General features: G+C 43.3%; 18 protein-coding genes, 2 long non-coding RNA genes and 3 pseudogenes across 48 annotated transcripts in view; 10 read left to right on the top strand and 13 right to left on the bottom strand.

Moving 5' to 3' along the window:
* Positions 1–884, bottom strand: part of LOC148902111 (uncharacterized) — an 8,710-nt gene extending 7,826 nt beyond the window's left edge. Inside the window, exon 1 of the long non-coding RNA XR_016114243.1 lies at positions 513–884. This is a non-coding gene — a long non-coding RNA (uncharacterized LOC148902111). The remainder of the gene's footprint in view (positions 1–512) is intronic.
* Positions 885–3,998: 3,114 nt separating this feature from the next.
* dysf (dysferlin, limb girdle muscular dystrophy 2B (autosomal recessive)) lies at positions 3,999–40,508 on the bottom strand. 7 transcript variants are annotated; one of them, XM_088990422.1, is made up of 57 exons: positions 40,107–40,508; positions 38,522–38,577; positions 38,343–38,434; positions 38,149–38,254; positions 36,798–36,921; positions 36,455–36,711; positions 35,940–36,068; positions 34,908–34,970; positions 34,786–34,836; positions 34,672–34,702; positions 34,486–34,601; positions 34,270–34,396; positions 34,100–34,203; positions 33,959–34,027; positions 33,842–33,885; positions 33,671–33,753; positions 32,487–32,519; positions 32,279–32,394; positions 32,089–32,202; positions 31,816–31,993; positions 31,608–31,732; positions 31,430–31,536; positions 31,141–31,336; positions 30,932–31,078; positions 30,283–30,414; positions 30,037–30,203; positions 29,649–29,763; positions 29,442–29,547; positions 29,218–29,360; positions 26,994–27,167; positions 26,838–26,922; positions 26,694–26,771; positions 26,059–26,240; positions 23,839–23,979; positions 23,742–23,771; positions 23,628–23,663; positions 23,318–23,359; positions 23,144–23,243; positions 22,395–22,558; positions 20,869–21,055; positions 20,723–20,796; positions 19,754–19,813; positions 16,158–16,256; positions 15,150–15,278; positions 14,924–15,079; positions 14,750–14,841; positions 14,505–14,675; positions 14,272–14,414; positions 14,032–14,171; positions 13,870–13,958; positions 12,387–12,482; positions 12,167–12,308; positions 11,987–12,086; positions 9,422–9,594; positions 9,158–9,267; positions 7,459–7,606; positions 3,999–6,164 (listed from the first exon to the last, which is right to left on the bottom strand). In XM_088990422.1, exons 1-57 carry the CDS (start codon positions 40,192–40,194, stop codon positions 6,108–6,110), a joined length of 6,417 nt encoding a protein of 2,138 aa, XP_088846548.1. In that variant the 5' UTR covers positions 40,195–40,508; the 3' UTR covers positions 3,999–6,107. The 7 variants fall into 7 exon arrangements, with proteins under 7 accessions (XP_088846548.1, XP_088846544.1, XP_088846543.1 ...); XM_088990418.1 differs by lacking the exon at positions 19,754–19,813 and having other exon boundaries at positions 39,284–40,503; XM_088990417.1 differs by lacking the exon at positions 19,754–19,813 and having other exon boundaries at positions 40,107–40,503.
* LOC148902109 (uncharacterized) lies at positions 30,133–50,733 on the top strand. 2 transcript variants are annotated; one of them, XR_016114242.1, is made up of 4 exons: positions 30,133–30,210; positions 30,322–30,440; positions 38,179–38,269; positions 50,596–50,733. It is a non-coding gene; the product is annotated as an uncharacterized LOC148902109 (long non-coding RNA). The 2 variants fall into 2 exon arrangements; XR_016114241.1 differs by lacking the exon at positions 30,133–30,210 and having other exon boundaries at positions 30,304–30,440.
* On the bottom strand, positions 45,092–64,983 carry znf638 (zinc finger protein 638). 3 transcript variants are annotated; one of them, XM_088990413.1, is made up of 32 exons: positions 64,886–64,983; positions 60,653–62,465; positions 59,942–60,003; positions 59,588–59,815; positions 59,170–59,510; positions 58,828–59,099; positions 58,048–58,182; positions 57,850–57,948; positions 57,740–57,777; positions 56,797–57,218; positions 54,851–55,543; positions 54,719–54,753; positions 54,175–54,324; positions 53,954–54,088; positions 53,828–53,866; positions 53,574–53,699; positions 53,374–53,500; positions 52,067–52,237; positions 51,790–51,992; positions 51,578–51,712; positions 51,471–51,509; positions 51,247–51,387; positions 51,081–51,148; positions 50,977–51,000; positions 50,525–50,891; positions 48,386–50,389; positions 47,051–47,150; positions 46,862–46,957; positions 46,541–46,789; positions 45,666–45,776; positions 45,460–45,581; positions 45,092–45,368 (listed from the first exon to the last, which is right to left on the bottom strand). In XM_088990413.1, the coding sequence occupies exons 2-32, from the start codon at positions 62,351–62,353 to the stop codon at positions 45,312–45,314; spliced, it is 8,490 nt and encodes a 2,829-aa protein (XP_088846539.1). In that variant the 5' UTR covers positions 62,354–62,465; positions 64,886–64,983; the 3' UTR covers positions 45,092–45,311. The 3 variants fall into 3 exon arrangements, with proteins under 3 accessions (XP_088846539.1, XP_088846542.1, XP_088846541.1); XM_088990416.1 differs by having other exon boundaries at positions 46,559–46,789; XM_088990415.1 differs by lacking the exon at positions 64,886–64,983 and having other exon boundaries at positions 60,653–62,813.
* Positions 64,984–65,980: 997 nt separating this feature from the next.
* Positions 65,981–68,709, bottom strand: LOC148902107 (type I phosphatidylinositol 4,5-bisphosphate 4-phosphatase-A-like). Its single transcript, XM_088990424.1, has 7 exons — positions 68,417–68,709; positions 67,659–67,816; positions 67,477–67,583; positions 66,792–66,903; positions 66,667–66,719; positions 66,497–66,587; positions 65,981–66,437 (listed from the first exon to the last, which is right to left on the bottom strand). The coding sequence occupies exons 1-7, from the start codon at positions 68,517–68,519 to the stop codon at positions 66,300–66,302; spliced, it is 762 nt and encodes a 253-aa protein (XP_088846550.1). The 5' UTR covers positions 68,520–68,709; the 3' UTR covers positions 65,981–66,299.
* Positions 68,710–71,373: 2,664 nt separating this feature from the next.
* Positions 71,374–76,117, top strand: LOC148902106 (uncharacterized; annotated as a pseudogene).
* Positions 76,118–78,268: 2,151 nt separating this feature from the next.
* Positions 78,269–86,309, top strand: LOC148902105 (uncharacterized). Its single transcript, XM_088990412.1, has 10 exons — positions 78,269–78,594; positions 78,670–78,848; positions 80,968–81,105; positions 81,185–81,302; positions 81,380–81,563; positions 83,140–83,281; positions 85,069–85,218; positions 85,289–85,335; positions 85,627–85,706; positions 85,778–86,309. The coding sequence occupies exons 1-10, from the start codon at positions 78,487–78,489 to the stop codon at positions 85,862–85,864; spliced, it is 1,233 nt and encodes a 410-aa protein (XP_088846538.1). The 5' UTR covers positions 78,269–78,486; the 3' UTR covers positions 85,865–86,309.
* Positions 86,310–87,574: 1,265 nt separating this feature from the next.
* On the bottom strand, positions 87,575–98,238 carry otud4 (OTU deubiquitinase 4). 6 transcript variants are annotated; one of them, XM_088990407.1, is made up of 19 exons: positions 97,886–98,238; positions 97,187–97,270; positions 95,155–95,205; positions 95,025–95,071; positions 94,841–94,913; positions 94,685–94,766; positions 94,381–94,559; positions 94,180–94,282; positions 93,632–93,696; positions 93,441–93,541; positions 92,712–92,809; positions 92,492–92,615; positions 92,300–92,429; positions 91,904–92,225; positions 91,371–91,799; positions 91,249–91,289; positions 90,215–90,590; positions 89,377–89,431; positions 87,576–88,253 (listed from the first exon to the last, which is right to left on the bottom strand). In XM_088990407.1, the coding sequence occupies exons 1-19, from the start codon at positions 97,997–97,999 to the stop codon at positions 87,962–87,964; spliced, it is 2,766 nt and encodes a 921-aa protein (XP_088846533.1). In that variant the 5' UTR covers positions 98,000–98,238; the 3' UTR covers positions 87,576–87,961. The 6 variants fall into 6 exon arrangements, 5 of the variants coding, with proteins under 5 accessions (XP_088846535.1, XP_088846533.1, XP_088846537.1 ...); XM_088990408.1 differs by having other exon boundaries at positions 87,904–88,253; positions 89,382–89,431; positions 97,886–98,236; XR_016114240.1 differs by having other exon boundaries at positions 88,172–88,253; positions 89,382–89,431; positions 90,142–90,590; positions 97,886–98,237.
* A 785-nt stretch (positions 98,239–99,023) lies between these two features.
* Positions 99,024–107,003, bottom strand: LOC148902103 (uncharacterized). Of its 3 annotated transcripts, none has more exons than XM_089017941.1 (9): positions 106,732–107,003; positions 105,068–105,431; positions 104,687–104,878; positions 104,135–104,608; positions 103,996–104,056; positions 103,792–103,910; positions 102,736–102,778; positions 102,480–102,659; positions 99,024–101,040 (listed from the first exon to the last, which is right to left on the bottom strand). In XM_089017941.1, exons 2-9 carry the CDS (start codon positions 105,288–105,290, stop codon positions 100,395–100,397), a joined length of 1,938 nt encoding a protein of 645 aa, XP_088874067.1. In that variant the 5' UTR covers positions 105,291–105,431; positions 106,732–107,003; the 3' UTR covers positions 99,024–100,394. The 3 variants fall into 3 exon arrangements, with proteins under 3 accessions (XP_088874067.1, XP_088874085.1, XP_088874076.1); XM_089017959.1 differs by having other exon boundaries at positions 103,858–103,910; XM_089017950.1 differs by having other exon boundaries at positions 105,068–105,350.
* A 1,418-nt stretch (positions 107,004–108,421) lies between these two features.
* reeld1 (reeler domain containing 1) lies at positions 108,422–112,886 on the top strand. 2 transcript variants are annotated; one of them, XM_088990404.1, is made up of 5 exons: positions 108,422–109,398; positions 109,574–109,781; positions 109,876–110,152; positions 110,234–110,394; positions 110,469–112,886. In XM_088990404.1, exons 2-5 carry the CDS (start codon positions 109,574–109,576, stop codon positions 112,409–112,411), a joined length of 2,589 nt encoding a protein of 862 aa, XP_088846530.1. In that variant the 5' UTR covers positions 108,422–109,398; the 3' UTR covers positions 112,412–112,886. The 2 variants fall into 2 exon arrangements, with proteins under 2 accessions (XP_088846530.1, XP_088846529.1); XM_088990403.1 differs by having other exon boundaries at positions 108,422–109,781.
* On the bottom strand, positions 112,454–116,817 carry slc10a7 (solute carrier family 10 member 7). Its single transcript, XM_088990406.1, has 12 exons — positions 116,572–116,817; positions 115,841–115,923; positions 115,629–115,765; positions 115,245–115,320; positions 115,132–115,170; positions 115,021–115,056; positions 114,050–114,133; positions 113,822–113,987; positions 113,640–113,691; positions 113,479–113,552; positions 113,269–113,414; positions 112,454–113,036 (listed from the first exon to the last, which is right to left on the bottom strand). Exons 1-12 carry the CDS (start codon positions 116,669–116,671, stop codon positions 113,010–113,012), a joined length of 1,020 nt encoding a protein of 339 aa, XP_088846532.1. The 5' UTR covers positions 116,672–116,817; the 3' UTR covers positions 112,454–113,009.
* A 1,122-nt stretch (positions 116,818–117,939) lies between these two features.
* Positions 117,940–123,011, bottom strand: ttc29 (tetratricopeptide repeat domain 29). 2 transcript variants are annotated; one of them, XM_088990401.1, is made up of 12 exons: positions 122,741–123,011; positions 122,592–122,665; positions 122,437–122,496; positions 122,145–122,204; positions 121,770–121,933; positions 121,528–121,707; positions 120,573–120,785; positions 120,422–120,507; positions 118,891–118,982; positions 118,703–118,826; positions 118,542–118,631; positions 117,940–118,228 (listed from the first exon to the last, which is right to left on the bottom strand). In XM_088990401.1, exons 2-12 carry the CDS (start codon positions 122,645–122,647, stop codon positions 118,073–118,075), a joined length of 1,281 nt encoding a protein of 426 aa, XP_088846527.1. In that variant the 5' UTR covers positions 122,648–122,665; positions 122,741–123,011; the 3' UTR covers positions 117,940–118,072. The 2 variants fall into 2 exon arrangements, with proteins under 2 accessions (XP_088846527.1, XP_088846528.1); XM_088990402.1 differs by having other exon boundaries at positions 118,096–118,228; positions 118,542–118,651.
* A 1,045-nt stretch (positions 123,012–124,056) lies between these two features.
* On the top strand, positions 124,057–128,644 carry LOC148902099 (transmembrane protein 184C-like; annotated as a pseudogene). Its single transcript, XR_016114239.1, has 11 exons — positions 124,057–124,262; positions 124,569–124,717; positions 124,826–124,993; positions 125,066–125,271; positions 125,347–125,421; positions 126,705–126,798; positions 126,877–126,989; positions 127,075–127,174; positions 127,252–127,329; positions 127,409–127,503; positions 127,567–128,644. The product of XR_016114239.1 is annotated as a transmembrane protein 184C-like (transcript).
* Positions 128,645–131,496: 2,852 nt separating this feature from the next.
* Positions 131,497–149,268, top strand: LOC148902098 (serine/threonine-protein kinase DCLK2-like). The gene is made up of 16 exons (XM_088990400.1): positions 131,497–131,943; positions 132,847–133,393; positions 134,669–135,039; positions 143,455–143,581; positions 143,752–143,883; positions 143,965–144,053; positions 144,111–144,183; positions 144,257–144,362; positions 144,430–144,487; positions 145,301–145,420; positions 145,500–145,646; positions 145,715–145,848; positions 145,913–145,990; positions 146,448–146,544; positions 146,792–146,872; positions 147,315–149,268. Exons 2-16 carry the CDS (start codon positions 133,003–133,005, stop codon positions 147,411–147,413), a joined length of 2,103 nt encoding a protein of 700 aa, XP_088846526.1. The 5' UTR covers positions 131,497–131,943; positions 132,847–133,002; the 3' UTR covers positions 147,414–149,268.
* On the bottom strand, positions 148,866–165,444 carry LOC148902097 (uncharacterized). 3 transcript variants are annotated; one of them, XM_088990398.1, is made up of 16 exons: positions 164,983–165,444; positions 163,270–163,306; positions 162,813–162,853; positions 159,671–159,731; positions 159,459–159,603; positions 159,248–159,392; positions 158,197–159,126; positions 155,728–155,857; positions 153,093–153,300; positions 152,888–153,022; positions 152,470–152,495; positions 152,133–152,326; positions 152,030–152,058; positions 151,724–151,898; positions 149,490–149,584; positions 148,866–149,421 (listed from the first exon to the last, which is right to left on the bottom strand). In XM_088990398.1, exons 1-16 carry the CDS (start codon positions 165,071–165,073, stop codon positions 149,314–149,316), a joined length of 2,550 nt encoding a protein of 849 aa, XP_088846524.1. In that variant the 5' UTR covers positions 165,074–165,444; the 3' UTR covers positions 148,866–149,313. The 3 variants fall into 3 exon arrangements, with proteins under 3 accessions (XP_088846524.1, XP_088846522.1, XP_088846525.1); XM_088990396.1 differs by having other exon boundaries at positions 152,888–153,028; positions 164,983–165,433; XM_088990399.1 differs by lacking the exons at positions 162,813–162,853; positions 163,270–163,306 and having other exon boundaries at positions 152,888–153,028; positions 164,983–165,437.
* Positions 165,445–167,495: 2,051 nt separating this feature from the next.
* tm4sf5 (transmembrane 4 L six family member 5) lies at positions 167,496–169,060 on the top strand. Its single transcript, XM_088990395.1, has 5 exons — positions 167,496–167,761; positions 167,938–168,018; positions 168,123–168,265; positions 168,419–168,611; positions 168,693–169,060. Exons 1-5 carry the CDS (start codon positions 167,588–167,590, stop codon positions 168,708–168,710), a joined length of 609 nt encoding a protein of 202 aa, XP_088846521.1. The 5' UTR covers positions 167,496–167,587; the 3' UTR covers positions 168,711–169,060.
* A 1,595-nt stretch (positions 169,061–170,655) lies between these two features.
* LOC148902095 (uncharacterized) lies at positions 170,656–173,146 on the top strand (annotated as a pseudogene). The gene is made up of 2 exons (XR_016114238.1): positions 170,656–170,746; positions 172,201–173,146. The product of XR_016114238.1 is annotated as an uncharacterized LOC148902095 (transcript).
* A 2,720-nt stretch (positions 173,147–175,866) lies between these two features.
* Positions 175,867–182,572, bottom strand: lgi2a (leucine-rich repeat LGI family, member 2a). Its single transcript, XM_089017928.1, has 8 exons — positions 182,323–182,572; positions 182,122–182,193; positions 180,721–180,792; positions 180,585–180,656; positions 180,375–180,446; positions 180,140–180,306; positions 178,308–178,472; positions 175,867–177,656 (listed from the first exon to the last, which is right to left on the bottom strand). The coding sequence occupies exons 1-8, from the start codon at positions 182,487–182,489 to the stop codon at positions 176,839–176,841; spliced, it is 1,605 nt and encodes a 534-aa protein (XP_088874054.1). The 5' UTR covers positions 182,490–182,572; the 3' UTR covers positions 175,867–176,838.
* A 377-nt stretch (positions 182,573–182,949) lies between these two features.
* Positions 182,950–192,468, bottom strand: sepsecs (Sep (O-phosphoserine) tRNA:Sec (selenocysteine) tRNA synthase). Its single transcript, XM_088990392.1, has 12 exons — positions 192,167–192,468; positions 190,920–191,035; positions 190,694–190,848; positions 190,487–190,605; positions 189,857–190,015; positions 189,628–189,781; positions 187,012–187,114; positions 186,808–186,937; positions 185,879–185,970; positions 185,145–185,238; positions 184,969–185,059; positions 182,950–183,809 (listed from the first exon to the last, which is right to left on the bottom strand). The coding sequence occupies exons 2-12, from the start codon at positions 191,031–191,033 to the stop codon at positions 183,572–183,574; spliced, it is 1,449 nt and encodes a 482-aa protein (XP_088846518.1). The 5' UTR covers positions 191,034–191,035; positions 192,167–192,468; the 3' UTR covers positions 182,950–183,571.
* A 1,882-nt stretch (positions 192,469–194,350) lies between these two features.
* slc24a2a (solute carrier family 24 member 2a) lies at positions 194,351–222,878 on the bottom strand. 5 transcript variants are annotated; one of them, XM_088990388.1, is made up of 12 exons: positions 222,744–222,878; positions 221,027–222,054; positions 210,668–210,706; positions 210,064–210,172; positions 208,927–208,941; positions 206,072–206,122; positions 203,943–204,041; positions 201,765–201,847; positions 199,296–199,430; positions 199,129–199,218; positions 198,811–198,977; positions 194,351–196,424 (listed from the first exon to the last, which is right to left on the bottom strand). In XM_088990388.1, exons 2-12 carry the CDS (start codon positions 221,864–221,866, stop codon positions 196,175–196,177), a joined length of 1,878 nt encoding a protein of 625 aa, XP_088846514.1. In that variant the 5' UTR covers positions 221,867–222,054; positions 222,744–222,878; the 3' UTR covers positions 194,351–196,174. The 5 variants fall into 5 exon arrangements, with proteins under 5 accessions (XP_088846514.1, XP_088846513.1, XP_088846515.1 ...); XM_088990387.1 differs by having other exon boundaries at positions 210,668–210,716; positions 221,028–222,054; XM_088990389.1 differs by lacking the exon at positions 210,668–210,706.
* A 10,760-nt stretch (positions 222,879–233,638) lies between these two features.
* On the top strand, positions 233,639–234,956 carry rpl34 (ribosomal protein L34). Its single transcript, XM_088990385.1, has 5 exons — positions 233,639–233,719; positions 234,082–234,153; positions 234,472–234,571; positions 234,647–234,750; positions 234,824–234,956. Exons 2-5 carry the CDS (start codon positions 234,089–234,091, stop codon positions 234,906–234,908), a joined length of 354 nt encoding a protein of 117 aa, XP_088846511.1. The 5' UTR covers positions 233,639–233,719; positions 234,082–234,088; the 3' UTR covers positions 234,909–234,956.
* Positions 234,957–235,816: 860 nt separating this feature from the next.
* On the top strand, positions 235,817–237,297 carry ostc (oligosaccharyltransferase complex subunit). Its single transcript, XM_088990386.1, has 4 exons — positions 235,817–236,049; positions 236,693–236,786; positions 236,853–237,050; positions 237,117–237,297. Exons 1-4 carry the CDS (start codon positions 235,911–235,913, stop codon positions 237,133–237,135), a joined length of 450 nt encoding a protein of 149 aa, XP_088846512.1. The 5' UTR covers positions 235,817–235,910; the 3' UTR covers positions 237,136–237,297.
* A 56-nt stretch (positions 237,298–237,353) lies between these two features.
* The window catches only part of etnppl (ethanolamine-phosphate phospho-lyase), an 11,901-nt gene continuing 3,228 nt past the window's right edge, over positions 237,354–246,026 (bottom strand). Inside the window, exons 4-13 of one of the 3 annotated variants that reach the window (XM_088990381.1) lie at positions 245,029–245,103; positions 244,855–244,948; positions 243,313–243,429; positions 243,153–243,235; positions 242,846–243,071; positions 241,670–241,824; positions 241,516–241,605; positions 241,317–241,447; positions 238,055–238,114; positions 237,354–237,838 (exon numbers count right to left, since the gene is read on the bottom strand). In XM_088990381.1, coding sequence (XP_088846507.1) covers positions 237,825–237,838; positions 238,055–238,114; positions 241,317–241,447; positions 241,516–241,605; positions 241,670–241,824; positions 242,846–243,071; positions 243,153–243,235; positions 243,313–243,429; positions 244,855–244,948; positions 245,029–245,103 — 1,045 coding nt within the window. In that variant the 3' untranslated portion in view covers positions 237,354–237,824. The remainder of the gene's footprint in view (positions 237,839–238,054; positions 238,115–241,316; positions 241,448–241,515; positions 241,606–241,669; positions 241,825–242,845; positions 243,072–243,152; positions 243,236–243,312; positions 243,430–244,854; positions 244,949–245,028; positions 245,104–246,026) is intronic. The other 2 variants (XM_088990382.1, XM_088990383.1) reach the window with 2 other exon arrangements.

Raw genomic sequence — 246,026 nt, 5'->3', positions numbered from 1 at the left:
AGGTCCAGCAGTAGACGTTGATCTGGTATATTAGGATCGTGCAAGAGAAATTGGGTAATGATGTCATTAACATAATGGCGTCCCTAAGGAGTGTTCCAAAACTATTTTCAATTTATTCAACATGTAACAATACACATATGGTCTGGTTTAGGGGGACAAGGTTTCTTAAACATCATTTAATTATAACAGTTGTTATCATAACCTAATTTCGAATTTGTATGAATATTGTACAAAACACAATGAAAAGTTATTATTAGTTGATTTAGCATTTTAGGACATCAGGGTTACAATAATCACATAGAAACCAAACGAACAGTAAGTTTCCGACAAACAAGTGAACTACGTCTTGTTCTTTTAAAAAGTACAGTAATTCCAAATAAAGTGTCGTACATGACGTAAGGAAAGCTAACATTCCGAATGTCAATATATTTGCCTACGAAAAGAAAAAAAAAAAAAAAAAAAAAAAAAAAAAAAAAAAAAAAAAAAAAAAAAAAAACTATATATTTGCCTACCTGTAGGAAAGTGGCGGCGTGCTTTCTTTGGTGTCGGCGTTTCTTCTTCTGATCACATGACCGACGAAAACAAAACGACGAAGGCACGCTCTCGCCTCCTGGCGGAGGAACTATGGGACGTTTATTTTATTAGGTTTTTTTTTTTGTCCGCGAAGGAAGAACTCTCACACCGGGAAACGTACGTACGTAACAAACAACGATGATTCTTTAACGACTCACATTTATGGAGCAATCATCACAGCATGACACAAACTTTACAACGAGGGGATATTGTGCAAGTGTGAACACACAATGACCGACATACGCAAACATCCTATCAAGATACCACCTCCCCTCCGTCTCCTCCACCATAAATACACTCAGCTTTCATCTCCGTGTAGATAAGAAAAACATAACAATCTTCGTGTAGTTCATTGATAAACATAATTACAAACAGAGAGAGAGAGAGAGAGAGAGAGAGAGAAAGAGACAGAGCTAGAGAGAGAGAGAGAGAGAGAGAGAGAGAGAGAGAGAGAGAGAGAGAGAGAGAGAGAGAGAGAGAGAGAGAGAGAGAGAGAGAGAGAGAGAGAGAGAGAGAGAGAGAGAGAGAGAGAGAGAGAGAGAGAGAGAGAGAGAGAGAGAGAGAGAGAGAAGGAAAGAAGTTCCAACTCCCACAACCATGACTGTGCTCGTTTTTAATTGGCTGGATGATTTCAGTCACCTTGCCTGACTTCCTGTCCCAGACAGGAAGTGGACCTGTGTCTCTGCTATTTTGATCATTTCCAACATCTTTCTTTTATGGGTCCCTTCAGAATCAAGCTGTCCCAAACTCTCACGATTGTTCCATAAACCCGGCGTCAGAGGGGCGAAGGTCAGGACATGGGAAATTTCCAGGATTGTGGCATCTTTTTTGAGAGGGTGCTTGGGGAGGTTGCAGGATGGAGCCAGTGGCGTCACCCCTTGATCTTTATTTAGCCGGCTTTATTGAAGTCTTTAGTTTGGGATGACCCAGAGGAAGAGGTGAGCGAGGCAAAACGGCGGCAGCGGTGGCGGGCCCAGGCGGCGCTCTGACTTCACGCCGCAACAATCCCATGATTCACAATCTTGTTAAATTATACAGCTTTTTTTCCCAGCGAGCATTCTTGCTGGCCAGTTAACACGAAGACTAATGAGAGGAACATGGCGTGGAAAATGCTAGACAACAGGAAACAAATAACACACCCTCATCGCTCAAATCGTGAACCGGGTGCTGCAGTGTCACGCTTGTTAGCAGCCGTTAGCTAACGGTGGGAAGGAACCAACTACTAATACTTTAGTAAATCTTCAGGTGTCTTTATTTGCTGAATTTATACATAAAGAGTTAAATCAGTACTATACTGTATATATATATATATATATATATATATATATATATGTGTGTGTGTGTGTGTGTGTGTGTGTGTGTGTGTGTGTGTGTGTGTGTGTGTGTCCTTTTGTAGATTGTGATTACTCCCCCTGCTAATGATGCACGTCAAGATGTTTTACTTCTCTGGAACACATCTGCTTGATGTCTCATCGTGTTTTCCGGCTGATGTCATCAAGTGTTACACGATGTTGACATCGCTATACCTCGCGTTTTTTACGAGCCGCAAACGTTTGATGTTGCCGGCCTCATCACGTGTTTGAGGTGAGAACTAAACAAGGCGCTCACCCGAAGTTATTTTCCACCACATCTGGTCAAGGCGGACCCCCTGCGTTGTGGATTTTGTGTGAATGGGATTCACGTGAGAGGAAGAAAAAAAATGGTAATAAATAGCAAATGATTTGAATGTTTTAGCTTCCTAAAACGCAACCCAGCGTGACACCACATCTTTTTTGTTTGTTTTTAACTCATTCACTGCCAGATATGTGCAAAAATGTGTCCACTCCAGTGCCAGGGTTTTGTCATTTTCACTTGAATGACGGGCCCCACATAATATTAAGTATTAGGACTACATAAACATTAAATGCAGCATTAGAAACCTTAGACTCTCTTCTTCCATCAGAAAAAAATAGTTAATTCCTAAATTATATGCGTCTGGAGTTATATGAGCTTGAATTGAGGGTTGCCCAAAATGCAATGTAATACCTACATATTGATTTCAATAGGGCTTTAACAACAGCTGAAGCTGTAACAAAGCGCTAACATGGACATGGATTTCATTGTCACACAAATTGCAGGACCCACAGAATATTGAGTTTTAGGACGACATAAACATTCAATGCAGCGTAAGAAAGCTTAGACTCTCCAGAAAAAAACGTTAAATCCTAAGTTATATGGGTCTGGAGTTATGTGAGCATGAAATGGGTGTGGTTGTACAAAAGGCAAATGATGCCCCTTCGTGGGAGAGAAAACATTGCCAGAGGTCGGACCAGCGTTTTATCAGAAACGACACACCCCCCCACCCCCCGCAAGAAAAAACAAAACCTGCACAAATTCCGTAATGGCAGTTAACCAATTGTGAAACAAAATGACTAGGAACAAATCTATTAAGTCTCTTGCACATTTGAACGGTTCGTTCCACTCTACCAGGGAGCCGCATGATAATATGGTTGCCTTAAGATTTTGCAAAATCGCTTTGAAGCCCTTGAGATTTTTTGGGGAAGAAAATAGTAAAGTTGCATTTAATTGAGTAAGGCTGTTTGTTAAAAGCCGAATGCAAAATCACTTCAAAGGAAAATTTATGTTACACACAATACAATACAATACAATACAATACAATACAGTAAAAGACATATAAATTTATGTAGCGCTTTAACAGCGGAAGCTGTAACAAAGCGCTTAACATGAACAACTGTCATATATAGGAAATAAAGCAGTCACAAAGATAGTAAAAGCACCAGGGAGGAAAACTAAGATCAAGTCTGAATCATGCTGAGTCAAATGCCAAAGAGTACAAGTGAGTTTTGAGGCGGGTTTTAAAGATGGGCAGTGAGGGGGCTTGTCTCAAGTCGATAATGAGGCCCCGAAAAGTAAAAACACGTTTCAGCTTCAAATATCATGCGGGAACCTTTCACAGACAGGGCAAAAGTTTTGTCGGGAAATGGACAAGGAATTGAGAAAATGGATGTTCCTAGGTGAGAAGACAAAAGGAGGAGGAGAGGCAACATCGCCGAGGAGGAGGAGGAGGAAGCGGGTGAAGGTCGACAAAAATGGGAGCCGGAGGAGCGAAGACAGATCTCCAACCGCAGCCCACCCACACCGTACAAAACACACACATTGCGGTCGGCGGTTCACCTGCAGTTCACGATGACCATAACAACGCCCCGAGGACGAGGACGAAACCCAAGACGAGACAAGGACGAGGCGAGCGGCCGAGGATGAGGCCGGATGCGGTAGCGCCAGCCATGGAGAGGAAAGGCGAGGCGGGAAGGCTCATTTGGAGCGCTGGGAGCTGCGGACACAAATCACTCCTGAAAGTTTGTCGGGGGGACGGGAATGGGGGGGGGGGGGGGTTCACAACTCGGTCAAGTCAGAACAGGAGCCAGTGCTGTCAAGTCAACCTTTATTGATAATACAGCCAAGACACAAAAACATTGAGGGTGTGTCCCTCCATGTTACCACGGTGACAGGTTATGCGCAAAATGTTTGGGCTATTGGGCTGCGGTCACATAAGTCACTAAAATTGAGACAGATGAGCTTCATCTGGCCGTCTCTGCACTTTTCAATGCACGTGCAACTGCTTAATTTGTCACTACTTTTTGCGCAACTTCTTGAAGGGCGAAATTCACAACAGGTGTTTGATCCAAAAACGAAGCAATTCACTGTTTGGTGAATTCAGAGAGAAGGTTCGGTGTACTTGTTTAGAGTGCCTCGTTGTCATGTCGTGGAAAAGCTGCACTATGACCGGGTAGGATACATTTACGCAAAAGGATGAGAGCCAACGAAGAAAAAAATAAAAATCAAGTTGGCATGATTCTCACTTTTATCTCAGAATTCTGACTTTGTTCTCAGAATACTGGTTTTAAAATGATCATTCTGACTTTAATGTCAGAATTCAGACTTTTAAAGTCAGAATGCTGCATCTAAACAATACTTGACAGTCAGAATTCTGAGAATAAAGTCAGAATTCTGATATTAAAGTCAGAATTATGAGATTAAAGTGACAATTCTGAGAATAAAGTCAGCATTCTGAGATCAAAATCAGAAATCTGAGATTAAAGTCAAAATTCTGTGATTAAAATCAGTTGTGAGATTAAAGTCAGACCAACTTTAAAGTCAGAATTCTGAGATTAAAGTCAGAATTCTGAGAATAAAGTCAGAATTCTGTGATCAAAATAAAAAACCTGAGATTAAAATCAGAATTCTGAGATTATAGTCAGAATTCTGAGATCAAAATCAGAAATTTGATATCAAAGTCCGAATTCTGAGATCTGAGATCAGAAATTGTTGAATAAAGTCAGAATTCTGAGATCAAAATTTGAAATCTGACAATAAAGTCAGAATTCTGAGATTAAAATCAATTGTGAGATTAAAGTCAGACTAATTTTAAAGTCAGAAATCTGAGATTAAAGTCAGAATTTTGACATTACATTTTTAATTCTGATCTCAAAATCAGAATTCTAAGATCAAAATAAGAAGCCTGAGATTAAAGTCAGAATTTTGACATTAAAATTTTAATTCTGAGATCAAAATCAGAAATGTGACATCAAAATCAGAATTCTCAGACGACAGTTAGAATTCTAAAATAAATGAGAATCTTGCCAATTTTTTGTGTTTTCCCTAATCCTCTTCCGTGTACATTGCAGCAACTGTACGTTGCATTTTTTTTGGTAATTCTTCAAATTTAGCAGATTTCTTGACAACACCGGTCTCCTTAAAACATTTAGACAATTGAACAAGCACCGTCATCATTTCCAGAAGGTCAAATGAAATTAATCTGTAAAGACTGCAGCCCAATAATCCTCCATTTTTTACGTGTTTCACGAAGCTTCAAGCAGCCTTGAGGAATGTGAGATAAATGTGCGTAAATGAAGCAGATGAGTAGAGTGAAAGGAAGAACTAGCAGCGAGAGGGCAGTACCAACAAGCGGCACCGGATTTGGACGCAGTACCCAAACTCTTTCCAATGTTTGAGGACTCAATGGGACTTTTGTTTACGAGACTCGCTCCCTCATTGCCGGCAGGCCGACTCAGTCAACTTTTCCACTCGAGAGTTCACAGACTAACTTTTCCATCAGTGACTTGATGCACCTTAGCTTTTGCCGCTAATGATGATGATGACGGGAGTGACGAAGAAGAGAAAAAGAAGCATATGAGGGGAAGAGGAAACAAAGCTCTCACAATTCGGCACGAACGGCGCGGCGCTCGAGACCGACGTTCAAAGAGAATAACGAGCCTGTTTGGAACTTTTTCCCCCTCGCCGCAACGAAACGAGTCGGAGACATCGCAGCGGGCGATCGCGACATCAGAATCCATCTCCGATTCCGTGGCAGACGTTCAGCTTTTGCTGGCTTGCTTCTCTGCGTGAGCGCACATGAGAGGAGCGCATGAAACGGAAAGAGAGATGAGAGACGCCACAAGGGAGACCAGCGCGATGCAGACGAGGCGAGCGCGAGTCGCGACCCGCGCTTCTGATGGGAGAAATCTCACAGGGGGTCACTCGGCTACACGGCCCGGTCCAAATGGGCCCACCATCCGCATGGCAACATAGTTCTGCACAGGAGACAAAGAGACAATTTGTCAACCAAAAGGCGTTGAGGAATCATTCCCCAGCGGCCCTTTGAAAATAGGCTTTTATTTGTCATGCTGTTTGAAATTTTAGTGAGTAGGGGTGGAATCATTTCCAACAGTTTCATAACATAACATCATACTAACTGGCATCTATTCTTTATCCTCGGCAAAACAAACACAAAAAAAATCCTTTGATTTTTCTTCAAAAATCGACAAAGCGGCCTACATATGGACAAATGTCAGCTTTTAAATTCGCCAATTTAAATTTAATTCGCATTTAACTCATTCACTGTCAAACGATGTGCAAAAATGTATCCACTCCCGTGCCAGGGTTTTTGTCATTTTCACTCAAATTGCAGGACCCACAGAATATAATTCCTAAATTATATAGGTCTGGAGTTGAAATGGGGCGGCTGTACAAAATACATTATATACAGTACGTATTAATTTATATTGTGCTTTAACAACATCTGAAGCTGTAACAAAACGCTAACATGGACAAAAGGCCCTCGTGGAAGGGAAAAACAGGCCATTGTCAGAGGCCGTGGCCAGCGCTTTATCGCCACCCAAACAAGAAAAAAAACAAAACCTGAATAAATTCTGGAACGGCAGCGAATAATAATAATGTAATAATACATTTCATTTATCGGCACCTTTCAAAAGTCTTAAGGTCACTTTACAGTCAAAGGATAAGTTTTTTTTGTGGGTAAGCAGTGGCAGCCACATGCGCCAGCGTTCACTCAACCCGGAATTAACTCAAATAGATAGAAAGCTAGCTAGCTAATAGATAGCTTTCTAGCTGTAGGCTGCTTGTAATTTTATCATACTGGGACTAGTTCCTCATTCCTCATTTCATCATTGGAAACGTAGTCCTTGGTGCACTCAAATGTTGCTTAAAATAGGATAATATCAGCACACATTACAAGGTTATTTAACACTTGTTGAGTGAAACTCTTTTTCATTTGTCTGAATGTCTACTATACTGCCCCGGGTGGTCAAGTCATGAACAACAGAAAGAGTTGCCATTGATTCATATTTTAGTTCTTGACATTCTGTGGAATTTTATTTTGACTGGTTTGGGCCAGCCTGTTCCACCCACCGTAAATCATAAAAGGCAATTAGTGAATGATTCCAAAGCCATTCATTGCATTTCAGTCATTCATTGTCTACTCCTGAATTATTATTTAGTCGACATTTGAGTGAGCTATCTACAATCTAAAAATCTTAAAATAATGAGTGAGGAATGAGTAATTTGGGAAAACAGTCACAAACTTACCGGGAAGGAGTAGAGGAAGACACCAAGGAAGAGGAGAATGAGGAACACGATGAGAAAGAGGACCATGAACCACTTGAAGCGCCTCCACAGGATGAACCGCATCGTCTTGAAAGGGGACGAAAACCACAAGAAGGAGGTCTCGGGACGCCTGAGCGGATCGACGGGAAATCACTTTATATAAATGAAAACAGTCTTCATTCATGCTTTTATTTATTTATGTATTTATCTGTGTATGTGTGTATCGATGAGAAGGTTTCTTCAGCCGTCATCTGTACTTTTGTGAAGGTGTCGGACGTTTCGCCTCCTATCCAAGAGGCTTCGTCAGCGAACTAAAGTCTGACTGTTCGTATCGGCCCTATTTATATATCCCTAAACATGGCGCGCCGGACACAGCTATGATAGCTCCCTACCCTCAGGTTGGGGGGAGCAGAGGACCACTCCCTGTGGCCCCATTGATTGTTCCTACATTCCTGACTAACGACTGGCCCATTTCCCCCACTCCCACCGGTATCACCTCATCAGCATTACGAATGTTGCCTAACCTGTGTTGCTTAAGCAGGCTATTGTATGAACGATCCAAATTGAACCTCACCCCACCAGACCGGTTTAATGAAGGATTTAGTTGTTCTATAAGAATCGCTTCTTTTACCCCCCCTTTCAAGCCATCTACGTTCTTTCGCTAAGATTTTAACCTCATTGTCGTCAAATGAGTGGTTGCTAGCTTTTAGGTGCAAATGTACTGCCGATTGAGGCCCACTTGTATTATCCCTGCGATGTTGATAAAGTCTTTTTTTGAGAATTTCTTGAGTCTCCCCAATGTACTGCTCTTTACAATTTTCATTCTTACTATGTATTGAATAAACTACATTACTTTGTTTTTCATTTGGTAGCCTATCTTTTGGATGCACTAATTTTTGCCTTAACGTGTTTATCGGTTTAAAATAAGTAGGAATTTTGTGTTGCCAAAGGACTCTTTGTAATTTTTCAGAAACTCCTGCAATGTAAGGTACTGCTACTCCTCTCCTTTTTGTATCTTGAGAATTTTTGGTTTCATTCCCTATTCTTGCTTTCTGACATTTGTTGAATGACCACTGAGGGTACCCACATACGTACGTACATACATACATACATACATACATACATACATACATACATACATACATACATACATACATACATACATACATTACGTACGTATGTACGTATGTGTTTATGTATTTGTATGTATGTATGTGTGTATGTGTTTATGTATTTATGTATGCGTTTGTGTATGCGTTTATGTATTTATGTATGTAGTTATGCATGTATTTATTCATTTGTTCATTTATTAATTTATTCATTCATCCATTTATGTGTTTATTTATATTACAAATATATTATTTATATTTGTTTAGTCAAAGTCAGTCAAAGTCAGCTCTATTGTCAAATATGCTAATATGCATGACATACAGGACAGATGAAATTAATGTCCTCTCGGACCCAGTGTGCAAGGCAAGCAAGGCACTTATAACGTGGCTAAAAAGACATACAATTGACAACAGACAATACATGTAATTTCTGAATGTATTTATGTATTTCTGCATTTGTGTCTTTGTTTATTGATTGATTCATTCATTCATATGTTTCCAAATTATTTGTTCATTTATGTATTTATTTATTTTAAATAAAGTCCAGGTAATTTTTTTCTGTATGGGCTTACCGAGGTTCTTCCAAGTGAGGGTTCACGTTCGGCTCGTCTCGGCCGAGGCCGGCTGGTCTCTCCTCGTCTTCTTGCTCCGTGACAATCTCCAGAGACATCTCCACCTTCCCCTACAGCGACACCACACGTCACAAACATGTCACAACATAAAGAAAAGACATCACATGTACATCGACCAGTCAAAAAAATGCAAACTAGGCACTGTGATTATGATTTCGTTGGATCAATACAATTTTGTATGAGGCCGGGTGCAGTTTGGCTCACAGCGAGAAGTTTGTGTCCGTCCTGGTCGCGGACGCAGGGCCACCACCCCTTGACGGTCTTCTGCTCAAACAGAGACGAGTGCGGCTCGGCCGGCTGTTCCAGAAGACGAAGGTCGCACTTCTCCGGCGACTTGGCGGGACGTATCATGCGGTTCAGGTCCATCACCAGGTGACCTGAAGGCAAAGCAAGTTGATTTGTAACGCGTGAAAGGAACATTCAAGGTGTTCGCTTTGAGTGTTGAAGGTTCTGCAAATGAACGTGTGCTTTTCAATGCATATGTGGAACTGTTGCGGCTTGGAATTGAAGCGGATTTACACGGCACTGGAGAGACAATCTCTTTTTGTTCATGGATGCTACAGCTTCATGTTTGCTTTCAAAAGTTAGCTTGTAGCAGACGTGTTTTCACCATGACGTCCCTGATCCAATGGTGAAAAGAATGCTTTGATCCTCACCACTTTCATCGAGCAACAACAAAGGTGCAGAAAGTGCTTAAGATTGAAGACTGTCTGTGTCTTTTGCATTGAGTCACATTTTCTGTTATTTCGTCTTTTTGTTTTTGACTTAAAGATGGCACAGTGAGAGCGGCTGCCTTGACACCAGCTCCTGTATTTTGTTTTTGCTGGTGTGAAATGTACATTTCTCCAATGTGTAACAAATAAAGGCTCATCGAATCAAATCTTTTCTGTGTCGTTTGGATAGAAGAGCTCACATTGTTGAGATGTTTTCAGGTGGTAATAAAAAGGAACGAACATCGCCGAGTCGCTCATTCGCTCGCCACAGAAATTTCCAAGATGGCCGATGAATGCGCGATATTTCATACAATCCCGATTTGCCAGAAAGGTCAAAGCCTGTTTCTGATGATTTTATGGATTCTGAAGGAAAATGAGATCAGCGTCAGCCCCTTTTTCCGTATTTACGGACCTTTGAGGGATCCCGAGGTGAACGTTAGTGCAGTTTGATCAGGGTTGACGTTAAATATGGAGGCATTGCGGCGTGATGAACGACCGGAGCGAGACGACGCGTCCACTGGAAGCGTTTTTCCAGGGTTCCCGAGTATTCGAGGGTAGGAAAATGTCTGACCCTCACACCGAGCAGGCGCATGAAGAAAGGCAGCGGTCGCGCTGATGAGCTGAAGACAGGACGGAATGGAAGAAATGCTTTGAGGTGGCCGCGCCGCCGCCCCGAGTAAACCTGAGCGACGGGAAACGCAGCGGCGGTACCGACATGGTGACAGATCACAATCTGGATTCCTCGTCTTCTTCCTCTTGCTCTCCTCATCGTCCGCATCTCAGTCAAAGAAAACTAGACGAGCCGAGCGGACGGTTCTTCGCATGGCTGCTTTGGCCTCGGGCAAGTTGCCAGCGCGATGGAAAAGAGACGAGCGACTGAAGTTATCGCATGTGACTTTGCCGGCCCAAAATTGGCAAACAACATTTCCTTGTCACCCGGCATGAGTTCAATGTTTTTTCAAAGGTGCTTTATTGGGTAGCAGTCTGGGAATACGACCTCCTTTTCCAGGAAGCATTTAAGTCATAAAGAAGTTCAAGATGGCGCCCGAGTAGGCAGCCGTCAGCAAGGGCTCTCACGATCCTTGCTTTTTTTAAATTGGTTTTGTGTTTTCTTTTGTCATTTTGAGTTGTTGTACATCATGTGGAACGGATACGGATTGTTTTTCAGCATTTTTGGTCACAACATTCATCAAGGAGGAGACTTTTCGGCAGCACGAAAATGCCAGCAGTTTTTTATTTGGGAGGAATGTCAGTGCCATTTGACTGTCATAATTGGACAGCTCTGGGGTGATTGTGTTTTTTTGCGCCTCGAATGGGCAGAAAGGTCCAAACTCTTGTGGATGCATGGGTTGAGGAGCCCGCGATGAGAAGAAAAGGAGTGTCAGTGCAGAGCGCCGCTGCGTATGTGGAACTGTGAGTTGCGTCTTGGAATTGAAGCGGATTAATGTGGGACAGGAGCTGAGACACCCTCTTTTTGTCAATGGATACTACATCTTTGTGTTTGCTTTCAACATTTAGCTAGTAGCAGACATGTACATTTCACCATGATGTCCTTGATTCACTGCGAAAATGACGCTTTGATCCTGTCCCCTTTCATCTAGAACTGCTCCATACAACAAAGGTGCACAAAGTGTTTAAGATTGAATGACTGTCACAATGTGTCTTTTGTGATGTGTCACATTATTTGTTTTCTTTTTTTTTGGTTGTTCTGACTTCAAAATGGCTCCGCGAGAGTGACTGCAGCTCCTATATTTTGTTTTTCTACTTCTTTCCTTTCCACTTTTTTGCTGTGAAATGTAAATTTCTCCACTGTGAGACTATTAAAAACGAATCTAATCGAATCTAACCTAATCTATGTATTCCAATCTAATCTATTGGGTAGCGATCTGGGAGTACGACCTCCTTTTCCAGGAAGCATTTTAGCGAGTCAACAGCAGCTCGGAAAGGGAGTGCATCGGTGTCATTACATGTTGTAGGTTCAATTCCTGGCAGACAATAACACGAGTGGCCAAACACACACACACACACACACACACTCGTAATAGTGTGTAAATACCAAGGTAGTCGTCGAAGGAGAACTTGTCATTGTCCCACACCTGAATGGTCAGCCTGGGCGCAAGTTTAGCTTCAGTTTTGCCCAGATTCCAAAAATGGTCCTACAGATGTAGAACAAACATCAAGACCAAAGTTAACCACAACAATTCAGCCCACGAGCACTTCTTGTCCGCCTCCTCACCTTTTTGTCGACAACGCAAAGCTGCTCGGCGGGCAAGTACAGGAAAGGAAAGACGAAACGGTAGTTGAAGTTTGCTTCCCCGTCCAACGAGCGGTAATGGACGTCTGTTTTTTGCTTGTTATGCTCGTGACCGTCCAGCCAGCTGAGGGAAAGGACGCAAGCGGCAAAAGTCAACAAAGGGCTTCTACCTTTGATGACGTTGTCGTTGGCGCCGACCGACCCTTTCACGTAGATGTCGCTCATTTTCTCCCCGCTGATGCTGACGTCGTCTAGGATGACATCGCTGGTGTTCCAGATGATGCAGCGCAGCATGAACCTGTACGTGTATTGATTAGATCAGTGCACCGCGCGGGACATTACATTTTATTATCTTTGCGTACTGAAGTAGCATTCTCCTTAACGGATCAACTTTTTTTCATATTTCTTTTTTTATGAATGGCCCCTGAACGAAAAATGTGTTTATCGGCGTACTATATTTGAAATATGCATGGTCTTTGTGGATGCACAAGGCGTTTTTCCGTGCTTGAGTATCAGTGGCAAGGTGAATTCCGCAGAGCTGAAAAAGTTGTTGCATCCCTCAGTGGCGTAAATTAGCAGAAAGCCGTTGCAGTACAAGTACTGTTTTTGCATCCTTGATTATCCGATCAGCGTTTTGTGAATCACATGGTGCAAGAAGTTAAAAAAATCATTGACATGTATTTTTTTAAAGGAACATTTAAAACGTCTAGGTTATTAATTGAAATGTAGCATTTCTTTGAAAAAGACAGTCATGAAAATAAACAGAATTTGTCCCAATTATTATGGAAAAAAAACTTTTGTCTTTTTTGACTTATCACCTTTTTTAGTCCTTGTTTCAAGATAATGAAAATTAATTGCGAAAATGTCTTTGAAGTGTTGCATTACGTTATAAGAGTATATTTTCAGTTGTTTTCTGCATTGCAATCTATTTATACAGACACCTGTTTAAAAATAAATAAACAAACAAGTAAATGAATAGGTAAACAAATACATAATTAAATAATCAGATTAATAAATTAATAACCAAATAAATAAATAAATAAATAAATGTCTAAATAAATAGGTGGATAAATAAATAGATAAACATATAAATAAATAGATAAATACATAAATAAATAAATACAGAAATAGGCATAGATACATAGATAAATAAAAATAAGGTGAATAATATCAATAAATAAATTAATTAATAGTTAAATAAACAGATAAACAAATAAATAAATAAATAAATAAATAAATAAATGGGCAGCTACAGAGAATAAATAAAAATAAGTAAATAGGTTAATAATATTCGTAAATACATAAATAGAAAAAAGAAACAAACAAATAAATAAAAACATACATAAATAAATAAATGGGCAGCGACTTAGATGCATAATAAGTGAAAAGGTGAAAAAATAATATCCTGTGACTTTTGAAAGGCGCTTATATATGAAATTTATTATTATTATTATTATTATTATTATTATTATTATTATTATTATTATTATTAAATAAATAAATAAATAAATAAATAAATAAATAAATAAATAAAAAAATAAAAATAAGAGTAGCTTAGTTTTGGCATTGGAAACATTGCCTTAATGTAAATCAGTTTCACGTTACAAATCCAAAAGTTCATAACTTGAGGTTTCACTTTATGTTCCTTGGCCAGAATTAAAAAAAACTTTAGTGCAAGTTCTTACTTCTTGGCCTTGCGTGGCGTGATGTTAAAAGGGGGTCCAGGTGGTCCCAGAGACTTGGGGAACAGGTCCACCCACATCATAAGACGTCCCTGCCAGTAAGGACAAAAGAACCAATCAGAAGTGAGGAGGAGGAGGATACAGAAAGTGGAAAGTGTGAAATACCTGCTCGATGTCGGGCTGCAGAGCGTTGTACAAAGCTCGGGTCTCCACATGTTCCGGCACCAGGCCCATTTTCCTCAGAATGTGTAGCGACAGACGCTCCTCGATGGTGCCCAGGTGTCGTTGACACACGTGTCGGTCGGCTAAAAATAATCAAGCCCCCGACGCACTTAAAAAATCCATTCACAGCATCCCACATGCTTATACGACACCTTTCAAGTGGAGGCGGAAATTTAGTCTCACCGAGATCGGCGGCGGTGTACTGCACCCCCCTGAACAGGACCGTGTCCTTCTGGTAGATGGGCTTCCGCAGGTTTTGCCGCTCACACACTCTGAAGAGGAGCTGCCTGGGCGTGAGCTGGTCCCGCCACCGGTTCACCCCCGAGCTAACATCCGACACGAGGGGGGTGAAAGGCAGGTGAATAGGTGCCCGTGATCAATATGAGCGGCGTCGTACATTCAGATCAAACACCCACAGGCAGTACGACTGCGGAAGACCGCAGCCGGCTCCGTATTTGGACAGGAAGCGGTTCTCCAAGTCAATGACTGTCTCGCCTATCTTCTCATCTTTGGTCAACACGTCGTGGTCATAAAGTGCCACGCGCAGGTCTTTCTCCTGGGGGAGGGAACAGCTGAGCTCGAACATCCTGCGGAAGGGACGGCCAGTGAAAAAACAGGCCAGACGGTGGCTTCTCTTAACACAGGTTAACTTTGCACCTACTTTCCAAAGACAGGCTCCAGAGTACACGGGATGTAGTTTTCCTGGTCATTGATGGTCTTCTTTCCGAGTGTGACTTTTACGTAGGGGTCACACTACCAAACAAAATTCAAAGACAAAACATATGCGTCAAAAAAACGGCTTTTTAGACGCCCCCCTGAGTCTTCAAGCGCGGACCTTCCCATTGGCATCTTTTGGCTGAAGTCCTCGAGCCTGGACGATATAAACCCGAACCAAACAGTCTTCCACACCGTTGGGAGGAAGCTTCCTGAACTTTCTGGGCGGCGGTGGGGCCAAGGGGTCATCCGGCAGCGCGTAGATCTTAAACATACCCTGCTCAACGACAGCGGCGAGGATTTTACACTCCGAGACTACGCCGCTGCGACGTCGACGGGAAATTCACCTTGAACTCGCCCACCACCGAAGGATCTTCGCCTTCGCCTTGCGTCTTTCCTCGCCGCAGTTTGAAGGTTTGACAGAAATCCGAAAGACCCTCAAACGCCTCCACCTTCTCCAACTCCCTGTCATAGACCTGAGGAGAATATATTGAAAGCGAAGGCGGTGGAGGGGGGGTTAAACAACTCATTCATTGCTGATGTGCAAAATATTCTTTTATTTTGTCATGCCTTTTGACATTTTTGTGAGTCAGGTGGAATCATTTCCAACAGTTTCATAGCATAACATGATATTAACTGGCATATATATTCTCTATCCTCAGCAAAAAATATATTTTTTTTTCTGACCACTTCCTGGCACATTTAAAGTCCTCTGATGTTTTGCTGTTTTTTTTCCAAAAAATGGACAAAGCACCCGATGTATGGATGAATGTCACCTTTTATGTTTGCCAACTTAAATTTCATTCACTCCCACACGATGTGCAAAAAAGTGTCCACTGCAGTGCCAGGGTTTTTGTCATTGTCACTCGAATTCCAGGACCCACAGAACTACATAACTACATATTAGAACTACATATTAGGACTACATAAACATACAATGCAGTGTAAGAAACCTTACACCCTCTTCTTTCATCAGAGTTAATTCCTAAATTATAAGGATCAGGATTTATCTGACCTTGAAATGAGGGCAGTTGTCCAAAATTCAATGCAATGCATACATATTGGTTTATATAGAGCTTTAACAATAGCTGAAGCCGTAAAAAAGCGCTAACATAGAAAAACGGGAAATGCAGCCCTCTTATTGAAGGGAAAAAAAAACATTGCCAGAGGTCTGTCCAGCGCTTTACTGGCACCCAGCATGAAAAAAACAAAACACGAACAAATTTGGGAATGGCGCTCGATGTCATATTTTCAATTCCCGAATAAATTGGAGAATGGCAGTGAAGGTGTTAACAATAAAAATATGAGAACGGATGTCCGGATGGTCGGCAAGAAAAAAAAAGGGGCACGCTGACCTGCAAGGTGTCCGAGCCTCGCTCTAGATATGTCCCACACTTGCCCGTCTCTCCCGTGGATGCGTATAACTTGCTCCACCAGTCCATCAGCTCTTCTTCCTGGTGGGGGTGTGGGGGGAGAGACAATCAAGAGGTCATCTTTGGAAAAACGTTCACGCCCGCCGAACGGTGCACCTGACACACCCCCAAAAAAATCCATCAATAAATCAAAGAAAGCAAAGCCTCGGGAGATGTCGTAGCGCTCTCAAAGTAGAAGATTAAACACGTTTTAAGTCGCTTGTTAACACGTTTCTGCGACTTTCTCCTCAAACCACATTAAGAGCGTGCTCTTGGAGAAAACAAGAAGTCTCTTTGTTCTGGAATGTGCGCTGGCGTGAAAGTCAAGCTTGTAAAGCGCGAGCGCGGCTGCCATGAGTCATGTGAGGCCGCGCTTTCGCCGTCTTCCATTCTCTACAAATGTTGAGTGACGGCTTTCTGCGGTTTGGATGCGGGCCGTTTGCTTTTTTATTTTATTTTTTATGGGGACTCATTTTCCCTGGATGAGAGCGTGAGCGTCGTCAAATTGACTAAAAGTCATCTCACTTTCGCTTTTGGGTGTGTTTTTCTCACAGTCAAAATGTGGACGCGGCAACTATAACTTTTGACCCCTGTGACGCCCGCCAACCTTCAACCCCCCTGTCCCCCCTCCTCCCTCCCAGGACCGCTAAAACGCTCATGCGCCACTTTTTCCTTTATGTGGGCGCTCAGATGTTGAACAAGAGGGCTCTCATGGCAGAGAGGGGGGGGGGGGGGGGGCTCAATGTAGGATACCCTCTCATTGCGTTTTCCCACACTCACGCACCAACGTGACGGCCCTCCTCGTTTTTTTCCCGAAAGGCACGTGAAGGTTGGTCTTAGGCGTTTAACGCGCTCTTTGTGGGTCACCTGGACTATGCTGCCGATGTTGGAAATATGCAACATATATTGAAGATATGGAAAGGGGGAAGGGGGTGTTGGCGGTGACGTCGCCGACAGACGGGACCCTGAAACGCTTCCAAGACTGAAAGAAAATATGAGAGGATGGGTAATCTGCTCATCATCATCATCATCATATGACACATGATCGAAGCCATGAAAGAAGAAGCAGCCATGAGATTTTTTTGTGGGGGAGGGGGGGGGGGTGCCATGACATATTAGTCCTCCCTCTTTCAAACTCCCCCCTTTTTAACGTGGTGCTTCTCCTTTATTGACTTTGTCCCTCCTTAAGCCGCTCTTTGCTCACTGTCTGCGGCGCAAAGGATCTACAGTGTAGGAGCACTGTTGACTTTGGCGGCGGCCAGACAGAAAGCCAAGCCTTTAATTTGACTGGCTTCAATATCGGACCCTTAATAAAACAAATAACTCTGTTTAGAGAGAAAGAAATCACCCCCAATTACTGCTGAGCGGTGCGGGAGGGGGCACGACAGGCCAAGATGTGTACTCGTACATGCAACGTGAGCGTGAGCAATCTGGTCCGGGTCATGCTAAGTCTTCTAATTGACCTGGCTTGGATAAATAAAATGGAAGAATGTTACGAGGAGCACGGTCTCCCGCTCAAATAAAGTGGGGGAGGGGGAAGAGGAGGAGGGGAACGGGGAGATCCGATTTCGTGCGTAACCGCACAAGCGCGGAGTGCGGCGCTTTGCAAAGGCCTCGCTTCGAGAGCGCCGCTTCTTTTGCCGAGCGGCGACCGCAAGAGAGCAAAGTTAACAAGTGTCGTGTTTCATCTCCTTCCATCCTCCGTCCTCATCTCGGCGCGAGTGCTGGGATCCATCAGTGTCGCGCTGAAAATAATATTTAAAAAAAAATGTTCCGATGGACCGACCTCTGGTTAGCGCTGAGTTCACGTATTTCTGTCTTCTTGTCATGAAATCCCTGCCTCGATACAAATCTAAGTTCACAACTACAAGGTGGACGTGATCAACGAAAAGCTGACGCAGAATTCAATAAAATTGAATAGAATGTATTTGGGTGAAGCTGGACGCTAGATCGGATATTTGATTGGATGTGTTGACTAATCTGAACGACCAGTCACCTCATGCCGCTGAAGCTAGAAGGAAGCCATATTGCGTTGCCACAGTTACTTTCAGCGTATGTTTCATACAGTACAAGACAATACATATTGATTTACAACAACAAAAACCATAAACGTTTTTCGAGCATTTTTACTTTCTCTCTGAGATTTTGGTACAACCATACGCGACGTTTCGTCATTTTAACATGAGAATTATGTTCACTCATTCGCTGCCATTCCCAAAATTCGGGAATTGAAAAGCATGATGTGGAGCGCCATTCCACAATTTCTTCAGGTTAGATTTTTTTCTTGCGTGGGGTGCCGATAAAGTGCTGGTGAGACCTCTGGCAATGTTTTTCCCTTCCACGTGTGGGCAGCATTTGCCTTCTGTCCATGTTAGCGCTTTGTTACAGCTTCAGCTGTTGTTAAAGCGCTATATAAATCAATGTGGATGTATTATATTGTATTTTGTACAGCCGCCCCCATTTAAGCTCAGATAACTCAACACCCGTATTTTCGACAGTCGCCCTCATTTCAAGCTCATATAACTCCAGACCCATATAACTTGAGAATTAACTCATTTTTCTGATGAAAAGAGAGAGTCTAAGGTTTCTTACGCTGAATTTAATGTTTATGTCGTCCTAAAACTCATGATTCTGTGTGTTCTGGAATTTAAGTGACAATGACAAAAGCCCTGGCACTGCAGTGGACACATTTCTGAACATCGTCTGGCAGTGAATGAGTTAACAAGAGAATGATGCTAAAATGTGGCGAATGGGGCGCGTCAAAAACATTGATTGAGCGCAAGGGAGCTACGACAGGTAAATGAACCGTGATGAACCATCTACTTTTTTCATGTTGAGTGAACTTTTATTCCTGTCTGTTGAAGGTCAGGTGATGTTTTGGAGCTTGATCAAATTTGAAATGAGGCGTATATTTTTTTTTCTCCGTTTCATTGCGATGCAGAAATTCCGTCACTCAAATGTGGAAATCAACACTGTGGGAACTTGGCGAATCGGATAAGCAATTTGAGATTGAAAGTAAAAATAACTTAAATCAGTTGAGTACAATTTTGTTCTGAAAATTTTTTTTACTGTATTTTCCACACTACAAAGAGCACCTAAAAATGTTTGAAAAAAATGACCATGCGCCTTATAATCCAAAACTCTAACAATTGAGGTGAGTTATAGCAGTATTTTTTGCACTGTAAAGCACACACCTAAAATCCTTATTTTTTTACATAATCCAGTATGCTTTATATATGGAAAAGATTTTAAAATATGGAATTCATTGAAGGTGCGCCTTATAATCCAGTGTGCCTCATAACCCGGAAAATAAGGTCCTTTTTCCAACTTATTCACTCATATAAGCAATTTCCTTTAGGGTAAAACAGATTTTTTTTGTGACAAATATGCCACCGATCTTACATTCGCTAGACTATCGTGCTGAGTTCAATTCCGACTCAACTCTACTTTTAATAAAATTCACACGATTGTGAGATTAACGAGTTCCATACGTGTGCGCATGAATCAAGGAGGTGGTAAGATGCAAGGATGTTACCCACATGGAGGCTGCAGCTAGAGGCGGAGAGGTTAATAATAGCGGAACTGGCTCCGTCTGCAAGCTACACACATGCAGACACACAAACACAAAAGTTCACTGGGTGAGTACGAAGCAAAGAAATTACATAGGGAGGAAAAGATTCTGTAATTTTGGCCACATTAGAGATATAACATGACCACAAAATGCTTATTTAAAGCCACAAATTAGATAGGACGAATGCTTGGAATACTAATTTGTGGCTTCGCAGTCAGCATAATGCACAAAAGTATCATACGGGTGAGCAAATTGAGAACATTTTCTGTAAAAAAAAAAAAAAACACAGGAAGGTGTTCTGCATTTGCTTACCCGGATTTTCAGTATGGTCATTTGAGTGCTATCAATGTCTCAAATGAGTATTTTGATGTGCAAGTTGTGTACATGCACAATTTGAAAATAAAAATTGGAGCCTTGCAAGTACATGTTAACTCATTCACTGCCATTCCCAAATTTATTCGGGAATTAAAAAGCATGAGGTGTAGCGCCATTCCCGAATTTGTTTGGGTTTTGGTTTTTCCTACAGGGAGGGCGCCGATAAAGCGCTGGTCAGACCTCTGGCAATGTTTTTCCCCTCCCACGAGGGGACAACATTTGCCTTTTGTACAGTTGCCCCCACTTGCACCTCATATTGCTCCAGACCCATATAACTTAACAATTTTGTTTCTGATAAAAGAAGACAGCCTAATGTTTCTTACGCTGCATTGAATGCGGGTCTGGCAATTTCAGTGAAAATGACAAAAACCCTGGCATTGGAGTGGCAGTGAATGAGTTAATGCATATTAGTGAAATATATTGTGTTGTTTTTGGTTCATATCAAAAGTGCTAAGCTTGATTAGAGGCAAAGAAAAGCATTTTCATCGATGAGGACAGGAAGGAATTAGTTTGCTCGCACCTTACTTTGGATTCAAGACGACGTATAGGTTAGTGATAGCACCTGGGGTGGGATGAGCGGCTCATTGTCATCCACGGTGATGAAGGCGTCGCCGCTGACCGCGCGGGGCATCAAACCTAAGCAAAGACACACGCCATAGGTGTTGACGATGTCGCGGGATCCCATTACCCCCCCAGCCGTCTCCTCACCTCGATTTGTGGCTGGCTCAGTCTGGTCTCTCTGTTCCGCCTCCCCGTCGTCATCCTCGAGGGAGCAGCGAAACTCCTCCAGGGAACGGATGGTGCACTGGCCCACTACGGGCTTCCTCCCAAACTGGCGGTTGTCAATGACCTTGATCACGAGGGGGGGCATGTAGAGCTCCTCCTGGGGGAGTCTCTGAAGATAACAAAGGACCCAAAGTCAGCGATTTACAACCATTGTGCAGTAATTGTCCACACCGAGGGACAATTTTGAGTGTTCAATCAACCTCCCATGCATGTTTTTGGAACGTGGGAGGCAACCGGAATACCCAGAGAAAACCCACATAGACCTCCAAACATTGAATGTTTTATGCAAACTCCACACAGGAAGGGCGAATCCGGGTTTGAACCCATGACTTCTGCGTTGTGAGGATGATACGCTAACCACTAACCATCAGATCAAATTAATGATAGATTCACAAAAACTTTTACTAGACCAGGGGTGTCAGAATATTTTTTTTGCCACAGGCCACATTGTAGTTCGCAACTTTCGCTCCAGGGCCATTATGAATTTGGGGAAAGCATTACATAGCACCACATACAGAACACACAATAAATTAATTAATAACTAGTTTTAAAATTTGAAGTAAAGAATAACGACTGTTTTTGTGGCTTACATGGGACAACTTGAAATTTTGGTTGGACTTTAGCAAGCATCATGGAATTTCACAACTTTGATTTGCTTTCGCGGGCACAATAAAATGATGTGGCGGGCCAGATTTGGCCCCCGGGCCTCGACTTTGACACCTGTGCACTACACATACACTTATTGATTGGATTGGATTTACCTTTATTAGTCTCGCAGTGGAGAAATTTACATTTCACAGCATTAAAGTTATGAAAGGAAGAGGAAAGGAAGTATAAAAACAAAATACAGGAGCTGCTGGAAAGGCAGTCACTCTCACGCCGCCATCTTGAAGTCAAAAGAACAAAAAAAACTAAATAACAAATAATATGACAACACAAAGACACAGAGATGAAGCAGTTCTAGATGAAAGAGAAGAGGATCAAAACATCCTTTTCACCACTGGATCAGGGACGCTATGGTGGAATGTGCATTGATGTTCATAAATCAGAATTATGGTTTGATTTTCAACTCAGACTCGAATGACACATTGAGAAAGTAAACTGGAAGGAAATGACCAGTCTTAGTCACCCCGCTTGTTTACCTGAGCGCAGGACAAATCGACATACAGTACAATAGCGGGACTGATTAAAGTGGAAAATATGTGAACTTTTCCAGCGCGGGGCTGCGAGTGTCACACTGCAGCGCCGTGACGAGTGTTTAGGGGGAAAATCATGAGAATGTTTCCATCCGCGAGTGCGAGCCGCCACAATAAGACAACATCGATCGGGGCCAGAGCTGGAAGAAAAAGTACGTCCAATGTTTCCACATTTTGATGCGGCTTTTGCCAACGTGCGATGTAAAAGGCAAAAACGGAAAGGTGGGCCACCAACGGACGTTGGATGCTCACCACGTCGAGGAAGAGGGTGTTGACGTCAAAATTGGCTTTCTTCTTCACGCTGCGGATGACGCAGCTTTGGACGGTGATGCCGCCACATTCCACCTGCAAGCTTGGAGAGGTGACGCTGGCCAACTGGAAGCTCTTCAGGTTGCGAACACCCCATGCTAACACCTACACACAGGATGGACATTGCTTATGTAACATTTCATTGGTTTTACCCAATCAAATATTTGGCCGCAAAATAGTTCCTTTTAACTCATTCACTGCCATTGCCAAATTTATTCGAGTTTTGTTTTTATCATGCAGAGGGTGCGGATCAAGCTCTGGTCAGAACTCTGCCAATGTTTTCCCTTCCACGGGGGGCGGCGGGGGGGGGGGGGTTCCATGTTAGCACTTTGTTATATCTTCAACTGTTGTTAAAGCACTATATACATCAATATATATGTATTGTATTTTGTACAGCTGCCCCCATTTCAAGCTCATATAACTCCAGACCCATATAACTCAGGACTTAACTCTTTTTTTTCTGATGTAGCAAGAAAGTCTGCGGTTTCTTATGCTGAATTGAATGTTTACCCAGTCCTAAAACTCAATATTCTGTGCGTCCTGCGATTTGAGTGACAATGACAAAAACCCTGGCACTGGAGTGGACACATTTTTGCACATTGTCTGGCGGTGAATGAGTTGAACATCTCCGTTGAAACCAATGTCCTTCAAGCTGACAAGATAAGGTGTTACTAAAAAAAAAACACTTTCCTCAATGGCTGTTCTCTGGAGAACAGGTTTGATCCCTTGAGGGACCACGAAGACATTAGGCTCCCTCTGGGGGGGTAGGCAGGGAAGGTCCGACTCCTCGGGCTGACGAAACAATCATGTCATTGGATGGACAAGGGTGATTTTAGTCTGTATACGTTATGGTTCAATTTGCGTACCCATGTCTGAACGCTGTCATGGAGGAATCCCGGGAACATCAACTGAGGGACACATAAAAACAAGGGGAGATCGACTTTTGATGTCGTTGAATTGATTAATTCCATTTAGGAATAACTTAATCAATATTTAAGTGGAGAAACTTTTTGTGATTATTTTTTTCAATAATAGGCTGCAGCATTGACACCCACATTCCAACCGACAGATCTTGACATGGTTGAACAAATGCGGAAGCAAGCCAGAGCACCCAGAAAGGAAAAAAAAAGAAAAAAAAGGGAAGGCCGTCACCTCAATTCCAAGCTGGTGTCTTACCTCATCCAGAACATGGCTGGAAGTCCCAAGGTCGGCCTGAGAAGAAAAACGCAACAACAAAGAAGTTTATGAAGAGCAAATAACCAAACTGGAAGACAGAAACGATGAAGTCACCTCTAATCCCGGGACGTGGTGAACTGCTGGCTGCGGAGTGACATTATTAATGAACCAACACCACAAACATTTTAAATATCCTAAAATGTCCACCGACCTTCTCCCGGCGTATGAGCTCAAAAGCCGCCAACAGTTCCCCGGCGTCTTTGTCGCCAAGGCGGATGGGAAACCAGGCCAGGCTGGGAGAGTGGCTCAGCGAGGGCGAGCACACGCAACGACCCATAAACTCGTCTGCTCCCTGTGGCGTGTTGTTGAACATGCCATTTTTTTCCAATTGGGTATATGCCTTCAGTCGACAGTATCGTATTTTCCGGCAAACCTTTTCCATATATAAGGCGCACCAGACCATAAAGCGCTACAGTAGAGGCTGGGGTGACGTTATTCACCGACTAGAGGGTGCTGCGCTAAAGGAAATGTCAATTTAACAGTCAGATTTCGCCATCATTTTCCTTTTTTAATGTTAAACACGAAAATAGAAATTGAAGAATAGTATAATGTGTGGTATTTTCTGCATTTTTATGATCTGGAAAATATTCTGGGGTTTTCAGATGAGATGAGACTACACTTTATCACAAACAATCATAAATAGAATTTTCAGAAATTAACAATCTTCCTCCTTTAAAGGACAACCGAAGTCTCCGGACAAGTTGTGTCCATAATTTGTAAAATGGCTTCAAATGACATCTACTGAGCGTATTTTACAAAGATTCCACCGCATATAGCTATATTTTACGTTTTAAGACTTGCGCTGAATATTCAGGAAGTCTTGTTTTTGAGTTGGTGACGAGTCAGTACGTGACGTCACTAAAGGAACGCCCCTGACCGAAAAAAGACACATTGTAGCAGTCCTTCCATCACGTCAATGTATTTTGCTGTACTTGTTTGGTCTGACAACCTCGTGTTGCACCAAAAAGCCGCCAGAAGAGGGCGTCCAAGCTCCATATAAGGAATTTATCAGCCTGTGGAAACAGAGGTGGCCACAGGAGGTCGCCATTTGTGCCTCTTTTTTTGGGTGAGACAGCTCCCTCCATGTTGCCTCAAAATGGCACGAAATAAATTATTTAATTGATTGCAAACATGTATGCTTTCCTCTGCACTATTTGAATCATATTCATTACTGGATGTGTAACAAGAAAGCATATTATCCGAATCTGAAGCCATTGTTTTGATTCTCCAGCAATGCAAGACGTCTTGGCGTGACGTCACGAACTGGGGTGGGACTTTCTGAAAATGCCCAATTCGCAGCTCAATTTTTTTGCATATTTTGGACACTTTAAGTCATTTTTATTGGTGTTTTGCATTTGAATAAAAATATCATACTGCGTGTTTTGGGTATTTTAGATGCTATAAAACGTTTTTCTGATGTCAGTTAAAAAACAAAAAAATGACGTTGGTTGTCCTTTAAAACATTTATGCTCCTTGGGTTGTTTGTTTCAAGGAACATTTTGGCCTTAAAACTTTCACAAATCAATGTTTGTTTTTGAGACACTAAGTTCAAAAACAAGCAAAAAACCCATTTTTTTTCCATGTTAAATCATTCTGCCAAAAAAGGCGCACCACAGTTTTAATCATTATGCCAAAAAGGCGCACTGAATTATAAGACGCCATGGTAGAGGCTGGCATTACGTTATGCACCCACTAGTGGGTGGTACGCTAAAGGGAATGTCCAAAAAAAGTCAAATTTTGCCATCATTTTCCTTTTTTGATGTCAAACACGAAAATAGAAATTGCAGACTATTATCATGTCTGGTATTTTGTGCATTCTTATTATCTTATAAATTGTCCAGGGTTTGATCAGAGTTTATCACAATACAATAATAAATATCATTTTTAGATATGACCAACCTTCCTTCTTTAAAACGTTTATGTTCCTGAGGGCTTTTCACGGAATATTTGGGCCTCTCATGGAATATTTGGGCCTATTTTCACAAATCAACGTTGATTTTTGAGACACTAAATTGAAAAACAAGCAAAAAAAGCTGCTGTGAAATGTAAATCTCTCCAATTTGAGACAAATAAAAATTCATCTAATCTAATCTAATTTTAAGAAATTACAGAAATCAAACGTTGTGTTATATATCCCAGAATGCACCATGCGCTACTTCTTCTACAGGGGGGGGGGGGGTCAGTGGCTGCTAACAGTAGTTGTTAGACCTGTTGCAGCTCAAGATTACTTCACATATGTGGTGCACCGGCATAAAGCACAGGGTCATCAAATGAAGGCTTTTGGGTGCACCTTATACGGAAAATACGGTACTTTAGGAAAATACGGTACTTTAGGAAAATACGGTACTTTAGGAACTGTGTTCCAACTCACGTAGGTGTCCTGGTCATACAGTTCCACCACTACGTGCGGAGGGTTAGCCACCGTCGCCTCAGGGTCCCCGAAAATTTCCACGTCGTAGAAAATGAGCGTCTGGTCCCAGGTGGGATTGAGAGTGTTTCTCACCGTGACCGTTTTCTGCGACTGATGGAGGAAAGACACAATGGCGTACGGATCTGGAAAAAAAAAAAAAAAAACACCGTCATTTTTGCGGCTCGGGTGGAGTGTGAGGTTTCGGCGTGACCCCGAAGCGCTCACAGAGAGGTACAGTGACGTGCGCGGCTGTTTGTTTTTCCAAGTTGAGGGAAGTGTCTCAGAGGAGCCGTTAGCGCTGGAATCAACTTGAATCTATGTTGCCTTTTTCCCCTACTGCAGCTCAATTAACCTCCTAGATGACCTTGCATCCTTGTGTCCTTCCTTTTTTTTCATTTCTTTCCTCTATATGCACTCTTCTAATGTTACACACGCACACACACATAGACACACAGTGGTAACAAATAGACCACTCATGGCGAGCTATCCAAATAGCCCATTAGCTCATGTAAACAGAAATATAAACAGCCCCAAGAAGTTATGCAAGTGTAAGCGCAGGTATCAGTAGCTAGGAATGAGAGTGGTCAGGAGTGTACCTGAGAAGCTGTCCTTGTCCATGGCCATCAGCTCCCTAGCTTGATACAGGTAGCTGCGCAGGTGGTAGCGCGTGCCTCCTGAAAATAGACGACGGCGTGAGGAGATGAATCAGGAAGAAGACAGAGTGGCGAAAGGAGACTCACGATCAAAAAAGCAAGAAATGGTGGGTCTGTTGACTCCAAAGGTGGTGGTGACGGATTTGTCGTCATGTTTGTCTTCAATGCTGCTCTGTGGAAGCCAGACCGAGCGCAGGGTTGAAAGGCAAGTTGAAGGAATCGCTGTCTAAGGCCACGTCTCACCAGGGAGCACTCCAAAGCAAAGATGGCCGACGGGCCCGTCTTCTCTAATGGCTCCATGCGGCACCTCCACCTGCGCCTGCGGAAGCTGTCTGTCTTTTTCGGCTTCAGGTGAAAGCGCCAGCCAAACAGCGAGGCATACTCCCAGCCCTCCCACGTCGCCTCGTCCGGACGTTGCTGCGAAGGTATAATGGTCGAAAAGCTGACAAAGATTCAATAGCGTAAACAGGAAAAAGTGGGACTTTCTTACTGTACTTTAAAGGACAACCGACGTCACTTTTTTGTTTCCTAGCTGACATCAGAAAAACGTTTTACAGCATCTAAAATACCCAAATCACGCAGTATGATATTTTTAGTCATATGCAAAACACAAATAAAAATTACTTAAAGTGTCTAAAAAGTACTTCAATTTGAAATCGGAAGTGGCCAGTTTCAAAAGGTGCCGCCCCCATGTTCGTGGTGTCACGGCAAGACGTCTTGCCCTGCTCGAGAATCAAAACAATGGATTCAGATTCGGAGAATATGCTATCTTGTTACTCATCCAGTTATGAATATGATTCAAATAGTTCTGAAGAAGAATCAATCAATTAAAGAATTTATTCCGTGTCATTTTGAGGCATCAGGGGTGGGAAATGTTGCACCAAAAAAGGCAGAAAATGGCGACAAAGCCGTGTAAGGAATTAATCAGCCCGTTTCCACAGACTGATGAATTCCTTACATGGAGCTTTGACGCCCTCTTCTGCCTCTTTTTGGTCCTACACAACGTTTTCAGACCAAAGTACAACAAAATGCATTGACGTGATGGAAGGACTGCTACAATGTGTGCTTCTTTCGGTCAGGGGTGTTCCTTCAGTGACGTAGGGTGAGGACTCGTCACCGACTCAAAAACAAGACTTCCGGAATATTCAGCGCGAGCCTTAAAACGTAAAATATAGCTATATGCGGTGGAATCTTTGTAAAATACGCTCAGTAGAAGTCATTTGAAGTGATTTTACAAATTATGGACACAACTTGTCCGGAGAAGTCGGTTGTCCTTTAACTCATTCACTGCCATTCCGGGATGTATTTGACAATTGAAAAGTGTGACATAGAGCTTACATGCTCTCTAGCACCTGGAGCAGTATCCTGGAGGGACGAGCGGACAGCGGGGGGTGTGACTTGCCTGTCAGATTTGACAGGTAGGTCACGCCCCCATAGCAACACTAGCTGAAAAAAGGCACGTCACAACAACATCTGTGACACTCTGACGAAGGCGGAAGTATACGCCGAAACATGTCAGGTATTTGAAAATAATTTGTTTTAAATTAAAAAAAATCCTGAATTTGTTCGGGTTTTGGTTTTTCATGTGGGGGTGCCAATACAGTGCTGGCCAAACCTCTGGCAATGTTTTTCAATTCCACAAGGGGGCAGCATTTGCCTTTTGTCCGTGCTAGCGCTTTGTTACAGCTTCAGCTGCTGTTAAAGCACTGCATAAATTAATATGTATGTATTGTATTTTGTACAGCCGCCCCATTTCAATCTCAGATAACTCCAGATGCATATAATTTAGGAATTGACTCGTTTTTCTGGTGAAAGAAGAGAGTCTCGCCTTTCTTATTCTGCATTGAATGTTTATGTAGTCCAAGAACTGAATATTCTGTGGGTCCTGCAATTTGAGTGAAAATGACAAAAACACTGGCACTGGAGTGGATACATTTTTGTACATCGTCTGGCAGTGAATAAGTTAATGGTTAATTGGTTTTCACTTTTGGTCCCTACATTTAAAAACATACCATCGTATTCCTTATTTGTCAATACAGGCTCATTATGTTTTCCAATCTTCCACCGACAATAAAACAAACAAAAAAGAGAGAACAGATACTGATTATTTGGCTTTAAAATGTTATGTTTGAACTGTACTTGAGCAAAGGCGTTCAAACAGTTTCTATTTATTATCAGTTGCCCTTACTAGTTTTACATCTGTACAGAGTGGTTCGCCACGCTCAGCAGCAAGAAGAAGCTTGTAAGTGCATTTGTGCGGCTGAAGCGCCATCTAGCGGATAATTCTAGTTACACCAAACACAAAAGGCTTCACTTCCATCCATTGCTTCTGTTTGTTCATCACTATCATCACAATTTGTTACGGTTGAATACTTTTCTGACCTTTATTGAAATAATAATTGTTAACCGGGTTAAAAAAAATAGCACAATATATTGAAATTCCATTTTTAACTTGGTAATTAGTTACCTTTCTGAGCGCATCTATTTTCTGCTGGTCCCGCCTTCTCATGCGCATCCACCGCCTTCGCCGGTTGGTGTGGTACATCTTCTCCGCGGGGACCCACGATTTGGGCCGGCGGTCCGGTGGGATGGTGATGCCATACTCCCAACCTGTCACACGCATCGTGTAAAAAAAAAAGAAGTTCGTCAAAAGGGATATTTACTTTGCATATTTAGCAGGTATTGACGCACCATGATCGTCCACGCCCCGGTTGAGGTCCTCACTCCACTCCGGTTCCTCCCACACCCATCCTGGAGGACACTCCACATCATCTTTAGGCACGGCTTTCTCCCCATTCTGCCTCGCAAAAAATAATTTTGTGGGACGAGAGGATTCATGAGCCACAAAAGAATTTGCTATAAATGTACTTTTTTTTTAAGTACAAGTTGTCACTGTACCACATCGGTGTATCCCTCGTTCATGCCAATCCACTGGCCACCTGGTAACCGCATCTGGTTTTCAAAGACTTCTTCTGTGTACGTCATGTGACCAGCATCCGCATCAAACAGCAGTCTGTCATGTAATAATGATTTAAAATAATATTTTATTTATTTTTAATAAATTCCCGGGTCTTGTTCTTGCCATTGAGCTGGCAAACTTGCGTATGCAGAGGCAGAGGATCGACGCATAAAAATATCAGCCCTTCTCAGTAGTGCCAAACAACCTCCGTCCAACATAACATTAGAAGAGGGAAAGGCGTTAACTACTCTACAAAAAGATACAAATATTACTATTTTGCCAGCAGACAAGGGGGTGGGGGCTGTTCTTTGAACTGTAATGACTCACGTTCTCTCTGGACTTATGTACCAGTCGCCGGCCCAGGTCCAACCGGGTGAGGGTTTGAAACTCTCCTTGGGCAGTTTTACTCTTCCGGTCACGTCACTGAATTTGGGGCATGTCAGACCCGTCGTTCCCCAGCTGCCTACGAGCGCGAGCCGAGTCTGATTCTCATACTGTCAGGTGAGGGGGAAAAACGTGTTTCCAAGTGAGCTGGGCAGGTGTTGAAGTGAGCAGGTCGGAGTTAGGCCTTACGGTTTCTGCGAAGACTGACAGCTTTCCCTCAGCGTACAGGTTGAAGTGTTTGTCGTCGGCCGCCAGTCCGAACCAAACTTTGACCCGAAGCTGACCAGGAAGTTTGGCCTCTCCAACGCCACCTTGTGGATACTGTCCCACAAGGGACAATATGGCAGGTGAGTAACCTTCTATACAGTGAATAGTAATCATTCCTGACCACTGTGCTGTGACACAAAAATTGACTCCAAATCATGTATTTTCACAATATAAGCGTGTGTTTAAGGCAAAAAATAGACACCAAGAGACGTCACCGCAAACCTTTAGATGTGCTCATGTGATTAAACGGCACGTTCATGTCATATTAAGGACATTTTACTGTCTGTTGGTACGCTCCACACCACGACATCTAGATTTTGGCCTGTTCTACTGCCACTTTCCCTAGTTAATTCCCTTACTCTTCTTTTTTCGGATGATGTTTGTGAAAAATATTGCCCATTCGGAATTCATTACAGTCAGAACGTTGTTTTTTTTTTTCACTCCAAATGTTTCTTTTTTCATCCTCAGATGGCAGGGTCTCTAATTATTTGCATTTCTTTTAACAACTACACAATAGAGGTTGTGAAACATTGGTTTAGCGAAAAGGCGTGTTTTTGTTTTGTTTTCTCACTTTGAGGAAGATGGTCTGCAGCTGTCCGCAATGTTTTCCGCCGTGGCGCTCAGAGTAGAGGACGCTATGTGCCGGAATGCGGTGGTACGCCACCCTTCGCTCGCCCTGCAGCATCCAGATCACGATGTCAGGAAGGCTGTTCTGGGGCTGCAGAAGGACACGATTAGCTTTCTTCCGGATTTTTTTACCGGCTTTTTTGACGCACCCACCTCTTCGGCCAAACTCCTCAGTCGGCCGGCCCAGTCCTCTGCTTGCTCCATGACTGTGGAAAGGTCCGTTGCCGGTCCGTGTTTGAGGGCCAGCGCTGCCGTCATGATCTGCTGCAGGTGCAGAGAGCGAATGTGTCGGAGCGAACGGTCCAAGGGGGTGGCGCACGGCCAGTGGTCCAGAGAAGGCAGCTCCTGACTGAAGAGTTCCCAACACGACATACAAAGTCTTTTTGTCATCTGTAACATTGAGTAGCAGTACCTCATCTCTCTCGTCATCTTAACCGTTTACCTGCAGTCTGTGATGACCTGATCCAAGAGCTCCACCACTCGAAACTCCAGCTCGTCCATATCGCTTCCCGCCTCCAATTCTAGCTGCACCCGCTGCAAGTTGACTTCCTGGATACAGACACACACACATATCCAGTCATCTATGTCAAACATGACTTTCTCCACAAGCTAAAACTTACCAGTCGGTCAAGTGCAGCCAAAAGCGTGTTGAGAGCCTCAATCCTCGGGGCGATGTCTTCCCACGCCGATGAGAGAACAACCACCGGCTTCACGTTTCCCCACGGGAGGTAATAGTAGTGACAACCTGGATGAAATAAAACGCTTCCGCATGAAGGACATAAATGGCCGCATGCTGGCACAGGTGCAGGTTGCCCTCATGTGACTCACCGTCAAACACGGCCCTGCTGAACTGTGTGGTGGAGGCCAGCGGAAGGCAGCTGTAGTCAAACTTGTTGCCGTAGTTGCCGATGCTGACCTCAAATTGGACTGCATCGTCAACGTCCTGCAGGAGCGTGGCAGAGTAGAATGCTACAAAGAGGGAGAACTTCCTCTTCCTGAGGAATTTCTGAAAGGGGGGGGGCAAATGAAGAGTAGTCAGAGTGCCAGTTTATCTTCTTTTATGAATTCCATTGTGACTATTTTCCCCTACTTCCATCTCACCTCAACCACGAGCAGATCATCCGACGGGATGTCTTCATTTTTAGGCTCCGGTTTGTCCACCAGTTTAGTGGTCAGTTCCAGCAAGATGCGACCTCGGTAGGCCACACCCTCCCCCTGAGAGACGGAAGAAAGCGGTGTGAGTATGCAAGGTACACACGACGCATCATGAAAGGGCCCAGAATAATAATACTTTTCCCAAGTTCAGGTCTTCGTGGGGGTCATTGAAAGTGCTGAATTCTCTTGGACTGCCGTACAAGTTGACAAAACACGGGCCAAATGTGGGAAGGAATCCGAGCGTGTCGTCCACTGTGGACGGAAAGATGAACGGAAACCGAAATCGTCAACCGCCTTCATTGGACAGAATTGACAAGAGATGAGTACAAGGACAGAGAACATACTGCCAGAGGGGACGCTCCGCGGGCTCAAGTCGTCTGAAGCACGGAAGTCAGAAAGAAAGATTGACATTTACAGTAAAGAGAGAAAGGAGTCATCAAGTTTTTTCAAAGTTGAGTGAAGAAAAGGAAAGCATGCCGCAGTGATTATGAGATGTGTGGTTACCCAAAATGCAAGCAAACACCCCCCCCCCCACACACACACACACAATAAATAAATAAATAAATAAATAAACAAAAAAATGGATACATGAATAAATGGATAAATAAACAAATGTATAAATAAACTGATAAATAGACAAATAAATAAATGGGAAAATAACCATATAAATAAATGGATAAATAGACAAATAAATAAAGTATGTAATAAAATATTACGAAATAAACAAATTAAGAAAAAATTTGACATCCAGAAAAATTAATAAAGTAGATGAGAAATTTTCACTAATAAACAAATAAACATCCATCCATTTTCCGTAGCGCTTATTCCTCATTAGGGTCACGAGGGGTTGCTGGAGCCTATCCCAGCCATCTTCGGGCAATAGGTGGGGGACACCCTGAATTGGTTGCCAGCAAATCACAGGGCGCACAAAGACAAACAACAGTCACTCTCACACTCATACTGGGGGACAATTTGGAGTGTTCAATCAGCCTGCCATGCATGTTTTTGGAATGTGGGAGGAAACCGGAGGACCCAGAGAAAACCCACGAACAGGGATGCCGGAGCGGGACATGAACAGGCGACCTCTGCACTGTGAAGCCGGCGTGCTAACCACTCGACTGCCGGGCCACACAACAAATAAACACATATATAAAAAAAAAATAAAAGACAAAGAAAAAAAAACAAAATAGGTAATAAATAAATAAACCACATAAACAAAACATGAATAATAAAATAATTAAATAAACGTATAAATAAAAATAATAATTGATAAACAAAAAATACATAAAGCAGGTAATAAATAAATTAAGGAAGTACTAAAAAATTAACCAACCAAACAAAACAAAAATAAATAAATAAATAAATAAATAACGCGAACGTTGACATATTTTTCCCAAGATGTTAGTGGGCAATGATCTGTTCCGTATGCACTTGGGGTAAGCACAAAGTTTACGTAATTGTCTCAGCTAGTGCATCCGAAACACTTTATCAAGCCAACAAACAAAAAACGTTTTGGACCGCAACTCACCGTCAATCTCGCCTCCGGGTGCCGAGATCTTAGACATACAAAGGTGGACGGTGCCGATGACATCGTTGTGACTGGCTCGGTCCCTGTCGGGAGAACACGGAGGGAATCAAAGGAAAATATTTTACGTGATTTAAGGACGCAAATGTAAATGGCTAAAACAAATGGCTCAACCAGTCAAGAAGTCGGATCCTCATCTTCTCACACATGGACGGAAACTGGGTGGGAGAAATGAGAAACAATGAAGACTTCTCGAACGTCTCATCACATTTCATCAACTTGGGGTCTCACCCGAATTGGCATTGTGAGGCTCTGGTGCCACTGCGGATTGGCGTTCTTCTCCAGAACCTTTGTGCACACCTATACGAAAACAATTTGTGAACATCTAAGCTGTATCTCGACATAGCCAAAGACCTCAATTACAGTCGATACCGTTTTGCCAGCAAAATGGATCTCCACTAGAGGATCTACCAAGTTCTTCCTATTGCTGTCGAATCCAAAAATCTGCTTCATCCCATCCATGAAGGCATCGTCCACTGCACACGATGACAGGGTTGGCATCCGACAGAGTCCGCGACTGCTCTAGCGTGCACACGACTCACTCTGAGGAAGGTCCTCGGCTCTGAAGACCCTCAAAGTGAAAGCTGCTCCTCTAAGGGACAGACCGGCGGGCCTCAACAGGTTGCTCTCGATATCCTCCTTGTCTTCAACGCACTCGCGCTTGTCCGCCTGAAAGTGGACTCGAAGGATCAACAATGTGTCAGGAAATTAATTAAAGATGACACACAAAACAAGATTCAGGTCATGAATGTTCGCACCGGCGGCTCATCTCCGGCGGCCAACACCCATAGGCTGACTTTGAGGTAACCCTTAACCCCTGCAGACAGGTCGTCGGGGTCACAGAGGAGCACCCATTTCCTCAAGTAGCAGTGTCCTACCAAAGACCAAAGATACTTCATTCACATGGCTTGTAACGAGGCGACGGAAAGCTCCTCGCTACTCACGATGCTCGTTGTAGATGGCGCCCACGTCCAGCTGTCGACACAAGCCCACTCAGTCAAATTCAAGGTGGGGTGTGGGGGGAAGGCCTCACTTTTGATCGCACACTGAATGCTCACCTTGAATTCTCCGACGACGGCGTCCGTTCTAAGCGAGCGCGAATCACACACCTGTCGAGCATACATGAACGGGCCCGTCAATTCTGGGAAGTGGGGCGGAATAGAGGGTGATGGCCACTCACTGCTATGAAGATGGCTTCGTCAAACAGGTCGGATGGCGTCTCAAAGAAGTTCAAGAAGAAAGTCTACGCGTGAGGGGCGAAGGGAAAGTGAGCTTTATGTGTTTCTTTTGTATGTTTACTGTTGAACAAAGTTGAATGTATTGTGAATACGGACGTTGAGTGAACAATATGGAGTTATTATACTGTTGCTTTAGAGTTATTATTGTTTTTGTGATTGTTATTACTTTGCACTATTATGAGTGTTGTGACGTCTAATTTACCGTAACAGTATCAAAATGTATTTTTTACGTGTTTGCTGAATGGAGGAAATGTTTCCCTCCACACATATACACATATATACATATACACACTCATATATATATATATATATATATATATATATATATATATATATATATATATATATATATTACATGCAAACAGGGTCGGATATATCGATAGTCCCGGTTATATCGATATTTTTTCGGACTCCCTTGAATATCCATATAACGAGACTTTACTATATATATATATATATATATATATATATATATATATATATATATGTATATGTATATATATATATATGTGTGTGTGTGTGTGTGTGTGTGTGTGTGTGTGTGTGTGTGTGTGTGTGTGTGTGTGTATACACTTATGTATTGTATATACATATAATATTTATCATTATTATTATTATATATTTAATTCTTAAAAAAATATGTTATTCATTCAAGGTGCAGTTTTTTGCCCTATAGTGCACACAAAAAAACTTATTTTGTCACAATAAAATACATTTTTGTCATTCATTTAACTCATTCACTGCCATTCACGAATTTATTTGGGAATTGAAAATATGACAGAGCGCCATTCGGGTTTTTTTCATGCTTGGATGCCGATAAAGCGCTGGCCACGGTCTCTGGCAATGTTGTTTTATTTTCCACAAGGGGGCAGCATTTGCCCTTTTTTTATTTGTTCCAGCTTCAGCTGTTGTTAAAGCGCTTTATAAACTAATATAATGAATTGACTCTTTGAATCCATTCCGTTGTATTTTACCTCATCAAAGCTCGGGTTGTTGCCTTTACGGATGCGCGTCCTCCTGCTCTGACCAGCGACCGTAATCTTGACGACCGGGTTGATGTTGACTCCTGGTAGCTGTCGAGCCTGGATTACCCTCACGCGAACCTGTACCGGAGGCGTCAACATGAGTATGAGCCATCAGGAGGCGCTCAGGGGCCCGTTTTAATAATAATAATAATGCATTTGATTTCTTAGCGCCTTTCAACACTCTCTTGAAACTGGCACGATGGCCACGATCCAAACTGTTGCTGGTGAGACCAAAACAAGGCATTGGCTACCTAGATAGTTACCTATTTGCTATATATTTGCTGTCTATTAGCTATCTATCTATCTAGCTGGCTATCTGGCTGTCTATCTATTAGCTAGCTAGCTATTAGCTATCTACCGACCTAGCTATCTGGCTGGCTATCTATTAGCTAGCTGGCTAGCTTTCTATCTATTTGAGTTATTCCGGGTTGAGTGAATGCAGGCGCATGTGGCTGTTTTGGTACCTGAATATCCTGAGGCTTGTTGGGAAGTGGTTTGGGCTGACTTGTGGTACCCCTCCGTCTCCTCTTCAGTCCCCTGCGAGTGTTGTAAGACGACGCCGAGGGTTTGGGGGTCTGGGCGGTAGGTGACTCCTGGGCCTGAGGCCCCTGTGGACCGACCACTACCATGGAGCGTCCGTCGTCCGCGCCTTGCTCTTCCGGGACATCCAGCATGATCATGCTCTCCGTGTCCTCCTCGCCCAGCGTGTCCAGGGAGATCACTGCACCCACAGACGTCAACACGTCAAAAAAAAAGGGACAGCAGGCAACCGACGCCAATTTCCAGCTGGGGCGAGAGACTTGTTACTTGTGATGGTGTCCAGCTCCACATTGGGGTTGCTGTGAGGCAAGGACTCGGGCAGCGATGGCGACTGGAACATGGGAGCTGACCCGGGAGGCGGGATGTAGGATACCTGCAGGGTGAGGGTAGCCTACAACGAAAACATTGTTTCACCAAATCAGGACGAAACAAAACATCAACATCAGTGGAATCCATCACAACAGAATCAGAATCATCTTTATAGGCCAAGTATGTAGAACATACAAGGAATTTGTCTCCGGTAGAACACGCTGCACCAGTATCATCAAAGATAGAGACATGACAAGGTGGTGGGCAGGGTTCTGGGGGTCCAGTAGGATTTTCCACGCCCTTGTCTTGATTATTGCAGTGAGCAAGTCCTTGAGAGTGCGTAGGGCGGTGCCAATGATTTTTTCCGCCATCCTAACTGTCCGTTGAAGTCGGATTTTGTGTATTTTTGTGGCTGCCCCGAACCAAACCTTGATGGAAGAACACAGGATTGATTCGATGACTGCCATGTAGAACTGTCGTACCTATGGCAGGCCATGCTTCTTCAGCAGCCTCAGGAAGGTCATCCTCTGTTGGGCCTCGTGTCTCCAAACAGTTTGCAAAAGGGGCCAGATTGGATTTTGGCTAGTGAGAAGAAGCTGTCTGCTGTATTTGGTGCGCATGGATCGGTAGCGCCTGCCTGAGGGTGTCATGATCTGGTTGGCGACCAATGGGTGGCGCTGTCGGCCCCGCCTGCACCTGCACAGGTGCTGGTCGTCCCGATCAGTGGCGGACTGCCACGTTTGGATTGGCAACCAACGGGTAGCGCTGTCAGCCCTGCCTGTTGCCTCGCAGGTCCTGGTCGTTCCCAATCAGTGACATTTAAAAGGACTCCCAGCACGACCATTCAGTGTCGGGTCATTATATGCAATTGTATGCATTGTGTATGCATTGTATTCTGTGCATGTGTTTGTTTCATCTTGGCAGACTTTTACTCTTGCTTTTTCTTTTGATACTTTGTATTTTTCTGTTCAAATGATATTAACGTTTTAGATTTTGTTCCTCTTGACTTTATTTTAATACAATTTCTCAAATACAACCTGCTGCTCCCTCCTGCCTGCTTTTTGGGATCCACACCTGCCATCGCCACCTTACAAACCGCGACAGAGGGGAGTCGCTGGAAAAGGTGGTGGGCAAGGTGCGGTGGGTCCAGTAGGATTTTTCCATGCTCTCATCTTGATTCTTGCAGTGAGCAGGCCTTCGAGAGTGGGTAGGGCAATGCCAATGATTTTTTTCAACAGTTCACCGGAACGGCGTTAAACTTATTTGGTATTGAGAAATATGACCAAAGCATTGGGCCTCACTATCTCACCCCTGTGTTGTTCCTCTTGGTGTCCAACAGAGTGACGGTGAAGGAGGCGGCAAAGTTGGGAGAAGTGAGGACATCTCTGACGGCAAGCCGACTTTCACCCAAGAACCTGCACACAAGCCACGTATGTAAACGTCTGGAAAAATCTGGAAACATCTCATCCAGGCTTTTTCAATGCTAGCGTTAGTTGTAGTCACCTGTTCCTTCCCATCTTCTCATGGTCTTTGACGACACAGTGAAGCTCAGCTCCCGGGTCCAGAGGAATTCCCTTTAGATCCCATTCAAAGCCCTGGAGGTGAAAGTTGACATCGGAGCTGTAAATTCACCCGATGGCTTTTTGAGTCTCACATTTTGCAAAATTCTGGCGGAGCCCCACCTCGTTCCAAACTGGATTGGGATTGTTCTTGATGACCTTGGTCTTCTTTTTTGACCCTGAGGAAATGAAGAGGGAATATGATTTATCTCATATGCGTCTTTGTACACGGAAAAGAGTCATTCTTTTCTCATGGTTGTTTGCTTTCCTGTTTTTCGCGTGAGCGCACGCAAAAACACCCATGTAAGCGCACCTCCGCTCTTGGCAGATATCTTAACAAAACACCTCCGCCCTTCCTCGGAAGGGTCAAGAGAGTGCGCTTAGTCTCCATCTCCCGTGAACACGCATTCTGACTTGACGTCTCTGGGACGGACGGGAAGTGGCAAAACGTCCACTTCCTGTCGGCTTCGGCTTGGCACAGGTTCACGGGCTGAGAATAGACGGTGACCGGAGTGCGGTGCCGTGAACCCGCTTCTCTTGAACAGTTCCGTTTTCCTGTGAAAACGTTTGTACCGCATCACTGAACTCGGTGCGGAATCAGACAGTTTGGGGATGAGGCTGAACGATGAAGGCGCCTTTCAATTGATTTATCGTACAGCATAAAATGGCGCTCACACAAAGGCAGGAAGTTATAATGGAAGCTCTCACCTCATGAAGAAGCTGCAACTAACTTATGGAAATACAACAGAACCAATTTTAAACTTTAGGTCAGGCCTCCATAACAATGACACAAACATGACTCAGCAACTTTTGTCAAAGCGCCTGAATGATGAGGGATATTTAAAGGAGGCAACGGGTGGTCTTGGGTACCCTTGCTCTTCTTACCTCGAAAGGTGACACTCGCCAAGGGGTCCGAGTGCCTCAGGTTGTTGGCCCGCTGAACAACGCAACGTAACATGGTCACACTTTAAAAGAGTTGGTGAGTACGATGTTGTAGATCGTTACATCACCGAAAGAGATTGTGTCACGACTAATACAAAACAGCAAAAAAAGGGAACAACACTTTTAGAAAAATGACATTAAAAAAATAAAAAATAACAACACTATCTTTGCCTGTCCTGGAAAAAAACAACAACCCAAAGGAGACAAGTCCTCACTGTGGGCGCTTCTCCGCCAGACTGGATCACACAGAAAAAACTGGATAACAATTGAGCGTGTCCTGAACACACACACACACACACACACACACACACACACACACACACACACACACACACACACACACACACGCACACACACACACGCACACACACACACACACACGCACACACACACACGCCTCACATCCAGAGGAAATCCCAACATTTCCTGTTCTCTCTTCCGAACCTGTTTCTTGCAAACTGCAATGCGACTATCCCTTTTATTTATTGATTTTTATCTGTGCCATGTTTGTGTATGCTTTGGTACAAGTTTCTCTTTTAGTGAAAAAGAAAAAAAATGGATGGAGACGTTGAATCAGCACCCTTCCCTCCCCCTCTGGGGGTACTGAAGCCAGCTTTCCAATAATAGCCTCTCAGCTGTTTGGCAGGAGGAAGGGGACCCGTGCTTAGATCAATTCTAACACAAATAAACATAATCACGAGTATAGTTCCGCGCATCAATTTCAAGTTTCTATCCCATTTCCCTGCTGCCTTGGCCACACCCTTACCTTCATGAGTAACGGTGCAGTAGGCGTCGCTAATGTCGTCATCCGGCGTTCGCAGGCGTTCTGCACACAGAACGAACACACGCAGCATGACACACGCACTCACACACGATCAGAGCAGAACCGTGTGGGAATGTCCAAATGTTATCCTGATCGGAGACGAGTGGCCCTCATTACATAGCGACAACGAGAGAGAGAGAAAGAGACCGACTGCTGAATTACAGCTGCTGCTCTAAACGGTCTCATTGCTTCAGTATGCCCCCTCTGAGACACATGCATAGACACAAACTCTCTCTCTCTCACACACACACACACACACACACACACACACACACACACACACACACACACACACACACACACACACACACACACACACACACACACACACACACACACACGCACACACGCACACACGCACACACACACACACACACACACACACACACACACACACACACACACAGACACACACACACACACAACAGGGTATTTTAGGACCACAAGTGCATTCGCTCGCCAAAATACCAAGCACACGTTCACTGAGGTCAGATTTCACCAAACTCATAGGACAACATAAGATTTAACAACCATAATGCAATTATTTTAAACTGAATACAGTACTAAATGACAACTGCGGTGTACTTGTGACTTTCTTACTGTTTATTTATTTTTATCCAGGACATAAGATTATACAGTACTTAAAGGACAACCGACGTCTCCGGACAAGTTGTGTCCATAATTTGTAAAATGGCTTCAAATGACTTCTACTGAGCGTATTTTACAAAGATTCCACCGCATATAGCTATATTTTACGTTTTAAGACTCGCGCTAAATATTCCGGAAGTCTTGTTTTTGAGTTGGTGACAAGTCCTCACCCTACGTCACTGAAGGAACACCCCTCACCGAGAAAGGACATACCTTGCATCACGTCAATACATTTTGCGGTACTTTGTTTGGTCTGAGAACTTCGTGTTCATCTGTGTTGATGGCAAAATTAGAAGGAAAACACATAAATAACGCGATGGTGAATCGTTGTGTGTTGTGTCAAGACTTCAACAATGTATTTGATGTTCGCTTACAAAACGTCCGGGGAGACAATTTACACGGAGGTTTGTCGCCCTCTTCTGCCTTTTTTTGGGTACTTTGAGTACCTACATTTCTCACTACATTTCTCTCCAGATGCATCAAAATGACAAAACCGAACTTCTCCTTGTCGGTACCAAATCCACCCTCCACAAAACTAACAGTTTCTCTCTCACCATTGACAGTTCAACCGTGTCCCCCTCCCCTCAGGTCAAGAGCCTGGGTGTCATCCTCGATAGCTCACTATCTTTTCAGTCCCATATAAATAACATAACTCGGTCTGCTTATTTCCACCTCCGTAATATTAACCGTCTCCGTCCCTCGCTCACCCCTCACACCACTGCTATCCTTATCCACAGTCTCGTCACCTCCCGCATCGATTATTGCAACGCACTTCTCTTCGGTATCAACCAGAAATTTCTCCATAAACTCCAACTAGTCCAAAATTCTTCAGCCCGGATCATCACTAGAAGCCCCTCCTTTCACCACATCACCATGCAGCTCCACTGGCTCCCTGTTAATCATCGTATCGAATTCAAAATACTTCTGTTTACATTCAAAGCCATCCATAACCTTGCCCCTCCCTATCTTTCTGACCTGCTTCAAATCTCTGTTCCCTCTCGGTCCCTCAGATCTTCATCCTCCCTTCACCTCTATGTGCCCTCTGCCCGTCTCACCACGATGGGTTGCAGAGCTTTCAGCCGCTCTGCTCCCAAACTCTGGAATTCTCTTCCACCCAACATCCGCAATATTGACTCCCTCCCTATTTTCAAGGCTCACCTCAAAACCCACTTGTTTAAAATTGCTTTCAATGTATAGTTCTATCTGCTATTTTATTATGTATCATTTTACTTATGGTTTTATTGTTATGTGCTTTGTTTTATTGTTTTTATTGTAAAGTGTCCTTGGGTGTTTTGAAAGGCGCTTGAAATTAAATGTATTATTATTATTATTAAAATGACCGGAATAAATTCTTTAATCAATTGTAAAGATGTATGCTTTCCTCTTCAGAACTATTTGAATCATATTCATAACTGGATGAGTAACAAAAAAGCATATTTTCTGAATCTGAAGCCATTGTTTTGATTCTCCAGCAAGGCAAGACGTCTTGGGGTGACACCAAGAACAAGAGGGCGGGACCTTCTGAAACTGGCCACTTCCGGGTTCATTTTTTTGCAGATTTTGGACACCAGAAAAACGTTTTATAGCATCTAAAATACCCAAAACACACAGTTGATATTTTTAGTCAAATGCAAAAATGACTTAGCGTGTCCAAAATCTGCAAAAAAAAATGAACCCGGAAGTGGCCAGTTTCAGAAGGTCCCGCCCCCTTGTTCATGGTGTCACCCCAAGACGTCTTGCCTTGCTGGAGAATCAAAACAATGGCTTCAGATTGGGAGAATATGCTTTCTTGTGACACATCCAGTTATGAATATGATTCAAATAGTTCTGAAGAGGAAAGCATACATGTTTGCAATCGAGTAAAGAATTATATGTGCCATTTTGAGGCAACATTGGGGGAAAAAATCTCTCACCCCAAAAGAAAGAGGCACCAAATGGCGACCTCCAGTGGCCACCTCCGCTTCCACAGGCTGATAAATTCCTTATATGGTGCTTGGACGCCCTCTTCTGGCCTTCAGGCGGCTTTTGGGTGCAACACGAGGACCCCAGACCAAACAAGTACAGCAAAATACATTGACGTGATGGAAGGACCGCTACAATGCATCTTTTTTACGGTCAAGGTCGGTCCTTTAGTGACGTCACGTACGGACTCGTCACCAACTCAAAAACAAGACTTCCTGAATATTCAGTGCGAGTCTTAAAACGTAAAATATAGCTATATGCAGTGGAATATTTGTAAAATACGCTCAGTAGAAGTCATTTGAAGCCATTTTACAAATTATGGACACAACTTATCCGGGGACGTCGGTTGTCCTTTAAATGTGGATTTGAACATGATTTGTGAAATTAACACTATTGTTTTGGACTACATCCCTCACAATTTTCTTTTCCTTTTGGCTTTTCCCTTCAAGGGGTCGCCACAGCGAATCAGTGTCCTCCATCTTCAGAGGTTTGATTCTCATGTTTGTTTTGGCCAAATTTTTTACATCGGATGCCCTTCCTGACACAAGCCTCTGTATTTATCCGGGCTTGGGACCGGCACAAGAAGACACTGGCTTGTGTCTCCTTGCGGCTACAGAACAAGCAACTCTATAAACTTAATAAAGATGAAGATGCTCAGTAAAAGGCTGCCAAACACATAATGGTCGTCGGCACAGCAACATGGAAAACTATATTTTGTACTTTGTACAACGGTCTATTTTTAACAATGGGAGCCATAGAAGTAAAATATTTAGAAATGTTTTTCAGTGAGTCACACACACACACACACACACACACACACACACACACACACACACACACACACACACACACACACACACACACACACACACACACGCACACACACGCACGCAGAACGCACGTGATTTCCACAAAATGTCAGAATATAGTATTTAAAATAACTTTGTAATGATACTCACTATTAATATGAATAGTGCTTATGTCGTTAATAAACCCACGATTCGACATCTTGCTTTCTTTTCGACACATTTGTCAGAGGCGTTCGCTCGGACACTGAACAAATACTCGAACACAGGAAGGTTTGTTCTTTACTGCCGCCAGGAGGCGCACATTTCATGAAGCCACTCTGCGCGCTTCTCGACTGACACCTGACCTCTGGAGCCTAAGACTAGGTTTTTGATAATACACGCAAATTCAAGTGACACATTAGTAAAACGAAGCCTTCTTTATTTGAATACCACGGCCCTGGACGTCTCCTGGTACAAGCACAAGCATCCATAAACTAACAGAACATCGACATTTTAATGGTTGGCCTTTCCATGAACTGATCATTTATAACCTAGCTAATGATATGTTCTTGTGCAGGAGAGTACCAAATACTCCCTTCCGTCTTGGGTTAGCTCTCTTACTCAAGTATGGGCTGGGTCTGTTCATATTGTGTACTGGCCTTGTGGTCATAAAGAGTTTGATGTTTCTCTTTATTTGTAAGTAGGTTCGTTGTCAGATCTCCCAGGCAGGTGACGCGCAGAGCTTGATCGCGGCGTGGAGTCGAGCAAGTCGTGCTGTGAAACTCCGTGCGATGCTGAGCAGGTCTCTGCGAGCGGTGTGTCTGTCCGGGTCTGAGTCCGAGATGATTCTGCCCCGTGGTTCGCCCAATCTCTCTGTCCCGCGACAGCTCCTTTTATACAATTTTCAAGCGTGTGCTATGCGTCAGGGTGAGACGCATTACAAGGAGATCAAGGAATTGAAAGACAAAATCATACACACGTGTGACGCCACAGTCACACATGTTCGGCCATCCAAGCATTCCACAAGATGAAACTTGTAAATATGATAACCTTTATTCTGTCTATTTTCTATCAATATTCCAAAGTCAAGACCTCCATTCATTCTGGTGGAAAAAACATTTACTGTTGCGTTCGTGGAGGACTTTTCTCAATTGTTAGGTGTCAACGACAAATGCCTGAAGGAAATCTACAAATAAATAAACATATAAACGTTGTTTGAATGGTAAATTTGTTGATAAATGACACTGTGTGTGCCGCACCATCTCCCTCAACCCAAATTATTTGTCATATTAATATTATACTGTACAGCTGAGATAGACAGCACCCCCTGCGACCCTAATGAGGAATAAGCGGTACGAAAAATGGACGGACATCACAGAATTATTTGTCATAGTAATATTATACTCTACATAACAAACACTTACATCCCCTTTGCCTGTCATCATAAAGGTAACTAGCCTGTTTTTGTATTATAGAAGAATTACAGCCTGCCTCTAAAAAAAAGAAAAGAAAAGCATTATAACATGAATGTAGGTTAAAAACCTCTTGACAGATACAACTTTTATTGTCTCCCCTCTACAGTCAATCTACATAAAAAAAAATAATCAAAACTAAATCAGCTAAAAACTTGAACATGAAAGAGCTCCAAAATGGGATTTTGCGATGGACAACTGATTGCAGGTGTAAAGACAAAAGAAGACAAAAAAAGAAAAAAAAAAAAACATTGGACAGTCATTGAAAAAGAGCTCAATCAGACAGAGTCTTGAGTGGGTGATCTTGAATTCTGTTCACGTTTGTGGTAATATTTCTGTGGAGAGGCAACATTACACAAAGGTCAGATTTGCGAGAAAAAAACCTCACTGTATGTGTTCATTAAAAGGGCTTTACACGAAGCACACCTTCAAATTGTCATAGTGCCTCCGGCTGCTGCAGTGCGTGTCTTTGGCGATGTTTTCTTTCAGGTAAAATATCGAGCAGAGTTTGCAGAAATAACCAGATTTCGGCACGACAAATTCTGTACCTGCACCCCAATAGACAAGACATGAATTGACCACTGCACAAAAAAGAGAAAAGAATAATCCAAGTAACTCAGTGTGTTTAGTACCAAGGGGGTTGTTGGGTTTGAACGGTGGGAGATCGAAAGCTGGAGTACCACAGGGAGACTCGGAACGTGATCGTTTTGCTGCCGGTGAAATCAGCTCGGCCGTGCGTTTACCTGTTGCACAATTCAAAGGTCACATGATCGGCCACATGGTCGTGTCCTGCGGCAAAAACTCAACTAACCAAGACTTGATACACGTCTTCCTACCAGTCAATTTTTTTGGTGTCATCTCAACAATTAAGTATTTCGTCCTTAACTCATTCACTGCCATTCACAAACGTATTCGCGAATTGAAAATATGACATGGAGCGCCATTCCAGAATTAGTTCGGGTTTTGTTTTTTATTGTTTGGGTGCCGATACAGTGCTGGCCATGGCCTCTGGCAATGTTTTTCCCTTCCACAAGGGGGCAGCATTTGCCTTGTTTCCATGTTAGTGCTTTGTTCCAGCTTCAACTGTTGTTAAAGTGCTAAATGAAACCAATATGTACATATAGCATTGCATTTTGGACAGCCGCCCTCATTTCAAGCACATATAACTCTAAACCCATATAATTTATGAATTAACTTTTTTTTCTGATGAAAGAAAAACGTCTAAGGTTTCTTATGATGCATTTAATATTTATGTAGTCCTAAAATTCAATATTCAGTGGGTCCTGCAATTTCATTGACTGGAGTGGACACATTTTTGCACGTCTGGTATGAATGAGTTAATAAGCTTACCTTACTGTTAAAAGGTAAAATAATCCCCTATAATATATCCATGATAGCTCTATAAATGCCACTTTGACATAATATGAGTAGTTCAATTCTGAAATCATTCCAAATTTTCCGGTTCTATTGGCCGAAAATTGTGGTTCTGCTACGTCAGAAGATGTACCCAATTTTTGCACTGGACCTTGCAAAGGCTGCCGAGCAGATGCGGCTAACTCCTCATTTTCCTTCTCCGCCATTATGCTTTCCTCCTCCTCTGCATTCTCTTGTTTCTTTTGCTCCTTTTCCCTCTCCCCCGCCTCCGCTTCCTCCGCCTCTCTCTCCGTCTCCTCTGGGAGGACGCATGGAAGCCGGGGCTCATCGGCTGATGTTGCTGCCTCTGTCTCGCCGTGGCTCTCGCCGGTCGAAATTGTCACTGCAGCACAACAAAAGTCTGTCAAGTTCATTCCGATTCATATCACTTTGTCAGACCATCTTTGAGACTCACCGGAAGCCGATTGCTGTCGCTCCTCAATTGCGACGAGTAGGACGTCCTCTTCAACATGTCCCACTTGGTCCAGCGTCACCAAAGTTGCGTTGTCCTCTACATGGAAAATAAAGCAAAAGGCATTGCATCTCCGGCACACCTTTGAACGACCATTTCCATGTTTTGTTCTTTATCGACGAGACATCGTACCTTCATCGTCGCAATGTTTGGTGCATTGAGGCATCCCGACAGATTCACGATTCTCACGGTGGTATTCCTCATCTCCAGTTTCATCCAAAGTCAAAAGAGCCTGCAAAATGCAACTAGTCACCAAGGGCCATCTCGAAAGATCGAAGAACAAAAAAATGTACTTCTGTACTGCTACTGTCATGTTTCGTAATCATCCATGTTGACCAGTTGTGTCAAATTCATTTTTGTCATGCTACATCATAGTCACCTTGGAGGGCCGTTATGACTGTGAATTTTGTTCAACCACTTCCAGATATTACGTACACAGCGAACAACAAATTAATGGATAGCTAGTTAAGGATCAGAAGTTAAGAAGCATGAATTGCTGAAAAAAAATTAATGACTACATTATATAACAATTTAACAATTTCATAACTTTGCTGCTGTGAAATGTGAATTTCTCCACTGTGAGAATAACAAAGACTAATAAAGGCTAATCGAATCACATCTACCGTATTTTCCGGTGTATATGGCACACCCAAAAAGCCTTGATTTTCTTCAAAAGATGACCCTGCGCCTTATACGCAGGTGCGCCTTTATATGTCAAGTAATACTGAGCCACAACAGGTCTCGCAACGACTGTCAGCAGCTATGACTCCATTTTCCCCTGTAGAAGTAGTGCGTCACCCAAGCCTCTACTTTAGCGCCTTATAATGTGCTGTGACTTATATTTGAAAAACGTTTGTATATTTGGAAAACGTTTTTCATTCATTGAAGTTGCGCCTTATACCCCGGTGCACCTTATATATGAAAAAAGTTTAAAAATACACCATTCATTGGGAGTGCACCTTAGTCGCCGGTGTGCTTTATACACCGGAATATATGGTAATCGAGATTTTGATTCAGACTTCAAAAAACAAAACAAGAGAAGAAATGATGCATTGACAATGCTTGAATTGCTTTTGCAGGCCACATAAATTGACACAGCGGGCCAGATCTGGCACCTGGGCCTTGATTTTCACACCGGTGATGTCGATCGACTATAACTGCTTTTACATAATGGGCTCTGGGATGTCGGGTTTGATAGAGGCGACATGGGTTTTTTTTAAACGATCATGTTTTCGTGCACAGATTAAATTTCTCAAACAATCAGACGAAAACCGAGAGGAAAAATGTGGCACGTAAGGACCACTAGAATGAGTTGTGGCTACTAAAATGCAATAAATTAGCTATGGAACGGGATTGCGGGTGGCGGTGTGTGTATAGGCATCGTGATGTGACACGCAAATTTTGATCCGGCTGTTGCGAGATGCTCTTTGGAGGACATGCTCAGGAAGGAAGAAGAACTTTTGTTACCTCAGGGTTCAGACAGTTCTCTGAAGATTCTGCTTCACTGACTGGGCGTTCGCCCTTTGCCTCTTCCTGCTCGAGCACAATTTCATCCAGAGTAACCAGAGCGAGCACGCCCTCAGAGACATCGGCGTCCGGAGATCGTTGATCGGCGACCTCCGCCGTTACGACTTGGTCCAACGTGACCAATTTTTCCTTAGCCTCGCGTCTCCTGGTCTGCCATCTGCTCGACGTGCTCCGCTCCCGGTTTTGAATCTTCTTGCGTTCCTTCTGGCCTCGCCCCTTTGCCTGCCGAGTGCCGTCCTGCAAGAAGTTTTCCTCATCGTCGCTGACTTGGTCCAACTCCAGACCTTCCAGCGGCGACGGTCGCTCGTCTGTCTTGGCAGCGGAGTGCTGTTGCAACCCGATCTTCATTGGGGAAGGAACATCTTCCCCTTTGACTTCTGCCTCTTGTTGCTCTTCACATTTTGTAGCTTCATCTCCCGTTTCTGTTTGTTGCTCTTCTGTCTTGACCGGATCGCAAACGTCTTTGCTCGGCTCTTCCTCGAAAGAATCAACCACTTGATACGTTGCGTCCTCCTCATCCTCAAGCTTGACCGGTGATGTCCTCTGGCTCCCGTCTTTGTCTTCTGAAGCGTACGGCGAGCGCTCGGTCGACGGCTGATCTTGGCCCACGTCGTCCTCCACGGAGTCCAGAACCTGGAACGTTGCCGCCTCTTCTTCATCAATGGTGTCGTTTTGTTCCGTTTCAAGCTCTTTCTTTGGTTTGCCTCTCCTGCTATTACTTCTCGTGGCTGGAGAACTCATCATCTGGTCCAGGACTTGATAGATGGGCTCTTTTTTCATGACGGTCTCCATCTTGATTTTTTCCGTGGCAACTTGTTCTTCTTGAGCTGTGATCTCACTTGCTGGGTCTCGCTTTGGCGGTCTTCCTCTTTTTCCTCTGGTGACTCTCGGGGCGACACTCGCTTCATCCTCCACAGAGTCAATAATGTGGAAAGTGGCCTCCTCGTCCTTGGTCGATGTTTGGTTGATCTGTTGTTGCGTCTTTCCTCTGGTGCTCCGCCTCCTACCCGCTGTCTCTGGCTCAGCAGTGGTGGACCTCGGGTTCTTTGGGGGTATGCGGCCTTTCCGCTTGAGTGCTTTGCTTGACGCAGGTTCCAGCACACTGAGCTCATTTTCGGTGGGAGCCAGTTGTTCTTCAACCGAATCGATCACCTGGTATGCTTCTGCTCCTTCCTCTTCTTCTTCTTCTTGTACTGAGACCACAGAGTCTTTTTTGAGTAGCAGGCCACCTTCAGTGTCGACAACTTGTCTGCCAAGGTCAGCTGTGGGCGGGTCCACATTGTTTTGTGGGCAAGAATCCGCCATTCGCTCTTTATCTACATCTTCATCCTTCACAGCATTTTCTCCTGGTTGATTTTCCCGCTCTTCAACTTGTAGTGCGTCTATTTGCATCTGCTCTTCCACTGCATTTTCAACCTGACTGATGTTGTCCTGCTCCGGAGGTGCTTGGAGCTGGGTCCTGCCACCTCCAGGGACATCGGCCTCCAGGATGCCGACTTCGCCAGAGGGCTGGGTTTGGTCGTTTTGGTCATCGCAGATGCTATCCAACACTTGGTAACTTTCCTCGTTGGCCATTGTCACCAAATTCGTTTCTCCACAATCAGTGGAGGACAACGGGGGTGAAGCCTTTGCTTGTTTTGTTTTTTTGGAGGGGGGCGACTTTGAAAGCAGCTCGGGCGCGGACCCCGAAGAGAGGCTCCTTTTGGATGAGCTTCTGGTGGTCCTGTAGAAGGCTAGCGGGGAGGAAGCGGAACTCTTTGACTGTTTTGAGGCTCTCACTCTGGTCCGTTTATAAGGGGGAAGTGAAGATGATCTTTCGGGTCGGGGCGGGGCCTCTCTTGCGCTGTCCTCCAGTTCCCCGACTTCATCGACGGTGACAAATTCATCCATATCGGAAGGTTGCTCGTCAAAAAGATCCGCATCTGAAGAAACGGCCCCCTGCCTCTGAATGATGAAGTCAACAACAAGATTTGGCACATTTGTCAGACATCGACACAGTGTTTTTATGGTTAAAAAAGGAAATAAAAATAAATAAATCACAGAATGCAAGGTGAAGTCGACTCTTAAGCAAAGACTTACCGATGCACTTTTCACAAGGGTTTCCTCTTTTTCCTTATTATCTACAGCTGTTGAATTGTTGTCGTTCACAGCTGGAAGAGCGACCTCACCGCCACCAAATGGTGGAGCCGGCAGCTTTTCATCCGCATCCTTTGTCTCCTCGGTAATCGAAGATGGCGCTTTCTCAGAGTCATCCTGAGCTACCGTTTCTTCCTCCCGCGTTGCCGACACGAGCTTCTTGGCGGGTTGCCCGGGATCAGATGAGGGATCGGCGGCCAACGGTGGGTTGGATGGACACCATACCCTGGGCATGGTGTCCATCCAGAACTCGTCAAGATTCAAGGTCAACTCGTTTGGATCCTCGAGGCGCTGCTTCAGGCTTTTCGCACTGGGGGAGGAAGGGGGGCGGGGGTAAAATTGTTATTTCGCTATAAGTTGATGCTATGGTCTGTTCATTTGTTGGAAATTCTTACCTGTAAAAGCCTCGAATAAGAGTCCTGTCAACATGAGTCCAGATGAGTTTAGGAAAGTAGTACATTAACAAACCAAGATTGCATTAAAAAGGAAGAAAACTGACCTTGTGTAATATTTGTTTTTCTCCACCACGGTGTCAACTGCTGCAGCGTTGACCATCTCGATGCATATCTGCGGTGGAGGGATTAAAAAAGGGGGAGAGTTAGGATTGAGCTAAAACAAACTTGATTCGTCTGGATCTACAATCAAAACGTTGATCCATCTTGTACCCGGTTGGCTAGAGGGAGGAAGTTGACAATCTTGGCGTGCTCTGTGACCAAACGTAGAACTGAATTGACGGCCTCGTTTTGGGCCCTGGAGATCTCCACGCAAAGCAGCCGCTCGGCCAGAGACTCCACTTTTCCAACATACTAGAAGACAAAACAAACGAGGGCCATTTCTGGCGACCAATCGACACAACGGGCGCCCTGCGGCTTTCGTGTTGTTGACTTACTGAGTTGCTCAGCCGCATCAGCGACATGTACATGCTCTCCTGTCACGGGAGTACAAATCGCAGTTAGCAATGTCATCAATAGCCGCCGCCATTGCTGGTGTTTGTACCTCGCTGGGTTCGGTGCATATGGGCTGCAGGACAAAATGCATCGATAGCCCGGAGCTGCACAATCGCAGCGGTACTTGTAAGTAACGGTGGACGAAGGAGCAACAGGACTTCCAGTCACTGAAATGCACAAAGGCCTGCCAGCCGGCGGGGGCGGGATAAGCATTTTACATTCTAAACAACGTGCGGCGGCATAAACTGGCAGTGCCCTCACCCTCCTCTGGAGTGGCAGCACGCTCACACAGTAGTAGAGCGTCTGAACGTCCCGACAGGTAAAGTAGGGCCACGCAAGCCTCGTCACATCCTCCTGTGTGTAAAATTCTTGCGGCAAGCCTGTCAGCATGATGGTGCACGCCGCTTCCGCACCGCGATCCTTGGCCACGTCAATATCGATTGCTCGTCTGACGGTCACAAACTCTGAAAGAAGCGCACCACATTGCCGAGTCCGGACGCGACATGGGCACCATGGACGGAAGGAGCGTGGATCTCACCCGGAATGACAAACCAGGGGGAAAAGGTCGAAAAGAGGAAGGGTTTCGTCCTCATGGTCAGGAAAAATGGCGCAACAGAGCCTTGCGGAATGCCAGGCTTGAGCGTCGGAATGGTTGCACCGGGAAATGCCAGTTTGCTGTCTGGCAGGGCTTGTTCATAAAGTCGTGATCCTGTGTGGCGAGAAGGACACACGCATACCTGACAACTCGGTCCAGGACAAAGCCCCCGAAGCCAAACGATTTTTAACATTAAAAACCAAATACATATTCTCGCTTATACACTGTTCATTTTCTGCGTGGGCGGCAGTTGGTGGAAAGCGCAATTTTGATCGGATGATACAGACCTATGGCCGTTGATGTCGAAACAGGTAAATGCCCCCTTTTAAATAAGCCTGACGAGTAAAAAAAACTTTGTGGAGAGAAAATGTTCTGCCGCGATTCCTATTGTCTTCGGGCATGAAACAATACAATGAATGAAACAGTTGAATATCAGTGGCACTTTGACAAGCCCTATGCTAAAGTTACCAACCATATACTTCTGTGAGAGGCAGCAGAAAGGATGGATTTTTGTTATCAATCATGAGGAACGGAAAACTATTCATATTAATGGTGAGTATTATCACAAAGTTATTTGAAATATATTCTGACATTCTGTTGAAATCGTGCGTGTTTGCGTGCGTTTGCGCCTCTCACTGAAAAACATTTCCTAAATATTTAACCTTTATGGTTCTCTTAGTCAAAAAGGTTCCCAACCCCTGCTATAGGTTGACAAAAATAGCTATCAATTCGTTTTTCCTGTATTTTATCCATTTTTTTTAATCAAATAATGTATGCCATACTACCACTTTTATATGGGAATTGTAATCATTTATAGGGGCAGCTATATGCCAAGGTTGACAGATATGAAACTCAAATTACAAACTTGGGAGTGCTTGGGAGTATTCCCCACGAAACGAATGTAGTTTTCTTTTAGATGTCACACTTTTTGTTGCCTTTTCTCTAGCAGATGCCATTACATGACAATGCTAAAACAATGCGAAATCTTGACTCTCGATTCCAGGAATGACCCGTAGTACCCGCATGCGCAATTCATCTAAAGGAAGCTAACAGCTGACTCTGAGCTGATCACCTGTTCTAAATTTCGATACGATACTTAGCCATCTTGTGTTTTGAATGAACGTTGGGTATTTATTAGTTTGATGATTTTTGACTTATTGTTGAAAAACGTACTCATTACGGCAAAAACAGAGTAGTTGGCAGGTATGCACATGCTCTCCCCTCCAGTCCTCGTTTCGGCCAAAACTTACGTGATGATTCGTCGCCAACAATCGGCAACCCCAACCTAAAGAGCTGATAGGAGGGACATTTTTTGTGAAGGGAGTGCCAAACGCCAAAGCGATCGGCATCGGAAGCAGATTCAAATTCCACAAAGACCTGAAAAAAAAGTTGGGTGGAATGTCAATGATTTTCACAGCGAAGGTGGTCTGACTCTTGAAACATCAATGACCTTGTTCAGAAGCGGCATGAAATTGGCGACCCCGCCGATTTTCCTCAGAACTTTACGAAGCCCGGTGATCTCCCACGACATGATATCTTTGACAAGGACGGTCTTCGGGCCGTGGTCCGATACTGTCTGCGGGTGCGAATTGCAAAAAAAAAAAAAAAAAAAAAGAAGATGGGCATTTCCCCAAATCAATGGATCACACAGCGGTGAAAAGGTGGGGAGTGGGTCACATTTCACCCCAAATTTGATTGACTTACACATTTCATCTGTAACATCATCCACTTGTAAAAGTCAGCCTGAAACACAAAGGTCAGTTTCACGTGGTGTTAGGTCACCAACATTGTGTGATTATTTTTTTTGTTTGTTTGTTTTCGAGTACATACCGGCAACATGGGGAGTTTGCTGGACATGACTTGCACCTGTAATTGCTCTAGATTGCCCCGCAGAGTGAATTTTCCTTTTTGGCTTGCCGCCATTGCGGCTCTCGCCGATGCAGGTTTCTTCAGTTGAACAAATGCCTGAAAGGTGAGTAGGTTTTCTCACTATTGCCCAAGAGACATTTTTTTTTTCTTGGCCGAAATTCAGGAAGTAAAGAGATACGTACGACTTGTTTTTGAGGAATAACGTAGATGCTGTCATCACCATTTGCAAGTCCGAACGTCTTGACCAAATTGATGATATCTTGCTCTGAGTAGCTGTGGTGGTTTTTGGGTAGGTTGGTGAGGTACAGCCCAGTCAAATTCTTTTCGGAAAACTGGAAAGACATAATGTCAGAGCCACCAGTCCATTGCCAATGTGCCAAAACGGAATACGTGTCGGCTCTCGACCAATTCAAAGATTTCATGTTTTTTATGCCTCAGTTTACAATCGAAAATCAGTTCTTGACCAAACTGAGCGCACCAGAATGCACCAGTCGACTCCCTTCCGCTTCCTTATACGCATCACTTCTTCCTGTCGCATTCATTGTGACCGGCGCATGTTTTTTTTACATTAAAAAACAGACATGCTTGGTTGAGATCTCCGCAAATATGGCGTTCCATTGTGAGTTGACATGTTTGGATTGTTCAATCAAAAAAAAGACATTCATTACATTGATTATAATGGGAATGTTTGTTTCTGAGGTTTGACTGTATTTGCCGACGTCTTACCTTTTGATTTAAGTAGGCTTTGTGTTTAATGTAACCTGAAACAGACAAATTGATATAGTTTTTTTAACCCAGGAGTGGGTATATTTTTTTTACCCAGGAGTGATTGGATGTTGACAAATTTGCAGGGCTTACGGATATTTTGTAAATTCAGATTCTTTTCCATGGTCTCTCCAACGGTGAGTTGGTCGGCTCCGCCATAACGTTGTTTGGGTGCATTGGATGCAGAGGAAGCTACTTTATCGCGCTTAGGTGAGATCATTGGTTCGGTTTTCACCGATGGGTCGGAGCCGCGTTGGGATGTCGCCTCCTTTTTGACTGTGGCGTCTGAACCGGTTAGGGGTGCCACGTTGTCCTTTGGTGCTGCATCGGATTCACGTGAGGCCAATGAATTGTCCTTGGGATCACATTGGGGCGCCACATTCTTTTCAATTGCTGATTCCGATGTACACGGGGGCGCACTGTCCGTTGGATCGGAGGTGGTCGCATCGTCCTTTGGTGCTGCATTTGAGACGCTCATAGGTGGCGCGGCGTCCTTCGGTGCGGCATCGGGGCCGTTTGGTGGCGCCGAATTGGAACCAGATGGGAGCACCACATCATTTTCAAACGCCACCTTTTTACCAAGCATTGGAGCTGCGTCCTTCTGACATTGGGACGGCGCCTCCTCCGTCAATGCTGGGTCCGTGTGGTGTGAAGACCTCGCATTCTCCTTCATTGATGCTTCAGAACCACGTTGGGAGGAGGCCTGCTCCCCCGGTGTTGCCTCAGAACTGCACGGGAGGGACATTTCCTCCATCACGGCCGCATTCGGTATTGTCTTGGCTGGTGCTACCAGGGGAACAAGATTAAAAGAATGACACTTGTGATGCTAATGTACAAATTATTTGTCACTGCACTTAGGCATATTATCATCTTAGTTACATTTTGAGGGTTTATTGTTCCCATATTTTCTGGTGTACAATATAAGCCACACCCAAAAGCCTTATTTGTCTTCAAAATATGCCCCTGTGCCTTATCATCCAGTGCCGTCTTATAAGTGAAGTAATATTGAGCCACAACAGTTCTCACAACTCGCCGACTGCATTTACCCCCGTAGAAGAAGTCGTGTGCGGTGCATGCTGTGATATAGAGAATGGCATTTTATTTCAATAATCTCTTAAAATTACTTTGCAGGGTGAAATTTTTGTTCTTGATCTTGCCATAATTTTCCGTTTTTAGCATAATGATTAGAAATTGCAGATTTGGCCGTTTTTGCTTGTTTTTGTACTTTGTGTTTCAAAAACATTTTATTTCATTTAGTTCTGAAAAATTTAAGGCCAAAATACTCCACGAAAAACTCTAAGGAACAGTCATTTATTCATCTTCCTGAACCGCTTAATCCTCATGAAGGTCGCGGGGGGTGCTGGAGCCTATCGCAGCCGTCTTCGGTCATTTAGCAGGGGACACCGTGAATTGGTTGCCAGCCAATCGCATGGCACACTGAGACAAACAACCAACCACTCTCACTCTGACCCTGAGGGACAATTTCAAGTGTTCAATCAGCCTGCCATGCATGTATTTGGAATGTGGGAGGAAACCGGAGGACCTGGAGAAAACCCACGCAGGCACGGAGAGAACATGGAAACTCCACACAGGGAGGCTGGAGCGGGATTTGAACTCTAAATCCGGGCCGCTCCTCTAAGAAACAAACATTTTAAAGAAAGAAGATTGGTAATCTTTGAAAATGATACTAATTATTGTATTGTAATAAACTGATAAAACCCTTGAATATTTTTTTCAGCTCTTAAAAATGCAGAAAATACCAGAAATTATACTATTGTGCAATTTCTATTTTAGTGGAAAAAGTTTGAGAATATGTCATCCATTGAAGTTGAGTCTTCTAATCCGCTGCGCCTTATAGAATGGAAAATACAGCGGGTTTTTTTTTGTTTACTATCTACTTTTAGTGCTTAGACTTGGGAACAGACATGGGGGATATTTACCAAAAAGAGACAGACACGTTGCTGTTCACAATCTACATTGTTTCACGTGGGGAATGAAAAATAATAAGCATAAAAATAAGAAAAAGAAAAGGAAAAAACCTTGTTTCTGGACGGCACTGCTTTCAGGGTCACACGGTACTTGGGGAGCCACCGGCCCTGCCGCAGGTCCCTCTTCAGGCTTGATAGTCTGCCGATTTTGGTCTTTGGTCACGAGAGGAGGGTCCACTTCCATGGTGTCAGGCGCAAGTGGTCCGGTTACACTTGTTGGTTTTGATTGCGTGGGAATCGCGACCGCATTGTGCTGCTTGTTTGTGGTGTTGACCTTTGCAATGGTGCGTTGCGGTGGTTTGGCAGCATTTGCTAGAGCTTTTTTCATTTCACTGGTGACCTTGCAAGTGGGGTTTATTTGGGGCTTCGGCGGAATTCCTTCCACCGTCTTTGTGATCTCTTTGCTGGGGACATTTTTCGCTTTGGCAGCAGATGTTTGCGTCTTTGAGACTTTGGAAGCTGCGGATGGATTTCTAGGAAAACAGAGCGATGGTGATGTGATGAATGATGTTTTTTAACAAGGTGCAAAAAGCGTGTCCACTCCAGTGCCAGGGTTATTGTCATTTTAACTAAAATTGCAGGACCCACCAAATATTGAGTTTTAGGACTACAGAAACATTCAACAGCATTAGAAACCTTAAACTCTCTCCTTTCATCAGAAAAAAAGACTTAATTCCTAAGTTATACGAGTCTGGAGTTATCTGATCTTGAAATGGGGGTGGCTGTCCAAAATACAATGCGTTACGTATACATACTGATTCATATAGTGCTTTAACAAGAGCTAAAGCACAAACAAAGCACTAACATGGACAAAAGGCAAATGCTGCACCTCATGGAAGGGAAAAACAGCACCCCCAGCAAGAAAAAAAACAATACTCGAACAAATTCGGTCATGGCGCTCCACGTCACACTTTCCAATCCCCGATTGAATTTGGGAATGGCACGGAATGAGTCAACTTGACTAGATCACGCGAGGAGAGAGCAGGCCTCTTACTTGTGAGGATTGATCTTCAGCCCCGTGGAGACACACTCCTGCAACAAAACACAAAGTTGCTTTAATTTAGCTCCCGGGAAGTACGGCGCAAGGATACTCAACACACCTACCTTGTTTTCCAAAATACAGAGTGGAAATCCATTAATTTTCAACTTGCTCGCCTTCCTCAGTTTCTCTGCATCTTCCTTCTTCTCAAAACACACGACTGCCTGCGCAAACACACCCGAGGGGAAGCACTCAACACGGCATTTGTGCTAGTGATGAATCGCGTCAAGCGCATTGGGCAGAAACACAACAGTGAACGTTACCTCTCCTTTGGAGCGGAACACGACGACTGATTTGGTTTTGCCGTACTGCTCAACGGCAGCCAAGATTGTCCGGTAGCTGAGAGAACGGTGAATCATTCCAACCGTCACTATGGTCGGCACGGAGGCTTTGACGAGCTGTGTGAAGCACAATTTGATGTAATCTTAGTCAGAAAGGAGATCGCATGTGTTTGGTGCTGTTGTTGAATCCATCTTCTTTCATCTTAAGCAACTGGCTAAAATAAAACCTCTCCTTTATCACGAGCACTTTGAAGCAGCAATTCATGCCTTTGTCACATATTGGCTCGATTACTGTGATGCGCTTTACTTTGGAGTCAGACAATCCTCCATGAAGCGTCTCGAGCTGGTCGGGAATGCTGCTGCTGGCCTCTTGACTGGTACTCGAAAGAAGGAGCACATAACTCTGACTCTGGAATCCCTTCACTGGCTCCCCATATATTTTACAGTTCTTTTCAAGATTTTATTTGTTTTCTCATTAGTTTGACATTAATAGACGTGCCAAAAATTAAATAGAGGCTCAGAGGGGATCGAACATTTTCTGTTGCTGGTCCCACTCTCTGGAATGTCCTGCCACTACTCTTTGGCAATCGACTTAGTATCATTCCGATATGATCTTAGTTTCACTCCTTAGTGTTTCTATCTTTGTGACTGCCTTATTCCCTGTATATGATAGCTGTCCATGTTAAACGCTTTGTTACGGCTTCAGCTGTTGTTAAAGCGCTATTTATAAATCAATATGTAATGTATTGTAATTTACTGAACCTTAGTCTTTGCAGAGGTGGCTTTCTGTTGGCCAGAGGTGGTTTTGGACGCGACTGGCTTTTTGCTGGTTAAAGATGAAGCAGAGGTGGTTTTGGACGCAACTGGCTTTTTGCTGGTTAAAGATGAAGAAGAAGAGGTGGAGGAAGTGGTGCCGATGCTTCCTCGAGAGGTTGAAGGAGTGGCGTCCATCTTGGCCAACTGCGCCAACAAGGCGGGGGCCAGAGTTTTGACCATAGTCTCGACATCGGACTGCTTTGATAGAGACTGAATAGCTGGGTAGAAGACAAAGTGGTCGATTCACAAGAGCTGTGTTGCGTCGTGTGTCGGTTGAGGATATTGTACCTGTTGATTGCAAAAGCTTCTCGGCAAGTTGCTCTGCCTTGGTTGACGTCGGCTGGCTCGTGCGCTTGGTGGCACTTGCTTTCGAGGACAAACATTTGTCATGGACTCTCTTCGGTGATGGGAGCCTGGCATGGTGGTTCCGCGACGGGGACAGCCTGCGCGACGGGGACCGTCTGCGGGATGAGGAACGCCTGCGAGATGAGGAACGCCTGCGAGAAGAGGACCGCCTTTCGTGACTCCTCTTTAACGACGAGTGCCGCTCCCGACTTCGTCGGGCGGGACGCCTCTCGTAACTTCTTGAGCGCCGATTATCAGATGAGCTCGTGGAGTAAGAACGAGACCTAGAATATTTCCGGAATGATAATTTCAAATTTGACACAATCCAGTCAGGTGATTTTGGCCAAAAATGCTACAGCACCTGCGCTTATGCCTGGAACTGTGAGGTGAACGGGATCGACTACTCGTCTTTGTCCTCTTTTCTCTCTGAGCATCTGAGCTGCGCCGGTTCCGAAGAGGGCTGGAGTGGGAAGGTGGTGAGCGAGCCTTACGATGGGGTTTATTACGCTGAGTATGTTCAGTGGACGGCGACTTCTTTTGCTCCTGTTCCTTGGGGCTATATAACACCTCGCCGTCCCATTTGGGATATCTGAGGGGTATCAGCAAACATCTTCGATTAGTTTGATGATGACAAACAAGTCAAGCACATCTCAACAACAAAGTCTTTTGAAGAAGGAGGACAGGTAAAGGGGCCATGGAAAAATAGAACACTAACTGCTTGCGAAGGACTCTGCAGTTCTCCAGGTGTATGTTGGAGTTTTGGTGAATGAGCCAGTCCTGGCAGGAAAATACAAGCGATTCATGAAAATGGAAGGCGTCACAAGGCATGAATAACAACATACTCAGATTGACAATCACAATCGCCGCAGGATTCGGATAATCCTCAGGATTCATAAAAAAAAAGAGACACACTGAAAAGTACTTGTTTCCTTGTTGAAGTGAGCCAAGTCCTGATGGCAATCACTACAAGGAACCCCAATGAAATGTTTTTTTTTTTTTTTGAATAAATGTCCCTGTTGACTTGTTTCTTGCTCTGCCTGGAGGTCAGAAAGGATCAGGAAAAATAAAAAATTAAAAATGCCCGAGGGGAAATAGGTCGATGGGATCTCCTAAGTCAGACATTGCCGTGACTTTAAAAAAATCGAGTTATCAAATATTTGTCCTTGAGTACAATTGTTGATAAGATACACATTAGATGCATTGAAAAACTAAATATAAAAAAAAGGAATCTTCATGATCGTCATTTGGTTCTTCTGCCGATGTTGAAATGCTGACAGCCGATTGGTCAACATGAATCACTTAAGAGTCCATCAAAACAAAGAAAAAGTGAAACGGCGTAGCACAGTGTCGCGTACAAATCGTGGCACGAGCGAGGGGTGGAAAAATGTGGCCGTCCATAGCGAGACAGAACAGAAGGTCCACTCACCTTCATCAAGGCGCACCTTTTGTTACACAGAGAACACGTGTGTGGAAAGACTCTGGGCGTGGCCGCTGCATAGTCCAGCATCTTGGCTGACGTCGGCAAACCCCGGTAGACCGTGACCTCCGGCATTAACGGCTGCAGGGGTTGTTTGCCGCTATCGGCCGGACGCAGGCCGAATAACGGATATTCAACTACATTCAAGGCGCCGGGGTTGGAGCAAACGCCTTGGATGTGTTGAACCAGCGGCTGAGCTGGGAAAACCTGCTGCCAACTCGTCTGCGGCGTCGGAAGGGGCAGCAGCGGTATCATCTTTTTAGCCGGCTTTGGGGTCTTGGTCTGGGTCTTGGGTAGCGCCTTCTTCTTGACTTGCGCTGACTTCGTAGTGGACTTCTGCTTTTGTGGCTGGGCTTTCTTGGCGGTCGACTGCTGTGCAGGCGTCTTCGTTTTTTGGGCCTTCTTGGCCGGAGTTTTTGTTATTTGCTGGTTCCTGCTGACGGCAGCATCGGGTCCCCCGAGGACGACAAGGCCGGGTCTGCTGGGATGGGTGCGGTGCAGGAAAACTGGCGACGGTTGCGGTTTTAAGGTGGGCTGATGCGTCTCTTGCTTTCGTGCACAAACCATGGCTTGAGGGGCTGGACATTTGATGTTACAAGTGCCAGTGTCTTTTGTCGGCATAGAAAACATTGTGAAAGGTGACTGTACACTCATCACCGCTGGTTTGACCGGGTCGTGACTTTTGGGCTGGGTAGATGATTTCAGGATGGAGGTGAGAAAAGACATTGCGGGTTCCTTATTATTGGGGCGAGAAGGCGCCGGCTGCGCAAGCTCTTGACCGTAACTTCTTCTGTCCAAAGGGTCACCCTCAGCTCTTTCAGCTTCGCTCTCAACATCCTCGTCAAACATTCCAGAATATTTGCTTGTATGTCCATAGTCAATGACCTTACTAGACTGGAAAAGAGGAGACGAGGAATCCTCTTGTTCCATCCCCTCCAGTCCAGGACCTCTCCAACTGTCCCCACTGGCAGGGCCACTGAAGGTTTTGAGTCGATCGGCAGCCGAGGCCTTCTTGGTCTTCTCCATACGGATTTGACGTAAGATGAAGGGTAAGTTGGAAGGGGTGATCTGGTCTTCAGGGTAGGATATAAGATGTTCCAAATCGCCCTTTTCAAGTCCAAATTGCACCAGGATGTTGGCAGCTGCCTCACAGGTATATTTGGCTTGAGTGAGCTCCGAAGAATCGGCTATGTCAGGGTTGTTGTAATCTCGGTGTAGAATTGAACGGAGCTCAATGTCCTTCTTACCGGAGGTACTAAAAGAACGACCCGCGGACATTGAGTGTTGAAAACGGGCGGAGGAGGAAGAGGTGGTGTCACCGGCAGTTCGGCTATAATTTGACAGGCAATTGAGCGAGTCACCGCTGCCGTCAAAGTTTCTGCTGATATTTTGGTAAGAGCTCACTGCAGAGTCCTGGGAGTACTCTTGTCGACAAGCATCTTTATCCAAAGCCAGGATGTCTTCCTTGGTCTTTGATCCTGGCATGGGTTGATAATTGAGAAGCTGCGAAGAAATCGCCTGGCTTTCAGAAGCCTGCGGTCGACGAGTGGAGGAGCTGAGGCTGGATCCGAGTCTGACAAAAGATGACCCCCTATGAGGGTCATCCTGCCTTCTCTGGGCCGCATAAGGGTTGTACAGAGGATGAGACATGGCTGCCTGTCGGACAATCAGGAACGAGCTCCTGGCTAGTCCGCCAAACAGGAGCTGTTTGGTGGGGCCTGGAGTCGGAGAAGCAATACAATGCTTCGATGTCAACACAAAGCTGGAAAGAGTTACAAAAAACAAAATGAGGTTAACTGCAGGTAAGAAGACCGCTGTTCACTGGACAGGAACACTTCTTCGGGGGCAACGTCTCAACTCAGCTCTTCCGCTCTTCAAAGCCTTTCCCGATACGCAGAGGTGCTCACTTCTGCCTTGTGACTCGCAAAAAAATGACACAGATAAAGTAGCACCTCCATCAAAGACACAAAAATCCTAACAGGATTTATTAGGTTGCCTTTTATGCATATCCAACAACAACCACGCAATGTGCCAACATTTCTTGCAGGTCAGATCATATCCAGTCATATTCAGTGATATTAGTTTCTGCCTTAACCTAAGCCATACATCGTAAAACCATTCCAAACGGTCTAGTATCTTCCAGAATGAAAGCTACTAGAATATATATATATATATATATATATATATATATATATATATATATATATATATATATATATATATATATATATATATATATATATACACACATACATATATATATATATATATATATATATATATATATATATATATATATATATATATATATATATATATATACACACACACACACATATATACACACACACACACACACACACACACAGTAAAGTCTCGTTATATCGATAGTACTGCTTATTACGATACTATTTCTATGAACGCAAGGAGAAAATTTACATGCCGCAGGATCGGATATATCGATAGTCCGGTTATATCGATATTTTTTCCGACTCCTGAGAATATCGATATAACGAGACTTTACTGTGTGTGTGTGTGTGTGTGTGTGTGTGTGTATATATATATATATATATATATATATATATATATATATATATATATATATATACAGACAGACAGACAGACAGATAGACAGATAGATAGATAGATAGATAGATAGATAGATAGATAGATAGATAGATAGATAGATAGATAGATAGATAGATAGATAGATAGATAGATAGATAGATAGATAGAACCCATTGGCTTACGAACTTTTCGGTTTACGAACGTTATTTATGAAAATTTTACCTTGGCATACAAACTATTTTTCGGGACACACACAGAGCTGCCACAATGAGTGCTGTGTCGTTTGTGAACGAGCCCGTTCTCCAAACAAGGAAATAGCAGCGGACTTTTTTTGTCCTCTATTCCCCGCCCCCAGTTAAAACCACGTGATTGGTCAAGAATGCAGCAGTGGGGGATTGGGTTACAGACAGAGGCCGTTCTCCCAAAAACAAAATGGCGTCTTCGGTTAAAGCCACGTGATTTTTCAAGAACCCAGTGTGTGTGTGTGTGTGTGTGTGTGTGTGTGTGTGTGTGTGTGTGTGTATGTATATATATATATATATATATATATATATATATATATATATATATATATATATAAAAATAATCCATTTAATTTCTAAGCGCCTTTCAAATCTCTCAAGGTCACTTTACAGTCACAGGATCAGTTTTTCTGTGGGTGACACAGTGAAGTCTCGTTATATCGATATTGGTTATATAGATAGTCCCGCTTATTACGATACTATTTCTATGCACGCAAGGAGAAAATTACATGCGCGCAGGGTCGGATATATCGATAAGTCTCGTTATATCGATATTCAAGGGAGTCCGAAAAAATATCGATATAACCGGGACTATGGACTATCGATATATCCCTGTTTGCATGTAATTTTCTCTGTGCGTGCATAGAAATAGTATCGATATAACCGGGACTATCGATATATCCGATATCGATATAACGAGACTTTACTGTATATATATATATATAGGACATTGATTCGCTGTGGCGACCCCTGAGGGGAAAAGTCGAAAGGAAAAGAAGATATATATATATATATATAGAGAGAGAGAGAGAGAGAGAGAGAGAGAGAGAGAGAGAGAGAGAGAGAGAGAGAGAGAGAGAGAGAGAGAGAGAGAGAGAGAGAGAGAGAGAGAGAGAGAGAGAGAATAGTGGAGTGAAATGCAAATCTAAGTAAATGGATGAAAATTTAAACGTGCTGTGTTAAAATAAATAGTGTGTGGAGAAGAGTTCAAAATTATTTCATTGCGTGGAGTAGTGCATGGCGACGTTCGCGGGTATGTGCTACACACCCACAACACGGACTAACACGCGTCGAAGGAAAAAAAAACATAAGACAACATTTCACCAGTTGGTCAAAGACAAAAAACAGGATTACGAGAACGTGTATGTCTTCTATCTTGCTTTAGAATCTAAATAAAACAACAAAATAAAACGGATGCAATGGCCGCTTGTTGAGAAAAAAAAAACAATTAAACAGGCCTTTAATCTCCCGACGATCAAAGCTGGATCGCTGTCCGGACCTCACAACATAACACAACACAAAACACAACAACGCAGGTAATGGACAAAATAACCGTCCCCGAAAGATTTGTGTGGATGTGCATATTTTTTACCTTTACTTAACAATCGTAACTGCAAATTGGTCGTGTCCTTAGCCGCGACGGTGCTCGCTAGCACTAGCTTGGTGTGACGTCATCAAAACGGAAGTTGTGTACGGTACAACACAATTCTTCCGTTTAGAAAGCTGGAAAAGTACGAGATTTTAAAATTGATATGTCGTAATATGGTGTTGCTTTGTGTAAATGATACAATTTCTGGACAGATTTGAGGTTCTTTACTGGGACTACCGTCATGGTCGGAGGGGGAAGGCAATTGCAATTGCCATGTGAGCCTCCAGAACTCACTTCAACCCAACATCCGCCTGTAAAATGTTTTATTTTCGCAACGAGGTATTTCTTATTTTGATATGTTTTATTTATTACTACAGAGAGTTGTAAACATGTCTTTGAGTGGGAGTGTTAAGTATATTTGATAATCGGAGTAACAAAGACATGTTAAAGTTATTTACACAGTGATGTTGCCTGCGGACAAGTGAACCTGAGAGACCAGGATGTTGTAATGCTTTTGTGAGCATGCGCAGAATAAACGGTTAGTGACCAAAACAGACATGGCTGTACGTCATTATTCTCCCGTGAATATTACCCATTATTAAGATAAACGGCTACTTTGATGATCGACTGCTGCAGGAATGTCCAGCGCTACAGTCCCTCGTAGATTCTCGTACGACTGACTCGCAGTCGACAGCACATGACCCCTTTGGTCTTTAGCCAGGCATGGCTAGTCGAACAAGCAAATACGATTTGCGCATAATGTACAAATATTTGGTCTAGATTTTTAAAATATATTGATCATTAATTGATTTAAAAATATATTGATATCTTGATTTTTAAAATTGATATCCATCTCTCCCTCGCACTGTCTCTTTTCTCTCTCGCTGTCTCTTTTCTTTCTGTCTCTCTGTTCATTTAAACGTGTTTATTGTAAATCATGTATACAGTACTTGTCTTTAAGTATAGATTTTATCCTGTGTTTTAAGCTCTTGTCTTTGAGTATGATGAAAAGCGCTTTCAAATAAAATGTAGTTATTTTTATTCACACCTTTTTTAGTTTAAAAAAACTGTTGTGAATTGTATTTGTTCCAAAATATAATGAATTGAATAATTGTGATTTTATTTCTTATCAAAATAATCATAATAGTAATTTAATATATTCACATATACCCGTATAATTTTGTGCTCTTTTTGTCATGATCTAAAAATATCAACCAAACCCAATCTCCCTCTCACGCACTATAATAGCAGATGAATATCTTAAAACGATAATAATATTCAACATTCATTACTTGCAGACTTTGGTCCCTAACGCCTGCCAAGCGCAAGGGGTCAGTCACTGTATTCCTAATAAACAAATTCCTGGCACATATTGAAAAAGTGCAGTCAGTGATGTGGGCGTGTTCCGGTTCCAAAATCATGTTGGAATGGGCCGGCTAATTTTCAAACATCTCCAGTAGACGGCCCTGGCAAAAGCAAAGGCGGCGATGAAGACGAGCAGTACCCATGCGGCATAGATCCCTTTGGAATCGCGAGCAGGCTGCCACGTTCCCACCTATATGCAAAATTTGAGGGTGAGGTTCAACCCGCAGAAGACTTTCTGAGCACACTCACCATCAGTCCCGCAGTGGAGATGGCGACCACGGCGAAGACCATGAAACACAGTAGGCTCCTCCTCCTCGGGTACTTCCGGCCAACAGAGGAGCTGAAAGAACACCAAACCAAATGTGGAAGTCATGTGACGTTGAGGAGTTCTTGAAACATAGCGGAGAAGAGGCGCTTACACTTTATGGCAGTGTGGACATCTGGACAAGGTCTTGTCGGAAAACTCTGTCCACTGGGAGAAGAATAGAAGGCGAATCGGCCGTGTGAGACAATATGGAGGACGTTTGGGATATGTGCGGCATACCAAGAACGTATTGGAACAATGGCCGCAGATGACTCGGACGCCGACGGGTGGATGCTGCAGCTCTGGACTTTCCCGGCCGATGTGAACTGGGCCCAGATCGATGATGCGTTTACTAGAAAGAAGGCCATAAAACTGAAATTCTATTTGGTTTTCATGCAACTCCGATGAAACTCAACATGGAAACATTGAAAAAACTGGGCATGGAAAAAAGGGGAAAAGCAGTGTCTGAAATAACGTCTGCCCGGTAAGTTGTACGTCGGGCGTCCAATTTACAGAACGTCTTCGCGCGGGTGGCGGAGAACTTTTCCAAGAAAAATAAAAAAATATATATTTTTTTTTTCAAATCAAACATTTGCTTTATTCAATAAAGCAAACGTTTGAACGAAGATTTCAAAATCGGAATAATGTATTCGTTTTGGAAATTTCTGAATTTCGGTTCGTCAATTTGCATACTTGGTACGGCAGCCAATCAGAAGGCTGCTTTCTGCTTCCGGACTTTCCAGAGCGTTATAAGGTCGTACATTAGCATATCATTTTCGAAAGTAGATGCACAGAACCTCAGCCCCAGAAGAACGGTTTAAAAGAAGACAACAAAATGTCTCTCTTTGAAATCTCTTTGCAGACAGAGACTTTATGAATGAGATTTTAGTTTTCTCATAAAGTGGTCAAGAATGTGAAAACCAACCAGTAGGGTCGAGGACATGCTATCTTCTGTGACGTCACTTTGCAGATGAGCAGACAGTTACACGGACATCGGACATACTTCTTCCCAGCTGGAGCGTTCTTAATGGGCTGCAGGAGGAAGGGCAAATAACAAATTCTCAGAAGGATGGAATACGTGGGAAGCATATGTGATACGGCACTCACGGTTGCTTCATTGCAAATGCCACATTTGACGACATGCTGATGCATCTTTCCCTCCATGCAAATGGCTCTTTGACAAACGCGGCAACTAATGACTGGAGCATTGCCACTGCTGCAGTCGTTAAATGAATACGGTGGCGGGGGTTCATCGGGAACCAAACCTAGAAGAGAGGGAAGCTTTTGTTTAATACCTCATCACAGATGTCTTCCTCACTGGCATTTTTCATCGTCATGCATCATCATACTGGTACATTGTATAAAAAAAGTGGAATGGGAATTGCAGGTATTTTTTTCATCCGCTTGGGGTCACCATCCTCCAGTTGTATGTGAGTGGTTTTAAAAGGCGGGGGTGACGCCAGGTGAGTGTTGTGTTTTTTTTTCGCGAATGAAGTCAGTGCAAAGTTTGATATGTCATGAGTTCGAAATCCAGGGTACAGCGAGACCGCCAAAAGTGAACGGTGATCACGGCGAATGGACACTGTAGTTTTCCTTTCACATTTTTGCACACAGCTCAAACGGAACTCTACGCCCTCAAAGTCCTTCCAGATTGATGTGTATGTTCTTTTAATTTTCAAGTGCTCATACATGCTGTTAATATTTCCAACAACATGCCCAAGAAATCAGGTCAGAAACTTTCAGTAACTTGGGACCAAAACCATTGATATTTCTGGGAAATTCAACATTCCTGAGTTTAAGCGAACTTAACATCCGCAATATTTTATGAGTTTTGTATGCCGGTATTTGTTATATTTATGACATACTCTGGGCTTCAGCGAGGAGTCCGTACGAACTTCCTCCCAACGTTTGGCCGTTTGTCCCGTCGTATTGCCCGGACAGCAGCGGTGATCTCTCCCCGTCCGCCATAACTTCAGCGGGTCTCGAATCGCCCCGGAGTCCCCAAGAAGCCGAAACACGGCGTTGACTCTTCTATGACTCGTTCGCGCACCTTGTTGCGAGATTTTAAAGCCAGAACCATCGATGTTGACACTGTGTAGTAATGAGACCACGGAAGGAAGAGGCGAAACGCTGTAAACACGAATCACGTGACGGTGGTTTATGATTGACAGTGCACTCAACCAATGGGCGATCTCAATGACTCGCTGACCGTCACATGAGAGATTAACATAAACGAAATTTTACGAATATTCATTTAAAAGAGTCTCGAGACGGGTAATGAATATCGATAAAAAAATATAAATTAAGCAGCATCTGGGTAATTATGCGTCCATTAGTTGGACAGATTAGGCCTCGTTCAGCAGTGCCTCTTATGACACTGTGTCGGCTATCGAACTCTGTAACTTAATACGGACACCTGGTGGAGACAATATTTCAAGATGTTTTTCATTGTGTGGTGTCCCCCGCCTCGTGCCCGAAGACAGCTAAAATAGGCTCCAGCACCCCCCGCGACCCGAATGAGGAATAAGCGGTATGGAAAATGGATGGATGGATGGTATTATTTAATAATAATAATAATAATAATAATAATAATAATAATAATAATAATAATAATAATAATAATAATAATAATAATAATAATAACAACAATAATAATTGGATTGGATTGGATTGGATTGGATGGGATATGCCTTTATTAGTCTCACAGTGGAGAAATTTACATTTCACAGCAGCAAAGTGAAGTGAAGTGATAATAATAATAATAATAATAAACATCCATCCATCCATTTTCAGTACCGCTTTATCCTCATTAGGGTCCCGGGGGGGGGGGTACTGGAGCCTATCTCAGCTGTCTTCGGGGACTAGGCAGGGGACACCCTGAATTGGTTGACAGCCAATCACAGGGCACATAGAAACAAACAACCATCCGCGCTCACACTCACACCTAGGGACAATTTGGTGTGTTCAATCAGCCTGCCATGCATGTTTTTGGAATAATAACAATAATAATAATAATAATAATAATAATAATAATACATTTCATTTATAAGCGCCTTTCAAAATTCTGACAATATTTGAAATTGGATCGGTCCTTTATATTAAACGCTTTTTATACTAACTACCAGGTAATAGTATTAAATTATTATTAAATATTTAAGATGCCTGAAAATGTAACACACTTTTTTTTGATCTGTGTTAATGAAATGTCTAAATATATATTAGACTTACATTCATTAACTGATTTTCTAATCTGCTTCTCACAACGGTTGTGTGTATGTTGGAGCCTATCCCAGCTATCTTGGGCCAGTAGCCTCAGGGACACCCTGAACGAGTTGCCAGCCAATCGCAGGGCACACAGAGACGAACAACCATTTGCGCTCACACTCAAGAGTAAGGGACAATCCAGACTGTTCCATGAACCTGCTGTGCATGTTTTTAGAATGTGGGAGGAAACCTCAGTACTTACAGAAGATCCTCCTGGGCAAGGGGAGAACATGAAAAGCTCACAGAGGAAAGTCGGCGTCGGAATGGAACCTTTGCAATATAGTCATCATGTGAAAATCAGATTTGACGTGTTGTGATTGTGATGTTGCTCCGGTCTTTGACACGTAGAGTTGTTTCTGATTATATTGGCTGATTATTATTTATGATGTTTTTTTTAATTAAATAAAGTTTGACATTGTTTTTGGGAAGACATTCTCTCACTAGCTATTGATGAGCCGAGTATGCCTAAAAGCAGGGGATCAAACAGATTTGTGAGTGTGTGTATATAAAAGTGTGGAATTATTAATTTCATACCATTTGACTGGTACCCAACAAAGGATATACCGTATATATAATTCATGGTTGTGCATGAATGTATGCTGACAAATAGAAAACCAAAACATCTTGTCAAGTGCACTGTCTTGCCAAGTTGGAATGTATTGTGTTACGAAGCTGGCATTCCTCAAGACACCATATAATGAATGTGAAACCACAAAAACTCCACACAGGAGGGCTTAAGTAAAGATTCAGACATGCTTATATAGAAATGTGGGGTGAACATGCTAACTACCAGCTAGCTAGCTTCTCATCCTGATTCCGGTAAAGTGCTAATGACTAAAGTGCAACTTCTTTGAACCCAGTGTATTCGTGGGGGAATGTTTTTAACATCCTGTTATAGACGTACTGTCGGTAAGTAAGGTTATTTGTTGCCACAGGGCAATTTATCGGAATGCGGTCGACCGAGTTTTCCCACTATCTATCTTTCGGTTCTTTCCTACATGAGCGTCATGGGATTTTTTTTGTGTCTATTAAAAAAAAAATAATTATATATATATATATATATATATATATATATACTGGATATAAAAATATAAATATACAGGTTTATGTGATAAACACGGTGAAGCAGATGAACGTGAACGAATTACAAATTGATTTAATGACGGCAGCTTCTTCGTTGTTCAAGTTCCTTTTCTACCATTCGTCCGCACGCATGCAAAGAACTGGTCTGGCAACCACTGGAGCACAGGACTTTTTTTTACCAACACCTCTGGGGATTTCACTTGCCGATGAACTGTAAACGTTTGCTCTTGTCACTTTGCTCAAGCACATATATTCTTTTGTTTCGTAATAATCTCTTGGAAAGGGCCCGAGCTCACATTGTTGCTTTTAAAATCACAGATTCATCATATTCAATGATTTGAAAGTTAAACTGCCGACACACACACACACACACACACACACACACACACACACACACACACACACACACACACACACACACACACACACACACACACACACACACACACACACACACACACACACACACGCACACATGCATTGGACACATTGGACATACCCGTCAGGGGATTGTGCCTTAAAATCTTTGGTCTGGTACATTCCGGGCAAAGATTGTCAATTTGTGGGACTTTCATATTATAACATGACCCAGTTTTCTCACTTGGTGCCGCGGTGAGTTTCCTGGTATTCTCAAAGGACTCAAAGGAAGTCAGGCATAAAAACAAAAAAAAATCATTTTAAGTACTTGGGGTCAACTGTCCAGAGCAATGAGAGGTGAAGAAGCGTGTCCAGGCCGGCTGGAATAGCTGGAGAAAAATGTCAGGTGTGATGTGTGATAGGAGGGTTTCAGCTAGGATGGAAGGAAAAGTGTATAAAACGGTGGTGAGACCAGCCATGATGCTTGGACTGGAGACAGTGCCACTGAAGAAAAGACAGGAAGCAGAGCTGGAGGCAGCAGAGATGAAGATATTTAAGTTTTCTTTAGGAGCGCCCAGGTTGGATAAGATGAGAAATGAGTATATCAAAAGGACAACTCATATTAGAGGCTTTGCAGAAAGTCAGAGAGGCCAGACTGAGATGGTTTGGACATGTCCAGAGGAGAGAGAGTGACTATATCGGGAGAAGGATGCTGAATCTTGAACTGCCAGGCAGGAGACCGTGAGGAAGACCGAAGAGGAGGTTTATGGATGTTGTCAAAGAGGGCATGAAGGTGTCACGGTTTTGCGAGGTGGTGATGACGGGTGCGGAGCCCAAAAAGCAGGCAGGAGGTTGTTTGACAAATTGTATTAAAGTCAGCAGGAACAAAATGTAAAACATCAAAATCATCTGAATGGAAAAAATACAAAGTAGCAAAAGAAGACCAAAAGTAAAAGTCCGCCAAGGTTAAACAAACACATACACAATGCATGCAGCAAACAATTAGCAAACAAACAATGAACCGGCACCGGATGGTTGCGCCGGGTGTCCTTTTAAGTGTCAATGATTAAACGACCAGCACCTGTTAGGCTGCAGCAGGCTGACGTCGCTACCCGCTGGTCGCCAATCTGATCGGGACGACCAGTACCTGTGCAGGTGTAGGCGGGGCCGACAGCGCCCCCAGTTGGTCGCCAACCAGATCATGACAGAAGGTAGCTGGTGTGAGAGATGAAGATGCACAAGACCAGGTTAGATGGAAGACACTGATTCGCTGTGGTGACTCCGGAAGGGAAAAGCCAAAAGGAAAAGAAGTCGCTGTATTTGTAGAACAAGTATGCAATTATGTAGGTATCCTTGAGAGCCTCAAAGTGTCTGGTGCTGGAGATTCGTAACAGTGGTTCAAGTGAGTACAAAGCTGGAGCTACAATGATTATAATGGGATGCTGTTCCACAGGGTTGTGCAAAATTACAAAGAGGCACTATATTGGATTGGATTGGATTTGCCTTTATTAGTCTCACAGTGGAGAAATTTACATTTCACAGCAGCAAAGTGATGAAAGTTATATAGTTATATTTGCGTTACTGTTTTGAGTTATAGCAAGGGGAAGAAGCTGTTTAAATGTCTGCTGGATTTGGTGCGCATGCATCAATAGCGCCTGTCATAGGGTAGTCACAAGAAAAGGTGGTGAGCAGGATGCGAAGGGTCCAGGAGGATTTTCCGTTCCCTTGTCTTGATTCTTGCAGTGTGCAAGTCCTCGACACAATGAGGCAGCAAATATGTTCTGTCCAGTTAAGTTCGGAATAATTACCTGCAGGAATGAAGGAAGCGGCCCGGTGGACCAGTAGATAGCACAGGTGTCGGGAACCTATGGCTCGCGTAGATGGCTATTTTGATGATTGCATCTGGCTCGCCGATAAAACTAAATATCGTACATATTCTCGCTTTTGCGCTGTTCATTTCCTGTTTGGGCGGCATACTGACATATGGCCATTGATGTTGAAACAGGTAAAAGCCCCCTTTTAAATAAGCCTGACGACTAAAATAAAAAACTGTGGAGAGAAAATGTTCTGCCGTGATTCCTATTTGTAATGAAACAATACAATGAATGAAACAGTTGAATATCAGTGGCACTTTGACAAGCCCCATGCTAACGTTACAATCAATACACCTCTGTGAGAGACAGCAGAAAGTAAGCGTGCAAGCTAATGAGCAGTGTGCAGGCTAGATAGCAGTAGATTCGCCTATGGACCCGGAAAGTTGACTTTCATTCCGATCGTTTGTATAATGTAAATGTATAGTGGATTCTCCGGTGGCATCCTGCGTGGAGGAACCCATCTTCAGGGCCCCAACCCCAGCTAACGGGGATCATCTGTCCGCCTCAGTCAATAAGACCATGAAGATCTCCTTCCGTTTTTCCCGACCAGAATCTGTGTATGTGTATAAAGAGTTTGATGGTTCTCTTTATTTGTAAGTAGGTTCGTTGTCAGATCTCCCAGGCAGGTGACGCGCAGAGCTTGATCGCGGCGTGGAGTTGAGCAAGTCGCGCTGTGATGTCCGTGCCTTTGCGGGGCTTTGCAAGTCTCTTTGAGTCTGTGAGTCCGAGATGAGTCTGAGATGATTCTGCCCCGTGGTTCGCCCAATCTCTCTGTCCCGCGACAGCTCCTTTTATACCATTTTCAAGCGTGTGCTATGCATCAGGGTGAGACGCACATCAAGGAGATCAAGGAATTGAAAGACATGAAAGGGTTGAAAGGCGCACTTCAAAATCATACACACGTGTGACGCCACAGGTACACCTAGCCAACTTTAACCGAATTAACCGTTATACAACAAATTAACACAGCGCGGTGGAGTAGTGGTCGCCGAGTCTGCATCATTTTTTTGCATTGTTGAATTAAAATGTTCACTCCATCAATGAGGAACTTTTCAGGACTTGGAGGGTACTGTTCAGCGGGCCGGTTAACATGAGCCGTTTGATCATCGGCGGGAGTGATTGTTTTGGTCTGGACGGCGACTGAGACGGATTTGAACCTGAGTCAGGCTGTCTGTTTTGCCATTGAAATGGTTGACGTGGCACTGACGTACGTGTTTTGGGGTCCACTTATCGGTGATGGCCCGCTGCCGCACACTTCGCATGCTAACGTGCTCATATCCCCCTTTCACAGGACGCGCCATTCGGAGATGCGTTGTGTCATTGTGACCGTTCATCCCGGTGGTGAGTGAAGCCGCTAGCCGTTGGTTCCGAAAATTCCGAAAACGTACCTGGCATGTTTTATCAAAACAATCAGTGGTGTTAACCTCGGTAATGGTGACACTTTAGCTTGTTGCTGTCAGTGTTAGTTTAGAATGCAGTACAGATTAGGTGAAGAATAAGCCAAGTGAGTTTTGTTTAGCCACTTAAACGACAACCGACGTCTCTGGACAAGTTGTGTCCATAATTTGTAAAATGGCTTCAAATTACTTCCACTGAGCGTATTTTACATAGATTCCATTGCATATAGCTATATTTTACGTTTTAAGACTGAATATTCCGGAAGTCTTGTTTTTGAGTTGGTGACGAGACCGTACGTGACATCACTGAAGGAACGCCCCTGACCGAAAAAAAGGACACATTGTAGCAGTCCTTCCATCACGTCAATGCTTGTTTGGTCTGAAAACCTCATGTTGCACCAGAAAGAGCCAGAAGAGAATTAATCAGCCTGTGGAAACGGGCTGATTAATTCCTCACAGGAGCTCGGTGGCCATTTTCTGCCTCTTTTTTAGTGAGACATTTCCCCCCAATTTTGCCTCAAAATGGCACGGAATAAATTCTTTAATCGATTGCAAACATGTATGCTTTCCTCTTCAGAACTATTTGAATCATATTCATAACTGGATGTGTACCAAGAAAGCAGATTCTCCAAATCTGAAGCCATTGTTTTGATTCTCCATCAATGCTAGACGTCTTGGCGTGACGTCACAAATTTAGGGTGGGACTTTCTGAAAATGCCCAATTCGCAGCTCAATTTTTTTGCAGATTTTGGACAGTTTAAGTTATTTTTATTGGTGTTTTGCATTTGAATAAAAATATCATACTGGGTGTTTTGGGTATTTTAGATGCTATAAAACGTTTTTCTGACGTCAGTTAGGAAACAAAAAAAGTGTTGTCCTTTAAAGAGGATGAAATCAGACAATGTAAATAAATCAATAATTCCAAGAATAAAGCAACGACACTTTTTAAAGCAAGTATGGGGATTCGTCATGATGCGTAAACGTATTTGCATCGCTTCTACTTTGCCCAGAGCTAAAGTAGGGAGGAGTAATTATTTAATTGCAGGATTTTCAGCCCATCAATGCAATAATAATTTGAAAATTAGATGTCAGCAAACTTCATCCCCCCCAGGGGAACCCGTGAAAACTGAAAGTGGCTTCTGTCTTTAGTGGTGGTTGCAAGGAAAGCCCTTGTTCCCGCTACATACGACATCCGGGGATTCGGCTTAACGCAGGTGTGTTATTTGGCATCAGTCGCTTCAACGCTGTGACACGTTTTAAGTGCTGCTTTTCTACCCTGCAGCTGAAGGAGGAGTTGGTGACGTTGGGGCTGCCTTCTGATATCACGCTGAGATTAGTGAGCTACAGTGAGCAGAGCACAGCAACAGAATCTTCGGAAGGGGAGTAGCAGGAATCGTAGTGGACTATGAGTGTGATTTTGGCGAGTTTTTGTGTCAATTTGATTTTGAATCATTCATATCATCTCATCTCATTTTCCGTACCGCTTATTCCTCATTAGGGTCGCGGGGGTTGCTGGAGCCCATCTCAGCTGTCTTCGGGCACGAGGCGGGGGACACCCCGAATTGGTTGCCAGCCAATTGAATCATTCATACTTCCCCCTATTAAAAACTGCAGTGATGTGACAGCTCCGCCGCTATCTTGGTTTCCACTCGGGTTGCACCCATATCTGGGATAAATATTGTACCGAAACTACACGACTAACCTTTTCTGAACGTGGCACTCTAACAATTAAAAAAAAAATGCCATAACTGGCATTTTAGTGGTTTCAGTGACATTGTATTGGAAGATTTCTGAAGAATTTTCCCAGCATGTGTGTCGGTGCATCTCTAGTTTTCGAATTAAGACTCAGAATCTTACATCTAATCAGTGACGTGCAGTCAGGGGAGGCAGGTGAGGCAGTGCCTCACCTGTCATCATGGAAAGCTGTCATGGAAATATCAAATGAAAAAATAAATTAAACAGTCATATGTATTTAGTGATTTGTACTTTAACGTTCTTGTCCATTTAACTTCACCGTTTTTGATTTTTTTCTTTCAAAATCGCTGAATTTTCACATTTACCGTTCAAATACTAAGTAGAGACGAGCGGTGAGGCAGCAGCCGGCTGAGCCTCAACATGGATTGCGCATTCACTATGCTAACTGTGCTGGCTTGCTTTGCAGTGAGACCGCATTGCTGTCCTTCTGCATATCGCTATTAAAGCGTTCAAACACGTTTAGTGTATGAACTAAATTTCTACAGTTTAGTTGGTGTATAGAATTATAAACACTGTACTACAGTGTTTATTATGTTTTATTTTTATCAAAACTCTGTACGTAGGTGAGGCACACAGTTCTCACGCCTCATGACAGGGGGCGCTTCTGATTCCAGAGATACTTGCGACTCCACGGCTGCAGAATAATAGAATTAGGGACAGCAAGCTACAGTAAACAGTTAGCAAGTAAAGTGCAACCCTGCAGTCATTTTTTCGTGTTGCTTGGCCTCATTTTCAGAATGGAGGATTACATATCTAAATTGAAAGAATTTTCCAAACTGGACTTTCAATCGAAGCAGGAGATAATAATTAAAGGAAGACCAACACCGGAGCTAAAAGGTTTGCTTCAGACAACGGGACAGAATACTGGCTCTTTTCAGACGGGCTGGTACACACGAAAAGGCTGGCTGCGTGGATGGCCAGCAAGAAACCGCCTTTTTTGCTTTTCCTGCCTTCTGTTCTCAACTTATGACAATGTCTAGACTCAAATGGGATATTGCGACCTAAATTGACAACGGAGCCTCATCAAACATGAGCGGTCGACCGCGCACATCCAAAGTCAAATCGCGCTAAAAACATTCGGGATGTCCAGGATCGACTTGGCTTTGGATGAACAGCGAAGACTCAACATCAGCATCCACAATGCTAAGGTAAAGGAGAACCGGGAGATTTTAAAAGATCTCATCAATGCCACCGGAAATAATGCAAGTAAAGGCTCTGCTAATCGTGGCAACTATGTTGAACTATTACATGCTTTCGCTGAGAAAGATGACAGGCTAGCGAGTCATTTTGGGACATCCACTGTATTTTCTAGCCTGTGAGACAGAATACAGAACGATTTAATTGAAGCAGTTGGTGATGTCATTAGAAATGACATTAAAAAGGAGATCGGTGCAGCCCCATTTGTTGCTGTAGAAGTAGATGAGATGGTCATTCTCAGCACTGAAAAGACTGAAAACATACAGTCGGAACAGGACTGATCAAGGACGACTTTCTTCACTGGCAGTGATCTCCGTTGAGACAGAGAGACTTTTAAAACTGAAGAAAGATAAGGAAGGCTTCTACAAAAAAGTTATCGATGCCTTTCTTCAGAAGGAGTGGCGCATGGACTTCATTTACAAGTAAAGGTAACACGATAATAACGTTTTTTTGAATTATTTTTTTCTATGCTACAGTTTATATAAAGAATGCTGACATGACATTTTAAACAAAACACGTTAACTGAGTTCATATGTTTGTAAATCTATGATGACGTCAGCCTCAGTGCAGCACTCAGAGCAAATTGGTGGGTTCGGGATGACTTGCATTCTCAGGGCTTCTTGAACTGACAAACAGAGTTGCAGAGGCTCCACAATTTGGAATGAAGATCAGGTTTGTGCAACTTCGACTGTCAGGTCACATCGAATGGCATGAAGGCGTGGAGGGAAAATTGGAAGATGCTCCGGAATTTGACGGTGAGACAGCGAGGAGGCTCAATGAGGGTTGCTAGCTCAAATGTACAAAAACATTTGCAACCTGGCACGCTCACACGCAGAAGTTAATTTCGCAATGGCAACCTGCCAGACCTCACCTTTCCATTCTGCTTTTAAATTACGAGGATGCGTCATTTTTCCATAGAACGAGTCAGACTGCATATAGACGCTTGTGTCAAGGACTCATCTGTCATTTGTCATCCTGAATTGCGCGAGTCTGGTCCAGTCTTCCGTCATGCATGGGCGCTTGCTGGTCTTGATGCTGCTGGCCTGCAGCTGCCAGGCATTTAACTACACGGGCACGGCCTTTACCTACCACCCCCTAAAGGGCTCTGAGAACACGGTACGTACTCTTTCAAGCATAGGTCGTTGTCACCCTTCTTTATGTCAGCTGTCATCACGAGCGAATGCTCCGCAGACCGTCGTTCGGTACAAGTTGGCCTTCCGGGAGTGCGGCAACGTCACCGTGGTGGACTGTCCGTTCAACGACTGCACCATCAATGTGGCATCTGTGAAAAGGGTGGATAAGAACAGCGGACTGTGGTGTCAGGACGAAGTGATCGTGCACGTGAACATCTCAAACTATTTTACACTGAAGTGAGTCTTGAGAAACGCACGTACATTTCCCTCCGCAACAAAATTATCCTCACTGCTAATGGTGGAAGTGATAAACATATTCAATCACATTTTTCAAATACCTGTACAAAAATGCTTTTTTTCAATCTACGTATAGAATGGCAAGACCTAAAAAACATAAACACAGTACAGAGGTAAGCTTAACCCCACGAAAGATTTCGACAAGGCCAGAAAAATCTGTGACGGCAGTGATTTGGGGAACGTGAACCAGGGAACATTTATTTTTGTCCTCAAAACAAAAGGACCAACATCAGCGCTCAGTTTAACTCCATATTTGAAAGCAACAAATCTTGGTGCAATTATTGACTCAGAGATGAATTTTTACAACCCATAAAAGCTTTGACTGAACCTGTCATTTAACATTTGTAAAACATTTAAAAACAATGACAAATATAACAACATACAGCAGTGTCTTAATATTTGTAACTCAAAACCTGCTCACTCGCAGATTAAAAAAAAGGATCCTGTAAAGCAGGGGTGTCCAAAGTCGATCCTCGAGGGCCACCGTCCTGCCTGTTTTCCAGCTCTCCCAGGAGCAACGCACCTGATTCAAATCATCAGGACCATTTTGATGCTGCTTCAGAGCTGGCTGAGGAGCTGATCATTTGAATCGGGTGTGTTGCTCCTGGGAGAGCTGGAAAACAGGCAGGACAGCGGCCCTCGAGGACCGACTTTGGACACCCCTGCTGTAAAGTGTCCTTGAGAGTTTTGAAAGGGGCTTATTAATACAATGTATCATTATTTCGTCTGTGTAAGCTCTCAGTCGTACAGGAGTGGTCCATCGATGAAAAGGTTTCTTCATCTGTACTTCTTTGAAGGTGTCGGACGTTTCGCTTCTTATCCAAGAAACTTCGTCAGCGAACTAAAGTCTTACTGGTAGTTTAGGCCCTATATGTACATCCCTACTGTCCAGACATGGCGGTGCCGGACTCTGCTATGATAGGTCCCTGCTCTCAGGTTGGGGGGAGCAGGGGACTACTCCCTGCAGCTGCTCCACTGATAGTTCATGTCGTTCTGACTAACGACTGGCTTGATTGTCCCACTTCGACCGGTATCACCTCATCAGTATTACTAATCCTACGTTGCCGAAGCAGGCTATTGTATGACTGATCCAAATTGAACCTCACCCCACCAAACCGGTTTAATGAAGGATTTAGTTGTTTTATGAAAATCACTTCTTTTCTTCCCCTTTCAAACCATCTATGTTCTTTCGCTAAGATTTGGATCGTTCCTACAATAGCCTGCTCAGGCAACATAGGATTAGTAATACTGTTGAGGTGATACCAGGGCAAATTGGGCAATTAGGCCAGTCATCAGTCAGGACTTTAGAAGCAATCAGTGCAGGGATTAGTCATTTGCTCCCCCCAACCTGAGAGCAGGGACCAATCATTGCAGAGTCTGGCACCGCCGCGTCTGGACATTAGGGATATATATATATATATATATATATATATATATATATATATATATATATATATATATATATATATATATATATATATATATATATATATATATATATATATATATATATATATATATATATATAGGGCCTAAACTACCAGTAAGACTTTAGTTTGCTGACGAAGTTTCTTGGATAAGAAGCGAAACGTCCGACACCTTCAAAGAAGTACATATGACGCCTGAAGAAACCTTTTCATCGAAGGTATTATTATTCTTAAAACGCAAACATTTTGAATTGGAAACGTTTCAACATGCCCACCCAAAAATACAAATATTTGTCTTGTCATTTTTTTAGCATTCTGTTGTGTTGCACTTTAAAAAAAACATACTGGTAGTGGTAGTAATATAAAGACATAAAAGAATCAATTTTTAAAATTTAATTCTTTGGACGGTGTGCTGATAATTCTGATATGCACGTTTTGTCCCCCGGAGGGCAGTCTGATACCCTAATGCAGTCAAACAAATTGAGACTTTTGAAATAACTTCGTGACCATGTAAGCTGAAAAATTAGTATTTTTACAGAGAACAAATAACATATGTCCATAACATTGAGATTGTAGACTCAAAGGCCGATTTATGTTTTTAATTGGATATATTTCTTAAATTGCTCTTCCAGTCTGGATGGCCTAAAGTGGGTCAACGTAAAAAATAACGTCACAGATGTGCTGGCCGTTGCAAACATCGAGACAGGGATCAGGTCTGACACCGGACGGCCAAATTCATCCCCCCGGACCACCATGATTCCCCTGTACAGGTATGATCGGCCTGACACTGAAGTTTGGGCGCCACGGAAACTAGGCACCACCTTATCGGGTGTTTACATTCATCCCAAGGGTACCATCCAACTGCTATTTGCAATCGAGGATTCCCGTCTTTGACTCGGACGGAGATGATGTTGACTGTTTCCCCTTAGAACCCGATAAGAACACGGATATTTTACAAGTTGTTGACGTGAGTCGAGCCCCAACCTGCAGAATACAACACCCTACTCGATTGCGAGCCCTGTGCTGACTGCTCCTTCTTTACAGCGTTGTTTCATAAACTTCAAGCCCATCATCAATGACAGCAGCGTGGAGGGCACGTATGCCGTGCAGGTGGTCATGAAGGACTTCGCTAGACAAGACTTGATTATAACCGACGCCGCAGGGAACGCCAAGCTTCTCCACAAATATGACATCATCAGCAGAGTCCCCATCCAGTTTGTTCTGCAGGGTGAGAAAGGGCATTTTTGGACCGTACTCGCCTTTGGAATCCTCCAGTGTCCAGTTTCCAGTCACTGTTGGACTAAAGTGGGGACAGTCCAAAACACATCTGGGTTACAAACAGGGGTTCTCTTTTCGTATCTTCAAAGGTACGCACACGCATACACGGTGGCGAGGATTTATAATTTTCAGGCTTTTTCTACATTCGCATTTTAGGCTGTCACAAAAAGGATCACATTCTGTACTTTAAGGCGAAATTCAGTTTCTAATTCACTTATCCCTGACCACATAATACTATACGAGTATTAAAGTCCATAGTTGTGATGCCCAGCTTGGCCAAAACAAACATGCGGATCAAACTTTTAAAGATGGAGGACACTGATTTGCTGTGGCGACCCATTGAAGGGAAAAGCCCAAAGGAAAAGAAGAAGAAGTTGTGATGTCCAGCTTCAAAGTAGCATTGCTAGCATTAGCATAGTTTTCCTATGCTAAAGCTAGCAACGAGCCAAGATTGGTTTTCACAGCCGGTTTAAAGGACAACTGACGCCTCCGGACATGTTGTGTCCATAATTTATAAAATCACTTCAAATGACTTCTACTGAGCGTATTTTACAAAGATTCCACCGCATATAGCTATATTTTACGTTTTAACACTCACGCTGAATATTCAGGAAGTCTTTTTTTTCGAGTTGGTGACGATTCCTACCGTGACGTCACGGAAGGTATCGTCACTGACCAAGAAAGCGACACACAATGCATTTTGGGTACTTTGTTTGGTCCGAAAACATCGTGTTGATGGCGAAATTAGAATGGAAAAACGTAAATAACGCGATGGTGAATCATTGTGTGTTGCACCAAGACTACTATTTGATACTAGTTAGACTAGACACAAATCCCCAGCAAACAAATCAGCCCATTTCCAACGGAGCTTCGGCGCGATCTTGTGCATTTTCTGGGCTCTACATTGGAGTCCAGACGCCTCAAAATGTCACGGAAGGACTTCTTTAATCGATTGCAAACATTTACGCTTTCCTCTTCAGAACTATTTGAGTCATATTCATAACTGGATGAGTAAGAAGAAAGTATCTTCTCCGAATCTGAAGCCATTGTTTTGATTCGCGAGCAAGGCGAAGATGTCCTGGCGTGACGTCACGAACAACGGGGCGGGACCTTCTGAAACTCGCCATTTTTTTAGGTCATTTTGAAGTAGTTTTGGGACACTTTAAGTCATTTTTATTGGTGTTTTGCATTTGACTAAAAATATCAGCCTGTGTGTTTCGGGTATTTTAGATGCTATAAAACATTTTTCTGATGTCAGTTGGGAAACAAAAAATGGTGTCGGTTGTCCTTTAAATGTCATACAGTGTTAGCCTAACACCACAAACGCGTACAACAGTTTGAAGTTTCACTTTTTGAAATATACATTTAACCCCAAATGTATTTATTTTCTTACCTGTGCGGTGAGAACACGTGCAGATTCGGCATGGCTTTTCAAATCATTTCAGCTGCCTGAGGTCCCTTCGCTCTGCTCTTAAGAGAAAAAGTTCTGATGGTAACGGTCACTTTTCTCCTGTTTGAATTTCTAGTGGATCCACCAGTGGAGTCGTGCTATGAAGGAGACATCCTGCCACTGATTGTATCTCCTACACCTGACGATGAAAGTCATCTGTACGCCTTTGTCAACCAGCCCCTGGAGATCAAGATCTACGCACAAGTGGTGCGATCGACGTATGTGTTTCTTTTCATGAATTTACCACCACAGAAACACAATCATCTCTTCCGCTGCCTATTTGTGCTTTGTCATATTCAAGTTAGGAATGTGACTTAATTTATTTTCTGGTGGCATCATACTTTGCTACTCACAGCTGTCTCATTTCGTTGCACAACGGCTATTTAACATGACAAAGATACAATAAAAATATTCATACTCAGCAGAAATACTGATAATTAAGCCCTGGCCCAAATTGGTCTCGAAGTGAGAAACTACCAAATCACAAAACTAAATGAAACAAAAAAGGCCATCACAGATAAAATGAACACAAAAAAGACACCTTGGCATGAACAAGACACATAGATGTTTTTTGTGCGTTTTATAATTTGTGTTTGTCCCCTTTTTTTCATTAATTGTTATTTGGACTTCAGGGCCACTGTAATCAATCACTGCCAGACGATGTACAAATATGTGTCTATTCCAGTGCCATTTTCACTCAAATTGCAGGACCCAAAGAATATTGAGTTTTAGGACTCCATAAACATTTAAAGGACAACTGACGTCACTTTTTTGTTTCCTAACTGACATCAGAAAAACGTTTTATAGCATCTAAAATACCCAAAACACGCAGTATATTTTTATTCAAATGTAAAACACCAATAAAAATTACTTAAAGTGTCTAAAAAGTAGTTCAATTTGAAACCGGAAGTGGCCAGTTTCAGAAGGTCCCGCCCCCATGTTCGTGGTGTCACGGCAAGACGTCTTGCCTTGCTCGAGAATCAAAACAATGGCTTCAGATTCGGAGAATATGCTTTCTTGTTACTCATCCAGTTTTGAATATGATTCAAATAGTTATGAAGAGGAAAGCACACATGTTTGCAATCGATTAAATAATTTATTCCGTGTCATTTTGAGGCAACTGGGGTGGGAAATGTCCCACCCAAAAACGGCAGAACATGGCAACAAAGCCGTGTAAGGAATTAATCAGCCCGTTTCCACAGGCTGATTAATTCCTTACATGGAGCTTTGTCGCCCTCTTCTGCCTCTTTTTGGTCCTACACTACGTTTTCAGACCAAAGTACAGCAAAATGCAACGTGATGGAAGGACTGCTACAATGTGTAATTTTTTTAACGGTCAGGGGCGTTCCTTCAGTGACGTAACATACGGACTCGTCACCAACTCAAAAACAAGACTTCCAGAATATTCAGTGCGAGTCTTAAAACGTAAAATATAGTAAAATACTATATAAAATATAATAGTACTACTATATAATAGTAAATGATATATAATATAAATGTATAATAAATATACAATATAAAAATAATAATAAAATTAAAAAAAATAAAATAAAAATAATAATAAATATATAATATAAATATAATATAAAAGTCTAATAGTACTATAAAATATAATAGTAAAATAGTGTAAAATACGCTCAGTAGAAGTCATTTGAAACCATTTTACAAATTATGGACACAACTTGTCCGGAGACGTCGGTTGTCCTTTAATACAGCGTTAGAAACCTTAGACTCTGTTCTTTCACCAGAAAAAAATATTTCAATCTTACTTGGTTGTAGAGTTATCTGCATTGATCACTCTACCCCAGCAAGAAAAAAACACAACCAGAACAAATTTGGGAATGGTGCTCCACATCATGCTTTTCAATTCCCCAATAAATTTGTGAATGAGTTAATGTCAAAACATCCCAGTGAACAGTAGCTCAATCTATCTGTTCTTCTTATATTGTACATACAAATCCCGGCACACATTGTGGATAATATCTCATTCGGACTTGTCTGCTAGGATCACACAATTGCTGTTCAGCGGGCCTGCCGGCGTAGAGAAGAAGTCACTGGGCAATGGCAATTTTATTCTGACCTGGACGCCAAAGCCGGAGGACGCGGGCCTACGTCACGCCATCTGCTTTGTTGTTGAAGCGACTCTTGATGATTCGTACGTATTTTTCAGAATTGATAATTGGTGTTCTGAGCCTTACTAACCACTCAATTATGCTCTTCCACAGCATATTTAACTCGAGGATGCGCTGTTACATCGTGGCAGTTGACCACTGTGAGTCGAGACTCTTGTCTTTTCTACAAATGATTTTGACACCACCAACACGTGGCAGTGGCAAACTGGTCACATTGACTTCAAAAAAGCAATGACTACAGCACGCTTTGCAAGTCGAACCGTTTTGCTCTGACCAAGCAGAGGATATCATCCGTGGCAAGCTAGCTAGCTAGTTAGCAAACGCCCATTTTGAATGTTTCTAAAAATGCTATTGCACATCTAGTTCAAGGCCTAGCAGATAGGTGGCGGCGGTGAGCCAACTAATGAAAGCTGCATGACTTTTGCCTTTAGTGCTTATGGTGTTGGATGCGAGGTTCGTGTCCCGAAGCCCCAATTCCCTCGACAGAATATGGAATGTCGGCTTACCGCGGGTATGTAGTCAACATTTCACATTCACAGCACAATGATGCACACCGTTTAAGTGACACTTGTTGTCCTGCAGCTGAAGAAGGAGCTAGTGGATCGAGGACTGCCTAATGACATCACGCTGAGAGTAGTGGACTTCCAAGAGGAGTTTATAGATGATTGATTGATATATTATTGAACAAAGACTCATGAAACCTTATCATTCCCTCTAATCATCCATAAGGATCCTTTTTTTTCTCCGCATCAATTGTTTCAACAAAAACGATGACCATTTTGAAATTTTATTTTAGCTTTGCAATGCCACTAATGTATCAGGTGACCTTTATCTTCATATGGTGAAATTATTTTATTCAATGTAAATATTTGCACAAAGTTGCACTTTTACTTGTTGTCATTTATTTGAATAGTGGAACTAGTTCTGTCGCCACAAGACCACATAAGTCAGCATCTATTTGTGGCAGAGGGTTGTGTCAGGAAGAGCATCCGATGTAAAAGTTTGGCCAGAATAAACATGCGAATCAAACCTGTGATTCGCTGTGAAGAAGTCTGCCATATTGACAATGCCACTGTATTAGATGTATTTTGATAAAGCCACATCAGTGACCTGACTTCAGTGTTTTTTTCCCCCCCGGTCTATCTTTCAATGCGATACAGTGAATGAAATGTTTTAGTAGTTATTATCAAGCAAATTACATACTCGTATTATCGACAACTTTAAGCACCACAAAACTGATATCGTGCAATGCCCAAAGCTGCAGTGTCGGATCTGGAATTGTGGTCTCCCGTCGGTGGGCCACTAAGACAATGAAACCACAAACATATGACTTTAATAAGAAATTAATTGATTACTGTTTTTGAAATCTGTCAGCTATGATAGTTCAAGTATTGTTCATGTGAGTGTAACCTGAGTAACAAAAGTACAGTATGTATTGCAAAATTTCAATGTTATTTATTACACATGATAATTTTAACATTCCGGTACGTAATTAACAAATTGACACATGCGATTTGCCTTTGTGGGACACATAAAATGACACGATGGGTCGGAATTGGCCCTCGATCCTTGAGTTTGACTTCCTCTCATGTACCCTGTAATCGGATAATAGAAACATTCCTCTGTTGAAATGGCAGTCCCTGAAAGGGTTAATGTATTTATAATGATAATAATAAGTTTCATTTCTAAGCGTCTTTCAAAACTCTCAGTCACTTTACAGTCATAGGATTGGTTTTTCTGCGGTTGAGAAGCTGCAGCCACATGTGCCAGCGTTCACTCAACCCGGAAGTAACTCAAATAGATAAAAAGTTAGCCAGTTAGCTAATAGATAGCCAACTAGACCGTTAGCTAATTAGCTCGATAGCCATACAGCTAATAAATAGCCAGCTACATAGCTATAGCAATAATACATTTCATTTCGAAGCGCCTTTCAAAACTCTCAAGATAGCAAATGGATTGCAAATAGATAGCCAGCGAGGTAGCTAGATAATAGATAGCAAATATATTGCCAGCTAGCTGATAGAAAATGGATAGCAAATAGATAGCTAGCTAGGTAGCTAGACAAATAGCTAATGGAAAGCAAATAGATAGCAAAAGGGTAGGTAGCTAGCTAATAGATTTCTGTGCGGCAGCGATAGCTACAGATCTGCTTTGGGCATCAAAGCCGTTAAGATTGGCGACATTGTGCCATGGTTTGCCCGTAACATTTTTTAAAGCAATCTGCGAGTCTTTGCCGTGATCCTGTGCTGTTGATTCATTTTTATTTTTTTTAATTCCGATCAGCTCGGAGTAGTTTGGAGTTGCAGGTCTGGTGAGGAATGGAAAAAAACATTGCTGCACAACGGGGTGGGGCAAAAAGGCTTCAATGGGGCCTGCGGCAAGATTCAAGATACATTTTATTAGTCTCACAATGGAGGAATTCACAATTCACAGCAGCAGTTATTTGATTTCAATGTTTTTTTCTCACTCTCACTCTTCATCAATTTATTCACCAACATATTTTATGCAAAGAATAAAACTCCTACCCAGGAATTTCTCCAATGTGAGACAAATAAAGGTAATCTAATCTCATATCGCACGAGGCTATGTTGACAGTTTATAGCTAACAGCAGTTGCAGAGTTGATTTTGCCTTGGGGTAAAGACCCTGTTTGGTTATGGAACATGGAAGAGTGCCCCATAAAAAAAGATGACTCCTTACTGCGAAACAGTTTAAAATAAAGCATACAATGCTGTGGATTAATAGGAAATCACCGATTTGAAATAAACTACGAGCAACATCCCTGGGAAGACAAGATAAAGTGTTGACAAGACAAAAGCTGCAGTTGAGATATCTTTATTGGGTCACGTGCATCAGAAGTAGTTGCCAGGTTCTCGCCCACGCCGCCTCCTGTAGCCTCCTCGCCAGCCAGGTCGTCTCCCCCAGTAGTTAATGTTGGGCGCTGGCAGCAAACCGGGTGACTCGTCAGCCTCGTCGGTGTTGCAACCCACTGACGGGTGATGATGAGGAGGTGCCATGTGACCTCCTGCAGGGATGTGAGCCAAAGGGACTGCACTTCCCTTCCCGAAAAAGGGAAATAAATACATTTGTTCATTTGAATCAAGAGTGGGGATTATAAGTAAACTGAAACAGGGACAGTGAAACGAGGGGAAACTTTGATTGGGCTCATTGAATAACTTTTTAAATACGTACCACCTGAGCAAAAATATTTTCTGAATTGGTTCTTGCTTTGCTAAATAGTTACGTTGTATTTATCTTGCATTTCATCTTTAAACTTATGAACAAAAAAAATCATATTTTTTTCCCCTACATCATGCAAGGCTTAATATAATTTTAGTGACTGATATGAAAAATAACGAGTCACTAGAGTGACTTGGTTAACAAAAATTCTCATTAGGATGAGAAACTCTCATCCAAACCATAAAAATATTTGTCATATGTGTGCATGAGAGACTGAATAGCTACGTCTCCATTTTTGTTTTGAGGATGTATCGAGTTTGAGAAGCCAATGAGGAATCATGCAATGATGCTAACAATTTAAATTAGGCACATGAATCCACCCAAAAGTAAGTCAAACAGCCAATAAATAAATAAACAAATAAATAAATAAATAAATAAATAAATTAGGGTCCAATCAGGCGCTGGAGGGGCTGACGACATATTAAACCATGATAGTCTACTTAAAAATTGTCCGCACCATAATGTTCTGTGGCTCTACTGTCTTAACATATAATTGAACAACGCAACAAAATCCATTCACTAGCAAACTCCAGGGCGGGGCGGCGAGCGGATTGGGGGAATTTTGTAGCGTGTCATTTAGTGAAAATGATATCACAGCTGCCTGGGGCTCAGGTAACAACTATTTACAGCTCACCTGTTTTTCGAGTTTGCTCATGTGACCAGTCAGCCCCTGAACCCAAAGCAACTGTTTGGTCAATTTTATAAAGTGGCAAAACTGCTGATTGATTAAAAATAAATAATAAGATTCATGAGTTTAGTTCCGTACAATTCAATGTCCGTCCATCGGTTAGTCAGTCAGTCCCTGCCCGCCTTATAATACCCCCACCACTCGAACAACCCATTTTCCCCAATAGCATCCACCAACACATACAAAGAGAAAAGAGTTCAAGAAGACAGTTTGTTCAACCCCCCCCCCCCCCCCGAAGTGTGACAAAGACATACAATACCAGCGCTGGAGTGATGTCAGGTTGCGGCATCACCTTCACGCCATCCTCACCTGAAAAAAGGCAAGAATTTTGTAAATGACAGGATGCGTGTGATCACACAAATTGAAAAAAATACGACTGCTGAAAAAAAAGTTCAGAATATTGGGACATCAAGTGAAATTGCAGGATGAACTGACAATGCACTGAATCTCTCCAGGCCGTTCCTCTCCTTCTCCCTGTGCGAGAATGTATTTTTTTTCTTCTTCCGTATAACGATTTGTTCAAGGGCACAAAGATGTGTAAACGGTCTCAAACACTTTCTCGTCACATAGAAATTCTCAACATGTTCAAAAATTGACAGCGGCAAGAACAACTGCTAAACTGTTTGGGAACGTCTTTGCAACATTGAACTGACCGCCAGGTCGCAAAAATGTCACGATATGCCCAGATGCTTGCTGTTAAGCTCTGCCACCGGGTCAGATAAGTTATTCACATTTAAACTTTACTCGGCCTTTTTGAAAGCTGCCAATGAAGTCCACCTGGAAAGACAAAAGTGCATTTTACGTTCCTCCTGAGTTTTTCACCCATAAGCAGAATGCAGTGATGCCTTGAGGGGCTTCTTAATTCATTCCGTGACCACGTTGGAAAGTCGAAACATCCCACCGCATTGATATGATAGGACTAATAATTAATGCGTTTCAGACTCCGGCAAAATAGATTTCTATCCATCCATCTATCACCGAGCACCCAATAATTGTTGTAAATGAGAATGGTATCTCGCCAAAAACTGGAGTCGGGTCACTTGTGTGTCAAAGCAACACCGCAGTACCACGTGCAGACGAGTATGTGGGTACCCATATTATATGTCAGTGCTGTATTGTCTGGAAAAGCTGGTAGAAAGCCTCTGTGGAGAAGACTGGCGTGGGGGTCCGGCGGGTGTGATGGCAACACGGCACACTGGGGACTCTGCATCCCGGATGCTGCCGTGTGATGCTGTTGCCCCGGCAATGCTTGATACGAGGGACTTTGGGGCTCGGGCCACGTTTCAGGGTAGCCCTGAGCAGGCTCACTTGGTTGCGCGGTGACTGCCCCGGAGGAATAGGCAGGCTGGAGGGGCCCCACAAGGGGGCAGTGAGGGATCTGGGGCGGGTGGATTCGGGGCTGCATGATGTGGGCCTGCTGGAGGGGGAGCAGGTAGAGGTAGGGCATGTAGAAGGGCCAAGTGTATGCCTGAAACACAACAAACAGCCACATTTACAAATTGGGTGTTGACATAAACAGCATGTTTTACAAAAAATGCTGCCCCTATTGCTTTTTTGTGCTCCTTGCATGAACCTCTTTTAATAGCAAAATCGCTTACTTTGGCGGCAATTGGGCAGCATTACAGAAGATTCATGATTGTTCTGTCATGGCTAAATTTTGAGTTTATTGACGGAAAGATTATTTGTGGAACGTGCCAGTGTGGATTTGCGCGGCAGGTGTGAGGTCAGACCAATTCGCGGTCGTATTTTTTTTAGGCGTGGCTGCTCGTTAATTCTATCGTGAAGGCGATTTGTTTTCAATCATTTAACTCGTTCACTGCCATTCCCGAATTAATTTGGGAATTGAAAAGCATGATGTGGCGCGCCATTCCCAAATTTGTTCTGGTTTTGTTTTTTCTTGCGGGGGTTCTTCTACAAGCTTCGGTCAGACCTCTGGCAATGTCTTTCCCTCTCGCAAGGGGACAGCATTTGCCTTTTGTACAGCCACCCCCATTTCATGCTCAGATAACTCCAGACCCATATAACTTAGGAATTAACTTTTTCTGATGAAAGAAGAGAGTCAATGGCTGTAACCCGAGTTCCCGATTGTGTGCATGTTACATGCATGGTCGGTCCTCGTGCTTTACCTTCACACCCAAGTTGAAGAAAAACCTCAGGACGTTGAGATCTGTGGAAGCAAAATCATCAGTCAGCGGGGCAAGACTGGATGACGTCATGTGACTGCAACACCAAAATTGACATTCCTCACCCTGGGGGAGGTCTTCTCCTGAAGTGTGGAGAGAAAATTGGGGAGCGGGGAGAACATCGCCATTCTCTCCCTGGGGGAATCCAGGATATAGCGGGTCCTGGTAGAGATGGTGTACGAGGATGCCTCCGGGAAGAGGCGTGAGGTGTCCAAGTGGCAGAGGAGTGGCAGTCAACAACTGGGGGAACCCAGAAGGGGCAACGGGGATGCTCTCGTGAGCTGCTGAAGTCTCACAGGGATTCTGGAGCATTGGGTGGATAAGGGGAGAACAAGTAGGCGCCGACTGGATTTGAGGGTTCTGGTTGTGTGGGGGATTCCAAGCGTTGCCGCCGACATCAGTCACCTGATCCTTCAGTTCTTGAAGGGACCTTGGATCCATAGTTGCACAACCCGCTGACACACTTTCAGCATCTCCGCAATCTGGATATTTAACTGAAAAGACATTACAGAACTATTATTCTATACTTTTCACATCCCCCCCAAAAAAGTTTGGGTACAGGCCCATCCCGTTCTCTCAATAAGGGCCCATATCTTACTTGATCTTTGAGCTGAAAGTCGCTGGGCATCGGTGACGCGAGGATGAGGAAGCATCGGTGATGAAGATGAGGAGTTGGGGTAGACCGGTGGCCCGGGTGAGGAAAAACGGGGGATGAAGGCCCTCGCATCCCCGGGAGACGGTGCGATGGGCGCGATGAAGGTGGGGGCCGGAACGCAAGCAGGAGCAGGGGAGGGACTTTTTGAGGATGGGACGGCAGCGCCCGTCGAAGGAGGCGCAGAGGGACTTTGAAGAGGTCCAGTGGGACGAGTCTCTCTTTCCCGAGTTGAGGGAGAACGTGTTTCAACAGCTTCACCTGGACGCTAAAGATAACTGATTTTATTCTCCCCTTAAGAAAAATAGAATCCAAAGAATGACGGACGGGTGGATCGCGAACCCCAAGAGCCGGAAAGCTGAGCTCATCCCTGAGACGGATCTCCACCAGCGCCATATTCTTCAATGCCTCCTCTTTTGCCAAACGCTCCTCCTCAGTCAAGCCAAAAGACAAAGTCTGAGGTGCACTCCTCCTGAAGAACAGCAACAAAACTGGGTACATTCCCGGGAACAAATGAAAAAGTTTCACATTTACGTATAAAGTCTGAGCTCCTCATGCCAAGGCTTTTTCAGGTGTGCACGTCCTCTTGGGCCCGAAGGAGACTCCCTGGGGATAGAGGAAGACTTGTGTCCAGACTTGCCGGTGCACCAAGGCGCCTCTGGAAGACAAAACAAACCTTGACTCAGATACCGCACCACGTGAAAAAGGTCTGTTTTACAACATCGTCATCTGACATTCTCAAACATGCCAGTACCTTGCCGTGCGTTGATAACCCTCCCGTCGCGGCGGACGGCATCGCTGCATCCCGGGCTTTCCGTTGTCACGGGTCGCAGGCTCCTCAGAGGAACATGTCTGCCATGAGACACATGCGGCAATTAGCGAGAGCGCGCGTCTACGGCTGTGCCTTGAGATACGAGTGAACTCGGCATGCGAATTTTGGGGGGGGGGGGGGAGACAAGCAGCGGCGCAGCTGATTATTTTTTGCGATGTCTAATAAATGTCTGTATAGCCCAACTCATTCACTGCCAGACAATGTGCAAAAACGTGTCCACTCCAGTGCCAGGGTTTTTGTCATTGTCACTCAAATTGCAGGGTCCACAGAATATTGCATTTTAGAACTACATAAGCATTCAATTCAGCGTAAGAAACCTTAGACTCTCTTCTTTCATCAGAAAAAACGAATTAATTCCTAAATTATATGGGTCTGGAGTTAAGAGCTTGAAATGGTGGAGGCTGTACAAAATAAAATACAATCCAATACATACATATCGATTTACACCTCGCTTCAACAACAGCTGAAGCTGTAACAAAGTACTTTTTGTAAGTACAGCATTTAAAACATACATAAACAAATAAATAAATAAATAAATAAATAAATAAATAAATAAATACACAAACAGATAAACTCACAAATGCCAAAAGTCCCACGATACATGACATCATAGTGAAAGTACAACTCCATTTGTAAATTTGTGTAACTCACAGTTGGCCTTGCTCTTCCGTGTAGACCCTCACCAGATCATCACCAGGCAGGACTTCCTCAATGGTGGCATTGTAGCTCTGTTTAGTTTCCTCCAGCCACACCTAACAATAGTTAAACAGCAATTAGTTTGTGTAGACATTGGAAAAAAAGACAAAGGAACATTGACCAAAAGTGAATGTGACGTGACGGACCTGACATTTTTGGCCCACAGTGTACTGGATCTCCGCAGCCAAGCAATAATCCCACTTGAGTTGCGCTGAAAGATATTCCATTTTCTTAGCGCGTGTCGATTTACATGGGAGGGAAAAAAATACAGTCAAACCTCTGTTTTTGACCATAATCCGTTCTAGAAACCTGTTTGAAAACCAATTTGGTGAAACATTAAAACATTTCTCATTATAATCAATGTCTGTTTTTTTTTATCATGATTGCACAATACAAATCGCCTGCTCACAATGGAACTCTACCGGAGGGTAATGTGTCGGTCACAATGAGACGTGACGTATAAGGAAGTGTAGGGGGAGTTGAGTGGTGCATTCAGGTGCACTCAATTTGGTCGAGAACCCATTTTCGGTTGTAAACCGAGGCATAAAGAACCCAAAATTTTGGGTCAAAAACCAAATTGGTCAAGAACCGAGACATTCGAAAACCGAGGTTTGACTGTATGTAAATAGATATAGATATATATCGATCTATATCTCGAGAGAGAGAGAAAGAGAGAGATATACCCGTTCCTTACCCTTTGTGGACTTGTGCCATACATCATATGCAACATTTCGGTACAGACTCTCACTCAGTGACCGCCGCACACTTTCTGGTAAAACAAGGCCGCGGGATTGCGCCTGTATTCACACAAAGCGCATTGTGAGATTGATACTCTCCACAAACAAGCTCACTTGCAAAATCCTATTTTACCCAAAAACCCAAACGTTTGTGTCACCCTTGTCCGACTGTTGTTGCTCCTCGACGAGTTGCCGGTGTCCGAGTCGTCGCTGCTGACGCACGGCGCCATGTGCTCGTCGCTCAGCCATTCGCAAGCTCGTCCGCTGGACTGATAGGAAGCCACTTTCTGCCGGCTCACCTGGAAGACGTCGACGTACAGCAGCTCGTACAAGATGGCTGCCGCGCAAACACATTACTAATCACACTGGATTTACCGCACGGTCTTCCAGTGAGGACAAACGGCGTCCGTCAAATGTGTTCAAATGGCTTTCTGTAGCACATGGACTAGATCTGGTACTCACACTGGCAGAGTGCTGCATTCTTTATACGACTTATCGGATAAACGCTGTCGTAGTGATTCCCGTTCAGAAATGAGAGTTGGAACTGTGGGGGGAAAAAAGTTACCTGAATGGCGAATGGCATGAAGTCATTGTGGCGAACTGGTCTGTGAAACAGACCTTTTCCTTGAACTTGTTGCCTGTGATATCCACGGAAGATTTGCCAGGCTCTTGAAAGATCACAAAATCTCTCCTATACACACACACACACACACACACACACACACACACAAACCAAAAAAATAAATCACTCAAAGCTGAAATTAAGCTCAAAACTGGACCAGACATCCGGACTTGTGCTGACTTGAACATGATGGCCAGCGCGTTCATTTCCACCTCGCCTGCCCACTGCTGAAAAAAAATTATTAAAAGACAGTTAGCATTCTTCAGGACATTCAAAATTGGTGTGACGCTATTAACAAAGGGGGTCTCACTTGCGGATCTTGAAGCTGCTGCAGGTACGCTTCAAAATCACCTTCGATAAACTTCACAAACACAAATGTCAAAAAGTTCCAGAGATGATAGCAACACTTCATATCAAGTCTCTTATTACAAACTAAAGCATGTGTCAAAGTTTGGGTACACCCACAATGAAGAGCTTGTTGAGTTGTGCCAACAGATATCAGGGGTTGCATTATGCCGTTATTTTTTTAGTGTTTCAACATGATACCGCGGCTTATTTATTTCTAACTGCATGTATTGTTTCGTATAGAGATGGTAAATTTATTTGAATTTAACTTTTAAGTTTAACCTTTACATGTAGCACAATACCGACAATAAAAATGGTTGTAATGTCTCATGCTGCTGTATTTTGATGTTGACAGTTGGACTTTGAAAGCTCAGCAGTTTTGGTTTTTCTTCAGTGGGTACACAGGACAGTTTTAGAACCACGGAGGATAACTTCATAGCACATGGAGACAATAAAAGCACATCAAACAAAAAAATGCATCAGCACCTTCATCCCACAAGCTCCTTGGATTTCACGTGAAATGCACAAAAAGACCAAAGCATAGCAGAATTGGCCTAACCACAGCAAGAGAAATAAAACTTTTAGTATCTTTGAGGACAGCGCCATCTAATGGAGCGGATGATTTATTGCCACCTCCAGTGAAAAAAAAAAAATATAACAGCATACAGCATTCAAGATAATTAAGCAGCAAAGCACGTAGTTACATAAAAAGCAGCGTCCACCATGTCACTTAGGTAGCCAAAAAGAGGCGACAAATTCTACATAGAAACGGCTCACTGTAAAATCTGCAATCTTAAAATAATATGCCACACAGGAACAGGGAGGATTTTTTTGGTAGGGGGGTTGTCTACATAAATTAAAAATACAATTTTGTATTTCGTTAGATGGACACAAATCTGTGTCAGTGATAAATATGCAAAGAATGCAGTTATCAGGAAGAAATATCAACAAGCAGCAGTAAATATCCAGAAGCAAACAAGATTTATCACGACTTAAAGGACAACCGACATCAGTTTTTTGTTTCCTAATTGACATCAGAAAAACGTTTTATAGCATCTAAAATACCCAAAACACGCAGTATGATATTTTTATTCAAATGCAAAACACCAATAAAAATGACTGAAAGTGTCCAAAATCTGCAAAAAATTGAGCTGCGAATTGGACATTTTCAGAAAGCCCCGCCCCCAGTTCGTGACGTCACGCCAAGACGTCTTGCATTGCTGGAGAATCAAAACAATGGCTTCAGATTCGGAGAATATGCTTATGAATATGATTCAAATTGTTCTGAAGAGGAAAGCATACATGTTTGCAATCAATTAAAGAATTTATTCCGTGCCATTTTGAGGCAACATTGGGGGGAAATGTCTCACCCAAAAAAAGGCAGAAAATGGCTTCCAAGCTCCTGTGAGGAATTAATCAGCCCGTTTCCACAGGCTGATAAATTCCTTCCATGGAGCTTGGTCGGCCTCTTCTGGTGGCTTTTTGGTGCAACACGAGGTTTTCAGACCAAACAAGGACAGTAAAATACATTGACGTGATGTAAGGACTGCTACAATGTGTCTTTTTTTCGGTCAGGGGCGTTCCTTCAGTGAAGTCACGTACGGACTAGTCACCAACTCAAAAACAAGACTTCCTGAATATTCAGCGCGAGTCTTAAAACGTAAAATATAGCTATATGCAGTGGAATCTTTGTAAAATACACTCAGTAGAAGTCATTTGAAGCCATTTAGCAAATTATGGACACAACTTGTCCCGAGACATCGGTTGTCCTTTAAATATTGGCGAAACAAAGTGACATTTAAGAAACTTTTAGGTTTGTTTTGAAAAACACTTTTGTCATGTGCTCTTCAGTGTATAGGGTGCCCAAACCTCTGCAAATGCTCAAGTTACATTTGGGTTAAATGTGTCCAAGCAACACCTGACTAATCTAAACAATCTTGCTGCGAGGGCCTCTTATCACCATCGAGGCATTTCGCAGAAACGTAACGTGCACTCACTGCCTCATAGATTTCTCTGTGCCGCCCCAAGAAGCGAATACATTGTGCCCGAACTTGTGCGTGAATACTTTGGCAGTGAAAAACCTGAAACAAGAGGATACATAAGCACATAAAACAAAGTGGGACAATAGGGGTATTTTCTTCTTATTTCCGGAAGAACGTTCAACTTGCAAACAGTTTGAAGTAGAGGGAGTGTAGGAAAAGTTCCAAGACTTTACTTTTAGTTATTCCACACAGCACTGCTCTTTGAGAACACACAAGTCTTTTCTTGGCTGGTCAAAAACTAATAAGACTATTACATGCAAAGATATGACAGGTTAAGATTTGAAGGATAGTGGGAAGGGGGTTTCAGGGAATGTTCCTCGGCCCTCTGAGATTTGTCCTTATTTAGGGGTGGTCTTCATAAATTAGCAAAAATATTAATATTCTAGTAAAAAAGGATAATCCAAACCAAAATTGAGACAAGAGCTCATGACTGGAGCTGATCCTATACAGCTGATCCTATACTTCGAATATGAGTTATTGTATCTTTTTTGCCACCTGAGCAACACACTACAATGACAGAGGGCTTCTTAAATGGTGTAATCTGCATTTTGTCGGACAATTCACACGGAAAGAAAAGTTATGGGCAACATACGCGCTACTTGGTTGCAGTTTATGACGTCACGCGAGGTACAATACAGAAATGATGCTTTGTACCTGTTCAGCCACGGCACGAAACAAGCACGAACCGTCCTTGGCGATGCGTTTCCGATGAAGTCCGACGGTGGCCAAGTAGTCGTCCATGAGCGTCTCTTCCTCATTCGCTCCCATGTTGCCAACTCGGTTAATGCTAACTCAGACTTCCGGTGATATTTTTCAGCAACTTGAAACGCACTAAAGACGAGCACTCGCCACTATAAGGTGACGCAAGCATATGACGATGTTCATTTGTGTTTTCAAGGAAGGGCCGCCGCTCTTCCTTTTGAGCTTCCTCGTTCGCAAGGAAGTCGTAAAAGTTACTTTCAGTTGTCTTTTGACGGGCGGTCGTGACGATCAACGCATTTTAAAAAGCGCACCGCTTCCGGGTTATGGACACAAATTTCCCGCCAAACGCACAACGCGGAAGTCACTCAGCCAATAAACACGCGTTGATGAAGTCATCATCTATGCATTGATTGGCTCTCCAAAGTGAGTCATTTGCTCATTTAAAAAACACGTAATAATAAATTGGGCGATGTGGTGCTGGAGAGGTGAGCTCAACAGCCTCACCGCGCAGAGGTGCAGGCTTCAGTTCCGCTATGTATTTGTTTCTCTCTGTGTACCACGTGATTGGCTGCCAACCAATTAAAAACAAAATGATTAATTGGCATGTCTTTTCATTTAGATTTAATACTGAAATTCACTGCAAACTCAATGATCAAAAAAATTGTCCTCCCCTAACCTTGTGGTAGTAACTGCAGCATGATGGTGGTATTCAGAGGATGAACATATCACTTCGTTCCCCACCGAAGACCCAGGTACCAAATGGACTGGTTGCTTGCCCCTCTTCCTGTGCTTCCTCACGTCTTCCTTCTCCTTTCATTTTATGAAATCTAATAATGACCTGTTTGTATGCTCCCTCGGCTAAAACAGGCCAGGTAACCTTGGCAACCAGAAGGGGAGGGGGAGGTGGGGTAGGGCCCATGCCAATTGACACTACCCACCCGCTCATGAGTGTATGTGCACAGTGTGACCTTCATGGCTCTGACTTATTTATTAATTTGCTACCTCAACCCTCATACTCTTGGATGATGGTCGTGATCACGCTGAGGCAGAAAAGGAACTGTCGTGAGACAAAGAAGGAGGTGTTCCTGTCCTTAAATGAGACTTTATTGATTAAGCGGAAGCAAAGAGGATTTAGCTGAGGACAACACCACGACCCTCTCTGGGATCCATCCACATTTCAAGCACTGGAACTGCCTGTCTGCTGAATCCGTGAGCTTATTTGTAACAAGACAATCGACAGTCAAACTGACCTGTAAACAATCTTGGTATGCAATATATATTCATGTATGTATATATATTGCATATTTATATTTATGCATGTATATATATTGCATATATACACATATACTGTATAATGTAGTGTAAAAGTGTTACTTTTATAATGGTTTGTCTTTTTTTGCATCAGCAAGCCAACAAAGTGCACATGGGTTGCTTTATACAAGAAAAGGCAACAAAAAGATCAGCAAGAGCGTATTTGTCCTTCAGAACCTCCATTAACACAACTGCCACACAAAAGCAAACCAAGTGAAGTCACATGCAGAAAGGATTTTTTTTTCTTCTTGAAAGGCAAAACATAGTGCTGGTTTGGTTCCCCCGCAACCCAAAAAAGACATTCAAATATAATTTCATGCAGTTCATTGGGGCAATCATCACTCTAATTAGGGATGCACCAATAGCATTTTTCCCCCATATTAATTGAGTGTGTCACTACATATGCATCTCAAATGCAGAGACGAGGTGCAGATGCACCTTACAATTGTGATGAAAAATCTGATTTATATTAACCAAATATGGTTGGAAAACACAAACTTTTCTCAAACATAACATAGGCATCACACAAACCTCTGAAACCCATTTTGAAACGTTTTAGCGTTTTTTTTTCAACATAAAGTAGCCTGTAACTCAAGGCATTTCGGTTATTTAGTCTCACTACAAATACCAGAGGGCGCTATGTATAATGAGCACAGATAATTGCACAGGCAATATTATTTCCGTGCGTTATATGCAAAATACAAGGACTAAAAATAAAAATGGAAGACCATTTCTAAACAGTTTATCGTCCATTTTGCAAACAGTAAATATTGCTTTTGGTGCATCCTTAAGCAGTGCATGACTTGCTCATGACCATTAGCTGTGGCTATGATTTTTTTTCTGAAGTAAATATTGACAGTTTTGGTTCAATGATCTCATTGTCCGTTCATTCTTGTAAATTCACAGAAAAAAGTGACGGAGCTGGCTGTTTCTGAAGGACAACACATAGCTAGTAGTAATAATTCAAGACAATCATAAGAAAAGGAGTCAAGTGCTTTACGAGTTAGCACTCCGACGAATGGCGAAAAGCCAACGGCGTTGAGTGTGTCAGCTTTTGACATTCTTAAATGTGGCAGCGGGAATTTTACATCCATTGAAGGAGTCGTGAGAAGAAGATGAAGAAAGAGGTCGAAAGGACGAGGGAAGACATTCACAAAGACGTCAGGCCTAGGTAGGCAAGGAAAGAATGTTTGTTGGAGGAAGAGGATGAGGAGAGAGAGCACGTGGCACCACCCAAGTGAGGCTTCAGCGAGAGGAGAGTCGTGATGGGCACAAGGGGAGACAAATCCCTCCACCCGGCCAGCTCACACAGCGAGGTTTGAAGAGGAAGATGGGGAGATGACGAAGACGAGGAGGGCACGCCAGTGTGCAGTCGCCGAACGTGTTTGCTGGGATTGTCTGCGTGTACGTAGGTGCGATGCGTGTGCACGTTGCCGGAGGAATGCGCGGCGCTCGCTGCGGCCACGGTGGCGTGCGCTCCGTGTTTGACCTTGCAGTGCAGACGCAGGCTGTCCCGCCGCTTGGCGCTGTACGGGCAAAGGTGGCAGGTGAAGGGCCGTTCGCCGGTGTGCACCCGCACGTGTTCCACTAGCTTGTTGGCGGTGCGCGTCAGGTGGCCGCAGCGCTCGCACCGGTACTGGTTGCCTTGGCGATGACCCTGGAAGTGAAGCAGCAGCTCCGGTTGTCCGGGGAACGACCTCTGGCAGATGCGGCAGCGATGCTCCGAGGTGCTCGTCTCCGGTGGGGTTGCCATGGCAACTGTCGGTGCACTGCCGGCGGGCAGGGTAAGGGGGCATCTGGCGGGGGTGGAGGCGAAGTGCGGTGGTTAACGTATTGACGACCGCTGCTGCAATTGAACTTCTCTTGCTAGCGTTAGCAACTTTTTGCTCCTGAAAACACTAAGCAGTAAATTTAGTTCCGGATGGTTTGAATATGTTTGGGAACTGAGAGCAAGTTTTGAAACTAGCCAAATGCTAAAAAGCCCAAACTCGATCAGGGATGGACATTTTAAATGCTGGTGGGGTGCCACACATTTTCATTGCTACTGGCAGGAGCCATTGGGTTGCACAATTGTGAACGAGTCAAAATGCGAGAAAGCATGTTTCAATGCACGTAGAAAAGATCCAGGAAGCTAACTTAACAATAAAGAGTTTGAAACAAATAACAATAAACCACGTTGTGTCCTTTTTTCATAGTGTACCATTCAAGGATGGCACAAAACTGCCGGACAAAAAAAAGTATTAAAGAATTAAAAAAATATATAGGTGAGAGCGCTCTTTCTCCCAAAAATAATCAACTTACTACATTTTTCAACGTAATTAAGATATTTGGTTTGTCCATCATATCAAAATCCTCAAAAAAGATAGGCTGACTCCTGTTGTAATATAGGGCACGTGCCTGGAATACCACGTCTGTGGTGGTGACCGGTGATCATAATATTTTCAAGTAGAATACACCCCTGCTCAATTCCAGTTTGGCACATGCACATTCAAATGTGTATTTGCTGCTTATTTGTTTTATTTTTTTGGGGGGGCGAAAGGGGCACTACAGCCTAAAGTGGTCGGCAGTCATTTGCAAGGCAAAGATGGATGGATGGATGGATGGATGGACAGACAGTCAGATAGATGGATGGATGGATAGATGGAGAGACAGAGAGAGAGGGATGGATGGATAGATAGATAGATAGATAGATAGATAGATAGATAGATAGATAGATAGATAGATAGATAGATAGATAGATAGATAGATAGATAGATAGATAGATAGATAGATAGATAGATAGATAGATAGATAGATAGATAGATTTTGATGTTTGTATGTTTCCTTTTTTTGTCATTGTTTCCAATATGGCTAGGTAATTTACAAATTTCCCCATTGCGGGACGAATAAAGGTATTCTGATTCTGATAATTTGAATAATATTACTGTGTAATTTACAGAATGCTAAACCTTTTTATCAGGAAAGAGTGATGATTAAACGTGACTAAACCTGATTCATATTGCATTGGTCCAATTTGATCGAATGGATCAGTTTTCATCCATTCGAGAGCAGCTGGTACAATGGGAAGTATTGCCCTCTGCTGACGACAGCAGGAATGAGGGCACATACAGTACAACACTTTCTTGCAAAAAATAAAAATGGGGGAGGGGAATCTCTATGATTTAGCAACTTTTTGCAACAAATGGACCTTCCTTGAGCAAAATCTAACATGAAAGAAGCGACGGTCGCGTCACACCTGGTGGCTCCACCTAGAACGTGTTTGTCGGCGTGCGTCCTCATGGACGCTTCCTGATTGGTGGAGTGGTCGCAGACACAACACCGCAGGGAGAAGGATCCGCGCTCCTGCAGCCGATGATCCGTCATATGAGACCGGAAAAGGAGGCGCCTGTCGGTCTCAAAGCCGCACACGTGACACCTGAGCGCAAGGAGCAAGGCTCTTTGTATCCATGGCGACGGCAAACCAAGCTTTTCAGTGGGTGAGGTCAACTCACCTGTAGAAAAAGCTCACACTTCCTCGTGGGCTGTTTGGATTGCCTGCAGGAGACAAAAGTAACAAATATCTCTTATGTTTTATGTTCTGGTGTACTATTTTGTTGTTGTTTTTTTCCTCTAATATAAAGTAAAACACTTTGATACAGCTGCAGCTGTTGTGAAAGCACTACACAAATAAAAAAATCAAGTGTACTTATTGTATTAACTCAAACTGGAGTGACAAGCAAAACAATTAAATGCTCTCCATGGTGAGATTATAATCTTTTCCTTTCGTCTTTTGCCTTCAAGGGGTCGCCACAGCAAATCAGTGTCCTCCATCTTTAGAGGTTTGATCCGCAGGTTTGTTTTGGCCAAGCTTTTACGTCGGAAACATTTTTTTTATTTTGGGCTCCAATACATTAATGGCAATCCAATTCACATGAATGTTTTAAAATACAAGATTTGTGTCCACTTTATTATTCTACAAACAAATTGCCGCCTTCTCGGCAGCACGAATATGCCAGCACTGTTTTTGATTGAGAGGAATGTCGGTGCCATTTGAGTGTCATCGCTGAACAGCTCTGGGGCGATTGTGCTTTTTGGCGCCTGTAATGGGCAGCATCTTCACAGCCCCGCTTTGTTCAGCGGAAAGGTCGGTGCTGTTGGACGGACGGCGGCTGAATGGATACATGGCTTGAGGAGCCCGCAATGAGAAGAAAGGAGTGATTATTATTATTATTATTGTGATTATGATTATGTCCCTGATCCACTGGTGAAAATGAGGCTTTGATCCTCTCCTCGTTCATCTAGAACGGCTTGATGCAACAAAGAGGATGCAGAAAGTGCTAAAGATTGAAGACTGTCTGTCTTTTGTGTTGTCTTGTTATTTGTTATTTTATTTTTGGGTTCTTTGGACTTCAAGATGGCGAAAGTGGCTGCTTTTACAGCAGCTCCTATATTTTGTTTTTGCTGCTGTGAATTGTGAATTTCTCCACTGTGAGACAAATAAAGGCTCATCTAATGTAATCTAATCGAAACTAAATTGATAAACGCTTTCATTTTTTTGCACAACATACCATGTTTGCTATTTTGGCAACCACCAGAAACAGTGATCACGTCAGAACTGTGGATGTTTTGCATACCATACGCAGGCTCTGAGGAGCAGGACCAGGCTGGTTCCGCCTTCAGGACTGGACTAAATGTGATACAAAGAGACGGACACACTCCTTGAAAAAGAAAAAGTGAAGAAGATGAAGAAAAAGAACGTAGCAGACACAGACCTGGGCCTGGTGGAGGTGCTGGTCCTCAGTGCCGGCACACTGGAGGATTTCGCGACCCGCTCTGGATGGAGAGCAAAAGTATAAGATGAACATGACCCAAATTTGACATGCTACAAAAGTAAACCCTGGTGTGAACTACCTGAGAGCTGGTGAAGCAATGTGGATGCAAGGTTGACAGACATGTCCTGCCACAGCGCCGCCCGCAGGCACTGCTCTGCCATTTTAGCTCCGGAACACAACTGGTCTCCGAAGAACTGCTGGTCATCCATCAGGATGCCGGAGAACAACCGGGGTTGGGTCTCTTCATCCATTTTTCCCCTGGCAAGAATCTGCTCAACCAAAGTGTCCGCCAAGCTCTCCTCCTCTTCCAGTTTGACAGCAAGAGGAACATTCGGAACATCATCGGCAAGATGGGGATCCGCCGTCTCCTCCGCCCTGCCGTGTTCCTTTTTGACGGCCAAAAAACGATCGCCTCCATCGCTAGAAGAACACGGGCCTTGCACGCCTGTTATTGGCCTGTCGCAGAAGACACCCACCATGCTCTGCGTGTCGATTTCCATGGACGTCTCTTCCTCCTTGACCTTCACATGGGGCTGGGCCAAAAACTGACTCTCTGCCATGAAAAACATTTACTCAAGTTCTCGCCGTCAGACGGATGGATCGTCACACATGAACGCAAACACGGACAAACCTGCCAGTTTCCTCAGCAAGTCCGAAGCTAGAGTGTCTGTGGTGGCATCACCCTCAGGCGTATGAGGAAGCGAAGGTGGATCGGGACTGGCCCCGGGGCCATCGGGGGACAGAGCAAGTCCCGGTTCCTCCTGTTGCCCACCTCGATCCTCTCGATGACTCCCAGGGAGCACCTGGGACTTCTGGGTGGCCTCTGAAGTCATGCACAAAAAGACGTCAGACAGACACTGTGTGTGTATGTGTGTGTGTGTGTGTGTGTGTGTGTGTGTGTGTGTGTGTGTGTGTGTGTGTGTGTGTGTGTGTGTGTGTGTGTGTGTGTGTGTGTGTGTGTGTGTGCGTCTGTGTGTGTGTGAGTGTGACTGTGGGAGTGAATTTAAACTACCTGACAGCCTAATGAGAAGGTCAGACGCCATTTTGGTGTTGACATCAGGGCTGAAGAGAGAGGTCGCTGTCAAGAAGGAGCTCAAACCTGCTTTGCACGACTCAGGCCGGCGGTCAGCGTGCACGTGGTCCTGCCGACGAGCTGCCTGTGTGTGTCGCTGGGCCATGTCCTGAGGAGGGGGAGGTGTTGGAGGAGGCTGTAACGCACTCGACCCACGCTTCATTTCCCAGCGACGAGGAAGGGAGTCACACTCAGAAGAGAGGCGAGCGATCCGAGAGGGATGCTAAAATAAGACGTAAAGGTTCTTGGCCACTTGGAGGAGACGAGAGCATGATGAAAATCTACTCCGTAGACTGATTCTGACCTGTGAGCGAGGGATGAATGCCAAGCAAGGCAGATGAAGGAAGGTGAATGATGAGGATGACAAGAAACAAAACATGATCAAAGTCAATCCCGTAATCCGCCAATTCATTGAATGGATATGACCCGAAAACTCATAATCACATCACCATGGTAACAGGCTGCAGCATCTCCTGCCGTGACCTTATTTGCAACAATGAATTCTGATTATGGTTGGTAAAAAATATTGATGAATCAAAGTAATTTTTAGGGGTTTATTTTTTTTTTATATTTGGCCACAACTGCATCATTTATTACTTTTGTAAACCAATTATTCTGCAAATCTTTTTTTCAGCCATTCTATTGCCCCAAATTCTGATGCAACATGCCATGCAAGTTCATGTGGCCCCAAAAACAGCACATACATTAAAACTGGTCAACAGGAATGCTATTATTGATTGTAATGAATTAAAAACATCCCACATCCCTCCATTTTCTAATTCACATATTCTCGCAAGAATCACACACAGCAGAACTGGTCGCCGGTTTAAAATCAATTTTTTTTCATTAATGGCAAATTACAACTGAATCCATCAAAATCATAAATTGGGGTTCTTCACAATATCCATCCCTATAATTCCTAATTCAAAAGTCACCAATAACAACCTGAAGGCCCATAACATTGCTTTTACCGTTATATATATATATATATATATATATAAAATAAATTATTTGTAATACAGTCAAATTGTTGGAAACTATTAATATGTTAAAAATAATCTAACACTAATTCGATCCACTCTGACACCAGTCGACCCGGTTCACTCCAACTCGACATCCGTGCCTCCACACGGGAGTCCGTAAATGACGGTGACCCCCTTTCCTCCATTCCCCCATGTTCGGTACCAGTCGTACGGAAGGTGTGAGAACCCTGCGGACTAAGCGGGAGTTCCCGCCGGCGACCCTCGCTGTTCCCCTCTCGCTTCCCCCCCCCCCCCCCCCCCCCGTCGCAACATGGCTGACACACGCGAGTCACAAAGTCACTTCCCGGCGTGGGAGGACGGGTGCGCCAATTCGGTATATTTCTTCCGTTTCGGCTGGTACCAGGAAAGAGGGCAGGTGTCAAGAGCCCAGTCGCCCCCTCTCCCTCTTTCTCCCCCCTCCTCCTCTCCATCACGCCCCTGCAACATGGCTGAACGGAACTCGACCTCACGAGACCTCTGAAGTCTTCCACTCGGGTCAATTCGCTTCGACAACCCTCTCCGGGACGACCAGACGACGCCTTGCCCCCGCCCCCACTTCCCCGGTCACCCACTGAGACTTACCGGTACCGGGAGGGCAGGTGGCGGCGGTGGTTGAGATGGTGCAGTCCAGGGAAGAGCCTATATATAGACCACACATCTTTCTCGAGTGAATTCCCGCCTCTATTTTTTTGCCCCCTGCTTGCGTCGACCTCCGGCCTTTCTCTACCACTTCCAACAGTGCCAGTTGAGGTAGGGGCGGGCGAGGGGAGGAGTGAGGAGAAAACCGCGCGGAGACGTCTTGTTCCAGGCCGAGAGGAGGATGACGGGTCGGTCACTGAGCAGGGCAGATAGAGGTTCCGCCTCTGCTCGCTCTTTCGCTCCGTCTCTCTTTTCGCTCCCTCGCTCCGTCTCTCTCTCTCTCTCTCTCTCTCTCTCTCTCTCTCTCTCTCTCTCTCTCTCTCTCTCTCTCTCTCTCTCTCTCTCTCTCTCTCTCTCTCTCTCTCTCTCTCTCTCTCTCTCTCAACCCCCCCCCCCCGCGCGTGAGTGTGCGCGAGATGGACACAGTGGCTCCGTCCACGCGCCAAGCTCACACGGGCACACGCAGTTGTCTGATTCTACAGAACAGTGCAGTGAGGTCCACACGTCTCAGAGTCCACAAGCACCATTCACAGCCCCAAACAGCATATATACGTGTTAAGTTTCAGAAATCATAAACTGGGAGATTTTCGAACTCGCGACCCTGGTGCGTGTTAAAATAATTTGAGCGTTACAAAGGTGTAAATTAGAACTAAATAAAAGACAACAATGCTTTCATTGTTTATTTATACATTTGTATGAAAACAAGTATTTTGTTTTTTACATTTTCTTTTGTTTTTTTCTTGCAAATGAACTGTCTGAATTGTGTCAATGGTCGCTTTATAAAGTGAGTATTGTGGTCAAAATCGTGAGTCTCCCGACCAAATCGTGAGACTTGTATGAAACAGACTGGATTTTGCATATGGATTTGAAAACATCTTATTTTGTACTCGTTAATTTGTCCAACAAGGACTTCATGAAAAGAGGGAAATAATTTGTTGTACTTTATATTGAGGTTGTAAAAATTGTCTTTTCTACATTTTTATGTTTACAAGAGTTGCTGTGAAAGGAAAAGAAGAAGACAAGAGTTGGATTAAAAAACAGAAACCGTATTCTATGTATTTACACTGTATAACCCCAAGGATCACATGGGTGTAACTGGGAAATATTTTGTGGCCTTTTCTTGGGAGCACTGCGACAAGATAAAAGAGTGTGAGTACTTTTCCCATCGCTGATGTAATGGAATAAAAATTGACATGGCAGCAACCTTGTCCAAAACTACGTTTTTTTTTTGTTAGAGGGATGGCCGGACCTAAATAAATAAATAAATAAATACATAAATAAACAATCAAAATTTGCCTACATGTTAAGTGTCATGATTTGGTCGGGAGACTCCCGATTTTGACCGCGATACTCACTTTATAAAGTGACTATTGACACAATTCAGACAGTTCAATTGCAAGGTAAAACAACAGAAAACGTAAAAAATAAAATACATTTCATATACTAATTGAATGTATAACAATGTATAAACAATGAAAGCATTCTTGTGTTTTATTTACTTCTAATTTAGACTTTTGTAACTCTCACATTATTTTAACACACACCACAGAGTCGCGAGTACGGAAATCTACTGATTTATGACTTCTGAAACTTCACATGTATGCATTTGGTCGAGTATTTTTGCTTTCTAATTTCATGTCAATGGCATATTAAGCACACCTACTGCCGCAGTGTCTGGTATGAGCCTGTAGATGGAGACAAAAAGCAGTTAAAGAACATACGCGAGTCACCACCAAAATGAATGAATTCCGAGACGTTATCGAAGTTTCCTGACTTTTACGTTCTACCACAGGTGTCAACATCAAGGCCCATCAAATTGTCGTATGTACACCACAATAACAGCCATTATTTTTTACTTTAAATTTGAAAACTAGTTATTCATTCATTTGTTGTGCATCCTCTATCGAATGTGTTGAGAAGATTAAACGTCTAATGGTTTCCCTAAATTCATAACCCTGGAGAGGAAAGCATAACTACAATGTGGCATGCAGCAAAAAAAAAATAGTTTGATACCCTTGCTTTACACCATCATCCGTACAATTTAAAGTTTGTTGAATTTGATTTTGGCCATAAGAGTTGCTTCTAAACTCTCCTGTAATCGATCCGTTTCACAGGTCAGGTACCCATGAGACCTCCAACCAGCACAAGGAGAGAACCTGAGATTCAGAGTGAGGCATTTCATGTTGTCTGTGGTCTCCTATGAAATGTCAAACAAAAAAGATGATGTCACAAGGAACATTCATGTGGTTAAGAATCACAGGACCACAACCCAGCAAGTGGCACGGGATTGAACTTTGTGTCATTTTGACAGGGGGAGGAGGGAATAGCCTCTACTTAGGAGATCCTGGAGGCAGGCGGCTGCAGCTGGTGTACATCCTGTTAGGATGTCGGGCTGTGTGCGTGCTCGTGCGTGTGGGTGTGTGTGAGGCGGTGTGGTGGTGGTGGTGGGGGTCTTGTGTGTGTGTGCGGGGGGCACACACACACACACACACACACACACGCACACACACTTCATAGCCCCCGTCCAAAGTCCTTCCAAACACAAAGCCCACCCTCACACATTCGCCTTCAGACGTCTAGTGTGGAACACAGAGAAGACATCCTGGAAAGGTAAGAACACGCAACATCATATGCCCATTTCAATCGATTTCTAATTGCGTTCAAGTTATCCCAAGAAATGTAAGCAGATTTCATTTTAGTCTAAAGTAAGAACTGTAAACAAATATCACAATGCTCTGTCAGGAGTGCAATAATTGTGCCATATAGCTCTCTATTGCCTCCCAAGATGCAGTGCTGCCGACTTTATTTGGGGACAATCGTGATTTTGTCAACCATTGCCCTCCCTGTCATGGGGTTCTCTCGTGGTGCGGGACCTTCTTCATGCCAGACGATGAGTCCAGGCCACATCCGAGCCCAACCTCAGGACCCGCAGCAGAACCACATCACTATTCGGACATCAGTGCGCTCATATCTACCTGGACAGTTGGTGACAGGTAGTACTGACCATTACCTTAGTGACAATTGATCAGATCAATCATTGCATCTTATGGCTCAACAACGTCCTTAAACCAACACATCTGTCCGCAGTGAAAGTCCGAAGCTCTCGAGACTTCATGGGTTTCCTGCTGCAGGCCCGCAGTAGTGACGCTTCTCACGTCATGGCTGGAATCGCAGGTGGGCCAGGGTCCCCTGAAGAGGGTCCGGTTCTGGTGCGCGGGTCCTGGACCCTTGCTCCGCCCGGCACGCACACGCTACGATGCCTGTCGGAAGGCGACACGCTCACCCACTCGGATAAACAGCTGAAGCGAAACCTGTCATTTGTATGGAGGGCTCCTGATGCACCCGTGGGAGACATTCGCTTCTAGTGAGTCCACAATCCACACCCATAGTATGCACTTTTCATGAACAATGTGCCACATTCACGGTGGACTCTTTGTCCTTCTAGTATCACAGTTGTTCAGTCCTACTTTGTTTACTGGGCGGGGATTAAGTCTGGAGTGGTCCATGATGGGAGACAAAGTCTTTCGACTGGGAGAAACCAAACAGGAGCAGAGACAGAAGGATCAGTTTTTGGTCTCCGTGATAGAAATGTAACTCCCGTGCCAGGTACAAACCTAATGATCAATGAATTATCATTCTTCACTTGTACTGTCATGGCTAACACTCCTTTTGGCCTGAAGCTCCACTGAACAACACAAGCCATCACAACAGTCCGACTCCGTTAGGAGAACCAAACGTTACCCCCAAAGCGGTCTGGAGTAGAACGGTGCTTGCAGGGGACCAACAGGATAAAGAGCTTAGTATGTACAGCTCCACGACACCTCAACATTCAAGAAGTCTACCAAGTGACAGCTACTCAGACGTAGGATCAATGCCTGAAGAATTAAAGGGCCATTCTTCCTCATCACACCTTCCTTTCATTACTCCGCACCCACCAGATCAAGGTGGGGATTTTGCACGTGATTTCGTTTTTCCCTCCCTGAGATATTGGAAGGATCCAGAAACAGGGACGCCAACACCAAATCCACAACAGCCTCCAGAAAATCACCATGTCCTTAACCTGAGGACCGCAGTGCCAACATTCTACAAACCAACAGGACCACAAAACTTTACACCAGGATTGTTTCCGTATGTCATCCTAACCAGATTATCCACATCCCAAAGGAGCGACACAACACATGAAGTAAGGGGCTCATCTTTGTCTCTTCTTCATTCACGGATGAACACTGAAATCGACAGGTCTTCCACCCAGACAATTTCCCACTCCAGACGCTTTTTAGTGACTCTTCTGAAGCCCCCATCCCGAAATGTGCTTCCACAGCTTCATACCAAGTCCACAGATGGACCACCGCGTCCTCCCGCGAGCGCTAATCAAACGCAGCTGCGCAATCTTCTACCGTCTGACAAAGCAATTGAGACACCAAGAACTGGACCCCAACCGAGATCCAAAGCCAGACTCCAAACTGTCTCACCCCACACTCAACTCTCAGTTTCCACGAGAAGATTACATGATTTGCTGTTCACAATGAAGACTGAAGCTGCCAACGCTTCCACATCTACAATGTTCAATAGCATAAGCATATCTGATTCCTACGGTTCTTCTTCTAGACATGTTATAACTCCACCAAGCCGCAATACTCCTGTTGACGTCTCGAAACACACCACCAAGAATCCGTCTTTGACACATTCCGCCAGCCAAGACAAATCATCTCCTGTTTTTTCCGCTCTTCCAAAACCTTTTCCCGTGTCTACGCCTCCCAAATCGATTTCCACCATTCAAACCTCCCCTTTCCAAACAGGGTCCTCCTCAACATCTTCAAAGTTTCTCTCAGGTAGCCCCATCAACTCTCCATCATCACCACGAGCCACATTGTCTTCCAATAATCCATTCAGTTCTTCTTCCATCCCGGGAACCGCAAAATCCTCCTTATCTTTGCAGACTACCGGCACTCTATCCATCTTGTCATCAACCTTATTTCCAACCAAACTATCGATTCCTTCAAGTTCTTCCCACTCTTCCTCCATTTCCACCTCAATGGGATCCTTGCCTTTTACTGTGTTCTCTGTTCCTTCTTCCCAAGTGACATCCCCACATCCAGGACCTTCCCCGGCTCCACGTCGCTCTCTCACTAGCCGCCCCTCGATACCTCCTCCACGTTTGCCATCCCAAAAACAAAACCACATTGCATCATCTAATCCCAGACAAGAATTTAATCCATCTACCTCCAGCCACAAAATTCAACCCAACATTGGAAAAAAACTGAAACCAATGCCGCCCAAACTGGAGCCCAAGTTTCCCTTGAACCCCTCCAAAACGCCAGGTGTGGAAGGCAAGTATCCAGAAATTGTGCCCAGGCATCGCTCTTGGGAGTTGGGAATGCTTCTGGGCTGTTCGGCCGGTTTGGGAATGGCGCTGGTGGTCGGCGTGCGCTACGTGTACAGACAGGCCTGCGGGAAACACACAGAGGTCACGCTGCACGACCGGGAAAGAGATTACGGGAGAGGCGAGCGAGGAATGATCCATGTCCAGGAGTGTGGCGATTTGGTCAGAGTCAGTCGAATCCGCGAAAACAGCCTGATGCTACTTGCCGGGTACGACATATTAGCATCGCCTGGAGACTGAGATACAATCCAGTGTGGGGAAAGAAGACAGTTTGGATCCTCATTTACTTTTCTTTTTTTTAATAGATTAACTTTTCAGATTATTTCTGTAAATCCATGATTGAAAAGAGAAGGTGGCAAAAGTACGAAAAGTAGAAACTCTTTGGCTGTAGTCTGACGTTTTTTTTTGTGAATGTTCATAGCGTCGGACACAAGAAAAAAGACAATTTTACCTCAGGGTCCATCATCACTCGAATGAAACATTCAAAGCTACAAATTATATTAAATACAATATATTCTAACCGCACAACTCTTGTAACAATATCAAAAATATTGTAACAAAGTTGGCATTTCCTCGAAGTAGTAAAACCTGGAAATGTGAGTAGAAAATGTAGAAAAGACAATCCCCAAAAAATGGTCCCAGCAACACCACGCGTCCGTCAAGAAATATAAAACATGTATCTTTGCTTCTGTTCAATAAAGAAGAATAAATGTTTTGTTTTTTTGCCATTGTGGAGGGCTGTAAAGGAGCAGTTGGTCCTTGTGTCCCCCTGCTGGCTGAGGTCGCTGTTGATTGGCCCCAGTAAGGCACATGATTGCCCAGTGAGCTGCTCACCTCCTCAGACGGGCTGCAAACTCGGCATCATCTGGAAATAAGCGCACATGTGAAATTTGAAGTGTCTGCGTTAGCCTGACAAAGATATCGTACAATTATAATATAAAATCAGAATGTACGTGTCAAGTAAGCGAGACATCATCTCACAACGGAAATAACATTTTAAAAGCTATACCGCATAGTAGCAATCAAGTTGACTCTAATCAATACCTAAAAGTCTGGTCAGACTCTACAAAAGAATAAACATGAAGAGGCATGCTCACTTTCTGGCGACTGGTCATCCAGCTGCGAATGGTCGGCACCAGAACGGACCCGAGGAGGATCTGGGCCGGGTGGTAGATAAGCAAGGGGACGGAGATGAGCGACAGATGCTTATAGCCTGCGAACACGATCTTCAGCATGGGGATACCTGCACAGCGACAGCGTATGCATCAATCAATGGCAGCCGCATCTTGCTAAACTCCGATACCTACCTAGCGTTAGCGACTTGTGCGTAGAGCAGAACATAATGGCCACCGTATCGGCGGGACTAAATCCTGAGCCGGATCTGCGGACAAAATGAACCACAGCGCGGACAATGCTGTGTGAGGTGTTGGATTATTTTGAAGACAGCTAGACTGAGAGCCTAACTCACCTGCTGGAAAATCCAAAAGTGAGCAGCAAAAAAGTTAGCTGGATAGAGAAAACTGGAAGGAAACAGGGGATCACACAACCTTCTCAGACTAGCTTGACTCAACTGAGTAATTGCATATAAAAGATGACAAAATATTTTCAATTTAGTCTCTACCCGGTGGTTGGAGATGTAAGCGTACTCACTGATGAAAACAACCACGAGCAGGCTGGTGGCTTCCAGCTCAACATTGGCATTGCTGAAAGTGTCGCAGAAGGTGCTGTAGATGATCATGAGGAGGACGGTGCTGCTGACGGCGCCGAACGGAGGCTTCCTGCGCTCCAGACATTCCCTCAGGAAGTGGCGACACACCTGTTTTGGGGGACACGGTGAAAACTACGCTCGCCTTGCCCCAAAAGGTTTCTCCGGCATACCTGACCCACGACGAGCGGCACCACCACTGTCATGAAGAGTTGAGAGAAGATGGAGGCAAAGGATACGGAGGATGATGAGCCCAGCTAGAGGATACATTTCAAAATGGAAACTTTTAACCTTGAAAGCTTTTGTGAAAATTGATGTGTTTAAAAAAACATAAAAAAACCTTTATCTTTACCCATTATTATCTTGTGTTGTTTTTATTACAGATGGCAGACTACTAATTCCAAGTACAGTAAAGTCTCGTTATATCGATATCGGATATATCGATAGTCCCGGTTATATCGATACTATTTTTATGCACGCACGGAGAAAATTACATGCAAACAGGGTCGGATATATCGATAGTCCCGGTTATATCGATATTTTTTCGGACTCCCTTGAATATCGATATAACGAGACTTTACTGTATTAAATTCATAGAGTTGCTTGTTCTGTAGCTACAGGGGGACATAAGCCAGTGTCTTCTTCTACCGGTTCCAAGCCCGGATAAATATAGAGCGTTGTGTCAAGAAGGGCATCCGACGTAAATGCTTGGCCAAAACAAACATGCCAATCAAACCTATAAAGATGGAGGACACTGATTTGCTGTGGCGACCCCTTGAAGGGAAAAACCCAAAGGAAAAGAAGAAGATTTAATGAAAATTATAAGATTCTGATATTGACTAGGTCCTCCTCACCACTAGTTGGCGCTACACTTGGGCCATTTCAAAGATTGGTGCGTGATCACGCGTGTCCGATAGAAAGAAATGTGTTCACGTACATCTTGTCATAGTGCAGATTTAAGCTTTGTGCATCAAAAATATTGTTAGTATCGGTAACTGGGTCAATAAGTCACTTGCTGATATTAGGGAAAAAAATTACAAGACGGCAAAACTAATGAGGAATATGACACCAGTCAGCATGACAGAAATGATAAAAAAGTGCCATCACAAAAATGTTTCATGTTTGTCCAATCAGATCGACTTACAAAGAGAAGAAGGAGGGTCGGTGTCACCATGATACCCTGAACAAAATACAACAAAAAAATGTTACACTGCACTTCACACTCATGACAAGGTGCACGCCATTTGAACCTTACCAGGAAGCTCCCAAACGCAGAATTGAAGATGGCAGCCGCCTGGTAACACAGACACAATCTGTCACCATGGCAATGACACATTGTTTCTCACCTCGCGTAAGGTTGGGTCTTACCTCGTTACCGCCCACAGCTTTGGTGAGAATGACGGCCGAGGAGACCGGAGGTGGCATGCAGCTCACCGTTTGTAACCTAGGCAACGGCACGAGGATGATGACCATGTTGCAAAAAGAGCAAGTAATGCATGAATAAATTAATTTTTTTTAAAAACAGTTTCTTTATGTCGTGCATTTTCCCAGAGTGAAAGTGGGTCTAAAACCATTCCATGCAAAAAGTAGGGGTTCACTTCACACATGACCGCCCCCCTTAATAGCTCGCCATGAATGAGACTTTTGTGTGTACTTTCAAGTCATGTCAACTTCTTCTTTTCCTTTCGGCTTTTCCCTTCTGGTAATGTCAACAGTTCGTGGATAAAGGAATGCATTTATGTGCAATGTTACCCTCTGAGCAGCCATTGGTCGATGGTCGTCAGCGCCAGCACTTTGACAAGCAGCCAGATGGTCAGCGGGAAGAATACCAGCGTGAAGGACTGAACGAAGAGGTGAAGTCGCACGTGAAGTAAAGCACTGGTCAACTCCTGCAAACATGTAAAGCACAATCATTTACATTTGCCGGTCTTGTCGTGTTTTCGCATTCTTATAGGGGATGTCACCTCTGTCTTCAATGAGAGGCCGCTGTTGAAGAAGATCAGAGAAACAGCGAGATAAGAGATGGTGATCTCAGGCTTCAACGGTCCTGAGGCAGACATAGAGAGACTTTGAGGGAAGTGCATGCTCACTACGGTAAAGATGGAACCACGCAGCCACATTTCTTCATCTGATGACATCATGTTTAATTCTGAAATTCTGTAAGCGGCACGGTATCGCGGAACAGTTGCAGGTTATCTTATCTTCACGAGACAAGGATAATGGGCCCAAGTCATTAAACACATCACACTGTGGCTCCTGTCTTCCAGGATGGCACAAATATTGCTTTGGCAAATTACGATCGCGATAAGTTATCTTATCGTCACAAAAGACACTTTCACCGGCCTCGATCCTCATATGACGTAGAGAGGTGTGTGCGCTTGTGGGTTGCCATTCGAGGTAAACGCGACGTGTCACCAAACCTCCCTGCACAACTTCCAGATCCCAAGTTTAAATTACCTAGAATTTGGAGACACGTCTATTATATTTTTCCCTGAATAAAATTTAAGACGAATAGTTCAGATTCAAAGTCGCCTTAAAACAATACAAATTATTACCGGTAAACGGAATTTTGAATAGTCATTATTAAAATCAGCAATTCTGACAGTGTGCGCGCATATCAGCCAAGTCCTCAAACTAAGATGTCACATTAATACGATGGGGGTTTATTGACATCCTACACACATTTTGATCTCACCTCCTTTGGAACCGAAGCTGGGCTCCACTTTAGCCGACAATATCACCAGTACAATCCCAATGATGAACCATTCCTTCCGTATCGTGGCCAGAAGACCCATGTTTCAGCGCCGGCCTCTTCCGGATCACCCGGTGGGCCCCTGAAACGCTAAACGTCCAGTGACGGCTCTTTTTGCAACGCCTTTCTAAACACGAACTCGCTTGACAGGGTTTCGTTGTCGTGATGTCAGGAGTTCCCCGAACGCAGTTTTTCTTCGTGTTATTTGAGAGCGGCGTATAACCCCTGGAGTGCAATACTGACACCTTCTGGTTAAAGTGTGAATCAGGCTGCTTCCGGGTCGTTTGTTGTTGCGGCCTGATTCTCTTTTCCTGGACGTCAACTATTAAAGGTCGATCAAATTTGGATATTCCAATCACTTTAATTGTCTTTTTTTCGTTTAAGGGAGTTTTATTCGGGGTTGTCCTGGTGATGTATGTATTGACTGCATTGCCCGATTAATTGCTTGGATTTATATTTCTTTGTTAAACAAGGAATTTGACAACTGCAAGCTTCTCAATGACAGGCCAGCAACAGTGTTATTCGTTACATACATATTTTTAAAAGTTATGTTTCACTGAGCCAAGAATGTGATGTTTAAAATGAAAGTAGAAGTAGCGACATACACTCAGACATCCATACAATCCTGCAAACCAAGACTTGCCATGCAAAGTAAAAATCAACTAGTAACTTGGCACATTTTTAAAGTCAAGGAAGTATCGTCCATGATGTGTCTTAGATATATTGTCTACACATAGGCGTTCTTCAAATGGGATATCTTTCTGTGCTTTGCCTTGTCATCTGCATGTTCTGGGCGATTTTAAAACATTAAGCTTTTAGAAAACTTGATTCAAAATGGAGGTTTGCCAATATCCTCCAATCGGCATTTTACTGTAATAATAATAATACATTTCATTTCTAAGCACCTTTCAAAACTCTCAAGGTCACTTTTCAGTCACAGGATAAGTTTTTCTGTGGGTGAGCAGTGGCAGCCACACGCGCCAGCGTTCACTCAACCTGTAAACGGTCAAGAGTGTAAACAGTGTGAACACTTGTGATAATGCTGACAGGTACATACATATTTGAGACGAAAAATCCAATCCACATCTTTTTGATGGACATGCTGCTTATTTGAGCAAGCCAGTGCCCCAAAAAACTTTTTGCATGTTTTTCAGCCGCTTAGCTTCATAGAAAAAGAGTGTCGGTACTGAACTGGGCTGCCTGCAGTTCAGACCTGTCTCCCATTAGAAATGTATGGCACATTATAAAACATCATCTTGACATCCTTGTAAAACAACATTGTAAATGGGCTGAAAGACGCATATACTGAGGTGGTGATGTATACATATACCGGTATATATTTTTTGTTAACAAACGAGCCAGTATGGACAGATTTTTTTTCTAAAAAGGTAGGGAGACGTATTCGGTAAATAAAAAAAAAAAAACAGCTACATGTAGACCAAGCCTAATAGTCACACACTCCGGCATTGTCACTGTCCTCATGGAGTCCTCTTGACACCTTCCAAGCCAGAAGACGTGACAGACCGGTTGGTGCGGTGGACACCACGTCCGCAGTGTACTTCTCCACAATGCAGCGAGTGTGAGCACTGGCCAGTGACACCTGAATAACACCAATGGGAGGCCCAAACGCGCACATTCTAATTAAATTAGCAGATATTTTTTGTGAAGAAAAATGGCAGTATTGATTTGACATATTCAGTAAATTATAAATAATAAAATAAATACATAAATAACAAATAAATACAAAAAAAATAAAGCACATGTAAATAAATAAACAGATAAAGAGCTAGACGGCTAGCTAGCAAAACAGCCTGCTAGCTAGTTAGACAGCTAGCTATCTAGCTAGACAGCTAGCTGACTGTCTGTCTGGCTAGATAGTTAGATGGATGTTGTATATTGTACCGATAACATACCTGAGCCTTCTGTACCAAATTCACATCCCCAATGTCACAGGCCACATTGTAACCTTGTAGCAAGCTCTCACGAGCTCGGTCATACTGCCTCTGCAGGTTCGGAAGGAGAACTGCAATATGATTTTGTGTATCAAGAAAGCGTGTGTTTGTGTGTGAGGTACCCGGTTAGTGTAGACATTGCCCAGACATAGGCATGCGTCGACCAAGTGGTGATGTAGGCTCTTGTTCCGGGACATGTCAACTAGCGTCTCCAAAAGCTGGATAGTGGTGTTGATGTTTCCCTTGCTGAAACACAAACACATAAGCAGTCACCACAAAAGTTGTGCGAGTGTAGTTTTTGGGAGAGTACCTTTCGTATAACTTGGCCATGGCCTTGTAAGCTTTTCCCAGGCCGTTGAAATCCTCGGTGGTGTTGCAGATTTCCATGGAGGTGTTGAGGTACTGTAAAAAAAAAAGAAAAAAAGACAACACTCACTGTCAAGCTTACTTGATATGTGTTTATGTTCTTGCGCAAATCGATTAGTGAGCTGTTTAAAATCAATCAAAACTCAGCCAATGCGTGAGCTTTATTGCCTCCGCAGCTTTAATGCTAATTGTCTTAGCGCGGTATTCAATGTTGAATATATATCTATATATATATATATATATATATATATAGATATACATATACATATATATACACAAGTTAATTTAAAATATTAATGTATTTAAATAGGGCGGCCCGGTAGTCGAGTGGTTAGCACACCGGCTTCACAGTGCAGAGGTCGCCGGTTCGCGTCCCGGTCCGGCCTCCCTGTGCGGAGTTTGCATGTTCTCCCCGGACCCGCGTGGGTTTTCTCCGGGTCCTCCGGTTTCCTCCCACACTCCAAAAACATGCATTGACCACTCCAAATTGTCCCTAGGTATGAGTGTGAGAGTGACTGTTGTACGTCTTTGTGTGCCCTGCGATTGGCTGGCAACCAATTCAGGGTGTCCCCCGCCTCGTACCCAAGACAGCTGAGATAGGCTCCAGCAACCCCCGCGACCCTAATGAGGAATAAGCGGTACGGGAGATGAGATGAGAGAATGTATTTAAATATTCACATATTTAACTCGGTCACTACCATTACCGAATTTATTTGGAAATTGAAAATATGACGTCGAGCGTCATTCCCGAATTTGTTCAGGTTTTTTTCTTGCGGGGGTACCGATAAAGTGCTGGTCAGCCCTCTGGCAATGTTTTTTTCCCTTCCATGAGGGCGCGGCATTTCCTTTTTTTTCATGTTAGCGCTTTGTTTCAGCTTCAGCTGTTGTGAAAGCGCTATATAAACCAATGTGTATGTATTGCATTGTATTTTGGACAGCCGCCCTCATTTCGAGCTCATATAACTCCAGATCCATATAATTTAGGAATTAACACTTTCTTTTCTGATGAAAGAAGAGAGTCTAAGGTTTCTTATATGCATTGAATGTTTATGTAGTAATAAAATCCAATACTGTATTCTATGGGTCCTGAAATTCGAGTGACAATGACAAAAACCCTGGCACTGGAGTGGACACGTTTTTGCACGTCTGGCAGTGAATGAGCTATTTATGTATTTGTTTGTTCATTTATTTATTTATTTACCTATATATTTATGTATCTATGTATTTATATATTTATTTCTGTAAATATTTAGGTGTTTAAATATTAATTAATTAATTTATTCAACTTTTTTTTTATGTGAAATAATTTATTTAACATAAGAATACAAAAAATATTACCGGTATTTTACTTCATGTTAAGTTTTCCATTAAGTGCTTTATTACAGTAACAGCTGAGAAAGCGCCATATAAATGAAGATATGTTACATTGTATTGTCACACGGACTCGTTTTGGACACACATACTAAATCACACACCTGTTCAGATGTCTCGAAGTCGCCGACACTGTGGTAGGCGAGTCCAAGCTGATAGGCGGCTTCCCCTTCGATGTGTTTGTTTTTAGCTGCAAACGGTTTTGTTTTACAACCGGAATGAATGCAAGTATGTGCGCTGCGATGGACAACTAACACTCGGTGGCGGTGGTGTAGCCTCTATGGAGGAGCTCGAGAGCCTTGTCGGGATCGCCGGCCTTGATGCGACCATCCGCCTGGCGGCTGTATATGGCCCACAGGCTCTCACGGGATCGCCGCGGCAGGGGGCGACCGGACGAGTCCAGCCAAGCGCCTTCGTCTGCCATCCGCACACACAACTCAGCCTGTTGCCTCGCTTTGTCCAGCTGACCTGCTTGTGCAATGTGAATGCATTTTTTTAGAGATACCGTGAATAATGGCTGAAGGAAGGCAGAACGGAAGGCGTGAGCCAGGGGTCGGGAACCTTTTTGACTAATAGATATAAATATAAATGTTTAGAAATGAAAAGTACTAACCATTAGCATGAATGTTTTTCCGTTCCTCATGATTGATAAAAAAAAAACAGCCAAACGATCGGAATGAAAGTCAACTTGCCGGGTCCATACGCAAAGCTACTGCTAGCTAGCCTGCACACAGCTCATTAGCTTCCACGCTTGCTTTCTGCTGTCTCTCATATTAGTATATTGATGCTAATGTTAGTATGGGGCTTGTCAAAGTGCCACTGATCTGTTTCATTCATGGTCTTGTTTCATTGCAAATTAGAATCACGGTAGAACATTTTCTCTCCACAAAGGCGAATCCTTCCGTCCATTCAACCTGAAGTGTACGATATTCGTCTTTTTTTTTTAACTAGTCAGGCTTATTTAAAAGGGAGTGTTTAACTGTTTCGACATCAACGGCCATAGGTCAGTATCATCCAATCAAAATTGCGCTTTCCGCCCAAACCGGAAATGAATAGCGAAAAAGCAAGAATATGTATTTAGTTTTGTCGAGAATATGTATGTATTTAGTTTTATCGGTGAGCCAGATGCATTCATCAAAAGAGCCATATATGGCTCGCGAGCCATAGGTTCGCGACACCTGGCGTGAGCCAAGGAAGGGGAGACACGCACCTTGCTGTAAGTAGAGCTCGGCCAAGCAGGCCCGTCCTTCGGTGGCGTACCTCATGCATCCATTCTCCTTTGCGTCGGTGCACGTGTGATAGAAGTGCAAGCTAAGCCACAGGTCCTCCAACTCCGCCGTGAAGTATGCGCCTAAATGGAGGCGCTGCTCATACGCCACTGGCCAGAGACCTGCAGAAACCATTCATGAGACGTGTACCCCAAAATGTCAGTTTTAAAAAGAGTTCCATTACCATCACGTTGGGCCTGCTCAGCGCGGCTCAAGTGCAAACCGATGCTTTCGATTTTAGCATGCTGCTCCTCCAACGGTGTCTGAAGACTGAGAGCCGAGTTGATCTCTGCCGCTTCCCTGCGCTCTTGATCCAAGCGTAATAGCAAGAAGAGCTCAGAGAAGGACCTGGAACAGAGCAGCAGCTGCACAATGCCGACCTCCATTTGCAAATCGACCTCCATTTGCAATTTGCCCGAAGCTGTCCTTTTCTTACAAAAATAAAACGACCACATCTCAATACTTTTCCGCCTTTTTCTGTTTGATATGCACACACCAACAACAATGAAGCGCTCTAATATACATCCACTGCCAGTCATTTGATCATCACATAAAATACCTGTGAAAGCCATGTTGAAGCAGGCCCACGCAGATGTTCTGCTTCCGACTGTTGATGAACCTGTGTGAAGGGACGTGCGTCAAATCGAAAAGAAGTGGCTTAGGATCACCTCTGCCGAAGAAATTTTTGCAAGGCTTGCAAAGCATAACGTCAATGAGGCACCGTCATGCACTGGCTTCAAGTTGGTTGCATTCTATTAGTTCGCCACAAGATGGAAAAAAATCCAACATGCTCTTCGTGAAATAAAGTGACCAAAAGGAAACAAAATAGTCACCATGGCGACCAAACTCACTTTGCAATGTCTTCCTTTGAGAGTCTCCGTGCTGATTTATCTGTAGTTGGACAGGATTTCCTCCAAACGACACACAGAATGTTTCATTAGCTTAGCCCGGAGTTACACAGTTAAACAAAAATAATTTTCACACCGATGTCCCAGTTTTAGCTTACTTGCTTTTCTGTCTCCGAACCCTCGACGACAATGCTGGCAGTGATTTGCCTTCCATTCTCGACTGTCACTTAATCTGTGGGGAGGAGTCATATTTTAAAAAAATTAAAGGAGAGGAGACGAAAGAATGGTCGAAAGAAAATTTTACGACCTATTTTGTGGCGTAGTGCAAGAACATTCATGCCGCCATGTAAAGTATAGAAATTCGAAATAACCGTGCAAGACTTCGGAAAGTGGACCCGTTCTTTTCGATTGAAAGCTGACTTGGTATATTTTGTTTCCTTTCTCTTCACTGTGGTAGCCTGTATTCGTTAGTAGCAGTACTCCGATTGCACTGGCGACAACGACGTGCAACAGGGCTCCTTGGGAGTTTTTGGGAGCAACGACGTCACCAAGGAGCTGTTTTCAGTCAAATGTCCGTATGGGACTAAACATTTTGGGGTCCTGTACTTGTTGGCGCCCCCTGGAGGCTGTAACGTTCACTAGGTCAGTATTTTTCAACCTATTTTGAACCAGGGCACGTTATTTTACATTGGAATTTTTTTGACGGCACACCACGAACCATCTCGCAGGAAAGAGGCAATCAGTGACGTGTTGCCACACGGACGAATATTAAATTACCCTCCCAGCCTTTTCAGGACGGACACAGGACAATGACATAATATTGGGAGAAAATGATTAATACATGTTTTGCACTTCAAATTTTAAATTTGAAGTGCATCGGATAGTTTCTCGCGGGACACTTGACAATCTCTCACGGCACAGTAGTGTGCTGCGGCACAGTGGTTGAAAATCACTGCACTATGTCACACTCCTGCCATCAAATGAAATTTAAAAAAAATCACGTTTCTCATATATTTCAATTGATTACGATTTTTTTTGTCGTTTCTGAATGTAAACATTTTGGAGTCTTCTGTACTTGCTAGCGCCGTCTAAAGGTTTGTAACAAATAAACCCGTTTTTTTGTTTCACTCCTGCCATCAAATGAAATAAAAAATCCAGTTACTCATATATTTAAACTATTTTATGCATGTATATTAGTGACCAAAATTTAATTACGGCTGTTTGTCATTTCTGAATGTAAACATGGACTCCTCTGTAGTATTTGCTTAGCGCCCTCTGGAGGCTGTGACGTTCAACTCGTCACAAAAATACAGCGTTTGTAGTTTCACTCCTACCGTAAAATGAAATTAATCGGGACCTGTTTCTCACGTATTTCAACAATTTTATGCATGTAAATTAGAGACCATTATTTAATGACAATTTTCTGTCGTTTAACTACATGTTTATCATTTTTGTTTTAAATGTACTCAGATCAAGACAATATAGAACAGCCCCACCACATATCATTATTACAAGAAAACAACGAGGAAAACATTTCGCTGTCCTAACCCGTCTTCTCCACGTGACTGAGATAGCGTACACAAGTAGGGCTCTAGCGGAGCGCGGGCACGATGAGCGCGCGCATTTGCCTGCGTGCACGTCGTATCGATGGCGATTGATTGATTCGTTTACTCAGTCGACCGGTGGTCGTCGCGACCCGCAAGGATGTTACGACAGTTTTGGTCGTGTGACAGAAGAGGCGTTGCCTGGTAACAGAAATCTGCCCGCCGCCTGGACGAAGACAACAGACCCACCAGCGCCTCCATCAACACAAGCTCCGACGGCCAAACGTATGAAATATGCACAGAATATACCATTGGGCACTCATTGTAAAAGTTAATACCGTATTTTAGGATCTGTGCCAGTTCGATATGATGTGGGAATGAGACTGTGTACAAATATAATGTGGGTCGAAACAGCTAATTAATGCTTATGAAATTGATAGAAATGAACACACAAAATACTAATGTTTCGCTACAAAGTACATTATCTGTTCCTCCATTTTTGATAGATGATATGCAAATGTGGAACCCACGACATGAAAATAGACCAATTTTGTTTACTAAACACTAAACTTCAACCTTCTGATTAAAAAGCTCTCGCGCAATCTCGGTCCCGCGCGATGCCGTGCTCGTGCACAGAGTGGCGGCGATGGATCCGTCCGCTGGTTTTGGTCGTGTATACCTTACTACTGGCGGCTGTGGTTCCGCTGTGTGTCTGGGAACTGAACAAGGACAAGGACAAGGTGCTGGGGGTGGTGGTGGTGGGGGGGGGGGTTATCGGGGATATCTTGATGTACGCCCCCTCGGAGCTTCTCAGGACGTCTGCATTTGTGCGATTTGCTTGTTTTCAGGTGGGGACTCACAGCAAAGCGTGGTTCATCGCCAGCATTTTTGTCTTCGTCACCATTCCCATCTCGCTGTGGGACATCTTGCAACACATGGTCCACTACACGCAACCGGATTTGCAGAGGCCAATCATCAGGATACTGTAGATGGTTCCCATCTACAGTCTGGACAGTGTGAGTCGAAAGGTACACATGTGTCCAGTTTTTCCCTCAATGTGGTACATTATCCTCCCCCCACGTCTTCAGTGGCTGGCCCTGAGGTATCCCAGTTTGGCTATCTACGTGGACACATGCCGGGAATGCTACGAGGCGTACGTCATCTACAACTTTTTGGTGTTCCTCCTCAACTTCCTGAGTAACCAGTACCCCAGTCTGGTGCTGATGCTGGAGGTGCAGCAGGAGCAGGCTCACCTGCCACCACTCTGCTGCTGTCCACAGTGGCCAATGGGAGAGTAAGATGAATGGGGAAAGGAGGCGGGGTGCCGTCATATGAGCACGGTATGAAAACAACTTTGCTGTCCTGTCAGAGTGCTGCTCTTCAGATGTAAGATGGGAGTCCTCCAGTACACTGTGGTCCGGCCTGTAACCACGGTGACAGCGCTGTGAGTTCCCATCCATACTTCAATGAAAAACAGTCCCTATTTTGAGTTTGTGACAACGAAAGACAATATAAAGACACACACCGTGCTATTGATAAAGTGGTATCTAGCTTCAAAATCACAAGAATACTGTACAATTATTTTGACTTTAAGATTGCGCCACAAAAGTGGCTGCCTTTACATCAGCTCCTATATTTTGGTCTACTTATTTTTCCTTTCCTCTTCCTTTCATAAATTTGCTGCTGTGAATTGTGAATTTCTCCACTGTGAGAGTAATGAAGGTTAAACTAATCCAACTAAATTAATGTAATCTAAATTGAATCTAATCTAATTTAATCTAATCTAATTCAGTCATTCACTGCCATTCCCAAATTTATTCAGGTGTTGTTTTTTTCTTGCGGGGAGGGGGGTGCGAAATAAAGCTCTGGTCAGACCTCTGGCAATATTTTTCCCTCCCATGAGCGGGCGGTATTTGCGTTTTGTACAACTTCCCCCACTTGCATTGCAGATAACTCCAGACCCATATAATTTAGGAATTAACTGTTTGTTTTAATAAAGAAGAGAGTCTCAGGTTTCTTACGCTACATTGAATGTTTATGCCGTAATAAAACTCAATATTCTGTGGATCCTGCAATTTGAGTGAAAATGACAAAAACCCTGCCACTGGAGTGGACACATTTTTGCACATTGTCTGGCAGTGAATGAGTGAATCATGATTCGCACGCAGCATATTCAGGTTTAAAGACAAAGAGCCACAAGACTATGTGCGTGTTTGAAAACAAGCGTCCGTTTGTGTTCAGTGAAATTCATTTTTGAAAAAATATAATTACGTATGTCAAGTGAAAATAAATCAACATCCGTTAAAAATGTACTTCTACTTAAATCTTGGCGAAACGGCTTGTCAATGTAAAAGTTGTGTATATAAACGTTCTATCAGTTTGAATGTAAAGCGTCGTTGGTATTTGATTTGTAACTAATAGAGTAACTAATAGAGTAATCTATTTTTTAAAAATTAAGTTATCTGTAATCTCTATGACTTTTAATGTGAGGTTATCAGAAGAGTAACCGTTTCTTTTTCAAGCTAACTGACAACACTGGTTAAAAAATATAGTCAAGTGATTATTATTTTTACTTTGACTGCTCTGCAAAACTTCCAAGATTCTCATGAAGGCTGTCGTCATGGTGATGGCAGAACATAATTCCACTTCTTGCTACGTCAACAATGTGGTGGCGACACTTACTGAAATCGCGGCGATTGGGTGTTTCATATCCTTGGCGTCCCACAGGGTCTGTCAGCTTTGCGGCGTTTATGACGAAGCCAATTTCAGCTTTCGGAACGCCTGGTCCTACCTGGTCATCATCAACAACATATCGCAACTGGTATACGATTTTGTACTTTGATTCAAGGATTACAGTATTCCATTTTTGATCAATTTGTGTTTGCGTGCGTACATGTAGTTCGCCATGTACTGCCTGGTGTTGCTGTACCGAGCTCTGAAAGAAGAGCTGACTCCCATCAGGCCTGTGGGCAAATTCCTCTGCGTCAAACTGGTAGTGTTTGTCTCCTTCTGGTACCGATGTCAACAATCGCGCTAGAATTTGTATTTCGTAGAGCACCTGCCGCGTGATAACAGGATTTGGATGCTGTGTACGCAGGCAAGCGGTGTTGATCGCGTTCCTGGTGAAGGTGGGGGTCATCTCGGAGAAACACACCTGGGACTGGACCAGCGTGGAGGCGGTGGCCACCGGACTGCAGGTGGGCACAAATTTATCACTTGCATTTCCACTGCCATGTGATAACAAATGTTTGGATGCTCTTCACCTGCGATCCAGGACTTTATCATCTGTATTGAAATGTTCCTGGCTGCCATTGCGCACCATTACACCTTTACGTACAAGCCGTATGTGCAGGTAAGGTACGCGTGCGCACGTTCTGACATGTACACACACACACACAGTAACATGGCCATTTATTGAACGATTCATGTAGGAGGCAGAGGAAGGAACTTGCTTGGACAGCTTTCTCGCCATGTGGGACTTCTCTGAACATCAGGGCCGACGTCATTGAGCAGGTTCGCCATGTTGGTAAGTGCGTGACCTTCTGATGACATTTAAACTGGAACAAAAATCACAAACGCAAACCTTCAGGCCGCACCTTCCTGGGCCGCCCCAACAAGATGTACTTTGGCGCGGCCGCCCGGCCCGAGCACAGCGAACGCACCGGCCTCCTATCTCAGGGTGCCACGGCCGTCTCCGGGCCAGCCTCCCCTTCCTCGACCGGGCGCTACCAGGGGCTCGGGCATACCCCCACCCCGCACTCCATCTCGGCTCCGGCGGGATTTACCACGGCATCTTTGAAGGAAGATGACGGCGACCACTCACCAACGCGAGTGGAGGATGCTCCTCTCATTCACTCATTCACTCCCAGACGATGTGCAAAAATGTGTCCACTCCAGTGCCAGGGTTTTTGTCATTGTCACTCAAATTCCAGGACCCACAGAATATTGAGTTTTAGGACTACATCAACATTCAATGCTGCCTGAGAAACCTTAGACTCAGACCTTCATCTGAAAAAAAGAGTTAATTCCCAAGTTATATGGGTCTGGACTTATATGAGCTTGAAATGAGGGCGGCTGTCCAAAATACAATGCAATACATATCGGTTTATATACTGTAGCGCTTGAACAACAGCTAAAGCTGGAACAAAAACGCTATCATGGAAAAAATGGAAATGCTGCCCCTTGTAGAAAAGAAAAAAACATTGCCAGAGGCCATGGCCAGGGCTTTATCGGCACCCAAACAGGAAAAGAACAACCTAAACAAATTCGTGAATGGCGCTCTACGTAATATTTTCAATTCCCGAATAAATTGTGATCGGAAGTAAATGAGTTAACAGGCTGACATGCAACGCTTGTTTCTCGGTCAAAATGCAACACGAGGACATATTTCGCGGGGGCTGCTGGAGCCTATCTCAGTTGTCTTCGGGCACGAGGCGGGGAACACCCTGAATTGGTTGCCAGCCAATCGCAGGGCACACAACAGTCATTCTCACACTCACACCTAGGGACAATTTGGAGTGGTCAATCTGCCTGCCATGCATGTTTTTGGAGTGTGGGAGGAAACCAGAGGACCCGGAGAGAACCCACGCGAGTCCGGGGAGAACATGCAAACTCCACACAGGGAGGCCGGACCGGGATGCGAACCGGCGACCTCTGCACTGTGAAGCCGGTGTGCTAACCACTCGACTACCGGGCCGCCCATATATATATATATATATATATATATATATATATATATATATATATATATATATATATATATATATATATATATATATATATATATATATATATATATATATATATATATATATATATAGTAAAGTCTCGTTATATCGATATTCAAGGGAGTCCGAAAAATATCGATATAACCGGGACTATCGATATATCCGATCCTGTGCCGAACTGCATTAAACAAAAGCCGCCAAAAGAGGGCAGCCAAGCGCCATATAAGAAACGGAGCTGGCCATTAGCTCCCTTTTTTTTGGGTGACAGATGTTCCCCCAATGTTGCCTCAAAATGGCACATATAATTCTTTAATGATTGTAAACATATATGCTTTAATCTTCAGAACTACAGTGTATTTGAAACATATTCATAACTGGATGTGTAACAAGAAAGCATATTATCCGAATCTGAAGCCATTGTTTGGATTCACAAGCAATGCAAGACGTCTTGGCGTGAAGTCATTTTTATTTGTATTTGAATAAAAAGTGACATCGGCTGTCCTTTAATACACAGTATGGAATGTTAATAATTTTCAAAATCATCGCGCTTCAGCAGAAAAAACAAGAAACATTGTTGCAAAAAACGATTGCATTCATATACAGTACAGTGGGCATGTACATAACACAACAGGGAAACTGCAACGCTTACATCTTACTGTATTATGTATACAATTTAAAAAAGACATCAATCTTCTTCTGCTTCCCATTTTTACCTTTTAACACAAACACTTCAATCTCGTCTGCTACACACGAGCTAGCGTCTGAAAATGAAAATGGCTCTGCTACACGGGTGCTGGGCACGTAACCAAGTCACCTGACCAAGTCGACCAATGGCGCGACTGATGGCGTGACACGTAACCAAGACACGTGACCAAGTTGACCAATGGCGCGACCGATGGCGTGTCACGTGACAAAGTCACACGGCCAAGTCGACCAATAGCGCGACCGATGGCGGTTCATGTGACCAAGTCGACCAATGGCGCGACCGATGGCGGCTCACGTAACAAGACACGTGACCAAGTTGACCAATGGCGCGACGGATATATCGATATAAACAACAAAAATGGCCGGCGGGGGATGAAAAGAAGCACCGTAATAACCGGATTATCGTAATAACCGGGTATCGGAGGAACCTCCGGTTTCCTCCCACACTCCAAAAACATGCATGGCAGGCAGATTGACCACTCCAAATTGTCCCTAGGTGTGAGTGTGAGAATGACTGTTGTACGTCTTTGTGTGCCCTGCGATTGGCTGGCAACCAATTCAGGGTGTCCCCCGCCTCGTGCCCGAAGACAGCTGAGATAGGCTCCAGCAACCCCCGCGAAATATGTCCTCGTGTTGCATTTTGACCGAGAAACAAGCGTTGCATGTCAGCCTGTTAACTCATTTACTTCCGATATATATATATATATATATATATATATATATATACAGTTTATATCGATATCGGATATATCGATAGTCCCGGTTATATCGATATTTTTTCGGACTCCCTTGAATATATATATAACGAGACTTTACTGTATATATATATATATATATATATATATATATATATATATATATATATATATAAATATCTCGTATATATATACTGCTAGCTAGCCTGCACACGGTTCGTAAGCTTCCACACTTACAATTGTGCAATCTACTTCTCGCAGAAGTATGTTGATGCTAACGTTAACATCGGGCTTGTTAAAATGTCACTGACATTCGACTGTTTCATCGATGGTATTGTTTCATTGCAAATTAGAATCAGAACATTTTCTCTCCTTTAATTCTCCGGTGCCTTCACGCTGAAGTGCACAAGTTGGGCTCATTTAAAGGGGCGTTTACCTATTTCAACATGACGGCCACTATCATCCAATCAACATGGCGCTTTCGGTCATTCTAGGTCAGTGTCATCCAATCAAAATTGCGCTTTTCGCCAACTGCAGCCCCAACAGGAAATGAACGGCAAAAAAAAAAAACGACAATATGTATTATAATATGTAATATTTATCGGCGAGCCATATGCAATCATCAAAAGAGCCATATATGGCTCGCGAGCCATTGGTTCCCGACCCCTGCTCTTGGGTATTGGCCTTTTATTCACGCCTCTCTGGGTCTCCGTCAACTGACTCACATCCTTCCGAGCCGCCTTGATCTTAGCCTCCAACCGTCTTTTCCATGGTGGGCATCGTTACCCACCATGGAAACCACATGGAAATATATATAATACAAATAAAAGTTATCTAATCTAATTTAATAAGACACATCTAATTAAATAAGACACATATATTCCTGGTTGTTTTTGTTTGTTTGTTTTGTTTTTGTGTATGGGCATTAAACAATATGGTGAAAATCACACTGACCTGCCATGTTTTCTTCGTTTTTCCTGTACTCGGGTCACAATGTCTCAATTCTCAACTAAAAGAGACAAAACATTTTTTTTATTTTGACACCCCCCCCCACACACGCACATACACACACACACACACACACACACACACACACACACACACACACACATAAAGTCTCGTTATATCGATATCGGATATATCGATAGTCCCGGTTATATCGATACTATTTCTATGCACGCACGGAGAAAATTACATGCAAACAGGGTCGGATATATCGATAGTCCCCTCGGGCGTATATCGATCATTTTTTCGGACTCCCTTGAATATCGATATAACGAGACTTTACGAGACATATATATATATAGATAGATATATATATATATATATATATATATATAGATATATATATATATATATATAGAGAGAGACACACAAAGACGTGGAGAGAGAGAGAGAGAGAGAGAGAGAGAGAGAGAGAGAGAGAGAGAGAGAGAGAGAGAGAGAGAGAGAGAGAGAGAGAGAGAGAGAGAGAGAGAGAGAGAGAGAGAGAGAGAGAGAGAGAGAGAGAGAGAGAGAGAGAGAGAGAGACAGACAGACAGGGAGAGCCTCGGAGGTGGGGCGGGAGCGGAAGCTGGTTGTGCCGGCGTCTCCTCTCGAGTGCTGCGGCCACGCAGCTGCTGCTACTCGGAACCCCGTCGTGGCGCATCCCGCTACGAGCCTCCATCCTAATCCTCAAGCGGCGTCCTGACTCGACCTGGTCCGGCCGTCGTCGCCCTTTCAGCCGGAAACGGAAAATACCGGAACCTGCGCATCGGAGGAAGGGAGGAAAGGGGAGCGTTGAAAATTGAGACATTGTGACCCGAGTACAGGCAACAAACCGGCTCCACGGCATTATTGGTAGGCGCCTTCCGTCCGCCGTGCGTGCGTTTGAGCGGATTTATGCTTTTGTTTCTAATCCCGTGTGGAGGTTGTGCCGAATGGGACGTGATGTGAACACGTGATTGCGTTGCACCTGCAACCTTGACTGACATGTTCGCATGCTGCAAGGTGATGCTGATCCTCCCCCTACTGGAAGCTCATCCGACCTTACAGATTTATGAAAACGGAGTCAAAGGTGATCTTGTGGCTGGGGGTCCAAGACTAAGTGGACCTGGAGCCTGCTCCCTGCTGTCTTTACTTAATTCTACTCCGGATCTAATTGTACATTTTGTATAAATTTTGCCCTAATTTCTTTATAGAAAAGGACAACAAATTATTTGACTCCAAATGAGGATGTGTCAATATGAACCGATAATACTGCTGTGTGTTACTATCAAAGAATATTTGATTTTCAAGGCTACTGTACATAAAAGCCTGGATATCAAATGTTAATTTGTGGCTAGGAAGCAGCGCATTTAGCGGACTTTATAGAGCAAGGGTGTCAAATTCTTTTTTTTGCAGCAAGGTACATTATACTTATGGTTTCCTCTCAGGGGTCTGTGAACAATTTGGGGAAATCATTAGAATGTTTCATCCTCGCCACTTATTACATACCGAGCACACAACAAATTAATGAAAAACTAGTTTTCCAATTTTATGTAAAAAACAATAACTGTTATTGTGGTTTACATGGGACAATTTGAAATTTCGGTTCAGACATTAGCAAGCAATATTGTATTTCACAAGTTTGATTTGCTTTCGCAAGCCGAATAAAATGATGTTGTGGCCCGGGGGCCAAATTTGGCCCCCGGGCCTTGACTTGGACACCTGTGTTATAGAGGCTCAGCGGTTCAATATTTGACCTCTTTTGCATCTTTTCAGGGTTCAAGCGGATTCTCAGCTACCCTTCTACTGAAATCATCATACAAAAGAACTTTGAATGGCTTTCTAGAAACACCCCTCTCCAAATCTCTCATCTCATTCGGATCAAGATGAGTCTTAAGTAGCGGTAGCGCGGACCCCGACAAAAAGAAGACCATGGAACTGGAGCATTTTGATGAACGCGACAAACCCCGCCGAGGTCGCTCCGTTCGAGTGAAACGAGACGACTCGGGCCCGAGTTCGCGAGGCAGCAGCCTGGTTCCGAGCCCGGCTCACAGCACCAACTGCAGCTACTACCGCACGCGTACTCTGCAGGCGCTCACCTTGGAGAAGCGTGCCAAGAAGGTGCGTTTCTACCGCAACGGCGACCGCTCTTTTAAAGGGCTGGTGTACGCCGTTTCCAGCGACCGCTTCCGCTCGTACGACGCCCTGCTCATGGAGCTGACCCGCTCGCTGGCCGACAATCTCCACCTGCCGCAAGGGGTGCGGACCATCTACACCATTGATGGCGCAAAGAAGATCACCAGCATGGACGAGCTGGTGGAAGGTTAGCTTCACCTGCATGCAGTATCATGATACAGTATTTCGTTAGTGATCCTGTGGGATGAGTTCCTCGAAATGGGAAAGAGAGGTGATTGACAGCTTCCATTAGCTTCATGCTAATACACAATACAAAATAATAGACAGATATAAAGCTTCAAATATCGGCGACGTAAGAAAACAGCAGTCCATCAAAATGTCAAACATCAAATAGAAATAAGACTCATGTGCATGTATTATTTATCCTCTGCAAAGAACAACCCATCTTAACACATCTTATTGACTCATTCACTGCTATGCCCAAATTAGTTTGGGAATTGAAAATTGTGACGTGGAGCGCCATTCCCGAATTTGTTCGGGTTTTGGTTTTTCTCGCGTGGGGGTGCTGGTCAGACCTCTGGCAATGTTTTTCCCTTCCATGAGGGGGCAGCCTTTGCCTTTTGTCCATGTTAGCGCTTTGATACAGCTTCAGCTAAAGCGCTATGTAAATTATTATGTATGTATTGCATTGTATTTTGAACAGCCGCCCCATTTCAAGCTCAGATAACTCAAGAACCAGATAACTTAGGAATTAACTTTTATTTTGATGAAAGAAGATAGTCTAAGGTTCCTTACGCTGCATTGAATGCTAATGTACTGATGTCCTAAAACTCAATATTTTGTGGGTCCTGTAATTTGAGTGAAAATGACAAAAACCCTGGCACTGGAGTGGACACATTTTTGCACACCATCTGGCAGTGAATGAGTAAAGAAACGAGCAGTCCATCAAAATGTCAGACATCAAATAGAAATAAGACTCATGTGCATGTATTCTTTGTCCACTGCAAAGAATGACTCATCTTACCACAGCTTATTGAGAAGCCGAGGATGTCTTTATTTTTGGTACAATATATACCGATTTAAAAAATTATATTCCAGTACCTTGCAATGTCGATTTGAGTCAGATCGTTGTTCAGCGCTAATAACGCAGCAATCTTCAGCCACTTTTGCCTCATCAGCTTTGCATTACTTTCCGGATGTGACTTATGGAGACTCAAAGGAGACCTGCTTGAGGCGCTTCAATTGCTCCTTTCTCTCCACTCATGAATATTAATGACCGTTAAGTTCGCTAATAAGCACTAATGTACAGAAACTAAGTCCGATGCATCGCTTTGTGACATAAAGACGACAGTTCATGCGTGAGCCACAAAATGTCACGCATTTTCTGCTAGATTCTCTGAAGCAGGTTTTTGGCTCGTTTTAAAATCTGACTTCAATTGCCAACTCATGTCTCTGCGCTCAGGTGAGTGCTACGTTTGCGCCTCCAATCAGCCTTATCGTAAAGTGGACTACACCAAGATCGCCGTGCCGAGTTGGAAACCCGGCGCCGGTTCCGCGAGCGGCGTGACAAGTTTGAGCAGGCCTTCGGGCGCGTCTGCGGGCGGTGTCGGCGGGAGCGGCAAAGAGCGCCCCGAGGGCCGAGAAAGTAAAGACTTCATCAAGCCCAAACTGGTGACGGTGATCCGAAGCGGCGTCAAGCCCCGCAAGGCGGTGAGGATCCTTCTGAATAAGAAGACGGCTCACTCCTTCGAACAAGTACTGGCCGACATCACGGAGGCCATCAAGTTGGACTCGGGGGCCGTCAAGAGGCTGTACACCCTGGACGGAAAACAAGTGAGCTCAGTTTCTACCTAAAAACGCAAAAAAACTTAGCTTGATTGCTGATATTTTACTTTTAAAGCGTTTCAAGCCATGTGGCAGCCAAACATATTTGAAGATACTTTCATCTTTCCCTGCATGTACAAAATGCACTAATGGATCTATTTTTAAAACATACACTGACAGACAGAGAAAGAACGGAAAAAAATGTAGTAGTAATAGTCTTTAGCAGTGTGTGTGCGTGCTTACGCATATACGTATCTGTGTGTGAGACTCCATGTCCGTGTTTGAGTATCTGTGTGGTGCATCGTACCTTGCAAGTGTGTAGTCCATGACATCATCATTTATACTTTAAATTTTAAATAACCTCAATCATTTTTTGACAACCGTTACAAACTACAGTTCCATCCATCCTCCAGACCGCTTTATCCTCATGAGGGTCGTGGGGGGTGTTGGAGCCTATCCCAGGCGTCTTCGTGCACTCGGCGGTGGACACCAGCCAATCGCACGGCACACAGACACAAACAACCAGTCACTCTCACACTGACACCCATGTTTTTGGAATGTGGGAGGACCCGTAGAAAACCCACGCATTCCCGGGTAGAACTTGCAAATTCTACACAGGGAGACCGGACTGGGGCTTTGAACTCACGACTTCTGCACTGTGAAGCCAGCGTGCTAACCACTCGACTACTACTAATATATATATATATATATATATATATATATATATATATATATATATATATATATATATATATATATATATATATATATATATATATGGGAGGGCCCGGTAGTCGAGTGGGGTTAGGACACCGGCTTCACAGTGCAGAGGTCGCCGGTTCGCATCCCGGTCCGGCCTCCCCGGTTCGCATCCCGGTCCGGCCTCCCTGTGTGGAGTTTGCATGTTCTCCCCGGACCCGCGTGGGTTTTCTCCGGGTCCTCCGGTTTCCTCCCACACTCCAAAAACATGCATGGCAGGCAGATTGACCACTCCAAATTGTCCCTAGGTGTGAGTGTGAGAGTGACTGTTGTATGTCTTTGTGTGCCCTGCGATTGGCTGGCAACCAATTCAGGGTGTCCCCCGCCTCGTGCCCGAAGACAGCTGAGATAGGCTCCAGCGACCCTAATGAGGAAGAAGCGGTACGGAAAATGAGATGAGATGTGAGATATATATATATATATATATATTGTGTGCAGTGCAGAGGTCACTGCACTTTGAAGCCAGCGTGCTAACTCGACTACTACTAATATATATATATATATATATATATATATATATATATATATATATATATATATATATATATATATATATATTGTTGGGTTATTTTTTATCGTTCGCCCTTGGTTCATTGCTTCGACGGGTGTTGATGGAGATCGATGGTTAAATCATCAGGGAGCCAGGACTTGAACAGAAAGTTGATTTAATTTGGAGAGCACGGGCATTGTGGTGCGGACGGAGGAGGGAGCGCATGGAGAGAGAGAGAGACGAACGGCCTGCAGGAGTATTTATGCGGCGCATAGCAATGACGCGACAGGATGTGACGTAATAAAAATGCGACATCGTGTAAAGGAAGGCAGGATATGACATACGAGGAAGTTCAAAATGTAAACAAAGATTACAGAGCGATGTTTAGAGATGTTTGTATGGCGAATTACCCTAACATCTCCCTCCTGACGAACATTTTTAACATCGGTCGAGGTGAACAGAAAAGAAAATCATAATGGAAACATTCTCAAATCAAAGTCATGTCATTCTCTAGCTACAATAGTCAAATCTTCATGGGATCCTGGATGGTGATCACCAGGATGACGAGTAGGAACAAAATTGTTTGTAGCATTTGTCGCAAGCAGGCCCCAGGGTGTGGTACAGACGAGCTGGTGAATGGGAGAATGTGTGTCTCTGTCGGCTCCAGTGATGTGCATCGGGAATCTTCTTGACGAACGGTGTGGTGTCCTCGCGAGTCCAGACGAAGCTTGTAGCTGCTAAGACGGCTAGCAGCTCCGCAACCGGTCCATCCCACTTTGGCGTGGCCCACGTCATCTTCTTCAAACCGCAGCTCCGTCCTGTGGAGACTAAAAGAAGACTTGTGCCAAGTCACATGTCGAAGGGATGGTTTCATTCTGCACAGCACCCTTTCTTGGTGTTTCTTTCCCTATCAAAATCTGTCTCATCGTTTAGGCTCTGCAATGTATTCTCTCACAGAAATGGCAGACATTGTCATTGTTAGATTTTAGTTTGTTAGTGTATGTTAGTTGTTAGTATGTCTGCATTTCTGGAGGGCACCACTTTCTTGTGGGAATGATATTGCAGCTAACATCACTCAACACCAAAAGTGAAAATTTTGGCAATGATGATCTAGGCTATTGCCATTCCCCCCTGTTGAGACATGAAAAGTCTCAATTTGCCAATTGGGAACGTGTTTGCGCGGAACACGATCCCTCTTGGACATTGCACAGATCATCAATACGACCAGTCAGACCCTAGTTCGCTGACGAAGCCTTTTGGATAGGAGGCGAAACGTCCGAAACCTTCAAATTTGTACAGATGACGGTTGAAGAAACCTTCTCATCGATGGACCACTCCTGTACGACTGAGAGCTTACACAGACATCAATTTGCATAAAACTGCTTGTCAATCATTGGTCAAAAATTTGGAGTCCAAATTTTGGCATGTCTCTCAACACCTGCATGAGAACTAATTCATGTAGCGTGTACCACGGAATTTTTGTACATTGAGCACAGCTTCTTCTGCTGTTACTCCTCTGCTGGCACCCAAGCAAATCATCTCTGCAAAAATGTGTTTTTGCACGAGTGTATGATTTTGAAGTGCGCCTTTCAACACTTTCATGTCTTTCAATTCCTTGATCTCCTTGATGTGCGTATCACCCTGACGCATAGCACACGCTTGCAAATTGTATAAAAGAAGCTGTCGCGGGACAGAGAGATTGGGCGAACCACGGGGCAGAATCATATCAGACTTATCTCGGACTGACGCCCGGCTCACGCCGGGCGTCGGACGGATATCACGGCACGACTTGCTCGACTCCACGCCGCGATCAAGCTCTGCGCGTCACCTGCCTGGGAGATCTGACAACGAACCTACTTACAAATAAAGAGAACCATCAAACTCTTTATTGGCGAGCTAGCCAGGAGCATTTTTTCCCTCCTCCTCAGCCCAATCAACTCTCCAAATGGAAACACCCAGATTTCCCAGCCGCCCGTGAACCCGGCATCTTCACAGCAAGACCCCTCGAGCCGAGCTCCCGATGGGCCGCCACCACCCGTGGGCGCCCCGACCCCACCGTGAAACCTGCCGCACCCTGATGGCCGACATCGTCCAATTCGCCTGGCGACTCTGCAACTCGCTGCATCGTATATGTCCACGATCGCACATCGTCGGACATCGCTTATGTCCACGATCGGACATCGTCGGACATCGCTTATGTCCACGATCGGACATCATATATGTCCACGATCGGACATCGCTTATGTCCACGATCGGACTTCGGGAAGACGCTTCATGGCCGACACGGCCGCCGACGTCAGCGTTCTTCCTCAGCGTCCTGCAGAGCGCCATGGCAGCGCGATCATCGCCACCGTCGCCGATGACCGGCCTGTCCGAGCCCGGCAGCATGGCCAACCCCACGCACCTTCGTCCTCACAATCCCTCATCGATTCTCCGACTTGACCGATCCCAGCCGAACAACTCACGGTGAGAAGACCTTCCTGCATCGACTCGACGGCCGCGAGGAAAGTTTCCATCGATCGACTCAAACTGGCAGTATATAGGGCACTCTTTGCCGTGCTCCCGTACAACGACTTCAGGCACCACGAAACCTCCTCGGAAACCACCCCACCGACGCCTGCCATGCTTCAATTGCTCCTTTCTCTCCACTCATGAATATTAATGACCGTTAAGTTCGCTAATAAGCACTAATGTACAGAAACTAAGTCCGATGCATCGCTTTGTGACATAAAGACGACAGTTCATGCGTGAGCCACAAAATGTCACGCACTTTCTGCTAGATTCTCTGAAGCAGGTTTTTGGCTCGTTTTAAAATCTGACTTCAATTGCCAACTCATGTCTCTGCGCTCAGGTGAGTGCTACGTTTGCGCCTCCAATCAGCCTTATCGTAAAGTGGACTACACCAAGATCGCCGTGCCGAGTTGGAAACCCGGCGCCGGTTCCGCGAGCGGCGTGACAAGTTTGAGCAGGCCTTCGGGCGCGTCTGCGGGCGGTGTCGGCGGGAGCGGCAAAGAGCGCCCCGAGGGCCGAGAAAGTAAAGACTTCATCAAGCCCAAACTGGTGACGGTGATCCGAAGCGGCGTCAAGCCCCGCAAGGCGGTGAGGATCCTTCTGAATAAGATGACGGTTGAAGAAACCTTCTCATCGATGGACCACTCCTGTACGACTGAGAGCTTACACAGACATCAATTTGCATAAAACTGCTTGTCAATCATTGGTCAAAAATTTGGAGTCCAAATTTTGGCATGTCTCTCAACACCTGCATGAGAACTAATTCATGTAGCGTGTACCACGGAATTTTTGTACATTGAGCACAGCTTCTTCTGCTGTTACTCCTCTGCTGGCACCCAAGCAAATCATCTCTGCAAAAATGTGTTTTTGGTGGACATTTAAATGTCACCAAATTGTATGGGTGGAGGACAGCCTTCTACAATTTGCACAAGTTGACATGGTCGTCAACATTATGGCGATCTGTGTAAATGGTCATCTCGTACTCGCCTTTTGTCATTCAGTTGGAGGGCACCAGTTGACAGTCAGTTTCGCCTCTGCGTAGGACATCCATTCGCGCAACCCAGCTTCATCTGCGGCCACCCTGGCACGGATTCCGCAGGAGTCCTCCCCTTCTGAAGGAAATCTTTCTCTCAATTCTGAAAGAAGCTGGTTAGCGTGGAAGCCCTACACAATATATCTGATTTCGCCTGAATCTCTGACTGACATCGGTGCCCACTGAACTCATTTGCCAATTTCATTCTTACCGGCGAGAAATTCCTTTCATGTGCACTGCAGTCAATTACTCCAATGTGCACTGCATCCAATTCATAATAATAATGATAATAATTCACAATCAAATCAATCTTGAGGTTATCCTGCACTTTTAGTCGTAACTATAAACTACTTTTGAACTGACAAATGTCATCACTGTACGCAAAGGCAGCCAGAAGATAATTTAGCATCTGCATGCTGTCTTAATAAACGTTGGATTTCCTCCATTGCATCTCCAACATTGAATACTTTCAATGCAATCAAGCCTAATTGTAACAATTCGTTGCTCGCTAGATGGTTGGATGAGAAATATGTGCAATAAAAATTGTCATGCATTACAATAAATGCCACACATTATGCTTTTGGAAAACAAAACTATTCTCAATATGGACTTTGTCATCGATCCCAAATCATCAGGTGGGTGTGCCAACTCTAGTTCTGCAGGTGCATCCCACCAGCCATTGCGGCCTCTCCTTTGTTGGGTCTCCTATGACAATTGGAGCAGAGATTAAACTTTGTTTCCAAAAACACCAAGAATGCAAATTCGGTTCGGATGATACTCCGGATGAAAATCACAGGATGGGTGGATGAAAATGGCTTGTGCACCCCACAGTTCATCAATTCATCCTGCAAATGGAACAATTTCTCAACCATCATCCCAGCTCTGTTTGCGAATTGTTGCTTTACACATCATCTGCACAAAAAGCATAATGAAAAAAGTTCAGTCATCAAATTTTGCAACTCCATCTTTTCCTTTTGAAATTAATTTCTCTGCTCAGAAACTAATAAAGGTGCATCACACCAAGATCGCCGTGCCGAGTTGGAAACCCGGCGCCGGTTCCGCGAGCGGCGTGACAAGTTTGAGCAGGCCTTCGGGCGCGTCTGCGGGCGGTGTCGGCGGGAGCGGCAAAGAGCGCCCCGAGGGCCGAGAAAGTAAAGACTTCATCAAGCCCAAACTGGTGACGGTGATCCGAAGCGGCGTCAAGCCCCGCAAGGCGGTGAGGATCCTTCTGAATAAGAAGACGGTTCACTCCTTCGAACAAGTACTGGCCGACATCACGGAGGCCATCAAGTTGGACTCGGGGGCCGTCAAGAGGCTGTACACCCTGGACGGAAAACAAGTGAGCTCAGTTTCTACCTCAAAACGGAAAAAAACTTAGCTTGATTGCTGATATTTTACTTTTAAAGCGTTTCAAGCCATGTGGCAGCCAAACATATTTGAAGATACTTTCATCTTTCCCTGCATGTACAAAATGCACTACATGGATCTATTTTTAAAACATACACTGACAGACAGAGAAAGAACGGAAAAAAATGTAGTAGTAATAGTCTTTAGCAGTGTGTGTGCGTGCTTACGCATATGTGACGGGTGTCACAACAGTGACTGTCTTCATCTCCACGATGCTGCTGTATTAATGAAGACAAGACGCGTGGATGTGTCTTTTTCTTTCTTTTATTTCTGCAACACAGTATGGCAGAAGGGATGGGTGAAGTCGCATGGGTTTCGTCTTGTGATTAACCTGAATCTCCTCGAGATTGTTCTCAAATGCAAAACATTGTAGATAACAAAACAGAATTAACAACGTGTGATCGTATAGTGGTTATTTACAGAAAAAGAGAATACAACACAAGTTCACTGTTATTTACAAGATGTCCCTGAACGCATCATGGGCGGAGACTCGGCAGAACACGCGGTGCGCTTGTAATGGCTGGCGCGCAGTTCAACCCGCCACGGACACTCACGGGCAAATGAAACACGACACAAGAAACTAAATATTGTTCAATAAAAACGAAATGAAACAATTATTACCTGCAACACAGTATGGCAGAAGGGATGGGTGAAGTCGCATGGGTTTCGTCTTGTGATTAACTGCGATAGAAAAGCACATATGCTCCTAAATTCCACTCGACAAAACGTGAAGTAAATAATGACACAAAAAGTAATCTGGACTCGAAATGAATAAGGGAACTAATTAGATAACACTAGACAGTACAAAAGGGGAAACAAAATAAGATATTGTCATGAAAATGCGCGTTAATCAAGACCAACAGAAAATTGCGACTCACCCTGAATCTCCTCGAGATTGTTCTGGAAACTATGGGCGGGACATAGTGCCACACTGTGCGCCGTTGCGTCACTTCCTTCATAATTTAATAATCTAAGCGCACAACTCCGTTACACATATACGTATCTGTGTGTGAGACTCCATGTCCGTGTTTGAGTATCTGTGTGGTGCATCGTACCTTGCAAGTGTGTAGTCCATGACATCATCATTTATACTTTAAATTTTAAATAACCTCAATCATTTTTTGACAACCGTTACAAACTACAGTTCCATCCATCCTCCAGACCGCTTTATCCTCATGAGGCTCGTGGGGGGTGTTGGAGCCTATCCCAGGCGTCTTCGTGCACTCGGCGGTGGACACCAGCCAATCGCACTGCACACAGACACAAACAACCAGTCACTCTCACACTGACACCCATGTTTTTGGAATGTGGGAGGACACATATATATATATATATATATATATATATATATATATATATATATATATATATATATATATATATATATATATATATATATATATCGGCCTCGTGCCCGAAGACAGCTGAGATAGGCTCCAGCGACCCTAATGAGGAAGAAGCGGTACGGAAAATGAGATGATATATATATATATATATATATATATATATATATATATATATATATATATATATATATATATATATATATATATACATATATTGTGTGTGCAGTGCAGAGGTCACTGCACTGTGAAGCCAGCGTGCTAACTAGGCTACTATATATATATATATATATATATATATATATACAGTGACACCTCGGCTAACAAACTGTTCGGCTTGCGAATGTTAAATTCACGAGAATTTAATCTTGCATACAAACTATTTTTCGGGAAACACACGGAGCGCCACAATGAATGATGTGTCATTCGCGAACGAGCCCGTTCTCCTAACAAGGAAATGGCAGCCGACTCTTTTTTGTCCTCCATTCCCCACCTCCAGTCTTTGCTTAAAGCCGCACGTGATTGTTCAAGAATGCAGCAGTGAGGGGAGGGGAGGGGGACTGAAACACAGAGCTGCAAATAAAAATAGATAGGCAGACGACAGAGAAAATGGAAAGAAAACAGTCAAATTTGGACGCGTTTCAACTTTATTGATAGTTCAAAGGCAGAGTATAGACTGCAAGGTTAAAATATCCCATCAATCAGGCTCTACAAATAACCCGCACACGCCATCTGTAAACTTGATGCAAAAAGCTATCAACACAGCTAAACAGAACACAATTGATGAGGAACTAGGTAAAATTATCGCAGAGAAAGCACAGTAACTTCACTCGGAATTAGTAGTAATAGTAGTATTTATCTGGGTGTGTGTGTGTGTGCAGTTGACCTGTCTGCAGGATTTCTTTGGGGACGACGATGTATTCATGGCGTGCGGGCTGGAGAAGTTTCGCTACGCTCAGGACGACTTTGTTCTCACGCATGGTGGCAAGACGGCTGCCTTCGTTAATGGTCTTGAGAACAAACACACAACAGTTATACATACACTAAAGTGTGTGGAAAAAAAAACAAAACAAAATCAACACACAATGTTGGAAATATTGGAGAACCGTCAACACCATTTCCAGGACTATACCTCCAACTTTTTCTGTGACCGCTGTAATTCAACTCCCGTTTTTCAGATTGCCGAGTCAAAACGACTCGTCCGGCCACCTCTCAGAGGACTTTGACTACCAAGGCTTCCAGTGGATCTGGTTTGGCCTCCTCCAAGGCTTCAGCCAAAGCTGTCCCGCAGTCCAGATCACCAGAATCAGGTAAAATACGAGGAAACATCTTTCCAGTTTGGACAAGACCGTTTTCTTACGTCACAACGTCCTTTCCTCTCCCTGGTCCAGCCAATGAGGAGTCGGAATTGCAGGTCCCCACAAAGTCGCCCAAATCGAGCCCGTCCCCTACAAATCCCGGGAGACGCAGCAGCCTCAAGGTCGGTTCTTGATTTAAACTGAAATCTCATCTTCACCAACCGGATTTCCATCTGCAGGTGTCTCCTCATCGCTCTTCCTCCACGGACATCAACGGCGCCGACAATCATACTGATGACGTCGTTCTTGAAGGTGTGTTACCGCATCTGTTGAACTGTTCGGTCTAATGGCCGTGTGAGCTCATCGTCAAACTGATCCCCACAAGTGAACGGAAACCTGTCGGTGTCGTCGTCGATTATTAGCGGCAAGTACAAAATCGGCAAGGTAATCGGCGATGGCAACTTTGCGGTGGTGAAGGAGTGCGTCGAGAGGTAATTACAATGCGAGCTTCGTTCTTGTGACTCGGAAAACGGATGCCGGTTCCGATTTTCCTGACAGGTCGACTGGGCAGGAGTTTGCGTTGAAGATCATCGATAAAGCTCGTTGCTGCGGGAAGGTAACGTTATGAAGAAGGTCTTTTTTTTTTTCATTAAAACACACACATTAGCGTTTTGTTCACTTTGTATTCATATTTTGGCAACAGAAATATCTCACTTTTGAGTTGGGATACCGCAAGAGTCAGCCTCCGTCCCCCTTTACCTTTGATTAAGGTCACTTTCACATCTCAAAACTTGAGTCATTTTTAAAAACCTTCTGTCAGAGATGTATGTTGGGACACTGTGAACTGCTTGAAAACTGCGAAAGGCTTGAACACAGGAAGATTGTCTTTTACTGCCGGCAGGGGACGGCAGCCTTTCATGACCAATGCCAAACCTCTGCAGCCCTCTGGCGAGCTATTTATTGAGAGTATATGCAAATTTATGTGATACATTAGTAAAACGTAGTCGTCTTGATTTGAATACCATGCCCCAATAGAACGTAGACATTTTAATGGGTTGTCTTTCCACGAACTGATAGATTTCTAACCTGGCAAATGAGCTCTTCCCGTGAAGAGTCCTAAATTACCAGTCCATGGCCAGATCTCCTATCAAAGGATGACAATTTAACAGATTGTGTCTGTTCACCTGAGATTGACCCCAGATTTTCTGTGCTTCCTTGAGTTCTGCCAACTTAGCGTGAAAACAGCATGAAACTTTGAAATATGATAACTTCTATTCTGTCTATTCTTTATCACCTTCTTTGATTTCATTACTATGAAAGTTTTTGTACGTTTTCTTTGAGTACATTTTGAAAGCTACTGAATGCTTCCTAAGGTGTTGTATTTGCTTGTGTGATATAAATAAAGCTGCCTTGCCTCACGTTTAAAAAGGAGCACCTGATCGAGAACGAAGTGGCGGTCTTGCGTCGGGTTCGACACCCCAGCATCATCCAGCTCGTGGAGGTGGACGAAACACCGTCTCAGCTTTTCCTGGTCATGGAGCTAGTCAAGGTCCTGTTCCAGTCGCATGGGGGATGATTGATTGTCTGTGGACAAATATTATGTATAACTCAGATACTGCTTGTTTTAGGGAGGCGACCTGTTTGACGCCATCACGTCCTCCACAAAATACAGTGAGCACGATGCCAGCGCCATGGTGTACAACCTTGCCGGAGCCATCAAGTACCTGCACAGGATGAACATCGTCCACAGAGACATCAAACCGGAGAATCTGCTGGTAGGCTTCCGGCAGACCCCTAAACATGTACGCGGGACGGCTCCATGACGCATTTGTGTTCCCGGCAGGTGTGCGAGTACCCGGATGGCACCAAGTCACTCAAACTGGGAGACTTCGGTTTGGCCACGGTGGTGGAAGGCCCGCTTTACACGGTGTGCGGGACACCGACCTACGTGGCCCCAGAGATCATCGCCGAGACTGGGTGAGAGGACGCACTGAGGTTATTTCCCAACTTGCATTAATTGCTGGCGGACATTTGTGTGTAGTTATGGTTTGAAGGTGGACATCTGGGCAGCGGGCATCATCACCTACATCCTCCTTTGCGGGTTCCCACCGTTCAGAAGGTCAGTGAATGTAACACAACGCAGCATAAAAAAAAGAAAAAAAAATAGTCCAATGTCCTTTTTCGATTTGAACTCATTCACTGCCATTCCCGAATTTATTTGGGAATTGAAAATATGACGTGGAGCGTTCGGTTTTGTTTTTCCTTGCGGGGTTCCAATTAAGCACTGGTCAAACATCTGACAATGCTTTTTCCCTGCCACGAGAGGGCAGCATTTGCCCTTTGCCACCCTCATTTCAAACTCTGATAACTCCAGAACCATTTTACTTAGGAATTAACTCTTTTTTTATGAAAAAAGAGAGTCTAAGGTTTCTTACGCTGCATTGAAGGTTGATGTTGTCCTAAAACTCAATGTTCTGTGGGTCCTGCAATTTGAGTGAAAATGACAAAAACCCCGGTGGACTCATTTTTGTACATCGTCTGGCAGTGAATGAGTTCGTGTGTCTCATCTTATTCAGCGAGAACAACGTCCAAGAGGAGCTGTTTGATCAGATCCTTCGGGGTAAGCTGGAGTTCCCGTCCCCGGACTGGGACGCCATCAGCCTTCCTGCCAAGGTAATCGCAACAATCATCCATGAGGGGGAAAAAACCCACAAATATGGTCACGGTTTTTCGTCGAGATCGACGAATGGGAGGTGGGGGATACAGATATCAATTATCAGTCGTCAAGGAGACCCTGTTAAGTGAATTTTTAAAAATGTTGTCAAAAAATACATGTTTGAAGACAATTGTTGTAAAGTGTTAAAATCATTACCGTCATGTCAGTCCTTCCAGAATTTTGACAATGAAATAATCCCCTCAGATGCTGATTGGTCAGATGCTGCAGGTGAACGTGGACGCTCGCTTCACAGCGGATGAGGTTCTGTCGCACCCGTGGGTGTCGGTGAGCTTGCACTCTCGTCACCGTCAACTGAATTGTCTCTTCGTTGTACCAAATAACTGTTAGGGCAATTCGCTGTACGAACACATTTTTACCATCTTTTCCATTTCCTTTCCTGTACATTGTTTCATTTTCTTGGACTTCCTGTCATGATGTCACATTATGTCCTTTTTTACATCGTTTTATTTTCTCGGACTTCCTGTCATGACATCACATCCTGTGATGCTTGATCAAGCTTGGGAGAGCTTGATAAAAGCTCTCCCAAACAGCTCCTCCCTTCGCTCCCCTCTCTTCGCTTTTATCCCTGCCTGCACATCGGGGTAGGCAGTTACATTTTGTGCCATCCCAAAGATTAAAGAATCTTTTTGTTTTTACTTTTGATTTCGGCTTCATTGAAAATGACCCTAAGAATAACCACGTTCATTGTTGCTGTGGTCTCGTGCAGGACGACGCTCCCGTTGAATTCGACGACGAGGAGCTGAGCCCAATGGAAAATGAATCTCCAGGGTTGGAAACGAAGCAGGTTCCTTCCCCACTGGTCTAGATGTCAGGCACTGGACCAGATCCCATCCTTGGATCAGTTTCTTTTTTCACCTCTGGAGAAAACGAACTAATTGAGATAACAATAGCGAACTGGATCCTCATCGGTGACAATCCCAGATTCCTGTTCACGCAGTCATCAAAATCACATCCTCAACTCTTGATTGCTACTTCGGTCAACTGGAACTTCATCCAGCATTTTGGGAACATTTTAAAAAAGGCAACAAAAAATAAATTAATGGAGGTGGAGGCTGAGCACGGCTCCATTGTGTGAAATCAGGAAAAGCGGACAGATCAATTCAAGCCTTTCCTCATACCCAGAATGTCTTCCACTTTTTTCTGGGGAAAAAGCATCCCGAGCTACTTTTGTTTCTAGCTCCCAATTCGAGGCCAGAAGCACTGTGCCTGTATGCACTGATCCGCACAGGGTTATAAAAAAAAGTCAACATTTTATGCTGCTCGAGGCCCTGTTTCTGTCCACCAAACCTTGTGGCGTCCTGCCTTGTTCAAACATTCAAAATATGTCTTACACGTTTACTGTTGTGTGAGTCTGTTGTGAAGTCGCAGATTGTGACGGTTTTGAGAAGACGAGACAAAAAAATCTGAATACTGCTTTGTTAACTAATTATTCCATTTGGCCATTTTTTTTGGTCCGTTGTCTGTGAGGGTGGGAGAATTTAAAGCAGGGAGTGTCCAAACTTTTTTTTTAACCAACAGAATTAATTTTACATTTTATTATTATTTTAAAATAAAATACGTAATACGGCGGTGTCCCTTTTCAATAGGGAAATGATTTGAGAGCTCTCAGGCACCACCGTTTCAAAAACAATATCATTGCTTCGCTGTCACTGATGGATTGTTTTTAATACTTTCAAGGAATTTGAGATGAGATCAAAGCGGCTACTTAAATGAAAAGTTTGGAAACGCCTGATTTAAACAGAAAAACTCCAGCTGATGACACGATGCAGTGTTATGACCTTTTGTATTGTATTTTTCTCCTCTTTTTGACTAAACCAAAAGACAAATTGCAGTGTTGACATGGCAAAAGTGGACTTGCAGCTAAAGTGTCCTCCCGCCAAACATGCTTTAACTTATTACGTTTGTGTATGTGCTTGTCATTATGCCTTATTAACCTTTCGATCAAGTGCAGTAGATTAGAACCTTTTTATAAAAAATGTTTTCAGTGTCAAAGGTCCTTTTGAATCGCATATGTGCGTGTGTGTGTTTTTCAAAATGTTGCCACTTTCGATGGCATTTCGGAACACTTTGCTAGCCTCAAAGCGTGTGATGTTTATGTTTTTTTAAACAAACCATCCACGGTGCTTTCAAAGACCTTGAAAAGGAGGACAAAGATGCATTCAACTGTGAAAAATAAAACATAGATAGTGAGAACAGTTATTTTGTCTTGTTTTGATATCGGAACTCACACTAACGACAACAGATGAGGTCGACAGAATCAGAGGAATGCTGCAAAGATTTATTAGGTCAAAAATCTGGAATGTTTGTTTTGAGTCCATTAATGCAAGTTCATTGCTAATGTCACTGAAGAAGCCTAAAACCGTTCTGGAAGGGAAAAAAAAACTTGGTAGCCTCCTATCTTCTTGTTCACACATTAATTTGCACTCATTCTGCTGGCGGAGTTTTAGGAAAACATGCGACAAGATTGGTTTGTTGCGTTAATATTCAAACACGTGATATGACAAGGAATAAAAAGATCCCGCGTTGCAGCTTCTAATGTCTCGTTGGAAGTCTCAAATCGGGGAGCAAAAAAGGAAAAAAGTCCCGTAAAAGTTTCCAGCCGCATCGGGGCGGGCGTGGGCGAAGCTGACGTCGCATTGGAGATTGAATTCTTGGGTGTTCTCACCTACATCACAAAACCCCAAAATGTCCCATCGGCGTCCTCGTCATAGAAGCAAAACGTAGTTTTTGGGTACGATTCCACGCTTACTGTCAACCACTCCCATAATCCATTGCTTATCCGCAGATTCCACTTGCGTGATGATGTCGCCGGGCTGGAGGAAGAGGACAAGAGCAAGAAGTCACCAAGACTTTATAAGAGAAGGTGCTTCGAGAAGCTCACCTTCACTGTAAGCTCGTCCTCGTGTTCGGCATTGAAGGTAAATAAAGCTTTGGCCACGCCTTTCACAGTAAGCTTTTGGCTTGGGATTGGCCGACCTTAAAATGGGAAAAAAAGCCCTCTGGTTAGTGTCTTGAAAAACTTTGATGATGGTCACCAGGCCCTGAATGAGCAAAGCAACCCCAAATCATCAATTTTGGGAAGATCAGGTTTAACTAACATCTCTGGTCTTGTCATACTGATTGGGTTGACCAAATTAGACAGAAATCAATGTCATTACGAAGGTTTTGTATCAGCATCAAAGATTTTGATCAGCCCAAATCTTAGTTGAAATACTTCGCGGTTCGATTATCGCGGCCCTTGATGCATCGCAGATTTTTTTCAAACCTAAAAAAAAAACAACTTCAAAATACTTGTTTGTACTCTTACACATGTAAATTTACCAATACAGTGCCTTGCAAAAGTATTCGCCCCCCCCCTTGAACCTTGCAACCTTTCGCCACATTTCAGACTTCAAACATAAAGATATGAAATGTAATTTTTTTGGCAAGAATCAACAAGTGGGACACAATCGTGAAGTGCAACAAAACTTATTGGGTAATTTAAACTTTTTTAACAAATAAAAAACTGAAAATATGCAATATTATTGGGCCCCCTTGCTTTAATACTTTATAGCGCCACCTTTTGCTCCAATTACAGCTGCAAGTCGCTTGGGGTATGTTTCTATCAGTTTTGCACACGGAGAGACTGACATTCTTGCCCATTCTTCCTTGCAAAACAGCTCGAGCTCAGTGATGTTGGATGGAGAATGTTTGTGAACAGCAGTCTTCAGCTCTTTCCACAGATTCTCAATTGGATTCAGGTCTGGACTTTGACTCGGCCATTCTAACACCTGGATATGTTTATTTTTAAACCATTCCATTGTAGATTTGGCTTTATGTTTTGGAGCATTGTCCTGTTGGAATATAAATCTCCATCCCAGTCTCAGGTCTTGTGCAGATACTAGCAGGTTTTCTTCCAGAATGTTCCTGTATTTGGCTCCATCAATCTTCCCGTCAATTGTAACCATCTTCCCTGTTCCTGTTGAAGAAAAGCAGGCCCAAACCATGATGCTGCCACCGCCATGTTTGCTAGTGGTGGTGGTGTGTTCAGGGTGATGAGCTGTGTTGATTTTACGCCAAATATATCGTTTTGCATTGTAGCCAAAAGGATCGATTTTTATTTTCATCTGACTAGCGAACCTTCTTCCACAAGTTTGGTGTGTCTCCCAGGTGGCTTGTGGCAAACTTTAAACGAGACTTTTTCATGGACATATTTGAGAAATGGCTTTCTTCTTGCCACTCTCCCATAAAGGCCAGATTTGTGCAGTGTGTGACTGATTGTTGTCCTATGGACTCTCCCACCTCAGTTGTAGATCTTTGCAGTTCATCCAGAGTGATTGTGGGCCTCTTGCCTGCATCTTTGATCAGTTTTTCGCCTTGTTTAAGAAGAAGGTTTGGAGGGACGGCCAGGTCTTGGTAGATTTGCTGTGGTCTGATGCACCTTCCATTTCAATATGATGGCTTGCACGGTGCTCCTTGAGATGTTTAAAGCTTGGGAAATCGTTTCGTATCTAAATCCGGCTTTAAACTTCACAACAGTATCTCGGACCTGCCTGGTGTATTTCTTGGTTTTCATGATGCTCTCTGCACTTCAAACAGAACCCTGATACTATCACAGAGCAGGTGCATTTATATGGAGACTTGGTTACACATAGGTGGATTCTATTTATCACCATCAGTCAGTTAGGGATCATGGGACATGGGATCATTCGGAGATCCTCACTGAACTTCTGGAGTGAGTTTGCTGCACTGAAAGTAAAGCGGCCCAATAATATTGCACGCCCCACTTTTCAGTTTTTTATTTGATAAAAAAGTTTAAATTATCCAATAAATGTTGTTCCACTTCACAATTGTGTCCCACTTGTTGTTGATTCTTGCAAAAAAACTCCATATCTTTATGTTTGAAGCCTGAAATGTGGCGAAAGGTTGCAAGATTCAAGGGGGTCGAATACTTTTACAAGGCACTATTGATTTTTTACGCGTATCTCGGGTGGTCCCGGTCCGCATTAATAGCGATAAATGAGGCATTACTGTAAAGCAATTGATTTGACGGAGCGGAACACAATATCAAGTGTGGACTATAACAATATCACAGTGTGATTTAGCATATCATTTTGTTGTATGCCCGTCAATCACCCTTGCAGGCCTCTGTGAAAGCTGCAGGGTAAAGCCCCTCCCTGCCGTCCAGTCTTCCCCTCCTCCATTCAGTGTCTACGTGCTCAGTCACTTGGATATACGCCCCCTTGGGGAAGGAGAGATCCTCTGCAGTCTGACCAGGGAAGTCAAACTGAGCCACTGCCCACTCCTCCACCTAAATGCATTTAAATATATTTTTGGTATAATGAATACGTCTTGGTGTGGGAATATATTCGATATCATGAATGTGCAAACCAAAATATTGGTACGAACACCAAATTCTATCCAGCATCATTTTACACTCACCTCCATTTCTTTTAAGGGTGCCTTTATCACTGAGGAAAAACATAACATTTTGAATTGTGGCGCACCATAAAAAAAGGAGAAAAAAAATAATAGTGTGCCTCACCAGGACTTTGAAGTGGGTGACCTTCAGTCACACGGGTGAAGCGAAGCGGGAAGAGCCCGACTCGCCCGTGAAGCTGTCCGCGCCCCCACTGTTGGTCCAGCATTTCCAGGAGGGTGATGATGTCCCCCTGGGAAAAGGTGAGTTCGTCGTCCAGAGCACCCACAAAGTCGAACAAAGCAACGTAATAGGGGGAACTGTGCAGACAGACACGACACGGAAGCTAGTTAAGAATTAAAATGGAGTCTTTGCTAAAAAAAAAACAAAAACCAACAAACAAACAAACGGATCCATAAATAAATATTTCAAAACAAACAAGATGGCATTTGGTGTGTCAGACCTGATAGGAGGCGGCTGAGGATGTTGCTGCACAGAACACAACAAAAAAAAAAAACAAGTGTTAAGTGAGTAATTGAGCACCCTTTCCCCCCCACAAAAAAAATGATCCGACTTTTCAGTGTTTTACGCCACACAATTTATAAAATTTCAGACACATGAAAATTTCTGTTTCTGTAAAAAAAAGGACTCACATTGAAGTCCCTATTTAAGTTGTGTACCATCAATCATGTTATATTTCATAACACTCATTACTAATAGCCCGCAGGCGACCTTTTGCAGTACATGTTATGCATTAAGCAAAATCTAGCCCACCATATCCGTTTATGTGGCCCGTAAAAGCAAATAAAATCCTCTTTCACAATGCTGCATTGCTATGACAATTGTCACCCTATTGTTGTGTCATGAAACTAAACTCATACCTGCCATAAAGGCTGAAGAGCAGATTGTTGCGCTGGTGGCAGGACGTCCAAGTCCACGAGACATGGCGACGTGCGACAAAGTGGCGTGACGACGGTGGGCGGAGACGGCGGCTCATCCAGGACAATGAGGTCTTCCTGTTTCTAGGATGCGATAGTTGGATAGTGACGTCTTTAAGACTCAAATGTGTGACTTTTGTGTTAGTACCGTGCAGACGGGATAGAGCGGATGTCCGGGCTTGGGGCGAGGAGGCAGAGGGGGCCCCTTCTTGGACACTCTGTGATTGGGCGCAGTGAAGGAAGACGGCGGCTGAGGCTGGCTCGCCGCCGACGGGATGACGGCGGGTGGAGGTGGACGGGCAGGGCCAGATTTGATTGATGAGGGTCTGGGGGGGAGGGGCTTCACACACAAAGGCCTGAAGAGACAAAAAGTTGTGTTCAGTGAGGATTGGCGAGGTGACCACTAGCTTGTAGAGAAAGGTGCATCAATGAACTCTTTCAATGACAGCAATTATGAAAAATACATAAAAATTAAAATGGGCCATTTGAGTGACAACCAATTTCGAGCATTCTGCCGAATATTCAAAGGGTCAGAGAATATTGTATTTTATGATGTAAACAGAGAACCAACCAAATGATGGATTTATATTTTCATCACACAAAAAAGTTTCAAACTTATTCCAATTAATTTTAGGAATCAGCAGTAGATCATGGTTTCTTTCACCAAAATCACCTAGGTAGGAAAAAAAACATTTTTTTGGTACAAAGATACTTTATGCTAATAAGTTTGCTTTAAATATATACAGCAAAAATAGACTTAATGGCAACATAATCCATATCCAAATATCACAAGTGGAACAATTTTATATTTGACAAATGTTACAGACTACAGTATTTAGTAGTAGTAGTAGTAGTTGTGTTTAGCTGTATGTGTGTGTGTGTGTGTGTGTGTGTGTGTGTGTGTGTGTGTGTGTGTGTGTGTGTGTGTGTGTGTGTGTGTGTGTGTGTGTGTGTGTGTCATACCGTGCAAGTGTGTAGCTATATCCATCACATCATCACCTCTATTTAGAAATTGAAATAATCTCAATCATTTTTTCTCCCCCACACACTATGGTAGATTTAATGTGACAAAGACAACATTTGAAAAGATCCAACGTGTTCACAAACAGGAAGCATTGTTTTTGATGCAGGTGATTTCATTCAAAACGAACCCTATGATGCCACCTGCTGGCAAGAGTTCGTATTTTGTTTTCCCAACAGAGTAATGAAGCCAAAGTTGGCCATTTTCACCCTCCAACCGCGTCCATTGAAAAAACAACAACAGATGGTATCAATGGTGCTACTCGTGAAAATCCCAGATGACATCACTTACCAATTTACCAATTCCTCCCTCTCATAAGAAAGCATTCTCTGTTTCTCATAAGAAAACATTCTCTGTTGCTCTCCATAAAAGGAGACAGATTATCTTTGTTTGTTTTACTTTTATCTCATTCACTGCCAGACGGTGTGCAAAAATGTGTCCACTCCAGCGCTTTTGTTATTTTCACTCAAATATCAGGACCCACAGAATATTGAGTTTTAGGACTACGTAAATATTCAATACAGCGCAAGAAACCTTAGACCTTCTTCTTTCATCAGAAAAAAAAGGGTTAATACCTATGTTTTATCGGTCTGGAGTAATCTGAGCTTGAAATGGGGGCGGCTGTACAAAAGGCAAATGTTGCCCCCTCGTGGGAGGGAAAAACATTGCCAGAGTGCTGACCAGACCTTAATCCGCGCCCCCCGAAAGCAAAACCAAAGCCCAATCAATACGGGAATGGCGCTCCACGTCATAATTTCAATTCCCAAATAAATTTGGGAATGGCAGTGAATGAGTTAAATACAACATTTGCAAATATCTTGCTTTTACTTTTTAATACAATGATCCACGTTTGCCAATTTGGAATCACGAACCACCATCATTTCTTATTTGTCAAGTTTTCGATTTAAAACAAACTGTGTCTTCATGAAGGGAGATTGATAAACTTTATATTTCTCTAAAAAAAAAAAAAAAAAAAAAAAAGGATTAACCGTGTAACTGGCGGGTATATTGTCATTGGTTGCCATGACAACAAAAATAGATTATTTTTTTTTTGGGGGGGGGCGTGTTGTTCTGTAAAAGTGTTTCACGTTTCTATGCGAACCTTTATGTGTGTTTTTCTTCGATACTTTATGTTTTGTCATTATTACTTCCGCGTCATGTGTTTCGATAAAGGCGAGTAAGGCGAGACAGACAGAACGAGACTGATGCTAGAGCGAGACAGAAGCATAGCAACTGCTAGATAGAGAACGACAGTCTAAAGTCTACGTCAACATTTATCTACTTTCGGTTAGTAAGGTGCACACGGTACGTTATTAATTTCCTTATTGACTGAATGTTTTGTCGAACTTATTGTAATGTTGTCCTTCCAATGTCCTTTATAGTTTTCACGGTGTTCCAAGTGTTTCACAATAAACGTTTGTGACATCAGTACGAAGCGTCATCCTTGACCGGGATAGATACAAAGTATTATTAAAACAATCATTACCTTTCACGGCTGTTTTATTTGGAGGGGTGCTGAAAAGCATTCAAATTACACGCCAACGGTTGATATTTTGCAAACTATGTCGACCATTATTTGAATAGACTGAGGAAAATCTGAAAAATATCACGTATCATTACAATAATTTATAGCTATTTGAACTACTTTATTACATGGACCTTGAGATTTTTGAAAGGCGCTTATAAATGAAATGTATTATTATTATTATAAGACTGAAGAGAAGCAGTGAGAAAAAAGCCGCATGCGTGAGGTCATCATTACCTTGGGGGAAGCGGGGGCTCAGAGATACTTTCAGCCTTTTTGAGGACTGGAGATGACGGTTTCACGGAGACGGGGGCAGGGCTGCTCAAGGGAGCCTTGCAGGGGACCGGATTCGGTTCCAGGGAGGAACCTGGAAACATCACAAGCATCTGCTTTGAAATGGAAATGGATTTGGGTTTGAGGACTTTTTGGATGGCAAGCATGCGGCATAACAGGTTTGTTTTGCAAATCATGTCCTTAAAAACCTCGTTTAGGTCACCTGACTGAGTGACTGAGTCGTCAAAAGGCAACCCGACAAGTTGGCAAAATGAGGAAAGAAAAGAAGACTTTGGAACGCTTGGGGTTGTGTGCATTAAAGTGCTATAAGTAAAAAAATAATTATTTTATTTGACAAATTAACAATTTTTCATTCATTAGTTTTTCTTTCCATTCTGATTTCTTTGTTCACATTACTTTATTTTTCTTAAATATTTGGAGTGACTGTTGAGTGCTAAAAAAAAGACCTAAAATTCAAGCGAGCATTGTTCTGTACCAATAAACAGATAAATGCTAAAATTAAATCATAATTGATGACAGCAAATAATATTTTTAAAGTTTTAATTAGATTTTTTTTACTGCATGTTAGTTTTGATTCGGCTTCATGAACACCATTTTTCCTTCCTCTCTCCAATTGTATTAGTTTACTCTAATAAGCTGAGCCCACACAGAGAAGCTTCTTCTTCTGCGCGCACAATCGGCCAATGTTGCGACTGAATCGGACAACCACAACACCCGCGCAGTCGCCGCGCATCGTTTGCATTCGGGCTCAAAAGCCGCGTTGTGCAGCGGCGCACGGCTTACATTTACCCACAATGCAACTGCGGGGGTCGGGTAGTTGAGCTGAATTGCTAAGACTCACTGTTGATTTTATTGAAACTCGAAGGCCTGGAAAGCAACAGGTTTTCCTCGTCTGGTGTCATTTCCGGTGACGCGTTTTTCCTTTTCTACCAGTGGGTGTGGTCGCCTGACGCGGCCGACAACAAATGTATTCAGAGACAAAACAACAAAACAGTTTAAATGCGACCTAGTTTCTCACCCACTCATTCCAATATTGTTACTCATCAATTTGTTGGGTACACCGTGGATTGAAAAAGTCTACACACCCCTCTTCAAGGCCTGGAATTTTAGGATATCATTTAAAATAAACAAACATCAAAATAAATAAATCACTGATCCATAACCTGTAATATTTAATTGTTAAATAAATAAATATATAAATAAATAAATAATTATTGGGGAGGAATAAAAAAGACCAAAATAAATAAATCACTGATGTCTAACCGGCAATACAGTACTCAATGGAAAAAAAAAAAATCAAGGGAGGAAAACCAAAATAAATCATTGATCTACAACGTGTAATATTCAATTGTTAAAAAAAAAAAAATCGGATAAAAATAATGAAACAAAAATAAAAACTCTTCAAGGTAGGAAGTACAAAAAAAGACCAAAATAAAAAAAAACTGACTGATCTATAAACAGTAATATTCAACTCTTAAAAAAATACAATAAAAAAGCAAACAAAATCAAGCAAGTAAAAAAAAATACCCAAATAAATAAATCAGTGTGCTTTATAATGTGTAACATTCAATTGTAAAAAATAAAATGAAATAAAAACTCCTGAGGGTAGGAAGTAAAACAAGACAAAAATAAATACATCCATGTGATCAAACCTGTAATATTCAATTGTAAATAAAATGAAAAGAAAACATTTTGAGGAAGTAAAAAAAAAGACCATAGTAAATAAACGTGTAATATTCAATTGTAAAAAAATAACAATGAAACAAAAATAAAAACTCGGCACGATAGGAAGTAAGAAAAAAACACCAAAATCAATAAATCATTGATCTATAATGTGTACATTTTAATTAAAAAAAATATCTAAATAATAAAATGAAATAAACACTCTTCAAGGAAGGAAGTAAAAAAATACCAAAATAAGTAAATCACTGATCTATAACTTGGAATATTCAACTGTAAAAAAAAAAACTACTCAAGGAAGGAAATAAAAATCAACTGCGGTATAGAACTTGGCACAAGCGTGCACGTCCTCATAATTGAACCGAGTACAGAATTAGCCAATTGCATCCAAAGTTGTTTGAAGCGCCTCCGCTTCACCTGTACTCAGGTTTCGCTGTCCTCGTCAGCTTTACGTGACGATTTTGTGCCGAGTCATAACTCCCTCTGGCTTGACTAAAACGCCAATTTGTAACGAAAGGAAAGTGAACCCGAAGCACGATGCTGCCACCCACATGATTGACGGGCGGCTATGTTCTCCCGGCGGTGAGATATGCGACAACCATGATGTCATTTTGGAATTATTGCAACCTTTAATTAGAATATCAAATATTTTTCCATGCGCTTTGGAGATTTCGTCACGGGCTGACGAAAACAATGAGTTGTCCTGCCTGAAAGACGAACGACAAGACTCACCTGTTAGATTTGAAGTATCCTGATTTTGCATTTGTGTCCCCCCGCTGCGCTCAGTGAGAAGCCTGGGCGGGCGTGTCGGGGCCACGTGTGCGGCCCCCACGTTGGTCCGTGGGGCAATCGGTGGTCTGAATGGAGATTTGGTTGTGGATAGGGTCTCGGTGGGGGAGAGGGAGGGGGAGGATTTCACTGGCGGGACCCTGGGGGCTGGGACGGGAGCGGCGCAGGTGGGGGTGGGGGAGGCGTTCCTTAGAGGGGGGTCTGTGATTGGCAGCCGTTTGGGGTTCAGGATATTAGGGGGCGACTCAGGGGAGTCCACGGTAGTTGCTTTGGGGAGGGTTTTGGGTTTAGGAGCAATGGCGGGGGGAAGCACTTTGGCAGGTTGCCCTCGGACACGGGGGCGTGGGCGTGGTTGGGGGTTCTTGGCGCCCTCCTCCTCGTGGCCGCCTGAGTTAGCGCGGCTCACATCAGGTGAAACCTGCTGTTCCTCAAAGGTCTGGATCCTCGCCTTCAGGGCTGCCATGTCGTCGTAGTCGTCGTCTTCCTCCTCCTCGGATTGGCTGACACTGTCGTCCCCTCGCTGCTCCGGGAGACCCCAATCGTCGGAGCTGAAGGCGTCCAAGAGCTCTTTAAGGTATTTACCTTGACTCGCGTCCACTTTTCCAACGTCACTGCGAGCGCGGGCGGCGAGCGTGGCCAAACCGTCCTCCCGCAGTTTCACCAAAGTCTGAATTTTGACCTCGTCGCTGACCGGTATCACGTTTGGCCTGGATCGGGGCCTGGGGCGTTCCCCTTTGTTGGGAATGGGCGTGGCAGTGGAGCGCTGCGCCGACTGGTCGTTTAGCGAAAGCGGGGTCAACGGGGAGACAATTTCGGCATCGGGTTGAGACAGAATGACGGTGGCAGGCGGACGCGGCAGGTTCACTTGTTTCGCTAAACGCCAAAATATGAAAAAGAGTATTTTAAACAGTTAGCATAAGTGTCTTTTCAGTTTGATATTCACAAATAGTTTTGGTATTAAAAGTTGGTCCCCGTTTACATCTTCATATCTCACCTGTAGCGCCAGTGTCTGTCTGAGTGGCAATGGTCGTCCAAAAAGCTGGATGAGACGACGACAACGAAGATGGGGGCGATGAAGACGGACACGCACTCAGCTCTTGCGTCTTCTCCCTTAAGACCTCATCATAGGAGGGAGGAGGCTGCGAGCGAGAAAGAAAATCAAAGTTTCACGTAGGTGCCGCCCGGAATCTCGTAAATGCCGCTACCTGGATGGACGGCGGGATGGTGGGTCCCCAGATTTGGGTGGGCGGAGGAGGAGGGGGCGGGAACGCGCCTCCCGCTAACCAGGAAGAGGGTGGGAGCGGTTCGGCTGACAGGATGGTGATCTCTGGCCGCCTGGCGACGGGAATCCTGAACAGGAAGTCAACGGGAGGAATAAAAATCATGTGGGGTTAGCGGTAAAGACGATAAATGTTACCTGGCGTCTGCGTCTCTGTTTCTCTCTCGCTGAGGGTCGGGGATACTTGACCTGCTGGTGGCTGAAGTGGAGGGGAGAAAAAGGATTTGGATAATTGTCAGAGATATGACAGTAACTTATTATTCTCCATCAAAAATCAAATAACATTTGCTACTTCGCGGTTCGTTTATAGTGGCCATTAATGCATTTCCGATTTTTTTCCGGACCTAAAAAAAAAGGCCTGATGGAGAATAAGAAGTTATCATGTTTACATGTGCCGTGCTTTGCTGGCCAGCTAAACAATAGACCCATAGTCAAGGCGCAGATGGTCACAGTACATCTGAGTGAAACAGACACAGCAAGGTAAACGTCAGCTTCATCTAGGAGATCTGCCATTGACTTGGGATACTCCTTTAATCACCAAAGTTATTTACGGCTAGAACATCCTGCACAAGCGCCAGATTACAAACTTCTCAGTTCATGGGAAACACAATGTTTTATTGCTTACAGCTGTGGTGCCCAGAACGTCCAGAGGTGTAGTATTCTAATCAAGAAAACTATGTTTTACTAATTTATCACTTTAATTGACATATACTCTCAATAAATAGCTTGGCAGTGGGGCGCAGAATTCAGACGTATGTCATTGATGACTGCGTTTCCTGCCGGCAGTAGGGACAATATTTCTGGTTCCGAGTCCTTTCGACGGTGTCTGACTGTCATATACAGTGAGACCTCAGCTTACGAACATCTTATCTTACGAACTTTTCATCTTACGAACATCAGATTTATGAAAATTAAACCTTGAAATACACACTATTTTCATGATACACACCCACCACAGTGGAGTAATCTTCGGTGGAAAAACACCAAAGCACACGACCTTCGGATCTGGCAGAGTGATCTTCGACGGAAGCACACGACCGAACAGCGCTCCAGCCGGCGCTACTTTCCACACCCCCTCTCATTGAATGCACACGTCGATCGCCTCCTTGGAGCTTTTTGCTGATAATTTTACTATTATGGGACCAAAAAAACCCCACCACAGGCTCGTCTTCAGCCCAAGAAGCCACAAAATAAAATCACCGTCGCTGAGAATAAGGAGATAATTGAAAAACACGAACAAGGTGTGCGTTTGTGTGATTTAATGGCCGAGCATGGCCATGCTAAGTCAACCATTGCTACCATTTTCCGGAACAAAGAAGCCATCAAAGGTGCGTCTGTTGCAAAAGGTGTTTCCGTGCTCTCAAAGCGACGGTCTCGGGAAATCGAAGAAGTTGAAAAACTTCTGTTAATTTGGATTAATGAAAAGCAGCTATCCGGCGACAGCGCGAGTAAAGCTATATTATGTGAGAAAGCACGGCTAATTCACGCCGATATCGCCATGCGCCAACCTGGAAGTTCTGCGCTTATTGAGGATTTTAAAGCCAGCAACGGATGGTTCGAGAACATCTGAGGGCGACAAGGAGGAGATGGCTGCAACATCAAGTGAGCTCATAAAGGCAATGTTGGCAAAGTGGAATGATGTCCAGGCTTTTACCGAACAGTTCCATCCAGAAAACACTGTGGCTATGACAATCATCAACATGATGAACGATAATGTGATGCTTCAGCTTCGTAAGACCTTACAAATCAGAAAGCAACAGGTGTCAATTAAGAGGTTTTTAATCAGCAAAAATGACGAGGAGTCTCCAAAGAAGCAAAGAAGAGAAGCCACACCAGAGGTTAAGTTACCAACAGTCCTTATGGAAGGTGACTCTCCTTCCATAAGCCATCAATGACCATCAAAAAGGTAAATATAACTTTATTTGCAGTTTATTTCTTTAATTGCAGTCCTCATGTAATGTGCCTCTCTTTCCAAACAGCAATTCCCTCTGACCTTCAACCTCCAACTCCATTCCATCAAGCCATAATGACCATCATAAAGGTAAATAAACCGACTTTATTTTATAGCACAGGTTATTTCTTTAATTACAGTCCTTATGGAATGTGACTCTTTCCAAACAGCAATTCCCTTTGACCTCGGACCTCCAACGCCATTCCATCAAGCCATCAATGACCATCACAAATGTAAATAAAGTGACTTTATTATACAGTGCAGTGTATTTGTTTAATTACAATACAGTAGCACATTTATTATACATAGAATAAGGTATGTTGTGTGTAGTTTTAAGACTTATTGAGTTGAAAAGTATATTTTATGGAAACCCGGGAACGGATTATTCCCATTTTAATGGTTTTCTATGGGAATTTTTTTTGTGATACACACTTTTTGGCTTACACACTCTGTATGGGAACCAATTAAGTTCGTGAGCTGAGGTCTCACTGTATCTTTTTAATATATTCATCCATTTTGAGGCATGACTGTGCTGTAAATATACAAAAACGAACATTAGTTGAGTAACCCAAAACATTAGTTTCATTTGGCCACACCTGACAGTGAGTCGACGATTAATGTCAACAAAAATGTCATCACTTTGCTTGCTGTACATTCATCGTCTTGACGTTGTTTTCATTCATGTGAGGCTGTGCTGTCAATTTGAGTTTTTCTATTTTCATTTGTTTTCGTGCTGACTTGGGCCAAAGCTGATTGGCCGAGAGAATACACGAGTGGACAACATTCAACCAACCTGATTGCTTATCCCGTGTCCTATTCTCACATCGTGTTAGTTCAGGTTACGTACTGTACGTATTCTTGTCTTTTTATTCATACTTAATAAGCCCCCCCCTGACAATGTCTCGTAAACACCCGTAACTTCAAAATCATCCAGCAAACCCAAAAAGAAGAAGAAAATGAGGACAGTGAGTGAAAAAGTAATATGCCTTGACAAACTGAGGGAAGGCGAAAGCTATGCCACTGTTGCATGCCATTACAACATGAATTAGTCTATGGTGTAACTGTAAATATTATACTGAATATACTGTATGTTGATAGAGCCATGTTTAGTGCATTAGAGTTTTGTACTGTACTACAAACATTTACTGCGCTTCTTTATGTATATCGTCTACTATGTTCCACTAAATTTGGCCTTATAAATATTTTTTTCTACTCATACACATGTAAATTTACCAATTCATGTCGGGTTCACTACATCGCTGTTTTTCATCTATCGCGGGTGGTCCCGGTCCGTGTTAACCGCGATAAACGAGGGATTACTGGACTTACATTTTTTGATGGCTGCTCTGAGGGACCAAAGTGGACCTTGGCTGCGCAGAGCAAGATGGAAAAATACAAGTTAGCTCAACGGTTAAACGGATCTCAAGATGCTTTAGCATGTTGGAATGTAGCCTGCGCGAGGGTTTCTTTGTTGCAAGGAAGATTAAGATAGGACACAGAGTCCACACAAGCAGACAGACCAAAACCACTTTGAGGATTGTCCTATAAACACACGCTGACACAGCCCCCGGGTGGTTGCCATGTCAACGGGCCAACAACCTAAATACTTTCAAGAGTGTGTCAGAGGAAGTGTAAAGGGGGAGAGTGGGGGATGCCGACACAGCAGAAAGACGATGGACTTTAAGCAGAAAAGGTTAGAATGTCAAAAGAGCCGCTGAAGATATTGGGTTACGCAGACACATGGAACCACATAAAGAAAATTTGCAAGAAAAAAAAGGTGTTCAACCTGAGACGATTTTCGGGCTTCCTCCTGCCAGGACGCCCTGCGGGGGCACAGACAAACAAGCAAGAGGTTGTGGTGGGAAACTTCAATGTGTCATTGGCTCCCTATCATCCTCAGAAAATGCAACCCCACGAATCCTTTTTTTTTGTCGGCCAGTCTTCTGATAAGAACCGAGACGGATTATTTTCGATGCCTTTCTGTGGCTGTCCTCGCTGCCCTGAACTCCTGATTCTCCTGCCTCGCTCCTGTCCAGGATGTTACTGCGATTGGCTGCAGAAAACTTCTGCTTCAGTCATGTCACTACTCTTAACACTTCCAGATGTTTGCAGCCCCCGCCCCCAAACCAAACAGAGCAGTTGTTTCTCTTGTTGACAACTTTCACTGGAGAGTTCCCTTAGTAGCTCCGTTTTTATGTATAATTGTGACATGATCGTGAAGGTATAAGAGGAGGCTTAAGTCCTCGGGACCAAAATGCTAAGTCCACACCTCAATTGACAAAGAATTCTGAGGGGGAAACACCCGCTCGGACCAGAGGCCACTCATGTTTTAAGGATTAATCCGCTTAAATAAAAAATACAAATTCATAATTTTAGGGCCTCTAAAAATAATATTTGACTGATGGCAAGATATCTGGCAAAAGGCGAAATAAAGTGTACCTTGGTACAAATAAAAATGAAAGGAAGACGCAAAGAAACTTTGAAAAGTGTCAGGGAAGTTTTGTTTACTGGTGAAGTACTGTACTTGTGCACCACAAAAGTAAGAGTGGGGGAAATTGAGCTTATGACGAGCCAGTACAGTAATGTATTCAATCTTTTCAAAACATAACGAGAATAAGATGAGATGTTGGAGCCAAAACAGTGTTCCAGTAATTCAAGAATGGAGATGTTCAAAACAAAATATTACATACAAGGTTAAATGAGCAGATTAAAGTAGACAGGATTTCCCCCAAGGAAAATAAACATATTTCGAGAACAAACTTTTTGAAAGACAAAATTATCTTCAAACAGACATAATTTACGTATGATGACAATTATTACATTCCCTGCTCTACCTCCATTTTGGGGGATTTTTATTGTGATGATCAACACACATTTTCCAATAACACGGCAAGAAATACGATACCCAAGAGCCTAGTACCAACAAGACACGTGAGAGTTAAAAAAAAAACAATAAAAATATTCGACCATACCTATTCGCAATTTGATAAAGTGTTCATAGATTCAAGGTGTTATGCAGCAAAAAAGATATAAAAAAGAAAGAGGCTTTGAATGCAGCAAAAAAAAGATATAAAAAAGAAAGAGGCTTTAATTGCACATGTTATACAGTTCTCTTTGTCGGTACGAAAAAAGAAATAAAAGTTGTGGGTTCGGATGAATCGAATTGGGCGTTGGGGAATTTGATGACCGCTGTTTCGAGTTTACCACAAACTGCTTCCGGAAGATCATAACATTGCGACTTTCTCTTGGTGAAACACAACTTTATACTTAAATTGGGTAAATACACTTGTCAATCTAACCTTTTCGCCTCAAAAAGAAACGTTACTTTGTTATCGTAACGACTTGCAAACACCTTTTGTTCACTTTTATGAGTGTCATTGCAAACATTTGTCGCTGGATTCTCTACGTTTTATTTCGAACCCCACAAGTTAAATCCCTCGCATAACATTCTGGGTCAGGTAGCTATCGAGTGTGTGAACTGTCGTCATGTTGTTTTTACCTTCGGCGCCGTTGGACTGCCGTCGGACTACTTGTTCCCTGATGTCCCTCCTCATATTCTCCTCGTCTTCCTCGGGCCATGCCTCGGCCATGTCTGCCCGACTTTTGGCCTTCCTTTTTCCAGGTGCCTCGGCCGTGTTGTAGTCGTTCAACAAACCTCGCGAAGAGTTCTCGTGGGTGCCTATGTACGTAGTTCCATACGCCACGCCCCTTTATTCTACTTGCTTACAATCGATGCTTAGCAAGGAGACGCAAATTCGTAATTGCATTCGATGTGTGTGAAAGGCAAGGAAAAAGCAAGGAAGACGCAGGCAAATTGTGCAGCACGCGCCTGTTTAAATAAAAGGAACGTGGAACTCAAGAAAATGTTAAATTTTTATTTCTACAAATATTATAGCATCAGTTTGGAGATTGGTGAAAAGGTAAATCTCATAAAATTGGTTGCGAAATGAAGAAATTACGACTTCATTTCTAAATCAATTCTTTGCCGCTGACAAGGACTTTGCCCCTACCAAGGTGGCTGACACGTCGTAAATCAGTGTCGTGAAACGCTAGAGGCGGTGTCAAACTCAGGTCATGGAGGGTCGCTGTCCTGCATGGTTTCCAATTCTCCCCGTTATAACACATCTGATTCAAATGATCACATAATTAGCAAGCCTGGCATTGAACCTGTTCATTTGAATCAGGTGTGTTGGAACAGGGAGAATATGGAACTAAACTTGATCTTAGTTTTACTCCCTGGTGCTTTCTTCTATTTTCGTGACTGCTTTATTCCCTGTATTATATGATACTGTAGTTGTCCATGTTCCACGCTTTGTTTCAGCTTCAGCCTTTGTTAAAGCGCTATGTAAATCAATATGTATTGTAAAAAGTCTCAAACTGCATAACACACTCATGAATGTTTTACATTTACATTGAGGGACACAAAATCCTGGAGAGCTAAACTTAAAAATAACCCCTTCCATCGATTAAAAAAATTGGATGCTAAAATTCATGACAAAACACATTTTATTTGTAAAAATTATTAAAAAAAACCAAAATGAATACTGACCATCATTTAAAACCCCATTTGTGTAATCTTGCAAAAAGAGCAGTTCATTTCATCACATTTTCTTGCATTGCATGTTGACACTGAACATTATTTTATTAATCTTGTGTGTGTGTGTGTGTGGGGGGGGGGGGGGGGGTGTCATTAGCCTCAATCTAGTTATTTAAAGGACAACCGACACCTCCGGACAAGTTGTGTCCATAATTTGTAAAATCACTTCAAATGACTTCTACTGAGCGTATTTTACAAAAAGATTCCACGGCATATAGCTATATTTTACGTTTTAAGACTCGCGCTGAATATTCAGGAAGTCTTGTTTTCGAGTTGATGACGATGCCTGACATGACGTCACGTCTGGAACGCCCCTGACCGAGAAAGCGACACAATGCATTTTGGGCACTTTGTTTGGTCTGAAAACTTCATGTTGATCCGTGTTGATGGCGGAATTAGAAGGAAAACACATAAACAACTCGATGGTGAATCGTTGTGTGTTGCACCAAGACTACTATTTGATTCTAGTTGACACAAATTCCCAGCAGACAAATCAGCCCATTTCCAACGGAGCTTGGGCGCCATCTTGTGCATTTTGTGGGACGCTACATTGGAGTCCTGATGGCTCAAATTGATACGCAAGTACTCCTTTAATCAATTGCAAACATTTATGCTTTCCTCTTCCGAACTATTTGAATCATATTCATAAATGGATGAGGAACAAGAAAGCATCTTCTCCGAATCTGAAGCCATTGTTTTGATTCTCGAGCAAGGTGAAGACGTCCTGGCGTGACGTCACAAACAAGGGCGCGGGACCTTCTGAAACTCGCAATTTCCGGGGTCATTTTGAAATAGTTTTGGGACACTAACTCATTTTTATTGGTGTTTTGCATTTGACTAAAAATATCAGCCCGCGTGTTTTGGGTATTTTAGATGCTATAAAACTTTTTTTCTGATGTCAGTTAGGAAACAAAAAAAATGGTGTCGGTTTTCCTTGAAAAGTTACATACAAATCATTCGCGTTACTTCATATCTTCTTTTCTTTTCGGCTTTTCCCTTCAGGGGTCGCCACAGTGAATCAGTGTCCTCCATTTAACCCGGTTTTGTGCATCCTTTTCTCTCCCAATTCGCGTTACTTCATATAATCCTGGAAAATACACTAACACAATAATGGAGGAATCCACACCACTAGATAACGCCAAGTTGTCTCTCGTTGAGTCGCCAACAGTGTGAGTGGAAAAGAGCATGTTGCAAAAACACGATTGAATCTTTCACCTTTGCCCCCTCAGACTCACCAATCAAGCGTGGACTCGCCGCGGGGAAATATTCTAAGAAGCTAATAAACAAGAGGAATTAATCTCAAATAGTCGACTGGGAGATAATCGATGTTCACCTGCAGCCTATCAGCGGTGGAAAATGAAAGCGCACATCCATTGGTGGCCTTTGTTCCCTGCCTTGCTTCCTTCCGCTTTGGTCGTGTTTGACTTTCAGCAAGTGACGCACTCCGTTTGCTCGCCTCTTTGGTCGCACGAACTTGCGGGGGCAAAACTGCGGAAAGCCAGGCAGGATGTGTTGTACGGGAAAGTGTGCCCGTCTGGTGGGCCTGATCCTGCTACCTTCGGCCTTCGTCTGCATGATCGCCAACCTGTTGCTCTTCTTCCCCGATGGGAAACGTCTGGAAAATGATCAGATTTCCCTGCAGGTGTGGCTGATGGGGGGTCTCATCGGCGGAGGCCTCTTTGTGAGTAATTCGACAACGGCATACGTTATTTTGGGGGATTCGGCGGCGAGATGAGGGACCGCCTCGGGTCAACAATATGATGGGCATTAAGCAAAATAGTTTTGGAACGTTACAGCTGACTTGGCATTGAAAATACTTTTTGACCCCCTAGCCCCAACGATTTTCACTGTTTTTAGATGCTGTGTCCGAGCTGCTCCGCTATCAGGGCCGGGGGCAAGGGTTGCTGCGGAAAGGGTTGCTGTGGCAACCGCTGCCGGGTGAGTGGCTAAGATTAGATTGCTATTAGATAACGACAAAGACAAACATGGGGGCGGGAGGTGTGTCATCCAGATAACATCCGGGTTCATGTCACCGCTGCCAGATGTTGAACTCGGTCTTCTCGTCGGCTTTTGGATTGGTGGGCGCCATCTACTGCTGCAGCGTGGCCTCGGCGGGCCTGGCCATCGGACCCAAGTGTCGTGTGGCGGGAGACGTTTGGAAGTACCCCTTCGAGGACCTCGGAACGTGAGTGCCCCCCGCCCCCTCCACACCTGCCTTCTAGGCGTTAAAGCGGCTTACATAGCTGCTCCTTAAACTATTTTTGACTGAAACTAGCCTTACTTGGTGAGCGCTGTATTGCATTTGATGCCTAATGTGGAATTTGACTCATCCCGCCAGGGGCAATGAGAGCTACTTGGTCAACCAGATCTTGTGGGATGTGTGCGAGTACCCCAAGAATGCGGTGATGTGGCACGTGGTTCTCTTCTCCATCCTGCTGACGATGAGCATGCTGCAACTCGCACTGTGCGGCGCTCAGGTGATCAACGGCTGCCTCGGCTGCATTTGTGGGGACTGTCGCAAGAGCAAGGAGGTAAGGCATCAATGTCCGCAACCAATTGTCAAACATCTGACAGATTTCCCACGCAAGCTAACTGTGGTTTGTCCACCGCAGGATGAAAGCGGGTTGTGAAATCGGCTGCCGGGATGCGACGGAATCCTCACGCATTGAGAAATGACGAATTTTTCTTCATGATAGTTGCAGTGAAACTGCATCTAACGCTACCGTGACTCCATTTTGTGTACATTTTGTAGCAATGGCCACCACTTTAGCGTGGGCTAAAAATGTATTGAATTTATAACTGTGAGCAAAAATATCACAGCATTAAAATGAGATTTTTTTTTAAATGAAAGCTTACATAAAATTGTTCCCATTGAAAACAAAATATTGTATTCAACAAACAACAAATTCAACAAAATCTAAAATTTTGGTACAAGAGAAACACGTACCATGTTAAGTTTAAATAAATGTCAATAACTATTTTTCAGCTTCTGTTTTAATTCTTCCTAAATCCAATCGCTTGTAAGCTCATTTTACAATACGCGTCATCCCTGCAACTAACTAGTATCAGCGAGCATCCATCCATTTATCGATCCATCCATATCTATCTGTCGATCCAGTTAGGTAGCTCGATATGTAGCTATCTAGGTAGATGGCTAGGTAGACAATGCATATCAATTAAAGCGAAAATGCATCTCTGTATTATGTCTCTTTCCTTTGTGTTTATTGCTGGATATTTAGGATCTAAACTTGTCACCTATTTTGTGCAGTGCTCCTTCCAAGTAGCACAAACGTTCTCTGGAAAATCGTCATCTCTTTTGTACAACTGTTACAGTCTTATCCTCAACTTGAGATCGCCATCCCATTTGGCATTCGGACACACTTATTTGGAAAGTCTTGCCACAACACTACGTCCTGGGCCCTTTTTATAATCAAATCAAACACTCGAAAAGCTATTCAGCCTGTTAGAGCAACACCCAGTGGAGGAGTGATATAACAGTAGCGTTCATTTCCAAATTAAAAATGCACAGTTGTTGAACAAAACTGCCCAGAGAGGTCAGGAAATCAAAAAGGGGGATTCAATCACTTTATAATCAGCATTCTGTTTCATTATTAAAAAGTGTAAATGACCCACTCACAGTTTTCCAATTAAAAATGTGGAAAAGGCTCATATGCGATGAATCACGGCCAGACATCTCTTGTATGTGATTACATGTCTTATTCCTCATCTAATAGGATTGTTTTTGTTCAGACAAGGTCAAACGTTCACGTTGTGATGCGAGGAAGGGGAGGAGATGCAGGTTAAGCCTTTAATCTTTTGTTGACACACGGTGGCTTGCTGGCATATATAAAAATATGTATAAAAATAGTGTAAAAAGGAGAAGTGAAATACTTGCTGGCTCGGGAACGGTCAGGCTGGCTTAAGTACGAGAATGATGTAATGAGTTGGCGGGGCTTCTTGGCGGCTGTTTTCGCCACTAGCAGGAATCAGCCGGAATCCTCATTGTGTGCTTGTTTGTTCCATTCTGTAACCGGATGGTTGCACTTTTACTTGCTTTTCCCATTTATTAACCAACGTTTGAAAGCATGTGATCAATGTGTCATCCTGGTTTTGACCGAGACAGGAAGTGCTAAATAATGACAGGAACACAAACCTAGTGGATTTTCGACACCCCAAAGCCATCAAAAACAATATAACTTTCACTGGTTCTTCTTTTCATTAGCTGCAGTATATTTTGTGTGATTATTCCAAAGTTGATTCACAGACAAACCAGATTGTCTTTTAGGAGCCATCCTTCATATTTGATGTCGTCGCCCTCTCCCCCCTTGATGCCATCAATGTTCACAGTGACCCTTTGTCGGGGTCTCAGTAGTCATTTTATTCACGATTGATTGGATTTCAACTCACTCATAAGACCGCAAATGAGCGCTTTAGAAAGAAAAAGGAACGAGCTACTGGATGAACCTCAGTGACTATGTGATGAAGGTAAAATCTTGAAGGGCAGCGGGAAGAAGAGTCAGAGGGGGTGGGGGGAGTAGACGTGCCCTACACTGCAGGGGCGGGGGAGCTATTTAAAGTTCACTCGGCCAGTGCAGGGAACACAAGGAAGATTTCCACTGTTGGCTCCCACCTCATCCAGTTCCCTTCGCGGTCGTCTCAGAGTCAGGTGGGTGCTTTTGGATTACTTTGTAAAATCCGTTGTGATGATTTCGAATACAGATAGTTTTTGTTTCGCGAAAAAGATTTGATGAGAATAACAAGCTGTGCTCCACCTGGTTGATGACATGTGTGGTGTGCGCCAATGTTGCAATATATCATGTTTGGTGGGGTTGAGCTTACCGTCAATCAGAGGGAGGCTTTGAATGCGACCGATCAAAACATGCTATAGAATGGGTGACGGGCACATGACATCGCTTGCTTACGGGGTCCGCGCAGCTTCCACCTGCAATTTTGAAAAAAAAGACAGCCTTTGAGCATATTTGCATCGAAAACATTTCATGTTATTTGTTTGCAAACGGACAGATGAAAAAAATACCGCAATTTATGTTGCAATCGTCTCACCTGACTCAGAACATTCAAAGGAAAGAGAAAAGTGTGGCAAGATGCATTTTGACCCACAGTTGTAAATAGGCCAAGTCACCCACCCGCTCATTTGGCCTTTGCCTGATTCTGCAATGTGACCTAATTTACTAATCTGAATTTGTAGTCCTGCACTGCTTAGGTTGACGTATCCCAAAATTGACAATAAGACTACAATCCAGATACTTACCACTGTTTTAAAAACATGAGCAAAAGCAATCACAATTCTTAACACCTACAACACCTGTGTAAAAGCCAAAATATGCATGCAAGGATGTGGAGGAAAAAGTCAATAAACAATATGGTCGGAAAAAAATAAGTTAAAAAACAATAGCAACTGTCCTACTTCAAATACTACAGATGATTGTTGGCGGTGATGTATTAACTCCAGTACATCCGTTTTTACAATAACTTTGTGTCAGCTAAAGAAAATATTTAAGGCATGTTGTGCCTGAATAAAGAGAAACCCATATGCTCATTGTTTTCCATAAATAGAAACCATCACTTATGTTAAGTCAAATAAAATTATTTCATGTTGAAAAAACATTCTTAGACATCAGTCCTTTCAATTAACTACAGTACTGGCTCAAAAATGGTCGTCAATTTTATGTTAAGCGAGTAAATCAGAATCTAAATGAATTTTCATCCTTTAAAATTAATGCAATCAGTCAGTTAATTTGATTGCCAAATAATAAGTAAAGCAATATTTTATTTTGGGAAAGTAACAGTGGCAAGACTGTATTTAACTCAATGCAATCAATTTCCAACGTCCCATCATGCGAACACAATTGAGCTGGGAGGACGGACATAAGGTAGGAAGATTCCAAGTGTCATCATCCAAGATGTGGGAAATTGAGACTTCTCCATATTGGGTCAAAAAGCTTATGTGAGATATTTCTGATATTTTATTTCTGAGTCGATAGTGAGCGGCCGAGTCTACTTCTGAAAGTGAATAAGAAATCGATTGAATACTTCTTTTCAGCATCGCGTCTTATGACTGGTCCAAATGAGTTTACCGACCTTGTGGTATTTTCTCGGCAGTTTGACATCATGGGCGTGAAGATGCTGCAGTGTTTCCCCTTTTACAGGCACTGCAAAGAGCGTTGTAAAAACAAAAATTTCCCCACTGCGGCAGGTGAGACGCGCATCTGACGACCGAATCGCAGCCTTTCGGCTAAACTTAACTTTGCTGTCATCCACAAAGAGGAGAGAAATCTCCGCGTCGCCTCCGGCGCGTCGTGGGCCAGCGACGGTCTCACTCGAGGATCCCAAGTCTATTTCACCTCCAAAGCCAGGATGTCTTTTCGACACCAGCTGGACAGCAACGTCAATGCAGTGGATGCCACCGACTGAGCCGGCGAACGTGCCGTACCGCAAAGTACGCGTCAGCGGCTCACGTTCGAGTGCTGAGCGCTGTGCTGGCTCATGTGAACTCTTTACGCGTTACAACAAGCACCGGTTTGGCCTATAGTGAGCAAAGAAGTGGCTTTATGCTGGTTAGATCGGCTCAGAACGAAAAACAAGGATATAACTACACATTGTTTTTTTTAAACAACCACGTCGGCCTAACTTTGCTTTTATGCTAATGCTAAGTAACATTCAGATGCTAACGGTTAGCATCGATCATCGCAGGTTTTGAAGCAATTCATTTCGAATAGGACGGAACGGAACCATATTCTTTAACCGCGACGAAAAATGAGTAACATGACAGCTAAGTGGCCTTCTTCGTTTGCTTTTGGACAACTATAATAATACATCTCATTTATAAGCGCCTTTCAAAACTCTCAAGGACACTTTACAGTCCCGGTGGTCAAGGCCAGCATACCAGAAGGAGCGGCACACTGAAGTGGATTGCAGCATTATAAATCAGTTTTGGTTATTTACATTCTGTTTATGTCATTAAGTTATATTTTTATCAAGTGCTATATGTGAGATGGCTTTTATTTTTTATTTTAAAAAAGTAAACATTTTGACTTTTAAACCTTTACTTTGCATGTTTTTTTTTTAACCTGACAATACCTCACGGCGCACACATTTAACACTTTACGATATATATTTTTTAACACTTTCTGAGACATAACCTGGTTGTTAACACAATTCTCAGAATGGTCATCTTTAACTCATTCGGTGCCATTACCAAATTTATTCGGAAATTAAAAAGTGTGACGTTGAGCACCATTCCCAAATTCGTTCAGGTTTTTGTTTTTCTTGCAGGGTGCTGATCAGACCTTTGGCAATGTTTTTCCCTTCCACGAGGGTGCAGCATTTGCCTTTTGTTCATGTTAGCGCTTTGTTACAGCTTCAGCTGTTGTTAAAGCGCTATGATAATGTAAATCAATATATCGTATTGTATTTTGTACAGCTGCCCCCATTTCAAACTCAGATAACTCCAGACCCATATCATTTAGGAATTAACTTATTTCTGATGAAAGAAGAGAGTCTAAGGTTTCTGTATTGAATGTTTATGTAGTCCTAAAATTCAATATTCTGTGGATCCTTCAATTTGAGTGAAAATGACACAAACCGTGGCTCGGGAGTGGACACATTTTGCACATCATCTGGCAGTGAATGAGTTAATGCTATACAATAAATCTATGGGTTCATGTTTTAAACTGAGTACTGGTAATAATAATAATTTAGGGTCAGACATTGACACCCCTGCCCCTGAAACCAAAAAGAAACAATAGTCAAGCCTAGCTTGCAATGTTGGCGTTTATTGTTATGTTGACATTTGGAAAGCTTGGATGTATATTCATGACGTTTCTAACATATTTTGCTTAAAATATTTACTCTCATGCTCTGCCTTGTCTCCATTTCCCCAAATGAAACATTGTTAGCGATGTGGTTTGTGCTTCAAGATACAGTAAAGTCCGAAAAAATATCGATATAACCGGGACTATCGATATATCCGACCCTGCGCGCATGTAATTTTCTCCTTGCGTTCATAGAAATAGTATCGTAATAAGCGGTACTATCGATATAACCAATATTGATATAACGAGACTTTACTGTATTTGCTGCACAGGAGCAACAAAGAGATGTGATGCCCGTTCACAGCAGCAACGCGTTGAGAAGGCGTTGCTGCTGTGAACGTGAAGGCGGGACGTTAGAACACGGGCTTCCACTCAACAACATGGAGCTCATGAATAGTCTTTTCCATTGATTTAAAAAAAATCACACCTCAAAATTTGCTTAAATTTGCTTAAGGCACTTGTAAATTAAATGTATTATTATTATTACAGTAAAGTCTCGTTATATCGATATCGGTTATATCGATAGTACCGCTTATTACGATACTATTTTCATTTCCCTTGCACATTTCTAGTCTTTTTATGTATAATTAGTACCGTTTCGTACGATACCCGGTTATGACGATAATCCGGTTATTACGGTGCTCCTTTTCATCCCCCGCCGGCCATTTTTGTTGTTTATATCGATATATCCGTCGCGCCATTGGTCAACTTGGTCACGTGTCTTGTTACGTGAGCCGCCATCGGTCGCGCCATTGGTCGACTTGGTCACATGAGCCGCCATCGGTCGCGCTATTGGTCGACTTGGCCGTGTGACTTTGTCACGTGACACGCCATCGGTCGCGCCATTGGTCAACTTGGTCACGTGTCTTGGTTACGTGTCACGCCATCAGTCGCGCCATTGGTCGACTTGGTCAGGTGACTTGGTTACGTGCCCAGCACCCGTGTAGCAGAGCCATTTTCATTTTCAGACGCTAGCTCGTGTGTAGCAGACGAGATTGAAGTGTTTGTGTTAAAAGGTAAAAATGGGAAGCAGAAGAAGATTGATGTCTTTTTTAAATTGTATACATAATACAGTAAGATGTAAGCGTTGCAGTTTGCCTGTTGTGTTATGTACATGCCCACTGTACTGTATATGAATGCAATCGTTTTTTGCAACAATGTTTCTTGTTTTGTCTGCTGAAGCGCGATGATTTTGAAAATTATTAACATTCCATACTGTGTATTAAAGGACAGCCGATGTCACATTTTATTCAAATGCAAATAAAAATGACTTCACGCCAAGACGTCTTGCATTGCTTGTGAATCCAAACAATGGCTTCAGATTCGGATAATATGCTTTCTTGTTACACATCCAGTTATGAATATGTTTCAAATACACTGTAGTTCTGAAGATTAAAGCATACATGTTTACAATCATTAAAGAATTATATGTGCCATTTTGAGGCAACATTGGGGGAACATCTCACCCAAAAAAAAGGGAGCTAATGGCCAGCTCCGTTTCTTATATGGCGCTTGGCTTTTGTTTAATGCAGTTCGGCGCAGGATCGGATATATCGATAGTCCCGGTTATATCGATATTTTTTCGGACTCCCTTGGGTATCGATATAACGAGACTTTACTGTATTAAAATCTGAGTGGGTATAGTGAAAAATTCCAGGTTGATTTGGAAGGAAGTTTGAAATGTTCCATGGGGGGATTAATGGCAACAAAGCAGGAATTTACAAACCTGGAAGTTTAGCTCCTAGCATAATCATGACTAAAAGAACAAAATGTCATTCGAATATATCTGTTAAAGGGCAACCGACGTCACTTTTTTGTTTTTTAACTGACATCAGAAAAACGTTTTATAGCATCTAAAATACCCAAAACACGCAGTATGATATTTTTAGTCAAAAGTAAAACACCAATAAAAATGACTTAGTGTCCAAAATCTGCAAAAAATTGAGCTGCGAATTGGGCATTTTCCCGTCCCGCCCCCAGTTCGTGACGTCACGCCAAGACGTCTTGCATTGCTTGTGAATCAAAACAATGGCTTCAGATTCGGAGAATATGCTTTCTTGTTACACATCCAGTAATGAATATGATTCAAATAGTTCTGAAGAGGAAAGCATACATGTTTGCCATCGATTAAAGAAGAACTTTCACGTCATTTTGAGGCATCTGGACTGCAACGTAACGTCCCACAAAAGAGGCAGAAAAATGGCGACCAGCTCCTGTGAGGAATGAATCAGCCCGTTTCCACAGGCTAATACATTCCTTGCATGGAGCTTGGACTCCCTCTGCTGGTGGCTTTTGGATGTAGCATAAGGGGTTAAAAAAAAACAGTACAGCAAAATACATTGACGTGATGGAAAGACGCTACAATGTGTCTTTTTTTACGGTCAGGGGGCGTTCCTTTTCTGACGTCACGTGAGGACTCGTCACCAACTCAAAAACAAGACTTCCTGACTATTCAGCGCGAGTCTTAAAACGTAAAATATAGCTATATGCGGTGGCATCTTATTAAAATACGCCCAGTAGAAGTCATTTGAAGCCATTTTACAAATTATGGACACAACTTGTCCGGAGACGTCAGTTGTCCTTTAATGCTTAGTGCAGGTGATGGAGCGCATGTCTGAGGCGTGCATTATGACGTTACATGCACCGATGAAGAAAATCTTTTGAAAAGCCATCATCGTTTTTTTCACGGATGTCTGCTTCACAGAAAATTAAAATGTTCCGATTTAGGGTGGTCGTTTTCCACAGTCCCGCATTCTAACTTTCTTGAAATTGACATGGAACTTCTCTGAAATTTACTAGAAACTTTCTTGGGGAGGTGGAGAAATAAATAAAAATTGCACCAATTTGCAAGCCAAATCCCAACACGCCACTCATCATTTTCCGGAAGATTTTGAATTGTCTGTGCCTGGCAACACGGCGCAGGGACTCACGAGCTCAAGTCGACAATGACGTGCTCCCAGATCTGCGTATTTCCTTTAAAACTGGACGTAAAAATAAAATCCTGTCGGTCCGTGGACACGGGGGTGAAGGATCGCGGCGCCTGAATGTAGACCTCCTTGAAGCGCTCGAACGCGCCCTGTCGCTCATCCCACAAGAGGATCTGCGAGAAGGTGTAGTCGCTTCCCAGGGCCAGATAGTGGCGCTCTTTGAAGGAGAACGGCTGCAGGATCATGGCGCCGCGCGAAGGTAGCGCCTGAATCTCCGAGAACTGCTTGGCGCCCCAGTGCAGGACTTTGGAGTCTCCGATGTAACGCGTGGCGGCAAGGTAGAGCTCTCCCTTGATGCGGAAATGCTTGACCGCCACCACGTCCTCCGTGTCGGGAATCTCGCCCTGCAGGACAAACTTGCGGTTGCCGCGGCTCCATTGGTAGATGACTGGGACCTGCGAGCGGCTCGCCAACAACAGGTGCGCTTTGCCATCCAAGTTGAGGTACTCGGCGTCCGTGTCGCGGTACCACTCGTGAAGGGACTGGTAGGAATAAAAGCCGTTGTCGTTCCACTTGTAGAGGGTGGACAGGCCCGCTTTGGAGCTGTCGGCGATCACGAAGAACCGATCGGAGCCGATTTGGAACACCTCAATGTCGTTTGGTTTGGAGATCTTGGACACCTCGATGTCCTGGAATTTGGTGAAGGTGCTTTGGTCCTCATCGAATTTGTAGATGTGTGAGCCTCCAAAGAGCTGAGCCACGATGATGAATACTTGGTCTTCGATCACCACTGACTTGCATCCCACAATGGACTGACCTAAAAAAAAATAAAGATGTGAAAACCAGATTTGGTTGTGCAACTGCGACTGACGTCACTTTTTCTTCTTTGTGGCCAAAACAGTCCAAATGTCACTATATTCGATTTTAACCCTTTCTGGGAACGGCGGTTACGGCAGCAAGCAGCTTATCGTGTTATCATCAAAAAAACCCTGGACCGCAAAATACGAACCATGTTGTTCTGGTACTAATAGTACATTTTTTATTTCAAATTAAAAACAAATCAACTATAATATGAAGAGAGTCATTAATTATTGCTCCTTTAGGTTATTGTTAATCCCGACTCGCTCTTATTTAGCTTACTTCGTAAAGTTTCATACTCATGCGTGCTGTCACTCGTGCACAGATGTTACACAAGCTATCAATATTACACGAGTTGCTGAATAAAATTCACCTTATATTTAAAGAGCAAGTGATTTGTAAGTGAATTGCCTGGCAAAAAAGTCAGGTATTAGCTTTCAAATTAGCAAGAGAGCTGTGAGCCAACCGCTAATTTCAAAACCATGACATGTGGTTTTGAAATGTTATTTATGGCCTTAATTTTAACCAAATATCAATTGAATGGTTTATAATTATTTTTCATAACACACAAAAAGCCCGGGGACTGCCATGAATCGGTGGACAAGCGTACCCGTGATGTTATCATAAGTCCTGAAGTTCATTTCAATGTGATCCCACTGAAGGACCATGCAGCTCTCCACGCCAGGAGCGGCGACCGCCACGAAGACGTCGTTCTTGTAGCTGAACGTGTCGATGGAAAGGGATTCTGAGCTCACGCTTTGATGCAGGATGAAATCTGCCAAATGGGAATTCCCATCATCAATGTTGAGTCATAATGCACCAACCTATAGCTTCCGTTTTGAAGCAATGTTATTTTGACGCCTCTCTCCCTATAATTTGTTCATTTCACTCTGTGCAGTATGCATTGCAGATATCATTTTTTATCTTTCTTTGCCTCAAACCATCTCTCCGTTTGGTTTCAAAGATGCTGAAAACTCCCACTGTTACAAGAGAGCTCAGTTGTGATAGCCTTAGTGAGCTCTGCAGCACTGACTTTCCAAATGCTATGACGTTGCACAGAAATTTGCACAGTCCTGGCCGAGGGAACAAAATTGGAAACAAGATTAGGAATTAAACTACAGGTACTGTATTTGAGTTAGTAGTAGTGTGTGCGTGTGTGTTACTTCTGGGTTGAGTGAAGTTGACGCATCTGGTTGCCGCTGCTCACCCGCAGAAAATAATACCCTGTGACTGTAACTGAGTGTAATTGAGAGTTTTGAAATGTGCATATACATGAAATGTGTTATTATTTAGTTAACCACATTTAAAGGATAACCGACGCCTTCGGACAAGTTGTGTCCATAATGTGTAAAATCACTTCAAATGACTTCTACTGAGCGTATTTTACAAAGGACAACGACACCATTTTTTTGTTTCCTAACTGACATCAGAAAAACGTTTTGTAGCATCTAAAATACCCAAAACACGCAGAATGATATTTTTAGTCAAATGCAAAACACCAATAAAAATGATTGAAAGTGTCCAGAAACGACTTCAAATTGAACCCGGAAGTGGCCAGTTTCAGAAGGTCCCGCCCCCTTGTTTGTGATGTCACGCCAAGACATCTTGCCTTGCTCGAGAATCAAAACAATGGCTTCAGATTCGGAGAAGATGCTTTCTTATTACTCATCCAGTTATGAATATGACTCAAATAGTTCTGAAGAGGAAAACTTAAATGTTTGCAATTGATTAAAGAAGTTATTCCGTCATTTTGAGGCATCTGCACAGAAATGTAGCACCCAGAAAATGCAGAAGATTGCGCCAAAGCTCCGTTGGAAATGGGCTGATTTGTCTGCTTGGAATTTGTATCAGCGAATATCAAATAGTTGTCTTGGTGCAACACACGATTTACCATTGCGTTATTTATGTGTTTTCCTTCTAATTTTGCCATTAACACGACATTTTCATACCAAACAAAGTACCGCAAAATGCATTGTGTGTCCTTTTTTTCGGTCAGGGGCGTTCCAGACGTGACGTGACGTCAGGAATCGTCACCAACTCGAAAAAAAGACTTCCTGAATATTCAGCGTGAGTCTTAAAACGTAAAATATAGCTATATGCCGTGAAATCTTTGTAAAATACGCTAAGTAGAAGTCATTTGAAGAAGCGATTTTACAAATTATGGACACAACTTGTCCGGAGGCGTCGGTTGTCCTTTAAATAAATTAGCCCCACTGGACTAACTAAACGTGCTGTAGTGACATCATCGTCTGTCTTCTGATTGGTTGGTCAGAGGAAGCAAAATTTGACCACAAAATGTTATCAGTCACGATCTCTCACAAGACTTTTAAAAATCTGGTTGGTTTCATGAATTTTGTGTATTATTCAAGCGTGATTTGAAAATGTTACGAGCTAAATATCATTTCTGGATGTGGCGGAGGTTGTGTATTGTTGTTTGCTCACCAGTTGAGATGCACTCATTTTGCAAGCTCATGTCATTGAGGCGCCGGTCCTCGAGGTCCTCCGGCCCGGCGCACGATACGTCGGACACGGTGGTGTTGGTGTTCCGCAACCACGTCATTAGCCACTTGGCTCGGCAGTCACACTGGAAGACGTTGCCGCGCAGGTCCCTGTTGAAGATGACTGTTGATGATTTTGCCGCGGCGAAAGAAGAGCAATCCAAAATCACCAAACTTACAGTTCGATAAGAGAGTCCAGCTCACTGAAGAGATCCCGAGGCAGCGCATTGATTTTGTTGTTTGCCAACGACCTAAACCCGCAAAAAACAACAACAACAACAACAACAAAAAAACGCACAACCAAACACAACAAGCGATCAAATCTTCACCCCTGTCACCTGTTTTGTCACACATCTCCAAATGAACCAAATGGAAATCAAGGAACATACAGATGGGTGAGGTCCCTGAGTCCTCGGAAGGCATATTTGGATACGGTCTCAATTTTGTTGCTCTCAATAAACCTGTCCAAGAAAAACAACTTGCTTCGTCTGTTTACCAAACATTCACTTCGAACGACACACTTACAAGTACTCTAGATGTGGAAGGCCAGAGAAGGCATCATCCCTTATGGTGGTGAGAGAGTTGGAATTGAGAAGCCTGGAATAAAACAAAATATAGATGCATGTGAAAAGCTTAATATTGGGGGGACGGCGACATTTTCTTAAATGTGCCGTTGTCACACACTGGCAGTGGCACTTGGGGAGAGTGATAGCTCGTCGTGGCAAACTAAAGACTTGGACCGCCACGTCAAAAGATTTTAAATGATTTGTCATACATTTTACAAGTTAATCAATCTATTTGTGACTTTCATGCACAAGCTACAAAATAACATTGGGCTCCAGACTTGCCCATATCATCCACACCAAAATGTGATAAAATGCGATTGATTTTAGTCACAATGTGCATAGATTGCCACGAGAGGGTACTCAAGCTTCTGCCCCGGACGAAAAAAAGTACAGTGAGACCTCAACTTACGAACTTAATTGGTTCCCAGACAGAGTGTGTAAGGCGAAAAGTGTGGATCTAAAAAAAAAATTCCCATAGGAAACCATTAAAATGGGAATAATCCATTCCCGGGTTTCCATAAAATATACTTTTCAACTAAATAAGCCTTAAAACTACACACAACATACCTTATTCTATGTATAATAAATGTGCTATTGTATTGTAATGAAATAAATACACTGCATTGTATCATAAAGTCACTTTATTTACATTAGTGATGGTCATTTATGGCTTGATGGAATGGCGTTGGAGGTCGAAGGTCAAAGGGAATTGCTGTTTGGAAAGAGAGGCGCATTACATGAGGACTGTAATTAAAGAAATAAACTGTGCTGTAAAGTTTTATTTACCTTTTTGATGGTCGTTGATGGCTTATGGAAGGAGAGTCACCTTCCATAAGGACTGTTGTGTGTAACTTAACCTATGGTGCTGTTCGGTCGTGTGCTACCGCCGAAGATCACTCCGCCAGCCGTGGTGGGTGTGTATTATGAAAATAGTGCTTATTATAAGGTTTAATTTTCATAAATTTGACGTTTGTAAGACAAAAAGTTTGTAAGTTGAGGTGTTTGTAAGTTGAGGTCTCACTGTATTCTATCTGTAGCTTTTTTTTCTTCGTCAAACTGATTTTGCACTTTATTTCCATTTCGAATACATACATATTTTTTGGTAAAGTTAAGTTTCACATTATACATGATAGTGGAGAAAAAGCTTTAAAATGATCAATTTTATGTCATTTTTATTTATTGTCACAGGGACCTACTATATTTGAACGGAGGTGCGTCGTCTTTTCATATTCTGTCGGTTCCCTTCACCTCCATTAATAATTGTGTTGATTTTGTTAAAAAAGAGCTGTTTTTCTTAATTGTATAATTTTAACAACGGGTGCCCATTCTTGGGGGATGCAAATAGGAATCGTTCCCTTACAGCAGCTGGAGTGACGGCATGTGTGAGAACATTGCCTCTTTGACCTCTGAGAAAGTGCCATTGACGACGCTCCTGCAAGCACAACAAAACATCATATTTCCAACACGTTTGATGGATGTGAAATTATAATGACCTTTCGTATCCTGAGACTGCGTCAACTAACAGGCTGGAGTAGGAGTGGGGGCGGCAGCGAGTACTTACAAAGAAATGATGTCGCCGGTGGTCGTCCTCGGGACAGAAGAGGAGCCCACGCAAATGATGGACTCCTTGGAGCAGCTGCAAGTTGAAGGGCAGCGGGCAGGTTTTTTCGCCAGGCTGCCGCACAGACACACGCAAAGCAAAATCCAAAAGGCTCCCATCGGTGGCATCCCTGCTGCTGCTGCTTCTACTGGGTTTGCATGAGGCAGTCGGAACGGTACCGGGAGGGCAGGCAAGGCAGGTTGGCTGGCTGGCTGGCGCGTTTCCACCCTGCACCACGCGACGCAGCATCGGACGGCAGCGAATCAGCGGCGGCCCCCACCCACTACTCCCCCATCCCCCCAACGCGCACTTTCATTATTTATTAAATAAATCATTATCCTGCTTAAACAAGCAAGCCCCGCAATACTGACAACAATATGGAAATAACGCAGAGGCTATGAACCATGAACAACACGCAATAATTCAGAACCCGACCCCATCACGCGCAAGGAAAAAAAGTACTGCAGTATGGTGGACCACGGCCTCCCAATAAAACGTCTCTTGTTATGTCGACTTTTTTCAAAATTGAAGAGTTTTCAAAAGACGACAACTGCGTCGTTGTAACATAAAACAAACACTCTATTTGCATTTTAAACGAGTGGCTTTTAATTGCAGTAAAAATAAAGACAAAGAAAGGGCATCAATTGCATCTCTGAACAAAATTAATTGTTGTCAACTTTTAATAGGTTGAATCTAATGCCAATTCCAACCCAAGTTTGGCTACGAAAAGGTTCCTCCGCCACCCAGCATTCCCATTTTCAAAATGGTAAAACATCCTCGAAAGAGTTACCGAAGTACCCATTAAAGCACTCCAAGATAACAGTCATTTTTTACTAACATTGGTTCAATGATAATCAACAGACGAAATAGAATTATTCCAGTTCACTTTGTCCCTGTGAGGGTTCTGAAAACAGAGCATGTTAGTCACAGAGTTCCACAAGGATCTATCCTTGGACTCATATTATTATGGTCCAACAATCATCCTGACCACAAGATCAAATAGGAATAACATGATTGTTATTTAAAAAACTCCGTAAAGTGTAGGTCGGTTGTTTACAACACTCTTCCTATGCGTTATGTCAAATGGAGAAAATATTTATGTTCACTTATCAGGTAATTTCATCTCATATGACGGTTTTACATCATCCTTTTAACCATTATTTTAGAGCGTAAAAATATAAATAGAAGCGAAATTGGTGCATATTTGAATTTAACTCGATTCGGATTCTGATGACGGAGGTGCAGAACTCCTTTGAACCGGCTTTGCCTCCTTGCACAGCGTCTTCAAGCACTTGTCCAGCCTTTTGATGCAGAGCGCCACATCGTCACGGGAGATGCCCACGGCGGCTGCCGCGTTGAGGTACGGGCACGGGTAGGTTTCGGTGTGCGACATGAACCCTCGAAAGGTGTGCCCGCAGATGCTCTGCTCCTTGCCTAGCGCAACAACCCTGCAAAACAGTCACCCCCCCCCCGCCAATAATGGCGTTTTTCGTGTGCAATCGATAACCGAGAACTGCAAAGAAGCCCCAAAAGCAGCTCATTACAATTCTGCAGCCATGCGTGAACTGGCAGAAATTCTTTGGCTCATGACAAGGAAAGAAAATCAAGCAGCCAAGGGAGCGAGTGAAGACGCAATCTAATCTTATTGGAGCGAGAGGGGAGTCTAAATATTGGAGGCCATCCCGCTTACTTCGTACCTCCATCTCCCCGCTTTTTTTTTTCAACAATTCAACAATTGGCAAAAATCACTCCATGACTTGCCGATTGTTTTGCTCCATGTGTCTTCACTTGGTGCCTGCAGGGTTATTATTATTTTGGATTTTGATTCACTTTTATTTCATTTAATCTTATTTTACAAATTCAGTTTTAATTAGCATTGCGGATTTGTTCGCTTTGATTTTTTTGCAACTTAGTTTAGTTTTAGAATCAGATTTCTGTCTGTCCGTCCGTCCATCATTTATCCACATATCCATCCAGGTATGCATCTATGTGTATATATTTATTTGTTTATTTATTTATTCATTTGTATATGATTGAAATACTAAAATAACTGGAGTCGAAATGAACTCCCAGAGGTTAGCTATTAATTAATGTATTAATTGACAAAGACGAAAAACAGGATGTTTTTGATGCAGTCATCATTATTTCAATATATGTATATTTATTCAATATTTATGTATTCATTCATTCATTTGTCTATTTATTTATTTCTATTTATTGACGTATTTATGTTTATCTAGTTATTTATTCATATTAACTTGATATATATGTATAAATTCATTGATTTATATTTATCTATTTATTTGCATATGTATGTATTTATTCATTTATTTGTCAAGTACATGATTGAAATACTAAAATAACAGCAGTCGACATGAACTCCCAAAGGTTAGCTATTCATTAATATATTCATTAATAGTATTTATTACATTCATTAATATATTGTCGGATGGAGGACGCCGAAACAATGGTGATAAACAGGACATTTTTGCTGCATTTGTCATTATTTCAATATGTATTTATTCTTTTAAATATCATTTCTTGCTACGGTGTTTAGTATAGAACATATCGCGCCAAGACAAAAAGGCCATAGGGTACGGTTCGTACCTGGCTCCTGAAACTTGGCGAGTGAACAGCATGGCGCCCAGCTGAGTCGGCCCCTGGTCGCAGTCCGCCCGCAGCCTGTCGAGCGACATGGCTGACGCACCAGAAAAAACACAAATGTACATCAAACAGACCGGAAAGTGTGTTCGGAGGTGCTGCGCCGTAGAGGGCGTGCTCACCTAGCGAAATGGGGTTATGAGGGGTGTGAAGCAATCGCTCGCCGTGCACCAAAGCCAACTTCTTCAATTCCTCGGCCAGGAATGCGTAAATCTCCTGCAAGGAAGCACAAACTGTACGTGAGCATATGGAGCTTGGCTAGCAAAAAATAAAAATACATTTAAAAAAAGGACTACAAATAGCTATTTTGTGTTTGGGAGCCTTTTACTGAGCGGGTTGCTTGTTCTGTAGCCACAAAGGGACATAAGTCTTCTTGTGCCGGTCCCAAGCCCGGATAAATTCAGAGGGTTGTGTCAGGAAGGGCATCCGACGTAAAAGCTTGGCCAAAACAAACATGCGAATCAAACCTCTAAAGATGGAGGACACTGATTTGCTGTGGGGGAAAAGCTGTCAAGGGAAAAGCCGAAAGGAAAAGAAGAAGAAGAAGACTAGAAATAGCTCTTTTCACTGCCTTTATTGCTTTCCAAGCGATACTTCCGGCGTACAACCATTTGTGTAAAAAAAATAAAATAATAAAACTGATTTTTGAGAGCTTCTCATCTCAGGCATGATGCAATTTAAAACCTCAAGGAGAGTTTGCCTCATTATTTATGTACAATGCGGGGCAAGAGGCAGCATTAGTGAGCTTTAATGGTATTGGGTCACCAGAAGAAAAAAAAACCCTCCTCGATCCATGGATGACATTTTCGGGATTCATAAACAACATTGCATTTTTCCCCCCTTCTTTCGATTTTACCTTCCTTTCGATTAGAAGCTTCTTATAGCCGCTGGCTCCCAGTGTGAGAAGCGTGATGAGGAGATCGAGGGATGGCGATGCAGATGCTCGGCCTGGAGAAACAAAACGATAATGACATCATTCCATTTAATTTAAAAAAATATGACAATGTTTTTTGATAATGTTGCTCCTTCTGTATTGCCCGTCTTGACCACCTGGGGGCGGTAGAAACCATACAAATGAATATCCAGTATTGCTCATTGAGGCGTTCTGAAGCACCGGTTGGATTCTAGGTCCGACTGCAGTGGATCTTGTCCCTCAAGCAACTCAAATGGGAATCAGAATATGTCAATAACTCTGGACTTGTCAGTGCGGCACTAATATTTGTGGTTCTATGAGTGAGAGTCCTGTTATGTTTTCTTTCGACATATTGTTTACATTTTTGCTCAAAAAGACTTGCTTATGTTCGCATTCTATTACCAGGGCTGTTCGTCAAGCTGTTTTTCATTTCAGAAACAGTTGTCAAATGTTTTATCATGTGTGTGAGATGATTTTGCCAAAGTCACCTATTGGGGCAATTTGCTGTACGAACATCTTTAAACATCTTTTTGCATCGTTTTGTTTTTCTTGGACTTCCTGACACGTCATATCCTGCCCGCCTTTACATGACGTCACATCCGGTCCGTCTTTTATAAAGGCTCTCCACACACGTCTATCTCTCTCTCTCCGTCTCTCCTCAACCGACCTCACAATGTCCCTGCTGTGTAAAAGATATATTCTGTTCAACAACTGGCTTCCTGCTGATTTCACCATCCCACTTCTAACACCCTGAAGAGCGATGAACCAAGAACGAATGATCGCTTTTAACCTATCATCACCTAACATCAAAAACAAAAAAAAAAACAAATAAAACATTGACAGAAACCTGTGTGACAATGCGCTCACTCGACCTGGGTAAGTCTTGCTAATCTCCTGTATGAAGCCTTCGTCAAAACCGGCGATGACGGCGCCCCCAACTGGAAGCATGAAGTTTTTATCCAAGCTTTGGACAAAGGCGTCGATTCGTCCGACACGGGCGCCCTGGGGGAAAAAAAAACAAAAGTAGATATGAATAGATAGGTGGAGTTCATTTGGGTGACAGATGATGTACAGACCTGCTGGATGAGGTGCATGCACTTGGATGACTGCACTCCGTATGCATTGTTGACGATGTGGGGGATGTCATATTTTGCACAAAGGGTGGATAACTCCTCCAGCCTATCACCATTAACAAGGACAGAACATAGGAAAACAATTTCAATCAAAAGTTCCACCCACATAACCAGATGCCACTGTGGTCTTTAAGCCACGCGTCTTTTCATTGTCTAATCCAGCGATTTCCACACTTTGGGCCATTTACCGGTATGTGGTTCGTTTGGTACCGGGCCGTAGAGAAAGAATACATAACCTTCATGACTTCCATTTTATTCATTTCAGAATCAGTTTTGTTTTCCGTTTTGGAATCTGTAATGTTTTATTTTGAAAAATTACCGGATTGTCTGTTGACAATATGTCACTCTTGATGCACGTCATGGAGCGCTTCTAGGTTACGTGATAGGTTACTGATCAAGAATAAGTAGTTATCATATTTAAAAGTTTCATGCTGTTATATGCTTAGTCAACATGTGTGACTCGAATACACAATTGAAGCTACAGACAACCTGGGGTCAATCAGGTCAACAGACACAGCAAGTTAAACTGTCAGCTTCATCTAGGAGATCTGGCCTGGCACAGAATTTAGGACTTGGGAAACTCCTTGTCACAGAAGTAATTTAGGACTTCAAACTCCTTCACAGGAAGAGGCCATTAGCCAGGTTACAAATGTATCAGTTCATAGAAAACACAATGTTTTATTGCCTACAGCTCTTCGTGCTTAGAACTCAAGAGGTGTGGTATTCTAATAAAGAAAACTATGTTTTACTAATGGTTGTCCTTCAAAGGACAACCGACGTCACTTTTTTGTTTTTTAACTGACACCAGAAAAACGTTTTATAGCATCTAAAATACTCAAAACACGCAGTATGATATTTTTAGTCAAATGCAAAACACCAATAAAAATGACTTGGTGTCCAAAATCTGCAAAAAATTGAGCTGCGAATTGGGCATTTTCAGAAAGTCCCGCCCCCTTTCGTGACGTCACGCCAAGACGTCTTGCATTGCTTGTGAATAAAAACAATGGCTTCAGATTCGGAGAATATGCTTTCTTGTTACACATCCAGTTATGAATATGATTCAAATAGTCCTGATGAGGAAAGCATACATGTTTGCAATCGATTAAAGAACTTATTTGGGCCATTTTGAGGCAAACGGGCGGGGGGTAATGTCTCACCCAAGAAGAGGCAGAAAAATGGCGACCAGCTCCGGTGAGGAATGAATTAGCTCGTTTCCACAGGCTGATACTATCTTTCCATGGAGTTTGCCTCCCTCTGCTGGCGGCTTTTGGTAGTAAGACATGGTTTAAAAAAACAGTACAGCAAAATACATTGACGTGATGGAAAGACTCGACAATGGGTCTTTTTTACGGTGAGGAGGCGGTCCTTTTCTGACGTCACGTACGGACTCGTCACCAACTCAAAAACAAGACTTCCTGAATGTTCAGCGAGAGTCTTAAAACGTAAAATATAGCTATATGCGGTGGAATCTTATTAAAATACTCCCAGTAGAAGTCATTTGAAGCTATTTTACAAATTATGGACACAACTTGTCCATAATATATTTTACGTTTTAAGACTCGCGCTGAATATTCAGGAAGTTTTGTTTTCGAGTTGGTGACGATGCCTGAGGACGTCCCTGACCGAGAAAGCGACACACAATGCATTTTGGGTACTTTGTTTGGTCTGAAAACTTCGTGTTAATCCGTGTTGTTGGCAAAATTAGAAGGAAAACACACAAATAACGCGATGGTGAATCGTTGTGTGTTGCACCAAGACTACTATTTTATATTAGTTGACACAAATTCCCAGCAGACAAATCAGCCCATTTCCAACAGAGCTTGGGCGCCATCGTTTGCATTTTTTGGGACACTACATTGCTGTCATTTACGGCTCGAATTGATATGGGAGGACTCCTTTAATCGATTGCAAACATTTATGCTTTCCTCTTCAGAACTATTTGAATCATATTCATAACTGGATAAGTAACAAGAAAGCATCTTCTCCGAATCTGAAGCCATTGGTTTGATTCGAGAGCAAGGCGAAGACGTCCTGGCATGATGTCACAAACAAGGGGGCGGGACCTTCTGAAACTCGCAATTTCCGGGGTCATTTTGAAGTAGTTTTGGGACACTTTAACTCATTTTTATTTGTGTTTTACCTTTGACTAAAAATATCAGCCTGCGTGTTTTGGGTATTTTAGATGCTACAAAACGTTTTTCTGATGTCAGTTAGGAAACAAAAAAATGGTGTCAGTTGTCCTTGAAAGTCTCATTTTAAAGTCAGAATTTTGAGGTTAAAATCAGAATTCTGAGAGTATTCTCAGAATTCTCACAGTGAGAATTCTAATTTCAACGTGAGAATTCTGAGATTAAAGTGAGAATCTTGCCAACCTTTTGTTTTTCCTCTTTGTCCCTAATCCTCTTCCATACCATTAAAATATTGCCTGACATTGAACCGCTCCGTTGTAGATAAAAAAAGGTGGGGGCGGCTGGTCTAACCCAAACTTGAAATTGCATCGCAACATTGATGTGTTTGTATCACACAATGACTGAAGACCGAGGAAAGTGTTCGCCTTACCTGTCGGGCACTCGTGGCGCAAAGCACGACGTTGTGGAATGGACGCACAGGATACTCTCAGCTCCAAGTTTGTGGATTTTGCGTTCCACGGCAGCCACGTCAGTTCGTAACTCGTCGCCCTCCAGCACGTTTTCCACCACGACAGGCGCGAAGCCTGCAAGCGACACAAACGCGCATGAAAGGGTTATCAGACATAAGGGTGAGAGGTCTCGGGCGAGCGATGTCTCACCTGCTGTGATCATGGCCTTGAAACAGGACTTTTGGTCGATGCGTGGCCAGATGATGTAGCGGGCCATCGGCCGCCGTTGGCGCAGCGTCAGAAAGCACAGAGTTAGGCTCATGCCGGTCGCCATGGGAACCACAAAGCAGCTCTTCACGCTCCTCACACCTGTCGGAAACAAGAGTGTGGATGCAAGACAAATACAGTAAAGTCTCGTTATATCGATAGTCCCGGTTATATCGATACTATTTCTATGCACGCACGGAGAAAATTACATGCAAACAGGGTCGGATATATCGATAGTCCCGGTTATATCGATATTTTTTCGGACTCCCTTGAATATCGATATAACGAGACTTTACTGTATAATATCTACAAAACTTCAAAAATAATAACATTTTGAGTTAGTTTATCTAAAATTCAAATTTAATTATTGGATTGAATGTCTATGTGCTGTTCAGCAGTTTTAAATGGTAAACATTATGCAGTACAGCCCTTTGCAAATGGTGTAATAAAATACAGGAAAATTAAAACACGTGTCTTGATGATGATGAAATGATTTCGTTGGTTGCCTCAAACCTTTTGTAGTGAAGCTTTTAAACATGTGGATGAAATATTTTTCCACCGAGGATCACACACCTGCCATCTTTAGAATATCCAGCACAAGCGCGTTGGTCAGCTTATTCAGTAGACTTGACCCGGCAGCTTTTGGCTGAATGGCCGCGATGTCACCTGAGCGGCCAATACCGTGGATCAACCTGTGTGTTATAAACAACAATGGCGGCCAGTGAACGCAATGAGCTTCAATTGGCTTCAAGAATGTTTGCGAGTCGTGTAATGCTGGACCTGTAATGTCGTCTTGCCACCATGTTGGATGCCACACGGCCTTCCCGTTCGCCCACGCCGCAGTTGCCTAGAAAATTGTTACTGTCCATGATTGCCAGTTCGTTCAAGAAGAGCTCGATGGTAGCCTCGCTCCATCCTTCCTCTGGACACTTCCTCTGCAGAGGAATGAAACACGTTAAATGAGACGAGAAAAGAAAAGGGAAGGGACTGCAAATGATGACGTTACCTGCTCCAGCAATTGCCTGATGAGCTGCTCGTGGCTGCGGCGAGCTTCACTCGCCTGTCGGATGTAGGACGCCGAAACAATCTTCTCGCTCAGCGTGAAGTTTTCACTGTTCATCGCTAATCAATACACGTGACGTATTAAAAAAAATAATTCATGACCAAGCCCTGCCAAAAATCATTGACGTCCATCCAAGTTTATAATTGCATGTGTATAGCACAAGAGGGCAGCAGATCACCATAAAGCATGGGCATAACAAAAAAAAAAAAAGTCATTTTACACACATACACACTCACGCGCGCTCGCACACGCACCCCAAAATTCCCTCTGCCCCTTTTTATGAAGCAAAATTTGAACATAACCACCTCACTTAGATCTAGGAAGGCAACAAGATGAACCAAACGAATGTACGAAAACACATTTTATAAAGTAACAAATAAACGTGCACACGTTTAAAAACAATATTAATATTGTTACTTGATTATTTTCAAAACGATTGGGAAATTTTCATCAAATGGTGAGTAGTTTTACTTTATTTGAATGTTATTGTGCCGATTGTGGCGGGCACAAGGACCAGGCATCTCACCCAGCAGGTGCACAGGAAGGGGCGGGTTTATGTTACATGTATTTCACTGCATTTTCAGTTTGAGAGAGATCCACTTGTTAGCCGTTGGAATAAACACATGTCAAAGTTCAGTCTTCTGTGCTCCTTCCTCAACGGCTAAACGTTGACCATTTTACATTTGAGTTAGTGGAGTGAGTGTGGTTTACTTCCGGGTTGAGTCAACGCTGGCGCGTCTGGCTGCCGCTGCTCATCTGTAGAAAAACTTATCCTGTGACTATAAAGTGTCCTTGAGAGTATTGAATGACGCGTATAAATGAAATGTACGACTGTATTATTAGTATTTAGTTGCACGCGGTGCATTCAAGTACACCCAACAAAAGAGGACATCTCAAAATCATATGGAAAAAATAAGTAATTGGCGAGAATGAAAGCTAAAACATACATGCAATTTTCATTGACAGATTACATTTTCAGGTGGTGGAAAATAACTTTACATATTACAATATTTAAAAGCGCCAATCTTTTTAGTCTGTCACGCAGACTGTGCATTTTCACGTCGATCCTTTCAGCTACAAAGCAAAGCAACTTTTTAAATACGAACAAAATCAACAATACACCCAACAATAAAAAACAAACTCAACCCTCGCAGAATTTACTTCTTTTAAAATTCATTTAACAGAATCACCTTGATACGGTCCAGTCGCGGAAGCAAACACGGAAGCGGCTTGTCATGTGATAAGAACCACGTGATCAACGCTGCCCATTTCTTAAAGGGCTATCATATAATTTGACGTCAATCGACATTTGATATATTAATTTCAATTGTATGAACACAAAATTCGAAATCACGAATTCGAATCCCAATTATGTTAATTGTACGATACCGTAAACACATTGGAATATTCAAAAGTGCACCAGAAAATACATTGATGACAAAATTAAAAAAAATCGCTCTTTGTCCACTCAGGCTGCTTCGGTGATTCTGGACGAGAAAGACGGCAAGTTGTTGGCATAGCAGGTTTTCAAATGCAACAGCTATGCCAACATCTTGCCTTCCTTCCTTCCTGGATCAATTTTTGAATATTGCCAACATTTGGCATACAAGGTCCAGTTGTTCTTCGCCCGGGAGAGGCTCTGGAAGGAAAAATAATATTTGCAGCGCCAAATGTGAATGTGAAATACGTATTTGATTACAGTACTGTACTTGTACTTACCTGTTGAGATGTTTGACTCAAATGAGCCACCGTCATGGGTCCTGCCTGAAAGTGAGCCTTTTGGAAGAGCACGAGGAAGTTTGACGCTTCGAAATGATCAGTTTGTCACCGCCTACTTCTGTGCATTTGCAAAGCCGCACGACGGACTATTGTGCAGTATTTAAGGGCGGTCAGATCACAGAAGGAGGTGCATTCGTTTATTGGGTCTCCGTTAACTGTTATAGAAAAAGCTCAGAAGCCCTTGCCACAACCTGCAAAAAAACCCCACTCCAACTACGAATCAAAGCCTGACTGTGACTTCACCGTGGGGCATTTCCACCCTATACGATTTGCTGATGATGAGATTTGGTACATTCATGAATCACACAATGATTCAAAAAGCGTCTAACCAAAAAAGTGAGCAATATGCGAGGAAAGGTTCTTGCTCTCAATGAGCAGAAGAAAGAAACCGAGTCACGGTGTATACGTTTAGTCGTACATGCCTTTTGAACGAGAACTCAAGTGGGCATCACTCAAGTGACTATCCTTGATGCCATAATAACACTGCGTTCCTGACTCTTCCAACGCCGATGACTCACTTTCTTTTTAAGGTGTCGACTCGGCCACTCCCGGAATAAGCAGCATATATTTTTTGGGTCTGTTCTTGTTGAAAGGTTACCGCGAAAAAAGGAATCACAGCAGACAGGCCTTCACAACAATGACTGTCCTGTCCCTTGTTTTTAATTTTAAGTTGGATTTAGGTCAGAGTTCTTTGGTCGTCTCTTGGTCACACGGTCCTTTTTGTATTTCACAGACTATCCATTTCAGTAACGCACACGGGTGCACCAGCAGCTTGTGAGTCAGTCCAAGTCTGCTGAGGCCCCCTTTTTCATGACCATCCAAGCTGCCCCCTTCAAATAAAATCATGAGTCGACGAACACTAGCCTCTCTCTCATGAGACATTTTCTGCTGAGTCAATCCTGAGCACGCCCTATGACAGTGAACGAGCAAAGTCGACTCAATCGCCGACCGGCCCGTGCGCTGCTAACTTTTCCCACGAGAGCCTCCCACGATGACTAATCACTGGCACATCAAACAGTGAATGGGTTGACGTGTCATAAAATGAGAGGAAAATTCTCCAGACAAGCTTCTCACGTTTGACTGGGGACTCACATAATACAGAGGTCAAAGGAAATTGACCTTTTTTGTACAGAGCAACACATTTACTAATTTTTAATGACTTTGTAAGTCTCCAGTGTGGCTCGACAGTTCTATGGAAATGAGTTGGACAAAAAATAGATTCTCTCAAATACTGTATTGTAATTGTCTAGTTCAAAATGGCATGACTTTCACTCTTCAATTCATGTTATCGTTTTTAATTTTTTTTCCTTGAATTTGTTATATTTTCTCTGCTAATATTTATTTTCATAAGTTAAAAAAACGAACAAAAACTGGATCTCGCTTTCCCAATTAAATAAACGCTATCAGTCTCGTCTGTCGCTTGTTTATTTAAAATAGAGACGTGTCCAAATATGACCACAAGAAGGCGCAACCTTCCCACTGTTAACAACGGTGAAATAATTCAGTCAATTGCCACCAGCTCATAAAAAAATCCTATCCAAATGTTGGTCGAGTCATTTTCATACAAAAGCAAACCCCAATATCATCGTTGCATATTCGAATCAGATAAGCTTTATTTGCTTCATTATATACTTTGTGTTTGTACATAGAGACAAATGTGTTGTACATATATAGATTATATGGTTAATTTGTATCTATATATATGTATGTATATATGTACACGTGAAATCAATCTTCCATGATCACCCCCAAAAATAAAGACATTTCCAGTGCAAAACGTTGATTGGTGACTTGTGGCAATTAATTCACTTACCTTCATCAAGCACAATCAAAAGTCCTTTCGACGGCATCATTCAAGCAACGTGGCCGAAGAGCAACTTTGGAGTCCACCTTGAGTTGATTGCTTGGGCCTTCACACGCTTACAAATGATTGTCCAAACTCAAGCAAAATTAGCTAACACTATACAGTATATACTAAACAAGCGTTAGAGAGGCAGTTTGTGGATCTATCACTTTTTTTTGCAATTCAATATGTGAAAAAAATGTCAGCAGCTACAGCCCCATGTAGGTTTGCTCAACATGAGTATATATAAAAAAAAATATCCAAACCGGCTTTGCTTGTTTGAAACAAAAATAGATATTTACAAAGTAAAACCATGTTCTCTTTTTGAATTGAATGCATAAAAGTGTCGCGTTCCGTTGTACAGTCGGTGGGTAACCAGCCCAAAATAACTCGAACGCAGAAACTTTTTTTTTTTTTTGTTTTGTTTTGTTCTTGTGTTAGTCACGTAATCGCCACCAAGATGCTGTACAGAGAGTAGAGGTCAAAGGGTGTCAAAATGGAAATGCGGTTGGGTGCAGGGCAGACGCATGACACCACGTATATTGCTGTTTAATCCACATTCTCGTCGCACACATCGTGAATCGGAACTGTTTTGGCGCACGAGACAAATGAGTGGAGTTTATTGGTGTTCTAGCATAGCGCCCCTAGAGAAAGGGAGGGTCATTGCAGTGTTGAAAGTGCTGTTGACTATACTGTTGCGGTCACTTTTTTTCCTACGTCAACACTGCGTAATGGTTTAATGTTAGCATGTAACACGATGGAAAACATTTTGGTATATACGTTTAAATATTTTTTTACATTTTGGTATACGTTTAATGTTTGTAAAAAGCGGATTACTACTATTTGTCTTGAAGTGTCATTTTCTTTTCTTCTTCAACTGCGATTCAAGCCCAAGGCGCAACACGCTGACTAATCTATCAATTGTGACACGTTTACACCAAATGTATTATTTTGACTTCATTATGGAGAACCCAGTGGCTCCTTAAATACTCATGCTTTTCAATCCAGAAACCTTGTTTTTTTGTGGTAGTGTGAATGTGTTATCTACAATCCAAGGGAGCAGATTGTTCTGCTACAGTCCATCTTATGCTACTGCTAATTATTTCATGGAAAAGTGTTGAAATTGAAAAAAAAGAAAATCCTCTGAAAAGAGAGCTTGCGGTGAACAATGAAGTCTTGCGAAACTAGTCCGTCTGCTTTTAGTCTTGGTTTAAAAGAGTCTTCCATTTTGTTATCCGTATTTCTTGCGAATTCCCGACAGGAGAGGGCTTCATCGGTTAAACCAACAAGTTAATAGGAGGTGGTTCTCCTCAACCTGCCAGTCTCGATAAACCTGATCTAATAACACTAATGACATGCATAACGCTTTTGAGATTCTGTGCGCCTGTAATGCACCCTCTTATTAAAGAACACTGAAAATCCACTCATGCCAGACTAAGGATAGTGCCTCTTTTGGCATCTCCACTGCACATTTTCCTCACTCCACTTCCATCCGGCGTATTTTCTTGTTGTTGTTGGTCACTAAAGAGAAAAGCTGGGGGATGGACCTTAGGTAAGGGGTGTCTGGGCCCCTCCTTCAGACGGACACGGGACAGATGAGCACCCGGTCCTCCAGCATGACGCTGACCACCAGGAAGACGAAGTAGAGCATGAACATGATGAAGCCCAGCAGCTTGCTCATGCGCCACTTGCAGGCGGCGATGGAAATGATGACGAAGAGGAGCATGAGGAAGAGCAGCACGATGGCACAAAAAAGCCCGTTGGAGCTCACTGCCACCGGACTCAAGCCACTGAACAGCGACCACATCAGCCACGGGAACGGAAGCCTGTAAAAAAAAAAAAAAAACACACAGAGCGTGAGTCGAATCACGTCAGAGGGAAAAGTCATGACGTCTTTGGGTTATTTTTTTATCGCCTTTGCAGTCGGCATGTCGCAAATTAAATGGTCACTCTTTTAAAAAATAGTGAAAATAGGAGATAAAGTGTCCCCCTCCCTTCAGGTCAAGAACCTAGGTGTCATCCTCGATAGCTCACTATCTTTCCACTCCCATATAAATAACATAATTCGGTCTGCATATTTCCACCTCCGTAATATCAATCATCTCCTTCCATCTCTCACCCCTCGCACATTGCTGCTATCCTTATCCACACTCTCGTCACAGTCTCGTCACCTCCCGTATCGACAATTTTAACTCACTTTCCGTATCGACTATTGTAACTCACTTCTCTTCGGTGTCAATCAAAAAATTCTCCATAAACTCCAACTAGTCCAAAATTCCTCAGCCCAGATCATCACTAAAACCCCCTCCTTTCACCACATCACCCCTGTCCTCCAGCTTCACTGGCTCCCTATTAAACTTCAGATTGAATTCAAAATACTTATGTTTACATTCAAAGTCATCCATAACCTTGCCCTCCCCCTATCTGTCTGACCTGCTTCAAATTTCCATTCCCTCTCGGTCCTTCAGATCCTGATTCTCCCTTTACCTCTAAGTGCCTTCTGCCCATCTCACCACGACGGGGTGCAGAGCTTTCAGCCGCTCTGCTCCCAAACTCTGGAATTCACTTCCACCCAACATCCGTAATATTGACTCCATCTTACTTTCAAATCCCACCTCAAAATCCATCTGTTTAAAATTGCATTCATGGTTTAGTTCAATCAGCTATTTTATTATTGATCATTTTATTTATGGTTTTATTGTTCTGTGTATTGTTCTATTGATTGTGCGCTTGGAAATTAAAATGTATTTTATTAATATAATGTACATCTTGATAAATGAGGTCAATGATCTCAGGAAAAACTACTCTTCCGATCACGGAGCGGCACTTGTCAACAGCACACCAGAATTGATCACACATGATCAGAATTTTCATTCCGTTGGCTCATGCGGCTTCATTCCAATGGGTCTACGACACAGGTGTCAAAGTCAAGGCCTGGGGGCCAAATCTGGCCCGCCACATTTTATTCAGCCCGCGAAAGAAAATCAAACTCGTGAAATTCCATGATGGTTGCCAAAGGCCAAACCAAAATTTCAAATTGTTCCATGTCAACCACAATAACAATCATTATTTTTTAATTCAAATTTGCAAACTATTTATTTATTAATATGTTATGTGTTATGTAATATGTTGAGGGGATGAAACGTTCTAATGGCTTCCCCAAATTCATAATGGCCACCGAGAGGAAACCGTAACTACAACGTGGCCCGCAGCAAAATATTAGTTTGACACCCCTGGTCTACAAGTTACAAGCGCGTCTTTTAATGGGAATTCAAAGCATGCTGGTAATGCCTCAAAATGATTGTCAAGTTCGGTCACTGGAAATAGCTTGTGTTCAAATAAATACATTTGCATTGTTCAGTTACGATCTGAAAATGTTTCACAAGTGGTTCCGATTCTAAGGCGCAGGGTTCAAAACATCGGCGGACAATTACAATACAATACATTCCATATTGATTGATATTGCACTTTAACAACAGCTGAAGCTGTAACAAAGTCCTTAAAATGGACAACTATCATTTACAGGAAATAAAGCAGTCAGAAAGATAGTAGAAAGCACCAGGGAGGAAAATCAAGATCAAGTCAAATACAGTAAAGTCTCGTTATATCGATATTCTCGGGAGTCGGAAAAAATATCGATATAACCGGACTATCGATATATCCGATCCTGCGGCATGTAAATTTTCTCCTTGCGTTCATTGAAATTGTATCGTAATAAGCAGTACTATCGATATAACGAGACTTTATTGTACCAAAAAGTACAAGTGAGTTTTGAGACGGGTTTTTAAGATGGGCAGTGAAGTGGCTTGCCGAATGTTCAGTGGAAGGTCATTCCAGAGAGTGGGACCAGCAACAGAAAATATTCAATCCCCTCTGAGCCTCCATTTAGTTTTTGGCACAGCTAATAATGTCAGGTCAGCAGAACTGTCGCACGAAGGTGTGTATGGGTGGATGAGCTCGACGAGGTAAAGATGAACCAGGCCATTTAAAGATTTGAAAACAAATAATACGAATTCTAAAATGTATAGGGAGCCAGTGAAGGGATGCCAGAGTGGGAGTTATGTGCTCCCTCTTACGATTACCAGTGAAGAGGCGAGCAGCAGCATACTGAATTTTCGTCTCGTCGTCTATAAATGTGCCCTTATCACAAGAAGCCTACACGTTTGTACGAGGGCCCCAAATAGCAAAAGTGAATTTTGTACGATGCCCTACCCGACAGTAATGTCAAAGATGTTGGAGCCAACGGAGCTGGACACCGCCATGTCGCCGAGGCCCTTGCGTGCCACAATCACGCTGGTGATGAGGTCAGGGATGGACGTTCCAGCCGCTAATATAGTCAGACCCATAATCTCCTCTGTAATCCCGATGGTCTCTCCAACCTGCATAAAAAGATGGAGGGAGGGTGTATGAGAGGGGGGGTGGGGGGGAAGGGTGTCAGAGTAAATAAAGCCTCATCCGACGCTCTAGTTATGTTCTGCGTGACATTTGGGAGCTGCTCGATTGGCGTCACACAGGCGTGAGGCGAGATACCTGGTGGGCCCACCACACCATCAGGTAGGAAAAGGCGGCGATCCAGCAGATGGCGCCCAGAAAGGTGATAGGGAAGAATTTCTTGGACGACTGGAAAAAAGAAGGAGAGCATCATAAAAATGTCAAGCGAGGAGTATTCCCATGTGTCGAGAAAAGAGTGAGCCTACCGGTTTCCTGACGTCGGGCAATGTTAGCCAAAGCGGGAGGACGATGGGCATGATGAAGAGGTAGGTGAAGCGCTTGCGGCCGGTCTCGGGCCATGATAGGCTCAGAGGCTGGTCGTCTTCCTCCTCGTCTTCCGCCTGGAAGCCCGTAAACGGTCAATCAATTTCAGGCAGTGAAACATGGACTCTTATTGCGGTCGCTGCTATCTACATTGGACAATTTTGCACTCCGTTTTGACATTCCTCCGAGGATTATTTTATTTCCCACGGAGTTGGGAGGCACAAGTGGAAAAAACAGTCAGGGCCTGCAAAGCCTTCGCTGTTGGTCTAAAAAAAAATCTGAATCACTGACTGATGTTAATTATATGTCCATGAATTCTTATTCAATAATTCCAAATAGTCTTCAGCTTCCTTTCATTGCTTTTACTGTGTTGTGTTGCTTCCAGGTGTGTGTTTTCGTATTTAAGCATTTAACAAATCATATTCTGCCATCATTTGTTACCAGGGTCAGAATACCTGGATGCCTTCACAATCAGTTCTGTGGGCCCTGTCGCATAAAATAAGTGTTGATAAAACCGCTGCATGCTTTAACCAATCCGATTTTGAGTTGACGACACCAAGGCCTTATCGCAGGCCTTATTTCTTGGCTAAGGGTACCCTCTAGTGGACTTGTAGTAAGTCACAACACCCTTTTCATATGAGTCGTAGTCGCAGCTGTAGCTGCAGCAAGGTTGTATCATCAGCTGTTATTAAAGTGCAATCTACATCAATCTGTATTGTATTGTATTATCATAAAATTGCTATTAAGGGTTGGATTGATTTCGACGTAGCACTACCGAAGGCCGAGGTGTGAAATGCACGGCTCGCCACTGGTAAAAAACTAAAACTAAAATAAAACACAGAAACTGTCCAGTTTACTCGACCAAGTAAGCTAAAGTACGATTGCGAAGTACAACTGCTTTAAAACGATACCATTACGGCAATGTCGACACAGGTAGCTAATTGAATGTAGCCTAGCGACGCACCGTAGCACATAGCTAAACTCGAAGAGTTCTTCTCCTATTCAATCAAATGCTGACGTCAGCGTCCATGTCACTCAACAGGCCCTATGTCCAATGTCACAGTCTCTGCAGTTGGCAGCCCCCCCCCCCCACGCATAAATTGCACGGTGGTATTATAGCTCGCACCGGGAGGCTGCCATTGGTCTATTTATGATTGGATTTCATCGCCATGCGGGGGAGGGATGCTCCCTACTTGGCAAATGCCAGCCCCTCCCCCCTGCCCCCCCCATTTAAAAACAGACCAACGTTGTACCTGCTGCAAGGGAAACGCGACATTTGATCCGACTTTGATGAACGTGATTCATTTATATGACATTCGTCCACGCTGGGAATGTAGAGTTCGTCTTCAAAGATATTCACGCGGGGACATTATTTCAATCCCATAATCCACCGAGGACGCGCGGGGGATTCGTTGTGAGCTCCTCTAAAGACGGGATGAGTCAGAATTTCTCTGTCGTTTGCAAGCGGGAAGCTTTCGCTTTCTCATGAATATTCAAAAAGGGAATATTTGGATGCAGGAGGGGCTGATTTTAATAAAGAACTAAACAAGCGTGGGCGGGGAGGGGGAATAATTTGTTTAGCTTCCGGGATACTGCAACGCAAATTTACAACTCGACCACTACTTTCTCCTTCCTTTCCTTAACGCAAAGAATGAAAAATTGGTGTGATAGCACACGGAGCTCTTGGTGTCTTCCTGCATCACACAGACAGGTGCGCCGTGGGACGCATTGCTGAAAATAGCCACAAACGCCCCCCCAACCCCCTTGCACCCCTGATGCTTTGGCACTGGACACCAGAAAAATGATCTGCCTTGAAGGGCAATAAAGGACAAATGACAAAAAAAAAAAAAAACAAAAAAAACTGGACTCATACATTGTAAATAGCACAGCCAGCTTATGTAGAGTAAATACAGTACCTTATTTTCCGGTGTATAAGGTGCAACCCCGATAAGTGGTGTATTTTAAAGCTTTGTTCATATATAAGGCGCAACTTCAATGAATGGAAAGGGTTTTCCAAATATAAGGCACACCACATTATAAGGTGCTACAAAATGGATTCGGTGGCTGCTGACAGTAGTTGCGAGACCTGTTGTTGCTCAATATTACTTCACATATAACGCACACCTGCACAGAACGCGCAGGGTCATCTTTTGAAGAAAATCAAGGCTTTTTGGTGGGCCTTTATACTGTATATTTTATACTTTGCCCGATGTACAGTTCTTTTCTTCTGAACCATTTTCGTGCAATTGTACAGTTCAGTTTTTCTAACATATTTTTTGTTGATGCAATACTTTGTTTTTTTTTCGGCTCCCATCCCCTTTCAATTTTTCAACAGGGTAATTTGTGTTCCTCCCATTTTTTTCTGGTCTCAGAAGGAAAATATTACAGGAGGTGGTGGACTTGTTTCTTACCGCTTGGCCTTCTTGTCCCGCTGTGCCATTCATGGGCGGGGTCACCTCCACCTGCACGCTGGAACTGTTTGGCAGGTTCTTCTCTGCGCGGGCAAGAAAAAGATTTTGTGATGAAAGCACTTTCTCACCGGTATTCTAAAATGCAAAAGCCCTAAGTGCCTCTGTTGTGGCTTTCATCAACGACCGCCTTCCCAAATAGGGGAAAAAAAAAGGACATTTCCAGCCGAAATCAGCACTGCGCTACGATACTTAGCACGCAATCAAGAGGCTAACACACTAATGCGTCGCCGTTAACATAATTCGGCCTCACTTTGATTGCGCTGCACAAAGAGGCAATGAAAGCGATTCTCGCCCGCTGACTCCTCCGCCTCCGTCCTTCCTTTCAAGTGACACTTGCTCACATTAGCGGCCGGCTCGTCTCTATCGTGTGCTAAACGGTGCTTGCGCAATCCATTTGCCGCGTCTTGATCATGTCGCCGCGCCGTGTGCCCGCTATTTAGGTTCTCCCACGCCCGAAAAGCCATTCGAGGGGGACAATAGGGGACGTTGACGAGATGGGGAAAGTGACCATTTCCGACAGTGGTAGACCGTCAGGGCCTGCAAGGCGTTCTCTGCCGGCCTAAAAATATGTGAAACACAGACTGATGTGAATTATATTCTGTCCATAAATTCTTATTAATTAATTCCAAATTGACTTTCAGGTTCCTTTCATTACTTTTCCCCTGTTGCGCTACTTCCAGATGTGTGTTTTCATATTTAAGCATTGAACTAAACACATTTCAGCCATCATTTGTTACCAGGGTCAGAAATCTACCCGGACTCCTTCACAATCATTCTGCAGGCCCTGGAGCATCAATGTCGAAGAAAGTGTTGCTTTAACCAATCAGATTTTGAGTTGGCAACGCAAGAGGTCAGAGTTTTTGCAACTGCTCTGATCACTAGCCACTAGTGACAAGAGCAACACTGTATCGGTAGCGGGCTGCATAAGCAAATACATAGTTGCATTGATTTAAAAGCGGTTTTGTCAACCCACAATTGTTGAAGGAGGAGAATAAATGGATTTGGTTGCAGATTTACTGTGAAAGCCATTTTCAAGACAGACTTTTCAAGAAATGTTGGACATCATTAAGAAAGGTCGGACTAGCAAAAATATCAAATGATATTGCAATTTTATGACGTTATTATTGATGCTTTGCCATCCTTCGCCAATCATCTTCTCTACAGTGTGAAAGAGTGACTTCTGACCCCATATCATGAATCCACACATTCATGGTAAAAACTTGAATGGTGTAATGACAATACAGTAAAGTCTCGTTATATCGATATTCTCGGGAGTGGGAAAAAATATCGATATAACCGGACTATGGATATATCCGATCCTGCGGGCATGTAATTTTCTCCTTGAGTACATAGAAATAGTATCGTAATAAGCAGTAATATCGATATAACTGATATCGATATAACCGATATCGATATAACGAGACTTTACTGTAGTTGTTTCCTGGCTAATGGTACCCTCTAGTGCAGCGGTCCCCAACCCCCGGGCCGCGGACCGGTACCGGTCCGTGGGTCATTTGGTACCGGGCCGCGCAGAAAGAATAAATAATTTACATTAAATGAAAAATGAAAAATTACCAGATCACATCCGTCTACGACTTACTCTTGACGCATGTCAAAACGCTTGTCTAAGTCACGTGACACATACCGCTAAAATTAGCCCACTGTAACCTAGTAAAATAAATAAAAAAACAAACGTCTTATTTTGTTGTATTTATCCGCCGGTCCTTGAAAATATTGTCTGACATGAAACTGGTCCGTGGCGCAAAAAAGGTTGGGGACCACTGCTCTAGTGGACGTGTAGTAAATCACAGCACACTTTTTCACAGTCGCAGCTGTGGATTGATTAAGACGTAGCACTACGGAAGGCCTTCGATGAAATCCACCGCCTGCCACTGTAAATTGGACACTTTTACTCCAGTCATCAAAAATTGTGAACGTTTACTGGAACGCAACTGTTTATTTTTGTCGGGGTGAATTGAAGTGTGAATTCAAGGTTGTCACCTTGACCAGCCGGGGTGTACCGGTTTTTTTCGGGCAGTGCGTCATGAGATATTTTTTTTCAGAATGACAGATAAAAGTTACAAAACATCACCGGAAGGAAAACTGCGGTTGTCTTACCTGAACGGCTTGCGACGCCGTTGGCCTTCTCGCTGTCCTCCACTTGGCATTTCTTTTTAGCAATCTTGTGAAGAATGGAGGCTTTTTCTCGGAATTTCCCTGTGCAGGAAAAAAAAACAAATCAAAACAGAGCAGCAGACGCGTTGTTCAAAAAAACAAAGCACACAATGGCAGCCGCTGACTCGGGTTTTCTTCTTCTGTTGGCGATATGGCGCCTGTGACAAAAGTGATGATCCCGCGCGTTGTTGTCCTTGTGTTTGGGATCTGGAGGTCAGCCGGCTCATTTTGCTTTCTTATTAGCGGGTCACAAGCTAACGGGAGATGCGAGAGCTCAGTCAAGCGTCTGTGTAAGCTCTCAGTCTTTCTTCAGCTGTCATCTGTACTTCTTTGAAGGTGTCGGACGTTTCGCTTCTTATCCAAGAGGCTTCGTCAACGAACTAAAATCTTCTGCTGGTAGTTTTGGCTATCTATCTATCTATCTATCTATCTATCTATCTATCTATCTATCTATCTATATATATATATATATATATATATATATCTATATATCTATCTATCTATATATATATATATATATATATATATATATATATATATATATATATCAGACCACACAGATGACGGCTGAAGAAACCTTTTCATCAAAGCTCAGTCAAGCGAAACTCAAATGGGGGGGGGGGGTGACGACTTTTAGCGAGTCACATTGTAGCGAGCGACGGCAAACCCTATGACAACACGGAGGCACTCAATGGCGCTATACTCGGACTCTGATTAGCGTTCGTATGTGAGATTTAGTGATTTAGCAACAACAAATCACGCCGAATCATTCAAACGACAAACCCCAATGACGCATTTGAGCAAATGACAGCACATGGATCGCTGTGGTCGATTTCGCTAAATAAAAAAAGAATGCTAGCATCACGCAAAGGCTAAATGACGTCAATCGTGGAAGTCAATTAAAAGGTCACGACCTTGGCGTGCCCACCAGACCACACGCGGGTTTCCCTGCCGGCATGAAAATACCCACATATCGCCGTCATCCTTTGCAGCCTTCCTCTAAGTACGAAACAAACTTTTTGAGAATATCAGGACGCCGTGCGTGGCCTGCCTTCAAGCAATTAGCCTTTTTGGCAATCAATGCCTTTTTCATTTTTTGGAGGGTGAGCGTGCGGGTGATGTGTTGCTGTCAATATCAATTTGCGCTTGGCCAACCGTGTCGGCGTTTGTCTGTGACCTTCCGGCAAAATCGTTAGGCGCCACCAGCAGCATCTGTCTCATCCCAATCATCGCACAGACGCACGCCATCTATCATGTCTGCGGCTGAGCTGCAACAACAACTACACTTCACACTCTGGCCTTGACGTGAAAACATTTTTCTCATTGTGAAACTCTCGGTTTGAAAGTTTCAACACGTTCATCCCGTCAAAGATGTTACATTGAGGAAATATGTTTACGGCGAGGGCCATTTAACAGAATTGCGCCATCTACGTGAACACTGAGAGAAAGAGAGAGAAAAAAAAAACGTTTTTAATAGCTTCAAGTCGTCACTGTTGTGATGCTCAGTGTTTTTTTCCCTTGACACAAGCTCTGACTCTTATGAAAGCACCTTGTGGATGACTCACTCCAACCGGGAAAATTTAGCCACGCAGGCTCCCGCATCGCCGCCGAAGGTGCGAATGGAAGCTCTGGAAAGGATTGGTTGATTTTTCAGTGAAAGAATGAAAAAAAAGAAGAAAAGCTTCTGTCGCAAAGGGCGGATGACTGCGCCATGTTTTCTTTTATTTTTAAACCAGCATGCCTCCCTCTTTGATGAGCATTTCAAAATAAGATACGAGAAACATGGAGAGACTCAAGATGCGACAGAAGCACTGCACAGATTGTGAAAAAAAAATGATCATGACAAGACGAAAATAGAACATGGCCGCCACGATTTGCACTTTGGTTGTGAAATCTTAAGAGAACAAAACAAAAGCAAAGTGCTGCGGTGGTGTCACCGGGAAAACAAGACCCGAGAGCAATTAAAAAAAAGAGAGAAGAAAGGTGAGGTACCGCTCATTGTGGCAATGGAGGGGCCAGGGAAAAATAAAAAAAAAGGATGCCACAAAGAAGTGAAAATTTTCAGGCCTTACCTTCCTCAGTCATTGAGTGATAATATTTTAGTTTCCCATAAGTCCCAAGCTCTACAAGCACACAGCAAAAGACAGGGAAGGGGTCAGGGCAACGGACACACAGAAAAAAGGAAAAGAGTGAGGAACACCACTGCCCACATGAACACACACAAATAAAGGAGATCCAAGTCCTCCTCTGCAGTAGTGCCAAGCTGCAACAAAAACATTCAACTTGCCCAAAAACGCTGCTTTGAGGACGACGCGTCTACATAGTGAGCGAGAAATCTGGAGGTAAGCGTGCAAAAAAAAAAAAAACAACAAAAAAAAAACACAAGTGCTCTCCATTTCATTTTACAGCAGATGCAGGTCAAATGTGGCCTTCTGCAGTGGGCTTCAGATGCCTTAAATTCAGTCACAATCGATACAAACTGAAACGAGCGAGGATTCTGCTCATACAGTGACGACACCTGCTTATGACTCAACATTTGTCGTTCATTCAGGCTTCGAGACTGGAATCCCGCGCTCAATGTGAGCCTTGCCCGCATCGCTGCCAGACGATCGGGCCTTCAAGAACCGGGATGGCCTCAAGCTGGTCTTGGAGCGATTGAGGGGTTATTAAACTGCAATCACTGCACTCGCCCATTAGAAGAGAGGGAGGGGGGGGGGAGAGAGAGAGAGACTAGGGGAGGGGGGTTGTTGTTTACCAGGAGCCCTCTCGTCCTTGCGGAATGCCCTCTAAACCTCTGCTGAGCCATTTGACTGAGTGCATGCTCACCCGGAGTGGGAGCTTCAGTCTGAAGCAAAAAAAAAGCTTTCAGCATCGATTCTTTCCCTTGCTCAGTATAAAGAAGGCCGCCTGTATGTGCAATGTATGGTTCTCTATGTACACGATGCCTAAATGCAACAGCGAGATGGGCTTATAAAGACCAGGGAGGACCTGAACGCTTTTTCCATAAGCTAGCGGGGTTGTTTTAGTTGAGGAAAATGAAAGCTATCACAACAACTGGAAAAAAAGAGGAAACTACTTTGTATGTTTAAAATAATTCACGACTTTGTCCAGTGGATAGGATCACCTGGACTTCAAAGTTGTTTTTCTAAGTTAATATTTTTTTTTTCTTGCAACCACCTCAGAAAATAAAATGATCTATTTAGTGTACAAAAAAGGGAGTCGTTTTTGACATTTTGCAATAAAGCATAAAATATTTAAAATAAATAAATAAATAAATAAATAAATAAATAAATGAATAAACAAATAAATAAATAAATCTAATACTAAAGGCAAGCCTTTGGGTAAAAATAAAATGAATAAAACCAAACATATTTTTATTACATTACATTTTTCTTGCAACCACTTGATAAAATAACAAAAAACATGTTTTTGTTCATTTAAGTGGTTCTGAAAATGAATTAACATCAGCTTGAAAAAAAAACACTCAAAATGAAATAAAACTATTAAGTATAATAACCACCATAGCTGGACACCTTTCTCTGTACACATATGCATTTGTTGTTGTTGTTTTTTGGTGGGATGGGGGTTGCGGTTGGGGGGGTGTCCACCATAGCGAGGTCATCGGGTTTCTCAGCACTTTACGCCCACTTTAGCCTAGTCAATCTGCGATCATGCAGATTTGCACTGCCGAGGAGAGACAATTAACACATTTGGGGAATGGAGAGAGAAAAAAATACACAAAGGTGTGGGGGAGCGAAGCTCTGCTCCAACGCCAAAGGTGGTTGGACGCAGATTAAGCATGCATGCAAACAATGAGGCGAGGTCATCTTTAATCCCCTGTCAGGTTGATTGATTAGAAATCCTGAGGAAGGTCAGCCATCTGGCCAGGACATGAACTCCATTGATGCCCACTGACTGACTGCTAATAATCAACAAGATGAGAGAGAGAGAGAGAGAGAGAGAGAGAGAGAGAGAGAGAGAGAGAGAGAGAGAGAGAGAGAGAGAGAGAGAGAGAGAGTGCTCACTAGTTAGCAGGCTAAATATGCTTCAGAAAGAGGGAGACAAAGAGAAAGAAAAAGAGAGAGAAAAGTGAAAAAGAGAGAAAGAGCGCGAGCTAGTTAGAAGGCTAAATGTGGTCGTGCTAGCTAGTTGGCAGGCTAAATATGCTACGGAGAGAGAGAGAGAGAGAGAGAGAGAGAGAGAGAGAGAGAGAGAGAGAGAGAGAGAGAGAAAGAGTGAGAGAGGGAGAGAGAAAGAGAGAAAACACTAGTAAATTAGCAGGCTAAATTTGCTCGAGAGAGAGAGGGAGAGCGAGAGCGAGAGCGAGAGAGAGAGAGAGAGAGAGAGAGAGAGAGAGAGAAGAGAGAGAGAGAGAGAGAGAGAGAGAGAGAGAGAGAGAGAGCGAGCGAGCGAGCGAGAGAGAGAGAGAGAGAGAGAGAGAGAGAGAGAGAGAGAGAGAGAGAGAGAGAGAGAGAGAGAGAGAGAGCAAGAGAGAGAAATCTATAGCTAGTTAGCGGGCTAAATGTGATCAAGAGAGTGCTAACTAGTTAGCAGGCTAAATATGATAGAGAGAGAGCTAGAGAGAGAGAAAGAGAGAGACAGGGCTAATTAGTTAGCAGGCTATATTTGCTAGAGAGAGAGAGCTAGCAAGTTAGTAGGCTAAATATGGTAGAGATAGAGAGAGAGAGAGGATGGTCTCAGTGGGGGCATGGGATAAATAAGTCCAGGGAGAGGAAATGACATCACAGAACAGGATGGAAATGTACGCTTGACCTACGAAAAAGTCAGCAGTGCGTATAGGAGGGACACATCGGGACACGTCGAGAATCATCCCCAGGTTAGCATTAGAATGACGGAAAAGCAAGGGGAATGACATGTGGTGGAGGTGGGGGGGGGTGGGGGGGTGACAGAAAGAAGATCAACTCACCAGAGTCTGCAAATTCTGAGGGGGACAGTCGAGGAAAGCCGCGGAGAGACAAAAACACATAAGATCAATCCGAGCCATGTGATTTTGTTTCAATTCAACCCGCAGGTGAAACTGAACATTCCAAATTGTTGGAGGTGCGATTCATTCATCTCGTGTACGCGATTGGTCTGATATTTTCATCAGGTGATGTCAAATATGGCACACGTTTCACGTTGAAAAGGAAGTGCAATCAGAACATGGAACACATGCAAAGAGTGAAACACGAACCAGTTGAAAAGCAACCGCAGACTTCCTATTTGCCTCCGACAACTTATTTTCAGAACCGCCCATAAAATATACATGGACCCCCCCCAGCCACCTACCACGTGCGCTCCACTTAAGAGCCCTGGTGTGTGCGAGGATGCGTTGCACCTGCTCAACTCACCGCATCGTGCTTTTACAACATCGGGAAAAGCATCGCCGGAAACAAAAACGGCGTGTATGTCCGTCATTGGATTCTCAGTTCTCCTGTTACAAGCCATTTCTCATTAGAAGCAACTACAGTAATCCTCATTTGTCACTATTAAAGGGGACCAGGACCACTTGCGATAGACGAAAATCCGCAAAATAGAGTTATATAATAAGACTGGGGGGGGGGGGGGGTCTGGATGGGGCTGATAAGATGCACAGCCAATCCACCTGGCGGTAAACTATGAGGTATCGTGCTGTCATAGGGTGACGTTAGCGTTGCAAACCAACCAAGCTACATTCATGTACAAAAGAGTCTGAGTTTTCCCTGGGGGAAAAAAAAAGATTAGCAAAACGCAAATTAGCAAGGGATCTCTGTATCCATTTCGAGCATGTGAAGCAGACTTAGTATTTATTATTTATTTATGTATTATTATTTTTAATCGCCCAGACAGATTGATGGAAATACTTTGGGATGCAATGTACAAATTGATACACGCTAATGGCCACTTGAAAGCCCATCTCGGCGTGGTGTGCGAATCTCCGCTGAGCCGACTCACTCGCTTCTCAAAGAAGGCTTTTGAGAGAATATTTCTCAAGACAAACATATTTTATTTATTGATTGATTTATTGTTTTTGGGTGGTACGGATGATTTGTGGGATAAAATCCCCAAAAATGGACAATCTCACCTTCACTTAAAGGGTCCAAGGTGTGAATCATGAGCTGGAAAATGCTGTTCCTCATCAAGCTGTTGTGCAAGGAGGCCGAGCTGCCCCCCCTCTGAAGACGGGGTCGGGCCTGCGAGGAGACGGGAAACGGCGTTAAAAATGGTTCCTGGGTTGCCAGAATGACAGCATCTTAATGCGCAAGTCAAATTACACTCTGCTGAATGGCTCTGAGGGAGAATGGAGTTTGTCAGAATGGCTCAGCTTCTCCAATTATGCTCCCGCTTGGAATCAGATTTGGGAATCCCGCTTGATGTCTTCAACTTTAAAACACGAGGCCCTCGGGTTGGAAAAGCGCAGTCGAGCTCTTCTTCACGCTGTTACGTGATTCCGTGTTCAACTTTTGGGACAATCGAAGCGTTACTGAAGCTAAGATGGCCGCTCGAAGCCTTCCTTCTCGCGACGGCTGGCGTCCATTTTTATTTCATTTTTATTCCGCGTCCAACGCCGCTTGGTCCGAACATCTGGGAACGACTTGGGATGAAGTTAACACAAAGTCACGGCATGGTGGGAGACGCACACGTCGTTGAACAGCCACACACACAAAAAAAGGAGACAAGACACCTACCGACAACTTGCCTTCATCCTCGGGCACCCCCGGACTGGCCTTCTCATCCAACACAAAGAAAGAGGACGGGTCAGAAAAGAAGAAGAGGGAGGGGGTGGGGGGATCGGGAAGGGAAGGGAAGAGAAGAAAAAAAAAACAAGACAAAGATGTGAAGCATGCCAAACGCAACGATACAGAGACGTCACATCACGGTGGCGGCCATGATGACGATGATGATGATGATGACGACGGAAGACGTTGGACGATGGTTTTGTTCAGGATGAACCGCGATTAAACCACAAAGACGCGTGATCAATCAAGGCGGGACGTCGCTTTATATTTTACAAAAATAAAAAGCAAGAAATGAATCGGCAAAGTGAGGTCACTCTTATCTTTGAGAACAAACACACAAAAAAAAGTCAAAACGTGCGCATGTGCGAAACGTCTCTCCGCAGGCTCCTCTTCGAATTTGCTAGACGGTAGGTATACGGAGGCTTTGTTTGCCGGCCTACACGCTCGCTTTGTACAAAATGTGGAGGCGTTGACATTTGGTGAGAAGATTCGCCGTGCCTATTCGGATGATCTGGATTCTTTCTTCCTCGCTGTCGCAATTGTGCTGCCAAGCTGTTAATATGACTTGATTTTAGAACATGCACGTGGAGGAAAGAAATCCTTTGGAATAAGCTCATTGCTAAAAATTTATTTCAGCGATTAATTAATTAGTACATTAATTAATTATTTTTCTTTAATATTATGTATTGGAGTGGATCCCTACTCCATTTTATCGGAGTTTTGAGCGCCTTTGTTGGCATCAACATTTTCCCTGGTGCTAAAATGGCCGCTTTCGAGCGCCTCGTTGTCAGCTGTGGCTTTTCAAGAACGTGAAAATGTATTTATTTAATGTATTTATGCAGGTATTTACTTATTTATTTTTGTACGTACGTATGTATCAATTCATTTATTCATTCAATCATGGATTTATTTGTGTAGTTATGGATATATTTAGTTATTGGTCGATGTAATTACTTATTTGTTATTTTATTTATTTATCAATCTATGTATTTATTTACTTAATTGTTTTTATTTATTTATGCTTTTATGTATGCATCTATTTCAATGTTTATAGATATATGATTCATTCGTTTGTTCATTCAATGATTTGTCTGTCTGTCTGTCTGTCTGTCTGTCCATGTATCTGTCTGTCTGTCTGTCTATCTATCTATCTATCTATCTATCTATCTATCTATCTATCTATCTATCTATCTATCTATCTATCTATCTATCTATCTATCTATCTATCTGTCTGTCTGTCTGTCTGTCTATCTATCTATCTATCTATCTATCTATCTATCTATCTATCTATCTATCTATCTATCTATCTATCTATCTATCTATCTATCTATCTATCTATCTATCTATCTATCTATCTATCTATCTATCTATCTATCTATGTATTTATGTATTTCTTTTTTATTCATTCATTCATACATTCATTACAATTATTTATTTCTTCATCTATCAATTTATTTATTCATTTATCTGTGTATTTATTTATTTAATTGTTCATTTATTTATTAATTCATTCAATCATGTCTTTATTTCTTGATCTTTGTATTTATTATTATTTTTTATTTAATAAAAAGGCCATCATGACAGATAATTTTGTAAATGATATAAATGTTGAATCAACTCCATACATTTCATACACGGCACAGGACAAATTGGCAGGTGCAGAGTTTTGAAATCAGAAGTCATAAATAAAAAAAATACCCGAGTGTAACAAGGACTTTGGAAACAATTGGAAAAACTGAACTTATTCAGGAATTGCAGAGGTGGCGATAAAGCGCTGGACAGACCTCTGGCAATGTTTTTCCCTCCCATGATGAGGCCACATTTGCATTTTGTACACCCGCTCCCATTTTAAGCTCAGATAACTCCAGACTCATATAATTTAGGAATTAACTCTTTTTTTCTGATGAAAGAAGATAGTGTAAGGTTTCTTACACTGCACTGAATGTTTATGTTGTCCTAAACTTTAATATTCTGTGAGTCCTGCAATTTGAGTGACAATGACAAAAACCCTGGCACTGGAGTGGACACATTTTTGCACATTGTCCGGCAGTGAATGAGTTAACAAGAGTCCTGGAATTTGACATGCTAGATTTGCTTATGATGTGGTAGGCCAGATTTGGCCCCCAAGCCTCGACTTTGAAACCTGTGTTTTACAGTAACAGAAATTTTGAAATAAAAACTTCAACACGATAATTTACGGGCTAATTCCTTGCTATCTTACAATTGAATCAGTCTTTTTTTTCACTTGACCAATCCCCCCTCCACCCCCAAGAGAGGTGCCAGATCGAGATTACATGGCGACTCGCTTATTAAAACAACGTTAAACATCCCGACTAATAATCACACAAAAGGATTAGCATGTTTCTACACTCCTCTAATACCCGCCTTCCACGTGTTACGTAATGTCACATCAGGAGGCTTCTTGGGAGCGGCTCAACTGGCGGACGGGCGGGACGGATGATTTTTTTCTGTGTGCACGTATAGGGGGAACGTTTCGGGGCGGAATCAGCGTTGGGAAAAGTGTCACATGCATGAGCACTTCCACTCCAGCGTCAGAAATTGGCAGCAGATTACTGGGATTTTCCATTGGATTGGAAGCCTTCAAAAGCAGCGTTGGAACCTTCCAACCGCACGTTTCCGCCAATTCCGTACTACTTTTTGTCATCGGGATATCATCAGCAACAGCGCTGCGACCGATCATGGTGTTCGAAGGGCGTTCCGCATGTCAGCGTTACGTCATCATCAACACTAACAACAAGAACCAAAAAAATCTCATTTACATTTTCGAATCCAGCGTGGCATGAAAATGATGATGTGACATTTTTTTGCTGCTGTTACTAGTTTTGTGCTACGAGCCTCCTGCCCCCCCCCCTTTAAAGTGACTTCCGGCGGGGAACCTGTTTGTCGAAGCGTGACAGGAAGACCCTCCGAGATTTGTCTGTGCACATCAACCATTGCTCTTTCTCTCCTTTTTTTGCCTTGAGTTGATAATAACCATCTTTAAGGCGATGGGGGTGGATAAAATCTGCACAAGTCAAGAAGCCGCCCACTTGCTAATTAGTAACCCTTGTTTTTTTTCTCCTCTAACAAGCAGAACTAATTACGGAAGCTGCCACCGTGGTTGATTTCCCACAAGGCAGCGCTCACCAGCTCAAATTGCTTCCACCTCGCATACCCATCGACCAATCGGGCAACGGCTTTGGGGAGGGTAAAAAAAAAAAGGGCATGGCGATCTCGAGCAGCTTTTTCGTTTGACCCGTTTCGATTGCCAATCAGCGGGACAGCATTTGTGTGTCGCAAACATATTTTTGGATTGGATTTACCTTTAATAGTCTCGCAGTGGAGACATTTCCATTTCACAGCAGCAAAGTGATGGAAGGAAGAGGAAAGCAAAGAAAGAAGTAGAAAAACAAAGTACAGGAGCTGCGGCGCCATCTTGAAGTCAAAAGAACAAAACAAAGTTCATTTAGCAGTTTTAAATGAAAGAGGGGAGGACCAAAGTGTCCTTTTCACCAGTGAACGCCATGGTGAAATGTCTGCTACAAGCTAAATGTTGAAAGCAAACATGAAGCTGTAGCATCCAATGACGAAAGAGATGGTCTCAAATCTCCTGTCCCACGTAAATCCGTTTCAAGTCCAAGCCGCGACAGTTCCACGTATGCATGTTCAATCGACTTCCATTCGTTAAAATTCTTAATTAATGATGACCTGGCGTCCCTGCAAGAGGAAGTGGAAATATGCAAAATACTTCCTGATGTTCGTACATTTCCCCTGACTGACTTTAGTTGTCAATCAACTGAGAGTCCCGGTGTTATTTCATGCACCGGCGAGATAAAGATCTCATTGCCCTTCATATGATGCATTTACAGTGCAGTCATCTAATTCCACCTGGCGTTCAGAAATAGCTAGGGATCAATGTAGCTCTCGGTTTTCAGCGGGGCCGTCTGACTCCCCTTCAGAAAAAAAACAATAAACAAAAACAAAATCCTCATACATGTATTTTAAAAGTATACCGTCTCGGGTTTTGGGAGAGGCTTTGACCTTGAATTGACTTTCACAAAACCAATTGCTGCTCGCCTTGGGAAGAGAATGCAGTGAGTCAGGGAGCTGTCCGTGGTCCTTAAATGGAGATAAAATATTCGTCCGGGGACTCCTAATGAGGTCGATTTTCAATTCCTCAGAACTCAACTGCCCGACACCGTAAGGCGAGAGTTCGAGGGGGGAGGGGCAGACATTATGGGCGCATTATGGGCGCACAATGGCCGCACGCATGATGATCATTTGATTTTCAAATCGCACGCGGCGAAAATTTTTTTAAAACTCCTTTTGGATGTGCTACAAAATGCTAATGCACTGGAGATGACACACTAAGCACCTGTGATGCAAATGAGAGCGCCGCTGGCTGTTGTTAGCGATGAATGCAAACAACAACAACAGCGCCAGGCTATTGATGGCCAAAGTCCAGTCGTGCTGCAGCTGCGTCGGATGACACAACTTTGACTGTTGTATTGTCGCGCTGAGCTCAAACTCAAGACGCTCTTCTATTTTTAAACATGGGCTCACTTGCGGTAAATACTGCAAGTCAGCCACACATGAAAAGACAGCAACAACACTTTCTGGAAAAGGAGGCCACTTTTGGAACTTTGGACTCACCCAAACTAGTCCTCGGAAAAATGGGATGAGACGACACCCGATTGGTTACGTAGTTGTTTGAAATTCAAAGTACAACTCAAGGCATTTTTTGGGAGGGGGTGGGGGCAAATATAAGGACGGGAACCAAAATAGCTTCTGAGTGGATTTCAAGCTATGGAAAAGGTTTTCTTCATAATAACGACCATTACCTATGACACGATACTAGCAAAAAATAAAATAAAAAATAAACAGACAAACAAACAAAGTAATAAACAGACAAATATATGAATTAAAAAATCTAATTAAATTAAAAATTACATTTAAAATTAAAATTTAATTAAAAGAAATTTAAAAACATGATAATAAAAATACATTAAAATGCATTAAAATAAATTACACTATAAGAAAATTAAATTTAAAAATTACAATTAAAAGTAGATTTAGATATTAACTTAAATGATGTAAAATACATTAAAATTAATTAAATGAAATGTAATTATTTGTAAGTAAATTAAATAAAAATGTCAATTTAGAAATGAAATTTACAAATGTAACAAATTAAATTAAATTAAAAAAATCAAGTCAAAATTTAAATTTAGAAATTTAATTAAAATAAATTAAAAGGCATGAACATAATTTAAATTAAAAATTGGATTTAAACATTGCATTTAAAAATTACATTTAGAAATTAGAGTAAAATGAATTAAATTCATTAAAATTAATTAAATAACATTTAATCAAATGATTACATGTAATTAAAATTGCATTTAAATTTTTAATTCAGAAATTAGATTAAAATGAATTAAATTAAATTAAATTAAATTAAATTAAATTAACCATGTTTTCTTTTCTGTATTCACAACTCGGGATGTTCAATGTTTTTATTTTTTTCCCAGAATGAAACCAGTTTAAAAATTCAGTATTTGGGTACTTGCAAATTTCCCCATTGTGGGCGATTAAAGGCTTTCTGATTCTGATTCTCACCAAAACTTAGTACCGATCCCATATTTTTGAATCATAATATTTAATAGAACACAATGACTCCAAAATTTTGGCCAAAGACCATTCTTTCCACCGCAAATATTTTTGGGGACGTGTCATACTGCCAAAGTATACCACCAACTCCTTCTGAGAAGCATTTAGCTTGCGGTTGGTATCGGCAGTTTCTATGACTACCCTATACCTAAAAATAAGATTGCTATTGTGCCGACACGACACCTGGTATTATTTCTTGCACGAGTTGAGAAGGCCTGACAAGGTGACAGGCACGGACGGGGATGATCTTTCGCGGCATCACCGGTGGCTAGGAAATGCCAGCAGCCTTTGTAACAGATCTTTGAAGCCCAATCCTGACGAAAAATCTCGCCTCTGCATCCCGCTATTTTTAGCTTGCTAATGCTGCAAGCAGAGGTCACAACCCTTCCATCTCAGCGGAGGCAACATCTGCCTGCGTGCCCCAGCAAATTATCTGGCGACGACGGAGGAATCTTAACCGGCTTCCTGACTCGGTTTGCCCCCACGGTGCAGATTTTCTCCCAGTCAGCCAATCAAACGAGGAATAAACAACTGCTATCGCTCTCGGGTTCCCCCTATAGTTGTGATTTGTCATTATGAACAGGAGGCGGCTCGCCGAGAGTGATCCAAATGAGTCGGGAGAGCCATGGTGGGTGTCACGATCAGCATTCACTGAAACGGATAAACTCATTTGACCCTTCTCCTACTGCACCATAACTTTTCACGATTGTTCTTTAATCATGTCTTTTGGAGGGGCGGTGAGACTCACGTCTCATTCAACCACCGACCAGCTACGAAGCTTAGCGGAACGCGCGACAGTTGACAATACCGTGCGCCATGATCTACAACTTGTCGGACGTGTCCACGAATATTTCCCATATTTCTTTATTTTCCCGACACCATAACAAATTTCACGATTAATCACTTCTTGCGACGCTTCAGTCAAGAGCCCCCCCCCCCCGAGATTAACTCGCGGACCAAGCACACATTAAGTCAACAAAAGGTATTAGGGAAGAGCGGTCGGCATCCACAAATAGGTAAAGAAGTCCTTCCGACATCTGTGCTGCTCAAATCAAATCGCTTGCAGTGCACTGGGATTAGCGCATAGACTGACTGCTGCAATACAATTTCGCTGTAGGACTTTGTTGCTCCCCCAACACCCAAACCTGCCCCCCAATTGAGGGCTTTGGGGCTTAAATTGCAAGAAAAACAAAATAAAAAAATCTGCCACAATTTTTTTTTTTTTGCCTGCCTTGCGCTCTTGATGAAGATAACTGATTTTTGGCAATCGTGCATTTTGTGATGATAAGTTAGCACAGCGCTTCAGGAGCTGCAAACTTTTTATCTGTAATCGGCAACGTAAGATAGCATACGCCGTGAGCGCCTTTTTAATCAAACACACACACACGACAAACTCATTTTTTCCTGCACTCTGTAAATAAAATGCATCTACCACGTTTCTTAACTCATTCACTGTCAGACGATGTGCAAAAATGTGCCCACTGCAGTGCCAGGGTTTTGGTCATTTTCCCTCAAATTCCAGGAGCCACAGAATATTGAGTTTTAGGACTACATAAACATTCAATTCAGCAAAAGAAACCTTTCAGTAGAAAAAAAGAGCTAATTCCTAAATTATATGGGTCTGGAGTTATCTGATCTTGAAATGGGGGCTTTCAAAAATACAATACAATATTGATTTCTTCTTCTACTTTTCCTTTTGGCCTTTCCCTTAAAGGGGTCGCCACAGCGAATCAGTGTCCTCCATCTTCAGAGGTTTGATTCGCATGTTTGATAGAGCTTAAACAACAGTATCACTGCGCCAACAAAGACAAAAGGCAAATGTTGCCCCCTCGTGGAAGGGAAAAATTATTGCCAGACGTGTGACCAGTGCTTTATCGGCATCCCAGCAAGAACAAACAAAACCCAAACAAATTTGGGAATAGCGCTCCACGTCATGTTTTTCAAATCTGAAATAAATGCGGGAATGGCAGTGAATGAGTTAATAAACAGATTTCCTCTTTTATTTTGTCCACCAAATATTTGGACCTCAATTGGACAATAGCGTCTTACAATTTCCCCTGACTTATTGCTTCAAATTCAATATGTCGAACTGAATATTTGGTGTCACAACAAAATTTGGAGGGGGGTGGGGGATTTTTTTAGGTGATTATCCAATGGTCGCGTTGTCATGGTCACAACAGTACAATCCGCTTTCACTGTCCCACCTTGAGCCTGACTTTTATAATAATAATACATTTCCTTTATAAGCGCCTTTCAAAACTCTCAAGGTCACTTTACAGTCACAGGATAAGTTTTTCTGTGGGTGAGCAGTGGCAACCAGACGCACCAGCGTTCACTCAACCCGCAAGTAACTCAAATAGAATAGTAAGACAAATAGATAGAAAGCTAGCTAGCAAGCCAATAGATAGGTAATAGCTAGCCAGCTTGATAGCTAGCCAGTCAGCCAGATAGCCATTGTTCTGATGCATCGCGAGAAACGTCACGGCTGAAGAAATGGCCTTCCTCGGGCACACCGTGTCGGGTTATCTATCTATGTATCTATCTATCTATCTATCTATCTATCTATCTATCTATCTATCTATCTATCTATCTATCTATCTATCTATCTATCTATCTATCTATCTATCTATCTATCTATCTATCTATCTATCTATCTATCTATCTATCTATCTATCTATGTCACATTTGGAGAATGTGGCGCACGTCTGCTTAAATTGCCAATTAAAACCCAAAGTGAGACGCTCTAACGCGTCCCCAAAGTGCCAAGATGTAATGAAAAATGGCCACTGCTTGGAAGATTTTTTTTTGTTGCCCTAATTAACTCATTCACTGATGATGTGCAAAAATGTGTCCACTCCTGTGCCAGGGCTTTTGTCATTTTCACTCAAATTGCTGGACCTACAAAAATTGAGTTCTAGGACTACATTAACATTAAATGCAGCATAAGTAACCTTAGACACACTTTTTTCGTCAGAAATAAAAAGTTAATTCCTAAATTATATGGGTCTGGAGTTATCTGAGCTTGAAATGGCGTTGGCTGTACAAAAGGTGCCCCCTTTGTGGGGTGGACTAACATTGCCAGAGGTCCAACCAGCAGTATATTGGCACCTGTACGCAAAAAAAAACATAAACGCAAACAAATTCAGGAATGGCGCTCCACATCTTACTTTTCATTTCCCAAATGAATTCAGAGGTCAAGGCAGTTAACCAGGACGCTTTATCTGACTACCAAAACACTAATGCTAGTTACGCACAGCGACACAGTCACGTTGTACTATGACTTTTTTTTGAGTCATCGGTACCCAGAATGCTTTGCAGCTCAAGGTCACCTCGCTTGTCTGGCACCGAGCCGGTGAAGCTTCTTCCCTCCTCGCGCCTGTCAAACAAACCGATTGAGTGTAACCTTGCGCGACATCACCAAAAGTAAAAAAGTGCCGCCTCTTCCTCCTTGCGGAATTTGAAAAATACGTCCCTGGGGGGCAAATCCTGCCCCCACCGTGATGTTTCAATAAATTAAAATCAAGGCTTTATGAGACAATGCTCTCCAAAATTTCATTTCCACCTCATGTCACAAAGCTAAATCTCCCCCCACCGCCGCAGATCATCTGCACGCCAGCGTCCAATTGCTGGCGCCGGCCGGGAAAACCATCCAGTGAGCCGACACGGCCGTTTAACGGCGGCGTTTGACGTTAAGTGGCCGCACCTCAGCCGCTAGCGGTTGGGCCAACTCACAGGGAACCATGCCAAGCGATCGCAAATGGCTTCCTTGTGATTTGTTAGTCAGAAGAACCCCGGATGACACATTTGATTTGTTTTTTTTCAACTCATTCGCTGCCATTCCCGGGAATTGAAAATCGTGTCGTGGAGCGCCATTCCCGAATGTGTTTGGGTTTTGTTTTTTCTTGCGGGGGGGTGCCGATAAAGTGCTGGTTAGAACTCTGGCAATGCGTTTCCCTTTCAAGAGAGGGCAGCATCTAGCATTATATAAATCAATATGTATGTATTGTATCGTATTTTGGACAGCCACCCCCATTTCAAGCTCAGACAACTCCAGACCCATATAACTTAGAAATCAATTCTTTTTTTCCTGATGAAAGAAGTGTGTCAAAGGTTTCTTGCAATTAGAAATTTTGGCTCAGACTTTAACTCATTCACTGCTATTTCTGAATTTGTTTTTACTTGCGGGGGTGCTGATAAAGCGCTCGTCAGACCTCCGGCAATGTTTTTCCCTTCCACGAGAGAGCAGTATTTGGCTTTTGTCCATGTGAGTGCTTTGTCATAGTTTCAGCTGTTGTTAAAGCGTTATATCAGTCAATCTGTATGTATTATATTGTATTTTGTACAGATGCCCCCACTTCAAACTCAGATAACATGCATTAAATGTTTGTGCAGTCCTAAAAGTCAGAATTCTGTGGGTCTTGCGTGAAATTTTCAAAAACCCTGGCACTGGAGTGGACACATTTTTGCATATCGTCTGGCAGTGAATGAGTTCATCATCTCCAAGCTGACACATTTGGAAGCATCGCTCTGCGAGGGCTGGCGATTTCGAGAACGGAAAGCTAAATGACACGGGCGGTGCGCAATTAGCCCAGAAGCGGCAAATTTTGAGGAACAAGTCACAAGTCAACACGCCCTACTCACCTTGGGCTGCACCTCCACCTCCACCACTTGGTTCTTGTTCATGCAGTTCTTGACGAATCCCTCCATGGTGCCGTTGAACTTCATGAAGATGACGTAGGCGGCGTATCCCGACAGCAGCGTGATACTTTCCCACACGGAGATGAAGTTGTCCAGGAAGAAAACGATGAGCAGGATGAGATCCAGGATGTAAAAGGAGACGTCGCGGAAAAGCGGCCACCACGTCAGGTTGAGGATCTCCTTGGAGAAGATGGCGCACATGCCGATGACAAAGAGGATGTTGAAGACGGCCGAGCCCACGATGGTGCCAATGCCGACGTTGCTGTGCGAGATGAAGACCCCGATGATGGACGTGAAGAGCTCGGGGGCCGAGCCCCCCGCCGCCATAAAGGTGGCGCCGGCCACGTCGTCCGAGATGGTCAGTTTCTCGGTGATGACCGTGAGCGCCGGGACGAAGAACTCGTCGCATACGATGGCTAAGGCGATGAACATGTAGATCATGCCGAACATGTGGAGGACCACCGCCCCCCGCCGCCTCTCCTGGAGGTTAAAAAGATCCGGCGGGTACTCCCCTTGGCTTTCGTTGCCGCCGGCCGATCCGTTGGCCTCTTTTGTCTTTCGGCTGGAGAGCAGAGTCCTGTGGGGCACCATCTGGCGGAGGAGGCTCTCGTCGGGTGCCCCCCAATCTCCCAAAGCGGCAGAATTCCACGTCAAGGCACACGCGGAGACGGCACTTACGGCAAGGAGGCTCACCACTAAGCCCAAGATCCGCACCGGTCTCAGTTTTCGCCGCAAACAGCGCTGACCCCTCCGCTCGGCCGGGCGGACGCATGGCGGACGCATCTCTGCGCGCTTGCGGTGGCCGCTTCGCTCGCGCTGGCTGGTTTGGATGAAGCGAGGGGGGGGATGTCGGGCGGGGGCGCGGCTTCTACCGATGGGAGTTAAACATGATTTTGGGCCTCAAACGCGGTGAAAGGACTGCTGGCACTTTCCTGGATCATGCTTGCGAAATGTTGCCTTCATATTAGCCTCTGCAGGACAAAAACAACAACAAAGAATAAAAAAAACACAATGAGAAATTTGCAGCGTGTGACATTAGCATTGTTGCCGTTTCTGGGCCACATTCGACTCTGACCGGGAGTTGTCTCCATTGCCCTGTACGGAAATCTTGAGAACAAAATGTACCTTTTGGGGGCTCGGTGGTACAGTTAGGAACATTCTTATAGATTACACCTGCAGGGATAGAAATTAACACCTACTCTGCCTCCATTTGTGACGGCGCATCCAACAAAGTGCGGTCATTTTGGTCATTCTGTGGCCCAGACCAGCAAGAAAAATAATCACCCAAATCATCAAACGTCGCAGACCACATTCAAGGTGAAATCCGGAAAACTTGGCAGATTTTTTGGGCATGCGCCAAACTGCAGGAAGAAAAATAACAAGAAGGTCGTTGGATAACGGGCAATCCGAAGCGCAATGACGCTGCTGAAAATAGGCTACGGCAATGGTTATTTTTCCTTTATTTTGACAAGCAAAGCCCATTTGGGTTGCCGTTAACTCTGCCCTTTACTGATGCATTCGTCCTCTTGGTTGTATTCAATCAAAAGAAAAAAGGGATGGTGGAGGGGGGTGAGAGAGGAAAAAAACACAAGCCGACGCGTAATCTGCACGCGGATGCGCAGCGCGGCACAGCAGCAAGACGTGTGAGGTCTCGTCTTACCTTGGATGGAGGCGACAGACAGCAGCAGGTTGCAAATTCACAGTCCGCTGCCCTCTTGCTCTCTTTGAGCACAAAAATGTCACCGGTCTCGAATGGAGCGATGGACAGAGGAGGAGCTTTTGACAGAAGAGGAGGAGGAGGAGGAGGCGGCAGAGGGAGGTGGGTGTGGGTGGTAGGGGGGGGGTGATGCGCACGCCTCCTCTCTCGCCTCACCGTCTTGGCTCAGCATCATCCATCAGATGAAAGCAAACACGTTAATTGCTTATTAAAAAAAGGCACATGTGACCAAGTGATGCGCTTAGCACATGATCAAGATGATTAAAGTCAGGTAAAGAGGCGCATCTCCCCGAACCTCCCCCCCCCCCCCCAACCAGGTTCAAGCTGCTGAGTGCGTGCGTTGTTGTTTTTGTTTTTTTTTTTTGGGGGGGGGGATGATGCTGCATGTTACCGTGGTTACCATGCAATGACAGATTTCCTGCTCTTTTTATCCCCTCTAAACTGTCCTCGGACCTGGCGTCGTGCGCGAACAGGTGGCCGTGCTTCAGATCGCAGGCTGATTGATGGGGAAGTCGACATAAAGGTCATTTCAAGGTTACATGCAAGATGGGGTATTGGGGTGGGGGGGTGGGGGGTTTGGCATCCTCATTATCTCTTCTGCTAACTAGATTAGTGCCGTTATCACAACATGGGCTACTTTAAGGCTGGAGGGGACAAAATATGTGCATATAGGCAAACTATGTGCTCTTCATATCTTCAATTCGAAATAATAAATTTCTCAAAGCAGGTAGAAAAATTCACCATGCTGAGCAAACAACAAAGGTGGAGGACAATAACCACACATTGTATTTCTTTTTCAAGGACTTTATTTAGCCTTTCCAGGAGAACACAAACCCGCTCAGCAAGAAGCCAACATGTAGCGCAACAACTTATTTTGTGCACACGCACACACTCAAAAAATTGTTGACGCTAAAAGATTGTTAAGGCCCAGCACATTATTCCAAATCCACATTAAAAAAAGGAAAACAATAAACTATTGCAAAGGGCAGTATAAATGTTTGTGGAAGCTTGACGTCAACACTTGGGCCTAATTTTTGTATGCACACAATTCATAAAATGCAGGCAAAGGGGGTTAGCGCAGAAGTGAATTCACTGAAATGAAGTAATTTTGAAAAAATAAACACAGAAAAAACACAGAAAACTAAAAAAATTAGAACCCAGCATTAATGCAGCTAAGACATGTCTGCCATCTAGTGATGATTAATGATATTACAACTCAATACGACGGACAATCCGGGAATTCTTAGTTCCATAGCCACAGATTCGCAATTCCACAGATTTTTCCTTATTTAGGATCAATTCTGTTTTTTCCCCCAAGATTCTACCACCCCTCCAACCTGTCCTCCACTTTTTTTCCGTGAAAAACACATGAAATGCTTCTCGTGATGTATTTATTTATTTAGTTATTTATTTATTTATCTGTTTATTTATTCAGTCATTCATTTATTTAGTCATTTTTTTATTTACAAACCTATTTATTTGTCTTTTTATTTATTCAGTCAATTTGTTTAGTCATTCATTTATTTATTCATTCATTTATTTATTTATGCATTTATTCATTTATTTATTCATTTATGGATTAATTTATTTATTTGTTTGCTTATCTGTTTAGCTATTTATTTATTCATTTATTTACTCATTTATTTACTCATTTATCATTGGTACTGTTGACCTTCAGGGTGCCAGTGGAAAATGGACTACTGTTGGTCGAAGAAGGAGAGGAGGGAGGTGTGCCCGGAGGAAAAGAGAGAAATGGAACGCTAAGAGTATAGAACTAAGAGTAGGAACTTTGAATGTAGGAACAATGACAGGTAAAGGTAGAGAGATGGTTGACATGATGCAGAGAAGGAAGGTAGACATACTGTGTCACCAGGAGACCAGGTGGAAAGGGAGCAAGGCGAGAAGCTTAGGGTCAGGGTTTAAGTTGTTCTATCATGGTGAAGACAGAAAGAGAAACGGAGTTGGGGTTATCTTAAAAGAGGAGTTTGTTAGGAATGTCTTAGAAGTAAAAAGAGTATCAGATAGAATGATGAGTCTGAAGCTAGAAATTGAAGGCGAGATGTTCAATGTGGTTTGTGGGTATGCCCCACAAGTAGGATGTGAGCTGGCGGAGAAGGAGAAATTTTGGTTGGACTTTGATGAAGTCATACAGAATATCCCGAGAAGTGAGAGGGTTGTAATTGGTGGAGACTTCAATGGACATGTTGGCGCAGGAAACAAAGATGATGAGGAGGTGATGGGCAGGTTTGGACTCCAGATGAGGAACGCGGAAGGACAGATGGTGGTTGACTTTGCTAAGAGAATGGAAACGGCTATTGTAAATACTTTCTTTCAGAAGAGACAGGAACATAGGGTGACCTATAAGAGTGGAGACAGAAGTACACAGGTAGACTACATTTTGTGTCAACGGCGCCAACTAAAGGAAATCAGTGACTGCAAAGTAGTGGTTGGTGAGTGTAGCCAGACAGCATAGGTTGGTGGTGTGTAGGATGACGCTGGCAGTGAGGAAGATGAAGAAACCAAAGGCTGAAGTGAGGACAAAATGGTGGAAGTTGAAAAAGGAAGAGTGTTACATGACATTTAGTAAGGAGGTAAGACAAGCACTGGGTGGGCAAGAGGTCCTTCCAGATGACTGGCAAACTACAGCGAATATAATCAGAGACACGGGTCGGAAAGTACTTGGTGTATCGAGTGGAAGAAAGGTAGATAAGGAGACTTGGTGGTGGGGAGGTGCAGGAGTGTATACAGAGAAAGAGGTTAGCAAAGAAGAAGTGGGACACTGAGAGGACGGACGAGAGTAGACAGCGCACGGTTAAAGTAAAGGTGGCAAAGGCCAAACAAGAGGCCGATGATGATTTGTATGCTCGGCTGGACAGCAAGGAAGGCTGGACTGATCTTAACAGGCTGGCGAGACAGAGAGACAAAGATGGTAAGGACCTGCAGCAGGTTCGGGTGATTAAGGATAGAGTGGCAATGTATTAACAGGTGCCAGTAGTGTGATGGCAAGATGGAAAGAGTACTTTGAAGAATTGATGAATGAGGAAAATGAGAAGGAACAAAGAGTAGAAGATGTGACTGTTGTGGACCAAGACGTAGCAAGCCTTAGCAAGGATGAAGTGAGGAGGGCGCTGAAGAGGATGAAGGGGGGAAAGGCACTCGGGCCTGATGATTTTACCAATCGAGGTATGGAAGTGTCTTAGAGAGGTGGCGGTGGTGTTCCTAACTGGGTTATTCAACAAGATCTTAGATGGTGAACAGATGCCTGAAGAATGGAGAAGAAGTGTACTCGTGCCCATATTCGGGGCTTTGCAGAGAAAGTCAGAGAGGCCAGACTGAGATGGTTTGGACATGTCCAGAGGAGAGAGAGTGACTATATCGGAAGAAGGATGCTGTGCCTTGAACTGCCAGGCAGGAGACCGAGAGGAAGACCGAAGAGGAGGTTTATGAATGTGGTCAAAGAGGAAATGAAGGTATCTGGTGTGAGAGAAGAGGATGCACAAAACCGGGATAGATGGAGGACATTGATTCGCTGTGGCGACCCCTTAAGGAAAAAGCCGAAAGTAAAAGATTTACTCATTTATTTCTTTTTGTATGCATTTGTTATTCATTCCTTTACATACCTCTTTATTTATTTCTTTGTTTTATGTTTATTCATTTATTCATTGATGTATTTATTTACTCATTCATGTATTCATTTGATAGTTTATCTGTTTGCTTATTTATGAATTTATTTATTTATGTATTTGTGCATTTATTTATTCATTCATGTATCTATATATTTATTTTTTTATTTCGGCATTTATGTATTTTTTAAGGAATGTACGACAGTGACGTGCAGTCAGTGGAGGCAGGTGAGGCAGTGCCTCACCTGTCATCATGGAAAGCTGTCATGGAAATATCAAATGAAAAAATAAATTAAACAGTTAGATGTATTTAGTGATTTGTACTTTAAAGTTCTTGTCCATTTAACTTCACCGTTCTAGGATTTTTTTCAAAATCGCTGAATTTACCGTTCAAATACTAAGTAGAGACGAGCGGTGACGTCATTGATGACGTCAGTGCCTCACCTGCCATGAACCTCACCGCACGTCACTGATGTACGAGGTGCATTTTTCAGGCTTTTGCCTTGAATTATCACGACATGCTAATGTTAAACGGGCGAATTGGTTGACTCCAAACCCCATTGTGTGTTTCCAGTGAAAAGCCTCAAAGGACACTCGCTTGTGGCCAGCGATTTAACAGCAACAGGCAGGTGCCAGAGTACTTCCAGGTCCAAGAATGTGAACTGTCCCTCAAGTCATACCCCTACCCCACCCCTCCCAGCAAGTGCATGTGACATCCTGCAACAGTATATACCATAAATCATAATTGATTGACCTTATTGATTGACTCTCCTCCCCCCAACTGGCCTTCTGTTACCTAACAGGAAACAAAGAGGCTGATCACATGAAAGGGCGCAGCTTCACGCAACTCACACTTTAGGATTCAGTCAAATCGTTAAAATGTGTTTGGGACTGACCCGAAACAGACACGGTCATTGATGAAGCATTATCCCTTTCATAAAAGTCAGCACGGGGATGATGAGGAGCTCATGGGAGGCCCCTCGCCGACAAGTCTCATCAACTCTTCAAGATGGTTTAAAGGACTGCTGAGTGGACACGTACGGCAATGAGATGGAATGTTCTCATGTGATTGATAGCGGGCCTTGTCATTAAAATGCAATACGAGATGACCTCTCGGAAAAGTCCATCGAATCAGCGGCCACGCTTCTAACGCCAGCTCTCCCTATGACGCCCGTCGATAGTTTTCTCATCGAACCAGATCCCCTCAGGCTGTCAGCGCTTTTTTACCCGCCCAACAATGGCTTGGCAGCCTCACCGCTCGTGGTCCGGGTGCCTTTACAGCATGAAACTGATGAGTGGTCACGTGTAGGTCATGAAGGTGCGGGGTGGGACAGGGGATGCTTGTTTTGATTTGACAAAAAAAAGAGAAATTTTCGTGGCAGCCCTCTTTCTGAAACGCCACAACCCGCCCCACCCCTCGCTCGGGTCCGGCGGCTAAATCCGAGTCTTTGTGCTCCACATAGTTGGATGGATTTGTCAGCAGTGGGGCAGGAGCGGATGGAAGGGGGCGGTGGGCATGTAGAGTGATGATAACCAAGCGTGTTTTTCCAGTGAACGAGGAAGGACAATTGAGCGAGCTCTGCGAGCTAGCATGATTGTAAAGGTCTATCAATGACGATTTTCTGTCACACGCAATGGATGAAATGCTAGAAGCCTCAAATCAGAGGTTCACGGGCCGGACCACTTGCCGTCAGCACATCTAAAAAAAAAACAATCGGTGGGATTCTGGGAAAACCGATCCATCAGTGAGGCTCTTCAAATGACTGCGTGACCGAATCGCCAATGCTGGCGAGTTTTTAAAGAAGGGGCGGTGTAGGGAGGGCGAGGGAAGTGCAGTGATAAATTTGTTATGTCGTGCCGGAGAGATTAGTAAATTGATAATCCTCAGGCAGGTTTGATAGCTACTGTCAGTACCGGAGATGATTAGACAACATCTGAAAGTGAGATCCTGCTTGAAAGATTTCACAAATACTCCAGGTGGAACGGCACATGTATTCCAATGTTTCCACATGAAAGATCAGCAAAAGAATCAAACACCAGGACTACTGTCCAAAGAAAGGAAAACGACAATGGAGACAGTCCCCTCCTAAAAAAAATCATTGGCTGGGCTCACATCACCAAACGCGGATAGTGTGAGATCAAAGGGAAGCTCTGTGTGACTTACTTCTCAGCATCTAGCTAACAACTGCTTTAGCTGGCGATTCGCTTCCCTAAACACATTGTGTATTTGCTTCTAAATCATAATCATCGCTTATTTGTCTTATGAAGATGCTAATTCCATTTTCAGGCATGTAAAACAGAATACAAGTATCACTCCTTTAAAACACCTTTTAATGAAAATTAACACAAATGCATCTTTGGCACCTTTTACAAATGGCGCATCTTTCACTCAAGCTGTTTTGAACATTAATGCTACTTCTGTGACAGACTGCACGACAAAGAAGACGAAAAAAAGCAGTGTATTGACCCGCTGGCTTCAGCGAACAATAACACGGGGATGACACCACCTGACCTTTGGCTGCGGAATATGGCCGCTTAACATTTCATGGCTTTGTGCGGGCGGTAGACAAAAGAGCTCGCCAGATGTGCAGCGCGGGCACTAGGGAAGCTTTGCGGTTCTCGTGCGAAGTGAAGAAGAAATCGACACGGAGATGAGAATAAGGTGAATCCCGAGGTGAACGGTCCAGCTGGTGCATCTCGGATAGATGAAACCTAGAAACAGAGTACAAATACTGAAGCAATGGGATGGCGCTGGCCTTGAGAATATTTAATGTTCCAATATCCTCGGGAAGGCAAAAAAACGTGAGCTGTGATTCTATTCTAATCTAATCACAGGAGGTATATTAAACGAAAGCAGCAGGTTTAAATCTCAGCAGATTACATGGAATGAAAGGCCAAGGAGAAAGGAAATAGGTTTGCGGAAGGGGGGTGCGGTGGGCGATCATGGAGAATTGCGTCATGAGGTTTGGTGGAGGTGACACGCTTCACCAGTCAGCAATGACATGCCCCCCACCGCTCCAAGCACCAAATTAATGAGTTGTAAAGTCAAATAAAATAACTTGAATGCAGATATTAATTAGGACACGGTCTGTTTTATTAAATGATTACATAGCAGGGTGACCCTTGCCGACTGCCCGAAGGCTCTCCGATCTCTGTGGCTGAAGTCACAGAGGTGGTTAAAAAAGCTCCTCGGTGGCAAGGCCCCCGGGGTGGATGAGATCCGACCGGAGTTCCTAAAGGCTCTGGATGTTGTGGGGCTGTCCTGGCTGACACGCCTCTGCAACATTGCGTGGTCATCGGGGAGAGTGCCTCTGGATTGGCAGACCAGGTGGTGGTCCCCCTTTTCAAAAAGGGGGACCGGAGGGTGTGTTCCAACTACAGAGGGATCACACTTCTCAGCCTCCCTGGAAAGGTCTATTCAGGGGTTCTAGAGTGGCAGGTCCGTCGGAAAGTCGAGCCTCAGATGGAGGAGGAACAGTGTGGTTTTCGTCCCGGCCGCGGAACAGTGGACCAGCTTTACACCCTTAGCAGGGTCCTCGAGGGTGCATGGGAATTCGCCCAACCAGTCTACATGTGCTTTGTGGACTTGGAGAAAGCGTTTGACCGTGTCCCTCGTGGAGTTCTGTGGAGGGTGCTTCGGGAGTATGGGGTACAGGAACGCCTGATACGGGCCATTCGGTCCCTATACGACCGATGTCAGAGTCTGGTTCGCATTGCAATAAGTCGGAATCATTTCCAGTGAAGGTTGGGCTCCGCTAAGGCTGCCCTTTGTCACCAATTCTGTTCATAACCTTCACGGACAGAGTTTCTAGGCGCAGCCGATGCGTTGAAGGTTTCCGTTTTGGTGGCCTCAGTATAGCATCTCTGCTTTTTGCAGATGATGTGGTACTGTTGGGGCCTTCAAGTGGAGCTCTCCAACTCTCTTTTGAGCAATTCGCAGCCGAATGTAAAGCGGCTGAGATGAGAATCAGCACTTCCAAATCTGAGACAATGGTTCTCTGTCGGAAAAGGGTGCAGTGCCCTCTCCGGGTCGGGGAGATTTTGCCTCAAGTCAAAGTCAAAGTCATCTTTATTGTCAAATATGCTAATATGTATGACATACAGCACAGATGAAATTACTGTCCTCTCGGACCCAGCATGCAATGCACTTAATTACTTTAACAAACATAATAAACATGAAAACGTCAATTCTCAAGTGGAGGAGTTTAAGTATCTGGGAGTCTTGTTCACGAATGAGGGCGTAAGGGAGCGAGAGGTCGCGGCGTCTGCTGTGATGCGGACTTTGTACTGATCTGTCGTGGTGAAGAAGGAGTTGAGCCAAAAAGCAAAGCTCTCAATCTACCGGTCGATCTACGTCCCAACCCTCATCTATGGTCACGAGCAATGGGTTGTGTCCGAAAGAACGAGATCCCGGATGCAAGCGGCCGAAATGAGCTTTCTCCGTAGGGTGAAGGAGAAGCTCGGTCATCCGGGAGGGGCTCAAAGTCGAGCCGCTTCTCCACCACATCGAGAGGAACCAGATGAGGTGGCTCAGGTATCTGATTAGGATGCCCCCAGGACGCCTCCCTGGTGAGGTGTTCCGAGCATGCCCCACTGGCAGGAGACCCAGGGGACGACCCAGGACACGCTGGAGAGACTATGTCTCCCAGCTGGCCTGGGAACACCTCGGGATCCGCCAGGACGAGTTCGAAGAAGTGGCTGGGGAGAGGGAAGTCTGGGCTTCCTTACTGAAGCTGCTGCCCCCGCGACCCGACCTTGGATAAGCGGCAGAAGATGGATGGTCTTATTATTAAATTATTACATAGCAGGGTGACCCTTGCCGACTGCCCGAAGACTCTCGTGTGGATCAAGCACATCAGGAAATGGATGGATGGAAAGATCATAGTCATAATGTTGCAATCTTGAAAATAAAGCAAACACAGTGTCATGTGTAGCGCAGTTGTGAAAACCATTCATTGGCAAGATGCAAACAAAGCTTTCCATGACTTCAAAAGGATGTCCACATCGTCACTGTCATCACACTGAACTTGCTTGTTGGAATTGTCCACTCAAAAAACGTGCCAAGTTCTCCATCTGTCGAATGACTTTGATAAATACCTGCACGATTTTTTTTTCAGACTTGTGCTGTGTGCCATCTGCCCACTTATGAAACTGCAAACATACCATTTCTTTTTACAAATGTTCTCTTTAAAATACTAATGTAGGATTACAATGTAACTATTAACACATTTACGTCGAATGTATGATAAATTCATTTAAAAAATCAAAATAAAATCAAAACAGAGAATCAAACAGGTTTACATAATTCACTATAATGTTATTAACAGAATCAAAAAAAACTTTATTCGTCCCACAATGGGGAAATTTGCAGTCCACAGCAGGAATTTGAAAGGGGTTGAGGTGGGGTGGGATGTGGGGGTGAAAGGATAGAAAACAAGATATTATAAGCATAGCTAAATAAAAATGTAAATGTATACTGTGCAAATGTAAATGTGCAAAATCGTTTCATTAAAAATTTATAAATTAACAATAATTGATGTGGCAAGAAACAACATTAGCTCTGCTCCCAAACTCACTTCCACCCAACATCCGTAATATTGACTCCCTTCCCATTTCAAAATTCTACCTCAAAACCCCTCTGTTTAAAATTGCATTTAGTTTAAATCAGCTATTTTATTATTTATCATGTATTTATGGTATTATTGTTCTGTGTATTGATGAGAAGGTTTCTTCAGCCGTCATCTGTACAAATTTGAAGGTTTCGGACATTTCGCCTCCTATCCAAGAGGCTTCGTCAGTGAACTAAAGTCTGACTGGTCGTATCGACCCTATTTATATATCCCTAATGTCCAGACATGGCGGTGCCGGACACAGCTATGATAGGTCCATACTCTCAGGTTGGGAGGAGCAGAGGACCACTCCCTGTGGCCCCACTGATTGTTCCTACATTCCTGATTAACGACTGGTCCATTTCCCCCACTCCCACCGGTATCACCTCATCAGCAGTATCTACCCCGGTCAAGGATGACGCTCCGTACTGATGCCACAACGTTTATTGTGAAACACTTGGAACACCGTGAAAACTATAAAGGACATTGAAACGACAACGTTACAATAAGTTCGACAAAACATACAGTCAATAAGCAAATCAATAACGTACCGTGTGCACCTTATTAACCGAAAGTAGATAAACGTTGGCATAGACTTTAGACTGTCGTTCTCTATCTAGCAGTTAGTCTGCTTCTGTCTCACTCTAGTATTAGTCTCGTTCTGCCTGTTTCGCCTTGCTCTCATTTATCGAAACACATGACACGGAAGCGGAAGTGATAATGACAAGTCATTATAAATAAAGTATCTAAGACGATTATAAGAAAAACACACATATAAAGGTTCGCATAGAAACGTTTTTACAGAACAACAAGTCCAAATAAATTATATTTTTGTTGTCATGGCAACCAATGACAATATACCCGCCAGTTATAATTACTATTAGTATTAGTATTAGTATTAGTATTAGTATTAGTATTAGTATTAGTTTAGTGTTAGTGTTCGTGTTATTGTTAGTATTAGTATTTAGTATTAGTTTTTTTTTGTTCTTTTGACTTCAAGACGGCGCCGCGAGAGTGGCTGCCTTTCCAGCAGCTCATGTATTTTTGTTTTTCTACTTTCATTCCTTTCATCACTTTGCTGCTGTGAAATGGAAATTTCTCCACTGTGAGACTAATAAAGGCATATCCAATATCCAATATCCAATATCCAATTAGTATTAGTAATAATGCATTTGAAAATGAATTAATGTGTTCATGTGAACACATGACATAAATGGGTTAAAATTATGTAGCATGTTCAATGTTACTAAAACTACTCCTCACTTTATAAAATGAGTATAATAATAATAATAATAATAATAATAATAATAATAATAATAATAATAATAATAATAATATTATTAAAATACCTTTCAAAGCTCTCAAGGACACTACAGTACCAGAATGTGTTTTTCTGCAATGACAACACATTAAAAAAGCAAGATATTGATTTACGTAGGCTTCAAGAATCATATTCATCAAGAGGTAGAGTAATCCTTTCCTAATTTTGCATTATTTTTTTCTGATGTCAAAGTCTGTTCCAAAGCTAGCGAGCTAGGTTTTTTGCGCTCATATGTCTAAGTGTCTGGAAATGAGCCATGCAATACACCATCCTCACCGGTAGAGGGCGGGGCAACAACCAGCATCGAGGCGCTCATGCCTCCCAAATTCGCCTTCCTTCTTCCTCTTCCGGTCACGGCGATAGCAGGTATGGCGGCAATGATAACTCTGCTAAATTGCCATTTGTATATCTGTTTGAATCCGGTGCACGTATGGGTTTACAATCGACTCCATGATACAGTGATATTAACTGTATGTTCAGCCTCTTGTTTGTGTGATTATTTTTCTTTTCGGTAGCTTGGGAGTTATTTTTTGTAAATGCAATACACCGAGGGCCACTGCCGGGTCGCATCATTGAGCGTTTTCTGTAGGCACAAGCCAAAAATGTATTAAGTCGCGTTTCTATTCAAAATGACTCTTTCAATCGGAGATTTCCGTGGTTGTCGTCGTGAAATTTGTCACGCTGACGAACTCGCTGGTCATTTTAACGCTACCGTTTTGTTATGATAGCTGGAAAATGGTTCAGCGCCTGACTTACCGACGTAGGCTGTCCTACAACACGGCGTCCAACAAGACCAGACTGTAAGTATCGTACATGCTAAGTTTCACGATTTGGTCGGTACACTCCCGATTTACAGACAGTTAATTTTTAAAGTGAAACAAAAGAAAATGTAAAAAACAAAATGCATTTTTATATTAATTGAATGTATAAATAAGCAATGAAAGCATTTTTGTGTTTTATTTACTTCTAATTTACCCTTATGTAACGCTCACATTCGCAAGTACGAAAATCTCCCCATTTATTATTTCTGAAACTTGACATGTATGAAGTATCCACTTTGTTCTCGTGTTTGCGGCATCTTGTGCAGCCGGTTAACATCCGCTTGACGTGTCTTGCAGGTCCCGGACGCCTGGTAACCGCATCGTATACCTGTACACCAAAAAGAGGGGCAAAGCACCCAAGTCGGCATGTGGCATCTGCCCAGGAAGACTGCGTGGAGTAAGTGGAAGGACTTGCTACTGCCTGACGTGAAGAACTTGTGTAGGTTCTTACTTTGTGGCCATTTCTTCCCAGATCCGGGCTGTGAGACCTCAGGTTCTGTCGAGGCTTTCCAAAACTCAAAAGCACGTCAGCAGGGCTTATGGAGGCTCCATGTGCGCCAAGTGTGTGCGTGACAGGTAAAAAATAAAAGCATAGGTTGGGGGGTATGTTGCTCGTACTCATTAAAATAAACGTGTCACATTTTTCTAGGATCAAGCGCGCTTTCCTGATTGAGGAGCAGAAGATTGTCGTCAAGGTGCTCAAGGCGCAAGCACAGAGCCAGAAGTCAAAGTGAAATGTCTGTTTGTAGTGCCACAACAAATAAATCAAAAAAAAAAAAAGATTGTGTGTGTTTTACTATTTTTATCAGTACCTCAATTGACAGTAACATGAACACAGCTTGTTGGAGGAAAAAAATCCAGTGGAGTTACCAGTTTAGGCATGGATGTTGGTTGCACACGATTAAAATATTTAATTTGAATATTTATTTGGAAAACATTAGAAATCCTGCGCAACCGACTTTTTTTTTCCTCCTTCAATGTAGCATTTCTTCAATTTACATGTAACATGTAATGTTCAGAAAATGGTTTGTGTGCCTTACTTAACAGGGCTGAGGACTATTTTTATAAAACTTTTGTCCTTTGTTTTCATTTCTGTTTGCTATTTTTGTCCAACATTGGCCTTAAAACATGGATCAGAAATGTTTGTGTTTGTCATGAACCTCAGAGGTTGTCGAGTTCCTTTTCAATTGATGTATTTGGAAAAAATTCAGTGTCTATAAAACATAACATTACACCTGGGACTAACCACTAAAATATCCGATATGAGCATATACACAGAAAAAAATTGATGTTATTTTACCTTATGGTTCTTTTCCTTTCGGCTTTTCCCTTCAAGGGCCGTATGGTTGCATTGCACGTTTATATTTTGTAATATTTCTGCATTCACATTACAGTAGTATATTTTACGCAACAGCTAGTCGAAATATTGAGTCAATTTAAATTTTTGACCCGTGGCATACAAAGCATATTTCTCAGTAGCAATCGTGATCCATACATAGTTTCTGATTATCGCAACATTTCTTTGGTTGTTATATTCTATGAATAAATATGATACAGAAAGGTAAAAGAGAAATAAATATACTGTACTGCATAAAGATTTATATATATATTTGGTGGAAAAGAGAGAAACGTCACTGACGTACTTCCGGGACACGTCACCAAATGCTTCCGCGACGTCCTGCAGCCACGGCAGCGAGCGGAACGCCGAACTTTGACTTGATTCTTTCGGCAAAGTAATGGAGACTTTGTTCAGCATCCCATTCACTGTGCTCGAATGTCCCAACGTGAAGCTGAAGAAGCCGTCTTGGCTGCACATGCCGTCGGCCATGAGCGTCTATGCGCTCGTCATTCTTTCCTACTTTCTCATCACCGGAGGTGAGTCCGGGGATTTATCGACTCCAGATAGGCGACACAACACAGGACATTGCAGGGGTCGCTTTCGAACATGAAACGAGGCGAATGCTGTTGAGCGTGAGGATTTTAACTCAAAGGATTGAAAGGAACCAAGCTAACCGAGCTAGCATTAGCTGCCAATCGGTAAAATAAAACGACCAATATAAAATGTTTTGTTCGCAAACCTTCACTCGTTTCATTAGCTTGACGACAGTTTATAAAATGTTTAACAATGGGAAGTCGATCGGGCTCGCCCTTAATTACGTCTCGTTCGTCGCATGATGTTGACGTCACAAATTGACGGTCGGGCATTTCTTTATTTTTTTCTTTTGAGTTCCTGTATGTTTTTTAATTCCAAAACTCACAAGCTTAAACTGTAGTCCAAAAAAGTTATCGTTCGCTGAAATTCAATATAAAAAAATAATAACAATGGATAAGTCAGTCAATATAACTACTGTATTAAGAATTACTGATGATAAAAATAGGAGTAACCAGAGCGAAGATAAAAATGTTATCCTACATATTATGGACATAAAGGTTGAGACACTGTTAGAATTAGGGACGAACTGGGGACAAATATGTTTTCGCTGAATTATTTCAAGATGGGTTTTTTTTTCCCTGCCAGGTATCATCTATGATGTGATTGTGGAGCCGCCAAGCGTGGGCTCAATGACAGACGAGCACGGACACCAGCGACCGGTGGCATTTCTGGCATACAGGTGAGCGCATCGCCCACCTTGTCACAATGTTGCAAACGAGGCAAGCGCCTTTTGTGCCTTCCGCAGGGTGAACGGCCAGTACATCATGGAGGGATTGGCGTCCAGTTTCCTCTTCACCATGGGAGGCCTTGGCTTCATAATCCTGGACCGCTCCAACGCCCCCAATATCCCCAAACTTAACCGCTTCCTCTTGCTCTTCATCGGCTTTGTCAGCGTCATCCTCAGTTTCTTCATGGCACGAGTTTTCATGCGCATGAAGTTGCCGTAAGTCTCCGGAAACATTTATGACCATTCTGTCCTATTTGGCTCACTGTTTTTTCCTCTCTCTAGGGGATATCTTGTGGGATGAATTCAACTGTGGATGATCAAATTTCTCTGGACTGAAAGCACTGATGTCGCTGTAGAGATTAAGAGTGATAAAGAACCAGCATTGCAAATGAAACATGAAGTGGGATAAAATAAAAAAAAAAGATTTTTGTTACACAGTCCTGCAATAAAACTGTTTTCCGAAGCTCTTGCAGTGATGGAAGTTGATTGAAATAAGAAATAACTCATCCGAACACTGCGTTATTGCTTCATACTGCATTTAATAACTGAAGCTTGCATTCACTTCATGGAGGGTGAGAGAGCAGCATGAGAATCACTCACAAATACATATTTAGAGGAACACATTGCACGAGTCATACCCTCAAAAACAAAAGGTGCATGCCCCCCGGGCCCCAAAAAAAGGCCTCCTTATAGGAGTCTGAGTGGCTTTTGCCTCATGACACGCTGATCTGAATTCTTTCGTCTGATGTCCCTAAAATGTCCTGTCAAGATCAACTCCATCAGCACCAAGAAGTCAGGACACTGCTTGTGTTGACTTGCATTTGACATTTTGCATATATGACTAAGTCAAGTCCCCCCCAAAAATACCATAGCTACCCAAGAAGGCTTTGCCTTTCAATTTCTCATTGTTTTTCATTTGCTTGCGCAGTCGCACGATGTCTTGACACCTTGTTTGGCAATCTGCTGCGACGGACGATGCAAAGTGTCTTTTTATCCGGCGTGACCTTAAGCAAAGAAAAAATACTACGTTTCACTTATATTATATCTTCATTAAATACCCCCTCACCCCGTGTTGTTTCATTGTTGAAGATTGGTGTGTAAAGTAATTCCCACTACGTATGATATTAGTTTTTTTTATTTTTACATTTTTTTCCAATATAGTGTCCCTATATATACATTTCAGGTTTTAGCCTATTTCCTTTCATTCCTTTCATTCTTACCATTACCATTCATACCATTTAGTGCGTTGGAAGTGTTCAAACCGGTGGCTGCTTCAATTTCTGCATGGGTTAAAAAAAAGGGGGGGGGGGGGGGGGGGAGAGTACAAATCTGAGAATTTTCAAAACGTCACAATAAATTTCTGTTAAAAAAACTGATCAATAAAAATGTTTTGGTGTGATTAAAAAAAACAGAGTACTCACAATGTTTGGGATGCATGGCTTTCAGTGAAAGTTACATAAAATGTAAAATGTTGACGCGACAGCGATATCATAATTAAAGTAGGACTTTAAATGGAAGGATTTCATCATCCCAACAATTGGTTGAAACAAAAGTGAACAAAAATAGTGAAATACAAAAAAAGTCAACGTCTCAAATCAGTGTCTGAAACGACGTCTGCCCGGACGCCCGGGGCGTGCATCTTTTACGTCGGTTCGTTTGTTAATTTGCATACTCTGCACGGCAGCCAATCAGAAGCCTGCTTCCTACTTCCGGACTTTCCCGAGCGTTATAGGAGATGGCAGCGTTACGTCATTTGATATGATCACTTGATCGGCTGCTAATTTCCGGAAGGCCGATCGCCAAGTAAACGCAACAGTTGTCAGCGAGTGCAATCATTGTTCTGTAAGCTTATGCCTTTCATTTTCGGTTTTGATGAATGAAAGTCTTCGGGTTTTAGTACAATGGTGATATCGTGTGTGGTTGTTTGCTGAACTAACAGTTTTGTGGAAGGATCCAGGTTAAAATTTCACTGAATACCGATCGCTGAAGGAAGAAAACAAACCGGTTCGTTTGTTAATTTGCATACTCTGCACGGCAGCCAATCAGAAGCCTGCTTCCTACTTCCGGACTTTCCCGCGCGTTATAGGAGATGGCAGCGTAACGTCATTTGATATGATCACTTGATCGGCTGCTAACTTCCGGGAGGCCGATCGCCAAGTAAACGCAACAGTTGTCAGCGAGTGCAATCATTGTTCTGTAAGCTTATGCCTTTCATTTTCGGTTTTGATGAATGAAAGTCTTCGGGTTTTAGTACAATGGTGATATCGTGTGTGGTTGTTTGCTCAACTAACAGTTTTGTGGAAGGATCCAGGTTAAAATTTCACTGAATACCGATCGCTGAAGGAAGAAAACAAACCGGTTCGTTTGGTAATTTGCATACTCGGCACGGCAGCCAATCAGAAGCCTGCTTTGTGCTTTGGACTTTCCCGAGCGTTATGAGGTCGTGCATTTGCATATCATTTTCCAAAGTAGATGCACAGAACCTCAGCCCCAGAACATACATTAAAAGCATTGTGGAAAGAAGAGTTCACGTGGCTTGTAGCAGACGACGCAACGCAAACATTGCATTGTGCAACATGCTGAGCAGTGTATGGACAAACGACAACTGGAGAAAAACCATCAGCAAGGGAGCATTTGTGCTAGGTACATCTGTTGGGGTAATTGGGCTCAGATCATCATTACCAAAAATGTTCACTTTTGGTAATGAGTGATGTTGGCTGCAACGTCATTCACCAAGAAAGTTGTGCCATCCAGATATGCAGACTCACTAACCACTAACATGTACTAACCAACTAACATCTAACAATGACTTACTGCCATTTCTGTGAGAGAATGCATTGCAGAGCCTAAACGATGAGACAGACTTTGATAGGGAAAGAAACGCCAAGAAAGTGTGATGCATAGAATGAAACCATCCTTTCGACATGTGACCTGGCACAAGTCTTCTTTTGTTCTCCACAGGACAGAGCTGCGGTCTGAAGAGAATGACGTGGACCAACCGGTTGCGGAGCTGCTAGCCGTCTTAGCAGCCACAAGCTTCACCTGGATTCGCGAGGACATCGTTCGTCAAGAAGATTCCCGATTCACATCACTGGAGCCGACAGATCACACCCCCTTTTCCCAGTTACCAGCTCATCCGTATCACACCCTGGGGCCTGCTTGCGACAAATGCTACAAACAATTTCGTTCCTCCTCATCGTCCTGGTGATCACCATCCAGGATGCCATGAAGATTTGACTGTTGTAGCGAATGACATGACTTTAATTTGAGATTGTTTCCATTGTGATTGTTCTATTTTGTGATTTTCTATTCTTTTTTCTTTCTTCTTCTGTTCACCTCCACCGATGTTAGATATGTTCGTCACGGGGGAGATGTTGGGGTAATTCGCTATACGAACATCTTTAAACATCTTTTTGCATCATTTCGTTTTGGTTTGGACTGATACATCATCCTGCCTTCCTTTACACGATGTCACATCCCATTACGTCACATCCGATTGCGTCGCACCCTGTCAGTCATATAAATGCTCTCCCAGTCTGTCTCTGTCTCTCTCCCTTCATGCTTCCTTCTCAGCCGACACCGCAATGTCTCCGCTGTCTTCAAGATTAAACTAACTTTCTGTCCAACACCTGGCTTCCTGCTGATTTAACCATCCTCTGCCATTAAGACCCGTAGAAGCAATGAACCAGGGACGAACGATCTAGATAAACCCATTAACATCCTTAATTAAAAAAAAAATCCTTAATACTTTGCAACAATGTTTTTTTTTTGCGATTAGTCGTCTTATTGTGTTCCAAGTTGTGAAAAATGGGGCAGGCAACTTTATGGCCGGGCAGGCAACTTTTCAGAGTTGTCTGCCATGGTGTCCGCTAACTTTTTGTCATGAGTTTCAGACACTGTTCAAATCAATCACCACGTGCCCTTGAGCATACATTAGACCTTGACGACGGCAGGGCTTTGGCATCCCACCCTTTTTGAAAGGCAACAGGAGAATTTCCAACCCCTGGACTGGTTATCAAGAGGATTGAGGTGTACATTAAGTGGACTAAACTTCCATCAGCATATGATGGATGCGCGCTTCGAAACTTTCTGTGATTCCTCCAGTCTCCTTGTATCAGTGTTGTAACCCGATGGTGTCACTCGGCGACATTTGAAGCTCCGTGGCCACTGGACTAGAGTCTGAGAACGTCCTGTTTTCCGGCATCACTATACCAATACGGTCCGTAATTTGGCATTTATTGGTCGATTCAAGGATCAAATGCTTTTTACTTCAGAATGTTGTTGAGGTCCTCATGAGAGAACAATAAAAAAATGCAGACAAATTACTGGGTACTGGGTTGTCGTGAAAATCGCTGGTAACCACCCCAAATATTTTACTCGCAACATTTTTTTGCAATAATTTTTTATGTCTAAAATCATTTGTTCCATAGAAATTTTGAGGTGTTTGAAGCACCCAGCAAACGTGAGATCTTGCCATCGTACCTGTGAGAATGGCGTCCATTTTCTCCACCACAAAGTCAGCGTCGTCCGTATTGAAGCACATGGGGGGCTTGAACTTGAGCACGTTACGATACGGCCCGTCGGCGCTGAGCAGCACGTGCTCGTCCTTCAGCCTGGTTGGAAAAAGGGTCCAAGTCCGTTTCGGGTGGGCGCGTTCACGTCAAACGCCGAAGTCTCTTACCGATAGATGACCTCGGCGGCCTCCGCCGTGGCGGGTGTGAGCGTGGACCTGTCTCTCACCAGTTCGACTCCCACGAAAAGACCCCGACCCCTGCAGGCCGTCACCCGGTCATTCCCGGCTGCCACCGGAACACTCTTTTCCCACTCGGGTGTACCTGATGTCGCCGATAAGCGGGTGCTTCTCCTTTTGTTTTTCCAGCAGTGAGGTCAGGTAGCTCCCAACTTGCAAGGCTTTCGCCTGCAGGTCCTCCTTGGCGATCACGTCGAGGACGGCCAGGCCAATAGCGCACGACACTGGGTTGCCTCCGAACTGCGTGCACCCCCCCCCCCACACACACACACACACACACACACACACACACAAAAACATATACACATACACATTACACACGCACACATACACATTACACATATACACACATACGCGTTACACACAAGCACAAACATATATACACACACATTTCACACAACACATACATTACACACACACGCACACACAAACGCATATTCCCACATACGCATCACACACATACACATTACACACACACACAAACACATGTACACACACACACACACATTACACACACACATGCACCCACATACACATTACATACAAACATAAACACACACACACACACACACACACACACACACACACACGCACACACGAACACACACACACACACACACGCACACGCACGCACACGCACGCACGCACGCACACGCACGCACGCACACACACACACACACACACACACACACACACACACACACACACACACACACACACACACACACACACACACACACACACACACACACACACATTTTGGTTTGGCTTCCACAATCGCCGCCACTGAAGGTATGGCGCTGGACTTTGGAAGCATCGCGGTGCTTTTAAAAAAAAAACTTTTTTTTTTCGGGCAGCCATTTAAAAGATATTCTTGGGCAGCGTTGGTCCATATGAAACTCGTGACAATCTCCTGTGGCGATGAACCTGAATCTTAAGTAGCACCGCAAATATTGTTTCTTTCAGGCGGGTTTCTTTTTAAGTTTTTTAGGCTTTTGAAAATTTATGAAGAAGGTCCCAGAAGACAAAATTAGACTGCAACACACCGCAAAGTGTGGCTTATTAGGAATTCAAAATGGCTGTGAAGGTTTTCTTTTTGTTTTTGGAAGTTCATGTCCATCCATGAAAGTGAATTTGGTGAGCCATTTTTCATTTTTTGTGCTCCCAGGGGTGGTAAATGCATCGTCCCAGAATTAGAAGCATTAGCATTGGTGACTATGGTTATGCTATCATGATTTGTTGCGCAGCGTGTGGGTCTTACCGTGTTGAAATACTCCATTCCCGCCGACATGAAGGCCTCAGCTACCTCCTTGCTGGTAACAACGCACGACATGGGGTGCCCGTTGCCAATGGGCTTGCCCATGGTGACAATATCAGGCACAAAGTCGTCGCCCTGCAGCTGGAAAGCCCAGAAATGGCTGCCGACCCGGCCAAAGCCCACCTGGATTTCGTCGGCGATAAGGAGGCCGCCAGCCTGACGGACGTGCCTGCGGCGTGCGACGAGGGAGTATTCGGTCAAAAGCGAACAACAACGGGACACTTTGGGTTTATTTCTTCTGCTCGCTTACTCAGCCACTCGTTTAAAGTAGCCCGCGGGGGGGATGACCTGCCCGCCACAACTTTGCAGCGACTCGGCAATAAACGCGGCTATCTGCAAGGACAGAAAAAAGATAATTGGATGACCCCTTTTGACCTTGGAGAACTGTTCAAGGCTCGACATGGCAGCACCTTGCCTCCTTGACTTTGCACTCGTTGGATGATATCTCGAACGTCATCTGCGTAGGCTTTGGCGGGGTCCGGGTGGTCCTGTCTGTATTTACCTCTGTACACATCTGGGCTTGGGGCCTGACGAGGAAACACAAAACTGCTTGAAGATTGCAACAGGAGGGAAGTGCATTCTCACAGTAAGTTTTGATTGAAAAAAATTAATAAAATGAAGACAGACTTATTTTTAACTTCACATGACTGTTTTTGGTAAAAAAAAAAAAAAAAAAAAAAACATCTCTCTCTCTCTCTCCCCCTCTCCCTCTATATATATATACAGTGAGACCTCAACTTACAAACACCTTAACTTACAAACTTTTCGTCTTACAAACGTCAAATTTATGAAAATTAAACCTTATAATAAGCACTATTTTCATAATACACACCCACCACGGCTGGCGGAGTGATCTTCGGCGGAAGCACATGACCGAACAGCACCAGAGGTTAAGTTACCAACGGTCCTTATGGAAGGTGACTCTCCTTCCATAAGCCATCAACGACCATCAAAAAGGTAAATAAAACTTTATTTTACAGCACAGTTTATTTCTTTAATTACAGTCCTAATGTAATGCGCCTCTCTTTCCAAACAGCAATTCCCTTTGACCTTCAACGCCATTCCATCAAGCCATAAATGACCATCACAAATGTAAATAAAGTGACTTTATGATACAATGCAGTGTATTTCTTTCATTGCAATACAATAGCACATTTATTATACATAGAATAAGGTATGGTAAAAAAAAAAAATCCAAAAATGGTGAAGTTAAATGGAAAAGAACGTTAAAGTACAAATCACTAATTAAATATAACTGTTTAATTTATTTTGTCATTTGATATTTCCATGATGACAGGTGAGGCACAGCCTCACCTGCCTCCCCTGACTGCACGTCACTGGTTGTCACCCATTGAAAATACCCAACATGTGAGACATCGGCGTGCTGAAAAACACGACTTGGCATCACTCCACCCATATGAAAAGACAAATTAAATCTCGTTATGATATTCGATACCCCCGCGACCCTAATGAGGAATAAGCGGTACGGAAAATGGATGGATGATATTCGATAAAGCAGATGTGTCAAAGGCCCGGGGGCCAAATTTGGCCCGCCACACCATTTTATTCTGCCCGCGAAAACAAATCAAACTTGAGGAATTCAATGTTGCTTGCTAATATCCTAACCAAAATTTGAAATTGTGCCATGTAAACCACAATAACAGTCATTACTCTTAACTTCAGATTTGAAAAATAGTTATGTGTGTATCTTTATGTCACGTGTTGACGGGATTAAACATTCTAATCAAATTCACAACAGCCCTCGAGAGGAAACCGTAGCTACTAAAATAGAGTTTGACAACCTTGCGATAAAGTAATGCTTTGAATGACGAATGACTTGAAATCGCATCCCTTATTGAGCAAAGTGTCACATATCATAAACACGTTTCAGGACTCACTGTGCAGCGGGCATGGCAGGTCCAGTTAAGTCATGGAGATTTAATGGCACTCACCACGTGGACAAATGGACTCAGAGGCGCGTCTGCCAGATGGTGCAACTTGTAGGGGCTGATTTCAATGAGCGACGTCACGTGGCCGTGATAGGCGCTGCAACAAAATACAAAAAAGTCATCAAAGTGGGGGCGGCGAGGGTGGGATGGAGTTGTGTCATGCATATTTTCACGCACTTGTCCAGGGTGATGATGTCTTGGGTGCCCGAATACTGGCGGGCGAGGCGCAGCGCCAGGTCGTTGGCCTCTGATCTGGAGTCGAAAAGGTCGCCATGGTCAGCTGGAGTCGGTAGCTGACAGTCGACCGGTGACTGAGTCACCGTTAAACACACACGCTCGCGTGATTGACTCGCAAGTCATTTCCGCTCACGACCACCAAACAAAACTCGACTGATGAAACATTGAGATTCAAATAGAAAACGATTGGTTTGCCTACTCCGAGGGAAAAGCTTTTCCATGCGCCATTAGCAAAACAAATCGTAACAGTTGAGGGAAGCGTTTTCCGTCGTCAGCGTGGTTACTTATTGACGCGTTCCGCTACCATGTGACTTTTGACTTATCTGAGTAAATGTCACTGCATAGAGATTTATGATTTGGACTTTTATTTTTTATCATGTTTCAAATGCGCCGACTAGTTTACAGTCACCCTCCACCCGTTTTCTCACGCGTTTCTCGATCGCGATTCCGTGCGTGGCGGTCTTTGTGGCATTATCTGACATCTGCGACTCAATTTAAAAACAGAGTTTGCAATCATCTGAGATCACCCCAATAAAAGCGACTCTGTAAAATAGCCTTTTTTGTTTGCTACAGTATGGAATCATCTTCGGAGCCCACTTTCTTTGTGTGGTCTTTGACTTTTAAGAGTAGAATGTTCTTTCAGACAAGAGTCAAGTTCAATAATTTTATTGGATTGTGATAAAAAGTCAATGTAGTTTGAAGCATCCTTCATGTTCGTCATATCCGGATAGTAGAAAAATAAATAAACATACAGATAGATATACAGACAGATAGCTAATTACATCGCTAGCTAGACAGCTAGCAAGAGAGACAGGCAGCTAGCAAGACAGACAGGCAGGCAGCTAGTAAGACAGACAGGTAGACAGCTAGCAAGACAGACAGACAGACAGAAGACAGATAGACAGACAACTGGCAAGACAGACAGACAGCTGGCAAGA

This window comes from Hippocampus bargibanti, linkage group LG02 (genome assembly GCF_051943395.1).
Source record: "Hippocampus bargibanti isolate YZ-2025 linkage group LG02, ASM5194339v1, whole genome shotgun sequence".
NCBI classification, from domain to species: domain Eukaryota; kingdom Metazoa; phylum Chordata; class Actinopteri; order Syngnathiformes; family Syngnathidae; genus Hippocampus; species Hippocampus bargibanti.
The sequence above is the reverse complement of the archived record's forward strand: the minus strand, read 5'-3'. Positions and strand labels throughout refer to the sequence as shown.

Bases quoted from the DNA above. Each gene is read 5' to 3' on its own strand.
- dysf (XM_088990422.1), bottom strand. From the start codon at position 40,194: ATGCTGCGTGTGTTCGTTCTGTGTGCAGAACGCCTGCGAACGCCGGAT. The intron at 34,602-34,671 runs GTGAGTAGCGAG...GGTCTTTGGTAG, and splicing joins CGCCATCTACAACGAGCATC to GACACTGCTACTTGAGGAAA. The intron at 31,994-32,088 runs GTGAGATGGAAG...CCCCCCTTTCAG, and splicing joins ATGATCTGCTCGTGGTTGAG to AAATTCCTCAGGAAGAGGAA.
- znf638 (XM_088990413.1), bottom strand. From the start codon at position 62,353: ATGTCTCATCCTCTGTACAACCCTTATGCGGCCCAGAGAAGGCAGGAT. The intron at 53,700-53,827 runs GTAAGTCAATCA...TCGCACCCGCAG, and splicing joins TGATGTTACAGATGAAATGT to ACAGTATCGGACCACGGCCC. The intron at 53,501-53,573 runs GTCATTGATGTT...CTTTTTTTTCAG, and splicing joins TCATGCCGCTTCTGAACAAG to GTCTTTGTGGAATTTGAATC.
- LOC148902107 (XM_088990424.1), bottom strand. From the start codon at position 68,519: ATGGCGGACGGGGAGAGATCACCGCTGCTGTCCGGGCAATACGACGGG. The intron at 66,904-67,476 runs GTTGGTTTTCAC...CCTTCTTTCTAG, and splicing joins GCATGTCCTCGACCCTACTG to TAAACGCATCATCGATCTGG. The intron at 66,588-66,666 runs GTAAGCGCCTCT...GTGTTCTTTCAG, and splicing joins TGTCCACACTGCCATAAAGT to CTCCTCTGTTGGCCGGAAGT.
- LOC148902105 (XM_088990412.1), top strand. From the start codon at position 78,487: ATGCATGGGCGCTTGCTGGTCTTGATGCTGCTGGCCTGCAGCTGCCAG. The intron at 81,106-81,184 runs GTATGATCGGCC...ATTCATCCCAAG, and splicing joins ACCATGATTCCCCTGTACAG to GGTACCATCCAACTGCTATT. The intron at 85,336-85,626 runs GTGAGTCGAGAC...TTTTGCCTTTAG, and splicing joins CATCGTGGCAGTTGACCACT to TGCTTATGGTGTTGGATGCG.
- otud4 (XM_088990407.1), bottom strand. From the start codon at position 97,999: ATGGGAGCGAATGAGGAAGAGACGCTCATGGACGACTACTTGGCCACC. The intron at 91,800-91,903 runs GTAAGATATGGG...ATGTCTTTTCAG, and splicing joins ACTTTCAGCTCAAAGATCAA to TTAAATATCCAGATTGCGGA. The intron at 89,432-90,214 runs GTACCCACATAC...GCCTTTTTTCAG, and splicing joins AGCACTGACATATAATATGG to GTGAGGATGGCGTGAAGGTG.
- LOC148902103 (XM_089017941.1), bottom strand. From the start codon at position 105,290: ATGAAGCGTGGGTCGAGTGCGTTACAGCCTCCTCCAACACCTCCCCCT. The intron at 104,879-105,067 runs GTAGTTTAAATT...GCATGACTTCAG, and splicing joins CCTTCTCATTAGGCTGTCAG to AGGCCACCCAGAAGTCCCAG. The intron at 104,609-104,686 runs GTTTGTCCGTGT...TTTTCATGGCAG, and splicing joins CTTGCTGAGGAAACTGGCAG to AGAGTCAGTTTTTGGCCCAG.
- reeld1 (XM_088990404.1), top strand. From the start codon at position 109,574: ATGCAGTGCTGCCGACTTTATTTGGGGACAATCGTGATTTTGTCAACC. The intron at 110,153-110,233 runs GTGAGTCCACAA...TTGTCCTTCTAG, and splicing joins GTGGGAGACATTCGCTTCTA to TATCACAGTTGTTCAGTCCT. The intron at 110,395-110,468 runs GTACAAACCTAA...TTTGGCCTGAAG, and splicing joins AAATGTAACTCCCGTGCCAG to CTCCACTGAACAACACAAGC.
- slc10a7 (XM_088990406.1), bottom strand. From the start codon at position 116,671: ATGGGTCTTCTGGCCACGATACGGAAGGAATGGTTCATCATTGGGATT. The intron at 115,171-115,244 runs GTAAGACCCAAC...CTGTGTTACCAG, and splicing joins AAGCTGTGGGCGGTAACGAG to GCGGCTGCCATCTTCAATTC. The intron at 113,553-113,639 runs GTGAGTTAGGCT...TTTTGTCCGCAG, and splicing joins ACTTTTGGATTTTCCAGCAG to ATCCGGCTCAGGATTTAGTC.
- ttc29 (XM_088990401.1), bottom strand. From the start codon at position 122,647: ATGGAAGGCAAATCACTGCCAGCATTGTCGTCGAGGGTTCGGAGACAG. The intron at 120,786-121,527 runs GTGCGTGTCTCC...TTGCACAAGCAG, and splicing joins CGAGCTCTACTTACAGCAAG to GTCAGCTGGACAAAGCGAGG. The intron at 118,632-118,702 runs GTACCTCACACA...CCGAACCTGCAG, and splicing joins GCAATGTCTACACTAACCGG to AGGCAGTATGACCGAGCTCG.
- LOC148902098 (XM_088990400.1), top strand. From the start codon at position 133,003: ATGGAACTGGAGCATTTTGATGAACGCGACAAACCCCGCCGAGGTCGC. The intron at 144,363-144,429 runs GTAATTACAATG...TTTTCCTGACAG, and splicing joins GTGAAGGAGTGCGTCGAGAG to GTCGACTGGGCAGGAGTTTG. The intron at 145,991-146,447 runs GTCAGTGAATGT...CATCTTATTCAG, and splicing joins GGGTTCCCACCGTTCAGAAG to CGAGAACAACGTCCAAGAGG.
- LOC148902097 (XM_088990396.1), bottom strand. From the start codon at position 165,073: ATGGCCGAGGCATGGCCCGAGGAAGACGAGGAGAATATGAGGAGGGAC. The intron at 162,854-163,269 runs GTTGAACACCTT...TGCTCTGCGCAG, and splicing joins AAGCCCGAAAATCGTCTCAG to CCAAGGTCCACTTTGGTCCC. The intron at 153,029-153,092 runs GTACTAACACAA...ATCGCATCCTAG, and splicing joins CGCTCTATCCCGTCTGCACG to AAACAGGAAGACCTCATTGT.
- tm4sf5 (XM_088990395.1), top strand. From the start codon at position 167,588: ATGTGTTGTACGGGAAAGTGTGCCCGTCTGGTGGGCCTGATCCTGCTA. The intron at 168,019-168,122 runs GTGAGTGGCTAA...CACCGCTGCCAG, and splicing joins GCTGTGGCAACCGCTGCCGG to ATGTTGAACTCGGTCTTCTC. The intron at 168,266-168,418 runs GTGAGTGCCCCC...TCATCCCGCCAG, and splicing joins CCCTTCGAGGACCTCGGAAC to GGGCAATGAGAGCTACTTGG.
- lgi2a (XM_089017928.1), bottom strand. From the start codon at position 182,489: ATGCCACCGATGGGAGCCTTTTGGATTTTGCTTTGCGTGTGTCTGTGC. The intron at 180,793-182,121 runs GTAAGGGAACGA...GTTTTATTCCAG, and splicing joins ATGCCGTCACTCCAGCTGCT to GCTTCTCAATTCCAACTCTC. The intron at 180,307-180,374 runs GTAAGTTTGGTG...CATCTTCAACAG, and splicing joins CTGGACTCTCTTATCGAACT to GGACCTGCGCGGCAACGTCT.
- sepsecs (XM_088990392.1), bottom strand. From the start codon at position 191,033: ATGAACAGTGAAAACTTCACGCTGAGCGAGAAGATTGTTTCGGCGTCC. The intron at 190,849-190,919 runs GTAACGTCATCA...ATTCCTCTGCAG, and splicing joins TCAGGCAATTGCTGGAGCAG to AGGAAGTGTCCAGAGGAAGG. The intron at 186,938-187,011 runs GTCTGTACATCA...TTTTTCCCCCAG, and splicing joins GCATGCACCTCATCCAGCAG to GGCGCCCGTGTCGGACGAAT.
- slc24a2a (XM_088990387.1), bottom strand. From the start codon at position 221,866: ATGCGTCCGCCATGCGTCCGCCCGGCCGAGCGGAGGGGTCAGCGCTGT. The intron at 201,848-203,942 runs GTAAGACAACCG...TTGCCCGCGCAG, and splicing joins CGGCGTCGCAAGCCGTTCAG to AGAAGAACCTGCCAAACAGT. The intron at 199,219-199,295 runs GTAGGCTCACTC...TCTTTTTTCCAG, and splicing joins TGCCCGACGTCAGGAAACCG to TCGTCCAAGAAATTCTTCCC.
- rpl34 (XM_088990385.1), top strand. From the start codon at position 234,089: ATGGTTCAGCGCCTGACTTACCGACGTAGGCTGTCCTACAACACGGCG. The intron at 234,154-234,471 runs GTAAGTATCGTA...CGTGTCTTGCAG, and splicing joins GCGTCCAACAAGACCAGACT to GTCCCGGACGCCTGGTAACC. The intron at 234,572-234,646 runs GTAAGTGGAAGG...ATTTCTTCCCAG, and splicing joins GCCCAGGAAGACTGCGTGGA to ATCCGGGCTGTGAGACCTCA.
- ostc (XM_088990386.1), top strand. From the start codon at position 235,911: ATGGAGACTTTGTTCAGCATCCCATTCACTGTGCTCGAATGTCCCAAC. The intron at 236,050-236,692 runs GTGAGTCCGGGG...TTTCCCTGCCAG, and splicing joins CTACTTTCTCATCACCGGAG to GTATCATCTATGATGTGATT. The intron at 236,787-236,852 runs GTGAGCGCATCG...TGCCTTCCGCAG, and splicing joins GTGGCATTTCTGGCATACAG to GGTGAACGGCCAGTACATCA.